Genomic DNA, 288,358 nt, shown 5'->3' on the forward strand with positions numbered 1-288,358 from the left:
AAAGGGTTTAATCTGAGCCAGGCCATACAAAAATCACAGCACTCACATCACATACACACACATATCCAGATAAAGTTCGGGTTTCACAATCAGTATCAGGAATGTAAAATGGTATTGGAACATCCCTTAAATGTTCACTGACAAACTAATCTCTTTGTATAAACTGGTTTATGACGCAGTGATTTAATTTGATTTAATTTGAGTGATTTGTGATCTCTACTTGCCAGCCTGCTTTTTGGCCTTCTGTGTTTCTAATTTTATATTTCTCTTTTTCTTCACTATTTCTTTTTACAATAGTGTCAGTCCTGTCTACTTTAAATTCTGCTCTATTCTCAGTGAATGCAACCTTTTGAACTCTCTGTGTAAACACAGCTTGATCAGTCTGTGTGTGTGTGTCCAGGATTGCTCATGTGTGTAGACATGGCTTTTTCCTTGTTTCCTGTGTGCAGTAACCTGATTTTAATCTCCAGTCAGTTCTAGAGTCCATGAGGTACACTACTGCTTACTAACAACATCACAATGCAATGCATCACACAATGGGAAATTGATTAGATAGTATCCAAAATTTGCTTTACTGTTCACTATAAACTGAGTGAATACAGAGGAGTCGTGAATGAGTGAATGAAGGAATCATTTCAGACACAGTCAGATTTAGCATTCAGTAGTGAACCTAACAATATATTAAACTTTTTTTTTTATATGTTACTTAAAAGAATCCCAGTTTCATTAATCAACATAATGTTGATGTTGACTATATTCCACATCCACCATTTTACTCTCCAATCCAACAAGCCACCGTTAGTTTTGTCAGCTAGCTCAGTAGCTAACATTAGTTTTGTCACTTGATTGAGCAAGCTAACAATAGTTTTGTCAGCTAGCTCAGCAGCTAATGTTAGCGTTATTAGTTAGTTCAGCAAGTTAACGTTGTTTTTGTCAGCGAGTTCAACAAGCAAACAATAATTTTGTCAGTTCAGCAAGCTAGCGATAGTTTTGTTAGCTAGCGCAGCAGCTAATGTTACTGTTATCAATTACTTCAGCAAGCTCGCGTTAGTTTTGTCTGCTAGTTCAGCAAGCTAACTTTAAGTTTGACAGTTAGGTCAGTCGGCAAGGTAACAGTTATAACAGTTGGCTGTTACTGGGTGTAAAATTCCTTAACAAATTTGTACGAGCTAGTTGTAGAAACTTTTAATTTAGTGAGTTTGTAAATCTCTTCTTGAAACAGCAAGGCTAAATGTGAACCAATAAACACCTTATTCAGCCAGCACTTTGGCCTTCTGTGTTTCTAATTTTATTATTCTCTTGCTTTTTTCTTCTCCTCTTCCATTTACAATAGTGACAGTCCTGTCTACTTTAAGTTCTGCTCTATTCTCAGTGAATGCAACCTTTTGAACTCTCTGTGTAAACACATCTTGATTAGTCTTTGTGTGTGTGTGTGTGTGTGTGTGTGTGTGTGTGTGTGTGTGTGTGTGTGTGTGTGTGTGTGTGTGTGTTCAAGTTGCCCATGTGTGTGGGTGCTGCTTTCTCCTTGTCAATAAGTTGGATGCTGAGGTTGTTTCTGGTCTCTAACAGCCTGATTTTAATCTCCGGTGCATCCTAACAAGTTTGATTAAATTAAGTCAATGCAACCCGTAACGCATCACTCCCATCAAAAGCTATTTCATGCCTCTGGAACATTACTGAGACTTTTCTGAATGAGTACACACACTCCTTTCATAATGACAAAACGCTTCATTATCGGGCCAGCATGAACGTGACGGGGGGGTTAACACTGTGGATGATGAATTGCGTTGTGTGGTTTGAAGTGCTCTTCACTGTGCTGTCCTATTTAAATTGACAAGCAGCCTCTGCAGCTATATGACTAAACTCTCATACCCCTATCCTGGTAGGGGAGAGCTGGCAGGAAGATGCGTGAGAATTGCTCGGGGCAGTGAGTGCCCCTTATCCACCACGGAGAGAGAGACGCTTTGACAACCTGGTGTCCTCCATGAAAGCCAGTACAGATTGGATCCCTTTTGAAATGTTGTTGTTTGAGGCGGCTAAACTCTCAGGGTCAGCGGGTGGCCACGGGGGAAGTGAGGAAGAAACAGAAAGGGATTGTTAGCATTCAGTAATACATCATGTTAGCGTCAGTGTTGTTCTTCTGTGAAAGAGTTACTGCTCTTTAAGTCTAACCATCGCTCTGTCTGGCTGTCTATTTGTCTAACTGTCTGTCAGCGTCTATCAGTCAAGGACATCATATTTGGCTTGCCCACGTTACTGAAGCAAATGATTTTTGTAGTCCAGAGAAAATATGAATGATCTTTCCAAGTCATGCCAAAAATAATGAAAAATCCCATGTAATCAGTGTTAATTTTGACAGCAAATTGATTTGACTGATTGTTGATTTAATTTTAGTTACTATGTTTTGATTAAACTTCCATTAAGTTTTAGTTATTTACAGTCTGTTTGATGCATTATTTAACCATTTAAAAATTTCTAAACTCATTATAGCCTGTTGTCCAGGGGGAAACATCTATTAACCTGTCATTAACATAACCATTAGTTGTACTACATTTCTGCTACTTTCTGCCTATACATATGTCTAACATTTCCTCAAATGTGCAATGTTCTTTTTGGTACGTTAGAGTGCTTCATGAATGAGTCCTAAAAGTGAGAAATTAGTTACCATATTAGCACTTCTGGTGTCCTTGTCTTGAAGTCAGTGGGTTTTTTTGTTTATTATTATAAACAAAATTTATTATTATTTGCCTTAAATAATGCCTGCGTTAACTAGAATTAGCTAAGAGATTTCCACGTTTTGTTCTACGACATAAAATAAGAATTTTTAAGCTTTTACATATCCTAAAAAAAATGTTTATAACTGAACATTTGCTTTTACTTCTGGGACTTGCATTTATGCTTCAAAAATCATAAAAGCGCTGTTCATTTATGAAGATCATGTTGCCGAAAGTTTTGCAAACTTTTGTTCGCCACAGAGTTGAGTTTCTGCACTAATCCAAAATCCAATGGTAAAATCCCATCGGTTTATTGAGAGGGGAACCAGAACCAACCAAAAAAAGGTTTATTCTTGCTTGTACTCTATTTCAAGTTCAGTGAAAACTCACCAGCTCAGGTTGGCTAATAAAATGACATTAAGTGTGATTACTTTTGCATGAACTTTGGGACGACTTGTCTGCTTTTTGATTCACAAGGGAAGGTGCCACAAAACTTTTCCACATATAAATTCAATTTAAGTTGCCAAAAACACTACCTACTGCCACATGATTGTTGTTTGTTCCTGCAGCCGTGTTTTTAAGTGAGGATTCTCAGTTAACTGCAGCAACATTATAGAATTCTCCTGGGGTTTAACTATCGTCTAGTGATTTTTTTATTCTTCCCAACAACATGTTAAGCACTGATGAAAGCCCAGTGGCAGATTCTTCTCAGATTCAGGAGGATCAGGAATAATCCCGAGGGGCGGTACAATTTTGGCTGATGACCGTGGGCCAGCTAACAATATTCAGCCGTGCTGTGGGCTGTTGGGCTGCCGTGTGCTCACAGGCTCTCTGGCCTGCTCCCAGTGCCTGCTCACCCTCATAGACTTATATACTTGAGTCTGCTCATAATAAGCCTACGAGGGCTTTAAGAGCGACCTGCAGTGAAATCGGCAGGTGCTTGAGGCTCCTCTCCTGGCTCTCCAGAACATTTTGATCCCTTCATTCACACTTTGACCAACTTTGACAGTGTCCCAGCTCTATACTACAATATATATTAATTCTAATTCTAACCAGGTTCTTTAATTATGCAGTGCATTCATACTAGAAAGGGCAAAGCAACCCAAAGGAATTTTAACACATTTCCTTATGAAAAGACTCAATGTGCTGGTTTACATTAAAGTGCATGAACAGTGTTCACTCAGAGACAGTAAAGAATCCACATATACTCCATGGAGGTTAACCATAAATATGTATACAGTATATTAATGTATTAATTTGTGTATTAATTAACTAATCATAAACCTGCCAAAATAGAAGAGTGTTCTGTTTACCTTTGAAAGCGAGGGACAAAACTATATGTAAATAGTCTGTTACTTGGGGTTTTTATACCCACTACTGTATCAGCTGAAAAAAAACCTTTATGTGATAAATATTTTACACCTTTAAAGAGCTGAAGTCTTTCCCCATGTGTGGTTTGGCCTCTGTTCCACTAGCTTTCTTTTTTTTCTCTTCTTTTATTGATCTTAAAAGTTTAAACATTATACTGTGGAAATTCTCCACATTATAGACCATAGAAATATATAATATTATATAACATATTATAATATTTACTACTAAGATAAGATAAAATAAGATAAGACAGAACTTTATTAATCCTGACAGAAAAGTGGTACTGCACATGATAAAAGTAACATTGGACATGATATTAAAACATGATAATCCTGGCAGTGACATTCAGAAGTAATAAAAAGTACTAATAAAGTAAAAATAACACATGATATTAAACTTAATATTTTACATGATAATAATAATGAAAAGTAATAATGCTCATGATGATGAAGCGCAAGTAAATAAAATCTGAACGTGTCCAGTTTTAACAAGATAAAACAACAAATATTTTGATTTGAACATGACTGAGTCTGAGGTATACATATATTATAATGAACTAGATAATGAATGCAAAGATGGCGCCCATTCAGTCCAGTAAGAGTCACTCATCTTGTGCACAAGCTGAAAAAGTTTCAAGTTTACTTCCTGGTTACACATCTCACTGAATATGTGCAGCAGAATTTCCCCGCCCCACTCAGCCTGTGGACCCTACATTGCGATGATGTCACAGATGGATATTAAATGGCTGTTTTTTCGGCTTGAGGGAAGTTTTACAAATATAAAAACTCCATGGATGAAAAATTCAGAATAGAAAGAGTCTTAACTGACCTTGTTTGCAGCTTGAGGTGGAGTTATGGAGGTAATTTTCACTGCAATGCCGTGGCCACTGGGAAAAATTTGCGGCAAGGCTTAGCGGCAATGCCCTGTCTAGTTCTATTATAATTCTATGGTCTAAGCCCTGTGAGCAAAGTCTAATCCAGGCTGGTGTTGTTGACTGAATGAAATATTCCTAAATAATTGATTGAAATGAGAAAATCGTTGAATTTTACCGTCCAGTGGGGCCTCATTAATAAAACAGACTTACAATCATTTTGATTTCAATTATGACTTAGAAATACATATAAGTAGTTCTTTATAAAACCTTATATTGACATGAAAGTACCCCTCAGCAAAGTACCCCTCAGCAAAGACTAGACTTGATGTGATTTTCCTGCTGGTCATGCAGAGGTTTTGCAGTTTTGGGGGCATATGCATCCAAGCTTGTGGTGTATCAGCTCTATGAACAATGTAATTATCAGTTGAGGGATCAGTGTGCAGGATTTAGTGAGCTTGCAAATAGCAAATAGCTTGTTTCACTCCCTTCAATTGTGTAAGAGAAGCAATTGTGGCTGCAAAACCTGCGCAATGCACGAAAAACTGTGTTTTGTTTGATTATTCTGGGCTCCTGTAGACTCATATTGCTTCTATGGAAGAGGACCTGCACCCTCTGTATATGAGCCTGATTCTAAGGTAACGAAAACATTATTTTTCAGGTAATAATACACTAATAAAAATATACTTAAAAATATTGCATTGCATTTCTGCCATGTTCTGCCATTACATCCCGTAAGTCTTACACACTGGACCTTAAGGGTGTGAGGAATTTATTGCAAAACACTTGCAAGTTTTTTTTTTTTTTTGTACCATGATTTAGCCCATCAAATAGTGTGATATCTCTGCCTTCAATCTCTTCTGCCATCGCTGTGATCTTGTCTAGTTGTTCATGACTCAACCCTCATTTATGCTGCATTATATGAGGAGAAATCTCTGATTGTAAGGCAGGTGCTGTCGATTTTAAATTAACTTGAGTTTTATAGATGACAGGGCCATGAGTTATGAATAACCTGTACAGGCTAGGTTTTAAAAGTTCAAGTATAAATCTAATGAACATTTTTTATAAATGAGGGGCACCAACTACTGTAGATATCCATTTAAAGTGAAGTATGGATAAAAAAAACATGATTATGTTTTTTAGAAAGGTCAGTAAAGGAAGACCTTTATGGAAAAATACAATGTCTGTGTGAAACTAATAGAATAAAGGCTTGACGGAGCTCTTACATACTGCTGTTTAAGAAACTATTTTAACTTTTCACTTCAAAGCAAGTTTCAGTTTGTCACAATGGAGAAAATTTTCATAACTGACACCATATTTCTTTGTTTATTCTTTAAACCTGTCACGCCACACGACAGAAACTTCATTTACATTCAGAGGAGCAGAAATCTTTGCTTTGTACAAAGAGATATAAATAAAGAACATCAAAACATCATGAACAGCTGTTTAGAACAAACAGTCTGGATAGCTTAACCTATAAATTGAAAACATTTAAATGAAGATTTGATGTATTTAAACAGAGAAAGCAGATGAAAGAGGCTGCGGTATAGAAACTTGCCTTGAACTTTCACACACGTCTGTCTGCAGCGTTAGTGTTGTTTTCTGTCTCCAGTGCAGCAGCGAGCTCAGTGATTTCTTGTGGTTTTTATTGTCTAATTCAGTAAAGTAGACATTTATTCTTTTGGGGGCTGTTATTGCCATTACTGTGGTTATGGCTTAACGTTCTCATTTCTGTTTCAATTTGAGTTACATGCTTATGTAAAGAGACGTTGGTGCTTTTGTTATCCAGACTTTTGTTCAGTGCTTCAGATGACGTTTTTGGTTGCATAATATCTATAAATCTGAGCCTTTTCTGTTTGCTTTCTGAAGGCTAAAATGAAGCCATTTATTTGTATCTTCACACCTGATTAACTGCTGTTTCTTTGCATTTAATTAACATTTAAGAGTTCTGAACTGCATTGACAGCTCAGCGTAGTTTGTCACCTGTTCTGTGCTTATTCGGGCACAAATGTTTGCCTGTATTTAACAGTTTGTTCCACATTATGTCGTCTTTGCTCATCCTCCATCTCTTTTGCTCCCTGCTGTTTGCTCCCTCCGGGTGGTCCCTGTGTAACCAGCCTAAATGAATATCTATGGCAACCTTTGATCATATTAATATCCTCGTATTATTACATCTCATTATTAGCCGTGAACAGGAAGATTTAATTTATCGAGAGTCTGAAATAGCTGTTGTGCTGGATTCTGCCTGTCTGATATGAAAATTAAAACTGTCTCTCAGTTTGTCTCTTGATATAATGTCAGGCTGTTTCATTTTGATTTCATTTTGACACCCACACGGGATGTCGCATTTGAACATTTAACATATTGGCTGTATTAAACGAATGAGATATTCTGTCATTCACACAGATGTAAATAAACACACCTTCTCAGACAAACACAGCTGAGCCGTCAGTGTTGTGGAAGTGTTACAGGCAGCAGGAGGAAGACAATAAGTCTGAAAGAATCTTCTATTTCCTCATATTAAACTATAATGTGAATTATGGATGCCGCTTACTACTCTGAAAATAGTTCAGCTCATCCCCTTTCTGCTGGCTGCTTGCTGCCAGCTTGGCATTAAACTTTTATATCTGTTTTGAAGGAGTGCTCTCTTTTCTCCTGCACCCCCGCTAGATTTATTGGAAATGTGACACACCTCTAAGCCAACCTGTTTGCTGACAAACTTTCTCTAAATAGCTCCCTCTTATTTTTTAACAGCCCTTGTTTTTCCAAGCTTGTCTGTGCACCATCTTCAGTGCAAAATGCCTGGATGGGATCAAAGCAGATTAAAGGGATAGTGCAGAGTATTTGATGTAGGGTTGTATGAGGTACTGGTTCAGAGTGAGCGTGTTAGCTACAGTAGACGCTGGTCGACGCACCCGCTCCGTGCGAGAGAGGAGCACCAGCACCACCACCAAAGCTGAGCAACAAACTGCTGTAGGTGTGGAGTTTTTTAGTCCCTTTAAAAATGTCCACCTAAAAAACAATTAAATGTAGGCTGTATTTAGAATATTTTGGCCTCTTTACTTTGCGGTCAGACAGCCTTTTCTGAGGGGAAACCGCCATTAAATATTGCAAATATTGCTCTCTTCAAACCAACCACTCCATATCAAAATCAGCCATTTCACCTCACAGAACACAAGAGATGCTGCCAGTCTACCACTGTTTGTTTCAGGAGTGGATCTCAAGAAAGATTCATGGGGTGGCAAGAAAATGTAGGTATAATATGCCCCCCCCGAAAAAAATCAATAAATAAAAATGAATAGACTAAATAATCAGTTATGACTCACTAGACGTGTGTGGCAGTGACTGTATTTGCAGCCCTCTGCTTGCATGTCTGACTAATTTGCTGTCCTCGTGATGTTTTAACAACTAAAAACGTCGCTATTTGGCGTCCTGTGGATGTGATCCAATAACAGGCTATCGTTTGGTGCAATTACAAACAGCTCTGACAAATCATACTGATTCTGAATGGGTAGAAACTTTTAAAACATGTTTTATTTTCATTAGATGGTCACTTTCTAAGTGAAAAAAATCATTGTTGTGGTTTCATGTTACAAGTGTAACCATAGTTACTGTACACATTAAATTTTTAGGTTATTTCTAGTAAGTCACTGCACTGGTTTTGTGTTCCTTAAGCTGTGCAGTTTACTGTGTATGTGATATATTTCAGTATAATAATTTCTCAACATTAATATAAAACTTGCAGAATTATGTTTACTATTATAAATGGTGTTATATATGATAATTATTTCATTATCATTTTGAGAATTGTAACTAGTATTTTAATGACACATTTACCTGTGTAGTATTTAAGTTTCTTCTTCATGTCCCTCTTGTCTAAGAGATAATTAGTTCCTACCTGCCATTGTTTAGGGGGGGACAGGTATGAGTGTGGTGCCATGTGTGCAACAGTTTTCTTGACCCTCCTGTGAACCCTAAAGAGTGAAGTTGTGTGTACTGTGCTGTCAGGAAGTTTTGGTGAAGAGTAAGTACACAAAGAGAAGTTGTAGCAGTTTATTATGAAGAAAAGAGGGTTACAGACTGATGGCGGCGGTGTTTTTTCTTCGTCTTCGGATTAATTTGCAGAAGCATCAACTAGTTTACACGCCGGGACTTATTGGACAGCAGCTGGCTGCGGTCTACAGGTGGACTCTGTGCATTTATTTCAGTTTTACATGGAAGTTTACGGACAGTTTCGAAAGTCCATGCGGTCATTAATGGATGATGTTGAGGACAGCGAGTCTCTCGATGATCATGACAGCGCGTCCAAAAAAAAAAAAAAGAGGGTAAGCATCACCAAACGTCTTGAACTCTGCATCATGGCGGTTCTTTAGATGTTTACTTGTATCGAGCGGCTACTTTTCGTGTAGTAGTAGTAGTTTTATGAGTAACGTTACGAGTACGAGTACGTGAGAAGAGTATCATACCGATACCTGATGCTGGTATCGGTGCATATGCTGTTTTTATGCCCATCTCATACATCAGTATTTACTAATCCCCCCAAAATAAAGACATTTCAACATTAAAACATTATTGTGGTGCATTAGTAAAATATTATAGATATATATGGTGGCACTACAAATCAATAATTTTTTTCATTGAACGTAAGCCCATCATTTAACCTAAAATCTGCAGAACATATCATTACATTATATGCATTAGTTAACACTCTATGCATATTTATTTTTATACTTAACCTAAATTAATGCATTAGTTTTTACACCCCCAGGATAGATAGAGGACCAAGAGTGGCTGCATGGACAGAAGAGCTGGGTGGAATTGAAACTAAAGGGTCTTCAAAGAACATAATCTCTTGCTGCGTTCACTTGTACTTGAACACTGGAGCTTTTATCTCCTCAGCTACAGCTTTTTATACATGTGATTTTGAATTAGATTGTCCTAAACTGGGGTGGCAGCTCAGGTGGCAGCTGCCACTCAAAGCCACCCTTCTTAAAATAGTGTCACTCGGGTGAATCCAGATCCACAATACCACAAACAAGCAAGGTAAAATTACTGATTTCACCTCTGGAGTTTGGTTGTTTCTGAGTTAGCGGTATTTGCCGTATGTAACTGACAGAACTTGTCTGACAGCAAGGTGAAGCAAGTAAAATACTGTAAATATAGCAAAGGTGGACCTTTTTAAGATGCTAAAATACTCCACATCCACAGCAGTACATTGCTGTTGATCCTCCTCTCTGCTTCTTCAAACTGGGGGCGTTGGCCACCATCTACTGTAGGTAATACACTGACTATGGATAAGTACTTCATACAACCTCACCTGGAATAATCTGAACCATCCCTCCTAGGTGTTGGTTAATGGTCAGGATGTGAGGCTCAGAATTAGAGAAAAGGCTCTTGTTGCCGTTAATGTCACTATCAAACCTGAGGCCAGGATTGAGTTGCTTTGCAGGGCAGTGCTGTGCCAGAGAAGCAAATGAAATCTCAGGGAGGAAGAGGGGACGCTCATTGGCATTCCTCCCGCATCGCCTCACTCCCTGTTTCTTCCCAGCGGCCAGCACCCAGTGTCTCAGCAGTCCTATATTCCAGGCCTGAGTGTGCTGTCTGCTGATAATAAACAGCCCAACACGCGGGCCAGAGTCACAGAGGTTTGCTGAGTTAGAGCCCAGCTGCCCTGCTCCGTCTATCTCGCTCAAAGGTTGGGCGAAACCTTTACTTTATGTTCAGTGTCACCACGTTTTAAAGCCCCTGCTGTTACTGCTTTGCTCCCAGGTCTGAATGTCATTGAGCTTGTAGGAAAGGGGCGGGGGGGCTGAAGAGGGACTGGGTCTTTGGCATTTAGCCCGGCGCCAATAAAGGATTAAGCTCCAAAAGACAGCTGTTAAATAGTGTGCCTTTTTCAGCCTCTTATCAAATCTCCTTCAGTCCACTGGGGAGGAGTTTCTGACCCTGTTTCTTGTGTTGTAGGTTCCCCTCGTGTGTCAGGAGATCACTGCTGCTGCCTTTGCTGCTGCTGCTGCTGCTGTTACACCACATCCAGGCCTCCCCCACCCCCTCCTCCCCCTCTGCCAGCGCTGGGCCGCCACAGAAGCGTTGGCTCGATTCCAGGGAGGCTCCGATCCTGCAGCCACGTCAATCACGTCTTCACCGCTGGGTAACTATCAAGCATGCAAGCTGACTGCCCCTCCCTTTGGTTTTGTTTTAAGGGACACAGACTTTTTAAGATTATGTGGTTTTGTTTTTTTGGGGATTGTTTTTTTTTTTTATGCTTGTTTGTTACTTCTGGCGCCGCTCATGTGTGCATTTTTTGTGTAAAAGATGCATTTTCTCCAGCCAAGCATGCAAACAAACACACACACACACACACACACAAACGGAGATGCCAGAGGGCTCAGGAGGAATCTCGTGGGGTTTGATCAGAGCGGTTGTGTCTTTGTTTTTGTTTTTAAGCCCATTGACTAGTTTGATTCCGGCTCCAGGTGTCATCTACTGAACTGTGTCAAACTCAGCAACTGCATTTCAAAGTACGGTGTCAGTGAAGCGAAGAAAAGCAGAGGATGAACCAGTATTCTGCATGAAATGTTGCCTTCCCTGCTAAGCATAAAGCCACAGTCTCACAAGTCAGGTACACACACTGATAGGCTGACAGACATACATTGTGTAAGGACAAAAGCAGATAAAGCTGCACTTCTCAACATTTTTATTTTAGCAATAAATTAAATGACAATGCAATATGAAAGGAGTTGCAATGATTATCCCACGTCTAATCGTCACCTAGACTGCAAACTGGTGAACACTGTGGAGCATTTAGCAGCTGATGCAGCTGTGTCCAGGAGTGACAGCAGGTCGTCCACTTATCAAAAGATTGGCCCAGTCCACATGTCAATTTGTCCTTGAGCAAGATACCTAACACCAAGTTGCTCCTGATGGCTGTCGCATTTGTGTGTGAATGGGTGGGTGATCATGTGTGCAAATGGTTGAATATGACATGTAGTTGTAAAGCACTTTGAGTGGTTCATAGGCTAGAAATGCATTATGTAAAATTCAGTCCAAATAGAGTGCATATTTCCCTTAGGAGTTGGTTGAGACCAAAATAGAGCTAAAAGGAGAGTAGACATGCCTTACATTCATGATGTGACCTAACACCCTAACAGGACCCCAGATACATGCTAACATTGTTCCACGTCTACATGATACACAGCTTTGTTGAGTATTTAATTTTGTTTGGTCAATTATGGAGTTCCAAGGTTTATTTCAGAATAACAGACTGTTGCTATGGATGAAGTTCTGATCATAGACTCTGTTTTAAATCAACAAAAATCATTTTAAAGTCAATATTTTGTATTAAAATTATAGTTTTTTTATTAAGTAGCTGTGTAATAAGTGGGATAATGCACAGTGAGATAATGTCAGGGACCTGCATCACCCTGTCGAGGTTTATTTTGCAATAATGACTGTTATTGTCACTGTTATATAAGATATATATGAAATGTTCTGATGCTTGGTAAAAAGTAAAAAGTTTGGGGTCTCTGTTTTCCCATTTTCAAAGGGAGACAGGTCTGGACTACAGGCGGGTCAGTCTAGTGTCTGAACTCTTATATTATGAAGCCTTGCTGCTGAACACGCGCAGAATGTGTCTTGGCATTATCTTGCTGAATAACAGCAGAGACGTCTCTGAAAAAGACGTCACTTGGATGGCAGCATATGTTGCTCCAAAACCCCTATGTGCCTTTCAGCATTAACGGTGCCTTCATAGATGTGACAGTTACCTCTGATACCCCCGTACCACCACAGATGAACTTTGAACTTTGTGCTGGTATATACTGGCTAAATATCTTGTCGTTGTGCTGTATTCAGTTAAATATAGTTACAGTGTCCCAGTATTTTTTGGAATTTGAGTTTGTATGTTTGGATAAAGATTTTTGTCGTGCTTGGGTGTTCTTAGACTTTTTTTTTTTTTGCGTTCTTAGACGCAGTTCGTGGTCCACTGAGCTGTCCTACTGACCTCAATATCCTGTTCCCTTAGCCACATCTCAAAGGAAACCTAATTTCAGATGGAAATGAGACACTAGCCCTCAATTTCCACCCAGTTTATTGCAAATTTTAAGAGATTTGCCAGAAAATCTGCAAAAGAGATTGTGAATTAATGAACTCTATTCGCCACTGTTGTGATAGAGGGAGTTGGGTGCATCAGACAAATGAAAATGATGCGATAAATGTTTATGTTTTATGTGTTCATTTGAGGAAGGATATGTCTCATCATCAATCCATATAGATCTGATGTTTTATCTGCTACAATTTTTTTTGTCTCTTCAGTGGACACATGCTTCATATATATTATATTTTATTCCTTAAGTCTGTTTCCATGGCAATTTTTCACATTTTCCATTTAATCATACATCAGCTTGTGTTTGTAAGCTGAGATTTTTTAGCAAGATTTCAGCTTTTTATTTCTTACATTATGCTTGTTTCCACACAGAGTTTTTTTAATCTACAAATTGAAAATGTGCATAAAAACAGATAACAGGAGATGCAGATTCTAAATATTTTCTCATTCTTATTTCCTTTCAGTTTTCTGTCCCTTTTCCACCCACATTTTCTCCACTGTTTTGTCTGCCTCTCTGCAGAAAGCCCTTAAATGACCTGACTGACATGATATCCCTGCCTCCTTCCTACTCATAAACGAGCCTCACATGATCACTAAGAGAGATGCAAGCCGTGGCATCCTTTTGTTTTCCTCCCTGCTCTCCCCTCCAGCTCTGCTATGGTGCATTTCATCATCGCGTCCGCCTACACTCAGTCGTTGTTGCGGGCCCGTCGTTCGAGGCTTCTCCGAGTTAAATAAATGGGTCTTGGGTTTCCGCCGAGTTGTCATTTAGGTGTGTTTGACCCTCTGGAACCAATTCAATCACTGTCTACCCACAAGTAATATCCTCCGCCTGCCCTTATCTCTGACTCCAAATTACTGAGCTTCAGCCCTGTCTTCACATCAGAGTACTACAGAGGAAAGCAAGGGAACAAGAAGGGAGTTCAGGGAAGGTCATAAAAGGTAGCTATTGGACAGAAAAAAGGCAGAAGCTCGAGTGTTGATACACAATGAGGCTGCAGCGATTCTGAGGACGTAGACCCAGCTCCATGCCCAGGGCTGGCAGGGAAATTAGCGCTGTGCAGTGCTCACTCAGTCATCCAACTGGTGTGGCACGAGGGAACATTGCTTCGCCTCAACTGCTGCACAGAAGAGATCTGGTTTTGGAGTTGCAGCCTGTTAAAATGTTATCTTGCTCCGAGACATTTGAGAAGGGTTTACCATACTTTACTTTCTCCTTCTTCCTCCTTCCTTATCTGTGGGCTGCTGCTGCATTGTGGTAGGAGCTGATGATTGACAGGCTGCAAGTGTAGCCCATGCTTTTTATTACAGTGGAAGCTGCTCATAGTGATCTCGGTTACAGTGATCAGCTGCTTACATGGATCAAAAAGCTTTGGACACTTTAATTTCTGTGTACAAATGCTGTTTAAATAATTCACTTATAATCACGTCCACTTACAGAGTTCATTTAGGGTCATTTTATTCATGACATCATGTGGAAAAATGATTAAAAACTAGGGTAATTCTGTTATTTAACTTTACTCTAATGATTCTGTACTTTGTTCCTTCCAGCTGGCTGCTTGAGGCTGCTGCGTGCATCATGATAGAAACAACATTTTATCACAGTGAAAAACGGTCTCCTCAAAGTGTATGACAAACTGCCAAAAGCAAGCCAGCGAGATGCAGCAACTATAATACAGTAAAACACTATTTATAAAATAGAGCTTACTGTAGTTGAGTGTGTTTTAATTACACACAGTACAGTAATTAGATTTGTTCAGTAATTTGAAAAAAAAAATGTTTGGAACAGCTGTACTGTGTTTAGAAACAGTCAGTGAAATTCAGCAAATCAGCACAGCTTTCCATTTCATTACTTTTATATTCATGTAATAAATGAACAAATGTCAGTTAGAAGGTAATTGGTATGACAAACAAGAATAACAAGACAAATCTTTAAAGCAATCAGAGACTGGCACAAACAGATAAAAAAAAAAAAAAATCTTGTGACGAATTACCAATACTTGCTCATCAGGTCTATCAAAATAAAAGTAAAATACAAGCAATTGGTAATTTCAAAAATACAAAAATACATTTTAGACATTTTGTAGCCTCAGTATGGGTCCGACCTTAAAGGTATGTGAAGAAATTTACACTTATGAATCACTTTGTATTATAACGTAACGTGAAAAACGAGACCTTCAGTGATTTCCTCGGTCGCCTATAACAGTCTGTGGACCTAACCAGCAATAATGTAGGAAAAGCTTACTATTTATAAGCATTTATTTATTTATTTAATATTATTATTGTCAATAATAGTCTATTTCTTGAATAACATATTGTCCTCTGAGGAGAAAAATCCTCACCTTTCTTCAGCTCAGTCTATATAATATATATATATATATATATACACACACACACACATATATATATATATATATCAGCCTTATTTTTACTCTTACCTGGTTTCAGGTGAGGCTGCAGCTCGATCAACTCTCTCTTCTCTCCCTCCTCCTGTACTTCTGTTTATTTTCGTTGAGTCGGTTGCCTAAACAGGCAAGCCTTCACATTGTCGGGTAACAGGGAAACTCGCTTCTGATTCAAACCAGTATAACTGAATGTGCATTAATTGCGCATAAAAAAAAAATAGTGGCATTTAAAGGAATTTGCGTTAACACTTTGACAGCCATAAATTAAATAATTATTTTAAATTCATTTAATTGGAGTACTGCTCACCACTGATAATATTCGTCCGCTTATAGCGACCAGTTTGTTCTGGACAGACGCACTCAGACTCTCAAGAGTTTTCCACCATATTTTGATACAAACCAGTGTACCGTGGACCTGTCTGTGCCCTGATGTGTTCCTCTGCTCGACTGCTGAAATTAGCGTCTCCTCATGTTGCCGTACTCCTGTGTCACACTACATCCTCAGCCAAGTGTGCACAACAATAAACTAATGTGGCAGCACCCTCACCGCTGTATTCCTATGCTAATCAACGGCAAAGTAACATGAACCGCAATCATCAACATGTTTCCCCAAGGTTTATCCCCTCTGCAGCTCCCAGCCCATAATTCCTCTGTCTCTGCTGATTCCCATGTATTACCATATAACCTTTGCTGCATAATTTTCTGCTTTATATCATAATCCGTGTGTTAATAAAGCATAAAGCATATGATTACTCGCTACATCTGAAACTGGCTAAATATATCAACATCACATTAGTGCTTTAGGTTGTTAAAACCCTCATGTGACCACAGAAGAGAGCTTAGTGTTAGCATCGCTGCTCCTGTGCACTCTGACAGATAAAAGTTCTAAATAGAACCATAAAGGGTTCTACGGCCTGCGCCCATAAGAAAACCATTTTTGGTTCCTTTTATAAAGATTCCACTTGGAACCCTTTCAGAGTTCTACCTTCAACCCAGCATAAAGAGTTATACCTAGAACCATATTTGAAAGGTTCCACCCAGAACCCTCCTATCAGAAGTTCTACAGAAAACCTATGTATGGTGTAATATTCCATCCAGAGCCCTCTCTTGAGGTTCTTTTACGATCCTTTCCACCTTTTATGGGTGCCAACAAGAACCCATCCATCAACCGTATTATATTCCAAAGGTTTTATCTTGAACCCATCCACAGGGTTCTACTGAGAACCTTTTTTATTCCAAGGGCTTTATCAAGAACACACTAAGGGGGTTTTATAGAGAACCTTTTATATTTCAAGGGTTTTACTGCATCTAAAACACAGACAGGGGGTTCTATTGAGAATCTTTTTATATTCCAAGGGTTTAATATAGAACTCATCCAGAGGGTTCTAGAGAGAACACTTATTTTTTTTTTATTATTTATGATTACATATTGCAAAGCTTTTATCTAGAACACAATGAGGGGATTTTGCTAAGAACCCTTTTCTCTTCCAGGGGTTTTATCTAAAACCCATCAAGGGGGTTTGACTGAGAACCTTTTTTATTCCAAGGGTTTTATCTTGAACCCATCCACAGAGTTCTAACAAGAACCCTTTTATATTATGGTAGAAAAAAACTTTGGCAAAGGGTTGATCTAAAAATTATTCTATGGATGATGGAACCTGTTGTCATACAAAGAACCCTTGACAAACCGCTTGTTTAAAAAGAGGCAGATAGTTCTTGGTAGAACCTCAGCCCTTTAGGAAGAACCCTTATTTCTCAGAGTGTGGCTTTCCACTAATCTATGTTTGAGGCAGCTTAGCCTGCCCGTCCACCCTGAATGTCCCCAAGTGTGTCAAAGTGCCACAGACCACCACAGCGGCTCCTGGCAGCATCATGTTCCACATCACGTTCTCTTTCTCCACTCCTTCCACTCCTCTACTCCCCTGTCACAGTTTGATCCTCTTATCTCCTCTTTCATTTGAATCTTCTGCCTCCCTCTTTCATTTTCTTGTTCTCAGTCCTCCCCTGTTGTCCTGTGTCTTGTGCGCTGTGATGATGAGCCGGAGGCTGCCATGCATGTGTGTTGTCCTCCAGAGGCCTGGCTCCTGGTGCGGAGGATGAGCAAATGTGGCACTCCCATATCATCTTCTCCCTCTTCTCACTAGTCTCCCTTTTTGCTGTCACATCTCCCACTCCTCGTCTTCACTCCTTTATTTCCCATTTCACTTAGCATGTATCTCTCCCTCACTCTCTCTGTGCCTGTCGCCTCTGAGAATGATGGGAAATGCTCAGGGAATGGGGGTGGTGAAGGAACAGAGATATAGCTTCTGGACAGAATCAGCTTTACTATTTGTTCTTCTGATGTGTGTGTGTGTGTGTGTGGTTGTGTGTTTTATTGAGTTGTAGATGGGTAAATGGTTGGTTGTTCGTCTTCACGCTGCTGTGGGAATATGTGGGAGGTAAGGGTACGTTGTTTATGTTGCTGCATCTCAATGTTCCCATTTGAGGATACGAGAATTTATGTGCGCACACGTGTTCAGAAGTGAGGTGTGGGTCAGTCATGTGCGAGGATGCAGCTTTGCATATGTGTTTATCTACAGCAGCTGGTTCAAAACGCAGTAACAAAGTTGAAAGCACATCATCTATGAAAACACAAGAGCGAACAAATCAGACAACAGAACAAAAAAGAAAATTCAACAGAATTTTTAGAATGTGCAACAAAAAAGAAAACAACATTCTTTTAGACAGAAGGTGTTTTGTTGATTTTTAACGGATCAAACCGACTCATGAAGAACTATTAAATCCGAGATGAAACTGACAAACGGACGGTACAAAGAAAAACAAAAACAAAATCACAATTACAAATCTATGTATCTATGTAAACAGTTGTTTACACGATCCTGTTTAAATCTACCTAAAATAAAAGCCCTTACTTGGTGAGAAGAGTTTTAGTTGAAAAAAACAAACTCCAAACTCCATTTAGGAGCTGTGTGACGCTGGTAGGCCTGGGATGCAGGTATCAGTGGATTGTTGCAACACTGACCTTTTCTCTTGTAACACCGAAGTCAGCAGCACACTGCAGCTAACTGTGCTGTAGCTTTCATTAGCTAGTAAGCAAGGTTAGCGTTCTTATTAAATTACTCTGAGGCCGATAGAGGACAGTTTGACGACCTGGAATACTGTACCAAGGTGGTTTCCAGTGGGTCCAAGAGGAGTCAGTCTGTAGCAAGTACACATCATCCACCGTCTTGATAAAGTCTGCGATTATTTGTTTTGGTGAAGCTGGAAGTTATTTACCGCTGTGTTTTATTCATTGGGTGTCACAGGACTTCAAATGAATGCTAACATTGTTCCATGTGTAATACTCAACAGTTTGCTGCCCCATATTTGTTATACAAAGTGATAATAGGTCAGTCTTGTATTTACATCTTGTTCTGCTGGCCGAAAAAGTTAATTATGGCTGCTTTAAAAAAAGGTTTTGCTTGAGCGTTCTGAGACTGTTTTAGTTTGTGGTCCACTGCGCTGTCCCACTGACCTCAATATCCTGTCCCCTTAGCCACATCTGGAAGGAAACCTAATTTTAGATGGAAAATGAGACACTAGACCTCAGTTTTCACCCACCAAAATGTATTGCAGATTTTAACGATATTTCCAGAGAATCTGTAAAATGAATTTCAGTGAAGTTCAAATAACTTAAAGGGTGTTTAGAAATATTTTTCTCCATTTAGATTTTTTTTTTTAGTCAGATTTGGTGAAAAACATCTTTTTTCTTCTGCTTAATTAATGAGACAATGCCAGTATTTTCTCATATTCAGTTATTACAGTTGATTTACTTGCATAATCTTTAGTTTAGGTTGTACAGATTTTAGGGATATGAAGCATTTGAAGAAAACATCACAATAATCAAAAGTACCAAAATATTCACTGAGGAAATATTTCTGTTACAGATGAAACAATAAAGGCATTGCAGTCTGATTATAAAAATGAGCATATCTCAAAAACTAAAAAATGAACATCATCCAAATAAATTATGAAGAGTTGAGAAACATTTTGTTCATGTTTCTACATTCATAAATCTTTTGGATCAATGTGTTGTGTTTATAATGAAATTTGACTCATGAAAATTGGAATTTTTAAAAAGATTTCTGGCACAATTTCAATACTTTTGTCAATTATTATGGTTTATTGACTTACAGAAACTTGTAGCTTAGGTTGTACAATTTTTTAGTGATATGAAGCATTTGATGATACTCATAAGAAATAACAGCACAATAATCAAACACCAGTGAAGGCACAGGTGGACCAATTCTATTGTAGAGTTAATCACAAGAAAGAATTGTTGTCGCAGTTTTTTCCTTTCTGAAATATTGTTGTGTTGTCTGAAATGTTGTGTTTTTTAAGTTGTTGTGTTGTTTTGTGTTGCACCTCATGGCCACCATCGCCCACGCTGCCCTGCCTGTATGTATATATATATATATATGGACGTGCGTACAGTCTGTCTCGTGTGCACTCACGCTGCTTAGCAGGCGTCCGCTTGTGTAAAATTAAATCCACGTCAGCGGGCAGCCATTCAGATAAGATTAACAGGACCTGACGTTTCCTTCGTTGGAGACAGATGCTTGCTCCACTTCCCTCAGAACATTTCCCCTCTCCTCTGTCCTCCGTCCAAATTGCATTTCATCTCGGTTTGAGGACGTTTCCCCCCACTTGCCCTGTCTGCCCACAGCAAGACCTGTTCTCACCATTAATTTGATTTCTGATATTGTTATTACAGGGCCAGTGTGATTAGGAGAGCATGAGATAGATTAAAGGCTTGTTTTATGCCATATTGAAGCCAATTAGCTCCGAGTACACACTTTCACCTCAGCAGACAGATGACCATAAATGCTGATATTATGTATGCAGGCTATCTCACTGCTACAGGAAATTGTTTCAGTAAAAGCTGAAGGGAAATGCAGGTTTTTGTTGCTCTAAGTGCAATGTTTTTTTTTTTAAAAAAAACTCTTTTCATATGTCCATGAAGGTGGAAGAAATTAAAAATGAATGTAGCTCATGTATGATGGATGTTGCAGGGAATCATATGCTGCTTTGTCAATTAACTCCTAAATTACAACATCAGCCCTGCTTGAAGTAACAGCTCTGATTCGATTTGAAAAATGGTTTCTATTATTTTGTATAAGTGCCATAATGCATATATGATTAAATTAGAAAAAATGTGCGCAAGCATTAACTGCATGTCAGTTTGAATAAGCAGTATACAAACGTGTGATGTGCCGCGCAGTGAAAGAGGGAGATTTATGTAACAGCACTGAACATGGGGCCATAATGTGGGCTAGTGAGTAACACTTTAAGAGATGAGGGCATCATTTATACATAAGCACAGTGGATGTCACAGGGATGTCACCAAGGGCCACGGTGAGGAAATGTGATTATCATTTATGCATAAGAACCATTATTGTGTGGGAACATTGCGCTGAAAAAACGTAATAACATCAGTGTTTTAAAGCAGCAGGTACACATGTGTGATTTCTTGTCTAAAAGCGCTGCCGTAAAAGCAAAGTACCTCACTGGCCGACATGTTTGTGTGATGAGGCGAAGGTATAGCTTACGTCAGTGGTAGAAAGTAACTAAGTACATTTACTCAGGTGCTGATATTACAGTTTTCTGCATGGCTAACATCCCTTTGTCCGATCTGTAGTCACATTTTCAAAACTCTAAACACAATTTGAATAATATCTGTTTCTTGTTAAGACAGTTCATGCTGTTTTCACAGAATATGCAGTCACATGCTTAAGTTTTCTATACATACCAGCTTATCCAGTACCGAAAGTATGGATCTTTCTCGTCTTGTTTACAAATGCTTGCACAGAGCACGTCAGAAATTAAAATCTAATGTTCAAAACCTTAAATATGTAATAAAGCTTCTCTATGGCTTCTGTAACAGCAGCAGCTCAAAAGCTATATTGAAACAACTGATACGTATTTTTGAATAAACAAAACATTAAAACGTTGAGAAATATCTGATTTACTGTAAGCTGTGCAAAATAGACCAATCACAGCTGATTCCAATCTCAATCGGAGACATAGGCAGGCGTAGAGGTTCTTTCAAGCACATGGACATCTACAGTAAAATCTTACTTTCTGGACTGATTTTGTCTAATGTAGACTAGAGTTGGGTACCTTTCTCATTATACCAGTACCTGAAATTTGGTACCGGTACCACCAGTGCATTTTTTTCTGAGCGTAAACTCTCTTTATAAAAGCAAAAATGTACTTTCTGACATAAAAATAAGTCCATACTTCTCAGTTTCAACATTTTTATTTATTTAGAACGTGTGTTATTTATTTAGAGGATTTTACGCACCACCTGTTTTCCTCTTCCCTCCCAAACCAGTCCCTACAATCTGCAGCCTGTCAGTCTGTCACCAGGGCATTTAACGCCGTTGATTGTGTCTTGGAGGAAGCACATGTAAAATCCTCCCTGTTATGTTGTTGTTGTTGTTGTTGTTTGCACTGCTGTGCTTACATACTGTAATATTTCCCATTAATGGTATGCAGTTCATGAAGAGTGGATTCATACTAAGCTTTGACACATGCATAAATCTTACATACTCCAAGAGCGTGCTGAATAGCATGATGGTAAGACTCAGCCAGTGGCTAATGGTAGTAAAATGCTAAGCTAACAACAACCATTAAAGTGAAATAAAGCCAACTATCTCCAACAATAATGTAACCAACAAGCCAATTAATCACTTGAAGATATTGATGAAGTTGTTGATGACTCTCTTGAAGTTTTGTTGTCCACAGAGGGTTAGGTTAAATGCTCTGACCAATGTTTGCTGAGATGTAAGCTAGCTTTAGCCTGTCTTTTAGTTTTAACATTATATCATGTACGCAGCTGCTAGCTAACTTAACAGTTACACTTCCACAGAGTTCTTGTTTTACACATGAAAGGACACATAAACATAACTCACTTAAACATGCCAGGTGGAAACATTAAAATATCAGCTGGAGATGGACTAATAAACTCAGTTAGCCTTAGCTTACAACAGCCAGCTACGCTTATGAAACCTGTTTGTGAGTCATTATTTTAGCCAACAAAATTCACAAGTGTCAGATAGAAATGAGAGGCTGCTTTTGTTTTCTTTTCTAAGGAGTCAAAGACCTTGTGTTTCACTCCCAGTTTCTATGTTAGGTCTGCCACCGTTATCACCGTAAACTGCATGAATGCAGTGTGAGAGTGGAAAGCTTGGCAGACATAGCAACAGTAACTAAGGAGGGTGGGGCTTAGCAAAGGATCAGTTGTTCACACTTGTTTCTAATGATGTGATTAAACCAACTGACAAGAAAACAGTCATGAGTGGTTCAGCATCGACCAGTAGTTCATGGTTGCCCGTATGGCGGTGGAAGGTCTATGGCCAAAACCCCTAAACCAGTGAAAATCTGGGCCTGTGGTGATCAGCGTGGAGTCTTGTCAAGGCTTGATCTGGCACACCAATGAGTTTGTGTGATGTAGAGGTGTAGTCGTCTGGCCTGACCAGCACAAAGATGTGATGCTGAGGCAGAATGAATCCCTCGTCTCTACTACTGTGTCACATTCAGTACATATGGTATTCAACATATTCTGTACCAAGCTGTGAACGTAGCCTTCATTTTTAAGATATTCTTATAAAATGTGTTTATTGTGCAGAAGAAAAATGTTTTTCTGTAGCTACATTCCCTGAACACTGTTTTCCATTTTTTGATGTATAGTGTAAAATAGGGGGTGTGTTGGCAGAATATGGCAGAAATATAACATAATGTTCCTAAGTAAGCCTTTTATTAGTGTATGAATAGCAGGTGCTCTCCACAGAGTCTGCCATGCTGCACCACCATGTTTCTACAGCAGTGTAATAATAGTAGCAGTTTCTCGTCTACATGCTTAGAAAGGGAAAGTAAGATGAGGTTATGATCTGAAGTCCACTGCTAGATGGCACTAAATCCTTTAAGAGATAGATCTGAGTATTCGCAGGGTTGTCAGGCCTGTGTGACAAAATCAGTCACATGGCAGATCAACCCAGCCCAACAGGCAATAAAACAGGTGTCCCAAGAAAAAAGCAACACTCCAAAGACGACACAGCGTAGACAGTCTATATGGTACCAAGTACCATATAGACTGTCTTTTGAAAGGATAATTTGGAAATGTAAGTAACAGTTTTTCAATGCGTGTTGATCTTTACAAAACAAGACTTGATAGTCTAACTATGGTATAGCCGTCAGTGCAAAAAAAAGTGTTTAAATTCCAAAAATTGAATCCAGTCATGGATTTGGAGAATTGCGACACCCCTTATTTATAGATATTATTACAGTTTTTCACAATTGCTGAAACACTGAACCTTATTCTCTGAACCAAATGCTCAGTGCCCTAAACCCATTCATCGAATAATTCACTCTTTTGGCAAAACTCTAAACACATTCTCACTCGCTAAGACACATTTGGCACCGTGATGCGATTGCGTTGCAAAATATTAACTCCAACACAACTGTCATTGTTTACACACAATGACTCAGAATTGTTCACACTTGTTTCTAATGATATGATTAAACCAGCTGTCTAGAATGGAGTCCGAATATGTGAGTGGTTCAACATCAACCAGCGATTCATACAGTAAATGTTGCATCTAGCATACTGCACTTTCCTCAACTCAGTAGACTTTTTTTGTCAACATGACTGTGAACTTCTGATGCCAAAACCCTTATAGCAGGGAAAATCTCCTGGGCACTGGATTTGGCCTGTGGTAATAGGTGTAGATCCTTGTCAAGACTGGATCTGACACACCAGAGGGGGATTTTTTGTACCGGGTAAAATGTGTCAGCTGGAAACGTTAAATTGTCCGCTAGAGACCGACTTTTCAGCTGACTCGAGGAGTTTAAGCATTAACATTAGCTCACATTAGCCAGGCACACTTATGAAATCTGCCAACTATAGTCATCACTTCAGCCTTCGAGCTCCACGGTCATCAGGTTGAAATGAGAGGCTGCTTTTGTTTAATTCTCTGTGGAATCGAAGACCTCGTGGTTCAACAATTACTCTCAGGTTTTAGATTAAATCTGGCACTGCTGTATAGAGAAAAGGACCAATATCATCTAACAAGCCGTTTACTTGATCGTGACTGGCAGTGTTATCGCTGTGAACAGCATCTGTGCAAGAACGGAAAACTTGACAGACGTAGCAACAGTAACAAAGGAGGACGGGGCTTAGTGAAAGGTCAGCTGACTACAATAGAATCCAAATACATGAATGGTTCAAAATCACCCAGCGATTCATACTGTAAATACCTGCTTGGTCTATGGCCAGAACTCCTAAATTTTTCTACAGGTGGCTTGGCCTGAGAAGTGAGAAGCTTTGAGTCGTGTCAAGGTTTGATCTGACACACCAGAGAGTTTCCCCCCCAGTTGTCTACCAAGGGAGAACGGTCCCTCTGATGTAGATGAAGTCCTCTGGCCTGACCCAGTACAAAGATGTGATGCTGAGGCAGAGAGAATTTGTCACCTGTATTACTCACAGCACTTTCAGTATACGATATGCTGTGTTTTAAGCTGTGATTGTGCATTTTTAAATGTTTTTTCGAAAATGCAAAATGCATTTTACATAAACACAAAAATGTTTTTCTGCTACCTGACCTGAAAACTGTGTTTGATGTAGGGTGTAATGCCTGCTCAGTAGTGTTTACATACTGACTGCCCGTGTGTATGATCTGAAAGCACTGGGCCTCATTCACTGTTCTATCCTTAAAAAATTCTTCTTAAATCCCACTTATGCAGTTTTTAAGAAGATTCTGGCATTCACCAATGTTTTCTTATGTGGGATTTGTTCGCAGGTAAGAACAGAATCTACAAACACTCAAGAACACACTTGAGACACATTTGAGTGCTGACAAGTTTGTGCAAAAGAATTGGTTATCATCCATCCATCCATCCATCCATCCATCTTCAACCACTTATCTGATGTCGGGTTTAAGAGGTAACAGTTCCAGCAGGGGACCCCAGACATCCCTTTCTCCAGCTACATTAACCATCTCCGAGTGAGGGACCCTGAGGCGTTCCGTGGCCAGGGCGGAGACCCCTTCACCTAGTCCTCGGTCTGCCCCGTGGCCTCCTTCCAGCTGGACTTGCCTGGAACCAAGTTGCATCCTTGTGAGATGAATGTGAACCGATCCGGTGAGCGCTGCAGGTCACAGACCGATGAGGACCACATCATCTGCAAAAAGCAGCTTTGCAATCCTTACATGGTTATTGTGTTTTCTGTAATTCCACAGTTCACACACTATGAAATTTATAATCAGGAAGAAAGAAATACAGCACTTAAAAAATCAAACAGGTTTCAATGTATATTTAAAAAAAAAATGTGTATTAATGTCTGGGGTTGTTTAAGGAGCCATCTGCGATCAGACGTGGGACGGTTAAATGGGAGCGAGGTACACACCTCAGAGGGTGGCTGCCTCAGTTCATCTGTAAGTAAATGATAAAAATAGAACAACTGTAGTGACCCCTTTTGGAGTTTTAAATTATGCAGTGTTTGGTCAAAAGCAAATGTTTCAGTTTTGAATACAAACCAAGCACTTAGTTAGCAGTTTTTAGTTAACACATGATATCGCTGCCATCACTTCACTGTGTTTTGATTTTCATTTGGGAATTCCTGACTTCTCTTTCTACATTTTCTGTGCAACTGGCACATATGAAGACAATGATCTTCATCATTTCAAGAACATTAATATGAACAATTCTGCTGTTTAAGAACACCTGTATGAATCTGACTTTCTTAGGAACCCTCCTAAGAACAAATTTAAGAAAAAAAAAAACTCTTGGATTTTGGTGAATGAGGCTCACTATTTCTTTAATTTTAATTTTTGAGCACAAATACGTTTTTAGAGGATTATTTGATTTTTCCAGAAGAGTCAGAGGTTTGGTGAATGTAGTTCGAATATTTGGTTTTGTGTTTAGAGTTTTGAGAAAAGGATGCAAGATTTCAAGAAAAGTGTGTTAGCAATATTTCAAAAGAAGCCCGATTATATAGGAAAACCACGGACCTGGCAACCCTGGCTTCAGTTAATTTCAGCTGATGTGGCTGCTTTTGTAAGACAGTATCTCTACAGTGACAAGAATGACTGATACCCTCTCATCATTTTCCCATGCAGAGGGTGGGGAAGGATCATACATTGTGCCCTGCCTTTCATGCAGGCGAGGCCATTATCATGTGTGCTGCGTGAAATGGAGTGGAGGTGACGGAGAAGTAGCTGGGTGGTGTTGTGTGTATGCGATGCTGTCACTCTGATGTGTTATGAGCCATTAGTGGAGCTATGAAACGGAGGCTCAGGGGGAGCAGTCATTGATCTTCTCGTGTATGTGTGTGTTCATGCTGCTGCTTGTGCACCTATAAAAGGCAAATGCGGTTGTTTGAACTTCTGTAGATGTCAGGTTGTATGTCTGTAGCCGTTGGTATGCATGGTTGTATGTGTTTGTGTGCACATTATCGGCCCGCGTTTAGCATTCTGCAGACACGTTCACACCTTCACTGATAATCCTGCAGCGCCGTAATTGCGAGGGTGAGGGACAGAGGGTCGTTTCATTGGTATCCATTGGTCCTAATATCAGCGCTGAATTGCCCTTCATTAGAGAAAAGTTAATCCCTGCTTATAGTGTTAGAGGCAGACACTAAAGAGAGCGCTCTGCACAAGTCAACACATTCATTACTCTGCTGGAGAAGGGCATTTCCAAGGGGTGAGGAGGACGAGTCTGTTGTTTCTAGCTGGAGTTTAACAACAAGGCTAATGGACACGTTTCTAATGCTTTGCATTCCTGAAGCATTGCTCTTCTCTGCGTGTATTTCACTTATTTTCTTTATCTAGTCCATTCCTGTGAGATCTGAAGTCTGTCTCACCCTACCCTCAAGCATCAACCTGAGAAAACTTGTGTTTACTGCAGGTGAGGAGAATCTGTAAAGGTCATGCAATCAGGGATGTTGCACATTTTTTTTTATTACAAATAATTGAGCCAGTAGTCACTAATTAACTGTTCAATGCCACATTTAATGTGATAATAGTTATTTAAAGTAATAATAAGTGTGGTTAAGTCTTCACAGCTTGACATCTCACCATTTTTTAGCATCTTTTGTGAATCACTGTGTTTGATGTGCACAAGAAATTAGTCATCTGTTTTTCCTCTGTTTGTTTTCTTTCTCTCTTTTCTTTTTAGTGCCCCAATTTTCCTTTCTTTAGTGGGGAAGGACATGACTCAGACTTGCAAAACATCCCAATTTTCCCAGGAGTTTGAAAGGAAAAGGGCATGTGTTTTGTAAAATATGGGGCATCAATTTTCTTTTAGGGGCAGGGACAAATTATTCTGTACTCTTTCTAGAAATAAAGTAAGTAAAATTAAAAATGTTTGATATAAATAAAATATATAAATATAAGATATAAAGATGTTGCTCTGGTGTACTTGTTATTTGGTTATTTTAATACTTTAAAAGTCACCAGAATGCATGAAACAAAGTATCTGAAATTAATTTTTTTGGCATCAAAATCCTTATTATGGGGGTCTCAAGGTTAGCAAGTATGTATATTAGAGATGAATCCTAGTGCAGGGTGGACTAAACCATTTTCACCTTTTGTAAGGGGGGAGAAGGACCTCAAAGAGCCTCAACTAGCTCCAACAAGTTCACTCCTCATCTCAGCCAAATTTAATTTAGTTATGACACTAATTACTTCAACATAAAATAAAAAAATTACAAACAAAACGAACTTTTTATGCCAAGCTTTTCAATGATCCTCCACTCATTTGGGCCCAAAAATATACATTTTTTTTAATTTTTTTTTACAGTTGCCAATTTACTTTTATCCAATCTGTAGCTCTGCAGTATTTCCAAAACTCTAAACATAACATTAACACAATTCTTGTTGTTCTCACAGAATATGCAGTAACAGGTTTGTAAAATGCCTACATTTTCTTTACATATGAGTTTACTCAATACCAAAACTAAGGATCTTTCTTGTCTTATAACACTTGAACACAGCACGCCAGAAACAAAAACTTAATGTTCTGACCTTAAATAAAGCCTCCACCTCCGTAACAACATCAACTCAAAAGCTAAACTGAAACAGCTGGTAAGCATTTTTGAATGAACTAATCACTGAAACGTTGATAAACAGATAAAATAGGCCAAGCACAACTGATGCTAATTTCAGTCTGAGACACAGACAGGTGTTAAAGTGTTTACAGTAAAAATAAGAATTATGAAACTGATTGTGTTTATCCAGAACAACGAATAGATTAGACAGAACTGCAGATGTTTTGTGTTTTCCCTTCACTATATTTGTGTATTTTACAGTATTATTTAGACTTTTGGAACCAAAAGCCACACACATTGGGTTTTTTGTTGATCGCTGGCAGCTATTTCTCTTTGTTTATAAAGCTTTTGCTGCAACATTTCTGTCACTTTTTTCTTCTGTATTTTCTGTGAAGTAAAGATGATTCATTCACTGTTAGATAGTTTAATCCAGTGGTTCCCAACCGAGGAGTTCAAAGGGTGACAAGATACAGTAACAGACCTTCAGACAAGCTACAATAATTGAGAGCCTCAGCATTTAAGAATACTGTATTTTCTGAGAGCTTTTTAAAGGATGTTGAACTTTGGCTGAACCTGAACATGGCTGAGTTTCCTCGCCATATGAGCCCAACTTCTCATTTATCTTTTTCAGTTATGAGTGGGAAATGGAAATTTAAAAAAAATCCTATCTCTGTTTACTATCTTTACTTGGCCAAACAGGTCATAAAATCCCACTATCAGCACATAAACAAACCAGAACAGAGGGGATTCTGCCAATATGCAAATATAAAAACATTTTTATCATGTATTTTTAGTTGTTAATGTCTTCTTTATACTGAGTTTCTATTGAAGTATCTCAGCTCACATGTCAAGCTTGCACAATTCAGGGTGTAATAATATTTTTATTAAATAGCTTTCACTTTCCCAAACACTTGTTGTTTTATGAAATGTTAGGAGGGATAGTTTGGTTCATTTGAAGAGGGGTTGTATGAGGTATTGATAGTCAGAGTTGTTACAGTTTTTATGTAGATGGACCCAAATGCAGGGCAGAGACATGGACGCAAGGTTAGACAAGAGGGTTTGTTTCTTAACTGCAGGGTGGATGAATGGCTGAAGCACAGGAAGGTACTGTAGCAGGTAAGCAGACGAGCGGGCAGGCAGGCTGATGACGTCCTGAAGCCAAAGGAAAACCCACGATCAGCCACTGGCATAGAAGAGTTCACAGAAAAACAAAACCAAAAACTAGATATCTTCTAAACTAGACTGAGGCTTTACTCCCACGCGAGAAGTCGAAGCAATGATCCAGCGATGACTGTTGGTGGAACGGGGATTTTGCAGCAGTGGTGATGAGTGATGTCTGACAGGTGAGCTGATCGCTGATGCTAGATGCTGTAGTAGTAGTAGTGGTAGTGGTGTAGTGGTAAAAACATTGACATTTAAGATGATAGAATAAGAGAATTTTGACTTTTTTTTTTTTTTTTAGAGAATCTCAAAACAATTAATCAATTATCAAATAAGTTGCCAGTAACCAAAAGCCAAATAAGTCAAATACTACTTTCTATGTCTCAGCTAGACTCCTTTTGCAAAATCAGTCGTTTTATCTTGGAGAACACGAGATCACAAGCAACAGAAGTTGCTGGTCTACCACTGCCTCAATCTGTTGGTTTGTATGAATATGTGACTTTGGTGAAGCCGAAGTAAGCTTTTAAAACACCGAAGTCACCAAAGAGATGACTGGACCAGGAACTCTGATGTTCTGTGAAGTGAAATGACTGATTTTGCCACTGGAGTCTTGTTGGTTTGGAGAGAGCTGTTTTGCTTATATAAAAGCGGTTTACCATTGAAAAAGGCTGTCTGATGGCAAGGTAAAGTGGTGAAAATATTCTAAATATAGTGTACACTTAAACTGACAGATTTTCTTTTTAGGTGGTTAAAATGTGTTTTATTGTTGACTTGTCCACTGCAGCACATTGCTTAGCTTCCTACACCGGTGCTCCTGCTGCTTCTCCAAACTGGCGGTGTGCTGATTGCCATCGACTGTAGGTAATACACTGACTATGGATAAGTATCTCATACAACCTCACTTCAAAAAAATCCTTTTAAGTATGAAAACCATTTCATCAAATTCTACAAGAAAGAGGGAACATGCTGCTGTGTTTCCCACTGACAGGTCGCTGCAAGGATGGAAGAAGATTATCAGAAACTTGCAGTATATCATGTCGAAGAAAGTTATCGCCTACAACTCAATGATCAGTATCATCAGTGAAAGACCAAACGCCTTTTTTCTCATCATGAAAGAATTTGCTTCTCCAAACTAACAGTATCTATGTCATTCCCCGCTGTTTAGCAATTCATTATTGGTTGAATTTCTTATTATGTACATGCAGATTACCCACTGCTGACTTGATTATTTGAGTTGCAGCGTAACATCTTACAGCCAGCCTTCTACAAAGTAAAACTTCCAGTCAAGAACATCAAGGGAAAATGCCAAAGTAAGCTAGCTCTCCTCATCCAGCTTATCTATTTAAAAAGCTTAAGATAATGAGGTGTTATCGCACTGAAAATGCTCTATTTGTGCTTTAAAAAGCAGGTGTGATTGGCATGAAAGAATAATTACAGAGGGCAGAGCTTTTTCTGCAGAGTTGTGTAAGTAGCTCTGGGTCTGCCACCCTCACTGCGGAGAAATGGCTCTGATGTGGTAGACCTTAACTACGTAATGAGAGAGGCAGAGTCATAAATAACACCGCATTTGGCGAATGACAGCTCACCTTGCCTCCCTGTAATGTCTGATTGAGCGGTGGATGTGGGCAGCAGGACAGCTGTGAAACATCACATGTAAATGTATCTATCAATTGCAGGAATATTAGGTAAATAGCCTCGCGGGCTGCTCTTCACTTTGTCAGCAGAAAGATGTGCCACTAGGATTTACTCGTCGCCGTGAAGGATGACAGGACACATCTGAGCGGCAGAGTGGAAATGCACATCCTGGCTCACAGGCGACGCTGCTCTGAGAAGTTCTGTGTTTGTATGTGTGATGGCAGCAGCAGGAGTTATGTGGCTCTGTGAAATTGAACAAACAAGTTAATAAAATCCCCTGGCTATCTGTTACCCAGGAGTGTGCACAAGTTGACAGGCGTGAGCTGATATGTGTGGCGCGGGCCGTTATTTGTGTGGCGGACGTCTCGGGCCCGCAGGCTTTCATCTAAAACACAGACAGAGCCCCCACTGAAGGTCGTTTCCAGATTACTTTATGTTTGGATTAACGTGATGCCGGTCAATTACTCCTAGATGTGGGCCTGGGGTCTCATTACAGGAACTTTCTAAGTCTGAAATCCTGTCTTAACCAGTGTAGGATGACATTTAGGATTTTTGGGACTACAGAAACATGTGTCTCACCAGCATTTAGGAAAAAATCCTGTCCTTCCTTAAGATAGGAATTTAGTTATTACAGATTAGTCCTAACTGAAGAGTCAATGAATTGTAAGTTAGGACAGCATAGACCCTGACTTAAATTCCAAATTACTGCCAAAAATGGCAGCACTTAAGTCATGGCAATGACGATAAGGTTGGGGAACAACATGAAGGCTGAAATTTTATGATTAAAAGTCTTCTCATAAATAATGATTTAAATTTCATGAATGTATTTATGGATACATATTGACTGCTAAGACTATTAATTTAGGAATTTGATAGATATGCTACATCCGTTAAATATTTATCCCGTATCGATAGTTCTGCCAACATCAACATGGCTGCACATACGGTGTCCTGAGCTGAAACAAGATTTCCACCTGAAGCAGTTGTTGATCACTTGCAGCCCCTAGTGGCCAATAAAGAAAGAGATCTTGTTACATCTTTTCCATCTTGGCCCCCAGTGGCTGGTTAAGAAGAGTGAGAAGTCAGCTGTCAAGGTTGTATAAAACAGAGCAGTCAAAAAATGGAGTTACTGCCTCGCAACCAGTCAAGTTACAGTTCATATTCCTGTCTGTCCAGAATCATATAATTTCTGTAGTGAAGACTTTGAAGGAATTAAACATGGAACTATTCATAGTAATTATCAGATCAATTCCTGAGTAATTCCTCCATGCGTTCCTGAGATATCGTCCTCCCAGGACGAGACAGTGATCTTGTCCTTTGACCACCAAAATCAATTCATCCTTGAGTCTAAGTGGTCAATTGTGATTCTGAATCACAGAGAAGTCTCTCCAAAACAGCTGTACATTCCTGTCTACAGCGCCGTCACTTTGCCTTAAGAAATATTAAACACAAGAATGTTCAGTGCAATCTGTGCTACCCAAAAATAAAAGTTTCTGTTATCTGCAAAGATCTCAACTTCAAATCTGAAGAAAGACTTAAACAGCTAGCAGAGTCCTTATTGCTCACGTGTTTCCTGTAAAACAGGCAGCTAGCGACGGACTTTAGAGAGACTAAAGTGGGCTATGGACTAGGGATGTCCCGATCACATGAATTTATAACGTGAACATGGCCATGCTTGTTGTTTTGTAAGGTTAAATCCGATAATTTCCACCCAATTCCGATCATTTGAAAATCATGTGATCTGCCCCGATTTCCGATCACGTGATCAGATTGGGACATCCCTACTATGGACATAACGCTAGGAGGGTGAGTGGTCCTGTTAGCTGACTCTTCCTAGACTGAGAGCTCCAAGCGAACACAGCCTGACCAGGACCAAAGCAGCTTCTGAACCAACGGAGGTCAGTTTAATGACAGGGAATAGACAAAACCACCAAGCACCCTGGGGCTGAGTCATGGCTAACCGAGCTAACAGAAGATAGCTTACTTACTTTAGCAGCAAGTAAAGCTATCTTTCCATCAGGAAGTTTGTAAGGGACCTTGGTGCTGTACTCCATCTTAGTCTCGGAGGCTGTGTTTGTCTCCAGAAACTAGGAGGCTGCTAATGGCATCTGACACTTATGGTTAGCTTACTCTAGCAACAAGTAAGCTAAAGTCATTTCTGTCCATCAGGAAAGTTCTGTGATTATATAACTGAGAGTTAAAGCTGAACAGCCAGAGGACATCAGAGGGGAAATCAGAAAATCTTTTCTGCATAAAATATGATCAAGTCTAACCTAAATCAGTGAATAAAGTTATAAAGTTGGGCTTTTGTACAGTGAGAAACAGTCCAGTCTGCCCTGGCGAACAGAAGTGTTCTTCTTTTATGCTCCCATGACATTACAAGCAAGAAAACATTTCAGTGGAGGTAGATTTAGTGTACTCCCCCAAGTGCAGTCCTCAACAATTTTTCATGTTATCCAGGAAAAGGCAAACTCTGAAATACCATTAAAATATCTGAGAATACCTACAAAACAACTTCTTTGTCATTTATGGACAAATACTGGAATATAGATAATGTAAAGGACAATATACAGTAGATGTTTATAACACTTAAGCATCAATTTTGACATCATGACACTGACAAGAAACACGTTTCTTAATCAGTTAGCCTTACATAGCTAACATCAACCCACTAATGATAGCTGCAGAAGCACTGCAGGAAAATCTAAGAGTTTAGCTTTGTAGAATTTTGTTTCACCCATTTTCACTCCAGTAAAATATTTATGTTTGAGGAGAAAAAAGAACATATTTGTGGCGCCGTCTATTTTTTAGCGTATGATTTGTATTCAGTAACTGACTACATTCCAAAGTAATCTGACTCCACAACTAAACTGGGGTGGAGCAGGGGTCGCCTGGTCGCGCTGGGGTCAGAGGAGCAGACGGCGTAGGCGCCTGTGATTGAGAGCACTGTCACAGCACCTGCAGTCACAGCCTCCGATGAACTCCTCTGGGGGTATGAATAATGTACACAGTGGGCCTGAGTGATGGGTGGTGTAATAATGCCAGGCAGAATAGCGTGACCAGAAACCCCAGTGATGGCCAACGTCTTAACCAGCCTGCCAGCCAACACACAGACACACACACACACACACACGTACGTACCGGGGGAGAGGGATGTATTTAGCTTGCAGTCTGAAATTTTTATGTAGGTTTAGAAGCATAGCCTCGCTGCTCAGATGTATTGGATCTTAGAGTTGTTGCAGTTAATGAAGTTCGACACCAAAGCACACTCCTGGGACGAGGAAGATTTAGTAAAAATAAGCTTTACTCAAACGTCAGTTAGCACAGGTAGACAAATCGTGGGCATGAAAGCAGAAAACCACAAGACATCAAAGATGGAAGTTAGTTAAAAGTACAGGTGCTCAGGCAAGTTCGGCAGCATAGACTTCAGTAAACCGAGAGACGAAAGGCTGTGGTACAGTATGCTCAAAAACAAACCTGCAGAGTGTAGTCTCACCACATCTGAAAGGAACCATGTTTATAGCTGCTCTGAACAGCTGCACCAGAGGTGGGCTGAAAAGCCTGCGCTCATAGAAAGCCTGCTTGAATGGTACAAATGGGGATAAAGGTCAGGCAGTCTCCCCTCTAAGGCATTTGTGGTGTTGCAAACAGTTGAAAAGTGACAGAAATAGTTGTCCAAAGAATCAAAGAGAGAGCTTGAGAGAAAAGAAGTTCAAACCCTGTTTACTTTCTCACACCAGAACACCTCACCAGTGGCTGCATGAAATGGCCGTGCTTTTTGGTTTTGGAAAGACACATACAATAATGGTCAAAATAGGTGGCAGGAAAAGGGTTTCAGATGCTCTTTAACCATCTATCAAGCACTTTGGGTAAAGAATAACAGAAGTACTTTGTACTTTACTCAAGTATTTATTTTTCTGACAACTTTTACTCCCTACATTTTAACACAAATATCTGTACTTTCTACTCCTTACATTTTCAGAACAGGCATATTATTTTAGTTTTAATGATTTCTTAGGAATTATCCATTATTTGTGTTTTGCATCATTTTGCGCCGCCTTCCAAACATCAAGATTGATTTCAACCTAAGTGGATGAGACAATAACAAACGGAAAATATGATTGCTTGCTGTTGTTATCAGTGCAGAACAACATAACAAGATGCCACAAGATAGAAAAAAATGAACAAGATGAGAGATGTAAGAAGACATAGAGACGTAAAATAGATGTAACAAGATGAAAAAGATCACTTTCTTTACTGGCCACTAGAGGCTGCAAGTGATCGACAGCTGCTGTGGTTTGAGATCATGTTTCAGGTAGGGACAGCTTATGTGGAGGTCCTGCTAATGTTGGCAGAACTTTGCAAATCTCTGCTGGTTGTATCTGGTGGCTGTGGTGGCATTGCAGTAGGTGCCTCACATCAGTTGCTTGGTGGGAATATGTTCTCTACTGAGTGACTTCCTCTTGTTACTTATTTATTGCAATAAAATGTGTGTTTCACATCACTGACAGCTGATCTCTGCTCGTAATTTAGTTGATCGGCTGCGTGGGCGGGAATACTACCCTGATCACTCCAAGTGACGGTTTTGGCTTAATTTTCTACAGTGGGAGAAAGAGGTGACGCGTCGTCATCTTTATTTATGGCAGTGTTTCAAACCCAGAAACTTCTTGCTGTGAGGTGACAGTGCTAACGACTGCACCGCCATCCTGCTAGTCTGACTCACTGGATGTAGACTGACACTATTTTGCAGAGGTTGCTACATCCTGGGCCGCTCAAGACGATCGTGATTAGTTTAAAGAAACACAAACTTGGCAGAGCGTTTTTTTTCCCCCGTATCTTTCTCCAGTGTTGAGTGCTGGTGGAGACAGGTCAAACTACGCAAGACTACATGCTGCATATTCTACTGTTGTGCCATCACTGTTTTCACGGCAGACCTTCTGACTTGTAGGAAAAAGCAAAGGTGTTGCTATTAACAGTAATAATGGCTTTGTTCTATTCAAATGTTCCAGTAAGTCACGACAATGTGTCAGTTGAATAGCATGAACAATACCAGGAGCTTGAATCATTTGTTATATTTAAACCCGAGCTTTTCCTACTGTGACATGTCAAAATGTTGTGTATGTGAAAAGGCCTGTTGATGGTTCAGTTTATAATTGCTGTCTTCAATCTTTCATTTTTTACCTACGTTTGATCTGTGACATCACATCGTTTTTCAGTGCTGCGTGCAGGATTAAAGACTTTTTTCAAAGCTAATGTGTCGACGTCTTATAGCAAGCAAAGTTTGTACATGCTTAAATGGAACAGAGTCAATATTATTTGTTCCAATTCATGGCAAATCAAAAAAACAGCTGTGGAGGCAGATCACTGATTAAAAAGGGACTCACTAAAAACTTGGCATTTCGCCTTATGTTCTGCATCACACAGAGTGTTGTCTGCATTCTTGTCGATTAACTTTGGGTTGTACCGTCACTTTCTAGATAAGATAATTACAGAGGTTTTCCCTCACTGACTAATGAAGTTGATTTGAAAAGAGATGAGTAAACTCTCTTACTCTTTCTTGCAATAAACTAACATTGTATGTGTGTATTATTCAGTCTGGCTTGGATAATTTTAGAAGCTTTAGAAGTAAAATTAGCCGATACGTTGTCACTTAGTAAAACTTTCTTTGTACTCATAGCACAGGCTGAGATGGTAATGGAGCTTGTCTATGCACTCGCTGAAGTGTGCACTGCTACATCTTGCAAAACCCCATCCAGTTTTTAAGGAAAGTCAGTAACATGATCCAGGGACTAGGAAAAAGGATGGCCAGGTCTGAACAAAATACGCAGAAAATAAGGCCAAGCAGGAATCTGAGTGGGGAGAGGGATGGCAGAGTCGTCACAATGGCTGCAATATGTTTCATTAATGTGACTGGTAGCTCTCAGAACAACAGTGTGAGGTTGAACACAGCCAGTCAATTGACTTTGAAACACATCTCGCTGTGGTGTCTCCAGGTGGAGGTGGGTGTGACATACAGCTGCAGATACTGGCAATCTTCTTGTCACCAGTGCAAGGCTTGCACTGAGCTCAGAAATAGCTCCTGTCTCCCGCAGAGCACAGAGGTTGCAACAGTGATTTTTCCACTAAAATGTTGCACATGTCTGTCCTGGCTGGCTGGTTTTCCTCCCGTCTTTCTCGTACCATCTTGCTCTCTGGTTCACCGTCCCCTGCTCCTCTACCCACCATCCTTTAAAAAGAAGTCTTTGTCTAAGTGAGTCATTTTCCTGGAAATGTTGATTTGGTTCTTCACAGAATATGCGTCCTCCAGTGGGGCTTGCCCTCGTTGATTACTCCTAAGCTCTTTCCCCATCTCTCATCGACTATTTACTTGTTGTTTTCCTCTTTATCCTTTCTCATCGACTCCCTCTGCGTCCCATATTGCCACACTTTTCCCTGTCACTCATTGTCTTTCTTCTATTCCGTGTCTTTTCCAGTGTTGCACTGGTGTCAGGTACTTTGCAACAACTCCGGGCTAATGGGAATAAAAAGGATATGAGAGACGGGAGAAAACACCACCACCCCCCTTAACATCTCCCATCTTCTCTGGGGTTGAGTAAAAGAGCAGGAGGTAACGAGGGAGAAGAAGAAAGGAAGTGGCGCAGATTACTGGAAAGTGAGTGTCTTTTTCTGGGCTGTTGATGGGGCACCAAACAGCAGACTACATGGCAGCACTGTGATCTTCAAAGCCTCTCTCCCTCAGTCCCCTCTCACTCCCCTGCTCCCATGTTTTCTCACTCGAGAGATGGTATATATCTGCTGGCTTCAGGCGTGAAGCTGTTGTAGCTTCAAAGTTTTGATCCTATCATGTCACCATATCCTTTGCGGGATCCCTTTGCCAACATCCCCACTTCTTGTATTCAAATGACTTTTCTTTCATTAATATTGTAGCAAAACAACATTAAGGTACTACACCTCCTGTTAAAGACATGATAATGTGACTTGAAAGATTAAACATAGAATATGCAGCACTGGTTGTACCTTAGCCTTTCCTTCCTGACTCAACAAATGAGAAGGAGAGGGAGAGAGACCTATTGACTGAATGAAGGATTACTGTTAACAAGAACAAAGTATAGAGTCAGATACACATCAGACACAGTGCCAGATTTTGTGTGCATGTAGCCAAAGTGATCCTCAGTATGTGTGAAACTCTTTCTTCGGCTCTCACAGTCAGAGAGCAGAGCAAAGAGATAGACAATGCAATGTAACTGAACACTGTTATGGGCTGGGGGCTACACAACACTATCATATAGGCTGACACCCAGATAAGTTCCAAATACAGCAAAATAATGAGAAAATACAGGCAGAGGGCAGGTTCACTGCAGATACAGCCACCATAACACACTTCTAGTGGGTCATAAGTGATGATTTATAACAATAATAATAATAAGAAGAAGAAGAAGACCTTAATTGACATACCAAAAGGGCAATAGGAGCAGTTAATAAGATGTTATGATAAAACAATCAAAGATCAAAGATAGTAAATCAATCAATTCTGCAGCTAACCGTCTTTAAGCCTTGAATCCTTGTGAACGTGAAAATTTAAAATTTTCTTCTGAGATAGAATGGGAGCCAATGAAGTGATTTTAAAACCAGTGAAAGTTGCTCTTTCCTGTTGGATTTTTTTTTTCTGAGATGGACAAAGCATGATTGAACAACAGAATTCATTTGCTGGGGAAAATTGAGGTGGTTATCAAAGATAATGCCGTGGTTTCTGCAGGAGCTAGTAATGTTAGAGGAGAGTGGTCCAAGATGAGAGAAGATGAACTTCTATGATGAGCTGGGACTTTTGAAAATCATCTCAATTTTTCTGAGTTCAAATGCAGAAAATTTGATGCCATCCAGTTATTGATATCTGCAGAGCACCTGTGGAGTTAATTAATTTATTAATTTGTGTCAAGAGTAGATATGATTGTGTATCATCAGCATAGAGATGATAACCGCTACTGTGTTTAATGATATGACCAAGTTGTAGCATATAAATGGAAAATACTAAAAGGGATTATGTTTATACAAGTCTATACATTGTTCATATGATTCTACAGAATGTTATTTTAGAAAAAAAGCTCTATATGGTATATCTCTCAGCTCGACTCATTAAACAGTCACAATATATCGCCCGATCATTATTTTGTGGCTCACAGGGTAAAAAAATCAGGCATGTCACCATGCACCATGTACCAGCTCTGCCTCTTCACTTCCTGCTCACTGATGGCTGGCCCATAAAAGCTGGATGTGCCACAGTGGATAATGCTCACATCTGAGGCAGGGCCACTGCGTCGGTTTTTCAGAGAGAGAAGAGAGTGGACTTGCTTTGATGGGGGTTTGCTATTTTTGTGCTCCACAAATACCTTCGGTGTCCTGTTTTCAGCTTTTGAAAATCCCTTCTATTTAATCCAGTTTCTGCTCTCTGCGAGAAAAAAAAAAAAAAAAGACGAAGCATTTCTCATGGAGGTGTCGCTCAATATTTATTTAATCAGGATGAAATATTGTTCTATGCCTGAATATAAATGTTAATTACATGCATGTGGTAATATCTTAATTCAGGACAATGACAGAGTGATGGTATTGTTTACCGAGCAAGGTGCCTAAGGCAGGCCTTTCAGTATGCTTTATGAGTCTGGTTAGACACTTGATTAAGGACTTGCTTTCTACTGGGGCTCCATCCTCACTGGAGCACAAAAAAAGACACAGCGAGCTTTAAGTCCTTCTTCCATCATCTGTGGCTGCAGTCTGTGTGGCACTTTTCAAATATTTATAAGACTCAAATTAAGCTGAAAAGGCATGAAAAATGCAGGTTTTACCATGGCAAGTGAAAAACCTGCATTTGTCCTTTGATTATTAGACTCACAAGCTCGTCTGTAAACGCTCCGCTCAATAGAAACTGATCATAATCTCGCAGCTTCTATTGCTAATACTGGGTGGGAAGAATTAGAGAGCCGAATCAATACAAAGTTTTTAGAGCAGCCCTTCGTATTGGGGCAGTGACATTGTGTACTTATGATTGAGGAGAGCGGGGGCCCCTTTATGTATGAAAATAGACACGTCTGTTACAAATGATACAAGCATCATGGCTCACATAACAACACTCAGGGGCAAAAGTTACCTCATAGAAGAAGAAGAAGAAGAATCAGACAAAAACAAACAAAAATTGAGGTTTCAATAATGTGCCTCTTGGAAAAGAGGCAAAAGTGGAGGAAGTGTTGTTGACAGCGGTGGTCTGTGAGGCCATTATATCCATTGTGACATGGACAGAGAATTCTTTCACTAATTAAATAGCGACAAACAGATTAGATTTTTCAAACTTATTTGTTATGTCTTGTGTTCGTGTCTTGCTTAGTGTTGCATAGACTGGCTGAACCGCCTGGCTCCACATACGATCATTCTGCTGTAGGGAGAAAATTTGCTCAGGCTTGTTTGCATATCGCCAAGCCAAGTATGCAGTGACAGTGCCCCTTCAAAATAGGGTTTTGGTGGAAAATTTGCTTGTGGGAAGGCAAGCCCTGATATTAAAATGACTAAATCACTGCAAAAGTAAAGGGAACAGCTGCTACCTTGTTTTCATTCATACTGTTAGCAACTCAAGCCATTTTGAGGTAGGCTGTTATCTCAGAGGTTGTTGTTGTATCCCACAGACTTGAAAATGCAGAAAGCAGATGCTGTAATGCCACCTGAAACAAGCGTCCAAAGGCAGGCTTATAGCCATAGTGTCAATCTAGTGGGTCAGTGACTACTGGAGTTACTGCTCTGTTTCTTCAGTAGCTCTCAGAAAACGTGCAGAAATACAGACAAATTCAACACAGAGTACAGACAGAAGGTTCTGTTGTATGCGTATGTAATATTTGTCATGAATGAGCCTTAAGACATGTCCTTCAAAAGTGTAAGAGGTGTAGGTTTGTAAGAATTTGTACTTGGTGCAGTACAAAACTCAGATCAAACTGTGAAACTCAGCAGTGTTGATCAAATATGGATCAAAATTATGTTACTATATTGCCTATTTTGCGCTTAAAATTTTTTAAGAAACACATTTCAGTGCACTGTTTAGTTATACTATTAGAAAGACTGTAACTAGATGGCTGCCATTTTGGCTTCTGAAACTCTTTGCCTATTTTTTACCCAAAATGTTTTAAGAAAAAAAAAATTAGTGCACTGTTTAGTTGTAACATGAGAAAAGAACTTACCTGACCTGACTTATTTAGAAAATGGATGTGGGAGATAGTGTGGAAGTAGAACATGTAAGCCCCATATCAATGTGCCCAAAAGATGGTTTTGGTCCTTAGTTAATTCTCTGTTCATAACAATTTTAAGTTAATTACTAGAACTCACACATTTAAATTATATTAGGGCTTAAAGTTATGCAAAATTAAGGGCGTGTCCACTTTGAGTGACAGGTGGCTACCATCACAGCTCTCCTCTAGATTCATTCAGCTCCCTCAGCTGCAGCCACACTCCATCAATTTTCCCATTTTGGATTAGCCGGGAGTTAGGAGAGTCAGACACTGCCAAGATATCAAAACAGCTCTTCAGAAACCCATGGGTGATGTCGATGATACCCCGGGCACACAAGCAGCCTTCCCGGATAAACAGAGAAGCTCCGATTACAACACACACACACGGAGTGTGACTTCATTCTCTGCTCAGGATGCAATTACTCCACTATATCTTTACACAACAAAATTGTTGTTTGCTGCCATAGTGAGGCTGAATGTTGTATATTGCACACTTAAATGAAAATTTGCAGGGGCAGCGCCTTTTGCACTCAAGTGCCACTTATCAAAATCATCAACTCATCATTCCCTTTTTCTCAGCAACATCTTCTGTCGTCGCAACACGAGGAACTGTATCAAGCATTAGTGACTGTAACTGTGGCACCAGAAGTCAAACAAGAGTCACATGTTAATTTGGAAAACCTTGATCAAACTCCAGAGTAATGCTCTTAATAGAATCTGTTTGCAGTGTTACATAATAAGCCAGGGTGGATAAATAAGAAACTACCTGGATGGATGCCATGTCCCGAATGAGTTCTCTGTCTAGGTTTGGCCGGGAATCAGAGCATAATTATTTCATGAGATCTTGTCGGTGTCAATCCCACTGCTCCTGTGTGTGTGTGTGTGTGTGTGTGTGTGTGTGTGTGTGTGTGTGTGTGTGTGTTCTGACTTCACGATGAGTTGGCACTAAGAGGGCAAAGTGTGCTGCTCAGAGAAGAGCAGCAAATGTATACAGACATTTTGACAAGTGATTGGGTCTTCACTGTCGACCTGCAGATCAAATGTGTCCCTGTCACCTGTGTGCTATAGACTAGTGGAGGTATAGATGAAAACTGGCACCTCAGTGCTGCCCGGGCCACTCACAAGATACAATGAGCTCCCTAGTGATTCTCTGGCTGTTTATCAGCACCACTGACGCCTTAAAATGTGTCATAGCTAATCATTGTCAAATCAGACATTATCACATTTTAAGTACAGAGTTGTGTATCTAAACTGGTACAAAAAAGTTAATTTACTGTTTTTAGCCACACTAGCAGCATTGCTCTAAGGGTGGCAATGTCTGCCACTTTGACTCAGACTGAAATGTCTCAATTGGTATTAAATGTATTGTCATGAAATTTAAAGCAGACATTCATGGTGTCCAGAGAATGAATCCTACCGACTTTGGTGATCCCCTGACTTTTCCCGTAGCACCACCAGCAGGTTGACATTTGTACTTTTAAGTGAAATGTCAATTATTTGATGGTTTGCTGTGAAATTTGGCACAGACATCCATGTCTCCCTCAGGATGAATTGTAATAATGTCATCTCCTAGGCTTTTCATCTAGCACCATCCTTATTCACACGCAACATGTATCACATGTCTGTCCGTCTTGGGAGAGGGATCCCAGCTCTGTTGCTTTCTCCGAGATTTCTTCCACTATCCCTGTGTTATAATTGTGTTTTTGCTGGGAGCGTCTCCTTATCTGAATCAAGCCTCAAAGGACAGAGCATGTTTATGTACTGTACAAATTGTAAAGCCGCTTGAGGCAAATTTGTGAGGCAAATTGAAGTAAAACTTATTTATTTTACAATGTTTTTTATAATAAATCTTTGGCTTATGACCCAATACATGCAAAACTAATGACATTCCTGTCATTCCTGTCAGCCTCAGCTGGATTTTTGTCACAATGTCAAGCGGGGTAGTGGAAACACAAGAGAATGGACAAAAAAAATGTAGACTACTTTGAGGCAGAACTGGGGCAGTTCAAAGGATTTAATGGCAAAGTAAGATATACAAAAAGAGCTGTCAGACAGGCACAGGTCATAACCAGAATAAACAGTCCAAAGGCGAACGAATCTAGTCCCCAAAACACAAGGAAACACTGAGGCGAGGGTTGAAATGCTTGACTAAAAGACAACCAGGCAAGAAGACAAACTGGCAAAGAAATGAGGGAAACATGCAGACTAAAAACACAGGGTGGCTAATCTGGGATGGGTGAAACTAATCAGCTTTCCAAAAAACAAAAAAAATGTTTTTAGCAAATGTTAGACTGCTAACACAACAAGACTGTAAACTGGGTAAACATACCTGATAAACATCTGCATGATAGTATTGTTATGTAAACAGCTGGTTTTGCAGGTCATAGAGCTCTTTATGTCTCTCCATGTCCACAATCAATCTTTCCAAGTTGATTTCTAAACTGAATTAACTCAACTAGGGGATGACAACAAACGGGATGTATTGTGTGTAGGGTGTGCTTGGTTGCCAGGGTGTTTGTGGGTGGGTGTCAAATTCAACCAGTACCACCACAAAATAAGGCAGAGAAGATACATATTCATGTTTATTTTTGGCCAAGAAAGCAATTTTATATGTGTTTAAACACCTTTTTGTGTGCTGCAGCAAGCTTACAGCATGCAGCAAAAATAGAACTCAATTTGATATTTGCTGCATGCTGCAAGTCTGCTGCAGCCACAACCTGCTGCATTTGCATCTGGTGTTAATAATAATAATATATAATAATAATAATAATAATTTCTGACTAACTTTATGTTTCAGCTTGGGTCTATTGTACTTATCTTAGGTGTATAGAGAAATTATTAATGGTAATGGTATTTTAAATTCTTAGTTTTACCTCTGAATAAACTTGTTTAGAGCCTGCCTGATGATCTACTTGTTTCTGTTACATTAAACTTCTACGCCACTGTATTTCAAAGAGAAACCCCAAGGTCATCAGGACGCTCCTGTGTTTATTTAACATTTCATTTATTCGTTACAGTGCAGATTCAGACACATACATATAAAAACAATCAGCTTATAATATTGTAATAATAATAAATTTTGTGCTAAGTGTTTGTCTTTTATCACATTACCATCATGTTATGATATTGCTTAACATATTAGGCCATTTATTTTCAGTAGCATAGACAGAAGATTATTAGCTAGTACTAATTGGACAGAAGGGATTGAGATATAATCTATTTCCTCCATTAGTCAGATCGAACATCCATCAGTGTTAGGGGAAAAAAAGCAGAAAAGCAACTTGATTTGTTAAAATTTAATGACATGTGGCTCTCGTATCACATTTCGGAATGTGGAAATGTTCCATTAGAGAACATTTTTTTAGTCTCTACTGGCCCGGCATCTGACACCTGTTTGAAAATGTTTTCTCTCCAGACTGCAGCTGAAATTGTTAGTGTCGACTGTTGTTTATCATTTAACAGCCTTGACCACTTTATCATCCTTGGCCATTATCACAGGGCTGGCTGAAGCATACCGCCGTGTTCCAAACTTGTTCCGAACTCGGGAGAAAAAAAATGATTCAGAGTTTTATGCGACGGTATATTCAATAGCCTTAAATGTCAGGTCAGTTCTTTCCGTCCAGCTCTCTGCCTACTGTCCTTCACTGAAAGGACAGTTTGTTTGGGAATGCGTTTGCAAGGCCTACTCAGCTTTCTCTCTTCCTACCAGATTTGCAGTCCTGTGTCTCTCGTGTAACGATATATAGCAAATGTGGGCATCTAAAGCAGGATTTACTCTCCTTTGGGTCGAATCTCTAAACTAATCAAAAGGAGTCCTTATGAATAGACCTTGAATTGAGGGCATAAAGAAGGTTAAAAAGAAGTGAGTATGTTAATGCAGGTCTCAGAGTTTCATAGGAGATGAGCGCTACCTGAATATTTTAAACTCTCCTCTATCATTAGCTCTTCATTAGTGCATTGAAATCCAGCCTAGATTCATCTAATGGAAACAAATTATTCTCTCCTTTTCTTTTCCCCTACCTGCAGTCTACTTACAACTAATCAGCACCATACAGTGCCTCGGAATTGATTTTATTCACATCTGACTCTCTATTTAGGTTAGATTTTGAGGGATTGAAGCGTTCATCTTCTCGTTTAAAGAAGAAATCTGTAATATTTATTGTAATAAATGATCAAATGATCATGATATGTCATCAGAGATCAAGAAAACATGCTAAATTGGAATGATTGCTTCTCCAATAACAACACTACTAGGAGCCTGTCTGGACTTTTTTGACTCCGGTGGCTCAAGTGGGACACTAATGTATGCAGGGGTGGCATGAAGTATGTGCTATAGAGGTGCAAACTGCAGTTTCTTTGATCGATCATTGGTAACATTAACAATTGATTAATCGATTAATGTTACAGTATCTCACAGTTTGTTACATTCCCTTGTTTATTTTTTAAAAAAAGATAAATAGTCCTACCAACAGCAGAAACCATACAAATAAAGCTTCCAAACTTTATTATCTAAAAAGAAATTATACCTGCATTGAACCTCTTTCCGCAGGCTGTAAGATTCCACCATGAAAAATAGTTTTAGTTTTCTGAATTATTATTTATCCACCCATTTGCTGTATAGTTGCTGTATAGGTTTTCTCTGTTTTTTGTTTTTGTGAGTAGCAAAGGGGACCAGGACTAGCATCTCATTATATATCCCTGTGTTGTAAAATGATCAATAAAGTAAATATACAATAACATTAAATGTAGATACACATACAGGAAATAAAAAAAAAAACAATGCCCATTTAAAAATGCTGGTCAAACTAAGGTTGAAACGAGGTCCCACCTCTCTTAAAGGAGATGGCCAATCATTAAGAAAAATGGGATGGCACTTTGGATGACCAATCAGATTTCAAGGATTGCCAAGTGACAGTTATCAACAGCTGATCAGCTTACAGTGTAGGACTCGTATCAAAAAGGATTTCAGCCTATTCAATATATGGTCTGTGGCTCCAACTTGCTATTTTGACCACAGTACTCATTTTTTGGACACGTATTTGTAACATCTTGCTCCTTTAAGCTAAGCTCTTGGCTCTTCCACTGGTGATCGTTCTGTGTCCCAATTTCATCCCAGTGTTTTCCATTTAGTCCGTCCTGTTTTGATGCATGTAAATGATTCCCGAAACATGTTTTTTTAAGTAAAATTATTTGTGTTCAGCGAGAGGAAAACAGCCATGACCCTGTTTACACAAACAGCTGCTTTCACACTGGATTTGTGCCTGCCCCAATTACATAGTTAGTCAGCCACGGAGTTTATGTCCCAGTGTTTTGTGACACAGGCAAAGCATCAGTGTTGCATTTTCTATTTCTGTTGTAATGTTTGTTAAATCTGAATGTCTCCTGTGTGTTTTACGTCTCCGCCTCTGTTTGGCAAAGTGCGGTGCTGCTCTGTGCTGCTCTTTCTCGGTGAAACTCTGATTTATGCTGTAAGCTGCTGCAGCTCACACTGTAGACTGCAGATATTCTGTGGAATTCATTGTCACCTTTTTTAATGGACAGCGAGCTGTCAACCAGATTCCAGGCTATTGGAATCTTTATGGCTCCCTCAGCAAATAGGAAGTGACAAGGTTGACAGGCCAGTGAGTCTGGACAGTTGAGCAGAGAGCCAAATGTCACACCATACCCTGTCAAAAGGCTTTTCTTGCTGTTATAATGAGATTCGTGCTTTCAAATGAGCCTCAGTGGAGTGTTGAATCCATTAAAGCTCTTTCCCTGTTGATTTGCGCTTTCTGCTGCCTTTATTATCGCGGATGTTCATCATTAGCACATACTGGCACTCCATGCACTGTTGCTGTGAATATTCAGTAATTATACCTTATTTTCCTTTAGATACCAAAACCACTCTCAGAGTCATTTTGAGAAATATTTTGTGTAAATTCACAGTTCTGACTTGAAATTAGATGTTTTGTAACGTGTCACACATCCAGCGTTCTCGCCATCAATATGTCAGTCTTCCCTCCCTACTATTATGCACTATTTACTGGTTGCTATATATAAAATATCTATCTATCTATCTATCTATCTATCTATCTATCTATCTATCTATCTATCTATCTATCTATCTATCTATCTATCTATCTATCTATCTATCCATCTATCCATCTATCCATCTATCCATCCATCCATCCATGTCCTGCATTTAAACGTCTGCACAATTTTATGTCTTTTGACTTGTCATTTTTACTTGCATGATTTTTTTTTAACAGTTTCATTGCCAGCGACTGTTTCACTTTAATTGTACATATGAAAACCCTTGATTTGATATATGTAGCTGGACAGTAGGGCTGGGCAATATGTTAAAATTTCCCACCTGGCCACCATCAACCCATCACCCAGTGATTGCTGATGTATCTGTGCATGTGTGCATGAGAAAAAACAAAATAAAGCTCATCCGAACCATCTTGGTTTGTTTTTCCACTGTACCAACAATCACAAACTCTGGTTTGGTTTAAATAAATCCTTAATTAACTGTGTTAGATGTGAAAATTGCCTCATTCAGGCTGTTTACCTCTAACTCATCCTCTGGCCCAGTGGGTGTGTACTGTGTCACTGAGCAGCTGCTCTCACCCTGCAGGCCATTAAATTAGCAAAATAAAATAACAAAAATCAACCAAATAATTGGCCAAATAGCCAATATATTAGTCCAGTTCTGGTGGACAGCTATGCAGCGAGCTAAACACACCTTCAATAAAGATTGAAAGCAGGAGTTATGAACAAATTTAACCAATAAATAATAAAACCAAAAAATAAAAAAGGAGACCAAAACAAACATTTTTCAGTAACTATAGCTATATTGTAAAATTACAAAAGGGAGGTAGGAAGTACAAACACAGTAATTAATGAAATTAGCATAGGTGGTAGAGTTAACAAGACTTAAGTAAAAAGAGTAAACTAGCTACATAAAAGATAGCTGAACAATAAATTGACTTTGAACGTTGCATAGCAACACAATAGCCTCAGACAGTTAATATGATGGCTGTCTTGGTTATCAGTAGATTGATTGTACAACAACTTAACAACTATAAGAAAACTTGTTCTTGAATGATGTAACATTACTACTAGCAACACAGTGTTCAACTGTAACCAACGATTTGTGGCAGAATACTGAACAATGCTCAGTCAAAGTGGCCAGAGAGAACATTTTTGAAAGCAGCTAGTGTTAGGCTGGGGTTACTCTTGCTGTTTATCCACACGTTTGCATTCGCATATGTGCTGCGTTAATTTCTGAGGATGTGCACAACCGTTGCTCCAAATATGCTGAATACGTGAGGCAGCCATAATGCACAGGGATGTGTAGGAGTGCGTACTGTATGTGAACGTGTAGTTAAAAACAAGTATATCTGCAGCCTTGCAGTTACTAGTGTAACAGCGGTAGTGTTTACTAGCCTGCCAGATTTAGCTTGACATATAGAGAGCTATGTCTGCAGTTTGTTAGGATCCAGGTGAGATTGAAAGATAATTTTTGTACTTGTTAAGTAATAGTCGTAAAACAATCTTACCACAATGATAAAACATGGTAGGAAACAGTGTATGAAGGCTGGGTACAAAAATTCCAAAATTCTGTTTTTTTTTTAATGCCAAATTTTGTGGCATAGAGGATCAAATTAAACAACTATAGCAAAAAGAGTTCTTACGGGTAATGGTCCAACAACTATGAGGCAGGTGGGATGCCTGTTAATATTTGCTAGAAAAAAAATGGTGGATGAAACAAAGACAGTTCAAGTCCGTCTCCTATGGACTGTGTCAGTTGTGGTTGCTGTTAGCAACAGAATGTTCGAGTGTACACAACTGCTGGTAGCAGAATATCCACTCTGATCTTTGTCTTTTATGAATTTTATGTATGTCAGTTTGTTGAGGACACTGCAAACTTGCCTCTATACTTTCCCATATTGACTAATACATGAGAGGCAAAAGCGGTAAGAGTGAAGTATTAAAGAGTAGATCGCTGAAAAAGTAAAGATTTGCGGTCAAAGCCAGAGAAAGTTGCCAGAGACATTTTTTTTTTTTGAAAGGATTAGCTTAGCAGCTAACATTACAGTTACTAGTATATCAGCAGCGTGTTGGAATTCGCATGATACTGAAACTTCATTCTTGACCGTGGGGAGTAGTAGTTCTGAAACAATGCCTGTCAATAGTTACTTGAGAAAATGGTGGATAAAACAATGTCAGTTAAACTTTAACTGCCGTGGAACTGTGTCAGTAGTGGTTGCCACTAGCAACAGAATATTCAACTGTAAACAACTGCAGGTGGCAGAATATTCATATCGGTCAATACACGAGTTGTCTTCAGCGTCTGACAATGATGACAATGACTTGCAGTTGCAGTGGCCAGACAGTAGAGCATTTTAGAGGATTAGCTTAGCAACAAGCGTTATAGCTTAGGCTTGCTAGTGTAACAACAGTAACCTAGCATGTCAGATTTAGCTTGGCCTACAGTACAGCGAGCTAAATCTGCAGTGTGTTTGGATCCAGGTGTGAATGACAGTTTGTTCTTGACCATAGTAGTTGAAATACAGTCTTACCGCAATAGCAAAATCTACTACTGTTAGGAAAGGATATCCTGTATTATGGCCACATATCAAAACTCCCAAACTTTGTTTTTTAAAATACTAAATAGTGAAGCATAGAATATTAAAAAAGAAAGAAAGAAAAAAAGAAAATGGACACTGACTGCTTGGTTAGCTTCATCTTGTTTATTAAAGTCTTTGATCAGATTTCTTACTTCATTTTATTTCGGCAAAGCTCTTGTATGGCTAGACAATAATTAACATCAATACATTTGAGAAGTATGGCTATTTTGCTGACAAACTGTAAAACATAATCATAATGAACAAAGTGAAGTATTAAGAAAACTCTGATTATTCCACTGAACTGAAATCTCTCGGCACCAAATCAAACAAACTATGTCCAGACCCTCTCAGTTCTAACTAGTACTTAATGGAGAGAATTTGAAATATGTCAGGATAAATGAAAGATACTTGTTTGTTAAATTACAGGTTTGAGCTGAAGCCAGGCTTCTATTAAACCAAATAAAATACAGCTGTTATTGGTGAAATGAGCAGTGTAAATGCATTACGTGGAACCAAAGACAGGTTTGACAAGGTCAGCGAAAATCAAATTAAAATATGCATTTTATATTACTTTCATTTTGTGCTTTTATGCTCTCTCTGTTATCATAATCATTCAAAACTTTTAGATTAGAAAATGCACACTTTGGTTGCCTCAGTTTAAGAGCACGCCAGCTGTTTTATGCATGCACTATTAATTCCAAATGCTACACAAGGCTATAACCAAACCCTGACTCTTAATTTGCATTATTTTTATTTTGTTGTTGGCTGCTGTGCCATCACTAAACCAGCTTGTGACTTTTTAGGGAAGGATGGATGAATTAATGTATGGCCTGATTGTTAGTATCTGAAGTTTCACAGTAAACTTACAAGGTTTTCTGACCTAGGAGCAAATACAATGGCTTAGTCCTGATGTATTCAGCCGTAGGTTTCAGTCTTTGAGTCATGTTTGTACAAGGTTATCATTTGATGTGAGTGATGAAGGAGAGAACTTTATGAAAGAGTCACTGTTATCTTGTGAGCAGCATTGGATCAGAAAGAGGGGGAAAAAAAGTAGCGTCTTTTTGTTTTAAACTTCATCTGACTTCATGTAAATGCATCCTCTCCCAGCTGAGTATTTCGTTGCACAGTCTTTGCAGGGGAAGAAACTCATCTTAATTAGCAGGGATTTCAATTGGGGTTTGCTAAATTACCTCTTTTCTGAACCAGGCGTTCCCTCTCCACACATCACTGCATGTTAGGAAGGAATGACAGGGTTGACTTTTAATCAATGTTGCTTGCACAGTAATTGTGCAGCAGTATGTGCATTTCTTTGTGTTAATTTTCTTTAATTAAGTCTAAACACAGCAGACACACTTGTCAGAAAATGGGCATTTCAAACACAAGGGACTGTCTTCATTTATTGACTTCTTAAGAGTTTATTTATTTATTTATTTATTTTTTCCACAACACTACAAACAATGCAGCTGGGGCCACAAATATGAACTCCTTTGAGATGAATGGTTTTATGTCTTGGCTTAATCCCTAAAATGCCTTCTGATATAATTAGAAAGGAGTGACTACATAATCTGTTTAAGATATGGACTGATAGGTTTAAATCCTCTTTAGAGGTGCATTGCTCTATTTTTTTTGCCAGTTGCCTCGTCACGTACTGTTTACTGTATGTATCACACCACTGTCGACTAAAAGAATTGGTCAACAGGGTGACGCTTTATTTGAAGGGGTGTGCGTAAGCCTGTCATGACACTTGTCATGAACATGAAGAAATCTTTATGATTGTTTGTAACTGTTGTTATTAAGATGCATTAGGTCAGTATTGTCATTTTAATGCAAATGTGACATTCTTTGAAATGGCTTTGTTATGACAACATGACATTAACTAAGACAAAAATGACTTTGTTATAATACATTGACATTAATGAAGACAGTAATATCTTTGTTATGACAAGCTGACGCTGACCAAGAAAATATTTTTGTTGTGACAGTTTGACTTTAACCAAAACAACATAACCTGCCAACGTCTTTATCATGACAACTTGACATTATCAGTCACCTTGGTGCTGTACTCTGTCATCAAACTGGCCTTGTAACATTTCATCACATCTTCATGACGCGGCCAAAATGTACCACTTTACTTACGGTAAAGGAAAATACTGCATCATGGTCAGCGTCAAAACCAACCACGCATGAGAGTTTAATGTCACGCTAAAACATAAAGCTAGTTTCAGTCTGATAATGTCTTAATAATAATAATAATGTAAAGTTTTCCTGACAATGACATTGACAGCTTGCGTTGTCTGGTTAACGTCAAGTTGTCCTCACAAAGACATTCATTGGTTATGTTGTCTTGGTTAATGTCAGTTTGTCATAACAAAGTCATTTTGTCTTTGTTAATGCCAAATTGTCATTGCAGAGTCATTGACATTTTATGTTGTCTTGCTTAATGTCAAATTGTCATAACAAAGACATTGACTTGATTAATTAAGTTGCCGCGACAAAGACATCTCAAACAATGTCAGCTTTTCATCTAAATTACATAACTGACCAAACTCTCAATGACCACAGTCATTAACATCCGGGATGACTCACAATATTCATGACAGCTGTCATGACATGGCTATGATATTGTAATGACAGTCTTATGCACAACTAGTATTACCAACATTACTAAACACAACTTTCTTTCATAAGAGTTGTACTTTGAGAATGATACTGTCAGGACATTTAGAGCACCTAATTTTGAGTTATGAACAGGATATAATCAGTTGTATCATCTTTAAAAACCCTCAGCAGAATTGGATTTCTTTTTTACATCTGGCTGCTCAGTCTCAAAGCTGTTCCTCTTTTTTTTTTTTCCCAGCCCATGTATTTTTCACTCTGCTCACTCGAGTTTGCCGAAGGTGTGCCTGAAGTCACTCACCCGAGAAAAAGTATTCCACTCTGTTAAGTTAATCGCCATTTTTTGCTTTTGCTTAAGTAATGAGCTTTAACATCCCCTAAAATCATCCGAGTTCATTTTCTGATTCCTTCACTAGTAATTTCAAGCCTTGTGGTCGCCTGTTTTTAATTTGATTCATATCGACATGTCATTTTCAGGAACCATTTTATAGGAAAGGAGCTTTTTTTTTTTTTTGGATTGATACAGTATGATTTATCTCAACTGACATCTGCTGCCTTAAAACACATTCAAGACTAGAAACCGTCACTTAAATCTAAACCGTTAAGCTCCGTTCATTAGTCATAAACATAACTGAACAGATGACATCTCAAGGTGGATATTTGCATGCAGTGCGCACACACTCACAGGTTGAAATACATTATGGTTTAAATAAGCTGTGTGTGAGCTTGCATGTGGTCTTTCAGCTTTCATTAAGGTTTCGCAGCTGTAAATTCAATTTTCCTGAAAAATGACAGCAGGAGAGGCCGAGATAACTGTATGAAATAAAAATGGAGAGTGTTCACAATAAGCTCATTAGGATGCTGTCTGTACCAGTGGTATCAACAAAACAGCTGAGTAAAGTGGACATTTGCCCGTGATCTGTTTCTTGCTGGGAGGGCTGTTTGAAGCAGAGACCACTCAGGGCATGCTGCAAAGATAAATCTATCTTATCATGTCAGTTTTGCTTACTACTGAGGCCTAAAAGTCTTGTTTTCTTCAGACAAGTGAAAAAATATGTCAGTGCATTAAGATTATTTCAGAGTGTTTCCAAAACAAATCAAGCTGTTTTTCACTAAGTGGGTGGAAGCGTCTTGAACAAACACTGAATAGAGTTATGAAGTGGGAGAAGTTACTCAGGGTGTCCTGGGTTTTTGAAGTAAATGTCTTTTTTGCATATGTTAGGTTACTGGCATTCAGAGCAGTTTGCAAGTCTTGGATGGGCACGAAACTCTCCTGGTTTAATCATCGGTTTAAAAAAGTGCATCAGAAAATATTTGGTTCTTCAATAAAAAAAAGTCCAACATTCTAACAGTCTAAAAACCTAAAGCTGCTCTAATCAATTAATAATGAACTAATGAACTGTACACTACCTGCTCACCAAACTGCAACACTAGCTGGGGAACATGGTGCAGCAGCAGATAGCTTAAGAGTCACATATTTACCACAGGAGGGGATGGAGACCATAAGAGAGCTAAAACAAGACTGAATTTTGGATTTACATTAATCCAGTGGCCAGAATCTCGACTCCAAATAAATGTTAATGTTGCTCTGTGTCTGCTGGATGTCTATATTGACATTTGTTTGTGAACATGTTTGCCATATCAGCTTTATAAGGTGATAATATGCAAGTTACTTGAGTTACTTGCAGAAAGAAATATATATTACATATTACTTTTATTTGAAAGTATTAAGTCACTTTATAATATAGCTGTGTGTAGAGAATTGTGCTGCACTTTTTTTTGCATTACTTTCTTCAATTAAACTGCAGAAGCACGTTTAGTGTTCTAGAAATTCTGAAATAAAGATTCCCTTAAGAGAAGCTGTCTATTTTATTTTATTATAACATGAGCAAGCAGGTCATCTGACAAACAGAACAGTCAAACAGGAGGATGAACAATCAAATTTCAATCAAACTCTCCTTTTTCAGTACAAATTCAGACCTAAGGTTGGTTCTTAAGAGTTCTTTCTTTTATTTTTGTCAACAGTTAATTAGAATATCAGATGAAGAAAAAGTGATTACTAAAAGGCAAACACTCATACAATTCAGTGATCTTAAAAGTTAAGTGAGAGGTCATTATGTGAATGATAGGAAATTAAAATGTTCCATTACACTAGGCATTATAAAATAGAAGAGGGTAATGTTTCAGAGCAGTAAATGCCCCAATACTGCAACACTTATGAAAAAAAGACTTTAATCATCCCTCTCCATCTGCAGCTCTGTGCAGACTCGCATCTCAGCTGTGTCTCATGGGTGTTACAGCGACCTGAAGTGTTTATTTACTCTTTAAGTCTAACGCGCAGTTGATGCCGAATAAAAAGGCACTGAATAAATATATTTATCTGCATTCTGCAACCAAGGCAGAGGAGTTTGCTCCTCTCCGGCTCTCTGCTCTGGTTTGTAGCGATGGCCCACATTTCCCATCGTGCATTTCATTTTGATGCTTTTAAATAAAACAAACGCAGTGCTGGACTGATTAGGCTTTGTTTTTTTTAATTTGCTGTTTCATGTTCCAAAATGCAAATGTTTGTTAGTGTTTGTAATGTTTAAGTTCAGAACATGGTGGTTTATGTAGGTAATTGTCATTTTTATGCTGGTTTATACTTCTAACCATTAGCGAGGTGGCTGTTACATTTCTTTAACACCAGCTGCATTTTGCATTTTCACAAAAGTCTTGGCATCTTCTGCTTCTTTCTGTTTTCAGCCATATTTCCTCGTTCCAAGGCTCTTTCAGCATTGACCTTTATCTGTTCACCAGATGTCCTCTTTTCTCCTTTAACTCCAGATCCTTCCTCTCCCATCAGCCCTGCAATCATCTCATTCCTCACACCTCAGTCTCCCCACCTTCATTCCCTCATCAGTAACTCATACATATACTGGTCCAGATCCATTCTTCCTCTGCCGGTTAGTTAAAATTGTCATATGCCTCATGTCTATTGAGTAAATCCAAAACACCTTCTGCATGATCTTTTTGGAATTTCCTTTTGGATTTCTTGCCTTCCTGTCTGGGAGCTGCCTTCCTGGTTTTGACCCTTGTCTGCCTCTCCATCCTGTAAGCTACATCCGTTTTCTGTCAATAAATCCCTGAACTGTCTGTCTGTACCTTTGGGTTCTGTCCCTGTTCCTCTCCTCACACCAGCTGTGACATTGTTGTATTCACAGCTTGTTGCACTGCCCTCAAATGGCCAAAAACAATCAATAAATGCAGATTAAGGGAGAGAATATGACTCCTAGGTAGCATTTCTGTAAAACATCCAATCACCTGCCTTCAGATCCTGCTGAGTATGCTGCCGGAGGCTGGCTGAAGTTAAGGCCAATCTAAACCTGATAGTAGATTCAGCAGAACTCAATTCACTTTAAAATTCTGGATCAATTTTAGATTAAATCGCCAACTACGGGACAGTGTTTTTGTTCCCAGTTGCAACAACAGTGATATGAAGTTTCTGCAGGCCTGGCTTCTTCTCCAAAGCAATGGTGACTGAAGTTCAGCCAGGATCAGCCCATTATTCTTCTTCTCTCCACCCTTTCATACTAATGGTGTCTGGTTCATATCAGAAGAAAAACAACACTTCAAAGACAACACCATAAGGCTATCTTTTTAAAGAATAATTTTAAATGTAAACGACAGTTGTCAGTGCATAAAGCCTGTGATCCAACAACATTGAAACATTTAACATCTTACTGAATCCTGGATTTGGAGAATTGACACCTCTACCAGTCTGATGCATATCACATAATTCCTTAAAAACTACATTTAAATAAATAGCCATAATATAAACCATGCTTTTCTGAAACCCACTGATCCACTGTTTTTTTTTTTTATTCAAGTGGAGATGCTAACTTTAGTAAGCATGTTTAAAGCAAATGAAGGGGAGGAGAAATAATGATACCCATACCGGTATCGGAAAATACCGGATCAGATATCGGTGAGTCCGTGAGTTTATGAACTGATATGACATCATTTAATTCAGTAGCCCCAAAACAGGACCCTGCTTCTTCCCAGCAGAGTCCCATAAGCTAAACTTTGTGAGACGTTGAATTATTGCAGCCAGCTTATGGTAAGCAGAAGGTCTTTGGAGTCTGTCTCAGAGGAGGAATAATCTGGTGAATGGTGTTTCTCCTGGCTGGACTTTTTCCAGTGGGTTGCTGGTGTCTCGGTGGAGCTCAAAGTGATGCTGCAAACCCGACTGACTAAGCTACTGGCTGACTAGCTCATCAACTGGTGTATTTATGTTGTAGGTAACCTCTGTTATTGAATTGCAAATACAGATGCTGTTATTTCAAACTCGATCTTCTGATTTTGTTTGGTTTTTTGGGGATTAATGGTAAAACCTGGATTTTTGAGTCGTCTTTCTTTTGTGATTGTGACCTGGATTTGACTGAACTGGACTTTGGGATGCACACTCTCACATACACATCCATATTGCTCTATTTGCTTTATCTAAACTCACCTATTAAAAGCTGAATTGAGTGTTGGTCGATTTGTTTTTGCAGCGTTTGTTTTTGCTGTTTTTTTGGTGAAGTATAGATTAATCCGGTGATTGCTTTGTAGCAGCAGTCACCCTCCATGTCTGCTGGTCGTGTCTAGACAGGAACGCAGGACGTGCAAAACTCTTGTGAGATTTTCTCATGGTTTCGGTTAAAATGATCATCCTCACAATATCTTTCGTGGGTCTGGGGTTCCCTTCTTGACACTGTGTCTGCTGTTGGCAGTGACGGCATGGATAATTGGATTGACGATAACCCCCAGTAACTGATAATGGTAGTTTTTTGGATGGTGATATTAATGTTCTTCAAATCTTCAAACTTAAAAATTGAAGAAATAGAAAATGGAGAAAAGAAAAAACAGACCACCTCTGCCACATTCAAGTAATGAAGTGCTGTGTAATATACAGTATATATTAAAAAACTATATTTGGGTGGACATTTTTTGTGGTTACAAGTGTCAAACACAAATAAATAAAAGTTCAACTAATCAAAAATCTTTTAATATTGTTCAGAACATGCTGCTGTATGTGAACATACTGAACAACAATGAAACTCATCATTTACTTTCCCCCATTTTTCCAACCAAACATATAAAAGCTCATATCGTGTGATATGTGATACTGCACGTTTCACAAAGTTAAAACTTGATTAAAACTAAGAAAAAGAAGTGCAGCTCCCCTCAGTGAAGTACAGAATGATCTCACAGATGTCTGTTTGTGACTCTGCTCTTTTATTTTAACGGGCAATTGTTTGGAGACCTTTAGGGAGGATGTATCCTTGTTGAACCAGGAAGTACAGAAAACATCTAATGAGTACAAAGAAGGGTTGTAAAGTAAGATATCTGTTGTCATTTTTTAATAAATCAAATCTTTTTGGCACTCCTACTTCAGTAGCCATTCCCAGTGTCTTTTAGTGTGATGTTTTTTGCTCAAGTTAATTTACTTTTTTCCATAATTACATTTAATTCTACGTTACCATGTAGCAGTGGGTCTGTTGTTTGGATGTGGGTGTATAACTACAAAGCCCAGTGTTGTGCTAAGTGCAAGAAACCCTGTATGGTGTGACACAACATCATAACTGTGTGACAGGTTTTGACGGTCATATCATGTGATGTATTTGTCACTCCATATGATATGAACAATATTTTCCTTCACATAAAATAATTTTTCACTGGAGATACATCATGGTCCTCTGTACGCTAAGGGAACCTGTGTTGAGTTTATGGTTTCAGACAGGAGCACTCTTCACGAAGTAAGAGTTTGTGTATTTTGCATTCCCTTGTAGTCCAAAGTAGAAGTTTGTTACCACTGTTGGAGCAGCCGAGAACTGCACAGCCCCCCCCCCGACTTCCTAGACATCCTTGTCAAAAGTGACATTAATTAAAAAGTCTATGTGAATGTAGAAAAGTGTGGACTTCTTATTAAAGCTCATTCGCGCCACTGCAGCAATGGTAGCTTGTTTACTTCCTGTATTTCCCCAGATTTGTCTGTATTTCATAGCTTTGTTAATGCTCTGGCTGTTGGATAGATACGCAGAGTTCAGGTATGAGAATTGATTTCAGGAAAGAAAAAATGGCATCAGGACATCTCAAATAAAATGGGAAACTTTTTTAACAGTGGTTTGAAATACCCTGGAGGCCAACCACCATCCCAGTGGAGAGGCCACACTGCCTAAGGCTGCACTTGAAAGAGAAATGACATTTGATTCTAGAAGGTTGAATTTTACCACATAATAATATCCTCACACAGTCAGTTGATGCTTCACTGCTGCTCTAGAAGCACTACAGTCACCATGAATGAAAAGCATAACCATTACTCACCTCCTGATGCTAGAATCAACACATTGAGCGTCCTATAAAGTGTTCAAATAACACTTCCCCACTTCTATCTCCAGCAATAATAATGCAATAATGACGCTAATGTCAGCTGAGCTCTTATTTCACTGGCTTTAAAGCAGTCTTTTTGGGACCAAAAAAACTCCAGCAATGGCATCATGTAAATATAAATAAGTGTGTGGACTGCATGTTTGCTCCAGGGGGAAATGACTGTGTCATTGAAAAGATAATAAAGTAAGAAGGGTAATGAGATATCTGGTTGGAGGGCAAAGCACCGCGAGCATGACAATGTGCGATTGTGATGGGAGTACAGGAGGAAGACGGCAGCAGGAGGGGAAGTGAAAGTCTTTCCTTGCTCCTGCTGTTCTGTTGGGTGCTTCCAATCACAAATCACTGTGCCACATGTCTGCAGACAAAAGGAGTCAAGCTTGGAAAGAGAGCAGCGATGTTTCAGAGGGAGGGGGGGTGGCAGCAGTGGCAGTCTGACAGCTGCCTGTGCCCAGCAGGGGAGTAGATGGAGGGTATAACTCATGTAGTTAAAAGTGTTTTCTCTCTTACAGTAAGTGTGTGTTTCTGTGCATGCCTACTGTTTAATCGAGGTTGGGAGGGTTACTTAACTTGTTTTTACAACATCCAGCTTCATATTTTTCAGTAGTAGTAGTACTGACAGTTTGGTAGCTAACTGGACTTACGTTGGCAGTTGGTCTGTTTAGCTACTGCCAGTGGTTGGTCCGTGTAGCTGACATTAGTATTTGGTTTTAGCTGTAAAAGTTTCTTTAAATTAGATGTTGAGTTCTTGGATGTTGACAGAATTTTCACACCTGGAGGCAAAACTGTCACTGCACTGGTGTTCCTCTTTTCTGATTGAAAGACAAAATAATGTTGACATTTCCACCCAGTGAAGCATAGAAGACATGATGAATTGACTGTGGTTTCACTGACACTAGAGTGGTGTTGTGAGACTCTGTTGTATATTGTTGTTTATCTTATAATATAAAACTGTAACTGCAAAGGAATACAGTTACCTTTAAAAAAAAAATCTGTACTCCTGTTACATGTAATCCATTACTCCCAAGCCTGTATTTAATAGACGATCTTCTGGAGTGCCTGTGTGTGTGTGTGTGTGTGTGTGTGTGTGTGTGTGTGTGTGTGTGTGTGTGTGTGTGTGTGTGCAGTGTCATTGGAGCTCCTCCAGTCCCTCCAGCAGTGTGTGACGGTTGCAGCTGTGAGGGGAAGCTCAGCTCGCTCATCCTGCATCAGCAGCAGAGAGGGATGGAGAGCTGGAGGGTGTGTTTGTGTGTGTGTGTGTATGAGTGTGTGTCTCTGTGTGTGTTTGCTCCTTTGCCTTCTAACTGGTGGCTGCTGAGGGGCTGTGGGACAGCGGGATAGAGCAGCAGGGAGGCAGTGGTCCAACCTCCACTAACCCCCATCAGGCTCAAAGCCAAGAGCCTGCTACTGAAACAAGCCGCACACACATCAACATGCATAGAGAAACGCACGAGTACACTCACACAGGCTCGTATTCGCACGCTATTTACCAGCAGGCCTCCTGGACACTGACACTCTGAGTCATTGTTGGCTTGGCATTTATTTCTTGAAGTTAAATCAGTGTTCGGCACACTCTGAGAAGCCCAGCCGCTGAGTTCTGGGCGTCCGTATCAGCGCTCGCCAGTTCTGTTGGACAGTGCATAATGGCTTTATCACTTCTGTTAAGTGTTGTAATTGTGGGTGTAAAAGCATTACAAATCGTTGTTGGCTTTATCCTGCTGACAGAAGGATGTGTTCGCAATTACTGTACGAAATTAGTTCCATTTCAGCACAATCACTCCATCTGTCACGGCTGATGTATATTTTAATATGAATGTCTAATCTCCGAGAAGGAAATGTCCCCAAGAAAAACTTTATGACCCCTGTGGCGAGCCCTTTAACTCACCCCAAATTAGTTCCCTTACTCCTCACCCTTTCAAACTTTATTTTCTTAACCTCCTGAGTATCCTGAAGAGGATCAGTAAATTAATGAAAGGATGTTACACAGCAGTAGTCATTAACTTTGGTATACTTCATGTCTACCTCTGTAAAACACTTCCTGTTCCTAATTATCTACATCAGTGTTTCCCAACTCAGGGCTCGAGACCTCCTGAAGTGACTCAACACGAAGTTGAGAGGGTCACAAAATGATTAAAGGAATAAAAAATCAAAGTATACTTCTCTCACACAAATTATGGTAATTTTTCCTGATTTTTCTCTACTCATTTGTAGTAATGGGAATTACGCCTCTTTGAAGGGAGCCGAATCTTATGGCTCTGTTTCTTTCTAAGAGCTGTTCAAAAGAGATTTGTCTGTGAAATAAACACCAGAACAATGACAAGGTTTGGATCAGATTAAAATGTAGACACACGACCAATTTCATTTAATTTTGCATGTGTGGAATAGGTTTAGCAGCACTAAATTACTTGTACTGCTGGGCCTAATATCAATGATCTGCATTGTAAACATCACACAAGGTGACACCGTGTCACTCCGCTTTGTCTGTGATTTATTACTTTGAATTTTCCCTCAGGATGAAATGCAGGATGTAAATAAAGTCTTGAATAAAATTCATGCAACACTTAACTGAGGGCTTGTCTCGATGGAAAAGATGTTTTTTCTCCTCTCCTGACTGACTTCAGTCTGAGTTTGATTTATCAACCGTCTCTGCTCTTCTCCTGTCATATGGGTCATTGATCTGAAGGTAGCCTGTAATCAGTGTTGGGGGTATCATGTTATAAAGTAACTCACTAGTGTATTCAGATTACTTTTTGGTTGTAACAAGCATAGACAGTAGAAGAATGAGGGTGTTTTCACACTAGGTATGGTTGCTTTGTTCCAGTGCAATATTTCATTGCACGGAAGTACAGCAGCCCTGCGGCATGTTTAAACATGATTTACTGTAGGACATAAGAGTTGTGTTTCATTGTTTGTTAACAGAGGCAGCTGTGTAATAAGCCTCTGCAGAGTTCGCTGTCAGATTGTCAGGATAATATCACCAACATGAGCAAGGAACTGCTAAGGGACTTTCATTTTTGGTAACGTACACATAGACGAATGAGTTACTTTTCTAAGTAAGTAGTTACTTTTTAATAGCAGAAATCTTGTAATGTAACAAGTTACTTTTAAAAGTAACACCACCCACCCCTCTCTCTGATAGAAAAATGGTTCAATCAGTTGCCAAGTATTTTTTTTTGAAAGTTCTTGCCTTTTTCCAAACAGTTTCCAAGGACAACCTCTCAGATGGTTCTGTGTAGAAAACCATTTGCTCTGTCAGGATAATGAAATGTGGGCACAACAATAAAAAGCACACCTCTCACCATGTATTACTTGGTTTTCTTTATTTGTACTAAAAAGCCATTGAAAAAAATTGGATAGTTCATGAACATAACTCACTACTTTTTTTTGCTTTTTTTCTCATGACATATTGGATACTTTCACCTCTTTCAGCCTCCACAAATCCATCAAATTAAATCTAAAAATGAAAAAGTTTCTCAAGGACATCACCTGTGAACATTGATTACAAGTAGTAGTTGCTTTGGTTAAAGGGTTACAAGACAAAAAGAACCACTGATGTGGATGGATAATCTTCAGTGTATAAAAAGTTTTGCATTTACATACCGTGAACACAGCCTTCATTGAAATGACAGATTTTCAAACCTTTCTAATCATTTTAAATAATCAAGGTCTGTCTTTTATTCCTCTCAGGTCATATTGTACTGTGCTGTACAGTATATCATGCTGAAAATTAGTTAAAAATTAAATTTTTTTTTTACCAGCTGGTTCACTGTCAGGTCATAATGTATCTTGAGAGGCTTCCTTATTAAATAATGATTCAATAAATAAAATAAACCTGTGACATTAAGAGCCATCGAGACTTAATAGTATGCACAGATGTGCTTTGAGCTTAATGCTAACACCAGCATGCTAACATAGGTGTAAAGTTTATATTTAGCCTCATCATTTAATGAGGGTGTAGCATACACTCAAAAAGCACAGCTGAGGCTGCTGGGAAGGTCACTAGTGTGGCAAGTATGTGGTCTTCGTATGTTTCATTATTTTATAATCACCTAAAACTAATAGTTGTTGTCTTTTTGTAACTGTAGAATGAGCCAAGAGGGAGCAGATCCTCATGGAGGCCACTGTTGACGTTTTCAGACGACTAACGCGTTACGATTGGCTGAACGTCAGAAAGTACAGGTGGCACGTGTAAACAAACAGAACTCATAGTATAAAACGTATTTAATTTTAACTCTGAAACATTAATTGACTTTGTAAAGGACAATATATATATATTTTTTTAAGGTTATTTTTCTGGCATTTTTGCCTTTATTGACAGTGACAGCTGAAGGTATGACAGGAAAGGGGGGTGAAGAGACAGGGGATGACATGCAGCAAATGAGCCGCAGGCGGGATTCGAACCAGCGGCCGCTGCAGAGGACTAACAGCCTCAATACATGGTGCGCACGCCCTACCAACTGAGCTATAGGGGCGCCCAAGGACAATATTTTTATCAGTTAGATTAGCTTGTTAATCTTTATTGGTCCATTGTCCATACAGATCAAATTAATTTATCCTTAATTCCAACTTTTTTTTTCTTTTTTGTTGATCTGAATAGTGACCTGATCCGTGACTCAAAACCATCATACACTTTGAACTTTGGTTTTCGTGATCTGTTGCACCCCTGCTGGTTAACACTGGATAACATTAGCTGACAAAGAAAGACCACAGAGAACCCTCGATCAGATATTATGTTGATTAATAGCTTCCTCTCACATGTAAGCTTCAGCCTAATTATTTTAAATGACAAGAAAATATAGGAAGAAAATAACTGTGAAAATATATCTTCTTGTTTTTAACGTGGCCACAACCATAGCTCTTTTTTGACGCACAGCCAATTATAATATGTCTGTTACCTGTAAATGTGGGACCCTGAGCAGATCTGGCAGGCTGAGTACATTTGGTGCCTACACCACCACGTTTCTACAGGAGCCCAGAATGGACAAACCAAACAATGGCTCCTAGATATGGCCTTTTGTGTTTTGCTGCTGTCACAGCTAAAAATACCAACAATGTAAAGTACAGTAAGCTGTAGAACTTTAGAATAACACTGAGAAAATCCAATTAGCCTGTTCTCTATGTTCACCTTCACAATCTGTTAACCTTTCCTGAGTTGCAGTTATTTTTTTAGATGCTACATATTTCCTTCTTGTACTGTCACTGTGCTGTGGCTTTGACCCCTGTGCTCCTCATTATTAATTGTGTGTTCTGTGGGAGGATGATGTAGGAATGCCAGCCTCTGCTGCAGCAATGTAAAAATTTATATTTTCCCCAACACTGCCTCTAGAACCATTAGTGCAGGGGTTTTTTTTTTCGTGCCCTGGTCAGCGTGCATGTGTGTGGGTCGAAGGACATCAGGCAGATGGCCTTTTCCTCCCGTTGGTCTTGCGGAGTGGGGGGATCGTGTAGGTGTGAGCAGGAATGCAACAAAGACAGAGAAGTCTTTGACCAAGAGAGAAGTCTCTGCTTATTAGGTCACCCATCTCTCCCCATGCCTGCGTCTTGTCTTCCCCTCCTTCCACCCCTACAGTACCTCCATCTCTCTCCCTCTTTCTTTTATCTGTCTCTGCACTCTCGGCCAGGCCGATCACCAGACAAGGTAAATAATGTCAACGCTCAGTTACCCTTACTGACAGCTCCGACAACGTGAGACCGGAATCCAAACGGCGCAGCAAGTTTGTACCGTTAAGGTAGGCACTGGCACCGCACATTGTGAAAGAACAGCATTTATCCGCAGAGCTCCAGTAATGAGAGTAAATCCTAGCTATCTTCCTGCTTCTCAGGGATATCTTGGCTCCAGTCTTGATTCCCTCAGATTAATATCAACGTGTAGACATGGTGTAGCGGCACAGTGGCTTTGATCCTCTGAGGCTCTATCTGCACAGTTGAACTGCCTTTTCTCTTTTCGCTCTGAAATCCAGTAAAGCTTTGTGTGTGCTATCTTTTATCACCTTCAACTCCTTTGATTTGAAATTCACATGTTGTCTTGAAAATGTTCTTCCAGGCTGCCTCGGCTCAAGTGGTCAAAAAAAAAAAAAAAAAAAAATTAAATTAAATAAAAAGGGAACAAGAGGCAGATTATCTGTCTGCACTGTTCACATAATTGGACAATTTTAAAAGTGCATGATTTCTGTAGGAAGCAGTCATGAGTGAGTGCATGAAGGTGAGAGCTGTAGCCATAGTACGAGATGAATATTGTCTGTGTCACTTTGTGGCATGTCAGTAAAATCTCTGCTGGTTTTTCAGCGCCTTTGGTAAACACGCAGTACGTGCGCTTGACTGAGCAAACGCCACATCCGATCAAGGCTGTAAATAATGCATGTTTAAAGCTTGACTCATGTTTCAAGCTTAAAGCAGGAGACAGACCCACCTAACGTCTTCCACGTGTGCTGATACGTGCCTGCATGATGCAGATGTGTGCCAGCAAGAGGGAGATAACAGAGACATTTGTATGACATGATTTTTGGAGACATTATCTCCCGATTGTGACGGCTTTTAAATAGAAATAAAACTACCCTATACTTTGTCACTCAGTTCACTTTGCCGTGTACTGAGAGCAGGATGAAACAGTTCAGGAGCTCGCTGTGTGTGCACTGCTACGTCCTTCAAAACCACGCCCATCTAGGTGAAATACCAAGCAGGAGGGTGACATTGTGACTCTGCAATAACAAGCAACGAGTCCCACACTCTAAGTTGATCGTCTGTTTCTAACTGTCAGTGTAAAGATGAGCCTGCTATCCTGAAAACAAAAACCCACTGCTCTGAAAATACACACTCTAGCAGGCAGTGAGACAGACAGTCACTGAATTTAGACTCCATTAACAAGTTTCTCAACTTAACCGTTACAAACATCTTGAGCATTAATTTGAATTTCAATTAATATTAAATGGGCAACCAATAAGACAGGTAATGCAGTGGAATAAAAATTTCAAAGGACACTGCGGCTCTAGCGTTGTCAGAGAGGCAAGTATTTTAACTTTACATGTTTCCTAAATCTCTGATGACATATCATGGTCATTTTATGATTTATTACAGTAAATATATAACAGATTTTTAAAAGACTTGTAGAAGTAGAAGTACTGATTCAACGTATTTACTCAAGTAAAAGTGAAAAAGTACTTGAAGCTCTGAAATGTACTCTAGATGTACTGCAAAGCTTTTGTCTGATTTGTCTTTTATGTCGTTTTTGTCTTTTTTCGTCTCTTGTGCGTGATATGCACTGATGGCCATGTTGAGAAATCGTCTTTTCTATGCGTTATTGTCCCAATCACTTAGTTTGAAATCAGTCTTGATATTGGGAAGGCGGGCAATGATGCCAAATAAAAATAATTATCTCTATCAAATCCATTTAAACAAAAGTAACAAAATGTTTTGAAAATGTAATGAGTGGAAAATACAGATATTTGTAGGAAGTAGGGAATAAGTATTGTATATTAACAAAAAAAAACAAAGAAATGCCTCTTAGTTACTTACCATCTCCGCCTTCAATGTGTCTTGCAGCTAAAACGAGAACTGATTTTTAAAAAATACGTAAGTTTATAAATCTGTCACTTCAGGTGCAGTGATGCATGAGTTAGCAGCTTTATGTGTAGCACTTGCGAGTAGCTTTCTGAGAAAAAAAAAAAGTTGAAGAGGAAGAAGAGAGATTTGAGGTCGCCGACAGGGCTGTCTGTCACTCAGCTCCCTCCTCGCTCCAGAAACAAACCTCTCTCAGAGCTATCTCTCACCCTCGGGGTATTCCCTTGGTGTTAGCAGTGGCGTGGTTGATGGTTGTCATTGTTCAACTCCATTTCACATCTTGAAGAGGCAGCTTTCCAAAGCAAACAAACAATCACGCCGCCACCGTGCTCTTAAACTTCATCGTGTCACGGGGAGCCTCCCCTGCCTCGTTTGCATTCGCTCCCATGTTTTATTCACAAACGCAGCAGTGAAGCGAATCGAGTCTGTTCGCAGGACAGAAAGGCGTTTATTATTTTTAGAGGAATTTGAGCTCAAGTGAGGTGCTCGAAGCAGCAACAGTATGCAGAGCCACACGTGACCCCTGATTACCAGCGAAGGGAAAAAGACAGTGAGAGAGCAGCAGAGAGTGGGAGGGATGTGCAGGGTATTGCTGATTCATACAACACTCACCTACACTAACAGGAGCTGTCTGAGGAAGAGAAGGGAGGGAAGGAGGAGAAGAGATAACGGGAGACAGGAGTGGGAACGAGATGGTGATGATTCATGTGAAAGAGGAAAAAGAAAAAAAAAAAAAAAACACCCATCCGGCCAATCTGAGGTGAGGTGGTCTGTTGAACAAGCTGGAGAGAGAAGAATGAATACGGAGGATAAAGATAATGAACAGGGACAAAGATACCGAGTCTGTCTCTCTCACCGGGGACTCGTTCACTCAAATGTTGACACTGCAACAAAAGTTCTATCTTGCTGGTTCACTTCAGGCTCAATTTGTTTTAGACAAACCACCTGAGCTCCAGAGAGATGTACTCAAAAGGAGGTAGTGAGGTAGACGCGTTAACCCTTTGCTTCCTGTCTGTATAAGTCTAAGACTATAAGTCGCTCCGGAGTATAAGTCGCACCAGTCAAAAAATGCATCATGAAGAAGAAAAAAACACATATAAGTCGCACTGGACTGTAAGTCGCATTTTTTTGGGAAATTTATTTTAACCGTTGTCCGTGCTCTGATAGAGAAGCGGTTGCATTGCATGAAGTGGTAACACCAAGAAGGTCCTCCCGCAAAGTCATTCATATTCGTTGCCTTGGCAACTACCAGGGCGTGGAGACGTACCTGCACCGTTGACAAGCCTCTCCCAGCAGCACGTTGTTCAAGCACCCATCTGTGAACTCCAGCTGTGGCCATCTTGCTTTTAGCCCGCGATTAGCTTTCTTTGTTTTCTTCATTGCAATAAGAGTAACCTCTGCTTTTCGCCAGTCCCTCACAAGTTTCTCGCTCAGTCCAAACTTTCTTTCTGCTGCTCGTTTACCGTTTTCGGCTGCATATTTCACTACTTGCAGCTTGTAATCTGCAGAATATGATTTTCTTTTGGGGGCATTTGTGTTAAGTCTTTCTCAGTTGTCTTTAAGTTAATGTTTAAATTAATTTTCGGTGGTACAGGAGTAGCAGATACCGGTAGTTGTCACAAGCCTAGAGTGCCCTCTCGCTGCTGTAGGTAATGTTTACTCCTTGGTCATGTTGGTCAGTGTGAAATAACATTTAAGAACATGTGAAATTATATATTTTAATTTATACCAGTTGCACCTGAGTATAAGTCGCAGGGCCAGCCAAACTATGAAAAAAAGTGTGACTTATAGTCCGGAAAATACGGTATTTTTACCACTGACCGCACTGTTTTTATGCCTCTGATTTGTCCCTCTGAACTCAAGAAAACCTTGAGGCAGTTTCCTCAGCCTTGACACAAATGTCCACTTGGACTCAACGATGAACTGATTAGAATTTTGTGGTTTACATATTTTCTTTACGTCATAATGTTCAGCCAAAACGTTCTCTAGCCTATCCCATTCGCGTGAAGGGAAATTTCTTCAAAATGTCATGTACATGCATCTCCACCAAATGGTAGCGATTAGAGGACTGCCTTGTGATTGGGATCATGAGAGTCTCTCAGACCTCAGAAGAATAAACGTGATGTGAACAGATCGGACATTAAGCAAGGCCTGTTACAGGACTGTTACCTGGACCGAACCTGAGCTACGTTCAATGGCGTTATCGTGGATTCACATACAAAATATAGTGGCTCATAATGACTCAACAGGGCAATCATTTAGGCAAATAATCTACAGAAATGAAATCAATGTGTTAAAATACAGAGGAGAGTTTAATTTCACTACATTATTACTGACAGGTATGTATTAGAGCAGAACTTTTTTCAGTAATGCACCCCCTCTGAAATATTTTTTCAGTCAAGTACCCCCCGACCGGCACGCAGAGGTAAAGCTCATTAAAATCATTTTCTTCCTGATAATGATGTTATTTTGTTGGCTCTGTTTATGTTTTCTTTTCCACTTCTGTCTCTGTGTTTTCAGCTGTATTACTGCTACGTTTCAATCATTCAGTCACTCAGTACCGAAACTGGCTTCCCACTCACAGTGAACGTCATTGTGTTTGTTGATTTCTTCTTCTGTGAGGTCTTACGGCACTTGACAGTTTTCGGCAGTTAATAATTGCATTGAAAATAGGAATACTGAATATAAAATGTGGCTTACTCACACTTACATTTCCATTTTTATTGAACTCTTAGTGATTTGCTTGATTTGATTATGCATGATTGATATATATATTTTTTAAATTAACACCTAACAAAAATCTCAATGGGATTCTGTGGACGGGAACCAACACAAACATCGTGGGAGTGGGCGGTCTGGAACGCACACATTGCAGGAGTGGGCAGTAACTAGTCAGAAATCCAGTGGGAGCTGGTGGGAGTCCTAGAGATGTCCTAGACAACTAATTCTTCTACTAAATAGCACATCCTAAACCATGCAAAGCAAAAAAGCATTAAATGGTTGAGCTTGTGTTTTGATAATGCTCCTTGTATGTGTGTGCGTGTGTGTGTGCACGCGTGTGTGTGTGTTGCTGTAGACGGACAACTGACTGCCGCTGTAAAGGACAGAGGTTCAGACCTCCAAGAGGGAAGAATCAGATTGACCTGTTCAAAAAAATGATGCGATAAGAGCCGTCTGACCAAACACAAGGGAAGCTCCTGGTGTGTGTGTGTGTTATAAGGCTGAAGGCGTTAGCTGAGAGGCCCAGCTGCTGCTGAGGTAAAGGTTGTGAAATGAACAGAAAAGACAGGAAGCCTCTGACAGCCCGGTGACCAGACACAGGATTTATTCTGACCTGTGAACCTGGAAGAGCTTCTTCTGCCCTGAATGCTGCTTATTGTGTTGTGTGTGCGTGCATGTGTGTATGTGCGTGCGTGTGTGTTTGTGTGCACGAGCTGCCTCTTTGATATTCCCCCACCCCTCGGGCTCCATCAGGGGGATTGCACCTCCTCACATCTAGCCTCACATGGCCTCTCACTCTAAAGTCAGTGAGGAAAAGAGGCTTTTTGTCTGCGTTTGTTTCCCTCAGTTTAATGGATTGGAATAATGGGATAAAACTGCTGCTGTCTCATGATTCAGGCTGTCTGTCCGACTCACGGGACAAAGTTATCCAGTTTGACTCTGCATGTGGTACTTCACATTTCTGAATGTTGCCACAATGTGTACTTGAGCATCGTACTTTAGGTGCATCTGTTACCCAGAGGCAGATCTGTAGAGGTGTATGTTTGCTCCTTTATTGTTCAGCAGATTTTGACCTATTAAATATCAGAAAACAGCAGGTATATTCTACCCTAAGCAGTCTCTACATTTTCTTGTTTGGTATCATTCATGTTAAGGATTCATGTATTTCCCCTCTGATGAAGCTGGGGTAGGTAGATTTTTCCATTATTGGAAAACAGTTCTGTGATAACCTTTAAGTATAATGCAATTCAAGTTGTCTAAGAGAAAAACTAGGCTTCTCCTCCTCCTCTTGGCTGTTTTCAGGCTTTAGAAAATCAAGCCTGGGAATGAGATTAAACAATCAACTATCTTTTTCCAGAACTGCTTCCTGGACCTTTAAACCTAAAGACAATGAGAGAAATTCTTGCACTTTCTGCTGGCATGTTTATTAAATATCAACATTTTGGTCTAACCGACCCGAAGTTGCTTTACTTGGGTTTAAATTGCACCTTCCTCTGATGCACCAGTCACATATTTGGGTGTGCAGAGATTTTTAAAGATATTTTTGAGGATCACTGCACCTTTAAACCTGAAAGTAACAGGTTCTCTGGCCACTAAGGGCAGCAGGTATAAGTTGTGAACACAACATTGACTCAGAAAATGTAATTTATTACTCATCACCCTTCACCTTTTTTTTAATTTGTTACACTATTCTTATTACTTCCTCATTACATCTCACAATATTGATATCTGCGTCCTTTTATCTTAAAATTCAGACTTCCCATGAGCACCTAAGCACAGCTAAGGCATTTGGCAACAATGTTCTTGTCATCTTTCCTTTGATAAAATCAAAACAATGGAAATATTTCCAGCCATTAAATGTAAGCTTCCCATCTTCCAGGCTAGCTGGCTGCTTGGTGACGTTCATGTGTGACGATTAGGAAAAATGAATCCAGGGGTATGACTGGATCGTTGGATTTAAATAAACAGGATATAATGTGTTAATTGCTGTGCTGTTGGGTGGATTTGCTCATTGCTGTTTCCAGTCTTTGTGTGAAGCTAACAGTGTCAGTACAAGTGAATGAGCACATTCCCTAAAGTGTTAAACTAACTAAGAGCTGCTAACCCCACAAAACTGGGGAATATAATGTCATGGAGACTGAATTTTCCACTGAATTTTTTCACTTGTTGAAAACTGACTTCTGGAAAACACTGAATCTTTTGTCATTTATGGAGCGGTTTGGCTAAATGTGCTCAAATGTGAAAAAAAAAGTGTGAAAGCCATTATTTCAAGCCAGAAAAAACACGAGACGATATTGCTTGAAGCCCATTCAGTCTAAGTGGGTGTTCAGACTGAAACCAGCTCTGCGTCAAAACAATGAGAGGTGCTGTGTTGGTGGGGGAGTGTTGCTACAGGCACCTGTGAGACGACAAGTCTGAGAAACAGATCCATGAGTTTGCAGGGTTATCAGACAGTAATACGTAGGATTTTACTGCTCAGGAAAGTTGTCACTGGCAAACATTTCATATTTTGTCTTGATTGTGAAGTAAACAGTAGTAATACTCCAATCATGTTACAAAGTAATCTATCAGGAATGTGAGCTTGCATGTATTTGATGTATTTAATACAGTTGTAGTATATTAGTAATAAGTAATCCCAAGGCCAGTATCACAAATACTGTTTTTGTTAAAAGTATTAATATACCATTTCAATGAGTGATATATGTCAGAATTTACCAATATTCTACCTCTGAATTTATTACCACCAAATAATTTACCAAAAAGCACTGTTCTCTGTTAATTACATAATTACATGCATGTTTGAACACAAGATGGTTTTTAATGGTAAATAAAGAAATGCTCATTATGTGAATGATTCCAGCAGCAGAGATGCAAATATTGCAGCTCTGTGAAGGATGTTCACGTGCCCAGGATAACATCTAACACGTGATGGATCTCTTTTATTGGTATCGACCCTTTTGATGCTAATATTGATCATCAAATCAAGACTTTTAATCACTCGTGATACTTTGAGCATTGAGCCACCCGCCTTTACAATGCAGTGCCGCAACGGATGATTGTGTTTTGGCAAAAGTTGAACCAGCTTCACCTCTTTTGATGGAGCTTTCTGCATTGCACCCCATGCTGCTGCGCTAATCTCGGTCTTAACACGGCTTAAATGTCCATGGATTAGGGTCTATGGGATGAAGTCTGATAGTGGCATGTATTGCTGTCTTCCACAACGGCTTGTTAGATAAAACACCTGGGGTCACTAAATCCAGAAATCTTATAATCCTATCCACACTGGCTTATATATCAGCACAAAATATTCTTAATCAGCAAACTCAACCTTTAAATTGTGAAAATCAACCTTTAAAAACCAAATTAGTTGACTGTAATACTCACCTGTGTGTGTGTGTGTGTGTGTGTGTGTGTGTGTGTGTGTGTTTTGTGTGTCTGTAGCTGCGGGGCGGCCCTCGTGGCCGGGATGCCACTGTGTGCCGTGCCAGTCCACAGTGGACGGTGAGGGCCAGGAGGAGGGGAACGAGTGCAGGAGACTGAGAGGAGGCGGCTCGCACCAAACGGGAGACATGAACCTCTGCTGGAACGAGATCAAACGCAAGTCCCACAACATCCGGTAAGAGGACATTCACAGTGGTGCTTACTGTAACAGTCTGAGAGGATGGACGCTTTCAGAGCCGAGATGCTTTTTATATCTGAGAGAAAGAAATGGCTACAATTGGAAACTTAAGTGAGGATCATTTGTTCTGCAGCAACAATAGCTGTAAACTGCAGATTGCATTTCTATCTACAATTTGGTTTTCAAAAGGAATAAAAAAAAGGCTCATTTCTTTCATGGCTTTGTAAGAATACAGATCTCTTTTCAAAGGAAACATCTGATCAGTTTCAGCTTTACGCTGTTTGTTTGTTAGCTGGCATGTAGCCATCTCTGTCACATTTTTGTTTACTGAGATTTACTGAGTTTACTGAGCGGTTTATTAAACATTTCTTAAGCCACAACTGCGAGCGCTTCTGTGGAGGGATGGATTAGAGCACAAAACCAAAAGGCAAAATAAGTTTCTGTGTCGCAGTGACCACATTTGGAAACAAATCCCTCTGTATTACCCAGTTGCTGTAAATTAGCTATTTTTTGCACACACATCCAGTTGCTATAGAGACGTATCATGTAACAAGTGAAAGCCTTTTCAGGTGAGTCTGATGGCTTTTGGCTTCATTGAAGTTATTATTTTATTCAGACTGTTCAGCAAATAGCTTGAATAATTTGAAGTGGGGTTTTATTAGGTACTTGTATGAGATGCTCAGTGTATTAGCTGCAGTAGATGGCGGTCAGCACGTCCCACAGTTTGGAGAAGCAGAGAGGAGTACCAGCGCAGAAGCTAGGCAATGTCCTGTTTGGGATGGTGTCCGCAACAAGAGGCATTTTTGCAACTTACAAATGGTCCACCTAAAAAAAGATCAATAAGTGCACACTATTGTGAAAATATTTTCACCACTTTAAAGCCTTTACACGCCAACAGCAGCACAAATAAATGGCACTAAATTGCAAAATTGCAATTACATAATTTTAACTAGCCTGACTGTTCATATCAGTGCGTTAAGCTTCTAAAAATAAATTGCAATGCAGAAAAAAAATATGTAATCAACATGAATTGAACATGACCTGGGGCTCCGTTTACTTAATAAAAAGAAGAAACAAATGACATACCTGGAGGAGAACTTGACGAGTTCCTCTGCTCTGTTCAGGACCTGAAACTGTATAACAGCTGCTTCAGGATGTATTTCAGGAAAGCACCAAGTTTGAAGAAGCAGAGGAGTGATTTTAGAGAGCCGATTGACCTGGAGAAGCAGCTAGCCGTAAGTGAGATGTATGTAATGATTTGTAAATCATCCAATTAAACTCAATATGCAAAATTTGGAATTTTAGTTATTGCATGACTTTAGACAATCTGAACTATCCCTTTAAAACACAGAAGTCGCACAATAGCGCAAACAAACTAACAGATCGAGGCACCAGTACACTGGCAACTCCCACATTCTGTGAGGAAAAATTAGTTTGGTTGGTTTGCAGAGAGTTATATTTGGCTTGTGTGATGGCAGTTTCCTGGCAAAGTGAAGTAGAGAGAATTTTGGGTGAATTTTCCAAATCTTACAGTTAAACTGATATTGATTTTTTTAGGTGGACCTTTAAGTTGCTGAAATGCCTCTTGCTGCTGACCCTGTCCACAGCGGCTCATTGCTTAGCTGTCTCTGCTTCTCCTGGGGGCGAACCGACCATCTACTGTAGCTAATAAATAGCTAATAAACCTCACTTCAAATAATTCAAACCATCCCCTTAATTGACAGGAAAAAAAGCACTTTTTCTAACTGAATAATAGGTGAGAACAGGACTTTTAATTACTCTCTTTTGTGGTTGTATCTGTAGGGAAATATAATGCTAATATGCATGACTTTATGTCCAGCCAGAGACACAGGGGAGTAGAGCCTAATGATGTCTAACGTCTATATATACTGTCTCCTCCTTTCTTTGTTTGCTTTCCATTTTCCTCTGACAATTCTTTGTGTTGCCATTCATGGTCGTTTTTTCTGGCAATTAAAAAAAGTGTTGTCTAATAATGTGCTGTCACACAATAATGCATATTTCAGTACTCCTTCCAGTCAGCAGATTAATTATTGATATCACATGGGTTAATACTGCCATTGCACATGTTACACTTGAGAGGTTTTCCAGTGCAAAACAATTAGAGGGCGTTCATGTTGTTCTTTGATGGTTAATTGGAAACTGTCCTGGCTCGCCGCATCGTTTCAGTTTCTTCAATTCAACTGGCGTCCTGTTTAGACAATTGGCCCCTTAATTGCTTACTTGACCCTGATGTATCTAGGAAGCGGGAGGGGGGCGGTTAAGGAAGGATAGTTGTGAAATTGGTTAAGACAGTTTCCCCTGCAGTCCTGTGTAATGAGATCACTATGGATGGCCTGCAGTGGCTGTTTATACCCGAGCTGCACTCTGACTTCATCAGGCTGAGAGAGGAAGGGAGGAACGGAGTCGATGGAGGGATGGAGAGGAGAGGAGAGAGAACAGACAGCGGGTATTAAATCATCACAGAGGAGAGATGGGAATGCGGCGAGATGGGAGGGGCAGAGAGAAAGAACAATATAAGAATGAATGAAAGAGAAAGCGCTTGAGTGAAAAGCTGTCTAACCTTGAGGGTGAGCGCTGTCCAGAGGAAACGTCTGACTGCGTTTAATGCCAGCGGCTGGACAAGTGCAGACGACTGGATTTATAATGGCCTGTCTAGCACTGATTGACAGGTGGTTGAGGCTCTCTTCCAATAAAAGTCACGGCTGCTTCACTCTATCCTTTAAACTCTCATACATTATACCTTATAGAATACTGTACCTTGACTGGAATCAAATGAAACTTCCCCATTTGTGCTTTATTACTCATATCCTTTCAAGGCTAAGAATCTACAGTCATGCTAACAACTCTAGAGATCTGTAGGGCTGGGTGATTAATCATGTTTCGGTTAAAGGTCCAGTGTCTAAGATTTACTATGATTTATTGACTGAATGTGGCAGAAATGGAACATTAATTCAAAAGTAAGTTTCCATTAGTGTATAATCACCTGAAAATAAGAATTGTTGTGTTTTCGTTACCTTAGAATGAGCCGTTTATATCAACAGAGGGCGCGGGTCCTCCACCGTGTTGCATTGACATGTTTCTACAGCAGCTCAGAACAAAACACTGCTCCAGTTACAGCCGTTATGCAAGTTTTGCAGCCACAGTAGGTTTTCCTACATGCTACTAAATCCAACATACTGCAGGTGAATGGTAAATATACTTCATGTTCACCCATTCGATTGCACAATCACACACACATTCACTTCAGTTCAGTGTCTCGCCCAAGGACACTTGGACGTATGGACTGGAGGAGGGATCCAGTTGCCAATCTTTCGATTAGTGTACAGCTCGCTCTACCTCCCGAGCCACAGCCTCGCTTACGCTAGGAGCCCTCCATGCTCCACAGGCACAACAGACACGTTAAGTCCATCAAGCCGAGTAGGTGCATCACACAGGTGGAGGGGGAGGTTGGGGACAGAGGCGCTCAGTCAGGACGAGGGACAGACTATAGATTATCACATGAAGTTGAAGGACAACTGCAGACGTGCTGGCCACAGCTTTCTGTGGAGGATGATGGACGTGGCGTCAACAGGCCCAAGTGACCACAAAGTTCAAGGAAACCGACTGTTAAATAGGCAAGTTTAAAAAAAAAAATATCAGTAAATACATGATGTTTTTAAAATCAACGAGTCAATGTGTTAAATAATCTTGATCTCTAATCATGATTATCCTGCAAACACAGGATTCCCCTGCAACGTTGTGATTGTGACGTGCCATTTATGATGTAACAATGTTACTGCAAAATTACAGTTACAACATTATCAGTAGTTAATAGGTATTTTTGCAATTTCTGTACAACATCATTTGCATGACGTTTCCTGTACTTTATATAATGACTTCACTGCGATGTTGCTAAAAAGTCACAACATCTCCAGAGCATACAACACACCATCGTCATTTAAAATAATGGCTACGATGTCACATGTTGCATAAAGCAGCTATATTCCTGCAACAGCTTTGTGTTAGCAGGATATGATTTTTACTGTAATTGAGCAGCTTGCAGATTGCAAAGATCTCGAATCACCCTGCTGTCCTGAGCATGTCAGAGAACCTACGGTGGTTGTGAAGCTCGCAAGAAACATGGCGGTGCAACATTGTGGTTTCTGTGAAAGGGAACTTGCACACCCTGTAGATATAAATACAAAGGTCATTATTTTCAGGTGATTGTATGATAATGAAAACATACTTGTGAATATTATATTCCATTTCTGCCACATTCTGATTTACAGCCCTGTAAATCACTCACACTGGACCTTTAAATGTGTTTCCCTTTGTCAGACAGAGTGCTTGATTATGAAGTGCCATGTTACATTATAATTTTATTTGTGTGTAGCCCACCTGATGACAAAAGGTGACGTCAAACAACTAATCAGAAATAACCCACACTTCAGACTGATTTTAATTTGAGTGTTTTAGTCAGCTAATTAATGTTAGTGATTATGATAAGCCAAGACTTTTCCCCTGAGAATAACATAAATTTGAAAAGAGAATTCATTTGTAGCTTTTGACATAAAACTCTCTGAACTTTTCAAGGGAAATAAATCAATTCATTAACAAAACGGATTTACAAACCAGTAATTAAGAATCTACATGAGAGGCTTACAGGTTGTTCAACTTATCCGTCTGTAGGTAGAAGTGTCTCATTTTTGAGGTCAGAAAAACGCAACGATTCTTATTTTCAGCTGATAAGACGCTAATGAAAACTTATAAAATATGATATTCCGATTCAGACATATCCTTCACTATAAACCCCCGTAAATCACACAATGGACCTTTGAGCAGGTATAATTTTTACTGTGCTAACTATGATTAGTTTAGCATGTTAGCATACCAACATTTGCTAACTGGTACAGCTCAGGCTGATAGGTCAGACACCTGCAAAACTAGTGATATTCCTGATGTTGCCGCAAGATGAAAAGTCGGGAAGATTAAAGTGATTTATTCTGAGGGAGGATTCATCACCTTTTGTCCCAATCTGTCCAGTAGATCTTGAGATTTTTCACTGAATAAGTGAAACTTTGTCCTGCAGGTCACTGAAGGAAAAGTCAGGGGATCACCAGAGTCAGTTCAATCAAGTGCATGAAGATAATTGTTTGTTATGCAGATGATATGTGATAATTAGTCGTAGAAAGTCTTTAGCAATTGGACTCTGCAGGGAGATTTTGTAATCGAGGGGTGTCCGCCCTGAGCAATAGCAAGATAAATTTCCACATGGAGTCCAGACACTGGTGGTGGTGGTGGCAGCAGCTCATGACTCTGCTGAACTGATAGATTGACGAGGCTGATGAAATGATGAAGCTGATAAATCTGCAAATAGTGGGCGGTGATGGGGAGATAGAATGGTGTGCATAACAGCAGCATGAATAACTTCAGCCTGTGAGAGAGACGTATTTAAAAAGACAGCAGCAGCAAGATGACAGGCTAATAATGACGATGTGTCGCTGGTATCTTTTGCACCTTCCCATCCTATCTGTAGTGTTCTAATTGAAAATATTGGTTAATTGTTTAATTTATGATGGATATCATTTTGGCGTGATCTGTTTTACTTTAACATGCAGATATAGAACAAAAGAATGATTAAATAGTTTCCATGTGCCCTACATGTCTCTACATCCACCTTCATCTATGCTGAATCCACCCTTCCAGAGGGATCAGGCTTATCCTGACTTTTAGCATCAAAATCCTAATCTCCTCCTGAGAGTCTTCACATACCCTTAAACAACAGTTGATCTGGATTCTGTTTGGGATTGGATCACTGAATCTTTATCCCAATTTTGTAAGATCAAGATCACATCTCTTGGTTTTAAAATACCTAGTTCTTATATTTAACACCAGCCCCAGAGAACAGTATTTCAAAATCAGAATGATCAGATTTTGTAAACCCCTTTTTGGTTTCCCAGATAAAAATTGATCTTGTAGGTTTTGTATTGGTTTTTCAAAGAATTTTCAGACATGATCATTCTGATCCAGATACACTAAGATCAGGATTACAGAGTCAAAGTAATATTTTATTAACACAGATGTGAAAATATTGGGAAATGCTAATAAGTTTAAATAATATTCATATTCACTCATCTACATTAATGCACAGTACAGAATTTGCTGGTGCTGGTTATAATCATCTATGTGGTCTAACTATCACTGTGTAAAGTAAAATGCCATTTTATTAGCATGCTATTTTTTTATTGCTCAAAAGACCCTCAGTAAAGTAATGGATCACTACTGACTGGATCATCTCTCAGTGCATCCAGCTGGTCCATCTGGTTGCAGTGCTGACAGTGGAGGGTCAGGACCATTACAGTGAGGAACTTTGTGTTTTTTCACTGATAATGAAATGAATGATGCAGGAGAGAATTATGTCGTACATTGCATTTTTGTGGGAGGAAATGAGAAAGAGCTTGAAACTATAGGCTTATTGGTTAATCGATTAATTTATAATGGACTTGTTTTTTTTGGCAGGATCTGTATTGCTTTAATTTGCAAACACTGGATTAAAAGGATGTCGACATTGTGCCCTACATGTCTCTTCATTCACCATAATCTATGCTGAATCCACCCCTTCAGTGGGATAAGAATTGCCCTTATTTTTCAGCATCAAAACTATCGTATTCTTCACCTCTGTGCCATTTTGAAATATCTGAAAACAACATTAGACCTGGATTCTGGGTGGGATGGGATTACCAAATCTGCACACCAGTTTGCAGGATCAGGATCACATTTTCTAGTTTTGAAATACCCAATTTTGAAACGTAATCCTATTTGGATAATTCTGACTGAGAAAAGAAATTTTGGCTCTGGGGATCACCACAGTCTGTTGGATTCATCCCCTGGGGACCATGAATATCTGTAGAAGAAGTCAATTCATCCAGTCGTTGTTGAGTTGTTTCTGTCTGGACCAAAGTGGTGGACTGACACTTAGCACCTGGCATGGCTAAAAGAAAGCAGTTTTCCAAACTTTGACGGCTCTTTGAAAGCACCTGTTTGCTCCCATTTCCGAAAACACCCAGAGAATTTAACAAATTAAGATAAGGAGTAAATAGCTCACAAAATTCAGTCTCTAAATGTTTACAGATGGCGGTGGCAGAGGGAATTTATCAGTGTGACACAGTGTAGCTCAGCTAATTGGACGCAGCCCTGATAACAGAAGGTTAGGGGTTTGATCACTTTTTTGGCACGCTGTATGTAAAGTAAGCAGAATCACTCCACTGTGAGCCAGTCTACACACACTCACCAGCTGCATAGCATGTGTTATTGACTACAAAACACTGCTTTGATGCCATTGGCAAAAACTGTTGACATGCTGTTCCTATTGCTGTGTGCTTTCTGCTTTATCAAGTTGTGGTTTAATGCCTTATTCAGGATTGGGATAATAGCCCCAAAACAAGTGGACCACAACACGGTATTGCACTGTGTCTGTCATAATCACTGCTGAATGATTACGAATATACATATAAAAGAGGCATTTATAACTGCAAGCATATTGCTGAGGCCGTTCAGCCATCTGTAACCACTGTGTATGAAAATATAGCATGAAAGTGTGGGAGGTTTCTGTGAATTTACCGTTCACTCAGTGGAGACTGTGTGTTAGAAATGGTTTAGTTAATTTTGTTATGGTTGTGTTATTCACTGTCTAGCATTCCTTCTTCATTGCTCTGTTTGTGTCCATTCTTTTGGACCGCACATGTGCAATTAACAAATTTGAAAACGTGAAACAGTTAAGCTTCCCCCAGTCTTTTTTTGCTCAGCTGTAAGCTAGTGTCTTTTTCACAGTACAGGTGTGAGAGCGGTATCGATCTTCTCATCTAACCCAAGAAAAGCTGATAAGCGTATTCCTTAAAATGTTTTTGTCGTGGTCGAAATGTGGTCAAAAGAGTACTGAAAATCTGTACTCGAGCAGAAGTACTGTTACACTTGTGTAATATTTCTAAACTACAAGTAAAGCTAGAAGTGTGGGAAAAAGACAAATAAATAAAAGCACATTGTTTTCTTTGCAAAAACAATTCAGAACATTGGTTACTTTTTTAAAGCTTGTTTAACTCATACAGGCAAACAACATTATAATACATGTAACTCATGACAATATGAAGATGAGAACGCGTTGCCAAACCTGGATTTTGGGGTGTTTTTTTCAAATGTAATGTTGTGGTCCACCCCAGGTTTAAGATTTTATAGTTTCCTTTTCCAGTTAGTTGAGAGAGCTGAAAGCATCTTTGTTACTTTTTAACCATTGATATTTAAAGCATTATCAATAGCAGACAGTCAATCAAACAAAGTTTCTCCAAATCTTCAGACTAAACTGCTCCAAACTGCTCTCCTCTGATCAGTGGTGATGCTCATTTCTCCAAACTGTGCCTGCAGTTTTTTTTTTCCCTCTGTCTGTATGTTTTTTATTGGCCTGTTTGTGATTTGCTAGCTTTATTGGCAACTTCTCCCTCCTCCTCATCTTGAAGGTTTATAACAAACTTCTGTCCTATGACAGCTCCCCAGCTACCAAAGTCGAGGCTGCCTGGGAGCGTGAACTGGGGTTAAACCTGGAGGATATCCGGTGGGACACTGCTCTTTACAAAATTCACACAAGCTCAACTTGTTCTCATTTTATACTCCCACAGTTCAAAGTTCTGGATTCAGAAATTTATCCCAATATCACCGACAGCTGTGAAAAATGTGCTTCTCCCTCCAACCTATGTTCTCATCTTCTTCATTGTTATTTTGCTTCTGGCTGAACTACCTCAATAATATGTCAAATTACTTTTGAGTGTTGATTTCTCTCCCCATTTTGCCATTCTTGGGTATCCAGAAGACCCCAACTGATCCAAATTCTTAGATATTCTAACTTTCACTTCCTTACTTCTCCAATGGAAGTCCACTAAAGTTAGCAGTCAGTGGCTCAATGATGCCACGTCCTTTCTAAAACTGGAGAGGATTAAATATTCAGTGGGAGGTAACTCTGATAAGTTCCCCCAAGACTTTGTCGACTCTGAGGTTGTCAAAATCACAATTTATGCAAAAGTCTGTGTACAAAACTAACTATCTGCAGGGGGAGCTCCTAGGAAAAAAGGCTTAGAACCACTGACATATGTCTTGTGCTATACATCAACCAATACAACAGTATCTGGGCTGGCAATGACAAAAAAGTCAAACTCTTTTTTGACTTTTTTGTCATTGCCAGCCCAGATACTGGTGTATTGGTTGATGTATAGCGCAGGGGAAATGATAAAAAATTGCTGATGACTTATTCTGCACTCAGGGTGTTACTAATTTTGGCTCTAATGAAATGCTTTCTCACTTCTGACGGAGCATGAAAGGAGAACATATCCGTATGTGATTTTGTTTAGGAAAATGTTGCAGATTATACCTTTAAGATACAGGATGTGCATCCAGATGACCTGGACTCAACAGTACCTGTGCCAAATGTTTATTTCTGGCTTTCAACTGAGAAATTTCAACAGGCTTTCATTTACACATTGCTGAGGATGAAAAAAAGATCTCTTTTGCAAATCCTGGTGAAATATGACCTGACTGTGAATGTTTAATCATCGTCTTCAAATAGTCGGTGCAAAACTTTCACTTTTAAACCAATTCTAAGCATCTTTTTACTGTTAACCGTATTCGTCTTTTCAACTGAAACCTGCTCACGAAGTAGTAATTTGTTACCCGCTGCCCCGCGAGAGTATTTCTTTAAGATCATTTTAATATGATGTACTCATCAGGCTGTTTTTGTTGCTCCTCTCCTGTGTCAGTGTTAGTATTAGCGTTGTAAACAAGGTGCATTTCACCTGAGACCAGCTGTACCTCTATTCCTGCGCTTCCATACTATGGCAGTCAGGCACACAACAGCTTGATGCTGAATCATCACAAATCTCCCCCAGCGTAGTGTTAACGCAGAGTGCTTAGTCAGCCACAGGTAGGAGTTCTCCAAATAGATCTTGCATGTAACATAGCTGATTCTAGTCTCGACCATATTGCTGACAATATCAGGCATTGTTGAGCTTCAGGCCTTGCTGCATAGTAAGGTGCCCACTGTTTTGCACTGCAGGGAATGCCCACCGGGGTTGGTGTGGGAGTCTCGGTGGCATGTTATGAATTTATTTGCCGCATGGCTCAGATAACTGCAGAGAGCCAGCCACCCACGCTCAGCGTCTGTCTGAGGGCAAAGGGAGACCTCTGAATCTGTTTTTGTCTCAGTCTGTTTTTGTCATTACCACAATGTTCCTATTCTCCAGTATATTTATCTGCTGATACCGTTATCACTCAATGTCTCTTTTATTCCCATTCACTTTCCCATTCAGGCTCTGCTCTTCCTCCTCCTCCTCTCTTCTTCTCAGCTGTTGCTATTTTTCTCTGACTCATATCCCTCCTCCACCTCTATTCTTCTCCACATCCTCCTTCCCTTTACTAGCGCCTTCTGCAGACAGCCCGGGCTCGGTGCAATGCCCTTTGGTTGTTCTGTGCTCCACTTTCCCTACACCACCTTCTAGCAAGTTACAGTACAATGCCTGCCGGACTTTTTGAGCTCCAGTTACATGTTAATGATAATTCTGTTGTTCAAGGTCAGGGGTGAAAAGCTGGTGCTGCCAGAGGGGTTAGTGATGGGATGGCAGGTGTGTGTTTGCCTGCGCGCGCGCGCGCGCGTGTGTGTGTGTGTGTGATTCTGTTTGGGAATTCAGCCATCAATCATTTAGACACTTCAAGGAATGAATTTTGTTTTCAAAGTTGCCTGAGAATCATTTTGAGATCCTGTGGTTTATTTCAGGGCAAGAAAAAGGCTGAATTTTTCCAGGATGATGCACATATATTTGTCTCCCTGCATTTTGCCATTATACTGAAGGATGTGGTTTGAGCTGCTTATAGGCCAAATATTGCAAATGTGACCCAGATTTCAGGTTTTTGATTTTACCTGGTAGAGTTGTCACAGCACCAGAATTTTACACTTTGATCCGATACTAAAAATCATTATGGTGGCATTTCTTTTTTTGGCTCTAGGAACATTGATTTAACATCCCTGCATGAAGTTCCCTTGATGTTAAAATGGCAAGTTTTTAAAAGACTAAAACCACCGTGCAGTGTTCAGTGCTCAGTATTCCAGAAAGGTTACTTAAATGTTACTGGTCCTACTGGTCCTTAGAGAAAGTTCTGGGAATGTTGGTTGAATGTTCTAGCAAAATAACTTGAATGTTTCTCCTAAACCTTCCCTCAGAGTTGCAATTTGGCTTAGACCAGAAGTTTACTTGCTTTTCAATGAGGCTTGGGCTTGGGCTTGTCACCCTTTAGCATTCCCTGGATGTTAAAAGAGGAGTTTTCCGAATGTTCTGGGAAGGTTTGTTGAATCTTTAATGTTCTAATGATACAACAGCAAGTTTTTCTACTGTAAAGTTATCGTAAAGGTTACAGTCTAAAACATTCTGCAGATTTACTCGACATTCTGTGGGAGGGTTAGCTAAAGGGAACCTCAGGGGAATGTTATTAAAATTTCCCCCAAAAATCATTATTTCATGTGGTTACTAGAATGTTTTGGGTATGTTATGTTACACAAAAGCATTTGCATAATGTTCTTAAAACGTTGTTAGGGTTCCCAAACAGACACCTGTAAGTTCTGAGAATGTTAGCTGGGAAACACACAAAATAGGTGGTATAAAAATATTTTTATTTTATTTTATTAACAACCTGCTCACAGTGCTGGTACAGAAAAAAAATCAATGAACACTGTCTGGCTTTGCTGGAAGACAAATTTCACTGAGGACAATAAAGATTAAAAGTAACTGAGGTATTGAATGAGCACTCAGATCGTGTTAGTTTATAGCTTTGGTACCTTCGGTATTATAATTAACAGATATTGTATTGTTTTAAACGTGCTATTGGCACAGTATTGAAGTATCAATACTTCTGACAACATTATTACCTGGTTTTTAATTTGTAAGCAAGTGTCATGTTTTGACATCTTAATCAGTTCATTCTGCCTTGCAGTCGTTAATTCAGGCCTCACACAAACCCGATTGTCTTTTCCTTGAGAGACAGCCATTGACGTCATGTGTGTCTCACTGGGTGAAGGCTGGTAAACCGGGGAATGAAGATTTGATGAGGAAGGAATCACAGCTTCAAGACTTATGGGACAGACGCCATATCTGGTGGCAGAGCTGACGAAAACAAACTTTGATAGACTTTAATGATAAAACAAACCAGCGGGGAATTAGGAGCCCCATGAATAATTTGATGTATTACCACTGTGTGTGTGTGTGTGTGTGTGTGTGTGTGTGTGTGTGTGTGTGTGTGTGTGTGCAGAGCTTGAAATTAAACAAGAGTGAAGCTGTGAGGGGAGCACTGAACTGTGCCGTCATACCCATCATCTGGTGCAGAACAAATCAGAGGTGGTCCTGCACAGATTAGAGACAATGTTGGACTACAGTGTCTGTTTGACTAGCAGGAAAAGATAATCATGTTTTGTGCACACATTGTACCCAGCCTCGCTGAATGGTTTATATGGAGCAAATCAAATCCCCAAAGGAGTGAAAACATTGTATTCTGTTGGAGCAGCAAGAACAATGAGAGCTCCAGGATCGCAGACACGCTTTGTGCATTAGTTCTGTTTACTTGAAGTCCTGCAAACCAAGACCTGCATGTGGGTCACAGCAGGGCAAGTCAATGGAGAGCCCTGATCAATATGATCATTTCCATCTTTTATTGCTGTGTTTACAGTTACTGATGTAAACAGATCTTTAATGGCATCATATAACAGTAACTTGGATTCAGTTGTTGCCTGGTTACTTAGCGTCCATCAGCTGTCCATCAATGTTTGGGCAAAAGCAGGTGCCAAAATTCTGTTTTGATTTACAGGATTAAAAATTGTGTCTTTAAACATGCCAGTACGCCTGCACACGCACCTACACACAGGAGGATTCTGATGCTGCATACATTCCTACATAGAAACAACAATAGCCTTTCTGTGATCTTGCTGCTGCTGTTTTAATCATGTATTTTGCAAACATGGATCTCTAAGAGGCGGGTGGTTTTATGCTTCTACAATGCCAGCAGTTGGCTTAAACAAACCTTTCTCCTACCTGTAAATCAGCGAGACATTAGCCCCTTTTATTCAGCCTGTTCAAGGTGGGAATGCTGCAGGTTTACTCCGCCTCGCCGCTCTGTATAAAGCTTACAAAGATGGAGCTGAGAGGCATTGTTGCTCTGCCTTTAAGCTGGCTGTGGAGGTAGTAACAAAGCTGAATTAATAGGCTTGTTTGAGATGAACTGCGCCTTGCCTGGAAAGTAGACCTAGCCTCAGCGGGAGGCGGTGACAAAACGCTGCAGTCAGGTCAGGCAGTTTCTAGTGGACTACCTGTAGGCTACATATAGTTTACAGAACACGTTCATAGCTGAAGAAATAAAGTGCGTTGATAGAATAGAGATCCCCCTTCTGTTACATGATCCTCTGTTCTTTTGCCTGCCTTGTAAAGCACTTTGTAAACCTAATATATCTAGTGTTAAATATTATAATCACATAGAAAATTTGGATTTTATACAACATGTTCGTTGTCAAAGTTAAGAGCCAGTTGGAGCCTGTTATGTCATTGTTCAGGTGATAGCCAGGGATATGCAGTCGGTGGAGAGCAGCTGCAACACCTGGCTGTAAAAACTGCGGCCACGTTAACCTCACAAGGTTATCATGGCCACATGTGCATGAGGAAGCAACTCAGGATCAGTTCAAACACAAATCTAACCAGCATGCATTGTGTGACGACCACCAGTGATTTATTGAAGTGGGAGAGCTGGCGGGGCGGGTCGCTGACACTGTTGTGTTGCACCACTTCCTCTGAATGAGAGCGTGTCACTGAGCAGTGACTTTCACTGTGTTGACCATTTAATTAGCAAAATAAAATGACATACTTGACCCCAAAAATTGCCCAAGTAAACCAACCGGCGATGGACTCAGCCAATCACCAATCTACCCAATATATTCCTCGCCTAATCTTAGTTTCTCGTGACCTTGCTTACATGTCATGAATGCTACATCAGTAAGCAGCTCTTGGTCTTTGAGACACATTGCAGGACTTTACACATTGTCACAAACATATTCCCACAGCATCCTTCTTGCTGGCACCGTTTTTGGCATGTGAAGCACATACTGCGACCTCTACTTTGCAGGTATGTCAGTGGTCTGGTGGTCTGACTGGTACTGGATCCAGCTGTTTGTGGTAGCCAAATTTAAGAAATGCAGGATGGCGCAGAAAAAAAACACTTCTTCAATAATAGGCATAAGGCTTTGGCATCTTACGACGTTATCCTGGTGTTGTTTGGTTCAGTTATTAAAGCAATCCTGGTGTAATGATGAGTCTTCTTTACGCAGTATTGTGTGATCTCTGTTTAAAAAGGGCAATTACAAATATCAAAAGATGTGCTTGAATGACACCTGCAGCCCAAAGCCCTCATTTACTCTCACCCCGAACTCCTGTTGCTTGATCAAAAAGAAACTGAACAGCGAAACTATTGTGATGACTGTGGGCAAATATGGCAAATGCTGCATCGTGAGATAATGAATCTACATTAATTTGTGTTTATGTTGATCTAAAATGTTTTGTCATAGGCTACTGAGTAAAAGAAACTAATTAGCAACAGTCGGAGTGTGTGTCTGCTACTCCGGTACTGGTTGTTGTTAGTATTTCACTTTTAATGATTCACCTTTTGACCAGCAGCTTATTTTAAACCAACTTGTAAAGAAGGTTTTGTTTAAGCCGTTTCCCTCAACACCCCTCCCTGTCTCCTTTATTCGGGGTTCACTGCCAATATAAATAATGAAGCGTAATTTCTAAAGTTGCGTTTATCTCACAACCAGAAGTGAACCCCTTTGTCTCAGATAAATGTTGTTAATAAAGCACTGTGATTAAAACTGTTTCCATGGTGCACGTTTCAAATCCTCAAGGCTAAAAATTGCAACACACTGACCTCAAAATCAAATACACAAATATACTTTCCACATGTCTCTATGCTAATTATCTGCCTAATTAGAATGAATTAAGAATGAAGCAGTCAGACTGTATAAGAGTCAAATGGGCAAAGCGAACAATAACTACTGAGTAAAACAGCTGCACAAGGACAGAGAAAAACTGAATATTGTGTTCATTACCAGAGAAAGAAAAGAATAAGAGAAGTCAAGCTCTGAAAGAATGAAAATGTTGACATCATCTTGTGTTGAATGGGAGCTTGGCAGCCTTTCTTATTGTAATAGTTGTAATTCTAACGTCAGCAGCAGTGGTAACAACAACAATACAAGTAATAAGGATAATTACTTTTCTTTATTTGGTTGAGAGGAAGCCTTGACTGAAAGAGGCAGCCACAGTCATTGAGATCTGTGTGTTACCTCACTACAGCCCTCTAGTTTACATAACAGCTGCTTGTTATTAGAGAGAGGAGCTGTTATCGATCAAACAACTGGTCAGCATTGACTGCCCTAATCCCCAAATCCCCTTTTCCCTCTGGAATACCGGTCTTGAAAATCTCTTCAATAAGCTCATAGGTATTTTGACTCGAGTTGGCAAAATATCTAAATGATGAAAATACCTCGGATTGCCTCTTTATGAAAACAGGACGGTAACATTTTATCAGTGCAAACAAGCCATCTATAGTGAGCGTCTTCCATAACAATCAAAGTTTATTTTGTGCTGGAAGTCAGATAGACGACAACACTGCTGCTGCTGCAGGAGATGAGCAGCTAGGCCATAAACATACTCATCATTGAATTGTCTCTCAAGCTATAGTTATAGGCTTGAGTATCGGTTGATTATGGCTGACAGCAACGGAAATGAGCAGCTCACACAGTGTGAACGTACTGAAATGCCAACAGAAAGGCTAGATTTGTAAAAAGCCGCATCCGTCTTTGCCGTCTCTTCTGAAGGGTTTCATCGGTTAGGTTTTGTTCTAATGGCAGGTTAATCAGATTTGTTTCACAAATCAGATCTTTAAGATGGACTGTCTGTACTTTTTTTTTTTTTTTTTTTTGCAAATCTTCAGATTGAATTTGTACATCTAGACATTACCAATCTATCTGCATGGGTGTGCTTTTTTCAGTGTGTCGGTGCGTCTGAGTGTCAGTTACTACATACGCTGATGATACCCTTCAAACAATCAATGTCAAGTCAGCGTACCGAAGAGTCTCGTTAAAGAACCAGGAGACAATTTATTTCACGGACTGTTGTTCCCTGTGTTCTTCTCCATACTGCTGCTAATAGCAGCCTCTCTAATGCACTTCTGTCTGGGTCTGGATATTGTTGCTGTATATCACGTTGCGAGTGACGCAAAAAATATTCTGTAATCTGATTTGAGTGGCCAGAGTGTTCGGACTGAGACGACTCTGTAGAAATCCGATTGGATTTGGTCTGGGAAGACAAGACAACAAGACTTTAGAACCAACAAATCCTCCAAATTAAGTTCCAAAATGCATCCATGCTTTCCAGAACAACACGTCTTCTGATCTGATGTGGCTACCAGCACAAGGACATCATTTGTCATCCAAAGCTGTTACAAATCACTTAAAAAACAAATTTATTTTATGATGTGACAGCACCATGGATAAGTTTTGGTTAGGTTTAGGCACAAAAACGAGTCCATCATGGTATGTGTTAAAATCACTAGTCCTTTGTCGTCATGGTTACTGCAATAACCACTTGCTTAAAGGACCAGTTTGTTGGATTTAATGACATCTAGTGGTGAACTTTCAGAATGTAAAGACTTGATCTAACTTGCCTCTTCCAAGCATGGAGGAGAAACTACAGCAGCAGCCTCATGCAAAACATGAACAGTCGCATCCAGAGCCAGTGTTTGGTTTGTCTGTTCTGGGCTACTTCAGAAACACGGTGGTGCAACATGATGGAAGAGGACCATTACTCTCAGTAGATATAAATGGTTATAATAATCATAATGTAACAAGAACAGTTATTCTTGTTTTCAGGTGATTATACATTGATGAAAACATACTATATACCATGTTTGCCATATGATGCCAGTGAATCCCTGTAAATCATACACACTGGACCTTCAATTGTTTAGTCTCAACACATTTCCCAGAGCCCAAAGGGACTTTTCATTAACTATCATACAAGGTCAAATAAAATTAGAAAATCCTCACATTTAAGAAGCTGAAACCAGTGAATGTTTGACATTTTTGCTTGAAAATGAAACCCTTATCAAAATAGTTGTCAACTGATTTTCTTTCAATCGATGAATCAATTAATCAACTAATTGTGGCAGCTCTGATTAGAACCAACAAGTCCCGAATTAAACAAAAACATGCCGTGCCCCTCAGAACAACATGGTCTCTGATCTCACATGACTGTAGGCACAATAACATTGGCTGCCTTCTAAAACTATAACACAACACTTAAAAAACAAATTTGTTTTATGATGTGGCAGCACTTCGTCGTCATGGTTACAGCCATAACCACTTGCTTAAAGGTCCAGTATGTAAGATTTACAAGGATTTACTGGCAGAATATGGCAGAAGTGAAATATAATATTCATAAGTATGTTTTCGTAAGTGTATAATTGCCTGAAAATAAGAGGTGTTTTGTTTTCATTACCTTAAAATTAGTTTTTTATATCTACAGAGGATGCAGGGCCTCTTCCACAGAGTCTGTGTTGCACCACCATGTTTTTAGCCCAGAAGGTACAAACCAAACACTGGCTTTAGATACAGCCATTAGTGTTTCTTTGCGAGTGTCACAGTCGCCATAGTCATAGTCACTTCTCCTACTGCTTAACAGGAGAGAAAGACAAAGTGTTGCCAGTTGATACTAAATCCTTTACACTGGTCCTTACATGTTAGGGAAAAATCATGGTCGTGGTTTAAAGAAACTGACATGGGTTGAAATTGGAAACGAACAACGATCATCCATGTGAAAGTCTGACCCAACCATCCACCCTGATCTCCTCCTCCTCCTTCCTCCAGATGGACTTAAGTCATTCTACTATTGTGGCACTAATAATTATTCAGGCAATGCAACCATGCCAACCAAGGATGGGTCCACCCTTTGGACACTGGACTGAAGACAGCGAGTCCTTGTTCTCTGGTTGCCTCAATCTGTGTGATATTTTTATTTAAAAATCAAATAGGTTAACAGCATGAGGAAAGCACTGCATTGGTACAATAATTCTACAAACTCTATCTAATATAGATGGTGATAAAAATGCAGATATATATCCCCATGAACACAAACCCACTCACTCATACATGCAATAAAAAGGAATACAGTTTTAGATGGAAAACACAAATAAACCTGAGCAATACTATCACTGTTTGTCTGCATACACAGACATATTGAACATGCTGCACTCAGGGTTTAGTAGAAGAGTGGGATCATCTTATGACTGTTTCAGCAATGGTCTCTCGTGCTTCTTCTTTGTCATCTTTTATTATTTTCTGAGTGTCTCTCGCTTCCCTCTACACCCCTAAACATTTCTTCTGCTATCTGTTGGACTAACAACGCTCTGCTCGGTTGCATTATTGGCCCTTTGAGTGGGTGTCCTTGAACACACCAGCGCTTCTGTGCATCCATATGTCTGCATTTTCATTTGACAGAACAATTCCAAGGGACAAGATTCATTCAAGTCTTTACATACCAGCGTGGAGCGTGTGATCAAGGCACACAGTGAAAAGAATGTTCCCAGCAATAGATGAACCACTTTACCCAGACACACTCACAATAGCACGTCTCTGTTTACTGTGCATGAAGCAGGAAACTTCATGCACATTACAGAAGCTATTGAACTTCTATATGTGAAAATTGTTTTGTAAGGATTGATTATTATGTGTATGATTCATACAGAACATTTGTGAATGTGGATTGATAATTATAGCAATGAGTCACTTTGACACAGAGGAGGATGAGTTTGTTCTCATTATGAATATTTAATTTATGTTCTTAGTCAAGATTTCTTTTCAATGACAGCATCATAATCAGACTACAACGAAGAAATGTGTGTTTTTCCACCATAATTGAGAGCCGGTTAATTTGTTTTATTTGTGCAAATATTTCTGAAACTTGAAAGTTAATGATGTCTTTCAAATAGCAAGACACTCAAAAAGAAAGTTGGATCCACACATGCTCATGGCATCCTGTGCACAGTGATGACTGTGTGCTTGAGGACCTCTTGTGGTTATTCAGAATTTTTGAAAAATCTATTTTATTGACTGCTCTATTTTAAAGCGACTGATGATTCCTCACTCCTCTTAACCAGATGGCAGAAGCAGCAAGTCATCAACAACAACTGCTAGGCTAAAAACAAGGCTAACCTAGTCTGTTGCAGGCCACATTTTTGGCCTCAGCCGTGGCTCAATAGCTGACATCCTAAGAAAAGTTGAATTTAATCTTAAACTGCCACACATCTGCGAGGTCACCATACTGGTGGGTTCATGAAACAGATGTGAGGTGCAGACTTCACTACAAAATCACAGGTAACTTCCTTAATTCTGAACAAATTTTGACTTGGTATTCATGACTTAAGACATGACTTAGACTCAACACGGAAGACTCGAAAGACTTATGACTTCCTTGTGTATCATGCATCCATTTGGAGCGATGGTTGTGCACCTCCTGAGAAATTAACGGTGGACTGCAAGTATATCACCAAGTGATATATTCGTAAGCCAGGAGAAATAGTGTGGTGGTGGGCAGGAGGCTTAAAACTGTGAATATATATAAATAATACAAATAAGAATATAAATAATAAGTATGCAAGAAGTCCAAAAGTATGTAACAGTCCAGTTCTAGAAAGTGCTATATGATATATACGTTATATGATAGAAAAAACTTTTACAAAACTTTACTGGTTACACGTGGCAGTTGTGGCATTGCAGTAGGTGTTTCACCATCTGTTGCCTGGTGGAGATCTGCTCTCTACTGAGTGCACTACTCAAGTTAGCCTTTGCAGTGAAAACTTTAGTGTTTTAAGTCTTTTTTTAGGCCAGCTAAATTGGTGAAAACAAGCACCCTCCATTCAATTTGCTGTCATTAAATCCCACGATCTGGAAGTATGTATACGTATGTTAAAATGTGATTTTCTCTTTTTTAATTTAATCAGTTTTGGATAAATCTTATTCTCTGATCTTTTGTTGTAATTTGGAGCTACAACCATGCAAAATCTGCCTTCTGCAGCTGTAAAGACTTTGTTACAGGAGCATAATGCCCATGGGCATCAGCTGCTGTAAATCTTCAAATGTCTACAGTATTTCCAGTTGTAGGAAACAGCCCCAGTGGCTGGTCTGCTCTTGTTACTCATCAAATGTGTTTCCCACAAATCTCACTGAGATGACTGTTGGAAGAGACGCTTTAGGCAAGGCATCAGTAAAAACTCCACCACGAGAGAAGTCCCTGAATGCATCACACGCAACACACCGTACCCCTATAGTGCAGAAAATCAAAAAGAGACGACGAAACAGAGAAACACAGAGGAAAGGCTGCCAAACATCAACATGCAGTTTACAGTTTTGTGCAGCAGGATTTATGATTATTGAAGTTCAAATCATTTCATGTTTCATTCACCTGCTGCCTTTTCAGACTGACAGAACATGCAACAGTGTTTCAATGTGGGCTATTTTCTGCAGCATGCTCAGTCCAGGTGCAGGATGGCAGCTGCCCCAGGTGACGCCAACATTAGGTTTCTGAAGTCTTGTATTTACTTTCCATTACAGTGGGATACGTTTGGTGTGCTTTACTGTGATTAGAGGCCGTTGTTTGGTCACCAAAGCCACAGTAAAGGTTAACCTTGAGGACATGTTTGTCCAGGTTTGTTCAAAGCTAAAAGTATTGAAAAAAGCAAGAAATTACAGAAAGACCACAGGCTATTTCAGCTCGTATTTCTAGTGTCCACCTCTTAGTAGATAGGGTCAGTGATAGATGAGTATTTTTGTCCCTAAATGCTATGTTTTGTCCAACGAACTAATAGCTAGAGAGTAGGATGGTGATAAACGGCAACGTTGGCGTCGGAGTCAGAGGCTTGCACGCAATGAATTCTGGTGCATGAAGGCGCTACTGGCACAGCTCTGGAGCCGGAGAACTCAGCTCATATCTGTACCTGCTGTAGATGTAAATCAAGGGCTAACAGCTAGTTTGCAACAAGTCAAGGACCTATAAGCAAGATTGTTTTTGCTCCCATTTTCATAAGTTGAAGTAAAAGATTAAGTATTTCTGTGTACACAAATTGTTTATTTCGCTCAGATTTTGTCCCTGTTGGTGAGCACTTGTTTGGTGCCAAGATAATTCATCCACCTGACAGGTGTGGCATACAGAGATGCTGATTAAACTGTGTGATTATTGCAAAGGTGTGCCTTGAACTGGTCATCATAAGAGGACACTCTAAAACGTCCAGTTTTATGTTGAAGAAATACATTTATTAGGCACTGAACTATCACATAGGAGTATCATTTTTTCCCCAGGAGGGAAAAATCATGACCTTCCCTACTCTGTCTCTGATTTGCTTATTCTGATATTCTTATCTTAACCCAAAACAATCACTCTTAAGGCCTGAACCCAACCGACAAAGGAAAGTATTAGCCAATCAGATGCAGAGTAGGGCGGGTCTTTGCCTCCCTGGGGAAAAAAAGATGCGCTCACTGACAAAGATTTTAAGAAATTTGTGAAAAGAGAGAAATTGTGTGTGCATAGAAGAGATTTTTTTTTTTAACTTCAACTCATGAAAAATGGGAGCAAAAGTGCTGTGTATATCTTTTTTTGGTGAGTGGACTATCAGCTGATACAGCATTATTGATCTATTTTTTGTATTTTTTTATTCCCAATGATCAGTATAGGCCTACTCAAAGATCCAGTCTCAGTTGGCTATAGTCTGAATACAGGAAGCTTTTGCTAATATGAAACCTTTTTTCTCAACCTGTGTGTGGACCAAGAAAGCATACCTGAGTGCACCTGAACCAGACTGTTTCCAGTCGATATCACTGGTACAGAACAACCTGTACTCCCACAGGAACACAATTCGTGCTCGTCTGTCACCGTAATCCCACTGGAAACATTTCTGGATTGTAAACAAGAGTACAGTTATATTAAAATATCTTTTGAATAGCATTCAAGACTGTCTCAGTTTTTACTACCTTTGCAGGTAGCTGTGGTCTTGCTCTGGTCAGGAGTCATTTTGCTTCACCTGCACAAACATTGTTGTCCATTCTTAATTCATATGTCAAAACAGGCAAACAGTCTGGCAAACCACCAAACATGGTTCAGTGGGTTTGCAGGGCAGGTGGACAGTCAAACTGAGATGCAAACACACAAACCAAGTGTGAAAATGTCAGCATTTTCTGTAGCTGCTTCACAATAAAAGCTCTCCAGTGGGTTGCAGGTGGAAAGCTTTAAATGTGAAGCAGCAACAGGAAGGGTTTGATTTGCATTAAATTTACTGTAGCATGACACAGCAAAACAGGAACTCACAAATCAGTTTGCTGGATTGAGTCAGTGAACAGAGCCAGTGGAAAAATGACTTCTTCACACCATCTCTGGCTCTTTGCTCCGTGTGATGGAGTGAGGAACTCAGTGATTCACTGCTACTTTGAACTCAGAGTTAGTCCAGACTTTATAAAGATGCCCTCTGGTTGACTTTCTGTGGTGGTGCTTTTTAGTCTTTGTTATGACTTTAACATTACCCCAACCTTAAAGAGATTGTTCGGATAGTTTGAGGGGTTGTATGAAGTACTTGTCCATAGTCAGTGTATTACCTGCAGTAGATGGTGGTCAGCAGAAAAATGTATTTTAGACACCAAAAAAGGCCCACTTAAAAAAAATCAATACCAGTTTGTGTGTGCTATATTTAGGATATTTTCATCACATTTTCACAGTGCCATCAGACAGGGAAACCACTGCTGTATGAATTAAGTATCTCTCTCTCTCTCTCTCTCTCTCTCTCTCTCTCTCTCTCTCTCTCGTTCAACCAGACTCTTTTGGCAAAATCAGCTATTTTACCTCACAGGACTTGGGAGGTGCTGCTCTTTTTGCTGGTAATTGTGTGACTCTGATGCATCTGAACAGCAAAGATCGAGACAGTGGTAGACCAGCGTGTTCTGCAAGCTAAAATTAATCATTTTGCCAATAGAGTTTGGTTGGTTTGGAAAGAGCAATATCTGGCTCATATAATGCCGGTTTCCCCTTGGAAAAGGCTGTCAGACAGCAGGATAAAGCAGTTAAAATATTCTAAATATACAGATTTTTTTTTTCAGTTTGACGTTTATTAAGTTGGTAAGGGTGGGTTCACACCAAAAGGTCTGGTTCCTGAAATGAACCAATGCGAGGATGCAACTGTTTCAGTTTTCCAACTGGTCCAGTTTGCGTTCACAAACTCAAATTGTCCAGAAATTGTAAACACACATCATGAGGCGTCATTTGATTATTGGTCAAACAGTTGGCAAGTAAAAAGACAACAAATGACCCAATTTGTACCTGGATATCATACATTAGAGCACTGTCAAGTTCTGTTCATGTTGCTAGCACCGATCAGCAGACTGTGGAGGACCACGCATATGAACATCTCATAAAACAGTGGGTTGTAACTAATTTAATAATGCAGACATTGCTCATTTTGTTGTGAGGCCCGCTTTGTTCCCTGTCAGTTTATTTTGGTAGCAAACACAGTTCTAGTTTAGTAGTTGTCATAACAGGAAGAGAAATAAGGTTTTTAAACAATGAAATGGCACATTCAGTGATACGCTTCTGTGAGTGGTTCGAATGGTGTTCAACCCAGAAGTGAACAGCTCTAGAGTTTACTTGACGGCAGCCCGAGACCATTCTGGTCCAGACCAGAATTCGAGTTTGGTTTTCACACCAACACAGAAGAAATACACGAAGGGGGTAAACGCTCTAGGGTTTGGTACAACCAGACTAAGCAAGGCTGGTGTGAACCCGCCCTAGCAGACATTTTGCTGCTGACCCAGTCCACAGCAGTACATCACTTATCTTCCTTCACTGATACTCCTGCTGCTTCTACAAACAAGGGGTTTGCTGACTGCCATCTACACTGACTTAAACACTGACTGAAAAATCTGAATCATTCAATTAAATTTGTCTCATGATCTTAATTTTCCCCCCAATGTTACCAAATTATTTAGCTGCCTCAAGAAAAAAACACTAAACAAAGCTGTTCTATTAGCTGATCAGATGTTTTAACTATTAATAATAAAAGTAATTTGTTGTGTAATTGTAACTCCCTGCTGCATACTGTACCACAAGCTGTTTTACTGTATCAAGAGTTTCCATGCACTTCGCAATGCAGTGCAACCACTGTGCAACACAACAGAAAGCAATGTCATGCAACACAACACAGACAAGCCTTCTTTTGCGTCTTCCTCTTTCAGCATGTTGCTGAACTCTCTCCATCATCACTTCTTCCCAAAGTCAGTCTCCCTAAACTTGAACCTTAACAAACCGGCTAAGAGTGACAAGATGACACAGTAAATGTGTCGCGTCTCAATCTACTTTGATTTAAGGCTTGCATAACGTGGCATCCCTCGAGGTTTTGAAGAGAAATATACATATACATACCTTTGAATATATACCCTTTCAACTAAATGCAGTGCTGCTGTGTCAACGTGGCCCATCACACACACACCCTCGCACTTTTTTTTTTTTTTTTTTTTTTGTTACCAGCTCTCGCAACATCTCTGCAATTGAGAAAGAAAGAGACAGAGCAAGAGAGAGGGAAGAAAGGAGATAGGAACAGGGCTGTGCTCAAAGCTTCTCTGGGCCCCGAGGCAAAGCACTAGCTAGCTCCTTTCTCCTAAAACAGCAGAAACACTGCTCCTATCTCCTATGCATTAATTAATCATCGAACCGAGCGCTAAGCTTCTCTCTGTAATCTCTCCGACTGATTTGGGAGTTGGATTTCTATTTGACCATGTCATTTACTTTTGGATGTTAACTGTCAAGAAATGTGGAGATGCAATGGTAATTAGCATGCAAGAGAGTTTCCCAACAGTGAGAACACGGCGTTACTCTGAACAGACAACCCAAGGTCTGCTAAACTGCAACACAATTTTATATTCACACCCAAAACATTGTGATTAGGATTCACAACAGTGTTGAGTTGGTAGCAGTTCAGTGTCGTTCTCAAGGACACACGCAGATGTTGATTGGTGCCTCAGCTGTTGCAGCATGAATCTGTATACTCACATCGGTAACAAAGGCTGGTGTCTGTTAATGCTGGGCTGCATATTTTATCTCTATTGAATCCTTTGCTCGAAGATAATCCAGGAAATGAAAAGGTTTACAATCTATACTATGACAATACCTGTTATTTTGACAACCAGTCTCATCATGTGCTCCCTGGCAAAATTGGCTGGTTTTCAGTTGTGAAACTGTTAAATATACTGTGTCACACAGCATCTATTAGCCCATTCTTACTGATTACTGCTGCCGTCGTCATCAAGCCTGTTGGCTGTTATTTAGCAGTGTGAGATGGGGACACACGCGTCGAAAAATAGACCTAACAAGCACACTTTATGGTGCCATAAACTGTGCAACCAGATTGTGTTTGATGTGTTTTTATAAGCAGAAATTACTGTGATATGTAGAACCTAATATTTTCTGACAGAGCACACAAAACACACAGTATCTGCATTTGTGTTTGGTCCCTGACACTGTGGGAGGTTTGTGATGTGGTCCTCTGATGTAAAAATTTATTGCCTAACTGTGGACTAACATTTTGCTGGTTTTGTACCATCATGGGACTGTAAGAAGAAAATTTAATACTGCCAGTTTTTTCCTGTAACCACCTCAACCCCAACACTAAACTGAACCTAAACCTAACTGAGCCCCACCCTCCCTAGTTACTATTATTACTATATTACTTTTACTATTACCATTCTCTCACTGCACATATACAGTTTAGTTTAAAGTGATAACAGCTGCAGATTTAACATCAAAACTGGCATAAACTTTTGAAACATGAGGTCTCCCTTTCCACAGAAAACTAAACAAAAGCATCTTCTCATTTTTAGCTGACTGTTAGACTGGATTTTTCAGCTGAATTGACTTTCACCAGCAGATTTTATTTCAGTTTAGGGAGCTAGCGTAAGCTAATGCTAATGTTTGAACTCTGGCAGTCAATTACAAAGTCAATCTCCAGCTGACTTTTTAGTTAGCAAAGGGCCAATTCTACACTTAACCCTAAAACCATCACTTCATCCAATTCCTTTGAAAAAACTAAGGCTAAAATATCCTCATTATCTAAAATTAGAAAACATTTGATGCACTAATTAATACATTCATTAAACCAGTGGTTTTCAACCTTTTTAGCTTGACCTCCATTAAGGATCAGTGATGATGCCAGTTTAATACATTTCCCCTCTAAACTTTTCACATGATTTCATTTAAAAGTGTTTGAGGCCCAAATGGGTGAAATTAGCTAATATATTTTAGCCAGTAACAAAAACAAAGATTAGAGAAAAGCCCAAACAATGAAAAACGATTTGTGAAACAAACTCCCCCTCAAGCTACAACAGTAAAATTCTGCTTAGACAGTGATGATGATGGATCATCGGCACTAACAATCTAATAATGTCAAATATAAAGTTTCAATCACAGGGGACACTTCTCACCAATGAGTGTTTTTACTTAAGTCACTTTAAAGGGACATTTCACTCCAAAATGAAAAAAAATCTCCTGGTCTGTAGTGATATTTATGCTTCTAGATTGTTTCAGTGTGAGTCGCAGAGTTTTGGAGATATTGGCAGTAGAGATGTCTCACTTCTCTCCAATAAAATGACTCTGAATCCAGCAAACTGACTCTTGAATGCAAAACAAAGCATTCGCCACAGAACTGGTGCCATTTAGTCCTTTTATACTGGACCCCTCTACGACTGATATCTCCAAAACTCTTCTACTCAGACAGTCTAAATGAATAAATAGCACCATGGGCAAGAGGATAAATATGCATTTTTGATTTGGCAGTGAACTGTCCCTTTAAGTACATTTAGCTACTGATAGTTTGGTACTTTCACTTGAGTAAGACCTAAAATTCAGGACTTCTACATGTAACTGAGTATTTTTACATTGTGGTATTGGTACTTTCACTCAACTAAAGCATCTGAGTACTTCTTCCACCATACAAACCTGTCAAGTTAACATGACTGAAATCCATGGGCAAAGATTGAAATCTGTGCGTCACTCTCATCGGGGTGGTGGGAGTACTGCTGAATATTGACGCATCGTTGATTGACGTCAGTGTAACTGCAAGGCAGATGTAGAGAGCAGTAATTTGTTGTTGGATGATTTTTGGTTCAAAGAAATGATGATTGGTGTGTTCAGAGACAATCTGTGAAAAAAAAAAAAAAAACGCTCTTAACCTCGTTACACTGTGCCTCAGCACCTCAGTTCTGTCTGAACATTAAAAATAACCCTACATCACTAGAAGCACAGACGAAAAGTTAGTGTGAGAAAAGGCATGAGTGACGTGAGAGTGTGTGATCTGTGTCAATTGCATGAGTCTCACTCTCGAGAGTTGGCAGCCCTCAAATTACTATGTGTTGTGTGAAAGGGACTCATACTGATGAACTGTTTACCCAACACTGCAGTTCCTCTCAGCTCTGTGGACTCTATTTCAGCAACTTTCAGCTCATCGTTTCAGGTTTCTGGCCTGAAGCTTCACTGTTTGGGTTCACTTTCGCTGCTCACATCAACATTGTTTTCCTATGCATCAGGCAGCTGGTGGAAAAGCTCCATTAGACCCAGTGCACACTACCTACGACTTGCTTGTGAACATAGTGGAGCATTTAAATGTGAAATTGATGGAGCTAAAAGGAGCTTAAAGAGAGGCTGCATTTTATTAGTCTTTCAAAATATCCTTGCTGACTTCCCTTCGACACCTGCAGGGGAATCACTGCTACCGTTATAAAAATATAGGTAGGCTACCAGGTGTATAAGTTCACTCATTTAGTTAGCCAATAGTTTCTTAAGAAAATCTCACTGATAGCTTGATACTTTACTGAAAAATATCATACAGCTAACTCTCCTCTTGCACAAGGTGCTGTGATGTATATCCACCTTATGCACTGCCCCCAGCTTAGCTTCTGATGTCAGATCTGCAGTCTCTGGTCACCCAGGTGCTTTTTAGTTTAGTTTATTTGATTTATAAAAGGACAATGACATTGGTTTTTTACAAGACGTGAAAACATGGTTGCATTAGGTTTAGCAAGATGCTAAGTTCCATCTGTAGTCCTACACATAACAAAAATTTAAAGTGGAATACAGACTACAGTAAATGCAGGTGCCTAACGTAATAAAAGCAATAGGACAAAATAAAATATGAAAAACACAATAACTACCTGATAAAGTGACCTGGTTACCAGTGCAGGTGCCTTACATGAAAAAACAGTAAGTACACACTAAGTGACTAACGATTTTTATACATTGTTAATAGTTTACCTTTGCTTTGTATATAGTGTGCTAACCCTAACCCTAACCCACAAACAGTATAATATTAACAATATGTACAAGTCAAACCATAAAAAGTTAAGTATTTCAATAAGCTGCGGATGAGAAAGTACTTGAGTGTCCATAGATGTATACTCCTGGAATCCAAGGACGGGCAGCCCGTAAAGATGATATACATCACACTGCATTGTGCAAGTGGAGAATTGCAGTTAATATTTATTTGTACTGCTCAGCTTGTGTGATTTATGCATTCTCAATATTATCTTTAAACATTTGGAAAAATAGATTTATTTAGAAGATATTGTAAACTTGTGGCAATACTAGTTCCGATAATCATGATACAGTTACCAAGTATGGAGTTGCTTTTGTCACACTGTAATGGGTCTTATTATTTGTAAAAAGCTGTATATCGCTCTTATTATTTGTAAGAAGCTGGATAAGGCTAAGACACAGATTAGTTGTAAATCCATGATAGTTTGGGCTGAAAGTGAACAAGGGCGGGTGTGGTACGCTAAAATCCTCCCATCCTGCCCCGCTCACTTTCCCTCTGCTCTCTAAGTGCCCTCCATGTGACGTATGCTGTTACGTCACGCCAAGGGCTGAGGATAAGTGGATGAGGGGAAGTGGAATTACTAATAAAATGCAGAAAGAGTGAATACTGGATTCACCAGGTGGCCAAAAACACATCTTACAATGTTGCTAAATGTCAGCTGAATTCATAAATAGACAACTGTTTGCTAACACAACTGTAAACAGTGATGATATGTCAGTGTTTGCAGCTTATTGCTCTGGTCCAAAGTGGCCAAAAAATCAATTAAGATCTAACTCAAATTAGAGCACGCACACCCTAAACCTTTTCCTCTTTTTGTTTTTTTCTTCACTGCATTGCACTGACACACACACGCTCAAAATCCCTGGCATCTCCTAATCTAATGCAGCAGCACTTGGCCCATAAGTAGCACTTAAACTGATATCATGGTGTTTCCACTGGAGATAGAATAGCATCAGTCAGCCTCCTCCACTGGCAAACCTTTAGCCCGGCCTCTCTGCAGCTTAGCAAGGCGAGAGTTGTTCTTGGCAGCACCGACCGTGTGACGACGATTCCATTACAGCACAAGCAGTGCTCTATTTGTCTCACCTTCTGTGTGTAATGGAAGCAGCAGTGATGGGTGAGCGTAGTGTGAGCCGTGCGTGTGCATGTTTTCTGTACGAGTGTGTGAGTTGAAGATATCGTGTGTGTTCTGAGGCATTTTGAAACTTCTCTGCAAAAGTGCCAGGGTCGTCCTTTGATGGATGACCTTACTTGGACGTATCCGAGGCCGAGATTGGCTCTGATGTGAGTCAGAAACCTCTCTCCGTTTCACACCATGTGTATGTGTGCGTGTGTGTTGTATTTATATGTGTGAAATCACGCCTGTTATGGACTGAGAGCTTGTTCTGTAGGGGCCACAGGAAAACAGTTCCTCTCTGATTCAATTACCACAACAAGCTGAGCTGGAGGGCCAACAGGAGGCTAGAGGACAGCACGGTCTGCTTCACACAAGTTTCCTGACAGAGGCTTGAACAAAGAGGCCTATCAATTCTGAAATGTGCACTTACAAGCTTGATTTCACCTTTCCGTCTTTTTCCCCTTAACGTCTCAAAGCTTTTCCCACATGCTTCCCTGCAACCGGCACCCCTGAAGTGATACCTAATCCCTCATGTGTCAGAACTCATCTGTCCCAAATTCAGTTGGCAGGAAATTGCCTCACAGGTCTTTTTCAGTCAGTCGCTAACATGACCTTGCTGATGGTGGCATGCTAGTGGCGCAGGATGAAAGATAATGGTTAAGCATTCTCTTTTGAGTCATGATGAAATGAAAAATTTTTGCCTTTTTACATCACATCCCCAGTCATATTATGCACCGTTTATCAATATGCCAAAAAGTAATTCAACAAATTAATTTGTTCTATTTTTATAGCAGTATCATTCAAAGTCATTTTTCTCCCTGTAAAACAAAATATGACAGATGCTTATGTATGCTAGAATCTACCATCTGCAGTCAATAATATGACATTCATTCCTGTCAATCTTCAGCCTTTGGCGCAGCAGAGTGAGGGCTAGAAGATTCCTTTGTTAGCTTGCTAGCAACAGTATGGTATGTTGGTGCGTCTTCCAAGATGTTCACCACCTCAAACGTTTTATTGTTTCCCCAAAATACTGTGGTTACAGGTCCGCTGGCTAGAATTTATTTGCTCATGGAAAAGTGGTATATGTGACAGCAGATTATGTGCAAGGCATTTTATTTTGGACTGCTTCAAGAAGTAATGTTAGCTACATGCTAGCTACCTGTAACGGGCAACAGAAATGGGCTCAGCAACCTCCACCACAGTTGACCACAGCCATACTGGGACAGGGAATACAGTACCAAGGTCATTTACCCAGTTTCCTGATGCTTTCCTGAGTATCCTGATAGCTTTTCTTGTTTCTAAAGTAGTTAACTGCTAACTGCCGTTAGCTCAGTTAGCCATGCAGCTGTGTAAGCTGACTCAGCTCCACAGCCAAACAAGAAACAAACAAACCACCCTTCTGGCTCAGGGCGGGAAAGTCAAATGCTGTTATCAAAAGGATGTATCGCACTGCTGTGTTCCAGGTTGTAAATCGTATAAACACATGAAATCTGACTCCTGATTGATTAGCCACTAAAAAGACAATTGATGATCAAAATCTGGAGGGATACTGAGCCACATTTCAAGGTGAAACAGCAGATTTGGAAACCCATTAGCTAAATTTAAACAACAGCTAACATTAGCACTTACTAGCTTTCAGTACCACTTGATAGTGTTACAGGATACGACAGGAAAAAATATACATTACTTCTAAAATATCAACAGAGGAATTAATTCACACCTTTATTATCGTGTCAAGTAACCTACTGGCAACATATTCGATAACTTAGCTACTGTTAGACAACAGCTAACTGTGATGCTACATTCTATTTTGGTGCTTTAGTGCCTCCTATAGGCCAATGAAAATGCAGCTTATCTCTGTTATTTCAGATGTCTGTGTTCTTATTGGTTGTTATCAATGGAAGAATTAATTTAGACCTCGCTTATTGCATGGTGTAACACGAACATTTTTGTTAATCCATTAGCTACCGTAAGACAACAGCTAATGTTAGCATTAACTACATTCTAGTTAGCATCATTGATACAATAGAAGAGGTGTAAATTAATTCTGACAAATCAGTGGAAGAATGAATTTATGCCTTTCCTATTGTAGCATGTAACATAAACAGTATTGTTAGTAAGAAGTGGTTGAATGCTAATGTTAGCTGTTGTCTAATGGTAGCTAATAGATTAATATGTTGTTCTCTCTTGAAATGTGGTCCAGATTTTCCCTATTCATCGTCTTTTCAGTTGCTGATCAATTGGGAGTCTGTGACAAGATAACAATTTGTCAGATATTTTACATTTATACGACTTACAACGCAGAACAGGGTGATACGACAGTATCCTTTAAATAATGACCTCCCCAACCTGAGCGTGATATCAGAGGAAAATGGCTGACATGTGAATATGGCAAACAGCATCATTGTGATGTATTCAGACCCAGAAATTTAAAAGTGTTCCTCTGACTTCACTTACGCTGTCATCTCAATATATCAGTCCAATTTTTGCAATGTCCTCCCCCCTTATAGTCATAGTGAGCCGTGACACTGCGACTGTCTGACTCTTGCTCTCGCTCCCACTCATCATGTCTGATGTGACAGTGCTGGCAAATTGTGATGTGCAGGAATAATGATATTTGAGTACTGGCTTCTGGTGTGTAATTGAAAAACTGGGATGCTTTCACAGTGCCCCCCCCCCCCCCACATACCCCTTTAGTGCCAGCTGTGCCACTGATACAAGAGCAATGGTTCCCTCAGACATCTCTCATTCTGCTGGCAGGTGGCAAGCAGATACTCTCTCTCTGTTATTTGTTCCTGATTTACTCCAACAAACCTGCCACAGCACTAACCTGTGACTATGTGTCTCTCAGCTCGTCTTACATACAGACTGCCTGCTTGTTTTACTGTGACTTTTGCGCTGTGATTGAACACTGTTTCAGGCAGATATACTCTATAGTCTCCTGCATGAAGAAATGGTGGTTTGGGATGGTGAGCATGCACGATTTTGCACAAACTTGCTTATACTTAACAAACAGCCAGCACACACATAAATGATCTTTTGCTAAGGCGACGATAAGAATATCAGATTAACTTAAAATTTTCAGTAAGTTTTTGGAACAATGGATCCCTGATTTGAGACAGTGGTAAAACAATATCTTCTCATTTCCACTCTGTCACAGTTGATTTTGGTCGCTGAAAAGACAGTTGTTGCCAGCAGATTTTATCAGCTGCAGCTAGCTAATTAAGCTAACATTGGCACCATGAGTTATTTGCAAATGCCATCTTTGGCTGACTAATTTCAAACAAGAACCATGCAAATGGGTCTTTAATATTCAGATTATGATCAATTTCATAACTTCCACATGGGGGTAATTTGATTGGTCCAGTGCTCCAGACATGAAGACACCATGACATCCACAGTAAAAACAATAACATACACAATAACACAACAGCATAGTCATAATGCAACACATTTGATCACATCCAGACAGAATGAAACAATAAAGTCAATGCAAATCAGTAAAAATCTAATTTGGTATAGCAAAAGGGCAAGCAACAAGCTAAGAGACCTGTTCACTGAGCCTGAATATTATACAGACTGGTTGCTTGAGGAATAAAAAAGTTCTTGTATCTACTTGTTTCATCTGTTTTTTTTGTATAAGTCTCTTCCCACAGGGGAAGTTGCTGCTGCGGCTGAATTTGAAGTATAGGGGATGGGTACTATGTAAACCTTTTTTTTTTTTAGTTTTTGGAGGGTGAGTTTGGTAAACTGCTGATGGTTGTTTCTTGGTCAATGCCAGAATTTTCCCACCTGTCCTGATTTGTCATTTGCCTGGCTTGGTGTGTAATCTCTTGATTTTGAAGTGGCACAGTCTCAGAAGGTAAAGGTGCAGTAGATGATTCAAGTTAATTACTGAGTCTCATTTGCAGGTCATCAAGCACTGACACTGTAGGTCGGTGGTTTAATCTTAACTAAGGTTAAGATTAAAAACTTGAAAAACTAGGGATGGGCGTTGAGAGCTGGTACTAAATTCGTACCGGTTCCTGATTGGTCAGTACTGAAATATTAAGCAGCATTCATTGAACATGCTTATTGATTTGGTGAACGGTGGACTGAACAGATCAGTTTGCAATCGCTGAATGTAAACATGAGCAATGTTCACTTCTGAGTGTGATCACAGCACACACACCATCAGCTGATTAAAAACAGAAAAGTGATTGCAGCGCAGAGAGAGGGAGCACGTGAACATACACAGAAATATTTGCTTGTCTCCTCTGTCTTGTCTCCCTCTTCATCTCCTTGCTGTTCTCATGCATTATGGTGCGTTCAATTTGAACTGGAAATTCGGAATTTCAACCTCAACAGTTGAAAATTTCGACAGTATGTTGAAGTAAATGCAATTAATCAACAAATGCTACGACAACTCAAAACAAAAGGAGGTTTGCCGTGAAATTAGTGTCAACTTTGGTACAGGCAAACTTAAGGTGGATTTGCCTTTAAGGTGGATATCATTTTAGTGACTGTTCCTCCTTTGCTTAGGAGATGACCACAGTCCTCAACCCCAGTTCAAAAACTGATGAATCTTTTCACACCTTTGCATGTTATGTCTTTATTTTTTGCATTAAATTACAGAAAGTAGTATCAATAAGTATTATCAATGAACAGTATCAATATCAGTATCAGTAAAATCCTAATGATATTCATCTGTAAATACAAGTAATTAGTAAGATGGTTAATTATAGTAATGTGTAATTATAACTTGACTTGTTACTTCCACCCCTTGACAAATGCTAAAATAAAGCATTCAGATACAGCATTGAAAAGAGTGACACGATCAGCAAGGCGTGACAGAATTCAACCGTATTTGTTCTCTTCATAACTCCCTCAAGAGCAAATCGCTGACCTTTTCAGAGCAGGCTCCCCAAGGCCCTTCAAAATGTTTCTCCTGACATTTTGACATGAAGACATCTACAATAGAAGAGGACATTTTTGATTTTAAAAAGACAAGGCTATTTTATTCCACTTTCCACTGTTGGAGGCGTGAAATAATATAAATTTTTGAATATGATCGGAGGGCAAATCAAAGGGTCGGCAGGGAACAGAACAACCCATACATTATTGTTGCATCGAAATTAGGGCTTAAATTTTATGTATTTGACATCTTTTGATGAATTTTAGCATTTTTGATATTAATAAAGCCAATTATGTGTCGACATTCTGGATAATAGGAGGCAGGGACCAAATTTTATGTGTAGTATTTACATAGTTGGTGTGTTGGAGGATGTTACTGTTTGCTGGACTAACTGTGTGTGCATATCTGTGCATGTGTCTTGGCAGGGTGCGGCTTGAGGCCTTCTCAGACAACAGCGGGAAGCTGCAGCTCTCTCTGCAGGAGATCATAGAATGGCTGACAGCCAAAGACGAGGAGCTGTCGGAGCAGCTGCCCATAGGAGGCGACGTGGGGGCCGTCCAGCACCAGAGGGAGTTCCACCAGGTAATGTGGAGTATAAATACCTCTCCACTGCAAATACTGATGAGAGAGAGTCTTTATTCTGTCCAAGGGGAAATCAATTTCCACGGTACGTCTGCTTACTCAAGACAAAGACACATACAAAAGCACACGTGTGCTCAGATAAAGTGAGTCTTTAGTTCAGTCTATAGATACACACAGACATGCATAGATGTATCCACAAGGGTTTTGTGTTTAGCATAACGTGTGGAAGAGGGAACAAACACATGCTACAGTACAAAGTCTTATATCTGCGCCCATATGGGAGCAGCATGAAAAATGTATTGAGGGCGTGCCCAGGGTCATGTGCAATGATCTGTGCGATGCATGTGATGGCTCTGTCATTGAGATGTGAGAGGCTCGGGGTGGAGAGGCCAGTGATTTTTGAGGCAGTGTTTGTAATGCGTGGTATGTGGTTGTTGCTGGAGACAGTTAACATAGTAAAGATACACGTGGAAGATACACGTGGAGCAGTGGGGTATTATGGGTCGTATGCTTTTTCAGATGATAGAACAGAGTGTTTGGAGTTTGCAGATAACAGAGGGTCTGTACTGGCAGCTTGTGTAGATATCACAGATATCGATTAATGCTGAGTTTATTGTCCAGCCTGGGTCAATATGAGGTAGTTAAAACTTTCTCTATGTTCATCTGTCATTAATATTATTGATGGAGGTGGGGCTTTGTGCACTGCAGTGTACGCTGGGAGCAAAGACTGTATAATACATAGTGGACGTAGCTTCCAGATCTGAAAAGTGATGCTGATGCAGAAATGTCTGAAACCTGCATTTTTTTTTGTAAAGGTCAGCAAGGGGCGACTCTACTGTTTTCAAAAAGAAGTCCGATTGTATGTACTCTTATGTCTGCAACTGAGCCAGGCAAGCTTTTCACTCGCACTTTCATGCAGCAGAGTGACTCTCATCTTAATCTATGCAGCTGTCTGCACCAGCTCAATGCATCTCACATCCCAGCTGCATCTGATGGACACAACCTGAAGGTTTTAGTTAGACTTCAATTCTATTTTGTCAATAATACACCTGTAAACTCAAGGTTGTTGCCCAGTAAAAAGGTTGCTTGTCTTGTTAGCTACCAGCACTTTTTTCCCCCCTTTCTTTCTTTTGCTCATCCGCACACACATACATAATAACATACACTGTGTTGTTGGAGTAATAGATCAGGAATATTCAGACATATCAAAGGAAAACTGCAGACTGCACAGAAAGTTTGGCTGCTCATTTGCTGCTGATACTTTGAAATACATTGACAGGATGGAGTCTGTATAGACAGTCGCTCTAGTGCGGCGTCAACGAGGTTGTCGCACGAGTGTGATGCTGACATGCCGTTTGCAGTCTAGACAAGGGATTATGGCAAAATGACCCCACGTCTCACTTGATTTATGACCTGAGTGAACAGTTTCCTAATGAGTTAATGGTCTCAAGTCTTCTTCAATACAGCATGATGTTAATTTAGTAAATTACAGTCCCGCTTGGAGTAAAATAGATGACGAAGCAGGGTACGCTTCAAGATGTGGCTGTAGTGCAGCACATAGGACTCATGATACAAAGATCAAACTGTCAAACTAGACAGCGATGATCAAATATGGCTCAAAATAATGTTACTGCATTGCCTATTTTTTGTTCAGAAACATGTTTTGTTGTACTGTTTAGCATTTAAGAATGGTTGGCAGGCTGCTATTTTCCTGCCGAGGGGACGAGCCAAAGCCAAGCACCGCCCAACCCTACAGTATGTCAGCCACTGCCTCTACGTTCTTGATCAAATATGGTCACTTCTGGTTCCAAAATAACAAGATGGCTGTGGCCTTTATGTCAAACTAGAGGCCTCAAAACAGTAGTCCACACTATTGAGTGATCCAGTCAAGTATTTGGGATTTGACTTAAATCTCACTCTTCACTGTACTGTTTCACTTAGAAATAAGTCACATGACGAAAGCTAAAACTACTCAAACTCAAATCTTTCTGCCAGAAAGGGCTTTGTAACACATCTATTTTAATTGTCTTTTTTTCTAAAACTAAGCAAGTAGTTTTGTTACTATCCAAACTGGGACAGAAAGCAGAAAATAATAATTAAAAAAATGATGATAACAAGGCAACTGTGTCTAAAAAATAATACGTCAACAACCAACTTCACATGGGAGTCAAACCCTAGACTTGTAGGTGGAAATCCAATGTTTAACCTTTTCATCCAGCACAGCTTGAACCTGGTGTGAACTTTCCTGCTCTTTAACTCAGATGATTTCCTTAAGCCAGACATCTTTCTGGGCATTCTGACAAAAAGTTTTCTTAGTGAAAGATTTCTACCAGACAGGGATTTCTGGCAGACTTCCCTGAAACCTCATGTCTTACATGTGTGCATATTTCACTATTACTTGAAGGAAATTAATGAGTTTACACTCAGTTTACTGGACTGAGCTATAATTATTTTTAATTGATTTGTCTGTTGATTATTTTCTCGATTAATGGATTCACCATTTGGCAAATAAAAGAGCAGAAAACAGTAAAAATGTCAACGAGTCCAAGGTGATGTCATCAAGTGTTTTCTTTGACCAACAGTCCAAAAGCCAGAGATATTATTTATTGTGAGATAAGAAAAAGACGCAGATTCTTAAATTTTAAATTATCAAATGTTTGACACTTTTTTTTTTTTTTTGCAGTATATGGCAAAAATGGAAAATAATATTTACAAGAAGTGTGGCTCACAAGTTCATATCTAATCGCCCTTAAAAATCAGAATAGGTGTGTTTTTGTTTCCATAGGATCAGCTGGTTATATCTACAGAGGAGCAGGTTCTAAACCCCTGAGTGCACAAACCAAACACGGGCTCTAGATCTGGCCTTTTGCATTTTCATCACCACTATAAGTTCTCTCACACATAGGAACTGTGATGTGCCAGATGCTACTAAATCCTACATACTCTTCCTTTAAAAGAATTAGTTCTGATGATCGACTACCTGATTAATCGTCTAATCATTGCACCTCTACATTAAACAATAAAGTTGTTTTTTTATTTAATAAGACATTAAACTGAGCTCAAAGTTTTATTTTTTTTGTTTTCAGCAATGGTTGCCCTGTTGATTTATTTAAGGAGGCATGTTGACTCCATTCTTATTCGCAGCTGTGGCCTGAGGGATTATTTGTAGCTGGAAAAAGGGCAACACTTACAACACAGAGACACGCAATCTGCACAATATAACCATGATTTTAAAAAAAGGAAATCAGTGACTCTTTGGCAAATAAACACTTAGATTAACACTAAGCTGTTTCACCTCAGTGTTTACCTCTTTGTGTGTTTCTGATGCTGATCAGTCAACGGTGATGTGTGCACTGAATAAAGGCAACAAACAAGCATTATCTATCATCCGTGAAGCCCCATTGCCCAACAAATACTAAACGCAGGTGAACTTGTGATGTTCTCATCACCTAATAAGATGATAGGATTGGTACTCGTTTTAACATTTTGTTTTTGTCAGTATTAAAGTTGAAGGCTTCGGGGAATGTCAGTTGGAGTTGCTGACAGCGGAGTGAACCACCTCCTCCTCCTCCTCCTCCTCAGATAATTCCTCCACGGTTCAGTGATTTGAACTGGCCAGTAAATCCCTTCAAGGGCTTCTGTGGATAGAAGGGCACACAAGCTCCCGAGCTCAGAGACCGAGACCTTTATTGATCATGGCACAAATCAGCGCTTGTTTATCTTTCCCATAAATATTTTCGTCCTCATATTGAGGGCAGGCGACCAAAACTCCCTGTAAAACCTGGGATTATAATTTGACTTAGACTACTGGATGTTGTCAACTGATCCTGCAGGACGCAGTCAGGAGCTCAAGTGGCAAGAGCTCCTTCGATCCCGACACTTTCTTACACGCACACTTGTTTTAGTTGCCAGGTCATTAACTAAAAGAAGGCATCAGTCATACATTACCTCTGTGTTCCCATCCCTCCACTGACTTCCTGTAAAATACAGAATAAACTAGAAAATTCTGTATAAGGCTCTGCACGACCTCGCCCCCAGTTACATTTCCGATCTTCTTGTTCCATATTCCAACCCCCGACCACTTGATCATCAAATCTCGGCCTTTTATTTATCCCTCGCTCCATCTGCAAAACAAAACATGCCCACACCTTTGCAGTTTAGCCCCAACCCTCTGGAACAATATGCCCCGATCGATCAGGTTTTCTAAATCTTTGGGCTGAATCTATTGTCAAACCTTTTTATAGATCTTTCCCTGTTTTTGTTTTTGTTTGTGTTTTGTTTATTTTGTCTGTCTCTTATTGTGCTGTGTGCTATACCATAATTCAATTTTTATATATATACATATATATATATATATATATATATATATATATATATATATATATATATTTGTGTGTATCTAGGTGAAGCACTTTGTAACTGTGTGTTTTAAAGCATTCTATATAAAAAAGTTATGTAAATAAAGCTTTACTTGTTTACATTTATTTGTTTTGTCCTCCTAGACATGTCCTCAGGTCTGTGTTGTGGCTTGTACAGACTGTACTTGATTGATTTTAGCTCAGTTGTACCATTTATGTCAGGACAACATACAGCAGATCTTTAACAGCTTGTTCAGGATATAGCTCGCCTCACCCGCCCCAGAGAAGCTGCTGCCGTTTGGAGCAGTGAAAACTTGTACAGACATGTTTTTCACCCAACTGTATTGATCCGCAGGTGGGAAGTTAAGAACGACACAGAAAGTCACAAAACAAGGCATATTTTCTTGTTATCTATTAAAGGGGCAGTTCACTCCAGTCTGTAGTGCAACTGTGGGCCGCCCTGCAGGTCGGCCTTGAGAGATCATGAAAAGTAAAAAAAATACAAATAAAAAAACACAATTCATAAAAAGGTTTCTTTAAGTAAAATAAGATAAAGATAAAAAGTAAAGAAAGTGTGTCTGTGTGTGTGTGTTTTTTTCTGTTTGCATATTAAATAGATCAGTGGTTCCCAACTTGGGGGGCGGGCCCCGTGTGGGGACAAGGAGCTACTACAGAGGGGGGCACAGAAGACCAGGGGACAGATATAGAATGAAATAAAGTTGAATGAATTTGATCTGTGCAGGGGAAACAAACAGAGCTTGCTGATTCTGTCCTGCTAACCTCTTTTTCACTAAAACCCAACTTGTCAGTCCTTTTTTTTTTTTAATCAGTTCCATCCCCAATTATTGTTAACAACTGATAAAAATTGTGTTGTAGAGGAGCACTAACTTTTTTCAGTTTCTAAAAGGGGGTCATGCCAGAAAAAGTTTAGGAACCACTGAGATAGATCAACATATTATTGTCACGTGCATTTCACTCTCCTAACAGAGCCTTTAGCTTCACTCTGTCATCTATTTCTCTGAAATAAGAGTTCAATAAATTAAATTTCTTTTATTATTCTGCTCTGATTTTTACTGTATTTTTTACATTTTAAGAGGAGGTGCATCTGAGTTATTTTCCTTTATCTGACCTAGTTTAACAGGTAGTTACACCATATTTTGTGACCTGTCACATTAACACAGGAACGTATCTTGAATCTTGTCACTGCTACGATTGGTTTTGTGTGTTGATTAGAGCTGTGAGTTTTGAAGATGTCTGCCTTCTCTCCAGTATAATGGAACTAGATGGCACGGTTTTGTAGTGCTCAAAGGGCCAGAAATTACATGTGAGAGACTCAAAGCAGTGTCTCTTCCCAGAAATCATGGCTGAGCTGTGTGAGCAGGAACTATTTCCTTTCCACCACCAAACTACACCCGCCAACTGTATCACCATGCATTGCTGGAAAGAGACGTTGCTGCTGAGCCTTTCAAATTAATTTTTTTTGCGCTATGAGTGCCATCTAGTTTCATTATTTTGGAGAGAAGTCATCTTTATGGCCGGTATCTCCAAAACTCAACAGCTCACAAAAAAATAATATAGATTGATAAGTATATCTCAATAAATTGCACTACAGTAGAGGAAAAATATGAATTTTTGATTTTGGATTGAACTGTGCCCTTATTTTAGTCAGTGTTTTCTATGTCAGTGTGATGCCACAGCTATTCAGGCGCAAGTTGAACAGACTTGTAACTGGCAGCTCATCTACTCTTTATTAGTAATAAATGAAATAAAAACCTGTGTGTGTGCGCAGGACCTTTAACAACTACACACACTGTAATGAGCTGCTTTTGGCTCATTTTTGTCTCGTGGGGCTGCCGCTTTTCTCTTTAAAAGCTCTGCTCCTCCACACAAGTGCATTTCATTATTTTGGATTTTTTTTAGGTTAAGGTTCGGTTATGTTGGGATTCTTGCTAAGGGGAGCATGTGTAAATTGCTCCATTTTAACAGGTACGGCAAAACTAACGGGAGTTACAAGTCAAGCATGGCTTTAAATGTCCAAACAGTCCAGAGAAGAGGTCTAATCAGCCAATAAATGTATGTGTAGGGGTCTTTGAGGCTCTCGACCTGCTGTGATACAACACAAAGCCTCTGTTCACTGGTAACCTTAAGCCTTTTTCAAGCCTGTTTTAAGTAAATTACTGGGATAACCCTTCAGGCACTGCTAGTGAGTTTCACTATTCACGCATGCAGCTACATTTCAGCCTCGCACCTTTTCACAAATGCCGTGGCAACGCTGGAACAGATGGGGCAAAGGACAGTCTGGCAGATGGCTGCGATCATGGTGCCTAGTTATAGTTAAAGTGAGGGTGCAAGATTAGTGCCAGGCAAGGGGAGGTATGGCAGGAAAATTTTAATTTAATTAACATCTGAAAATGCCATTTCCTCCAATATAGAGCCTCCAGTCATTCACTGTAAATCTCAGTTTATATTGCACTGTTATATATGAAAATATTTTTTTTTCATTGTGTTCTGTACTTTGCAGTACTTCAGCAGTGACTGACAGATAAATTGTAGTCTCAGAGTGTATAATGCATAATTTCTCTGGTTTCTTTCTGTCCACCCTGAGTCTATACTGTCACTTCATTCTACATTAAAAGGTAACTTTTGTTTGTCAGCCTGGATCTTCTTTTCACATTATTTTGTGTCTGACTGACTACTGAGGACAACAGCGCAGCGCAAACCTGGGCAGCTGCACAGTGTCAAATACGACCAAAAGAGCCTGTTTTTGCCACTTGCTTTGCTCTAAGTATCTGACAGCGTTATGGAAAGGAGATAAACCTTTTTTTAAAGAGTAATATACGTTTTGTTTAACCCAAAAACAGGATCACAAGAAGTCAAAACCTAAACGGAACCAGAGCTGCAGCAGGAAAAGACGCACCTGTCTCCCTCTCTCTGTCATGCACACGTCACAATCAACACACACTCCACTGACTTTCTCAGTGCACTGAAGTGTCCCGTGCTGGCGATATGCGTGGAGTGGGTGGTCGTTCTATTAAGAGTAATTATAGACCACATTATATCATGATTTGTGGTTTATGCTATAGGCAGGAACCGACCTGTCAAGGCCTTTTTCTTTGACAGATTGGAGGCTCTAAACCTCCTCAAATGAAGATTCATCAGGTGAAAATGACGGGTCAGTCACCATAGATGTCTCTCCTCCATCAGATTCTCCCTCCTCACTCATGTCCTGAGGCTGCCAGCGTCTCTTGGACGATGCAGCCTGTTTTGTTTCATTGTTTTTGTTTTCTATCTTTTAGTAAGACAGGTATAACCTACTGTAAGCACAGGCTGCATGTAGTCTTGACATGAAAAAGCTTACTGAGTAAACAATAGACGTTGCTAGGCAACCTGACGCAGTGTGAATGTAGAGGGCAGCCTTATACAGTATTTTTACCCCCAGATTCTGTGAGGGGTAAAAATGACCCCTCAGCGATTATAGATATTAATGATCATATTTTTTTTTTCTTTTTGTCCCACACCCTCCATAATTCACAAGATGATCAATGAGTCAATTTTAGGAAAAGTCAGAAACTGAGAGATGTAGGGGTTTTTTTGTGTGTGTGTGTGTAGGAATGCTCTCCATAATGTTTTCTGACACTTATAATAACAGTCTGAGCCTGTCAGTGGCAAAAACAAGCTCTTTTATTTGCCCAGAGGGATTACGTTTTAGCTTAGTTTCGCTTCTGCTGGCTGCAGCGTTCTCCTTCAATACTGGACCAATTTAATAAATTGTTGTCCCTAATAGTCACTTAGACACAAAACCATGAGAAAATGGGGTCCAGACTGAAAAATACTGAAGTTACATTTAAGGAGATCAACAGTTACAAATACACTGAACTGGTCTGAATAAATTTCCTTAGGCTACTCATGTACAGAATGGGAGTGAGATGTGTGCTCGCTGGACGTAACCCTTTACATGCTTATCCCTGATATTGACAGTACAGAGTTCCCTGAATATCGATCCCTGTTCCCATTCACACATGACCCCATGTGGGAAATATTCCCGAACATTTTTTCACATTTCACACTGTGTATATATAGTCAATTTGCAAGCTCATTTATACCAGACTTCCTTAATTTAGAAAGTTGGCTGAATAATTAAAGAGAGTTTTAATAATATGTCAGTGGCTTTTGTTTTATTGGGCAGAGCTAAAAGAAAATAAATGGCTTTCCTGTGTGTTAAAACACCCACTGGTGGGACATAACAAAACTCCCAGGATGTCTTAAAGGGAGGAAAGTCTCTCCACTGAAACCTTTTTAATTGACATGTTATATAGCCCTGTGTGCAGAGTGTTGGGGGAGACTCATAAAGTTGATTCAGACAGGAATTGCCCAGCAGGCAGACAGCGTCTGTGTGTGTGTGTGCGTGTGTGTGTGAGTGTGTGTGTGTGTTAGTCATACGGATTGTCGGTCTGTTCAAAAATAGCTCCAGACAACAAGCAGACTCTGATGCAGTAGCTAAATCAAAGTGGAAATAATGCTTTTAATTATTATTTTGGGAATTAAACAATATTGAGTTACTATGAGATCTAAATCAATAAAACAATACAGATTCAAGTACTTAAAGGTGTGTGTGTGTGTGTGTGTGTGTGTGTGTGTGTGTGTGTGTGTGTGTGTGTGTGTGTGTGTGTGTGTGTGTGTGTGTGTGTGTGTGTGTGCGCGCGCGTGTGTGTGTGAAGTATTTGACGTTACATTATGAGACGTTACCTGGGATGCTCGGGATACTCTTTCATTTCCAGGTATATAACCTTAGTTGTGGCTGATTTCAGGAACTAGGACTGGTGTAGACATGCAGATACACACACACACACACACACACACATACACACACTTAGACACACACATACTGTAGCCTACATTCACACACACATACACACACTCGTAATTGGTTCTGTAAGTACAGCAGAGTTTTTCTTTCCACCCTTTTTCCAATTTTCTGTGCTGTCAGTTTGTGCAGTGTCTCTGAAAGGAGACTTGTATTGACAGTGAGAGGTTTGTGGCTGCCGCTTAACCCGACTCCAGCTCCCACCTGGACTGATACACGGAGACATCAGCCTCCCAATTAACAGGACAACGAAAAGAACAACACTTAGCATTATCCTGCAGTTTCCTCTATCCCCCTTTCTCTTAAAGAGACAGTTCACCCCTGAATCACATATACATCCTAATTTGTCCTGCTATCTGTAGTGCTGTTTATCCATCTAGATAGTTTTGGTGTGAGCTGAAGACTTCTGGAGATATCGGCTGTAGAGATGCCTGCTTTCTCCCCAGTATATAACGACTACATGGCACTCAGCTTGTGGTGCTCAAAGTGCCAAAAAAACTGAAACAAACTGTTTCAGGGGAGGCTCAGTGAATGGAAGGGAAAAATATTACTGTAGTTATTATATTATTTATCAAAAGGAGATCAGATAGAATAGCCTAAATGTAGTATGATAGTTCAGAGATACAGTAGTTTGCTTTGATTTTTAGTTTTCCCCACTTTCCCAGAGTCAGAAATTAATAAATACCTTTGGACAGGCCTTTCATTTAATTTATTTGGTGTAGTCTGAAGTTATGTCAAACAGCCATATTAGGCTATCTTGGCTCAACTGTTGAGTGTCTATGGGATCAATTAACCAGGAATTGAGCAAAACTAAGCAAGTAAACTAAGGAGGGAATGAGGGAGGCCCCAGTCTCAGACCTTTAAAACTCCTGCTCTACAATGAGCAGATAATAGCTTATCATCACTTGGAGCCTATAAGCTACAGCTAAATTTCTCAGCTGAAACCCTGCAATCCCCCCAAACAATTATTTTGCCTTATGCAGGCCTCAGTTGCCTGGATGCAAATGCTATGCTTAACCCACTCATTCACCATGTTTACCTGTTTGTTGCTCTTAATATTACATCGGTGCATATACTTTCGGAATAGTTGAAGCTTTATCCATTATGCCTGAGTACTTGTGCTCCATGTTCGGCTACAGGAACATGAGAATTTCTATATTTTATATACAGAACTTCTTCCATTACAGTGTCTTATCTTGTTAGCAGTACACAGCCTTTATAGTTTGTATTTATGACAATTTATATGAAACATTAAATGAGTTGAAATTCCATCATTTTTTAGACCACATTTCACCTACCAGTTAGATATGACTTAATAACTTTACGCTAATCAATAATGTCTCTCTTTCAACCTACAACTGAACGGATTATGAAAATGATTTAACAAATCTGTGTTTTGTGACACTGTGTTGTATCTGGTTGAAAATGGGGCGAAAAAAGGTCTTAGATGTTCAGTTTTCATTTGGAAATCGGTGTTGAAACCCCTGTCGGTGTTAAATGGGAAATTTGAAAACAGTCATATTGACCATCTTGACTGTTTGAGTGTTCCTTCTTTCTCCTTGTCCCTCCTCATCTCTGCACCCTGTCTGCCATACATGCTTTAAAGCTACAGCACTCCTCTTCTCTCCTCTTCCTCTCAAATGTTCCATTTTCAGCACAGCAAGCCTTTATTATCCGAGATGCCTCGGCTTCCCGAGCGTCTGGTCGCTCTAAAACTTTTCCGACAAAGCAGAGAGGGAAATTGCATCCCAGTTTTCTATAGAGAATTAAAGCGTTTTAAGAAATGTGAATTATTGATCTTAAGTGGATTTATTCTGATGTCGTTTTTGTGTGTGGGATGAGTTCCCTCTGCGCTACATTTTGTGCATGTGTGTCTGTGCATCTGCGTGTGTGTTGGTCTTGGAGCGTGGTTGCTTTGTGTATTTTGGGTGGTGATGCAGTGGAGTTTGGGTGGGAAGACATGTTTGTGGGGGTCTTCTGTGTGTTTGGGTGTTGGGATAAGTGAGCGTTTTGGCACTGGGAGGGATTTTCTGTGTGTGTGCGTGCACAGCTGCAGAATCCTCTCTGCCTCATGTGAGAGGGAAAATGAAATGAAAATGTATCCTCCTCCTCCTCCTCTGTGTTGTCAGAAGCACGTTGAGAAGGACCGTCCAGAGGGAGGAGTAAAAGGAACGCCATCAACATGTTTAGACCAAGTCAATGAAGTCATTTCCTTCCTCCGACTTTTTATACCCCATGCATAATGTATCTTAATCTGATCTGAAGGCTTCGCTCTTAATGTTCCTTCAACCAAAGACGAAGCCTCTGAGTGTGAAATTTAGCTGGAATTAAAGTTTTAACATGACAGCTGGCTCAGGCAATCCGTGGCTCAGCTCCTCTTTGGGCAGCAAAGCAGCTAAAGAGAGGATGGAGAGAATAGAGAGGATGAAAAGAGGGTGAAGCGAAAAGGAAAGGAAGGAGGCGAGGATGTGAGGCCGAGGGAGAGAATTTGTCTGTGATTAGAGAAGGAGTGTGTGGGAGGAAGAGGAGAAAAAGACAGACAGCAGGTTTTCTCCATGACTGTTGCACTGGGAATCTTATCTCATGCCACAGCTCCCCACCGTTACACACTTTTGCATGTTTGCTCGGCGCCGGCTGCTGTTTGCTGCTGTTTCATTGGGGGGGCTTTCTGTTTAACTCTGCTCGCAGGGTGTTATCAGGCCTGCCGGGCTCTGGTCCTTGGGTTTTTTTTTTTAATGCACTGAGACACTGTCACCACTGCAGCGCTGCTAATTCCAGCTAGTAATGTAGATTTTCAGCTGAAATTGTAATCTCTTCATAGCGTAAGAGGATTGAGTGCGCTGGCTTCACCTAAGTAAATTACTTTGAAGAGAGGGGATATCCCCGGCATTAATTCACACACCTGAGTGTTTTATACAGAACAAAGGTGAGTGTTGAAGAATGAGGACGTTTGACACACTGGCTTTCTTCGAGACCTCGGGGAGGCTCTGGGTATATGCAGTGGTGGCGTGAAGCTATATATGTGTGCGTTTCATAATTTGCATAAAGTGTCCAGTGGAGCTGCGCTCTCCACCTAATTATCTCCTCTGAGTGAGCAGGCCAGCTGACCAGTGTTCCCAATAGATTTGGTCTTCGTCTGTGCCCTTCAGGCTCTCAACACAAGCAGGCAGCCATGTAATATCATGTAGCCTTGCCAGTAGATCACTGTGAGTGCCTGTGTGTGTGTGTCTTTAGTGATTCCTATAGGTCAGTGGTTTTCAAACTTTTTGTGCCTAAGGCGCACCAAAGGGCAAGGAAAAACCTTAAGGCACACCTGTATTTATATCAATGCAAACTAGTCTCAAACTAGTCTACCTGACCAACAGAAGCAACAAACACTAGCCAACCAGAAGCAGAGTTTCTGGAGTTTGTGTGGGAAAAAATAAGGCGTCAATCAATCAGGTGATGTGTGTTTGATGTGCTGCACTCTAATAATTCCCACAATCTCACCGTACGTTCCCACAGGATCAGGTTTTGTCAGCAGCTGTTATAACGAAGGAGGGTAGCTGGCCATGATGATTCTTGTATATTGTGGCTCCCCTTGACTGTCAAAATTTAAAGGGCCAGATGATTTAAAATATCAAAACAGAAAAGAGCAGAATCATCAGAGGCCAGAAGGTTGATATTGTGCTGCTGCTAACACTAAAGAGTGGGGTGATGTCACACGGCAGAAGTTTTATTTGTATTCCTATATTTCCATTTTTATTTTTGCTGTTCTATTGTATTGCATGTTTTTATATATTTTAGTACTGTGCCTATTCTATCTGCCTGATTTTATACATTGTGTTTGAATGTTTTTTTTAATTATTGCTTTGCATGAATTTATATGGATAATTTTAGTTTGAAATGTACTGTTGCTTAGTGTTTTAATTGATGCTGACTTCCTGCCGTGACTGAACTGATTATCCCTAATTATCTGCAAATGTTTGTGTGCTCGTTTGTTGCACAGTGCCGTTCAGCATCCAGTTTTAAAGAACCCTTTGGAAAAATCCAACCTCTCCCTTTCCTCACCTACCTCTTCTTTTTAGATACGCAGTCCCATATCATGATGGAGTCAGTTTTCTGACGGTTTGAGTCTTCCCTCTTTGCGTTACTGTCGCACTATGTTTTAGCATTTACCATTTTATTTACCATTATCCTGTAATTGTCACTTGTGGCCACCGTGTCCTTTTTCCTAGTTCAAACTTCTCTATTGTTGTGTCTCAGTCAAGGATTCTCCAAAGTCTACATTTCCAAAATTAATATTTTATTATGGGCTGCCAAAGCTCCTCCACATACAACCAAGAAATACAGTCTAAATACAGTCTTCTTTTGGTCAGATTTGGAGGACAAAACACGTGTCAACATCCCGTGTGCTCGTCAGCTGGTGCATTCAGGCAATCTTGAACGCTCACAAAGACTGGAACTATCACCACATTTTATGTACCAGGTATTTCCACTCAGATGGTCACTGGTCAGTGGTGATACATCATCTGAACTAGCCCAATGAAAACGCCACTGCAGAATGTGAATAATGGAAGTCGGACATAAACTGTACTGTTCTTGTTAGCAGCCTGGACATGTTGTGAATCACTGGGAATTACAGATAAATGGGGGCCAATTCAAGTCAGGTTTATTTATACAGGTTTGTCTGAAGGTTTTACATCTGTACAGCATAAGACACCCTCTAACCTTAGACCTCCTCGATTAAGGATAGACTTGAACCAGTTAAATCAATTTATATATATGATAAATTCATGCAAAACACCTTCTGCTTCTTACCAACTGTGCCCTGATTGGGTGTTGTTTTTTGTCCTTTACCCTGTTTAAGTCTCTACAATTGTGTGGTGCCATAACTGAAATGTTAATTTTTTTTGTCACATTTTGTCACTTCTTTCTGAAGATTCTCCTCTGCTGTTTTTTGTCTGTGTTCAAGTGCTTGTTCCTGTGCAATGGAACTATATTTACCATTAACATGCTACACTATTTACTAGTTTCACATTATGTGTTGAAGTGAAACATCTGAAATCATACTACATACGCAGAATTAGGCCAATGGCTGCTGAGATGCTACAACTATTGTTATTCATTTCTTTTTCTCAGTGATGGATTAATTGTTTAGTCTGTACTGTTGCTTGATGTTAACATAACCTATCTTCTTGTGTAGTTTGTAAATTTAGTATATTTAGAGCGCTTACCTGTCTCCACCCAACACTGTGTCTGTAACTTGTAGTCCATTATACCCAGGACTACAATGCCCTTGATGTTTAGCCACTCAAGTTCATCTGCTTGAAACAAATAAGTGAGATATTTTAACCTGTTGTACTGCTGCTTTCACTCGATACTTGTTCACGTCTTGTAGAAAGGCTCTGATCAAAAGCCTGCTAATTAAAGAGATTTGTTGCACAGATGTTAGTGTATGGATGTTTTTTAATTCAGTTTTTAGTCTAAAATGCCAGAACACATATCCATCAAAGCCAGAGTATAATTTAATTATAAGTTAGTTATGAGTTAATTTAATTCGATTAGTTTAACACAGGGTTTCAAGGTGCGAGACAGACCTCCTGACAGACAGTTTCAGGGGCGGCTCATTGAATGAAAGTGAAAAAATATTACATTAGTTATTACATTAGAACAGTGGTTCCCAAACTTTCTGTCTTGCCCCCTCTGAAGCTGTAAAAAGCAGTTTGTGATTTCACTTTAGTTGACAGTACAGTTTTGTTGTAATTTGTCCCAAAATACACTCAAAGAAAGTCTAATAAAGGTCTAAAATTGTTGAATAAAGAACATGTTATTTCTGTTTTTTGTCTAATTCGATTCAAAATACAGCTTATTAGCATATTATTAATTGAGGTGCGACCCAAAATTATTACCAATGCATATTCAGTTGTTATAAAGCACCATTACCTCTGGTCTCTGTTAGGCACATATTCAGCTTCGCCTCCAGGACTCATCTTCCTTGGCTACGGTGTTGATTGAACCGGCTCCTGAATTTGAAAACAGCTTATGCCTTTCACTCTCCTCCACTTAGAAACACTCTCCTCTCTCTGTTTGTTTCCCGGCAGGCGTTCATGGAGGATGTCAAGTCTCGCGGGCCGTTCATCTACTCAGTCTTGGAGTCTGCCCAGGCCTTCCTGGCACAGCACCCCTTCCAGGAGCCAGAGGAGACCCTGACCGATGGAAAAGGTCTGCTCCCTTCGTAATCTGTGCCAACTGCTGCGCCAGCCAAAATATCATACTCACATCCTCGCTGGGCAAAGCCCCAGAGTTCATTTGGTGGGACCCTTGCAGGTGAAATCCTCCATTAGCAGTTATTAGCAGTGATCTGTCCTCTGATGTCGCACTGAGTTTAGGGAAAGCGTCCGGGTCGGGACCAATTAGCTCCAGCTCACCAGCTCTACAGTACCATCTGCTTAGATCAATAATACACCAAGCTTGACTTTTTCTCCACCGATACATCCTCCTAGTAGTGTTTGTCTCTGAGCACAGGACGCTCTCCTGGGGATACTGTAGAAATCTACCCTGCTGTGTTCTTCTTGCGTCTCCAACTTGTTCCCTTTCTCTGTCTTCCCTCTCGTGGAGTTGGTGTACTATCCATCCCTCCAATCATTGCTCTTCTCTCTGTCTGACTCCTGACCCCTGCTCTCCTCTCCACCCTGTTACCTCTCTTTCTGCTCCATGTTTTTATGTCTTCCTTTGTACCTTTATCCTTTTATCCCCGCCTGACCCCTTCTGACCTCTTCCACCCTCTCCAGAGGTGTCTCCACGTCGGAGGATCTTAAATGTGAGCCGCTCGGTGTGGAAGCAGGCGAACGTGGCCAGTGACCTGTGGGAGAAGCTGACAGCGCGCTGTGTGGACCGCCACCGGTCAGACACTTTTTCACATTGTGTATATCTTGTACAGGTTAAGTGTGGGTTCTGCAGTGGTGGCAACTAAATTTACTCAAGTTCTTTATATAAATACATTTCCAAGGTACCTGTCATTTATTGGATGCTACTTTCTGCCTCTAGGAATAATATTGTACTGTAAGTTGTACTTCTTTACATTTGTCTGACAACTGTAGTTACAATTTCTCCTTCATCCATGCTCTGGTGGTGTCAGAAGCGAGAAAGTGTTTTATTGGACACAAATGTCGTAAATGCAGGATGCAGTGCAGGATGAGTCAGTAACACTTTTGAGGAAATGACAAACTACTGTTACAAAATACTGTTAAGAATACCTGAGAATATCTACAAAATGACTTTTGTCATTATTAGACCAAATACTGATGTATAAGTGACATACAGGGCAATACATTTGTGATAAAAACACATAAATATTGATTTTGACTTCATGAGAACTTTTAAGGTTATAATTTTACATGAACTAAAACACATGATAAGTACATATAATGCATTGTTTATGATTGAACCAGTGGGGTTCCCAACTTTTTGGTTTGTTAATCCTCACAAAAAAGTAAAACTTAGATTGGGCTCCTTGTCACATTTCAGATGTCCTAGTGCTGAGACATTTCTCCTCTAAACTTAACGTTATTTGAATAATTGATCGAGGCCCAAAGAAAGAAAAGCCTTCAAGGTTTCACACAAAAAAAAAAACAAAAAATTACAGAAAGATGAAATTTTTGTACTGAGCTTGTTTTTTCTTCTTCTCAACCCCAATAATCACCTGACAACCAATCTGGTTTATCATAGGACATTTTTTGCACATTAAATACAGTTACTTGGAGTATTTTTATGTTGTTGTATTGAAGTAAAGTATTTCAATATCTCTTCCATCTTTGGATTTCTGCTCTCCATAGCTTGTCCATGTCCATAGCTGTGAAAGAATATTGAAAATAATCATAATAATGACAATAATAATAACAACAACAATGCACCTTATCCAAGTAATGAAGGTCATTGTTAGAAGTCGACTTTCATTCAGGTTTTTCTTCAGGATAGGATCATGTTTTGTCCTCTGAAAGCTTGGGTGGAGCTTTGAGGAGTTAATTCTTCAGTCCATGTGCTTCTTGAATCTTCTACAAAAACCCATTGAGCAGAATCTCTAAAACAAAACACCTAAAACTTAAAAGCTAAAATTTTTGAGTTAATATTTTTTTTTTGTTCCTCCTTGATTGAACAACTGGATCATACCTGAATATAAATGTTATGTTATGCCTGACAAGGGGTGGAAGATTTGCTCTTTTATTATCTCCTCTAGGCAGAAGCCCGGAGGACTGCAACTCACTTAATTCTGAACGGATTGTCATGAAATTTGGTTTGATAGAAACGTGAGAAATTAACCATGATAGTGGTTACTTGCTGGAATTAAATTCAGTTACTGGGGGGGGTGATCTAATCAGCTCTATGCCAAAATATTAAATTTCTGAATAGCCACATCTTCCACTGAGACATGCAGGCTCTAATCTATGAACAGATACAATTTCAGGTTTTGAGTATCTCCAAAAAATAACACTGTTTAAATTTAAAAGTTTGGACTTGTTTCCTTATTAAGTTTATACAGTTAGGAACTGAACTAAAACTGTAATACACAAAAACACTAAAACCTTTGCATATGTCTGTATCGTACAAAAATGCAGTAGGTGCTTCTGTTACCTGATCTGCACTTTACTGGGTGACCTCTACCAGTTTAGTCTTAGTTCAGTCTTAATAATAAAAAGCTGTTTTTACCATATATAATAGTAGTATGCCTGTAACATTTAGCGCCATAAAGTCGAGTGTTATTTCTCCCTTTGACTGTGTGTGTTGATCCGTAGCAGGGTATGCAGCAGTACATTATACGTAATGCAATTACCATAACTTGATTAGAAAACGTGGCAAATATAATCCATTATAGAAACAATTAGGAAAACACATTTATCAACTTTTAGTTCATTAAAAATTCAGACTTTCCTTCTCTCAATATTGAAACATGTCTTCAAAGAAAAGGCATTTAGATTGTAAAAAGGATGGTTTAAAATAATTTGCACATAGCCATAGTGAAATGACAGTCTGTACATTTAAATAAATGATGTTTGACTGCATGCTCTATGATTTTTATAGGATTTTAGGCTATGGCTCACATTAGCTCCAAGCGCTAATGGTCCAGGTAGTTAACAATAATGACTTATATTTCTAACAGACACATGGAGAGGACTTTAGAGCGTCTACTGCAGATCCAGGCAGCGATGGAGGAGCTGGCTGTGGCCCTGGAGCAGGCAGAGGGGGTGAGAGATGCCTGGGAGCCTGTCGGAGACCTCTTCATCGATTCTCTGCAGGATCACATAGATGCCACCAAGGTAGACACAGACAGAAAACCACGCCGCATTGCATACACGCTCTCATCTGTCTCTTTTTCCGTTTATCTCTCTCATGCACACACGCTTGTACATGCAGACACATTATCATGAATCCCAGATATAAATTGGTTTTTACCTGTGGAGTAACTTAATTGTCTCCTTTGAGATATTCGCCTCGGGCTAACCCTGAAAAAAGCACGCGTTTTGACACTTTGGCACATTGTAAACAAACATCAAAACAGTGACATGCAGCTTTTTTTTTATCAGAAGAACACACAGCAGTGATATGTTACTCCTGAATAAGTGAGAGATGTGTATCAGGCTGTGCAGTTTTAAAAATGTTTGTTTTGGTGGCCCGCGTACACACTCCTGTCTGAGTGGCTGTGATGTGACAGACGATGACAAGCACGTGGCACTTCAAACTGACACAGTAGAGATGGCAGGGGTTACTATCCTCAGCTGAATAGATGTGGTTAAACAAATGACAGGTCATTGGTTTAGTCATTACGGAGCGCCGCCGCTGCCTGTAATTGTGTGGCGCTATTCATTAGAAGTGAGGGCACTTCACAATAATCATGTCACTGTTTGGACTCCTGTCACAGCCAGCACATGTTCAGCTCGCTCTCTAGGGCAGGACTGTCAGTTGGCCTCATCTGCACTCACTCATTCATTTACATTTAAACACAGACACATGGACGCAGGCGACTAGAACACACCCATAAACCCACATTAAGCACACTCTCATACACACACATAAGGCTGCAACTGAGGCTTATTTTAATATCCATTAATAGATTAATCATTTACTTTAGAGCCCTGCATGGGACTGTTTTCTTAATCCCGCCCACTCCTTAAAGATTTCTGACCATTATGGCCTGGTCACGCAATATGTGTACAGTCCTGCAATATATGTGTGTTCACTCCATCCATTCCCACAATATATGTGTCCACTCCTGCCCACTACTGCACTATGTGTCCACCGCTACAATAAACGTGTCCCTTCCTGCCCACTCTCGTAATATATGCACCCACTCCCAATCACTCCCAGAGGATGTATCCAGTCTTGTCCACTCCCAGAATAATTGTACCCACTCCAGCCCATTCCCGAAATATGTGTGTCCACTCCCACCAAATCCCACAATATGTGTCCACTGCTGCAATATACATGTTCACTCTGGTCCACTCCTCCACTCCTAGCCATTCCCACACTACACGTGCCCACACACGCCCACTCCAACAATATATGTGTCCACTCCCACCCAATGCCATAATATACGTGTCCAGTCTCGGCCACTACCCCAGTATACATGTCCACTCCCAGCCACTCCTGGAATATATGTGTCCGCCCTCACAATATGTCCACTGCTGTAATATATGTATCCACTCCCGTCCAACCCCGCAATATGTGTCCGTTCCCACAATATGTGTTCACTCCCGTCCACTCCTGCAGTATGTGCCTGCTCCCACAATGTGTGTGTCCACTTCCGTCCAGTCCTAAAATATGTGTCCAGTGCCGCAATATATGTGTCCACATCCTGCAAACATTCTGATATTCATACCCGCACAGAAACAGGGTTCCACTGATTTTGTGTGTTCTCCAGTCCCATAGAGAAAACACAATATTTTTCTGTGGTATTAACAAATATATGCATACCTGTCTGCAACAAGTTTAACAAAGTGAAATTATTTGCTAGTGTACGAGTACATTCACACTAATTACAGTTCTTCAATTAAACAGACCGCAAAATAAATCACACACATAACACAATCACAACTACAGCAGATTCTAGTCATATGGTTGAATTTCTCTATAACAAAGTGCAACATATTTCTCAATATGTCTTGTTTATTTAGAAAAAAAAGTGCTTTCTTTGAAGGAGAACTTACTTGACTAGGGAGAACACAACCGGAATGTTGCCTTAACCCAGAGGTGCCCCAGTGAGCATTCTTCTGTGGAAAAGACAGTTCATTGGTTCAAAAGTGAGTTTTTTTACTATTTGAAAACAGTGATTGAATGTTCATATCTCACCAGGATTTGCAGAAGTGATTTTTCATCCACTACAATGTGCAAATAACAGCCTCTCGTCACTTAGGAGCCTCACTAAGAAACTAAATCCAAATTTCTCAGTTGGGAACCAGAAATAAAAGTGCCACTAATATAACTCAAATCTCAGCTGCCAGGATGAAAGTCCTATATTCAACCCACTTATCCACCACATCTACCTGTTCATATGATTGACTTCGTCACTCTTTATTCTACGTCCCAGAGCGTATATCCAGGAGTAGTCTTGCATAGCCAGACCAGTGGCAGGACTTTTAGAACTAGTGTGCATCCAGTTTGTCAGACTAAAGCTGCAACCAGTACACCTAAATACAAGTGCATGCATGTGCATTTTAGCTGGTTGAAAAGAGGTTTTAAATGTTCAGACAGAATATCAACCAGTTTTCAACAAGAAATCCTGGTCGGTGCTCACTGAGGCAGTATTTGTGCTTTTTGTATATTTGAGTCCAGATCTTTTCCATCTTGTCAGTAACACCTGACAAATTTGTCCAAATGTCACACTCGCCTTGCTTTGCTTTTGTACTGTTAATCTCTTCGCAACTTTATTTGTTGACTGCAATCTCAAAGCAGTCCAGTAGTTTGGTCTGTAAATTGGCAGAAAATAACAAAAATGAATGTCACAGCTTCCCAAAATCCCGGGGTGATATCTTTTAATATCTTATTTTGTCTGATCAGTGGTCCCAAAGAGAAAGATATTAGTGTACTACCACATAAAACTGACACATACAGTGACGTATAAGTGCGCACACTTGCTCCTAGACTGCCAAAATGAGATAATGCTTTTTTAAATTTCAATTTTTTCTTTATATTTCTGCATGTCATTTTTGTTGCCTCACTGCTTTTCATTATTCCTGCTGGTGTCTTAAAACAGTCAGCATATTTGCAGACATCAGATTAATTTCCTGCCATTAAAAGAAGCCATTTGAAGAAATCCACATCTACATAATGGGAAGAACAGCTCCATCCATCATGTGAAACATGAAACCTTAATTTAATACGAGTGATTATTTAAATGTGCTGGAGTTCTGGAGGGTTTTTACATGAATGAACATCCTGTCATTCAAATGATACTCATAGGAGGAAGTGCAGGGAACTAATCCCTAAAAGACATGTGACCTCAGGCTGTCCTGAGGCTCAGTTAGCTGGTGTTCACGCCACGCAGCCACAGATTACTGAACGGAGCAGGATACCTTTCATTTACGTGCTTTTATTTATGTCTCCACTGTGTACTGCCAAATGAAGACGTCAGTGCTAAAAAAAAACAATTGCATAAAAACACGTCACAGAGGGAACTTGACAAAATTATTATATTTTGGATGTCTTTGTTTGCCCTCTGTCAAAAATCAGTTCCTTTCAGGTTGGATTCTGCACTGTGAAGATTGGAAAAAAAAAAAAAAGTAAAATCTACAGCTGAAGTTTTTGCTCATTAAAGGAGAATGGAAAAGATTACATACACCCTACTGTGCACAATAATTAGGAAGCAGACTACCATATGCACACACAACCTGCCCACACACTCACACTTCATACCTGTTCTGGTGTATTCTGGTGTGTGGGGTTAGACACTGTTTACTGTATAAAGCCTCTCATTGTTCACATTGCTTATGCGATGCTTATGCTATTCCAGTATCGAGTATCTTCATTCTTTTCACTTTTAATTTAATTAATATATGGTTGCAGTCAAATAGTTTCTATAACAGACCTGACAGCGATAACTGGATCACAGTTCAAATGATTTCTGTTATTTAATCTGAATGTGGTTTGTCCAGACTGAATGTTTGTCAGCGGTGTTCGTTTTGTATTTGAGCTGTTTTCCATTATATGCCACTTCCACACCTCTCTACCCCTCTACTCCTCTCGCTCCGTCTCCTGCAGTTATTTAAGGAGGAGCTGACCCAGGTGAAGGAGGGCATGAAGCACATCAATGATCTGGCCCACCAGCTGGCGATCTCCGATGTCCATTTGTCGATGGAGAACGCCCGCGCCCTGGAGCATCTCAACAGCAGATGGAAAGTGCTTCAGGTAGAGTTCACTGCTGGGTCTGTGTCGTCCGTTTGACATTGTTAGCAGCAGCAGCTTCGCCGGCAGACAAATTCAAGGGAACCATCGGAGAGCGATTCCATGTGTAATGTTTGTCCTAATGCAAGTTAAGGGTTTATGTGAGGCTCTAATGGTACCCGCACCCCAGGCCTGCAACTGCTTTATGTCTTTTATTCTTTTTGAGCTTATGAAGGGCATGGGGTGTTTTAGGGGGCGGATAAAGGTCGTGTGAGGATAAAGTCTGATATCATTAGGAGGGGTGATCAGAGAACGTTTGCAAGCCGATAGCTAATTGCCAGTTACTCACAGGGATCATTAAAACCACTGAACTAAGTGGTTCATACCGTCATATGCAAGTGAAATATCAAAAAACAAAATCACCCAGTTAGGGAAGTAGCATCAATTTGAACATTACAGGCTTCTACCCTTAGCTTGAAACTCCACACCAGGGGGGGAGGCAGCAATCATGACTTGCAATGTCCCATTTTCGAGTCTAGACAGGAACCTTTATTGTTTGCGGTTTCCAGTCTCTCTCTCTCCCCTCATTTTCTGGCATCTTATTGCTGTCGTCCACTGACTAAAAACTTAAAAGACCCCAAAAATAATTATTAAAAAAACTATTCACACCAGTGTGCCAAAGCCACTCCCCCAGAACATGTGAATGCGTGACTACGGCTGGAGGACGAGTCCAGGGCTGCAACTAACAATTTTTTTCATTGTTGATTGATCCGTCGATTATTTCTGATTAATCGATTTGTAGTTTGGTCAGATTGTCAGAAAACTGTGATCCCAAAGCCCAAGATATCACCCTTAAATGTCCTACTTTGTCCAAAACCCATAGATATTCAGTTTACTGTCTCTAGATTTAGCAAAATGTCTGCCTTGCCATGTAGAAGACTATGGTCATGCACAACGAGTGCACAGCTTGGCTATCCAGTCCTTTCATTCAGGTCAAATTAAATGATTGACTTATCCAGTAACAGTAACAGTCACAGATAGCAGATTGTTTTCTTTTTTCTTGTCATGCAACAGTGTGGGGTCATGAACTAATTGGAATTTTTAATGATTTAATAAATGACCTCTTCTTTTGGAGCCAATATTATCTCAAATGTGAAAACTACATTTGATGTCTGATTTATACATGTTTTTTAAGTTATACATATTTTTTATAACTCATGCATCTTTTTATGATTTATATACATTCTTATAGGTTTAGTGTATCTCAAACTTGTGAGTTTTGGTTTATATCAACTTTTAGCATTACTATTCTACAAAACTAACATCTGGCCACCACATCCTGTAGCTGCATCTAAGTACTAGACATCCCCAGTGATTAGAGGCTGTTTACTGTAAAACAGCTGCAGTAAGTTTTCAGTTTACATTAACAGAGTGGGAAGATTCCAACAGCTTTAACACACTAGTCTCAGTATGGACCTGTTGTATAACAGCTGTTGTTTTTCTGCAGCACTTCTTCCCTGTGATGAGTTAATCCAAACCCTAACTTTGTCAGAATGTTTAACAGTTAAACTGTGGAGTCGTCATATAGAATGAATCGGCAGGTAAAGAGACGAATACAGCAGGAAATATGAATGAATGATGAGAAGAAAGCTTTGAAGACATGCCCTCACATAAAGAGGGAAATTCTTCAATGAATCCAAAGTACTTACTCTTAAAGCCTTTTAAAAATTTCAAGAATAAAGTGCCTTGGAATCATTGAACTGGACTCGCCCTCCCCTTGATGCTTAGATGAATGTATAGATGCATTATCCAGCGAGCATTACTATAATTCTTGTCAGCGTGAAATTTTCAAGCTTTGGCTCCGTGCTCCATCAGCATCCTCTGCAGTGCTCCTACAAGCACAACAAAACCCCTCTCAGCCTCCACTGCACCTCATGTGAGAACACCCCGTTCCCATTAAATAACCTTTGTGGCGTCCTCTCCGCAGCCTCTCGTTCGTGACATCGTCATGATGCTGTAATTGCCACTCCAGCCTCTCCTCCTCTCTGTCTCGCTCTCACTCTCCTCTGATGATGATTTCAACGTCCCTTCAACAGTTCTGAGAAATTCATTTCCAGGATCCACTTTCCACTCGTCCCTGACTCTTCGTGGCTTTTGCTGTTGCCTTTCGGCCTTGAAATAGTCCAGAATGAAACGGATTGTTAGGAGAACAGAATGAGAACAAAACATGGCAGATCAGTGAAGACGAGCTGCTGGGTTGATTTGAAAGCACTCTGTAAACTGTAGACATTTATTCTTTATTGTCATTGAAGCCATGTGTACAGCTAGTACAGAGTGAAAGGAAGCTATGTTCTTCCAGGACCATGAAGGATTGCTCTGTTCTGAGTGAAGAAAACAAAGTTGATTGCTTCAGCTTAAGCCTTTGTCCTCCAAGTGAAAGCTATTGGACTGTTTGCAGCAACTAATCACAGCCACAGCGAGTCATGCTTTTACTTTCTGAAGGATTTTCTCCACATCTTTTGTTTAGCGTGGACTGTTGTAGGTAACAGTATCAACCATAGACTGTGTGTATATTGAAATTGATAAATGGATCTAAAAGTGAGGTCAAAGCATCTCATTTGCCCCTTGGTGTCTGGCTGTAGCACAGGTCATAAATCCTGCCTCACCAATGTTAATAGACATGTACTAAAACATATAGACCTCAAACAATTGTTTCCAAAGATTTCTGTCATTTTAGGTCTTATCACACTGATGTTTGTTCAAGTGTTCGTGTTTTCTGATCAGCTTGGTTTTAATTAGTTATTTGATGATATAAAACGGGGCTCCATGTCATGATTGACAGCTGAGCTCTGCTCACGATTGAGTCGGTCAGCTGTGTGGGCAGGAACGCGAAAGCACAGCTCGAAACGATCACTACTACACAGACTCTGGCTCCAAATGACATCACCAGCACAAGATGGCAGTGCTCATATCCAGGATATTTTAGCTTCAGTTTTGTACAGTGGGAGGAAGGGAAGACATGTCATCCATCTTTTATTTGTCAATGGCAGCAATAGATAACAGCATGGCTCTTTGGATTGGTCTGTCTGCTAATCTACCACTTTGGTAGACTTGATGTATTCCTTTGCTCCTGTGTAGAATTTTGAGTTGCCCTGTGTCTGAATGGTGCTATATAAATAAACTTGCCTTGCCTTGCTTTGCCTTTGGTCTGGACTGAAATATCTCAACAATTATTGAACGGACTGTCATGAAATCTTGTACAGATATTCATGCCCCCTGATATATCTAGTTAGACCTAGCTTGTTTGGACCAGTTGTTTCAAAACCGGGAGTTTTTCACCCCCAGGTTTGCAGCAATCACTCGGATGTTCTGTTAAACAAGCGGGCCGAGCTTGCCCAGGATGCTCTGGGCTTGCCTCCACTGAAACTCTGGAGCGGTTTGTTTGCAGTCACAATGCAACTGACCAACCTTTCAAACTGGTAGAGCCATCTAATTAGGTTTACTCGATGTGCCATCTGAAGAACAACTGATGTGCGAATCTGTGATGGTATGCACACATCAGAGCCCATCTCCAGCAGTAAACTCCTGAGGCAGCACATCTTCTAATAAGATGCATCAGGATGTTGTTTTGTAGTCACAGTGTAGATGTTCTCTTGAACTAGATATTTTGGTCATTTTATAGATAAGATAGATAAGTTGAATGTTTTTCAACAAAAAGCATGTGATATGGCTTAACAGCCAGTCACTCACACTTTACTAAGGTTTCTGCTACAAACCTCGACTAACAGTTGAACCAGCATTGAGGATGTTGAGAAGGAGGATGTGGGCTGGTGAATAATCAAAGTGGACATCTCTTTCACTAGTTATGTGTGTTTCACTTGATGTTGACCAGTGAGAAATCAGAATCTCAGCGACAGACACTTGTCAAAAAAAAAAAGTATTGATAGGAAAGAGGCAGAGGAGAAAATGGCAAAATCAGTTGTGGCAGCGCAGGCGTATCATCACGACCGCTGTGGCCATAAGGGACGTAAGGCCAAAGTGAGGCGGCACAATGGCCATGGCCTTCATGGCCTTCATAACCCTACCCTGACGCTGATTCTGAGCAGGTTTTGAGTTTGTAGCATTTTCACCCTAAAGTGACAAAATAGAATATACTCAGACAGACATTATCAATATACAGAAATATTGTCGATTCTTGAGCACACTGTGTTGATGCAAATACTCCCACAATGCAATGCACAAGGGAAATGGAGGAGCTGAACAAAATGTAAATAAATGGTGGGTGGTGGTGAAACAGTTCCAAAAAGTCTTTGAAAACAAAAAGAAGAGTAGATCTTGAGACAAACACTCCTTGTATCATTTCCTGTTAGTATAAAACAGTATTGTTGAGACCGCCACCTAAAACAGATGATCAGTACGGAGCTTGTACTGTATAGCATTATTATGCGGTGTGGATTTCCGACACAGCTTGTGTCTTGTTAAAAGGAACTCCTCCCGTGTCAGGTTCTCATTCATTTCTAGCTGTTTTGATCCATTTTTAGGATACTCGACCAAGTTCAAGTGCTCTGTGCTCGGAAAACCACTGAGGTACTTTATATCCTAGAGATGCAGCTATACATACTGATATAGCTGTGTTTTTTCTAATGTGTGGGATGAGCTTGTATATAAATGGGAACATCTGTCAGTCTGATTTTACCTTCCTTCTGTTTCAACTAAAATGTTTGTCTTTCACACAGGTCACGATGCATATTAAAGTTTAAATGATTGTTAAAAGCATTCAGATGTGCATAAAAGCCCAGTGACACACCCTCTGAAGCCTGAATTATCAAGAGACATCCTGCAAAAAATGTCACCACAGCCTCATGTAGAGGATTGTTGGTAGAGAGCTACATATAAATTAGGATTCATCTTGTTCCCCATTGATGTCCCTTTGTACTGGAGATAAAAAGTCTTCATAAAAGTCTGGTAATGCTTTCTAATATGCATCAATAATAAATGACAAATTTCTGGTAATTTAACTTTAGGTCATAGTTATTTTACCGTTAAATAGTCAAATAATGTTTATACATGCTTACAAACCATTTATCAAACAATTGTGAAGTAAGAATGTCATGAGAACGGATACACTGACATGACGGGGACAGTAAAATCGCTCACAAGTGCAGCAGTCTGCTGTTAAATGCCAGAGGAATGAAAATAATGCCTACCAGTACTGAACAACAACAACTACATGTGTAGGATAGCAGCATGTGCATCTGCACCAACAGCTGTGCTTCAATTTGTCCAAAAGAAGAAGTAGTGAGGTGTGGATCAACCCTGTTAACCCACATAGCGGGCGAGTCGACTTTCTAGAAAATAAGGCAGGTTTTGACGGGCGGGTCAAGTGATAAAGCAGCCGTCAGTGTAAGTATTCATGGTGTGCAATAGTCCTCCTTCTACCTTCCTCTCTCCCTCTCTGTCTCCCTCAGTCAAACACACACACTAGCTGCAGCAGTGCACACAACAGTGCATCCAGTGCGCTCTGTCAGCTCAGCTAAACAGTGCTCAGAGCACAGCGGTGTAGGTTACGCCTTAAAACTGTGGATTTCATTGTTTTTTTGTATTGTGAAGCAGAACACCAAGCTAAAAAAATACAGTATAGACCTACAGATGTGTGCTCCTATTCTGTTAAAATTAACTGTTAGAATATGAAGGGAAAAATGAGAATGAGAGACAGAAGAAGCGACTGACTTAATGTCTGAGCAGAAATCACTTTTGCACTCTTTTTGCATTTTACTGTGGTATCAAATTAGGTATTGACAATCGTGGAAATTCAGAATTGGTATTGTCCCTGTTGTAAAGTTTCATGAACATTGCTTGTAACTTTATAATGGGCATCCAAATAATGTTTATGGACGACATGTTCTCACCCCCAGCTCATCAACTCTTCAAACTGTGGCGCTGCGGCTGCCCCTTGAGCAAATAACTTTTGCACGGCCAAGTTATCAATAATTAATATTCAGTGTGCAGTTAGACTTTTAAAATACAGGAACAAAAACTGCATGCTTAGGAAAAGATGATGCTTTGGGTGCTCACTCACTATAATCATCAGTTGTAACATTATAATCACTTCAAATAATGTTTATAAATGGTTTACAGACTAATTATTAACCATGAAAATGTTACATATAGCTGGTCCTTCACTCTATGAAATGATTTCTTAAAGGGTTTACATGCACACACGGTTTCATTTGCTAATCATTAACAAATAATTAATAGTTAGTATGTAAAATGTTATAATGTGTGCAACAATAAACTGTTAAATCAGAATGTAATTGTTTATTTTTTTTGCTTTGTGTTTGTATTTACGCCTTTTTTAAGACGGAGATACAAAAAATAAATTGTTCAAGCAAACAACGACCACGATAACAACAAGGTGCAATAATAGCATATTACACAACAACACATAACATAGAAGGGGTTATACAGTCCAGCATCATCATCATAAGGAGAACATGACATGTATAAGGAGAACATGACATGTATATGGAGACCCAGAGATTCAAAATTACTCACATTAGGGCTCAGCACCAGTTTGACTTAGTTTCAAATACACCCTGTTGAAACTCATTTTCAAGCTTGATCCCAGTTCAAACATTGCTGATCATATCAGCTGTTTGTTCCATAGCCAGAAGATTAGAAAATTCAAGTAACCATGTTTCTATTCAGAAATATTTTGGCTTATGAATTTTCCATTTGAACAAAATTATTCCTTTTGCTGCCAAAAAGGCTAGGTCTTCTATTTTCCTGTCTTCCTTTGACCTTAGCTGAGCAGTCCTACACCCTAACAAGCAAACCAGAGGACATGAAGACAGATTTATATTCATTATTACTGAGATCCAATGAAACACTTCTGTCCAAAGGGACCTAACTGCAGGGCAGAGCCATTGCATGTGAATCAAAGTTCCAACTTGTACACAACCATGCCAGCAGAGATCAGAGGAGCGTGGGTCTTTTTTTTTTTATTATTCTGGAGGGTGTGATATTAGCTCTGTGGAGGATTTTTAATTGTGTAATTCTGGCTCTGACTGACTTGGCAGTTATTACAGGCTTCCTCCATATTCTTCCACACTCATACAGAAGTGAGCAAAACCCCTAAATCTTGTTCTTATTGGGAGTCTGGATGTACAGGATGATGAACATCCTGTACAAACCTGTTTGATGCTGCAGATCTGAACTGTCTGTCTCATTCTCTCAATCAGAATATAATATATAGGAGAACGATCATTTCAACCCAAACTATGATCTTTCCCTAACTCTAACCAAGTGTTTTCTGCCCCTAAACTTAAAACAAGTCGATGTCACATTATAAAACATAATTAGTTTGTACAATGTCCACAATATACAAACCTCTTGTTCAAGTCTTGCAGAGTTTAACAAATCCGGGGTTCCCATCTAGACATGACCAATGAAGACTCCTGAAACTCAGATCAAAGTGCTTAACTAAGAAGCTGTTGGTCTGAAATGCCTCAATATTCTGTTATTGCAATGTTAATATATCATATATAATATATTAGTCATAGGTGCAGTTTGAACTTTAAGGTTGGGGTTCACAAAGAAAAAGAAAATAAAAATCAAATTGAAATCTGTACAATAGAGGTTTTTGTTTATACGAAAATTAAAAAATACAGCGAGTGATGTAAAATTGTGAGAATTACTGTAGACTCTGAACACGAACTGCAAAACTAAACCAGATACAGACTCCAGCTATTAGCGTTTCTGCACAGGTGAACCTGCAGGCTCACCAATGACCGTAAAACAAGTAACCCTTCATTTTTTTCTCTCTCTCTCTCGCACACATGCACACACAGAGGATTCATCCTTCCCATCTCACCAATGAATTAGAACAGAATAGCCTTCACGTGTATGTCTCTAATGCCAAGTGTTGAGCTGCATTGTGCTGAAAAAGAATGAAGTCCAGGTTTGAACCCACATACATGCACACATAGCCATCCTGGCTAAACAGAGACGACTAAATAACAACACTAACATGAGGTGTTTGACATCATTCTCTACTGTTACACAAACACATGATAAAATAAATATTATATTATAAATATATATTATATATATTACTAATAATTAGTAAACATAATTTAACAGCAAAATAAATATTAAATTCAAAATAATGAGTTTAATTAATAATCAATTTTCCTTTTAATAATTATGGTTAATTAGAAAGTCTTTCACAGGACAGTATCTGCTGAATCTTACATGCACTCATGTTTGTGTGCCCTGTGGTCTTTGGTTCAGGAAATAGGTGCAAGCCTCTAATCCCCCTTGATGATTGACACTGTTAAAAAGGCTTTTAGTATCCATAGTCACCAGCAGATATTCGCCTCCCTGGTCTTGGATTGCTTGCCAAGTTTCTGTGATATTAACAGACCCCAGGTGACATGAAGCGAAGAGACAGGTGGTGCAAATGGCTTTAGAGAAAGAAAAAAAACAACTTTTCTTTGAGCTGCCTTGCTCACAGCCGTGGTCGATCTGCTATCTCTACTCATCCACATTCATTAATTTCAATGCAATAAGATGCACTGACCCGGCGTCGCGCAATCTTTCACTGCGAGAGCAAGCGAGCAGAATGGAGAAACCTTTTTCTTTGTCTCCTTCTCTGCGTCCCATTTCTCTATTAATTAAAATGATAAATGCTAAATCCCTGCAACATCCTGTGCCCTGTTGATTTTGGCCGCTGTGACGCCAGTGAAAATGTATTTCCAAATTTGATTTGCTAATATTTGTCGATCACGGATAATTTAGTCATTTGTCTTCCTTATGGCAGCCCAAATTGCCTGTAAAACAAATAGATTGTGAAACACACCGCACAGTTGGCAGTACCATTTCCATGGCACGCTGACAGTCCTCCATATTAGTCACAGCCAACTTAAATCACAGGTCCAGATTATTTTGTTTTATTTTCTGGCGAGGGATCAATGACGTGTAAAAAATTCTAACTTAATACATCTAACTTCACACATTACGACTCATTGCCTCTGCTCCTCTTTGAAGTCTCTTCTCTTTGTCTCTTTATCTGTCTCTACCTCACCGCGAGTGGATTTACCTCCCATTGTCTGACGTGTCTCAAACATCCAGCTGACAGTGATTCACGGGGCCAAATCCAACACATTTCAAGTAAACCAGGATTAGTCCGACTAAATCCCATTTGGTTGGAAACATAACTGACGTGAAATGCTTTTACAAAGGCAACGGCAAACTTAATTTTGTCAACGCACTCAGTTATATTGAACACATGCGAGGCTTTGCAACTCTCCTGTTTCATCTCCTCTTCCTCTAAGTCCCCTTTTTTTTCCCACCATTGACATTGCAACCAGGAGCCGTTGTCCTCATTTCAACAAAATATATTATTTTGTAATCTCTGTCTTCATTTCCTACCTGCTGCTCTTCAAAGGCTTTCAGAGTCCTTCAAGAGGGGGCAGTGGAGGAAAAAGACATAATTTATATTCTGCAGTTAACTAATGGAGGAGAAGCAGGTGGTTTGTGCGCGTGTATTTTCTATTTTGGGGATTTGTGGTGGAGAAGGATGAACAGCACGATTCCCTTTGATTGAACTCGTCGTGTGTGTGTGTGTGTGTGTGTGTGTGTGTGTCCTCAGGGTTCGATAGAGGAGCGGCTGAAGCAGCTCCAGGATGCACATCGAGACTTTGGCCCCGGATCGCAGCACTTCCTTTCCAGTAAGAGCCCTCTTCTGCTTTTTGAAGTTGTTACCTCACGTCGCACGAAACTGTGCCATGCTGTGCCAATGCAGCATCTCTGCAAAAGAAGGTTAGGTGTATTAAAGGTTTGTTGTGATGAGGTTAAACATCACTGCCGGTGTGTGTGTGTGTCTGTGGGCGTTTGTTTGTGTGTGTATTTGGGTTAGAGGTGGAGCTGGCAGCCTTTGTTCATCTTTCCTCATCAGTTCCAGCACATGGTTGCGATAAGCATTCCCAGTGATGCTCATCACAACAGTCATCTCTCTCATTTGAGCAGAGATACATATTTGTGAATTCTGTCTCTTCTTTTACCTGCTGCTCTTCAAAGGCTGCACAGAGGGAGCAGGGCGGCGGGGGAAGTGGGGGGGGGGGGGGGGGGGGGGCTTGCTCAGAGATGTGATTTACTTTGCCTAGTTTAAGCTGATGAAGAAATGGAAAAGCTGTGTGTTGCGGGGCTCTCACTGTGTGTGTGTGAATGTGTCTGAAGTGGTGTAGGGCTGTGTGCTTCCTCCAGTGTCCTCGCCAACCCCATCCAGTTTTACTGCTGTCACGCTGGCTCAGAGATGCCACACTGGGGCTTATATAGCTCGACTTCACTGCCAGCTCAGCCCACTGTACCCTGCAGGAACGTCTGGGTTTGTGTCTGTGTGGCTTTTTAATACACCAACATGCCCTTATTTACTATGTTGTTAGCTATAGCTCATAGTGCATATGGTGTAGTGCATATGGTGCTTAACATACACAGATGGACAGATTTGTGCAGTGGTGGGATGTAACCGAGTACATTAACTAACATAAGTACTTAAAGGTGCAGGAATCGGTTCTGGAGAAAGAGTTTCATTCCCAGGTCATCAAATACTACAGAGCTAAGAGGAGGAGCAGAAGTCTATTTCTCTCTCAAACAACTTGAATTACATTATGCTTAAAGGTTATTATGGAAATTTTGTCCATTTCAGAAGGAAATATTGTACTTTTTAGCCCACTATACGTTTATCTATGCTGTGATTACTAATTACTTTTCAAATAAAAACTAAAAAATTGGATAATCTTTTTTTTATTTGTGATCCCTTAAAAAAAGCAATATTTAATTAGGACCCTTCATTATGCCTCAGATGTTGGAGTTGTTCTGAAATGGTTAATTTAAATTACTCTAACCCCCCAAAAAAGCAGTATCATAGATGAAAGCAAGATTAGAGAAAAGTGAGAAAAAAGGGTGAACTTGTGTTGTGGCTTTGTTGAACACATACAGATAAATCATATAGTTATGTAGCATGTAGGATAATGTACAGTGAGTCTTGGAGTCTAAACACTGGTGGTGGTGATGAGATGATCTAGATATGCTGAGGAGCGGACTTCAGGTGAAGTCGACGTGACACTGGATATGATTAATTGGTGGTGAACGGGTGGAGGAGGGCTGCGAGGACTGCAGTAAATGACACCTGATTGCAGCGGAGCGGAGAACAGGTTTAATGTTTGACAGCAATAATATGATTGGCTGATGGAGGTCATAGCAGAATCCGAATGGTTTAATTAAAAAGGTGAACACCCATAATCAGGTGATCAAAAGAAGTGGGAGGAGTGTGAGAGAGAGGATGAAACACAAAGACGGTCTATCTGACTGAACTTCAGCTGTGAGAACAGTTTTATTTTGTGCTTTCCATTTTACACTTCTTCTTCTTTCTTACTTTTCAACTTAAGATTTTACATTTAAAATTATATGATCTTATAAAATGTAAATTTACTTGATGGGAAAATTTGGCACTTTTCTTGTGGACGTCCAGTCAGTGTTGATGGTAAATGTAGTCAGTTAAAGCAAAGCATTCCTCAGTGCGTGTGTTATATTGACAAGAAGGCTGAGTTCTCCTGCTGCTCCAGTGTTGTCACAGTGATGCAGCCTATTTCAGCGTGGATTTCTAGTCTCCAACACTATCTGTACAGCCAGGGGACATGCTAGATGAGAATTTTTGTAATGTTATGGTATGTTTTGGTCTGCAAAGTAATAGCGATAGACTAGGATGGTGATACATGGCAACTTGGGCATCAGAAGCTCTTGTGCAATGCATCCTAGTCCATGTAAGCACTGCCGGCACAACTCTGCAAGCAGGAAAATTAATCTTTCTTGGTCAATATGGCAGCACTGAGGAATTTTTAGCTTCAGTTGACTACTTTTACCATCAACACTGACTGTACATCCAAATATTACCTTCAAATAGGATGCATGAATGCAGGATTTTTACTTGTAATTGAGTACTTTTACCTTATGGTTATTTTTACCTAAGTAAAGGATCTGGATGCTTTTTCCACCACTAGATTTGTAAGTCTACTTGAATCTTTAAGTATTTTTCGCATGCAGAGCAACAACATACAAGTCTGCAGTAAGCTGTGCCATAATACAGTAATAGACAATGACATGGTGTGTGTGTGTGTGAGTGTGTGTGTGTGTGCCAGGTTGCGTGCATGCCTCTGTATCAGTGTGCTGGTGTGTATGTTGCCTGCCTCTTGCTTCTTCTTATTGAGTCAGTCGCGTTTGATCCTCAGCTGAACCCCCTGCGGTTCAGTTTGGAGGCCGGTTAAAACGCTACAGTCACCCCGTCTCACCGACTCCTCCGCCACCACCTCCCGTATTGTATCGGGCCGTGCCAAATAAACCAACACTCTGTGGAAACCCGACACAATAGAGTTGTCTCTTTGGCTTTACTGCGCCTGTTGTACCCCAGAGTAGCTCTGTTAAGAAGGTCTGAATGGACACGCTGTCTGGACACGCTGTCAGGGACATTGTACACAAAGGCTTTTCATGCGTGACATGCCTATTTTGAAATTGATTTCTGTGTGTTTACGCAGGTTCAGTGCAGATACCGTGGGAGCGTGCCATCTCTCCGAACAAAGTGCCCTATTACATCAAGTAAGTGCATCTTCAGTCAGTGTCTGCATTGTGGGAATATTTACTCTTTCTCTCACAGGTCAGGAGGCTGGATTAAAGTGGGAGTATTATAGTCGACAAATGGATATGACTACTGTATGTCTGCAGAGCACATTGGTTTTTCCACTAAGCCTGACCTAAATGTATTTACTTTCCAAGACTGGCCTACACACAAATAGTAAGCAGAGGAGCTGTGTTTTTTCTGGATAAAAAACACTATAACATTTAAATTTATCAGCCAGTTTCAAGGAGTCGTCATTATATTAAGGAGTTCATGGAGTACCTTTTAAAAAAAAACGACTTTTTTTTCTCCAAATAGATCACAAACTGCTGAAATCTGTGCTTTTTATCCATCAAAATGTCAGCTTACCTCTTCACTTGTGTTTCTTCACAGGCCAGTCTTGCCTGGCCCACAGGTGGCAAAAGTACAAACAAGTAGAAGTGCAGATTCGTGAGTAAAAATGACTCTGATAAAAGTAGAAGCATTGATTCAACTTCTTTACTCAGGTAACAGTACAGGCTCTGAAATGTACTAAAAGTATAAAAGTAAAAAGAAGCCCTCTGAGGGACGTTTCCACCGGTTTAACAAAGTAAATGAACATCACCTTTTTTCTATGTGTCGTTGTCCCATCCATATACGTTGAAATTGATTAAACTGATGTTGGGAGGGCAGCACATGATGTAGCATAATAAAAATATTTAAGAATTCCCCTCCAAGGCGTTAAAACAACATTTAAAGTCTGGCTGAGCAAATGGTAATTCAGGCTGAAATGCCATTTGTTTTAGTTTCATCATTCAGTTTAATGTCGTCGTCATGTTTTGTTTTTGGCTAATAACCAATCAGCGGTGACTGACCATATCTGTTCCACTGACAGAGTTTTCAGTCCAAACAGAAACTGTGGTAGCGGTTGCTTGGAGCAGTTAATTTAACATTTGCTATATTTGCTTTCTCATGGTTATTAAAGAGCTGGCCTTTTTGCAGATCCGTTATAGCTACACTGCCGTTCAGTAGTCTGGAATCAGTGGTAAATCGAGTGCATTTATAGAGCGACTTTCAAGTCTTTTGACCATTTAAAGCACTTTACATGTCAGCATTCACCCATTCACACACACAGTCATACACTAATGGCACAGTGCCGACCTTCTCATCAGGAGCTCAGCTATACAAACCCATTCACACAAACACTCACACGTTGACGGCAGCCAGCGGGAGCTATTTGAGGTTCATAACAACCTGCTCTTTTTCTTCTCCCTGTCAGCAATGACTACTTTAACATAGATGAAAACAGTATATTTCAGACACCAACTGTATTATTTCCATTTGAAATAGTTTTGGCCCCAAAAGAAGAATAATTAAATCATTAAAACTTCCATTTAGTCGATGTCCTCAGTGTTGTATGACAGTTGCAACCATTTTTCCCACCAGAAACCCTTTGATTTTGAATTTGTTTTCCAGTCCAGAAAAGCACAAGTGACTCCAGATCCTTTTTAAAACACAAGGGTGCAACTGGGCTCTAAATATTTAGAGAACCCTTTGTTTTGGGGGGGCCTCTGCAGTCTCCTCAGTGGTTGTATAAAATAGATTTAAACTGTGGTTTGTCTGTCCATATATGTAACCTTCCATTTCTGTTTTGAAGTTTTAAGAATAGTTTTGCCAAAGCAACGCGCCTGTTAATTCCAGCTCGTCTTAGGTGTTACAGTGCACTTGGCAGTGAAAAAGAAGCCTGAAATCTGCACAGATTTTTCTAAGTTTCCAGTTTCTTTTACCATTATGATTTCTTATATTCCTATTTAAGTGTTGCTCAGAGGGATCTTTGTCTCCTTCTGCCCTTTCACTTGTCAGTCTTGTTGAATCACTGTGCAGCATTTTGTTCTCAATGTACACAACCCTTTATTCAACCCTTCATACAGAACAGACACTATTTGCAAAGACGAGATTCTACAATCGACAAGCATCACAGACCTTTAAAAAAATGTAGAGTGGTCCTCTCAGCCATCTGACTGCACTGAATCAAAGCTTTTGTGGCAGACGATTGCAAACTCTTGAACGGTATTGTGTGTCCAGTGTATTGACATTAAAAGAAATATTTCCAGAAACAGTTTAAAAGCACATCAGGTCAGAATTACAGAATAGTGTCACCTGTCAGAGGACGCAGTAGATTTATGATGGCACAGCCTGATCAGGGCTTCCATGGAAATGCTTATCGAACTTTTGGCACATTTCACCATCATCCTGTCGGGATTTCTTTCACAGTAACGACCGGCTCAGCGTACATTATCCCTTATGTATCGGCTTGGTTATTTTTCCATTCAGGAAAATGGATATCAGTGAGCAAAAAGCGCTTAAAGCATGATTTCATTATTTTTTTAACATGAACTCTACTTTCCTATGTTTTTGTGTGTAAGTAACTTAGGATAATGACCATTTTTGAAATTGGTCCAATATTAAGGCAGAGTGCTAAAACCAGCTAAGGTGAAATTAAGCTACAACATCTAATCCTTATGGGCAACTGCAAACCATCAAATTAAATCTACTAAAAGTCTCAGATTATTGCTCTAATACTGTGTTCGAGACAAACAACCAGTTGAAATTTCCCAGTTGGAATTTCCAGTTTCTGACGTCAAAGCTTTTCAGATGCACAACGTCAAAAGTGAACAGAAAACATGGCTAACCCTTACAAAGTAATGACTCTAATGAAAGTGTTCGCTCAGTTGAACCCTCAGCAGGCCTGCAGTCTGCTCCGTAAACAACACAAAGGAGAAAAAACAACGCATGACGTAACGGACGCCATGATGTATTTCATTTTATGTCCTTTAATAGCATTGGCGACATAATTTCACATCAATTTACAGGCAGAGCATTTCTTATTACGTATATAATAGTATTATTTATTATGTTAGGCTTCCATGGGTCTCCAGTGTTGTCCGGGACACAGTGTTAGTGTCCAACAACATTATGGAAACTGTCCCCACAGAGATTATCTTAAAAAGTAGAGTATTTTTTGCTTATCCGTAAATAAGTGTTTTATTGCTCTTGTCTAAGTAACTTTGAGAAACTGTAATTTTAACATTGTCATCGTCACCTTCCTGTAAACTCACCAGAATTGAAATAGACCTCATCAAAAACATCTTGGCTCATCTTCCCACTGCTCCAACAGTCACCAGCTCTTGGTTGTTTGGTCGAAAATAAACCTGTAATTCATTGAGGTAGATGTGAAAATATTCTGGTTCTACATGATGTTTCTCCCTGCTGCTTCTTTGATGTCCGAGCTTCCTTTCCCCCTGATAGTTTCACAACCGACTTTGAGAATTAAGGGTTTATTTCATATCCAGACCAGAGCTGGCGATTGTTGGAACAGTGTGAAAGCTAGAAAGGATGTTTTTCTGTGAGTTTTATTAATGTAAAAATTGTAGTTTTGCAAAGGGATTCCAGTTAGTTTGGTGTAAGAAATAATACAGCTGAGAGCTAACGTCCAATAACAGTTTGAGCTGGTCAGTGGCAAGAACTTGAGCTTTAAGCAGGCTTGTTTTGACTGTGAACAGCTGGATTATGTTGTATAATTGAGTAGGAAGGTGCAGAGTCTATTGATATATTTTTCTAACTTACCTTTTAAACTTCAGTTTTCATGTACCCAACTTGAAATATTGTGTGCATCTTGCATGAGGAATTGGATGAGTGGGTTATTGTCATGATTTTAACAGGGTTGGGGGATTAAACTTGAAAAATGAGAAAAATCTATAATTTCATATTTTTTTAATGATATAAATTCTATGATTTACTTCAAAATCTTGCAAAGTATCTCTCTACATACATACCAACATGAACTGTGATTCAGCTAAAATTGACACTGGTTTGGGGAAATTGACAAAATATGAGTTAAATAAGTCAATAACAAGGAAAAGTTTTTTTCACTTCTAGTGTTGAATGATGGAACAAGCTATAGAAGCAGTAACCAGTGTGTTTTTCCAGTGTTACTTTCATTTCTGCCGGCTGCAGAAACAGTCCCTGTTTGTCTCTTCAATAGAAAATACATGGGAAAATATGATCCAGATTGAAAAATACAAGTTACCCTTTAACATATTTGAAAAAAATGTTTGGAAGAAAGCTTCCAGCATCAGTTACACAACATCTCAGAACTGCAAAATCCAGCCATAATCCTCCCTCTTAAGACACCTCCCCCTCTACCTCAACACAAAGAAGTGTTTGAGTTGTTTTTTTCCTGACAAGGATGTGTAGGGAAACTCATTCGTCTGTGTCATTGCGAGTTAATTTGTCATTTAAACAAGCGAATTCAACGGCAGAGAAGAATTACCCTTCATCCTTTAAGCACAACAAGCTAAACATTTTCAAAGATCTTTCCATTGCTTAAATATTTGTACCATTAGAAAGTAGATAACCACTAAATGATTTAGGGAGGAACTCTATTGAGTATTTGCCTGAGCACTCATTTGTTTTTCTATTTGCCTCATCAATACTATTTCACCTTTAGAGTGCTGCTGGTTTTATCAATGAAAGTCTAGATGTGTGTTTATGCCTAGAGGATGGTATTTTTGTGTGTGTGTGCAGATTTGTCCAGTTTGTTTCTGTGCAGACTGAGTATTTATTGTCTTAATCATTTGCAACAGAACCTCGCGGGTCTTGTTTTAGTCTGCTAGTCATTTCTTTATGGGATATTTTACTGTACCAGTGAGGGTGGGAGTAGTACCTGGGTAGCACTTCAGTGAGCACCAATCAATGAGCGCTCACACCGGTAAAACGATGAGTGCTGCCCAAAAAGGCTCCTGGGTGCTGGCAGACCTCCTGCTTTGGGGTTTCTCATTTATTTTGCTTTGCTTGTCCTTTTTTTACTGAATCTTTTTTTTTTCTGAACGTGTCCATAGACATAGAGCTCATAGCTGCATAGGCTGGTGCTGTAAATATATTCTTCTCTGGCCGAATAACAGAAACTTCCTGTCTTAACTGTTTGCTACCATGGTAGATCTTAAGTATCTTTTCTAACCTTCACTTTTCCTCCTGTAGTAGTAGCCAACTTACTAACTAGTTAACAGTATCTAATGGTAGTGTTTACTAACAGTAGCTAACGGCGCTGTTTAATTTAGTTTTAGGTAGCTTGCTTAATCGCAAATAAAATATACTTCATTAATCTCATGTCAGTTTCTTGCACCCATCTTGCACATCCATAGACATCCAAAAATCTCCGAGACAGATGTTCAAATATTGAACTGTATGTCAACGATATCATACTGGATCAGCTGATGCAGTAAAGACATGATCTGCATATCTATTCCTAAAGTTAGTTAGACTTTGCTTCTGTAATACCAAATTTGGAAAAAATCTTATACTCTACTTATCTTAATGTAAAACCTAAGATGGGAAGTTTCTGTAATATGGCCCCTGATGTGTATATATCTGGTTGGGGTTTCATGTAGGGTCTCTGAGTGAAGTCTTTTAAGTTACTGGCAGTATATATCTCCACCGGAGCAGCAGTGATACGTATCTTTGATGCCTGAACCCGGATCCTTTATCACGTTTGACATACGTCTGCACTTTACAGCCCTGAAATCTCTTGTAAACAATGGTCGCCCTGTCCTGCCCTCTCATTGTTCTCCCTTTCTCCCTCACTTACCACCCTCTGATCTCCTTTCTTTCACCGTCTTCCTCACCTGCCTGTCTCTTCTCCCTCAGCTCATTTGATCTCCATTTTTTTTTTCTTGATCTTTCTGACCTGAAAATCTGCACCTCCGTTGTCTGCCAGCCTCATGGATTCCTCTGCCTTTGTTTCGTTTCTCTGTCTTCTCCCAGCCATCAGGCCCAGACGACGTGCTGGGACCATCCAAAGATGACAGAACTGTACCAAGCACTGGGTGAGTAAGGAAACAATTAAAGCGCCCTGCGAGTCGTGCTCATTCGCCCAGGACCCCCACTGGGCTGCAGCGGCACCATCAGCACGGCACCGCCGCACCTCTGCTTTGAAGGCCCTGTCACACAGCTCATTAAGGGCCCTGTATTTCAAACACCTTGGGGACTACATCTCCACTGTCATTAACCTACAAGGCCCAATTTGCCAGCGCTGCGATTGCTTTTTGCTTAGCCTTTAATTAATTGTGATTAAACGACATCATCTGTTTTACTGTTAATCTGATCTGACGTGGGGAGCTTGCAGGGGCGATGTGCATGTGCACACACACACAGCTAGACAAATGCATGCATGTGCACGGACACACACACACAGATAACATTAGCAATACAGTACCCTGCTAATGACTTCTGCAAGGGTGTGATAAACATGAGGCAAGATAGTGATGTCTAATTCCTCGATGGCAGGGTGATGCGATGGGTTTGTTTTCCCTCATCTTTTCATTTACTCTAATCTCTTTCTATCTCTCTCCCTCCATTAGCGGATCTGAACAACATCAAGTTCTCAGCATACAGAACAGCCATGAAGTTGCGGCGAGTTCAGAAAGCTCTGAGATGTACGTACACCATTTCATTGATGGTATTTTTATTCTGTAAGCTGGGGTTGTGATGTACTTTCATCCTGCACTGTCAGTAACCCATTATGACAAGCTCTCTACTGAAATGAGATTCCATGATTGGCTGTGGCACATTTTTTTTATTCAGTTGTTGAGAGAATCAGCCCCACGCTCCTCTCTACTTAGAAATGTAGTTGGAAATATTCTCTTGCACTCGCCATTAGTATCGGCTTTAAAATGCAGAAATCAAAAGTATTGATAAACTCAAGAGCCATCAGAGCCACTCAACCACTGGATTTCATTCCTGTTTTCATTAAGGCCTGGATTGCTGGCATGCTAGGTAATTAACAGCCATTAATTGGTCAATTTGACTTACAAAAAAAGAGGGTAATTAGTTTTTGCCGCATGGTTGAGGCTTCAGTGTGTGCTTCTTCAGGGTCACAGTACTTGTTGTATCCCACTCAGGACAGACTCTCTCACTTTCTGCACATTTTTATAGTTACTACTGATTCCTCTCATGCAGGGTTCTCAAAGCGTGGCCCCTGGGCCTGTGGCGGCCCTCGGAAACAATTTTAACATGAAATGCATGTATTGTTATTCCATCTCATTGCACTTTCAATACGCTACTTGACTACTGCATCAAACTGCACCCCCTTAATATGCATCTGTCAGGTTAGGAATGGCAACTTGTAGAAAATGAAAACGGGTAGAAGTCGACACTAAAGCGTCGATTCTGATGCCTCTGCCTGCAACAGTTTCATACAACTGTGACTTTTTGTGTTCCCTACACCTGATTGAAACCATTGATTCATTATAAATCCTATTTGCAAATGTCCCAGGGGTTTGAGAATTATGGCTCTATTGATACAGTATACAGTTAATGAGAAAAGATTGCAAGGAAAGAGCTATTACCTTTATTACCTAATAGTATCCAACATAGTTATTCAAAAATATATCAAAGTCAAATATAAAAAATTGACCAAGTTATTGGCATAAGTGTGTTTTTAGAGACAGGTCTGTCAGGCGATTATTTTGCGGCCATCTCGAAAGCGTTGGTCTCCAAAATTTAATCAGTTCATGTACCTGTTATAGAGTGTTAGCACACAAGATTTGGTGCAAATCCGTCCACCCGTTCAAAAGTTATCGCACAAACAAAAATCTGTGACGGACGGACGCACGGACTCACGTACGGCCGGACAACCGGAGAACAGTATGCCTCCGGCCCGGCACCTTCGGTGGGTGGAGGCATAGCTACTGGTTGAATATCAACTAGTGGTACCTTGCAAGTGTTGCAGGAATTACATTCTGCTAGTGCTGTTAGCTAAAGTTAAAGATTTGGGGGGCAACTTGGCAATTTAAACTACACCCAAATGCTAAAAAGTGGCAAGGGTTTGAAAGATGGGCTGAAGAGGGGAACACAGGACAACACTGTAGGGGGCGTGGCCTCGTGGCTACATAGCAGGCACTGGGAGAGAGAGAGACTGGACGCTGCTCAGCAGTAGTGAGGGCTAGCAGTCCAAGCTAACTGATCACAGGTAGCTGCTGTCACACTCTCAGTGTCCGTATAGAAACACTGGAAACAGAGAAGTGCTGGAGAGAGAGAACGTGAAAATTGAAAAAAGAAAAGTTGGGTTAGCAAAAAATAGAGGAAACTTCTGTAAATGATGGGTCTCAATCGCCATATATTTAAAAATGGGAGCTGTTACACAGACCCACACTCAGGTGCTGGGGGATTAGAGGGTGTTAATGTTATTTTAAAAAATGAATTTAATTTTATTAGTTCCAAATGGTCGACTCTGTCTCAGTACTGGTCCCACAAGGCTCAAAATGATTTAGAACAGTGGGTGGAGTTTTAGTCATTTTCAACCCATGAAATGCAGGTTTTTATAAAAGTATTAAGAAATGTCAACATTAGCACCAGCACTGATGTGTTTGTAATACAATGCCATTATGAGACAAATTACTTCCTACAAAGAGATTGTGGGTTTTCCATTGCAGCCCTCAGTGACTCTGTTTAAATTAAAAAAATATTGTTTTTTGACCTTGTTCTGAAAAAGACCAAACAAGATTCAAGATGTTTATTGTCATGAGCTGTATGCATATACATGTATGATCATGTGAAAAAACTTTGTCTGAGATATTCCATTAAAAAATAACAATATACAATAAATAGAATAAAATAGAGTAGCGTGTAAGAAGACACACACACACACACACATATATAGAACAAATAAACATAAAAAGGCAGTAAAAAAGTATGTTGCCAAATATTGCACAGAAGTTGTATTGCACTTTGAGTGAGTGAGTTGTGTGTGTGTCAGCGGGTGGTGTCTGTCTGTGTGTGTGTTGTGTGCTGAAGGTCGTTATTTCTACTAAGCTGTTTACATTGCTAATTAAAATGAATATTCCAGAAATATTCCCGTTCAGATGCAGCCGTGCACGCTCTGATTATGGAAAAATGTAACAGCTGGAGCCCCTTGAGCCTGTTGGTTCTTGAAAAGGTCGGCCTTGTGATATTTGTGCATCTCTAAAAACCTGTTGCTATTCAAGTCTTTCATTCATGTTTAAAGTAGGTGTGTTTCTCCTTTCAACTAGACTTTTGGGCATGTATCTCTACTCCAGCCTGGCAAACTTTGGTAAAAACCCCAATTGAGGTGCATATTATACGTTATACATATTATGCTGTGTACATGTCCATAGAATGCTCCTAAAACTTGAACATGTAAATTTTAGATCACCTTAGCAGCAAAAGAAACTCCATTCTGGAATCAGGAGCTGGGCAGCAGGAGTTGTCAAAATCAACAAAAAAATAATGAGTACATGTAAATGCACAAGTAGACAGAACACACAAAACAGTGTACAATTATGATTCCTCTGTAAGAACAAACGACAAATAAAAATACATATATAACAAGACTCAAGATTGGAATTTGTTAAGCCACTGAATTACCTGTCACCCCTATTACACCTTGCATTAAAATGTGTCTCATATCCAGATGTAATTATTACATTTAAACCTGTTATTATTGTCTCCAGTGTCCACATTATGCATTAAGTAATAACCATAGAAACTCACTGACCTCCCACTTGTGCAGGAGGCAGCGACCTCCTGCTACACACACGACACCGACTGCCTGTGCACGATGCAACAGGAGAGGGAGAGCCTGGTGCTGTAGCTCTATTTGTTGCTGGTAGCCTTTTAGAAACAAGGTCGATAAGTGGGTTTGAAAACGTGCTAAATTGACCACCAAAGTCGCAAAGTTTCCGCCCACATAGTTATTACATGTGGATTGAAAATGCATGTGCATTTATACTTTCACAATCCATCCCTGACCACTGCCTCCAGAGGTGGTTTGGCCAATCGGATAACAATCCATCTTCAATGCATCTTGGGTGATTATTTTGTGTTTCCTTATGCCTCAAATTATTTCCTCCCTGCTTTTCGCTACCTCGACCCTGGCCTTCATGCTCACGACCCCTTAATGTCATCCATCTTCCATTACCTGCAGACGCCCACTGACTCCAGATGAGCCCATATTTGCCACTGCAGGTGGCCAATTTCACACTTATTCGTGTTCACTTCAGACACACACTTCTCTTCTTTCTCTTTTTAACTTTCCTGCCGCCTTCTCTTTCTCTCGTCCACGTCTGGAGTTGCTGCAATAAAAACTCATGCATGCTCAAACCAGTGTGAAAAACCTCTTTCGGTGACTCTCCCTCTTTCTTTCCCTCGCCTGCACTCTTATCTCAACCTCCTCTGGTCTGCTAGTTGATATCGTTACAGAATTTAATTGCCAGGCTGCCTTGATAACTGCAGAACTCTCATTCTTTTTCTTTGCACACACACACACACACACACACACACATACACACAGTGAATGATTGAGCAGGGCTGCATAAGAGCCCATCAGAAATGCATTTTTAGGTGATTCCCTCCCCAGCCATGAGAATACTCCTGTTATCTCCTCTCTCTGTTCTACCTCATTATCGTGCTATCCAATTATACCTGGCATCAACGGACACCCTTTTAGCTCCACTCCTAGGGATGGGCCATCAAATTAGTTTAGAAGAGCGAAATCAAATTTGTGTCACTGCTCTTGAAACATCTGGTGGGGCTTAAGTGGGCAAAAAGGGTGAATAAGCACTGCTGTCGCTTGTGCTCTCATTTGCGGAGGTGAGGATGATGATCCGGCTCTGTGTCTGTCTGTGAGTGTTTGCGTGAATGTGCAGCCATGTATGTAAGAACGTAGGCGTTAAGGCTGCAGTTGAAACCGTATAAAAATATCAAAATCTCACATAAAACACACAGTGCAAACACATGGTCACAATGAAAGGGTTATTGACTTGTTAAAGTTCTAAAAATGCACATAAATTAATATAATTTCCAGCTTCATAGCTGCATATGAATGACTTCAGTGTGTGTGTTTTTAGTGGACTTGGTGGCGCTGAGCAGCCTCGTCGAGGTGTTTCGGGAGCAGGAGCTGCAGCAGGGGGAGCATGTGATGGATGTGGTGGAGATGATCCATGGCCTGACAGCTCTGTACGAGAGGCTGGAGGAGGAGAGGTCCATCCTGGTTAACATTCCACTCTGTGTTGACATGTGTCTCAACTGGCTGCTTAACGTCTATGACAGGTGGGTAAACTGGTGGAAAGTATTGATTTAAGACCTACTTGTGTTGAAAAAAATTAAACTACACAGGTTTTTATATACTATTGGTTAATGTCCACACAACACAACTGAATTTCCCAGAAAGACAATAATAAAATAATTTTTCTTCGCCTTCATTTCCTTCTGGTTCTTCTTCTTTTTCAATATTTAATTCTTATAAAATATTTACCCAAAATATAATCTCGTGCTTTGTCAAAGACAGGCACACTCATTACAATCGTGGCACAGTAAGCTTGTGAAATCAAAAATTATTAATTGATTAAATAAAAACTCTCTCCCACAAAACATGGTTTTGGTTTTCATTCTTAATCTGATTAGGCCCTTGTTTTCTTTTTCCACAATTTCTCAACGCAGGCAATCATGTCAAATCAGACCCGTTCTCTTCAGAACACTAAATAGATAGTTCTTGGGTACATAACGGCATGTTTGTTAAAAATACAAGAAGATTCTGTCATGTGGCCATGAAAACAGTCTAGAACTCCTTACACTTGGCTTCAATCTGCTTTTATGCAGTGATTTTAGTACAGTTATGTCAGAAAATGACAACAGCTGTCCTTTTTGTTTTTGATTGCATTTCTATGTTGAAGTTTTTATAGGTGTTTCTATAGGCTTTGTGTAGCAGAGTGGTTCTACAAGCAAGTCAGTGCATCATTAGATGGTTTCAGAGAATTACAAGCTTCTGTAAATGCATCATGAAAACAATACAGCAAGTATTGATATTAGAAGATGTACTTTGTAATTTGTACTTTTGAATACTTAAGTATTTTTAAAAACATGTACTTTTGAATACTTAAGTATTTTTAAGACCAAGTACTCTAGTACTTTAACTCAAGTAAAATTTTGACTGAGCAACTTTCACTTGTAGTTCAGTAATATTTGACCAGGAGTATCTATACTTTGACTCAAGTACTGGGGTTGAGTACTTTGTCCACCACTGCTAGCACTACACATTCATCATAAAAATACAGTAACCCTTTGGAGTTGTCTGGTATTAATTAGTTTTTTAGCTTTTATTCAGTCTCCACCAGCTCAAGAGTATAAATGTCTTTGCCTTCAGAGATGATTGTGTTTCTTTTCGAGTGTTTTCTGTATTTTGATAGGCTAACATCGCCAGACTAATGCATGAATGTTAACTTGTTACAAATGTGAATTAAACTGGAACCTTTAAATCTGTCTGAACTGGAGAGGGACCAGAACTGCCAAAGCAAATAAAACATGAGCTTGAATATTTGTCTGGTTCCCTGGCTAGTATTTTAATCACTGTTGATTTGTACTGTCTCCATCCTAACCTGTGTGCAGGCTAAAAAACTTGTCACTGAACTGGATGGCTACTTGCGTGGGGAAAAGTGCAAATTGTACACACCGGTGTCTGTTTACGAAGTCTTCAGGAGACGTTCTACAAACGTGTTAAAATTTATATAAAACCTTTTGCGGCTCCAGAGGGATAAATTGCCTACAACTTTGAAAATAATAAAAATCTGCGTCTGAGTTAAAATGAAGTGAGGTTACCAGCCCTCTGCAGCTCGCTGCTCATCTACTGCTTGAGGCTAGCAGCTCGGGGCAACATTACAACACATCCAGCATCTCTGAATGAACTGTGGGCAGTCAGCTTGCATTGTTGATAACACACGCCAGACTTTGACAAGGAAGGAAACTTTGGGAAATTTAAAAAGGTAATGATTCTGGTGCAGTAAACTTTTAAATGACACATTCATGTATAAAAAAGGCTTCTAATGTACTATATATACTGACATACCTTTTTTCAGTTTGAAGCATTTTTGTTACTTTACATATGACTGACATTGCAATAGTCTGATTTGATATAAAACTCTCCAGGGTGCCTTTAAACACTAGAGATGTGTGCATCACTGAAGTTGTCATCCACAGCTGTGATACGTATTACGGTATGATCATGCTGTATTGTTGCAGGCTGTGCAGTTGTAATTCTCAGCAGGTTTATCCCTGTTAAACTACCCTTTCACATTGCACTAGGTCATTCGAGTCAATGGTGCATCACAAATAATGGAGCTGTTAGTAAATACGCATCACACACAAAGAAAAAGTCACTGTGTGTAATATGAAAAACTAGTTTTTACTCTTGCGTACAGTCTCAGGCTTGTCTGTCTGCAGATTGATGTAATTGGTTCAATGGCTGCTTGTACACACGTCTATAAAGAGGCTAAAACTCCAATAACAATGTCCAGGCAGAGGGCCAATCATCCCTTCTGAGACACAGCAGAAACAAATCCTCTTTCACACCAGCATTCACCCCATCTTTGCTCCTGTTCGACTGTTTTGTCTCCACGGAGAAAACACAGAGTACAGACCCAGGAACACACCAGCGTGTGCACGAGCGCTGTAAATTTGGGCGGTAGCTCTTAACTACTTGCTGCTAATGAGAGACAATCAGAGACTTTACCCTCTGCATAAATTTCAGTAATTGCTTTTTGTTTTCCAATAAGTAGCGGCGGTGAATCTGAATGAAGTGTGTATGTTTGTGTGTCCATTTTAATGTTTGTGTTTGTTTGTGTTTTGCACCAGTGAAAGTGCATTACAGTGTATGAATCGCAGCATGCATGTGTATGTATGTGTCTGTGTCTGTGTCCTCCAGAGACGTGTCACACTAGCAGGGTGTGTGGGAGTGACATGTCCCCCGAGAGGAAGTGTTGGGGTGCATATTGAAGATGGCATGCAAGTGTGTGTGAAAGGTGCTGACAGCCAGGCGTCCCCATGTGCTCTCCAGCCCCTCTGGACCAACTCCAGCTCTGAATCTAATTGGGGAAAAGACAGTAATGCTCCTCTTATCGCTTCTCATGTTCCTCAATGTGACTTTAATTTTCTCGACCTGACTTTAATGGTCTGACCTGACTTGGTTTCACCTAATTAAAAAAGAGTGCCCCTACTTTGTGTTTATTTGGACACAAAGCAACGTCCGAGTTTAAAGGAGCAGTTTGGGTTTTTGAAGTGTGGTTGTGTGAGGTACTTATTCATTGTCACTGTTTTACCCACAGTCTGCACACTTTGAGTTTGAAGAGGCAGCGGGACTACTTGTGTAGGAAGCCAAGCAATGTCCTGCTGTGGACAAGGTCTACAGCAATGCATATTTTAGCCTCTTAAAAAATATCCACCTTAAAAAAAAAAATCTGTATCAATATTTGCATCACAAGTCCTCCCACAGAAATACCATTGCTTTGACTCTCATAAACGCCCTGATCTGCACACATCTATTCTACGGCAAATCATACCACTGACGATGTACAGACGATGTTATGTAATGTAAAAATAGTTACTCAGTTTAAAATATGACCCTCATTGCCCATCATTCTGGATGAGCAGTTTCAATTTGCCATTTATAAATAATGTATTTATTTTAAAAATGTAGATGTTACTCCTTGTAAGTGTTTGTGTTTGTTCAGAATATGATGGTGTATGCTGGTTGTGCTGATTTATAGTTTTAACCATGAGTGAGGTTATTGTTCTTCTTCATGTAAGCCATGTTTTGTATACTTTTGCTTTACCTTGACATCGGACAGCCCTTTCTGACTGAAAACCACTGTTATGCAAACCAAATATCGCTCTTTCCAAAGCTAAAAAAGCAGTAATTTTACGTTGCAGAACACAGAGCTGTTGGTCTACCACTGCCTCAATAAGTTAGTTAGTTTGTGTGATTTTGGTGAATACAAATGAACACATGTAAAACGCTAAAGTCAAACAATAACACAAGCTAACTAACAACAGTTCCCAGTCAGGAAGGCTGTCTGACAGCAAGGTAAAGCTGTGAAAATGTTCTTAATTTAGTTTACCCTTAAACTGATACTGATTTTTTTAGGCAGCTGATACATTCCCCAGCTCCTATGCCAGTACTCTTGCTGCTTCTCCAAACTGGGGTTGTGCCATGCATTGACTATAAATAATCTCAGACAACCCTAGTTCAGAAAACTCAAACTCCCCCTTTACCTGATTGATTCACTTTTGTACGTCATTGGTCTGACGTCCTCCGATGACTGTGATGTTCTTGATTTCTCACTTAACAATTCAAATGTTAATTAGATGAGCCTGTGGTTTCTGCCAACGCTGCTCAGCTCGGCATCGAATTCTTCCCCGGCTGTGTTGGCACCGGAGCTGTGAAATCTCGAGCAGTGACGGTTTCCCCCTCAGATTTCCACAGTCGCTTCTCCATGTCTCCCTTTTTTATTACAAGCAGGAAAAAAAAGGCTGTGACCCTTTTAGGTCAGGACACAACAGCGTCCATCTCAGTGGCCTTGCCATTGGCCAGTGATGAGACTATATATTCAGCAGGGGACTGCACGTCAGATCCTCGCCAGTGCGGGATGTGCGAGTGTAATTTATGTTTGTGTGCCTGTGCAGTATGCATGCATGTGTTTGTAAGTGACATTGTGGTGTGTGTGAGCTTATTATTGCTCTTCTGGGCATAAACTCATGGACACTTGATCAAGTCCTTGTAGTGCCTTTAGTTACAGTGGACGTGCTCTAATCCAATTTCACACTGTTGCACTGACCTGTACTGTACTGCTTTGACCCATGTAATTCCTCCACACTTTGGCTGAACCCTGCTGGGAGGGACGATGTATGAATACATTACCACGACGCAATACATCGCAGTTCGACATAATTCACCGTTCAAAAATTCAAACCTTACGCCTTCTCCGTGTTTCTCTCCTCTTTCTCTCCACCAGTGCTCGGAATGGAAAAATGCGAGTTCTCAGCTTCAAGATGGGCCTGGTGAGCCTGTGCAACGCCGACGTCCAAGAGAAGTACAAATGTGAGTCTGATGCTCGCTCGTGTGCCTAATGCATCTCCTCAATTGCAAACAATGAGCCAAAACAAAACGGCTCTGATTGCCAGTATTACATAAAGACAGCCACTTAGTCTAATGGAGGAAATTACTCTGCTGCCATAATGGAGAAAGCTTTCTTTACTTCCTCAAAGTACACCAGGGGCCTTTAAAAGGATTGCTTGCCAAAGACACCATTCATGCACACGCTCTTTCCGTGGCACTCGCTCCCATTTTTCTTCTCAAGTCAACTAAACTCTTATGAATAAGGGTTCTAAAAGGGTTCTTCCTGAAAAGGCTGAGGGTCTACTCAGAACCTTTTGCTTTGGAAGAACCCTTCTTGTCAAAGGTTCCATTAAGGACCCCTTTTTCATCAAAAAAAGGAAGACTGATCTGTGAAATAATTTTTGTGAAAGGGTTTTTTTGTACCATAATATAAAAGGGACCTCCTGTGTGGGTTCTAGATAAAATCCTTTGGAATATAAAAAGGTTCTCTGTGGAATTTCTTGAGTGTGTCCTTGATAAAAACCTTGGAATATGATAAGGTTCTTGGTAGAACCCTGTGATTTGTACTAAATAAGACCCTTGGAATATAAATCAGTAGAATCCCCATGGTCCCCCACACAAAACCCTTTCAATATAAAAAGGTTCTTGGTAGGACTGTGTGTGGAATTTAGATAAAACCCTTAGAATACACATCATTTTTTGGTAGAACTCCTTGAGCAGGTTCTCGATAAACCCCTTGGACTATGAAAAGAGATTTCTACATAAAACCCTTAGAATATAAAAAGGTTCTCGGTAGAACACCCGCAGTGGGTTCGAGATAAAACCCTTGGAATATGAGTAGATTCTTGGTAGAACCCTCCCAAAAGCTTTCTAGATAGAACCCTTGGAATATAAAAACATTCTGGGTAGAACATCCTGAGTGGATTCTAGATGAAACCCTTAGAATATAAATAGTTCTTGGTGGAACCTCCTGACTGTGTTCTAGATAATCCCTTGGAACCCCCTTGGTGAAAGGTTCTTTATGTTGGATTCTAGGTAGAACTCTCTGAAAGGGTTCCAAGTTGTACCTTCATAAGAGGTTCTAACGAGAGCCAAAAAGGGTTCTCCAACGGTGACAAGCCTAAGAACCCTTTCTAGTTCTATTTAGCGCGTGTATTTCTCAGAGTGTAACAAAGAGCTCAGTGGCGTCTGTCCTCCTCCTCCCCTCGATTATAAATGATGCTGTAATGTTTTATTAGTGTGCTGCTCCGGTCCGAGATATGTTTTTACTGTTCTATTGTAACTCCAGTTTTACGAGTTCTCCTGTAAATGTAGGTAAAATGGAGAGCGAGCATTTGAACTGACGATAGTCGGACCTGGAACAGCTTGTAGCCGGTGCAGGATCTGAGACAACACGGCCAAACCCGTGCCAGGATTAATCATGCGTTGCACGCCATCTGTGTCAGCTCTTAAAGACTGACAGTTAACAGATTTGCCTTCGATTGAGCGGTCCCCGAGGTGAGTCAGCCCTCTTTTTCAGGGGGTGCAGGTAGACATGCGGTGGCCTTAACAGTTTGTCAATTCTCCCACTGATACCCTTTCTGCCAACTCCAGACATCACTGGAATAATATTTGCAAATAAATCCGAGGCATTTGCATCAACCTGCTTTGAGATGCAGATGGAGGGTGTTTATTCCATCATCACCGCATTTTGGCTTGCGATTCAAGAAAAGAATATGCTTGTCATTACTATTTCAAAAGTTAAAAAGTTTAATTACTAGAGTTTATGGTAGCACGTTTTTGAAAGTATCTCAGGTAGTGCGTTTATTTAACACTTTGCACAACACAGTTTTGCACTCATCAACATGCGCTGCTTTCACACCTGATTTGATAAATGCACCACTTATCGCTCTGCCACAGGTTTCAGCTTCTAATTTTCACATCAGAAAAAAAACATGGCAGCTGTTTGAAAACTATGTCAGTCCTCTAAGGCTTTCCACAAAAGTAAGTTTGGGAAGTAATATATAGTGTTTGCAACTTTATTTTATATTTGCATCATTCATTTCAAATAGTTGTACATGAAGGTTTGATAGTTCCAAGAGAATGAATTATCAAGCAAATAAAACTCCAGGCTGACAGCATGAAGTGAAACCTGAGCTCAGAAAGTATATGCAAGATTTTCACTGCTAATTGCATCTTAATCTTAAAAAACTGGACAAACTCAAGTACCTTGTTTCTGTACTGTTGTAGCCACGCAACTGAGTATGGTAATGTTGGAGTGACAGGCCACTAATGGCTCAAATATTGGATTTCCACTGATTTTTAACAAATGTTAGCTAACATGTTCAGTGTCCAGTGTTTAAGATTTACTGGGATCTGTTGGCAGATTATGGCTGAAAATGAATAGGATATTTGTAAGTGTGTTTTCATTAGTGCGTAATCACCTGAAAATAAATATAATTGTGTTTTCGCTACCTTAGAACGAGCCATTTAAATCTAAAGAGGGTCACCATGTTGCACTGCCATGTTTCTTCCGTAGCCCAGACTGGACAAAACACACACTGGCTCTAGATTTGGCCTTTAATTTAGTTTCTCTTACAAGCTTGGAAGGAGAAAATGAGACAAGATATTTTCAGTCTGCAAGCTCATCGCTGGATGCCACTAAAACCTACGCACTGGTCCTTTAAGCTAAGATGGTGACCATGACGCTAGCATTGTTTTGTGTTTGTTACTTTTTGTTTTTTAATGACTGTTTTTTTTTTAATATGACTGGTTATCTCTCCAGTGGGAGGAGGGCCTTAGTTTAGCTGTTTTATGAATATATTTAAAATGTGGTTAATTAACATTATGGATCATTTTACGACACAGGGTTGGATAATGAGGTGTTACTTGCGGTTAATTTTATTCTACTCAGAAAAATAAAAAAGATATACAAGAAAACTATATACACCAAAATATGTAAATATTTGATAAATAATAAATAGAATTGTAAATCATAAAAAGTACCTCATAGTCTGAGGATAGAGGGAGAATGGGGAACAAGGTCTGCTTGAGGACTTAAATAATAAAGTATAGAGGCTTTATGTTATGAAACAACTGTAATATACTGTAACATTAGTATTTAAAGTATATTTGAGAGATTAATGTCATAAGTCCTGTTAATGCTAAGTTAATGCTGTTCCGCCAACATGTGTGCATGCATGTGTGTGCGCACACCTGCATACAGACTTCATGCCCCTCCTGCATTAGATAGTGCCCCACTTGGGTCACCGTAGCCGAAGCCGAACACCGAATCCGTGTTTACTGTACCAAGTAACTTGTGTAACTACTAAGGGCTTTATCGCTAAAACTTTGTGGGAGCACAGAGGTAGTTTTGTACTAACTAGTAATTAGTGAAAACTTATTAAAAACTTCACAGAAAATTCAGGCTAATCGGTTGCTCATTGGTTGCCCGTGGCTTGTGGCAGGAATACCATTATCTCACTGCAGTGTTTGCAGCATCGCAGGCTTATATACTGTGCTGGTGTCCTCATAAAACATGGCTGACGCTCATCTCTATCAAACAGCTCGATGTAAACATTTAAAATGTCAAACACACCTCTGCTCTGGTTATGAGAACTATATAAAGGAGGCTCTTTAACATGCAGGTGTTAAAGCCAAGCGTTGTCACTGTGGGGCTGAATAAGTACACAGACATAGGATGCTTATACCAGCATTGTGCAGCTCCCTCACACGCCTGTCAGCATTCATCTCCTCAGTGACAGCCAGAGTCCCAGCTGGCTGGGTAAAGGCCTCATTCAAATCTGACAACACTCCACTTCTGCAGCTCTTTCATCTCCAAACAGTCCAGCCAGGCCACTAATACTGATTCTGTCTCTGTCTGTGTGTCACTGAAGTGAGTTTTATTCAACAAAACTAGCTTTGGTAAACCTGTTGCATGGGATCAGAGGCTCATTATTAAAAGGGTGAAAGACAGATGTGTGGCTTTTCTATTGACAAACTGAGCATACAGGTTTTATGCTCACACTGAAGCGATGCTTTTGTTTGGCAGACGAAGTGCAACACTTTCTAAATTGTGAATGCTTGCCTTTAAAATTTACATTTTCATTACATTTATTTTAATTTACATGCTTGGTATCTACATTTAATTTACATTATAAGAAGCTGGGAACATAAGTACAAATGCTGAAACCGGCAGACGTAGGGAAAACGTATGTGATGATAATACACATGTAAGTAGCTGGTTCTCATGCATACAAATGCAGTGCGCAGTTAATCCTGGTACACACTGCTGTATAATCAGATTAGTTTCTGCATAATTGATACATTACTTTATGTGCTTTCTGTTGGCTGCAGACTTGTTCCGTCAGGTGTCTGGTCCTGGAGGTTTGACAGACCAGCGTCACCTCAGCCTGCTGCTCCATGAAGCCATCCAGATCCCACGCCAGCTGGGTGAAGTCGCCGCTTTCGGGGGCAGCAACGTGGAGCCCAGTGTCCGCAGCTGCTTTCGTGTGGTGAGGACGAGCGCACCTCCATGCATGTTAAACCAAAACACATTCACAGATAGGCAATGCCGCATGCACAGCACAGTGCGCTACGAACAAGCTCACATGTGCTGTGGACAAAAAGAGCAGATGAAATCTTCCGTCTGGAAGTCGTTGTGAGTTCACTTCACCCCACATGACCACATGAACACTGTGTCTCATGCATAAATCATTCATACACACAGATTTGATCTTAGATTGTTTGTGCAAACAATATGAGAACTTTTGTATCGTTCATCAATGCTTTTGTACTTCCTGTTTGTTCTTAAAAGTGCCTTCAACCTCATGTAAGCCAATACACACAAAAGCCAACTCGCATGTTGTGCTATAAACAAAGAAAAAGTAGTTGAGGCCGACTTTGCAGAGGAAAAATGTTATATAACAATTTATTCATTTAATAATTTTAAATATTAATACTTAATTTGAATAAAAATAGGGGTGAGAGATGCTAATGATTCATCATTAACTGATTACTCACCATTAAGGATTTGACAGATTAAAAATCAGTTATCTAGTAATGGCAGTAGTTGCTCCTCCTTTGACATCACCTTGTCTGGCAGAGACATTTATTGAATAAGGAAATTTGAAATGAGGAAAAAAAGAAGAAAAACATTTAAATAAGAAAAAAAGTAAAAAGAAAAAATGTTTTGTGTTACAAGACATATCAGGAGCAAATTAAGCAGTAGATTTGAAACTGCACTGAGCAAGGACGGTCTCAGAAAAGTGGATTCAGTCAGGCTGGGTATATGATGTTAGAAATCTAAGGAACCAATCCTGTTAATTGAGGGCACGCCGCTACACATATCATTTGCAGCAATTCCCAGCGTGCAGGAGAACCCAGATGTAGCTAGTTAGGTCAGAAAGTCTAAAAGTTTCACACCACCAAGTTTCCTGGTCTTTCAAGAAAGACTGATGATAAGTCTGGCATATCCCAGTCCACTGTTTAACTGGTATTAATGCAGTTCCAAAAACCACAGTTCATCCAGTTTTATACCACAGCAGACCAGATAAATCCACAGTACTCATGTGCACATCAAGTCAACATCTCTACATCCGTTGCAATCCTTCATAAGGTAAAAATCCATTTAATAAATGTCAAAAATAATATGTGATGCACAGAATCTTGAACACAGCGGCCTGCTGCCCAGGGCTGTCCTGGCTGCACCTGCTGCACACTCCCAATTATGCTCCATTGCTCATCCATGTCTGTTACAAAGTTTTGTTGTTTGCGGTTCTTCTGTGGCATTTCCTTTCCTTTTAACTTCTTTTCTTCTTTTTTTCTGAGTTTAATATTACCTGTCAAATGTCAGCGGCTTGTTGGTTTGTGGTTTGCTCACTACGCTTAAGTCAGCTGCCCTTATATAGATTTATTTTGGAATTTCTATCTGCTAATTTCAAATGTCCTAACACACGCATCCAATTTAAAGTCAAATGCAATTCATCAACATACAGAAGATTTTCTTTGTTTCTTCTTAGCAGTTTGTGGAAGAATAAATGTAACAGAAAATCCATGCATGAGGCCCTGCTGCTGTGAAGTTCTTATAATTTTAGTGGCCCACTGTCCCCGTTAAACCAGAACAAGTGGCTGCCCACCACTTGTAAGACTTGATAGTGCCAGTTTCAGTGCTCGAATCAAAATCATGATCGTCTCAACAAAAAATTTGAGGCCGACCTTGAACACCCACTTATTGACGCTATTAAAGAAAACTGACGTGCATAAAGCCAGCTAATCTATTAATTACTGGAAAATAATGAGTGACCCCCAGATAATCCGAACAGTCTGTGCCAAGAGGATATTACAAATACAGAAACAGAATTTTAAAAGCAGACACTTAAAAAATTAATGGCAAAATCAAACAGATGCCTTTGGATCTTTTCCATCAAAAGCTGAACATGAAAAAAATATGATGTCACACCAGGAAGCTGCCAGCCATGTGAAGCCCATTGTGTTTTACTGACATCAGCACAGTGAGACTTTTCCTTCAGAGGAAGAAGAAGAAGAAGTTAAACGCACTGTGTCAGGAAATAAAGAAGTTGTTATAATTCTGCCTTAAGAAGCCCCAACTGCACAACACACTGTTGCATTACAGACATTACATCACATGAATATTGCATCGCACGGCTTTTAATGCTCGTAAAATAGAGTGACTGGTAGATAATGCATGATGTTACTAACCATCCACAGACGATGAAATCCAGTTTAAAGTTTAAATGGGAGAGTTGCTCTAGTATGATCCGCAGCAATACTGACAGTGTTGGGTGGGTTACTCGAAAATATATTTCATCACATTTGCTAAATACCTGCTAAAAATGTAGTCAGTAACCTAATGTATTGCAGTTTTCAAGTAATGCAACTTGATTGCTTTCCATTACCTCTGGATTACCTTAATACCAAATACGGTGAAATTGTTTAGCCTAAAATAATGTTTCAGAACTGTAACTGTAATGGAATACATAAAAATAAAAATTAATAATAATGAAAATTATTTCCGTATTGTAATCCTGTTAATGAGTCTCATTTTTACTAAATGTGTGGTAATCTGATTCCTTTTTTGTGTGTTTTTTCTGTACTTGTGCAATGTGGTGTGACATAAATGCGTTTTACAAGCTGCACGTTTGATTATATTTTCTCAGCTCTACAGTATAGTAACATTATCTTCGCTTATTCATCCTTAAATTTGTTATTTCACTTTTCACATTTAGTTTATTATGTTAATAGTATGTATTATTTGTTTTGTATATAGTGCTTTTGAGATTTTCGGTAACATCTCAGTATCGTAGAAAACCGTTAGCAACATTAGGTAGATTGAGCATAATCAAGGTAAAGGATTAAAGGGAAGTTCATGGTAAAATAAAATTCTCTTTTTTCAGAACCTGCTGCCTCGCTCTCCTTAAGTCTGGTGCCTCATGTTCAATATTTGATGTCCCTAGACTCCAGCCGTCTTCCATTAGGTCATACATAAAACAAGCTGGGTCTACAGTCAGAATATTGTCTCTTCTAACACAGTGAAATGGGGGGTTTATTTTGACCAGACGAGAGTTGGAGCAGTGAAAAGATGAGCCATGTTTTTGGAGAGTTTTTGTTTTGTTTCTGTCAAGTTTGAATGAAGATGGTGATGCTAGCTAGGTAGCGAGCCAGCTAACCTTGCTAATGGTTTTCCAAGGCAGGGTAACTATCAAAATGCTCAAAAGCACTATTTCCAAACAAATGGTGAAGATTATAAATAATATGTACTGAGCTAACTGTGAAAAGGGAAGTAACTAAGTTCATAGCTGAAGGTGACATTACTATAGGAGCAACAGGAAGTAAACAGACATGCAGCTTGTAAAACAGATGAGCATCACACTACATGCTGCAAGAGGAAAATTGCGTTACTCCCAGAGCCTGTCGAGGAACAACAGAATACATGTAACAGAGTTAAATAATTAGGATGCAAAATAAGATAACTGTATTCTGTTACAGTTACAGGAAAAAGACCTAACAGTAAACCTACAAAGAACATAAACTTTTATAAGGCTGAACAATTTCACCATGTTTGGTATTGAGGTAATCCTCAATCCTCAAGTAATCAAGTTATCTTACTTTAATAATGTGATACCTGGATAAGGTTACTGACCACATTTTTAACAAGTAACTAGTAGTTGAATCCAAATACATTTTTAAAGTAACCCTGCCAACCCTGCTTCCCAACAGAATACAGAAAAAAATATGTAATCAAATTACTGATACATTTAGCAAAGAGGATAATTAACAGGATTATAATTTTAAAATGAATGTTAAAATAAAGAGCAATATACTTACATACCCTTACGTATTTTTTTTACTTTCTATTACTTCCCAAGCCCGTCATGGAATTACAGAATACTTGTAACAGAGTTACGTAATTAGGATACAAAACAGCTAACTGTGTTACATTTACAGTTACCTAACAAGGACCATAAACATAATTATAACATAATTTCACCATGTTTGGTATTGAGGTAATCCAAAAGTAACAAAGTAAATAAATTATGCTGACTACATCTTTTTAAACAAGTAATTATTAATAATATCAGAATATATTTTTAAAATAACCCCGTCAACCCTGCTTCCCAGGCCTGAATATTGATATGATGAAGCGAGGTCCAGTGGTGCACAGAGCAGCAGCTAATGAAGACGCATGTTTAAAGCATGAATTAATTTGTCTTTCCCTTTCTTTACGTGTTCTGAATGCGTCTGAACTCGTGGATATGGCGCGGCTTGCGGAAGCTTCACCTTGTGACATTCAGTTCAGGACAGCAGATAATTAGTTAGAGATGTCAGGAGTGGGACACAGTGTTTTTGGAAGGTGGCCTGTGCAAAGACTTTTAATTCCCTCATTTTCGAGGCAAATCCTAATTATACTCACACTCTATTGTGGTCCGTGCTGGTTGTATCAACCGCAGCTGCTCAAAATCAATTTCCTTCTCAATTTTATCCATGTTAGGGCATTTAGTTGTACATGTAATATCCATGTAATGTGAAGTGGAAGGGGGGGGGTGACCCATTTGTTTATCATTTGGCTCATTTAGCATTTGCTGCCACCTCACACAGACATTGACTTTTAGACTCTGCTGGCAGAGGAGCAGATGAATCGACTTGGGGCTGAGAATATGCAGAGTAAGCCGGTTATGCAGAACACTGTTTTTGCTGAAGGTTTTGGTCTTTGCAAAGGTTATTAGGTCAAATTCAACTCAACATTCAGTAAATAGTTTCATATTTTGTGAGAAGTGTTGTACGTTGATCTGTTTGATTCACAAACTCATCCCGTTTAGTGGATATACGGTGCAAAAAGCACAGTTTTGATGGATGACTGGATGTTTATCACTCTAGTTTTCCAATGATGTTTAAAGCATCCCATCTGCTCAGCGTGCTGCTGTGAGATGCGGCGGCGTGCTCAGCATAGTCAGTTCCAGGTGTTCGTTATGCGAGGGGCTGCTATTTGACCTCCCACATGGAGCAAAGCTGGCTACTCCACTAACAGAGAGGAGCTTCTTCATCCCCGGGAGACTCTGTACCCCTGTACACCTCACAGTCTGTGTGATCAGCGCGTGCACACACACACACACATTTATTATGCTACTTTGCTTGAGCGGTGGAGGAAGCCCCAGGGAAATCAACCTCTTAATGCATCTCTGATGCAGACTTAATGAGAATTTAGCACATCACGGATTTTCAGCGCTTGGCGAGTCATTCTTTTATTAGGTTGACTTCCTTTTTATCCCACTTTCTGGGATTCTCAACAAGGTGAGTGTGCAGACACACAAACACACATACAATGTACACACAGATATAATTTATGTCTGCTGTGTTTTAGCTTTATAATTGCTCACGTAGTTACATAAAAGCAAAAGAAATGTCACAGTGTATTACATCTTCTTTCACCCTCTCCTTCCTCCTCTTATCTCTTGTATTCTCTTTGATTCTTCTTTTTTTTTTTTTTCAACAGCAGCTCACTGCTGGACCACCTTTGGAAAGGAAGTGCTCCTTCTCCTTTCATTACTTGATGTAGCTTCCCTGTTGTTTGTCTATATTTGGATTGTTTACAGTCTCCTACACTTCTTTCATCCCTTCCACCTTCCTTTTCCAGGCCCCAGGGAAACCTGCCATTGAGGTGTCTCACTTCCTGGAGTGGATGAGTCTGGAGCCCCAGTCGATGGTTTGGCTGCCCGTTCTCCACCGTGTGACGGCTGCAGAGTCCACCAAGCACCAGGCCAAATGCTACGTCTGCAAACAGTGTCCCATCAAGGGCTTCAGGTAGGCAGGACGCTGGTGGAGGTAAACAGACACACAGTTACATGCAGGTATAAGTAAAGCTGCATTACCACTTAGATCTTTTAGTCTCAGAACTACTTTTCAAAGAACTAAAAGTTGTCTTTAGCCTGTTGTTGCTTGTGAAAATAAGGAAAATGAAAAAGCAGTAGCTGTTTTTATACACCTTTTTTTTCACATGATTAGACAACTAACCCTGAAGAGCAGAAGCATAATGAACAAAAAACAAACTGTGTGTGGCTACAGAATTTTAAAAATGGTAGCTGAAATTAAATGCTGTGGGTCCTCAAATGATCAGTGCTGCAAGCCCCGTATACAAGCCAAACACACATGTAAGGTAGAATGAAATGTAAAATTATATAAATTAAATCATTAGTGTGTAAAACAATATAGAAGTCAAGTTCACTGGAGTTAAATTGCTTTAATTGCCATGTATTTTCAATAAATGTTGCTAAGATAAAATCAAATTCCTCATTAAAGAGCCGACACAACATATAACCCTCCACCAGACAACCAGAACAATTCAGGGTTGTTCAACTGGAACAGGTGGTTCCTCAAGTCTCTGTACACTGGACTGACAGAATAACAGAAACTGAAATTCATGCTCAACAACACCAAAATCACATATTAATTATTCTTCAGGTATGCCTTTATATCTGTTTACTTCAATTGTCAGTTCTTATCGGGGGACAAAGGGACCTCACCATTTTCCTTAAATCAAATGTTATATGAGGTTTGATCACAGTTTCTGAGTTTTGTCGTAGAGCAAATCTCCTCTTTCCTTCATTCCTCGTGGATCTTTTCTCGTTTTGTTTGACTATATTGATATTATTACATTGCAAATCGCTCCTGAAAATGAAATGTGAATCGGAAAAAGAAAATATTCCAGGAACATCTCTTGACCAAAAACGGCTGTTTGCTCCCAGTCAGCCTTTCCTCTGGCAACCGAACAAGCCGGTTCCAGTTGTGTGTGTGTGTAATATGAATGCAAAAAAAACAGAGTCTCAAAGCTTGTACTGCAATTGCAACTTGTTAATAATGAGAAGAAAAAGAATAGTACTTGTGGGAACATTTTAAAAGTCAAAAGAAGCAAAAAGAATTCATTTTAATAGTTGCAGCTGGTCTGTTCTGTTTTCATAAGAATCGCTGCTCACTAGAGAACAGCTTGTCGGAGACACTGGAACTAAGATGCAATGCATAATAATAAACTGAGCAGCCGCACACTCCGATCTGTACAATAATATTCATTTATTGAGGCAAGCTGTAAGCATCATGCTCGAAGGTCTCTGACCCTTTCTTCTATCTGTATTCCTGAATCTTGATCAGCCGAGAACGTATATATGCATATATTGTATGCATATACATAAAGTGGATGATAAAGTCAACATGCTAGACTTGTAACGATACGAAAAAACTCAATGTATGATAATGACCATGATAAAAAGTCAATACAATTTTATGTAACAAAGAAAAATGACAACTGGATTTATGTGTGCAGCATTTTTAGTTTGTATAAAATTAGTTTTTTCCTTTTAACTTAAAGTGCTTCCAAAAATTGGCATGTGCTGTCTTTGGCAATGAATGTTTGTGTTACGTTTGTGCAATTGCAAACCAGTGCAATGGCAATAAAGTAGTCAGGAGGAGTCCTTTTATAAAATATGGCGACGCACGCAAGCTAGATTAGACAGCCAACTCGATCTGCACCACAGTCACACGTGACACACCTCCCGCTCTGTAGTACATATCAAACACACCCTTCCAATCTGGTGGTCTGTTTAAACCGCTAAAACCTCCACTCTCTCCCTCTGTGTACACTTGACATATTGTTACATCCATAGAATATATAAATATATATAAGAAGCACCAGTAACCAACAACATCAATAAAAACTTTATAAATAAGTCAGGCGTTTGTAAACATTTTAAATAGTGCAAAGAAATAAATATTAAATTATCTGTTTAATATTTATTTCTCCTGCATGGAGTGGGTGATTATGTACAGTATGTACTGTACATTAGGCACGGTTTATATTGACAGTGACAGTGCGTGTTGATATGTACATGTTAAATACAGGACAGTGCACTTAAACTGTGAAGCTATAATCTGTATAAAATATATTCCATATTGGGAGTAAGTAATAATGTTAATTTCATACATTAATCAGAAAGCTCGTAGCTGAAAGTAATCTCAATGCATGATTTATTACTAATTACCATTTTGATTAAGGGTCGGCTGCAGTGGAATACATACATACTTATACTGTATACCTGTCTGGAGCATATGGCAGCAGTGGGTGTGTGTGAAAAAAAAACATACATGTGTAGACCAGCATATAAATTCAGCATGCACAGATACCCACCAGACTTCAGACACACACACACACACGCATGCACGCCGCTACTCTGCCAAGTTCTCTTGCAAACATCAGTCCAGCCTGTGTGTTGTATTGATCTTGACAGGTATCGCAGTCTGAAGCAGTTCAATGTGGACATCTGCCAGACGTGTTTTCTAACCGGCCGCACTACCAAAGGAAAGAAGCTGCACTACCCCATCATGGAGTACTACACCCCAGTAAGACCAAGTACTTTTACTACAAGAATTCAAGGCATTAGGGACGAATTAAACCAAAAAAAAAAAATACTGTTTCCTTATTCCTGCTGCCAGACACAGATTAGCTTCCTCTCCGCTGCGAGATCCCTATCATCTCTCAGTGTGTACCTTAACGTATGCTGACACCGCCTTGTCCAGATCCATAGTATGCAGAGATTGAGTACCACTCAGCAGTAACATCCTCTCTGGCTCACATAAAGTGCTATTTGGAGCACACATTGTGGACTAAACCCCAATAAAACCAGAGTCTTAAGCGATTGCACGCACAGTCCTCGAAGTGGAGTTAATTCCAGAGTAGTTGCTGTATCACTGTAGCTGAAGTGTACTGAGATGGTGCCAGATTTAATCTCTAGTCAATTCTGGGCTGTAAAATATGGCAAGAGGCCATCTGTACAATGATTTTTTTTTTCCACTGGACAATATTTTACATTAGCTAGTGACAGTTTTTTGCAGCGGTAGGGCAGGCAGGCACCCATAGATTTTTACTATGATAGAGAGAGAGAGAGAGAGAGAGAGAGCAAACAGAGAGCCAGAGAGAGAGAAGTGGGAAAAAGGGATGGAAGCAGAAAATGTGGCAGAAACTGTACGAGAAAGTAGATGGAAGCGTCAGTGAGTCTTCTCAAGTCATAATGTAACAATTTATTTGAAGGGGTGTGCATAAGGCTGTCATTACACTGTCATAACCCTGTCACGAACATGAAGGATGCACAATGAATGTTTATGAATGTTGTCATTTGGTCAGTTATGTAATTTTTAAGGCAAAACTGACATTGCTTGAGTTGTTTTTGTTATGACAGCCTGACATTTACCAAGCCAATAATGTCTCTGTCATGACAGCATGATATTAACCAAGATAAAAACTTATTTGTTATGACAACTTGACAATAATCAAGCCAATAATTTCTTTGTCATGGCAACTTGATATTAACCAAGATAAAAATGTCTTGTTATGACAACTTGACATTAACCAAGACAAAAATGTCATTATTTCATTGTTGTTCTATCAATTTTTAATGCAACTTTGACGTTGTTTGAGATGTTTTTATAATGTCCACTTGACATTATATCAAAAAATGTCTTTGTTGCAGCTTTACATTAGCCACAACAAAAATGTTTTTTGTTATGGCAACTTGACATAATCAAACTTTTTAACATTACATTTATTGTCATATGTGGTTTTGATAGTTATGAGATCATTATAATGTTTTCTTTGACCTAAAGTAAAGACATCGCCAACATTGTCAACTTTGCATTAAACTTTACATAACTGAATGAATGACACTTAATGACAACAGTCATTAACATTCACAAAGACTCCTTCATGTTCATTACAGTGCCACAACATGATTATAACAGTGTAATGACAGTCTTATGCACACACCGAAACTTTCTCTTGGTTAATATCAAGCTGGCTTAACAACAACATCATTAGCTGTAATGTCAAAGTGTCATTAAATGATTATAACAGTATAACAGGAGTCGTATGCTCACCCCTTCAAATATAGTGATGCTGAAAAACATTTCTTCTAAAATCAAAATAAGACAAACCAGCACTGAGACAGAATGGTGAAACTTCAGATGAGGTCATTTTGGAGAAAGCAGCGTTTTCAACAATTCTTAAGCAGTGTAATTTGTCTCCCACCCATCCACTCCAACCGTCTCCACCGCCACCTCTTACCCGTCCTCCAACCCTTCTCTAAATTACGCTGCAGACAACCTCGGGAGAGAAGATGAGGGACTTTGCCAAGACTCTGAAGAATAAGTTCAGGTCAAAACAGTACTTCACCAAACACCCTCAGAGAGGTTACCTGCCGGTGCAGTCTGTGCTGGAAGCCGAGAGCTCGGAGACGTGAGTCACACACGTAAACACTCACCAACACACACACACACACACACACACACACGTCTCTGCTTTTCTGTCATCTGCCTCTCACTTTGTCTCACTTTCACCCTCGCTGTTGGAGGCTAATTATCATGCTCTGACAATTTTAGGGCCCCGTGACTCGCTGAGAGGGGTTAAAGGGACGGCTCTGTGTTCAGAATTAACATAATGTTATTCCTGTGATCTCAGTCTGGATCAGATGCTCTGTCTACATGAGTGAGTCTCAGCCAAAGGGAAAAACAAGAGCTATGAGACCAAAATCCATGAGATCATAAAGAAGCATAGCTAAGGGCTACAACTGTACCCAGAAAAGATTTAGCCTGATTATGGGTCTGTGTTTTGGCTCATTGTGTCACTGTTAGGCTCACCTTTTATAACCTCAGACATTACATGAGTTAATCTTTCCATCCACTGGCGCAGAGCAGAGATGAGCCGAATAGACGCAAGTATCAAAAGTAAAAGCACTCAGGAAGTAGAGTTATCATTTGTATTGTGTTGTGTGATAAAACTGCACATTTAAGAGTGGCATTTTATTGTTACCAGTCGGAGGCACACCTGTACAATCACCATGATGTTTCATCAGCATCTCATTCCACGACTGTCGACTATTTTAGCAAATGTGAGATAAATATATATTCCACAGAAAAAGCCAGAAAAAAAGTGAAGAAGGAGGTTAAAAGTGCTTCAGCTGACTCACAGGGCCTGCAGGCCTGACCTGGACTCTGATGAAGACGCAGTGTGTGCCGAAAACGTTAGTCTTCTAATAATAAAATGTTTTGTCGCCTCAGTCGGTGTGCTCCAGTGCTTTTGGATTAATCTTCCAATCTTTTCTTGTGAAAAAAATTTTCACATCTTTTAATTCAGCTCATGAGAAAGCAAAAGTGTTGCTTTTATTAGAGAAGCGCCAGAATTAGAAGACGTTATAAGGGAAAGCACAAATAACATGATGGAAACGTATCTAAGTTGCTCTGAGTTATGTGGAAAAAGTCAGCTCCATGATTTCCTCAGCATGGTTAAAAAGATTACACCTACCTCAATCGATCATTAAGATTATTCCATTAAACTGATGGATATTTTTATATACTTGTATATATGTGCTTTCTATTTCCAATGCAAACCCGAATTTTTTCAATATCCCCCGTTTAATTTAAAGAGAAGGTGGAGCTAGTCTTCTGACCATTTATAAAATTTGGTTTAGCTAAAAATTAAAAAAAAAAAAAGAGAGAGACTAAAAGAGCAGTACAAGGATGTGGCAATGTATTTTATACTTTGAGATGACAATATTAAATCATTTTGAGGGTATTAGGTTAAAATATAAAAGAATTTGTAGAATTTTATTTGACATCTGGTATAAACCACAGCCACTTCTGGTCTGATCAAAATACAGATTTTTTTTTTTAATCCAAATACAGAATTTTGCTGGTTGGACGAACACAGATACAAACAATGATGATGTTTCTGTGCAGCTCTGGCGTTCATATTTTTGTTGAGTGTATTTTGTGTGTAAAATATTCATCTACAAGTAACTAAGACTCTCAAATAAATGTTGTGGAGTTATAAAGCAACACAAAATTGTACGGTACTTGCATACGTGTATTTAGTTATTATCTTGTCTCAGTGTGAAACTAATCTGTTTGCGTTCTCCCACTAAAGTTTTCCATGTTCATAAATAAAACTCTCTTCCTCTGGACTATAGCGAATATGTGACTTCTGCAGCCACACAGTCACGTTTTCAGAGTGTTAGAAAAACCTTGGTGGGGTATTGACGTTGGCTTCTGTTGTTCCCAGGCCGTGCTCCTCACCCAAGCTGCCCCACGCAGACACACACAGCAGGATTGAACATTACGCCAGCAGGTATGTGGCTCACTGCGCTGCGCTATACATCAAATCATTACAAAAAACTCTCCCTCCTTTCTCCCTTTCACTCCACCCCCTGCCTCCACCTCTTCTCCTCCCCTGCCTCCCCTGCTCCCTCACCCGTTAGTCTTCACCTCGCACTGATTGAAGTATTGATTTGGCTGCGTAGTGCGCTGTACTCCAGCCACCAGGGCAGAGACTGTACTGCCCAGCAGCTTCCTTCACGCTTTACTCTCTACACAAACACACACCGGCGCGCGCTGGCAGAGCACTTTGTGTGTGTGTGTGGAGGTCAGCAGGGTTCAGTGTGCCTAGTGGCTTGTCACTTGCTAGGGCAGTGAGCCCATTGGTCACCTGGGAGCTGCTGGTGTGGATTAGTGTCTGTCTGACAGGTTATAAACAGGGCGCAGCGCTGGACTCCCACACTCCTGGCAGCTCTGCCCACAGTACTGCAGAGCTGGACACACACACACATATTTCCTCTGAGCCTGCAGTGAGTGTGCGCTCATAAGTGTGCCATTGTGTATTGCTTCCCCGAGGCTTCTGCACACAACTGCCTTACAGCCCGCCAAAACAGAGGGAACACACACCAACAGGAGAGCAAGCACAATTGTCCTCTTTACCCCTCTTATCTCTCCCTTTCCCCCCCTTTCTCCTGTTTTTCGCTCGCCTTTTTTTCCTTTTTATTCTTATCTTTTATCCCCCTTTTCTATTGTCTCCCACCCACACATTTATTTCTCCCTCTTCTCCTTTCTCTTGCTCTCTGTCTTGCAGCCCTTTCTTCTCCTCCTACATCCTTTAATATTTTCTCTGTTACGGCCTCCTGCATTAACTCATTTGTAGCTAATTACATCACAATTTGCTTCAAACAGCTCTTGAGTGATGTTAGTCACTCAGAAAAATCATAACCGGCAGCACAATACTGTACCTGACAACAACCTTTACCAAAATAAACCGGAGAGAAGAAATGGACACGTGGTGACTAATTTAATCAAAAAGAGACACTTGCTGAGAAAAATGTCATGAAAACTCCCACTGTATCAATATTGTATCTTAGCAACTTTACTCATAGCAAACTTCTTTTTGTGAGCCAGGAAGCAATTTTATTTTTCTGTATAAGAATGAATCAATAAGGATCTTTATTGATCTTGATTTCATAATCATTGAGCCGTGCTTTCAAATATTGTCACAACATGGTGGCACTCCCTACTTGTCTTTTAAGCAGTATGTAATCGATTATAAAATGGTTTATAAGTCAGGAATAATGTACAGTGAGCAGGTCATTATTGTGAAATAAATCCCAACAGGATGAGGCAGGTCTTGAATCATCCTGAAGGGGTGGGACTCAACAACAAATACACAAGAGACAGTACAAAAAGCAAACTCAACAATAAATACACACAATAAGAGCAGCAAACCTAAAGGTCAGCAAGAAAAATACAGACAATACAAGGAAAGACACAAAACAAGAGGCACCAGATTATTCATGACTACATGACTGATCGCTCTTCAACAGCTGGTTCAGTGTGAGTTTAAAATGATCCAACTCAGGATCCAAGTTGAGTTCTCTAAGTAAGGAATGCCACATGTCGATCCATTGAATAGAAAAAGCTGTTTTTCCAATTGAGGATTTACAGAAGAACACCGTAGGATCCACCTTGGATGCCTACTTGTTACTGAACCTGAACCACAAGATCTGTATTTTTATTTTTATTACACTTATTACACCGTTACTTCTCCAGACTCTGTGGCTCTCAGCCTCAAACATGTTCTTTAGTACTGAAGAAGTAATTTTAAAAAAAAGAAAACATGAATATATAATTTCATTACTCCCTAAAACAGCTGGGCACTGTCGTATTTAGCAAGTGTTACTCAAATGGAAGTAAATAGCGATTTTGTTTGGGACTGTTTTCCTCCACGAATCTGGTGAGCTGAGGAGTATTTTTGGCAGCGGGATTGTGTTTGACGGATTAACTCTAAATACACTACAGCGCCCATATTCATCATAATGAAACATGTCACCCAGTGGCTCATTGATGTGTTTTTAATAGCTTTGGACAACAATGGAGCTCGATGGCTCAGAGGCACATATAAGCTGCATCAGGCTCTGCTAGATGACACATGTTATTAGGATCAATTCAATGTTGGTTTTGGTCTTTTCATGGGATCTGTTGACTGAGACGAAAATATAGAATATCATCAGACTCAACCTTTAAAACTGCCTGTACATGTTTTTGAAGAGTTTAAAGGGTAATGTCGGTATTTTTCCACCTGGAATCTATTTTTCTATGTTTTTATGTCAAAGTGAGTAATGAGGACAGCAGTTTTTGAAATTGGTTCAGTGCTGGGCGAGAGCACTGTACCTGGCAGAAGCGAAACTAAGCTACAGTGTAATCCCTCCAGGAAACTGTGCATGTCAAAGTAAGTCCATTAAAAGCGCTTGTCTTTTTTCCACTGACAGGCTAACATTGTTACGTAGTGTCTTACAACATTATGGAAAGGATCGCTGGAGAGAGAGAGACCTTTTTTCAAAGATGAAGATCAGAGATTTTTGTTTAACCAGAAACAGTATAGCTCTACTTCAGTGGTTCTAACCTTAGTGTTCTGACCCCCAATCAGGGGCACCAAAGCTAAATGGTGGGGTTGTGAAGCCATCTTGATTTTCTGGGTGAACAAATTTTCATACATATAAAATATCTAATATATGTGTCAGTATTTGAAGAAAGAAAACAACTCAATTCAAGGATTATTTTGGAAGGTATTTATTTATTTAGAAAAAAATAAATATATGAAATAAACCAAATAAAAATTAAGGGTGTGTGTAGATGTGAACACCAGCTGTATTCACAGAGCCAAGCTGGCAGATCAAGACGGCTAGTGGTGGCCTGAAGGTTAGAGAAACAAGCTTGTGACTGGAAGGTCGCCGCTTCAATCCCCTGACCGGCAGGATAAATCTGGGTGGGGGAAAGTGAAAGGCAGCACTTGCCCCTCCTTCATTTCCACCACTGAGGTGGTTGTCGTCACTGAATATACAGTACAATGGTAAAATAAAATAGGGGTCCCTTAAAAAGATTGGGAACCACTTAACTAATCAATTGAGGAAGCAGTAAACGTAAAATTACGTTTCCTTTAAATCAAGTCGGGTTTCTTTGAATAGAGCGGTATGTCGGCTCCTGGTTAAACAAAAAGGATCTCACTCTCATAAAATAGGTCTCCCTCTGTAGCGATGCTCTCCATAATGTTTCCAGACACTTATCATAGCAGTCTGAGCCTGTCAGTGCATTAAAAACAAGCATTTTTAATGGACTTACTCAGATGGTGTGTAGTTGCCAGAGGGATTACATTGCACCTCAGTTTTACTTCTTCTCCGTGGCAATACTGGATCAACTTCAAAAACTGTTTTCCTCATTAGTCACTAAAAAACAAAACAGGGTCCAGGTTGAAAAATACCAAAGTTAGCCTTTAAAAAATGCTTTGCAACACACAGTTCATATGTCTAGTTATATATCTTCAGGCATTCATGTGCATTCATGTGTATAATAGCTATGAATGTTTCATCAGAGGAGTTAACAGATTAAAAAAGATTTAAAAAAAAACATTGAAACGTACTTATATTTGCTCACAATTACATTATAGTGTGTTCCAGATTGATATAAACCATTTACTCAGTGTCAATATATTGTTAATAAATGTTAAATAGAAAAATCAAAGTAAAGCTGCATAATGCCACACATGGTACAAGAAAATGGGGATGTTGCATTCAGAGGGAAAGTAGTTTTTTTTAGATAAACAATCACTCAAACACCTGTCCTATTCAATGTAATAGTACCTTAGTAACTTGTATTGCTGTGAAGCTCATTAAGTTACACTTTTACTCACTTTGATTCATTTCAGCTGCAGTTTTTTGAGGCCGTCGTCAGCTGTGTTGAATTGGACTGCGTACTATTACAGGCAGCCACTAATCACAGGGTTGGTGGTTTGATCCCTGGTTCCTTATGCCAACATGTCATTTCTGCTGGCGTGCACAGATAGACTCTGGACGGTACACAAACACCTGCCCTTCTGGCCTCTGACTACTTTTCTTTTTCTAATTTTATATTTTAGTTTTAAAATTTGGCCCGTGGCCCAATTAGGCCCAATAAAAAATGTGTTTTAATCTGCAATTAATTTTCTGTCACTATCGTTTTAACTGTACTTGTACAGATTATTACTGCTATCATATCTTATGGCACCACTTTACTATAAGACCACCCTTATAAATGATTTATAAATGCTTTAATAAGCTCTTACAGCACATTAGATAAAAGGAAAACAGTGACTTGTTGCTTGAAAGATAGTGAGTCTGCACTGTTCTGTTCTGTTAAGCCTCAGATCTCGTTGGTTATTTGGTCTTCTTCATCAACAGCATTTATTCCTGTCACCTTCATCATGTATTTGGTAAGATGTTTCTCACATTTAACCACCTTGAGCATCTTAAGAGCCTTAAGAGTGTTTTGGCATCATAACAAAATGTTAGAAACTAACTCATAAGATTAATTAGTAGTAAGCAGTAACTGGATCTTCCCAAATAGTGAGTCCATGTCAATGTGTGAAAACTGTGCCATATCTTGTTTACTATTGCTCATTAATAATTCATGAAGTGTTTACAAATAAGGATTAATCATTTATGAGGGCAGTCTTATTGTAAAGTGGTACTGATAAAGGTAACGAAGTAAAAATTACAATATTTCCTACTAATTGTAGTGGAGTAAAAGTAGAAATTAGCATAAAATGGAAATGCTCAAGCACAAGTACCTCAAAATTCTATTTATGTAGATGTACTTGAGTCAGTGTACTCACATTTACACTGCAACTCTGCAAATAAATTAATATCTAACTAAGTAAACTGTGTGCCTCTATATATAACTATATTTTCATAAATACGTATGAGAGAAGTAACTTTGTTTTTTCACTTGAACAGCTGTCCTCCAAAATATCTGTTCATGTCTCTGCTCTGGATGGTTTTGGCATGGTAGTACAGAGAAAAAAAGATAAAAGGCTGAACAAAGATTGAGAGCCAATGTTTACAAAAACACTGTGATTTTGTCATTTTGTCACCCTCCATGTGTAGTTGATTGATCAGTATTACTTTGGCGCAGCCTGCCATAAACACATTATATTCACTAAAATGAGTATCAGCATTTGCAGATTTAGTCGAGTCTCCTTTTGTTGTTTTCATCTTGTTAAGTCCATCATGCATGTTATGCACTGATGGTTATACCAGGGATTTGTCTCTTCAATATATTATTGTTCCAGCTATTTAGGTTAAAATCAAGTCTGGATGTAGGGAAGGCAGCATGCACTGATGCAAAATAAAAACAATAATTCCTCTCTAGGGCTGCAAAGTATCTGTCACTAGTAACATTAATGATCAATTAATTGTTTAATGATAATTACAAAAACGTAAAGATTTTGCTTATTCCAAACAATACCAAATTAGTTTTTTCCCCCAGCAAAATATTGGATCTCTTACAGCATTATACAGCATATGGAAGTTTTAAAAACAATGAGGTCTACATCTTAAAGAGACAGTTCACCCCAAAATCCAAAATACGTGTTTTTCCTCTGGCCTGTAGCGCTATTTATCTATCCAGATTATTCTGGTGTGAGTTACTGAATTCTGGAGATATTGGCCGTAGGGACGTCTGGCTTCTCTTCAATACACTGGAACTCGATGGCACTCGTCCTGTGATGCTCAAGGTGCCAAAAAATACATTTGAAAATTCATCAACGTCTCTTTCCAAAAACCATGACTCAGTTACTCGGGATAATCTGCAGACCACGTTGTGAGCAGTGTCATGAAGGAACTACTTTCTTTTTGCATTTAAATCTACTGCAACTACTACCAGTTCCTACATGAAACTGCTACCAACAAGGTCTGTGGATTATCTTCAGTAACCGGGTCATGATTTGTAGAAAGAGACATTGCTGTCTGCTGCAGTTTTTCAAATAAGTTTTGGCTGTTTGAACATCACAAGACTCGTGCTATTAAGCCCGGTTATATTGTAGAAAAGGTAGAAATTTCTATGGCTGATACCTCCAAAACTCTGCAACTCACACCAAAATAGATTATATTTTTTTATTTTGGGGTGAACTGTCCCTTTAAACACATATATAATTAACATGTCGATGTGCATGCTCATAAAAATAATCTCTGCTATATTTCAGATCTTTGTTTGATAGCAGATCAATTAAATTTTATGTGATCGTTCAAATTCTTAACAGCCAATCATCAATGAATCATCATCATCATCACTATTCTCCTCAAGTGCTTTAAAACTAAAGTAAAGAGCCCGTTTCAAAAATATAAAGAGTAGAAAGAACGGATATTTGTGTTAAAATGTAGGGGCTAAAAGTAAAAAGTTGTCATAAAAACTTTAGTATAGTACAGTAACAAAGTATTTGTACTTCATTACTTCCCCTCTGGATTTAGACGCAGTCAAAACAGAAAGAGAGTGAGCACACTTCTGATCTGAGCACCGTCGTAATAGAAAGGGACAGTCCTCATTATGGGAATGTTAAGTATTTCATCTTTACTCCGGCAGCATGTGGAATTGACTTCAATTGTCTTTTCATTTTTTTCTTTCTTGATTTGTTTCTTCTTTTCTTCCACTTCTCTACCTGTCAGTATATAAGTCAGGATATAAAGGGAGGAATCAGACTTATTTGAATTCGTTCCCCGCGTTAATCGAAACTCGCCGCTCACTTTAAAAGGGAACGGAAAGTCAAACTGATATCAAAACACTGGATGTCATCACTGGCAGGTCAGTGTCTGAAACTCTTCCCCTCGAGACGACATACCAGACAGGTGTGTGTGCGGGAGTGTGTGCGTGTGCGTGTGCGTTTGTGTCAAAGTGCCCTTCAGCCACAGAGTGGTATATGTGTTAATCCCCAGCAATAATGTAGTCTCCAGTCATCTCCAGGGAGATAAAGCATTTGATGTTTGGGGTTAGAAGAGTCAACTTCGTAAGCATGTCAAACACAGAGACAGCCTCTGTCTCTTCCTCTCTCTGTATCTCCCACCCCTCCCCCCCGTATCGATGCCGGAGTAGAGTTCATCCCTTTCATCATCGGCGCTGCTTCGACATCTTATAGAGGATGGATGAGAAGAAGATAATAAAAAACCTCTCAGAAGTCTGTTAGGATTTCTCCCCTCTTACCCGCGCTCCTTCTCCCGTTTCTCATTTCCTCTCACATCTATTTACATTCATACAAAAAGCTTAACACACATGTATGTACAAGACGCCAACGCACCCACACATCCACAATACTATTTCCCATTACTTTCTGCCCTTTCCTTTCTCATATACTGTCATCCCTGACTGAGGCCTTCTGATGAAAAGTGTCGCGGGATGAATTACGAGCAGTCAGGTTCATAGGCCAAGCCTCCTGTAACAGGACATGGATAAATCCTAAATTTCTCCGTGTTATGGTCTCATTGGACACTGGAGAGAAATAGGATGTAATGTGGATGCCCCTGACAGCCTCTACATCATCCCCCCCTCCTCCTCTTCCTCCTCACATCCCTCACTCCTCCAGCTGACGACATTGTGTGAAAGATGATGCAGCATGGGGTGTGCTGTGTGTGTGTGTGTTTGCTGCAGTGTGGATTTAACACTGGCTTTCATGTGGTGCATATATGTGTGTGTGTGAGTGTGGGTGTGTGTGTATGGATGTATGCGGGTAGCCATGAGGCTCGTAGCACATTTGCATCAGTAGGTTGGTTCTCTGGGCTTGTTAATTACCTTACTTGAAGGAGAAACCTTCTCTTTGATCATCTAACACTGTTATATATCATTGACATGTGTTATTCACAGGACTGTACTTTCAACTCGCGTGCAGATCATGTTTTGTGTGCATTTTCTTTTAGTGTGGAGCCACACGATATAGTAAAAAATCTGACTGAGATTGTTTTGATAGATATTGCAATTGCGATATGATTCATAATTAGCCGATAATGATCAATATTGCATCTTAATTTCCCTTTTCTCTGCAAACAAGAGTAATTCAAATCTTAATGAATCATGATGATGTGACATTTGTTGGGGCCTGTACCAAACAAACATGCTTTCTGACATCTGAAAAACAAGATTTCTAGGCCAGAGCATCATGTAGGTGGAGGAGGCAAAAGTGAAAAATGAAGAGTGAAGGTCAGTCAAGAAAAAGTGAGAGTAGTTTTAAAATCACATAAACGTATACACACAGAAAACACTTCTAATGGCCTACATTTATGAGTGTATAATATTAGCCACTAAGCAAACATTTGCAGCTGCACATCCAATTGAGCAAAGTGCAAACAACTACGAGTGAGATGCCAACTCTAAGAATGAAAAGTATCTGTACACTCTGTGTAAGAACCTATGCTAAATAATTGAATAACATTGAAATAGTTTGAGTAGTGTAGTGTACACTTAAATATGAATCATTATTATCATGTATACCCTTTAAAGGAATAGCTTGGATTATTTGCAGAGGGGTTATATGAGGTACTTGTCCATAGTCAGTGCATTAACTCTAGTAGATGGTGGTTGGCATGCCTCCAGTTTGGAGAGGCAGGGAAAGGTACCAGCACAGGAGCTAAGCAATGTACTGCTGTGGACGGGGTCAGCAGCAAAATTCATTTTAGCCACTTAAAAGGAGATCCACCCAAAAAAAAAAAAAATCTAATTTAGTTAAGTGTACTCTGTATTTGAACATTTTCACTGCTTTATCTTGTTGTCAGACAGCCTTTTCTAACAAGAAAATGCTTTTTTATAGGCCGTCGTATTACTGTGTCCAAAGCAACCAGAAACCTTATGGGGGAAAAAAACAGTAATTCTACTTAGCAGAACACAGGTGTTGATTTCCACTTCCTCAGTGTTAGTTTGTTTGTGTTATAGTGTGACTTTGGTGTTCGTAAAGGATAGTTGTGATTCAATTAAGTCACACACAAAGTGTGTAACACAAAGAAACTAACTGATCAAGGCCGCAGTACACCTGCAGCTCCTGAGGAACCTGGTGTCTTTGTAGAGAGCGATTATATCCCCTATAACAGTGGTTTTCCACTGGAAAAGGCTGACCAACAGCAAAGTAAAGCAGTGAAAATATTCTAAATATAGTGTACACTTAAACTGATATAGATTTTTTAAGTGGCTAAAATATGTTTTGTTGCTGATCCTGTCCACAGCATTTCATTATCTAGCTTCCCTGCTACAACTACTCTCTATTTCTCCAAACTGGGGGCGACTATCAATTGGTAGCCCACGTCAAATAATCTGAACTATCCCTTTAATATGCAGCGTAATATGCTACACAGCCAGTCTAAATGTTGCATCTATCCAGTTTCTTGTTTTTTTTACATTATTTTTTATTAAGTAAAATTTGCCTCCCATACACACACACACACACACACACACACACACACACACACACACACACACACACACACACACACACACACACACACACAGTAATGGCATTGAGCTATCATGCAAGACACTGGTCTCAATACTGGGAGTAATTGGGGTTCAGTGTCTTTACTGAGGGACACTGAGTCCATTTATCATTTTTTTATTTTAAATGCACGCAATCATTTTTGTGCAGTGATGTGATTTTTCCAGCTGTGATTTCTCCCATTTAGGTACCACTTTATAAATGTTATTTAAATCGATTTTAATTAGGTTATTAATAAGGTTGTAAACACGTCATAAATCATTAATACGTGTTAGAACACTTAAAGTGGCAAATAGTTAGCCCACATTTGTCTGCACTGTTAGATCGCAATCTCATTGTGTACTTAATTTATCTTCGCCATCGGCCAGTATTTCTACCTTTCAGCTTCATCAAATATTTGTCAGTAAGTTAGTAGCATTTGTCCATCAGCATATCTTACCAGTCAAAAAGTTTCATTTAGCATATAAATTAAGGCACTAAGGCTTTGGCAATATTGTTTATTTTAACATTTTCAGCATGCACCATTTCACATTTTATAATAAGGCCCCAGCTAGAAATGTGAGTAGCTCATTAGTAAGATTAAATAGTTGCCAAATACTGAGCCCACATCGATGTGTGAAAACTGCTATAACTTGTTTATAATTGTCATTAGTGATTTATAAAGTGTTTACAGCCAAATAATGACCTAATTACAAACCATTTTTGAATAATTTATGATGCATATATTTTTGCCATCAAACCTTAACCAATATAAGCACCATGCAGAAATAATTTTCCCTCCTGCAGCAATTTTTTATTTGTAGCAGTAGTTGAACAGCTTACAGAGCAGGCTGCACAGTGCGGTGGTCCGCTGACAGTCAGCAGGACATTAATGCTGTACTAGAAGCGCTGTCCTTGGTCCTGAAAAGACACACAGCAGCTCACTCTCTGCCTCCTCACACCAACACTCTCTCTTTCACACACACACACACACACACACACACACACACACACACACACACACACACACACACACACACACACACACACACACGCACACACACAGAGTAGCTGTCCGTGTTGCTGGACGACAACAGCAGCTCATTTCTGAGAGACTGTTTTATTGCCTGCATGCCGGGAGACACTTTACAGTATTTTATCTGAATTTTATCCTCATGGACACATTTATAGCGAGAATTTCTGCCACTCTGCAGACTAGAAGTTCCTGCTGTTCGTTTTCAGTCCATAACACCAAAAGGCCACAGGTCTTATTCACACTGCTTAAGAGCTAAAGTGCACTGATTGTTTGTTTTATCTGGTGTTTGAAGGAACATATTTCCCCAGCGTGTGATGATATCAACGTGTTGCTTTTGGTTTTTCTTACATTTGCTCTGACTCATCCACTGTATTTCTCTTTTGTGTGTGTATTTGTGTGGCATGTTGTCCTCCATGTTGTTGTCTGTATGTGTGTTTATTTATATATAGATTGGCAGAAATGGAGAGCCAGAATTGTTCATTCTTCACGGATAGCCTGTCTCCTGATGAAAGTCTGTGAGTATGCCGCTGCCACCTACACACTAACAACTCCCTCATTACAACCACAGCCTTTCATTGGGATTATGTGTGTGTTTTGTGTTCCTCTTGATACCTCGATTGTTTCTGTGTTCCTGTGTGTGCTCAGGCTTGTGCATGCATGTGCAACTGTTAGGGAACGAGTGGGTAATCATATACGTAATCAGACGCACAATGAAAATGACCAACAGCAGCGAACGGCGTGCACACAGTCCCCCTTCATCATGCACATGCCTGCTGTGATTGAAGTCTTTGGCTGTGGGTAGATACACAACAGCCCCGCTGAGGAGAGGCAGGTGTGTGTGTGTGTGTGTGTTTGTAGAAGCTGGCTGAGTGGCGGGGCAGTGGTGAGGGTAGCAGCAGTGAGAGGAATGAGGGATGTTTGATGTGAATGAGGCAGCCAACAAGGTGAGTCCTCATTGTGGAAAGCGGAGAAAGTGCCAGGCAGAGGGACAGAGTGGTTAGAGCTGTTTGAGATCATGTTTTTTGTGCGTGTCCATGTCTTATTTTGTTGATGTCTTTATGGGCTGTCGACCGTTTCCTCCTTCCCTGAGATGGTTTTTATCACTTTTTAAAGTCAAAGTTGCACGCCCAGCAGCTCTGTGCAAAGTGTTGTCAGGTCTTTCAGGGCTCCGTGTGTGTGTCTGCGTGTGTGTATTGTGAAGTGTGCTTATTATTTCTTTTCACACGTGTTGAAAAGAAGAGATAAGACTGTGATTGACACCACATTAAAAGCTAGTTTTAGGCTACACTACTTTTCAAGCTGTGCAACACTTTTTACTACTGACACCTGTGCTTCTCAAGCCTGCTCCTGATGTCTTTGTTGTCGTGTGCATGTATCCAGAGTTTCTAGTTGCTTGGATGGAGCTTTGTCACAAAAATGTGTGTATTTCTCCGTGCATGCACATATAGTATCTGCATCTGTATTCTGTGCCTGAGAGTGTTTGTATGCATGACACTCCACTTCTACCCCTTGTGTGTAGCGCGGCTGTTGCCCTTGTATCTTGTTGTTCTTCTTCTGTGAAGCCGTCCTTCTGTCTGTCAGTGCCTCTCTGTTTCTCCTGCTGCATGGTTCTGTACATGCCGCTGTGCTATCTGTGCCTCCAGCTGGTGTTTGGCTGGCATCACACTGTTTCCTGTCCTGAACCACGCTGCCTGCCTGTGTGTGCAGCCTTTACCCTGCAGCTGTATGTTTTGTTCTGAGTGCACTGTTGCTGCTTGTTGCCAGGTGATGGGCTTGAAAACAATTTAACCCTTAGATGCAGAGGTCAGTGGACACCAAAAATAATGTATATCAGAATCAAGGGTTTTTTGGTAATAATAGATCTGTGTTTTATAGGGCTGGACAATATAAAACATAAGGAATGAAAGAAGAATGAAACTTGGAAACAATAGACGAGTAAAAAGAATATATAACTTACATCACATGTAAAATTGTCTGTGTAAAATAATGTGAGTGATTGGTGCTGTGTTTTCTACAGTGCTTACTGTATATTGTTGACAAAAGTAATAAGGATCCCTTTATATGTTCATGGGAAATACCTATGGGTCAGTGAGATCCACTAATGGAAAACCGAAATACAAATATTCAATTATTTGTTAAATTTTTTCAGCAGGCAGTGCTTCCTCTGTCAGATTTTTTGACCAGGATTCTGTGGGATGTTCACGGTGACAGCAATGTTTACCTACAGTAATACAGTAAAAAAAAAAAAAGCAAAGTTGGCCTTCTGACCTAATGTGCAACAATACCTTTTGTCAACACTAGATATCAAACAAAAGCTGGAGATTATATCATATTAAGTTACTGTGAGCTGCAAATCCATCACTACTAAGCTGAAGGCAGATGATGCCGTTATTTCGGTGCCTCTGGGCAGCTGAACAACTATGCATTCCTGGTGTCCAGAGCTCTCCATGTACACGTCCGTTTGATTTGGAGTATAATTCAGGCTTCACTCACAGATGGGGTGACACGACTTGCTGTAGTGAAATCGTTTTACCCCTGAGAAAAGCGTGAAAGTCTGGGGTGCTCATCTTGCAGCTGTCTCTGGGGGAAAAAACAAAAAAACAAAACAAAATAAACACAAAACTACCTGACTTGAAGAATCTGTCGACTCAGGGGTCTCTGACTTATGATTGGAGTCTTTGACTTTCAGGGAGCAGCCCTAGATAATCACTTTCCTTTAAAAAAAGGTAAAGAGGTAAATAAAAATATAGAAAATCTTTTTTTTCTGGTTCATTGTCGATGAACCAATGCATCTGAGGGTTAAGTGGGACTTCCCAAATAACAGATGTGACAGTAGCAGAGGTGTGCTGCAGCTAAAGTGAATCTGGCCATCTCTAGACAAAACCAGTCTGCTTGAAATTGGCCTATAAATATCTCTGTGATATATAACTTGGCATTACAGTGCAAAACCTATAACTTGCTTTTTACTTTGGCTCAATAAAGTAGTTTGCTTCGTAGCCCAAAGCATTATCACAATGTGTAAATAGACAAACAACTCACTTTCCATTAAAATAATTGCCAAACATTCTGAGATGCTTTTACTGTCCTACAGCCTGGGGTTTAGATCGTAGATCTGCACATTAAGTTTTCTGTTCCATTGTCCATAAAGTGTTTATTATTTGGACAATATATGAAGATCCACCTCCCGGTTTTAATAAACGTGAGTGTATTTTTAATGGTGTGTTAAGCCAAGTTTATTACAGAACATTTAATATTTGGACTGTGAAGCTGGCACAGTGCCTTTAGTGTCCCATCCCGTTCTGTCCAGTCTGGTTTGATTGCGTCTCGTCCTGTGAAACCTTCCCTCGCCCTGCTTGCCTTGCCTCGCTTTGGCCTGCCTGTCTGCTGTCCCATGGCGTCCTTGGCTCTGCTGCTGCTTTGTGCTGCTGGTGGCTGTGTGCTGGTGGCTCAGTGTGCTGTCTCCTGTGTGGGGGACTCAGGGATGAAGATCAGTACCTCCTGCGTCACTCCAGCCCAGCCCTGGACCATGACTCACCCTGTGGACAGCACATGCTGCTGGCCCACCTGGAGCACCAGGACAAGGAGCAACTGCAATGCACCCTGGCCCGCCTGGAGAATGAGAACAGGTCGGTATCTAGAAAAACAAACACGTTTGCAATGAGTGAAGTTCCTTTCTTGATTTGTTGGTGTCGTTGAGTCATAACACAATAAATCCTCCGGAACCAGACTGATTGCACATATTAGAGTACATCAACTCCATTACATCCTTAAACTTGTGTTATTTTGGGGAGAAAAAACTGATATAATGCATTAGCCTAAACTACCAAGTAAATACTTGTTTATTTATTTACTACTTAACTTTAATTCATACTTTTCAGTTTCAGATAGACATACAAAAAAAATCATTCAGTCAAACCAACAACAACCACAGCAACAACAAAAAAACCCAACAACACATCACAATAACATACTATACATAGAGACAGTTACAGTACAGTACAGTGCCTCGCAATTAATAAAGCAGTATAACGTGAGAGAGAGTGTTGTTGGACTGAATATCAGCACGGCTTTCATAGGAATAAGATGACCACAGCCGTGCTGATTATTCAACAACAGCACAACCTCGAGCGTGATGCTGCTTTTATACAACAGTTACACTAGCACCACTTTTTACTTAACAGTAATATACGACAACAGTTGGCTCTACCAGCACAGATAGTTCTGCCACTGGACTGGACTGTCGCCTAGCAACACAAACATTTTCCTACACCAACACTAATGTGAGCTTGCTAGTTTCTTTGTCTACACACTACCGCGGTAGAGCTCCCCAGCATGGTTGTCCCACCAGATCGATAAAACTGCCTCGAGAGTGTATTCAGCTCACACTTCTGAAGAGACTGAATGTCCATGTTTAATTTTTTGGTGCAGACAGAATAACGGGACCGAGAGTCTCTTGAGCAGGGTTGTCTCTGTCCACTTCCAAATAGACTCTGGTGTGGTTTGTTAAAAAAAAAAAAAAAAGACTCAAGTACAGGATGTTATTATAAGCAGGTATGTGATTTAAGCTGATTTAAGACGCTATACTGCTTATAAATTAATCTGCAGAGCCTTATAACTGATCTGTTTAAGCCATGTATAGACTATATTTATACAAATCATTTCATAGCAAATGTATGCATGTAAGCAGGGGTATTTTCCCTGATTAATAGGTCAAAAGCTGTTTAAACTGATGTGCTTGTATCCTTCTCTGTGTATTTTGTCAGATTAAAAACTGTGACAGTGATCCTACGGTAATCATTTTCACCCTGTCTCTTCACGTTAGTCATTGTAACGTTCATGTAGTTGCTATTGGAACACCTGTAAATCAGAGTTGATCAAAGTCCCAGTGCACTCTTCTCCAATCAAATTACTTGATCAGAAGTAACTGTTGTATAATTATTAATTTCATCATCATAAGGAGTACATGACATGTGTATGGAGAACCAGAGATTTAAAAACTACTCACATCAGGCTGCTCAGTACCAGGCTGACTTAGTTGCAAATAGACCCTGCTGAAACTCATTTTCAAACTTGATCCCAATTCAAACATTGCTGATCCTATCAGCCATTCATCCCTCATAAAGAAGATTAGAAAATCCAAGTTACCATGTTTCTATTGAGAAAACGCCTCATGATTTTTCCATTTGAACAAAATCACTCTTGTTGCTGCTAAAAAGAGAAGGCCAGTCCTGCCATCCTCCTGTCTTCTTTTGACCTTAGCTGTGCAGTCCTGTATCCTAAGAAGCCAACCGGAGGACATGGAGACAGATTTATATTCATTATTACTGAGATCCAATGAAACACTTCTGTTCAAAGGGACCTGACTGCAGGGCAGAGCCATAACATATGAATCAAGGATCCCACTTGTCCACAACGGTACCGGCAGAGATCAGAGGAGCTCGGGTCCATTTTTTTCTTATTCTGGAGGGGGTGATATAAACTCTGTGGAGGGTTTTTAATTGTACAACTCTGGCTCTGACTGACTTTGAAATTACTACAGGCTCCCTCCATATTCTTCCACACTCATACAGAAGTGAGTCAAACCCCTAAATCTTAATTTTTGAGTCTGGATGTTGGTATTCAAGGAGTGGATGAACATACTGTACAAACCTGAAACAGTATCTCTGTTTAAGGCTGCAGACCTGAACTTTCTGTTTCATAATTATAGTCAAAATGTTGTGAGAAAATTGATTTTAACTGTGCATAGTGTAAAAATGCATTTGTAGTCCAGTTGTATATTCATCTAAGCTCCTCAAAAGATAACAATCTCCCCATCTTTACAAGTTCTGCAGCTTGAAAGACTGCATTGTGCCATGTTAGGCAGGTTGCTAACCCATTTTTATGATTTTTTTTCACACAAAAACTTTAGAATACTATTATCTAGTTTTGTAGTTGGAACCAGATGATACCACAATGATGATAATGAGATCAGTTTGTTCTTGCCTGTTACAATATACTCCTCCAACCAGTTGGCTTTAATTCTATCCTTATTATAGCTCAAAAATAGAGGATATCTGACATTAAGTGCAAGATAATACAGATAGACATCTGGGAATCTAAGACCTCCTTAGTGTCAGTTTTCTCTCATTAATTCAAAGCTTTTGGTCCTTACACAGAAAGAAAGAGATCATTCTATTTAAATTAAATTATCAAATCAATGTGGGGGAAAATGTAAAGGAACTGAAGAAATTTAAATGGTTCATCTTTAAAGAATGTTCCTCTTCAGTACTCCAGCTCTGCCCCATAAGGACAAAGTCAGGGCGGACTTCCTTCATTTAAGACAGATGTGTCGTAGCAGCACATATGAGCAGCAGGTATCACATAAACAATAGCTGGAATGTGAATGAGACCCGTCAGCCTCACTGTCATCATCTCAGCTGTGAGTGGAGTTGATTTAAGCTGAGCTGAGTGCAATTTATGCATGTAAGCAATTAATTTAGATTTCATTTTGGAGTCTGGATGGTGCTGACCAATCAAAAATTATGCTAAAAGTTCTATGAGTGAAAAATTTCTAGTAAAAAGAAACAGCAGTTTTGCATAACTTAGACATGTTGTAGGCTGTGTGTTTCTTCATTCATGGGAGTAGTTTGTTTCACAGTTTCAGTATGATTTTTTGACTAGGTGAGTGCATCTAAGTGCATCCATACAAATGTATTATTAATAGCCTAGTTCAGTGGTTTGGGGGTATCTGGGGACCCACAGGGGTCCTTGAGTGGGTTGTAGCAGCAAAAGGAGGCATGGAATATTTTAACTTTTATCTTTTGGAGGTCAGAACAATAATTGAAGAAATAGGCAGTTTTAAGTGATTGTGATTTTTAGGACCAGATAGATTAAATATGATATGAAATATGGTATGATATGAAATACAAGACATATGTTATATATTTAGTTGAGTTGTGTCCATTCATTATTTCCAAATGTTTACAACAATGTTCAAGCGCAGAGAAATCCATAATTTATTCAAAGTAACATGCCTTGCCGGAAACTGTCCTGACTCATGACTGATGATTGGCTTACAGAAATCAATAATAACAATTTAGTCAGTGCTTTATTGTTGGATTTCAGTGCAGCTTTTGATGTAATTGATCACAGGTTATTATAAGAAAAACTGAAATATTGGTTTTAGTCCGACTAATTTTACGGCTGGGAAGCTATTTTACCAACAGGAAACAGACAGTTTCCTTTAATCAAAGTTTCTGTCAAACCAAATAGCTATGACGTTTTCTAGGTCATTATTATATAATGTTTTTTATTAATGAATTACCAATAATCCTTCAAAAAAGGCAAAAGGCACCATGTATGCTGATGATTCAGTAGGACACAGGGTGGAATCCATTATTGATGAACTAGAAATCATCTTAAATAACAGGCTGCAGTTAAACTGGAACAAATAAACTGGTTCTTTATGTTTCTAAAACAAAAAGCATTGTTCAATAGAACAAACTTTAAGGTGTACCGATGGAGAGTAAACTGGCCAATACATAAATTGGTACGTAAGATTGGGAGAGATCTGTCAGTTGTTAGGAGACGTTATATATTTTAACCACATAATGTAACTGAACAGATCATTAAGGCATTATCTTTATTGCACCTACACTACTGCTCTGTGGTATGATCCGGTACTTGTAGGACCTTAATATAAAGCATTACCCAATAATTTTTTACATAATGGTTTTTAACAAGGTCAGAAAAAAGAAAGAACAAGTCTGTGAGATCCCAAACAACAGGGAAGAAAGGTTAATGTCATAAAACACAGAAGTTAATCCACTGGACTGGATATTTGAGCGTGATGACACTGTGATAAGAGCAGTTTCTGTTTGTCCCAAATAGAGGATTAGAATATTGGCTGCTATATCAAAATCAGAATTTCTTTTTTTCACTCCCTAATATCAGCATCGGCCCCAAAAATCCACTATCGGTTGGGCTCTGTAATTTATAGTGGTCCTAGTTTGACTATGAAGACTTAATTATCTTCAAGCTCAAAAATAACAAGAATTACTCAAAGGGTATTCCTTAAGCCAAGCTACTCTCAAATCGGGGGTCCATAATCAAATGTGCGTCTATTGTGGAGGTCCTTGTCATGAAAAAGTTTGGGAAAAGTGGCATCGAGCCATCCCTAGTTTAGATCAAAGATTGATATAAGACATGTAGCAGAGACATAAAAGTTAAGTTCAGGAAGTTATTTCCATCTGTAAACCTCCCCAGAGGTATAATATCACAAATATATGTGTTTATCTGGAGGCATTTCACTCTTGTCCGCTGCCATTTGTGGACCTTCTGCAGAGAGTAAACATTTTCTCGCTCTAAATCCTGTTGAGCATCCTTAAAAATGAAGTGAATGTTGTCTGTGTGCATACCTGTCTGTAAAATAATGTGATGATAATAACGTGGAAACACCGGTCGGTGCCCTGCAGGAAGGACAAGAGGAGGCCATTACGGTTTGACTTGTGCGATACAAGTGTAAAGCATCTCTGATATACATTAGTTGAGATGTTAATGCTTAGATTTGAATGCACTTTGTCCTCCCAGCAAAGAGGGTCAGCAGGCATTTTGCATAAATGAAGCAAATTCATTACTCCTATCCTCTTAATTGGTAACCAGAGGCAGCCTTTATGTGAATGATTCATATGAATAATTTTCCCTTGTCTTTAGCTCCGTTGTGACCTTTCCACACACACACACACTTGTGGCCTTTGGGTGTCTGAAACCTTGACCCAGTTCATTTGGTCTGCAAAGTATGCCTCCTGTTATGACACTGCAGTGTGCTCTGTTGTCCTTATTTATGACCAGAGTGGCAGCTGTTGCTTGGTTTATATCCTCTGCTGCGGCTCTCATGTGGCTCATACCTGAACAATAAATCAGTAACAGAATAAAACTACTTTAACCCTGATCTTGTTTCTGGATTCTCTTCAACAGCTTAAAAATATATTTAACATTGTTTTATCCGTTTGACACGTAACGCCTTTTCCTAATTTTATAAGAATTGCTTAAGCCTGATTTTGAATGGATGGCTCAGAGGACTCAGACGCCTGCTGCAGAAAAGCTGTAAAATATGCTTAAATGCAATAGATTTTCATCTACTCTACATCTGTGATTGGTGTTGACAGCACATTTTACGCAGCACTATCCCACACAAATATGTTTTTTCAGATTTCTGTTGTTGTGGGTTTGAGTTTGTATTAAGCGTAAGTGGTTTTCAAACTGGGATCCAGGGACCATCAGGGGTCCTTGTTGGGGTTGTAGGGGGTGTCCAGCAAAAGGAAGAATTGAATATTTTATCACATTTTTGGGAATTGGAGCAACAAGGAAAGCAGCAGGAATAGAATAATAGAATAGAATAATTAATATAAAGGCTCTTATCTTCAAACCTAGAAATATATATTTTTTTAAAAATTACATTTTAAGAAAAAAATTCCCTCAGAATGGGGTCTGTGGTGTTCGTGACATGAAAAAATTTGGGAACCCCTGTGATGGGTAATTATGCCCTTAGAAGTCCTAAGATGTATATTAACACTGTCTAATAATAATAGCATCATAAACATGTTTATTGTTAGATTACAGGACATTTCTAAGAATGTTAATAAACTTCTTATGAGTTTTTTTGTTATTGTTTGTGATAGTATTACAAATACATGTTTATTTAATTTAGCCATTGTTAAACCTATATTAAGTTCTGCTGGGTTGTTGTTGCTTTATTAAAAGTAAAACATTATTAGTTAACAATGCACTTTTTAACAGTTAACCATGCTTTTGGCAGCTAACAGATCAGTTCTGACATGAAAAAGATGCCAAATTTGATAAATAAAGCCTTTCATTTTGCCCCATAGAAATCAAGGCTTTATTACCTGTTAACTAACATTTATTTCAAGGATCTCAAAGCTATAATATTAATATTAATAATATATTACATTTCCACAAAATTTTGTATCCACTTTAGTGCAGCTTTTGATATAATTGATCACAGAAAACTGAAATGTTTTGGTTTTAGTGTAACTGTAATACTGTTGCTTGGAAGCTATTTGACCAACAGGAAACAGACAGTTTTCTTAATGAAAGTTTCTCTGATGTAAAACCAAATAGCTGTGGAGTTGGAGGAAGCTGTCTAGATCCCTCGCTATATTGTATTTTTACAAATGAATTACCAATAATCCTACAAAAAAAGGCAAAAGTCTCTATCTGTGCTGATGAGTCAACAGTAATCAGGGTGAAATCCACTATTAATTAAATAACTTGCTGCAGTCAGTAGTTAAATGGGTAACAAATATCAAACTGGTTCTTAATGTTTCTAAAACAAAAAGCATCATATTTGGGACATATCACCTGCTAAGGACACAATGTAAATTAAAATTACATGTAAAAGATGAAAAACAAAGTCTGTGAGACTCCAAACAACAAGAAAGTAAAGCCAGTGTTCAATCCACTGGACTGGATATTTGGGTGCGAGGACACTGCCATGTGTGCAGTTTCTGTTTGTCCCAAACAGAGGGTTATTACTAATTCAGCACTTGAATAGACCAGCATGATCTTCAAGCACCCCAATAAATTAGAATACCTTTAGAAATGCTTCACAGCACAGCGCAGAGTCAGTTAATGGCCTTAGTGTCACACACGCAAGAGAGAGAAGACACTGATTTATAGCAGCTTATATTCAGAATGAAGATGATTGCTCTCACACATGGTAATAAATCAACAGTACATTAGCCCCTTGTTGCACTGCATTTACATGCTGCTATTTACGCATGTGGTGATTTTATTCTAATTATATGACTCACAAACATTTTAGATTATGTGTAGGCACACTCCTGTTTGTGTCAGACAGGTGGAAGCTGGATAAATATATTCAGTTTATGTATTTTTTATGCTGCATCAGCATGTGGGCCTGACTGTTTTCCCTCCGTCTCTCCACCGTGGGCCCTCAGGGTGCTGCAGGGCGAGTACAGGAGGCTCAAGTGGAAGCACGAGGAGGCGGCATCAGTTCCCATGTTAACCGAGGCCGGGGAGGGCGGTCCAGGTTCACCCACGGCGGAGGGGCAGCAGGACGAGGAGCTCCTGGCCGAGGCGCGGGTCCTCCGGCAGCACAAGACGCGCCTGGAAACCCGCATGCAGATCCTGGAAGACCACAACAAACAGCTGGAGTCCCAGCTGCGCAGGCTCAGGGAGCTACTGCTACAGGTACTCTGTGAGAGGTGTGGAGGTGGGGGGTCATGGACAGAGATGAGCAGTAAATACATTTACTAAAGTGCTGCACTTGTATACAGTTTTGAGGTACTTGTAATTGGGTATCCCTGAGTGTTTCTACTTCTTATCCACTATGTTTCAGAGGGAAATACTGTACCTTTTATTCCACTATGTTTATTTAACAGCTATGGCCTCTACTTACTGTACAAAATACAAGTAAAGGACAAAGTACATGGTGATTAAAGACCCCTCAGCTTCTCATCAGGGTCCTGCATCACCCTGTCTGGTTATATTTTGCAATAATGACGTGCTCACTGTATATTATCCTACTCGTTACATAGCCTTTTGCTAAAAAATCAGTAATTTGACACAAATATTAATTTGAAAATGATTTTATTGATTTAAAAATGATTTTATTGCTCCTCCAGTCCATAACAAGCAGTCCTCAAAAGGTTGTGATTGACCGATCAGAAATTAGTATTTAACAGGACAGTGTAATAAATTCTGACAATTTGGGTAATACTGTATTTCCTTATAATACGGAATATTTTCATTAAAGTTTGCTGGATGAAACTATTTAATTTAGTACTACTTACAGAGAAAATAGAGACGCAGTATTTTAGTAAGTTCAGTTTGTTGTGTTAAGTTTTTTTTGTAGATAAATGTTCTATTTTTTCATGTTTAGAAAACCTGCAGTGCACTGACCACCCAGTCTCAAGGTTACGCTGTGTGCACCAACTGATCACTCACCATTCTTCCAATAATTTTTTGAAAACTTATGAAAATATTTGTAAATTTTAAGGAATTTATGGGCCTATAAATTACAGGGCCACCATCATTTTTTTTTAAAGTTAGCGCAGCTACTACATACACTTGTGTCACACACTGTGCACCAGCTCTATCTACTACATTAATAATCTTCACAGGGTTGCACTCGTCCTCGGCCGGCATTACTGTCATTCAGAGGCTGTAATGAGATCAGTTGTAAAGGTGTGAAGATACCCATATCATATGAAACAATGAGGCATCCACTGGTACCAATCATAGCATGCCAGCTCATCAGGAAGATGGCAAAATAATGCTCTAAATTTAAGCAAGATCTTGGGGTCCCTTCATCTTTTACCTCTATATATTTGGATGAAAATGGGTTCAATGGGTACCCAAGAGTCTCTCTGTTACTGTAGCAGTATAAATGTGTTATTTTCGCATGTTTTCGCATATGTGTTATTTCACTATTCTCGCATAATGGGGTCCCTAAACACTATTGCAATTGTATACATTGGTTCTGATTTGAAAGCTGAGACTCTTGTGGATTTAATGAGCTCCACTGTACTCATGTGTGATGTTAGTCCCCATAGTGGCCATTATATATTGTAGACCATTTTTTTGAAACTGAATAGAGAATATGTAGATAGAATATGTTGCTGCTAGTTCGTCTTGCCCAGGAAGACCAAATTCCCCCAACCCCTGTCTCCTACTGTGCATGGGACGTAAAACAAGAAGTCTAGCTTTTAAAAGAAAGAAAAATGAGTATAATAACAGTAAAAGAAAGCTTTTCACATTGTTCATTCACAATAATGGATCAAAAGAGTGATTAAAAAGCAATTTGGTTATTTTAGAGAAACTCTTTCACAGTATTCTATCTTCCCCTGAGCCAACAGTGGTAGAAGTGGCTGCTTCATCTGAGCAGCTGATAGCAGCTTCCAGAAGACACTTGAGCTGGTGTTTTAACATCAAAGTCTTTGGAGATATCCGCTGCTGAGCGATAAGCTTCTTGGCTGCTCACATACCACTCAGCCATATCTTACAAGCCTTTTCTGGGAGTAGAGACTCTGAGGAGTCATTAAGGAGGTGAAGGGCTGGAGCCATTTGTTAAAGTTGAGATGGGGCGTGCAGGTTCCTGCCAAAGGAAGAGTACTTTTGGGCGATCCCATACCATGTGTGTGAAGGTGCTTAGTGTTCCAAGTGGGAAGATAAACCCATGAATTGTCTTACCTGGGTTTTTATATAGGTCCTATGACAATAAAATGAATCTCATCTTTTATTTCAGGCATATCTTTCTCCCTGCCTTTCAGTCCTGGAACTGAAACTTGATTGATTTATTGTATATAAAGACAGGTGTTAGTATTTTTAACAAGAGCATCTGTGAACTTCTTCCACCACTAGAGTTAATGCCTCCTCCCCTTAGACTCCTCTCTTTCGTGGAGTCCCCCAGGGGTCGATTCCAGGTCCCCTTTTATTTACCATACACATGCTATTGTCCAACTGAGACATTTCACCATCCTCCTCATTTGAAGATCTGGAGAAGATAATCCATGCCATCAGCTGGGCAAAAAACATCCAAAGACTGCAACTTTTATAAAATGTTTCTGCCAGGGTTTTAACACGTTCTAAAAGAATCATCCCACCCCAACCCTTGGTGCCTTTCACTGGTTTCTTGTGAGTTTCTCCTAACTCCCTATGAGCCGATCTCTGCTTGAGATTGTCCAACATCCTCCCTACTCACCATCCTAAAATCTTGACTTATTACAAAGATGACTGATCTGCTCTGCTAAGGCCCTGTAGTTAATGGTGTGCTATATCATATCGTTCATGATATATCATTATAACATTTTTTTATGATAAAAAAAAATCAGATTGTGCTAAAGGTAATGTTACAATGGAGTAGTTGGTTCCAAAAGGGGAAGTAAATTCAGTATTGTAGAAGCAGTTTAGTTACAAAAGATCAGATGTGCTATTGTTTTATTTCATCTTGTTTATATCTTGCTTTGTTGATGCTATTTTGTTATCCCCTTTGCAGCTGTAACACTTCAAATTTCCACAAATTAATAAAGGGTTATCTTACCTTATCTTATACACAAACATGCTGAAAATGCGGGAAACACAACCAAATATGGCAGCATGTTGGTGCAATGGCTCATAGCAAGAGGGTTCTTTGTGGTTGGGGCTGCGGCCTTTCTGTGTGGAGTTTGCATGTTCTCCCTGTGTCTGTGTGGGTTCTCACTGGGTGCTTTGGTTTCCTCTCACAGTCCAAACACATGCAGGTTAGGTTTTAATTGATTCTAAATTGCACGTAGGTATCCAGTGTGCACCCCACCTCTCGCCCAGTGTCAGCTGGCATTGGCCAGCGACCCTGCAAAAAAGGATAAGAGGTTAAAGATAATGGATGGACCACAAAATACAGAAAACACAACCAACTACACAAATGCGCTGCTGATAGCACAGACAATAATGGAAACAGTTTCTAGAGGACACTAAAACGTTATGAACCAGGCTTGGACACACGCCATGGTTTGTGACTCATGGAGTTATTGAAGTCGGGTCCCTGTATCATCCGTTTATGTTTATGTTGTGGGTATCTGACTTTTCCTCACGGTGTGCAGGTACAGAAGGTGACCACTGCACACACTTTGCAGGACCCTGCAGAGTGGAAAAGGGGAATTCAATCAGTCATTTAATGATTTTGTGTTTATGACAGATATTAACCTTTATTATACTCTTCACCAGTGTTGACAGACCTGCATGATAATTAGAAAGGCATTAGACCAGATATATCTTGAGGTATAGGCTGCAGTAGACCGAGCACTGTCAACACTGACTGTGACTAACTGAACTGTAGTGTGCAGTTTGAATAAAGGGCACAGGCAGACACATTCAGTGGTTTTCAGCATTTGTATGCAAACAGTGTCACATGCATTCTTAAAGTACAAAAAGGTAAAAGTAAAAAATATACAAAACAACAACTGCACCGAAAATGTAAAATTTGAACTTTGAAGATATGACACTGCAAGATGGAAATACCTGTAGTAGGAGCCCAAAAATGCAGCATAGAAAGAGTTAAGAAAGAGGATAAGCCTTAAGACACTCTGGAGCGTGATACAAAAGGATTTACTGCACTACAAAGGAAAGGTGTGAGAAAGAGGTTGGTGTGAGGAGTGGGAGCTGACACACGCAGTTACTGGTTTACTATAATAAGTGTAAATTGTAATTGTAGAGGGACTTGCAGATGCAAATAGCGGATGCAGGTCACTGAATAAAGGGGATAAAGGTAAAAGGAGTGAGAACAGGAGAAAGACTCTGAGAAAGAGGGGCAGGACTCTTCTTTCTTCAGGTCAAAGACTGGGAAATTGAGAGTGAAGAGAAAAGAGAGGGCGGCAGAGCAGGAGGAGTAAGCTGTAAATAAGCTGTGGTAATGTGTGTTTCTCCGCAATCATTCCGCCTCATTCTCAGAGAAAAGTCAGAGATATACAGTTAGGAATTCATCTTAATGCTGAAAACGATACTCTGACATCAAATACATGAGTTTGAAACCCTTGTGCTGCATTCATTATTGTCAACCCCTCCAGGCACACAGTGGTATGCCTGGTTAAAAAAAAAAACCACACGCAAAAAACATTTTGGGACTGTATTATAGAAACCTCCTAACTTGCAGATCCTTTCCTAACTGTTTGGTTACCATGGTAATTAGGATTAGTAACCATGGTAATTAGGGTTAGTAACCACTTCCCAAATCAATGTTCCTATCCTAGCTTAAAGCTATAATATTTAACATTTCCAGAATAAAACATGGAAAAAAACATGACTAAATATAGCATGAATAAAATGACTTCATCTTTGAATATGATATCTACCTGAGTCATTTCATATACATTTTCATAAGCTGTGGTGTTGTTTAAAAGTGAAAATAACAGCTTCCATGCAACTTCACAATAGCATTAAACTGTCTTTTGTTATTGTTATAGTGTGGCTAACAGTAGTGTTTGCGAATAGTAGTTAACAGAAGAGATCACTAACGGTAGTTAATGATAACAGTAGCTAATGGTTGGGTTCACTAACAGTAGTTAACAGTGGAGTTCACCAACGGTAGCTAACAATAACAATAGCTGATGGTAGTGTTTGCTAACAGTAGCTAATGATAGTGTCTCTAACTTCCAAGTTAGCATTGTTGTAAATTTCCCATAGAGAAGTCATCTGTCTTGACATTAGGTGCCCATCATTGTTTTGTTCCATTTTTGGTATGTTTCTGTTTTCAGTTTGGTATGTTTTCAAGTTCCTTTTCTCCTGGGACCAATATCACAATTTCATCTCCTCAAAAAAAATAAAATAAATAAAATCTGCCTCTTTAGTCTGTAGAACTGTAGGTATGAATTTCCCCCAATCTCTGCAGACACCGCAGATTCACTGCAAGTACTGAACTTATTCACCTCTTGAGTATTGCTACAGTGCTGCTAAAAACAATACATTGGATAGTGGGCTGTGTGGTATTTGGGAATATCCTCAAGAGTTTTTATTATCTTTGATTGTGATTTGAGACCTTCCCTCACCTCTGCCTGTGTGTTTTCTGCAATGCTGCTCTGTGCAGTGCAATTCCCCATGTTTTTATCTGTCTATCAAAGCACAAATCAGAGTAACCTGATAGTTTTGTGTAACAGCTGTCGGGCAAATTTGGCTTTTTTAAAAACGATTCCGTGCAGAGATGCCAGTGAGGTCTGCTGGCTGAGTGCCATTAACCATCACATTTATTATTATATGAAAGGCTAAATGACTCCGTAGCCTGAAACATGATGGATATGAGCTATTATTCGGAATGAATAATAATCAGTCTTTTCCTGAAAACAGCCCAAAGATGATTCGGAGGCCAACGGATCAGAACCGTCAACCCTGTCTTCTCCTGTGTCGGGAGGGGGCCACCACGGGGAACCGGCCAGCAGAGAGACCACTGACACTGAAGCAGCAGGTCCTCGACATGCAGCCTGACACACACACGCACACTGAATGTGAAATCTTCCCACATCCAGCCCTTAACCTTTCATAGAGATGTAACATTCTGTAACAGTTCATTTGAAGGGGTGTGCATAAGGCTGTCATTACACTGTCATACCAGTGTCGTGACACCCGTCATGAACACGAAGGAGTCTTTATGAATGCTGTTATTAACTGTCATGTAAAGTTGACATTGTTTGAGATGTGTTTGTTATGACAACTTGACATTAACCAAAACAAAAATGTATCCATTATGACAACTTGACATTAGGTAAGACAACATAACCTGTTAATGTCTTTGTCAAGTCAAACTGGCCTTATAACATTTAGAAGCATCTTTATGACAAGTCCAAATTGGTATTACTTTACTTGAAATTCAGGAAATTATTGATAAAACACAGTTATCAAAGCATTTGACAGTGTAATAAAACTTAATGACACCTTTATGACAAGTCCAAAATGTACCATTTTATTTTAGGTCAAGGAAAATATTAATGGCACACTTATAATGGTCTCATGACAGCCAGTCAGAACCAGTTTTATACTGTCAAGTTGTCATGACAAAGACACTGACAGCTTTTGTTAATATCAAGTTGTCATAACAACAACATTATCATCTTTTATTGTCAAGTTGTCATAATAAAGACAGCTGAAACAATATCAACTCTGCATTAAAAATGACAAAATTGACTAAATGACAGCAGTCATAAGCATTCATAAAGACTTCATGTTCGTGACGGATGTCATTACGTGGTTATAACAGTGTGATGGCTGTCTTCTGCAGACCCCTTCAAAGAAAGTATTGCCTAATATTCTGTGTGTGTCTGTATGTGTGACAGGAGATGATATGGAGCACGAGCAGGATACGGTGCTGCAGCTGCAGGAGGTCATCGAGCAGCTGAGAAACGTCTTCCCCTCAGAACCGGGTGAGTTCGCCCGGGCTGCACGGATCGTAGCAGCCGCGGCGCTGCCATGCTTCACAGACAGACTCTTCGCTCCTCCATCACCCGCGGGAGAGTGAGAGATGGAGAGGAGAGCAAATATGTACTGCTGTGGGTCGATAGTCGGGGGGGAGGGACAGGGAGATTAAATGGCAAGGAGGAGGAGTAAGATAAAGAGAGACGGAGACAGTAGCACAGAGAGAGACAGAGAGCGTCAGTGTTGTGCACTTTGCAAACTGTCCCGTCACATTTAAAATGTAATTTGCTGGGCAGTCCAAAGCCTGTAACTTGAACAAAGAAAGGGATTATCATAATTATAGCCTTCTTAGTTATAACCAAGAACATTCTGTCTGTCTTGTGCATGTGTTCCTCAGATGTTAAAAGCTTTTCCTTCCAACAGTAGCTGTGGCCTGAGGCATTATGTTTTTCGGGGTGTCTGTCAGTCCATCATATTCTTGTAAACGCAATATCTTAAGGGGATTTCTTCAAATTTGGCACAGATGTCCACTTGGACTCGAGGGTGAACTGATTAGATTTTGTCTGTCACATTCTCATAAAGGTAATATTTCAGGAACACCTGGTGGGAATTCACATTTGTTCACTGGCTAATACATGTTTTTTGTAGGGTTTTTTTTCCCAAAACACAGCACTTAAATATTTAGTATTTGGTGAAAGCAGAGAATTTGGTCTGTAATTGAAAATAGATGTCTGTCTCTGGTTCTGTAAATAGGAATGGACTAATTGCACAGCAGACATTTTGAAATGTCATACCAGAGAACTCACAGGTGTATTAATGACCGCCACATTCCACTTAGAAGAGGTCCTGCTATTGTGCATGCCGGTTCACTGTCACCGCTACTGGGGCACCTAATGGAACTGAGTCTTAATTACTGTTATTAAGTCCACCTGTGTTTTTCCTGCTCCGACAAGTCAAAATGTCTGCTGTACTTTTGCTATTTTCATTTTGCTGAGAAATATACCTGTTAGGAAGGACTGATTGCAGATGTGCGTTAGTGGTTTTAATATATATTATATAATATCTTTAACTAACGACATATCAGTTCCAGTCCAGTCAGTGGACTTTTTATTCTTTCTTCTTTAGTAACAATATAAAGTTTATCATTTTCATCAACACCTCTAATAAAGATGGCGTAGGAGTTTTAATAATAATATCTTCACCGACATCCCCGTCATTCAGCTCCGCAACCTTATTTGCTAGATTACATCCCACATTTACAAAATAATTATTAAAATCAATCATAACTTCTTTTGTTTTTTTTTTTATGACTGTATCATGATAGTTAGATAGTAGTTTGGATCATCTGCTTTTCCAGTACATTCTCGTGAACAGAAGAAGACCTGGAGGGAAATTTCTTCAAATTTGGTACAATGACCTCTTGGATTCGAGGATGTACTGAATAGAAGTTGGGGGTTGACGGTCACTGAGGCCTCACAAAACACATTTTTGGCCATAATTCAAGAATTATTGACCATATTTGACAGTTGATCTGACTGGTCTGAACTGGCAACTTTTGACTCAAAGATCAAGGCCACTGTGACCTCAGAGTGACCTTGACAAACATCCATTCGCCCACTTTTAGTCATTTTTCTTTCTTCAGAAATGGTCCACTAGAGCTGCAATATTTTCTAATTTCAGGATATTCTCTGCCTCATTGTGTCATAAGCTGAATATTTTGTTCATATTTTACATTAATAGATTTCAAATATGTGAATTTGTTTACAAAGCCATTCGTAAGAGTGCTAGCTTACTTATATTTTTTCTGGAATTATTTTCAGTTTAATTCTGATTGTTATTCCTATAAAACCACACAGTCTTGTCATTTTCACAGTCCCCATGTTTAAACACGTCTCAGCCAATTTTCTGTAAAATATGTAGGTCGCATATTGTGAAATTATGTCAATCAGCTCTTAGTTTAGTTTAAAAAAACATCTAAAAAACATGTATTTTTTCAAAAGAAAATCCTAGAGCTGGTGTTAATTAGGTTCATGTTTTTTTTTTAGATATTTTTGTATGTTGGTATGATTATTTGTTGGATAGATTTTTTTGTGTGTATTTTTGTTTTCTATTACTTCTTTTTCGTATTACCTATCTGTGTGAGACCTGTGCTATAAAAAAGGTTCTGAATCTAAAATATTTAGACTCAAAATAGTAATCAGTAATTGTAATTGCATTCTGATTTGCTCTAATTTATAACTGTGAATGCAGTAAGCCTTGCAGAATTTTCACCTCCATTGCATATTATTATTATTATTTATATTGATTTGTATTTTTTAAGATGTGCTAAATAAATCTAATCAGCCAAACAATGAACTTTTATTGAATTACTTTATCTTCACTACATTTATTATGTGGCTTTGGACACAGACATGGATGCAAACTGACTGGCTGATGGAGGCACATAACTGTGAGGCAGTAATTCTAGTTCACTCTCTTTCTGTTTCCTAATTTCAGGCACCACCTCACACATCTAACCCCGAGTGGGCCTGGAGGAGCAGAGTGAAAGCCTGAAAAGGACGCCTGATGGCGGAGGGAGGAGCTCCAGACGGCTGAGGTCAGGCCACAATACACCACCCGGCCCTGCGACCACTGCAGCAACCATGATACCCAGAGCTAACCCTCCACTGGAACTCTGTGCACTAAAAGCCTTTTCCATGCAAACTGCTAAAGGCTCACGCTGATGCCCGTTTGGCCAGGCTGTGCTTCATCACTTCAGTGGCGCAGTCTGACTTCATGTTAACGAGCCAAAGGAAACTAATGTTAGCAGCAGGTCAGGGAGAGACTAAAGCAAAAGGAGAATGCCCAGCCAAGACACTGTGCTTACCAGTATCTGTGTAGTTGTTTGGAGGTGTGAAGCTTTATATCAGTCCACAGCACAAATTGGACCTTCCACGATAAGAATTTTAAAAAATGCAAAAAGGAATAAGAAGAATATCCCCTTGTTTTGTCTGAATGCCTGTATCCTCAGTGTTTGTGTTTTTTTTCCTCCTTGAATGTGTTATCATGCTTGTTATTTTTGTTTTTTGAAGTGAGGTGGTGCGTTAAAGCTTGCTAGTGTAAACTAGATCAGGGCTGGGCTGACTGCATTTCATGTGGCTGCGTGGTGCAGATTGTCAGAGAGTTGACAGCACCCACAACGAGCTTATTTACTTTGTGAGAATGACACATCATCAGTTAAATCCATGATTTATTTAAGACAGCCAAAGTGCCCGCTAGCAGAGCGCCTCTGTATGCACACACTGTGTTCCTCTAATCCTCTCAAACTGCTTGTCGCTCTCATTGCTCGCCTCTCCTAAGTGAGCCCTTTACGCTCATACAGAACCACTTGCACTTGTCGTACGCGCACACACCCACACGTATGCTGCTACGTTCCTATTGACGAAGCACCGTTCCCTCATTGTCTCCCCGCATGGTCAGTGACATGTGCTGTGCTGCATCACTAAAAATACAGACTTCCATCAAGAAAAATGGAGATCCATTTCATGTCTTTGGCTTGCAGGATTCAGACGAGCTCTCGGTTTTGAGCCAGTTTGTATTGTGACTGAAATTGGGTTTTGTTGAGGAAATGTCTGCCGATAAATATCAGAATGCAGGCATCCGCGCTGGAATCTTCCCCCGCTGTGTGCAGAGAAAGAGAGGGAAGCAGCTCCAGGCAATAGTGCTGCCAGGGTGAAGCCCTTTCTCTATTTCTGTGCAAGGCCAATTCCAGACACTACAGGGGGGACATGACACGCCACTATAACGCAGTCCTACACTGACTACATCCATAATAATCCCCCCTTTCCATGTAGATCTGAAAAGAACAGTAGCTATTGACTCTACATGCTTCATTTTCTCTTGCTAATGCCTACTTAATTGCTTTTAGGTTCACAAAAAAGACGAGTGGTTGAAATGTTTTTGCCCTCATCATATCAGGGTCATTCTGTTCTAAACATAGCACAGTCGATTAATGCCTTAAAACCAAACCGAATCCATATAAAACAAGTCTTTCTGGACCTTTTTTCTTTTTGTTTTACATTCAGGGAAGGAGGTTGCATCAGGCGTGGGTTTGTGTGTGTCTCTGTCTGTCAGTCCCTGGACAGGCCTGTGGTTAATTTGGAGTATCAGGAGGAATAGAAAAGTGTGGATGACAGCGCGTGAGCATCCATTCATTGAAACCAGCTAAATAGGGCTTTTATGGGCGAACCCTTGATGCCGGGGATGCTTGAAGGGCCTAAAGATCTGAAACAAGAGAGGAAAAGGTGAAAAAAAAAAAACAATCCATTTATTGCTGGAGGGCTGGAGGGAGAGATCCACTTTGATGTGCCTGCCACAGCAAAATCTCCAGAAGCAAGACAAGCGATTGCCTGAAACAAGTAAGCTGTGGCTCTGTGTTTCTCAGCAATCATACAGCCTCATTTTCACAGAAAAGACAGAGTTAGGAACTCATCCTAATCCTTAAAAACGCCGCTCTGACCTCACATACATGAGTTTGAAACCCATGTGTTGCATTCATTATGGGCTACCCCTCCAGGCGCACAGCACTCACATTTTGACACCGTCCTCCTCAGCACTGCCTGTAAGTTTTGACACTGTTGCTAGGGAACTGTCCCCAAGGACGCAGCGGCACAGGCTTGTGAGTTGGAAAGGTGATGTGCCGTTCATCATACAAATGCTAATAGCCTTAAGGGAAGCGAGGGAGCGCGCCACTCTCCTCTTCTTCACTTGCACCTCCACCGGAGCCTGCCAGTCGTGTAGCTAGCTGCCGAGGATAATCATCTGTTGAATCTGTCTTTCGGCGAAGTCAGAACAAAGCGCAACAGCTCGGCGCAAAGGATGAATAAAAAAAGAAGAAGCCATGACAAGTGATGTTTATTCATAGACATTTATTTATTGGTATTCACACATCTCATTACACATTGATGATCAGCCGGCGGCCTCACACTCTTATCTCCATACTGTTCTGTGCTGTGGGTACACACAAAATGATGTAACGGTGACAGCATGTGAAAAAGAAGAGACGAGGAGCCATTCCCCACAGGGCTGCATGTCAACATTTGTCATGTGTATTTTAAGACAATACAGAGGAGGCAGATTGAAATAAATACACTAGGTGATTAAATGACAGAGTTGCATTATCATACATAAATTTGCTGCTGCTGCTGTTTGACTCCAGTGTTTAAATTGACTTTGATAGTCATCCAGTTCGCAGGAGAGTCATATAGCAACTCTCATCACTTTAACATGTACACATTTCTATACTGGTCTTGCCTCCCTATATTCCCCACGCACGCTAAAACATACCCTGCTCTCTGTGGCGTGGCTAAAGCTGTGTGATTGAAGAAAAAGGCTCTACGTAGAGGCAAGAGTCCCTTCCTAACCCCAGAGGACGCCGCTATCGCTCTCCAGACTTCTGTTACTGCATGTAGCCAGCCAACACGCTAACGGCTCTGTTCATTACTCTCCTGCCTTTGCGTCACACCCTCCATGTTTGCCATCATGCATCTAAGCTTGTAATAAGGACACGTGCGCTTGTGTACTCAACGAAAATATCAACGGAACACTTATGTTTTTTCCCAAAGTTTTCATGTACTGAGGTAAAAGATCTCAGACTTCTGTGCACACCAAAGGTTTATTTCTTTTGAATTTTGTTCATAACTATGTTCAAATCCAAGTTATTCTGGGCTCACACTTCAGGAGTTTTAAAATCCTAACGGAATTTGATATCTGGTTGCATCACGCACATCAGAGGAAACTTCACAGATTTTCTTCTCTCTAGGTGAGCATGATCTCACGTGATCTCATGGGGAACGTGATTTCATATGATCTTACTGGGAAGCAGCAAAGTGGAGACTAATGTGGTGCAGCGTCTTGCTGTAGTAATACCTTGCGGTAAAAAAAAAACAACAGCAGAGGGCTAAATGAATCCTGATGAGTACATCTTTGGGGTTATGTGTTCTTCAGTGAAAACTGAAGGTGAGATTTTAAACGTCAGTTTTAATATCTGTCATCAGTAGTATGCTACCTAACATTGGCAACAATGGCGAAAATATTATTTGGCAGCACCATCAGCTGCTCAGCTGCTTCTGTCTACTTGTAGACTTGTCTCTCTCTCATTGGATGGATGTTGTGGTCCTGACTGTAAAGTACTGACATAATCATCCAGATTTTATTGCCTAAACATCAGACACGTTTGAAAATTATTGGGGCACAAGTGGTTCAGGAGGTTTATGATGGCTTTGTAAGCCCCTTACATCTGGGCCAAACATTGGTACTGACTAGATCTGAACCAGACTGTTTCTCTGATTGTCAGGAGGGACAAATCTGAGGTAACTAATCCGATACTCCAGTAGGCTGAGCTCAGCATTAGTGAGCACTTCTCCTTTGCCAAGACAATCCATCCACTTGACAGGTGCGGCATATAGAGATGCAGATTAAACAGCAGGATTATTGCACAGAGGTGCCTTGGACTGGTCACTCTAAAACGTGCAGTTTGATCTTGAAAAGAAGTTTACTGGGCACTGAGCTATTTCACATATGGCTGCAGATTTTTTTTAGCAGGCGGGCAAACTTATGACCCACCTTACCTTGCCTCTGATTAGCTAATACTCATTGCCTTTGTTGTTTTGGGAAGCGTAACGTGGGTCATGATTTTGCTCTCCTGGGGAAAAAAACAGTATCTGCAGTGAACAGACTTGCAAAACTCTCATGCAAGCGCACTTAACTCAGTACAGTAGCGCTCGACTCAGCCATGATGGATATACCAGGAGACACTCACATAGACGCTTCTAAGCATTCTTGTCCAACCGAGTTTGTATTTGTAAGTGCATTTGCAGTTGTATGAGGATAACACCAAGAACACTAATTTTATTTTGGCTGAATTACTTTCAAGTACTTTACACGTGTACTCTAAACACTTAACATTTTCTTAGATTATAAATAAAGACAAACCTAAGCAATAGCAGGCTATATGGCTATAAAATGAAAAAAGGAGAACATTTATTAACAGAAATCAGTGTATTCCACCATTGTAAACATTCACAGATATGTGCTAAAGTGACAAATCATCTTGTAGGCTACTTCCCTATTTTAGAAGATACAAAATTAATTTCTTTAATATTTTACAACACAGACTTGTATAACAAGATGCTAGTTGTCACTAATTTATGCTGCTAGCAAAAAATTGAATGAATGAATAAATTACATATATCCAAGATTAATTTATTTAGCATTTGTATAAGAAATGCTAGTTGTAGTCTCTTCATGCTACTTACAAAACAAAAACTATATAAATTTATATGTCAAAAACAGTAAATTTTTTTATTGTGGAGTGCAGACAACACTTTGGTTGCATCTACAGGCTGAGGAAAGGTGTGCACACTGAAGAAACAGCATGAACGGATATAGCAAATCTAGGGTTCCCATATAGATACAACCATATGTAGCCTCATGTGACAGTTCAGTGTCTGATAAATGTCTTTCTTCAAGATCAAACTGAGTGGCTTTTTATGCTGCGGTCACACAAGAGCAAATGCAGGGGAGAAGCCATCACCTGCCGAGGTGAATGCCACACACACACGCACACACACACACACATACACACACATCTTTGCTATTGGTTGAGACTGTGCCTCTGTCTTTTCAAACTCCAAGTGAAGAAAAGATGCACATTTGTGTCTGTGCAACCACAGTCTTATTGTAACCAGTCCAAGGCACACCTGTGAAATGACGACGACGCTGCATCAGCATCTCTGCATGCCATGCCTGTCAGCTGGATTGATTATCTTGGAAGAGAAGTGATCATTAACATGGATTTTAACACATTTGTGAAAACATTTGAGAGAAACAAACATTTTTTTTGTGTGCAGAAGCCTTTTTTTTTTTTACTTCAACTCAAGAAAAATGAAAAACAAAAGTGTTGTGTTTATATATTTGTTGAGGTCTGTCACCTCTTACATGACAGGACAATGAATCACCTAACCTCAAATAAGGTGTTGATAACACTAACACATTTATACACACTCACTCATACCTTAGTGGTGAACTGAGACTTCTTTTTTTTGTTGTTGTTTGTTTGTTTTCAAATCACCATTTAATATACCTCATTAATCATTTCAAATGTTTATCGTTTAATGGGTTTGATTTTATGTTATTGTCCAGCACTCAAACACTTCTTGCTGTCTTTTCTCTGGAGTTTTTAATCTGTATAAAAAAGTTTTCTGAAGAAAGGCTTTTTATTGTAATAACAAGTGGGTTACTGGCTGCTTTCTACTCTTTGTGTACAGAAATAAAAACTTTGTATTTGGCAAACTCCTTGTCTGCCTCTGCTTTTTTTTTTCCATGTGCCTGCAGTTATCCCTTTGAGAACTGAATAATGAAACTTAACTCAGAATGGTGCCAAACACGGATGTTTATATTAATTTTTCTTCTTGTGTTTATATTTGGATTTCTATGTGGCAGAATCAATATTTCCTGTTGAGACTTGAGGCTTGGCTTCACTTCTTTTTCTCCCCACGTTTGACTCCACATCCATGCTGCTGTTCTCTCTCAGGTTCAGGGTCTATTCATCTCTCTGACCTCAGCTTCGCCCCGTGTGTTTTTGGCTCTGGTACAAGACAATTCAAACCCATCGCTCTACTCATGACTGAGTGCCACCATTTCCTGTTTTATCACTGGTGGCTTTGTCCCCTTCACTTGCTCTGCTCGGGTCTGGTGCAGCACTTGATTGGCATTTGACCTCTCTGGCCTTATCGCTCGCTGATCTCTTGCTCAGAACATTATCTTCGCCTGTGCTAGTGAGTGCAGGATCGCTATCTTTAACTGTTGCTCTATTATCTTTTGCACCCTGCCCGTCCTCATGAACCTCGATGCTCTCCATATTTTCATTATCTAACCCCTCTCTGCTCGCACTCCCACTCTCTGGCTCTTTATTGCCTTGCTCTGCTTTCACATCTGGATTTTTCTCTGTGCCTGAGTCATGCACTCCCACCGTCTCAGCAGAACCGTGTTTCTCTGAGCTTTCCTTGACTTTTGTCTTCTTATCTGCTTCAGTGGCTTTCTGTGAACATTTCTTCTTTTTTGCTGCTCCCTTTGACTTGCTTCCACCAGGTCCCCACTTCTCCTGCGTCGTGTCCCAGTATGTCTTGTTCTGGTTGGCGTGCACGTGGCGCATCCTCTCGCCCAGCTTTTTCAGCTCCTGCCGGACAAAGGGTTTGAACTTTGGGTCCAGTTTCTCTACCATATTAAAATCCCTCTGAGCTTCATCCTCGTTGCACAAAGCGGCGTGTGCTCGCGCTCGCTGGTACACTGCTTTAAAGTTACCTATGGAGAAAAAACAGTGAATGGGTAGAATTTAAATATTTCCATGTTAAGATTAGGGCTGTGATGGTCTGGATTTTTTTCTTACTGTGGTGACAAAGCAGCATATTCCTGCAGGACAGCAGTTTACCCTGACTGCTTTAATAACTGCAGTTTATTGGACTTTTTCGTACCTTCATACCTTCCGGACATTTCCCTGTGGTATACAGTGTTCAGTTGTGTAGTACTCCATATAGGAGGACTACAGTATGGGATCCAGTATATAACATAGGAGGAGCTGATCGTCATAGACTGACACCTTCACTGCTCACCTTTTCCTCCACTCAGTGTGCATTCACCATCACTCTCTAACGGTAATCGGTCTGTCACTCACCCTCTTTCACACTCACTGCAATTACACACAACGAAATGCTACTCTGACTAGTCAGTAGTCTGCAGAGTTTGTTAGCTTACCTTTATCATCGGGACTGAATCCCAAACAGGACCTGATGGCGTAAGCAGCACCCTATACTCCCTATCACTTTAATAGAAAGAGGAGCGTCTGTATTTATGAAGCTACTGAAAATCCTTTAAGGAATAAGGCAGGACACAAGTGTGTGTGGTGTGCAAATGAAGGAGAGCAAGCAACAGACTGCTGGTTCTGCTCATAACAGAGAAGAAACTTAAACTTTGCTGCAAGTTGTATAACTGGCAGTAAATGTACAGTACATATTACAGTGTGTCAGTTAACTCTGCAGCTTCTCAACACCAAGAAAAGTCTCGCCTGTCATTTCCCAACTGGTGGAAAAGTGACTGGGTTAGTCCTGAAGTAAAGTTAACTTCAAGCTAAAGTAAGTGTTGCACCTTATCATGTTGGCTCTGCGGTGATCGTATTACTTTCAGAAGCTTTGTAATCCAGCCTTGAACTGCAGCGTATTTTTACGAGACATGATAAAATAAATCCAAGATGATAAGTCTTGCGTGATTATTTATCAGTTTTTCCATCTCGAAAACAGTTGTTGTTATTGTTAGCATTTTGTTAGCCACCCAATACTAATCCCAAGATGCCTTCAGTTGAGTCTGTTGAACAATCAGAAGCTGTGTTCCTGACTTAAGTGTGTGTGACAGTGCTGATTTGTAGGTGTATTAATAAATCGATTGGCTGATCTCAACATGAGATTGACCCTTCAATAATGAGCCCCAAAGTTGACGTCACATGACTGCGGTATTGTGGTTTTGCTGTTATCGTCACAGCCCTAGTAAAGACCACATGAGTCAGAGACAGGGAAACAGGGGGTCAGCAAGAATAAAACTGGGAAGCAGTAAAACTAAAAGTTAAAGGTAAAGTAAGCTGCTCGAGGGAGGATGAAATATCTGCACTGAGCGCCAGCGGTGAGACAGGACGCAGACAAAGTAGAAGCCGAAAGTTGGAGAGAAGTAAATGAAGGGAAAAGGGAAAGCATAAGAACAACCATTTCACATCAGCCTCAACTATAAATAATTCAGTCGTAGCAGAAACGAAAAGAAAACAATGAATTCATTTTTGACTGTGATGTCCATGGGTGGGTGCCAGGGGAGCAAAAGAGAGACTCAGCAATGCGGTTGTGAATGTTTGGTTCCTTCTTTCACTGGTAAACACAGAGATCAAGGATTGTTGCAGAGTGAAGGCAGGCGTTTGCTGGCGGCCACGCATTTGTACCAGCAACAGATCTCGATATTTTTAAGCTGAAAAATGAAGGTGTGTGAGCAAATAGAGCTTGTTTATATATACTCATGTACCTATTTCTATATCAAAACATGCCTTTTTGTTCCCTCCCACTGCTTCAAACTCCATCCTCACACTAACATATATTACCTTTGTGCTTCTTCAGCAGCTTGTTGTTGAGCTCCACCACTTGCTGGTATTGTTCGAGCTCCAGCAGGCACTGACTCAGGTTGAGAGTCAGCGGAAGACGCACTTTCTCCAGCGACTCCCAGTCCTCGGCCTGTTGCTCCACCTGCACAGAGAGCACACGGAGAGGACAGGATGGGTGGGAGGAGGGTGACGGTGGTGGTGATGGATGGCAGAGGCAATGTGGAAAAGATGAAACAAGAATGAAAGAGTGTGACAGCGAAAAAAAAGCTGAAGATGTAAGCGCTGGGAGGGAGGAATGACGAAGATTAGATGCGGAAGATGATAGAGAGGTGAGGTAAAGGGCAGAAGATTGTAAGAATAAGAGGAGGAGGAGAAATGAAGAGGAGGCTGACAAGGAGAGGCAGTTTGTTGCGTGTGAAAGGCGTGAAGGAGTTAGACAGCGAGGTGTGGCAGCAGCAGTGAGGGAGTTTAAGAAAGAGAAAAGACGCTCAGGCGAGCGCTGTCACAGCGATATCTCTGTGGATAGCTGTTATTTTTAGTGCTCTTTTCTCTGCTTTCACATCACCAGCATACCTACAATACCGCAGCTGCTCCTCAGTTAAAAAAAAAAAGCAACAATGATAGATGATTATAGTTTATGAACCACAATCCTTTATACTTTTCTGGCACATCGAATCCATTCCTCACGCTGAATCACTTGGACTGGAGGGTGTTAATCAATTCTGACGTCCATCTGCACAACCATTGTCATCACATATGTTTTTATTTCACAGAAAAACACAACAACTTTACTTTTGTCCATGATTTTTCACAATGTTACTGTATAATTAGTGGCACTAGGTCTATTCAGCTGATGAATCCGTCCCTCTGACAGCCTCAGTCTGGCCCCTTGATCATTTATAATTATGAAAAAAAAGATATTATTGTGATTTTATTTAAATAACCATTTTTATAGGTGTTTTACAATGTTTATAGATGATTATAATTTTATTAATAGGGTAATTGGCCCATTCATTTATGTCTGTTGTTCAGCACAGAGACACAAGCTGCGAGCTGCTGAACCTTTGAGGAACTCATTGTGTTTCCACTGCAGGGACCAGGGTCTGAATTACAGCTGCTACAAAGAACTTTCTTATTCTGTTGATTTTGGAGGCCCCTGTGGACAAAAGCCGTTCTGTTTCTATCATAATAATCGCAAAATATAATGTCAGAAATAAAATTTTAAAAAGCCTCTTCCTTATAAAAGCATAGAGACCCTGTTCTCTGTATTTCCTTATTTTCTCATTATATTTATGTGCTTGGGACACTTTACCAACCCAAAACATCAGTACTTGACATCCTGGGAATAAGACTCAATAATCTCAATAATCTTTCTGGTGCATTTACACACAGCTCTGACAAATCCTACTGATTTTACCTTTAACTGCGCATGAATGCATATAAGCTTGTCAAAATAATTCAAAAACACATTTACTTCTCATCTAGGAATACAAAGGTGCTTTGTTTTTTTCTGCACTTTTGTGCACAATTTTTCTTTTCCAATTGTGAAAACTAATAAAGTGGAGAAAAAAATAAATAAAAGGTGCATTGTTTTACACATTTAAATTATTAACTTTACACAAAATGTCAATGTTTGGCTCTTTGGTACTTGACTTTTTTCTAATCTGGCCCTTCTGAAGGAGTAATTGAATAACTTACACTGATCATATTCTGAAGGGTGTCCACATACTCTATGGCCTCCTTGAACTTTACAGAAGCATCTTCAAAGTGGCTTTCCTTAATGAGGAAGTTTCCTTCGTTCTGCAGCAACATAACCAGTCGTAACATCTTCTGCCAGTCCTTCCCCTCAGTTTTATCGGAGGTGGTTGGATTGGTCTCAGAAGAGCTGGCTTCCTCTTTGTTACCTCTTCCCTCAGGCAGGAGTTCCTCTTTATGGCCTTCAGCAGATTTAGATGGAGATTCTTCTTTACTTTTTTCCACACCCTTCACTTCATCTTGACTCTCTGTGGTCGCACTCTCGCTTTCTTCTTTTTTTCCTTTGTTTTCCACCTCTTCCTCCTCCTCCTCCTCTTCCTTTTTATCCTCCTTTTTCTCCAGCATGTTCCAGTATGCCTCCTTCTCCTCCCAGTACTTCTCCTTCATGCGCTCCGACAGGGCCCTCAGCTCTCGACCGATGAGAGAAGCCAGTGTGGCGTCCAGGTGAGCTACCATGTTGAAGTCCCTCCGGGCTTCCTTTTCGTTCCACACGGCAGCGTGCGCCTTGGCTCTCTTGTAATAGCCCTTCACACAGTCTGAGAAACAACACAACAGATTTTTATTTAAAAAAAAACCTGGATAAAAACAGAGTTATTAATGTCTAACCCAGAGAAATTCAATAATAAACCTGCTCTGTCTGCTGAATCTGAGGTGGCGATTTGTCTGCATTTAAGAGAATGTGTAGGTGTGTACTGTCAGTGTGTGTATTTCTCATCAGCGCTGAGCTTGTTTTGTAAACACAAAGGTGCATGCTGCATCTTTATTCCTCGTCTTATAGCAGAAGGTTGACATTTGGTGAAGCTTATGCTTATGCCTGTCTGTTAAAAGGATGGTTCACCCCAAAATCAAAAGCATATAGTTTTCCTCTGGCCTGGAGAGCTATTTATCCATCTAGAACTGTTTCATTTTCTTTGTACCACAGAAAGAAAGTAGTTCCTCCACGAAAATGCTCACAAGGTCTGTGGATTATCTTGAGTAACTGGGTCATGATTTCTGGGAAGAGGCACTGCTGTTGAGTTTTTCAAAGGTATTTTGGCACTTTGAGCAACACAAGCCGAGTGCCATCTAGTTCTGTTATATTCAAGAGAAGGCAGACAATGTACAAACCTAAATTCCCTGCTGGATGGGGCAAGGTTCACTACTTTGTGAAAAACTGTGTGGGCAAATAGTCCATCAGTTTTCTCTGCACGTAAGGGGCAAGGCTGAAAACCTCTGACCCCATCAGGTGGCATTAAAAGACATACATAAATGTATAAAGGACATTACTACATGGGCACAGGGACACTTTGGAAAACCGTCAATAAACACAGCTTATTGCTACATGTATGAATGAGAATTAAGACTCTACCATGCAAAACTAAAGTCATAACAACATCCAGAAACACTGCAGACTCATCTGGGCCAGAGCTCATCTGAGATCAACTGATGCAAAATTGAAAAGTGTGCTATGGTCTGAAGAGTCCACATTTCAGATTATTTGTGGAAGACATGGAAGTTGTGTCCTCTGGACCAAAGAGAAGAAGCATCCAAATTGTTACCTGTGCAAAGATTAAAAGTCAGCATCTGTGATGGTATAGGGGTGTGTCACGGGTAATTGTCACATCTGTGAAGGAAGGCAACATATCCTACCATCCAGACAATGTCTTTTTCAGAGACGTCCCTACTTATTTCAGCAGGACGATGATGAGACACATTCTGCATGTGTTACAACAGTGTGGCTTCATGGTAAAAGAGTATTAGACTGGTCTGCCTGCAGTCCAGACCATCTCCCGCTGATGCACAATATACATCAACTGAAACCCCAAACTGCTGAGCAACTGAAATCATATATCAAGCAAGAATGAAAAAGACTTTTGCTCTCAAAGCTTCAACAATTATGTCCTCAGTTCCCAAATGCTTGCTGAGTGTTGTTAAAAGAAAAGGTGATGTAACACAGTGGTAAACATGCCCCTGTTCCAACTCTTTCAGAAAATGGTGCAGGCATCAAATTCAGAATGAGCGTATACTTACAAAAACACTGAAGTTAAGTTAACAGAGCAGAGTGTTAACCCTGCAAATTTAACTATTTATTCAGATTAAACAAACGAGATTGCATGTTAGCGGTGCAGGCAGCAATTTGGTAGAAAGATAATTGATTGTTGAGTCTCATTCACAAGTCATCAAATACTGACATTTTGGGATGGAGACTCAACAGTCAACCATCTATCTTTTGACAGTCTCCCATCACAGGCTTTCTAAACCCTGAAAACAGAGCTGAGAGGAGGAGCAGGAGTCTAGTTTAAAAGTTATTATGGAACTTTTGCCCAATTATACCAAAAATAAAATATATTCCAGCCTTAATTAGTGATCTTCAGAGGTGCTGGTATGATTTTCTAACCTTTGGACAGAGCCAGGCTAGTTGTTTCCCTCAGTTTCTGTTCTAATGCTAAACTAAGCTAAGCTATAAAGTGAATCAGTCACACGCACATCCTCACACATGCACTCTACTCACTGTAATGCCTCTGGTTCAGCAGAACAGACCCATGTGCTTTGTTTAGATACCCACTGATGACTCAGTTTGTCTGTTCCTCTGCATTTAATTTCCCTCTACGCTAAATCTTCATTCAGTCAACGTTTAAACAGATTTCTTTGTCGCCTCTGGCAGAAGCAGAGACACTGCAGTGAACCATCACTGGGTGCTTTTCTAAACACCAACTGGGTTGAAGGGATGAAACAGCAGTCGAGTGGCTGACTTGGAATGATAGACAACATGCTATTGATGACAGGAGGAACAAGAAGCAGAAGAATGCAAGTAAAGTGGAGGGGAAAAGGAGACAAGAGGATGAAAAGAGAAATGAAACTGAAGGCACAGCTAGAAAAGGATTGGAAAAGGGAAACTAAAGACACTGAAGAAGGGGAAAATGAGAAGGGAAAAGTGAAAAGCCTTGTGAAGAGGGCTGCAGCTTCGTGGCGACAGCTCGAAATGGGCCATTGGAGACCTGAAACTCCTGCTGATCATCTCCACAATACCATTTCATACTCATGCCCACTCACAAGACAGTTTACACCCTTTCTCCTCCTGCCACGAGAGCAGGAGCACACACATCATACATGCACACACATTCCTAATTGTGCACACTCCCTCCTCCTGCCACACAAAGACAAATATAAAACTGGAAAGCCAGGCTGAGGGACAGAGAGTAAAATAAAGACTGCCTCGGTGGCATAATTCATAAGACTCTGAAGTGGGGAGTGTGCCAGCATGTGAGCTTCTCCAGGATTTTATGAGTAGCCATGGGTATGACTGTAGGCTGCAATTCCCAGGGCTGCTGCAACTATGAAACCCTCTGTAATGTCAACCTCAGCCCTCCTACACACTCTCGCTGAATACACAGCTGCAACATGCAACAGCCACTGCAATAACGCCAGGCGAGGCATCAGACCCTGACCTGTCAGTGCTTTACAGCATTTCCAAATGATTGTTTGTCACAGTGCTCATATCCTGGGGTGGAAGAAACTCTGTACAAGCTCTCATTTTACTCTCCACTGAGCAGCTTTCCATGTACTTGATTATAAAGAAGCGTTTGACATTTTGGGAAGTGCTCTTATTGGCTTTAGTGCAAAAGAGTTAGATAAGAAAATGGTTACCGCTCTCATGTCTGTCTGTTTTAAACAGCTAGCATGGCTCTGGCGAGGTAAAAAAAAAAAACTAATCTAATACTGTAATTAACATGTTAGGTTTTCAAAGTGTGAGGCGGCGCAATGGGGCTCCAGGCGGTTTCAGGGGTGGCTCAGGGAAAAGAAGTGAAAAAAATATAACATTACTTATCAAAATGAGATTACATAGAATAGACTAAATATCTATGATCTGTTCAGACAGATGGTTCAGAGATACAGTGCGAATTTGACGTTTTTTCCCATCTCCCCTGAGTCAGAAACTAATGCTTATTAGTAGCACTTGGACAGACCTTTTTTTATGCATTTGGTGTAGTCTTTAGTCATATTAAACAGGAATCATACAATCCAACATAACTATGATCTCATAAGTATTGAGGAATTGAGTGAAACTAAGCAAGCGAACTAAGGGGGGAGAGGGGGCATGTTTGTCTAAGCTTTGTCTGAGGGAGGCCTCAGATTTTGAAAACCCCTGGTTTAACCCGTACAAAAACCAAGCTGTGGTTTTACAGTGAGACAGAGGACACTATCCGTCTCTGTCTGCTTCCAGTTGTTATGCTAAGCTAAGCATCTCCTGGCTGTGGCTTCATATTTAATGGAGACCCATAAAACCGTTATCAATCTGGTATGATGCTACTGTTCCAGTGGCCCATTTTTTCATCCCAATAGTCAGAAAAATTTCCCAACCCTATCTGTCCAACAGCCCTTTATCCCAAAAACAAATGCCTATTGTTCTAAAGGCACATTTCTCCAAAAATACACACACGCCCTGTCCATGGTTCTGAATCAGTGGGGGTTTTGCCTTTGATAGTCTGTTTTTCTGGCTTTACACTGATAGGTTTTGGGCTGCTCGAGCACACCGTAATGACTCTCCACTACTTTTTTTCCCACAGTGAGGAAATAGAACAGTCTCAGTTAGCATAATCACGTTTTTTAGACACTTGAAGGTTGAATTATTGCTAAAATACGACCCTGATCAGACAGATCGCAGCCTGTGCAGTGAGAGGTGTTTTTTTTCCAGTTGTTTTACACCAGCAGTCAGCGTTTTGCGTGCTGCTAATGTGGCCAGAGCGCCTAATGTTTTAAATGAGAGGCAACAGAGCCAACGAACACAAATGTAAAGGTCAAAGCTGTCGTATTGACAGCACTCGTGTGGACTGACTGCTGCGTAATTTTCTCATCATGATGAAACTGTTCATTCAAGTCAGTCTAACATTTGCTCATGTGGACAGTTATAGTCGACTAATGTATGTGAATTTATCACTGTAGGAGGAGTGGTTAAATGACTGCCCCTGTCACCCGACTTGTTAGGGTTATCCCTTACCTAACCCTACTTCTAACTGAATTGCAGGGTGCTTTTGTTTTTTTTCTGACTATTGGGGTTTCAGAAAAATGGGGTGTCGGAGCAATAGGCAGCCCCCATCAATCTATGGCCAGGAGACAGTTAGCTTAGTTAAGCATAAAAAGTAATAACTAAGGCTCACTAATTAACACTTTATATCTCATTTCTTTGACCTGCTCAAAACAACAAAAAACATCTAAACACAACAAGCTGTGGGATAGAACAGAGTCAGCTCACTATGCAATCTACAGCAAGGTTACATTTAGTTTAGTTTAGCAAAACACTATTTCCAAGTCTTGATGCTATGCTGAGCTAACCACCTTCCAGGTTTGCTTCATATTTAACTGACATACATGACAGTGGTATCAGTCGTCTTATCTAACTCTTGACAAGAAAGCTCTAAAGCATATTTCCCAAAATGATGCAACTGTGTCAGTGTGAAGCTACAGTAGGTGACACGGGAAGAGAAACGGCGTGCTCAGTCAGCTCTCACTGGAAAAGGTAAATTAAAGATGTGTTTCTGTGCCCAAACTGAGGATTAAAATCAATCCTCCGACCAGGCATTTACCTTTGTGTTTCTCCAGCAGTTCGGTGGTGTGCTCTATGACTTCATAATATTCCTCCAGCTCCAACATACACTGGCAGTAGTTCAACTCCAGGGGGACAATCATTCGACCCAAATTAATGTAGTCGATGTCACCCGGCATCTCCTACACACACACACACACACACACAGATGGAAGAACAAGAACATGATCAGTGCTGTTGATGTTGCTCGGCATCCCCTACATATATTTTAATAATTTATGTGACTTCTGTAGGTTTAAATATTTCCACATAGAATCTAACATAACATGGCTTTGGGAGCAACATCTCTGCCTAACAGAGCTTTACTAGCTGTTTGCACTCAGGCCAGCTATCTGAAAGCCTCCAACATCAAACTTCTAAATATGTCTGAAGCTGCCATAAATGCGCTCTCACGCACAAAAGAATCCTTTACACTTTTTTTATCAGCGCATCTCAGACACAACATGTTCTCCCTCCAGTATTCCTCCGTCTTTAGACAGTCCTCCACCGCCCTCCCACCCCGCTGCCTGTAATCAGGGGCACAGTGAAGCAGAGCAAAACAGGAAAACAGGAATGTCCCTCTGGAAAACAGCATGAGCTGTATGTCCCAAAAACCTAAAATCCTGAGAAAACCTCAAAATTCACAAGCCTACGTCGCTCGGTTTGCTCCCTCCATTCCCATCTTTCTTCCCTAATCATTCACTCACTCTGGACTGGACAGTTTTCAGCAGCAGGACGGCCTCTTTGTACTTGTTGGCAGCCTCTCTGAATTCTCTCCGCTTGACCATTGCATTGCCCTGCATGTGGAGAGTTGGCACCATTTGCAGCTTCTCATCCTTTTCCATCATCCACGACTCTCTGTGGTACGACATGGGGTCTCCCACCTGGAAACAGCAGGGGTAGGTGGAGAGCACAACAGATCAAACACATCAAAAGGAGAAAAACTCCATTGATAGAAGTGCAAGTTAAACAGCTAAAAAGCTGAACAGTTGGAGTGGTAGAGAGAAACTATGTACGTTTACTCAAGTATTATACTTAACTACAATTTTGTGGTACTTCTACTTTGCTATTTCCAGTTTATGGTACATTATACTTCTGCTTCATTACATTTCAGTAAAAATTATACTTTTATTCCACTACATTTATTCTGCAATGACTATAGTTACTAATTACTTGGATTTTAAATGAAAAACACATGGTAAGTAAAATGTTAAGGATCTAACAATATATTAAATATTATAAATATAATAAATATTTATGTTACTGCCTGCTACTAACTGCTGCACTGTTCTTGTTTTACAACTTTATATAATTCAAGGATTCATTGCCAAAGACAATTCATGGCAATTTTTGTACATTATTTTATTAAAGAAGGAAAGTAGAAGCACTTGAAGTTAAAAAGAAAAATTAATTGTATATGTACAAAAAATGCTGTACACATCAGATATATTATTTAATGAAGGACATTTTTTTCAAGTTGTCATTTTTCATATTTTTTTTTTAAATAGTGTGATATATATCCTATTATGGGCTTTTGGTATTGATGCATCCCTATAAAATATAATGCATTATTATACTTTAAAGAGCCTGTGTAACCACAGGGGTAGTGCTTTCAGTTATGTGAATGTTTAGAGATGCTCAGGTTGGAGTTATCTAACTCTCTGCTGGGATTTACACAAGGTCACCGATAACAAGGATAAAGTTTTACCTTTCCTGCAGCATAATAACTTGTGTTCACAAATTATTATCTTGTGCATATAAACTTAAAAAAAAGTCATTATTCAGGACCTCTGGAGCTCCATAATTAAACACTCTGACAGGGGCAGTTATACATAATGAGCACTTTGGATGCTTTTATTTGCTTTTTTGTCGCAGTCAGGGCTGAACAGGCCAATGAAAACCATGACATACGGATGGAACAATCTCTGCAGCAGGCACAGGTTTGCAGAGGTGACCGTGACCACTAAGCAGAACAGCACAGGAGCTGGTAAGTAAGGAGTAATTTAGACTGAAGATTTGGAAAAACACAAACCACCTTTGAATGAATGCCTGCTATTGATAATGCATTACACATCAATGGTTAAAAACTGCATACAGTGGTTGCAAAAAATGTGAAATGCCATATTTAGGGCCAGCGTTTGGTCTGTCTGTTCTGACCAATTCTACAGAAACACAGAAGTGCGACATGGCACAGTATGTGGAAGTGGACCTGTGCCCTCTGTAGATATAAACAGCTCACTCTAAGGCAGGGGAGTCAAACTAATTTTACTTCATGGGCCACATAAAGCTAAATTTGATTGCAAGTGGGCCGGACCAATAAAACCATTGCACAATCACCACTAAATAACAACACCATCAATTTTTTTCCTGTTCTTTAGTGTAAAGAAGTACAAGTGCGCTGTGAAAACACTAAGTCTGTGATGTCTTAAGAAAAATAAATGCGATATCTCAGATATAGTCAGTCTACTGTCTTTACAGGACAAGAAATATGAGCTGATTCTTATAAACCCAACTATAACTGTCAATTTGTTTCCTTTAGACATTTTCCATCTGCAGCTCCTGCATGAGCAGTAGCCTACAATTTTGTCATATAGTCTGTACGGAAGCTTAGGGCCTGCCATGCCAAATCATGAATAGCAGTGTATCTTATTGAAAAGTCGGAATTAATAATATATCTGCAATTTTCACACTTTGTAAACGAGCAAACTTTGTCGCGAGCTGCATGTTTGACACTCCTGTTCTAAGGAGATGAAAACAACGATTCTTATTTCGAGGTGATTATAAACTGATAAAAACATGCTTTTGAACATTATACAGTGGAAACTAGGCTGCTCCCTAATAGGGAACTAAACTGTTAGTCGGTGCCAAAATAGCTGTCATTCGGTACGTTCAAGATGAACTGCACTTCGCCTGGTAAGTAGACGAGATCAGGCGGCCGCAGCAGGAGGTGGAGACACAAAGCTGCAATCAAGTCAGACAGTTTCCAGCAAACTTCAGAGAGCATACAGGAAGAGACACTAACATCCTGTTAGATCACCTGTAGGTTATCTGAAGTTTGGAGACCATGTTCATAGCTGAAGCAATAAAGTGTGTTCTTGATTGCTGATTGAAGTAGAAACAGAGATCCCCTCCTGTTACATGGAACATTTGTTCTTTTATCTGCCTTGTAAAGCACTTTGAAACTGTTCTTCTTATAAGTCACATATAAAAAAAAAAAACTTCATTATTATTATGAGCCACAAGATATTTGCTTGTTGACAGATTAAAACGTCATTGCACAACATAAGACTAATATATCCAGAGTTAAATATTACAGTTACACAGAGAATTAGTATTATATACAACACGTGGTGTTTGCTGTTAAAAATAAGAGCCAATCAGAGCCTGTCAGCTCATCAATCAAGCGATAGCCAGGCGTTTGTAGTCGGTGGAAAGCAGCTGAGGCGCATGGCTCTACAAACTGCGGCCGCCTCGATCTCGTGAGATTACCGCTGCCCACGTGTGCATGACGTCAGAGCAAGTCGGGATCAAGTCGGACACAAATCTAACCGGCATGCATTGTGCAGCGATAACTGCTGATCGATTCTTCACTAGTCGCAGAAAAAAAAACACCTCAAATGACTTCCGGGAGCTGCACCTTGCCGTTAGGCCCGGGGGATTGTTGCAACACGGACTGTCTTTGCGGGCGCACTGCTGCTAATTCCGCTGTAGCTGCCATTAGCAGGTTAGCTCAGCGGGCCGTTCTACTGGAAACAGCATCTGAGATCAACGGAGGCCGGTTTGACAGAGAACACGGCACCTGAGGGGATTTAACGCTTCAGCGGCTCCGACCGGACTCTTTACTCCGAGGATGGTGAAGACACGGCGGGTTCAGACGGGGACAGCAGGCGGGAAGCGGTTGAGGAGCGAGTTTGTAACATGGCGACTGCATTTGTAAGTACGCATGAGCTATAATGTCGATTAATCCTGTTTTAAACAAGGAGATGTTTGTGTGGTTGAACTGTGTTACACTGACTAGCTAAATGTTGAGGTTACATTCTGCTTCAGATTCACAGTCAGAGTCAAAACTCTTTTGTTGTTAGCATTTAACATGCAGTTCGCTTTGTGCCCCAGACATACACAGGGCTGCAACCAGTGTAAGGATAATTGTTATTGTCGATTATTTTCTGGATTAACTGATGACTTGCTTGGTCTGTAAAATGTCAGAAAATTGTGAAAAATGTCAATCAGTTTCTCCTAAACCCAAAGCTGATGTTTTCAATGTCTTGTTTTGTCCACAACTGCAAGATAGTCAGGTAACTACCACAAAAGAGTAAAATAAGAAAAAAAAAAACACACACACACACACACACACACAAAAATTTACAATTAAGAAGCTGGAATCAGAGAAATTTGATGTTTTTCCCTAAAAGTTACTCAAATAGATGAATTGATTATCAAAATAGTTGGCAGTTAATTTGATAATTAATAATTGATTACCCGATTAATCTCAGCTGAGGCTCTGAATATATATTTAAATAATTAAACTGATATTGCAAACATGCAATAGCTAGTCCACTATTGGCTTAAACTGATGACTACTGGTTGATAAGGATGATCTTTAGTCACTTAGTCCTACTGGAAACTGTTAATAGTGATCACGTCTGTCCAGGTCAAACTGATCATCATAAACAGGTTATTATTAGAACTGAATTGTTTTGTTTTTGTAATTTCTCATGCATATTACCATCTAATTGATATTTGTATATTCATAAAGTCATGAAATGGCCTATAGAGTTGCAACAGTTTATCAATAATTAAATAAATCGCCAAACATTTTGGTAACCAATTAATCAGTTTGAGAAAAGAGGTCTAAATTCTGTGATTTCAGCTTCTTAAATGTGAATATTTTCTGGTTTCTTAATTCTTTTATGCAAGTAACCTGAATGTCTTTGGGTTGTGGACAAAACAAGATATTTGACACCGTCTTGGGCTTTTTCGAAACAATGATTGACTCTTTTTTTTTTTTTTACCATTTTTTGACAGTTTAAAACAAACAGCTATTAATTGATTAATTGAAAATAACTGATTATGAAAACAATGGTTCATTGCAGCCTAAAAATGGAGAGATTTTCTGTTTTTCCCTCACTAAGAGCTCACTCAAGGGCACATTATGTGACTGTGCTTCAACCACAGGTGCTTTCCCTGTCGGTATTTGTTTTCTGTCTCTATCACTACCTGTTTCTGTGACTACACATGGCAACCTGAGGAACACAGTCTCACAGCTACACCTTGTTAGCTCATTTATGGCAGTTTGTCATATACGCTTCAAGGAAAGTTTTACCTTGACAGAAAATAACTTTATATTTCCTGTCATGATTTCAGTGTGCACATAGCAAGAGCCTCACATAGCCAGGTGGAAGCAGACAGTTAACCTCAAATCAAAGTTTCATGGGAGTAAACCAATGGACAAAAAATACAGATACTAAAAGAGGGACACTGCGGTCTAGTAGCAAGTATTTTGACTTAACAAATTTCCTTGATCTCTGATGACATATCATGGTTATTTTTATGATTTATAACAGTAAATATATTAGAGCTGCAATGATTAATCATTGTTATTAAATTAATCAACAACTATTTTGATGATTGATTAATCAGTCTGAGTAAATTTTCAAGGAAAAAAGTCAAAATTCTCTGATATCAGTTTTTGGTTTCCTTACTCCTTTAGGACAGTAAACTGAACATTTTTGGGTTGTGGACACAATAAAATCTTCATCTTGAAACATGGATCAATGTTTATAACCATTTTCTGACATTTTATCGACTAAACAATAATTGATCGAGTAAATAATCAACAGATGAATTGACTTTGAAAATAATCGATAGCTTCAGCCCTAAAATATATTTCAGATTTCTCCTTTAAAACTGTAAGCAGACTACATGATTATTATAAGCAAATTTTCCAAACAGTATTTGTTGAGGAATGTTTCTGACTCAAATTTTTGGATTCATATAAGCAATTGATCTCTGATGATAATTACTAAACTGTTTCCACTATATTTTATTTCTGCCTTATTCTGTCAAAAGGTGCTAATAAATCTTACTCACTGGACCTTTAAGTTCATTTTGCGTTTGCAACACTTTTCTTTATTTGAGCACAGTTTTGAATACTTGCAACAGAATATTTTTACATCATTATGGTATTGCAGCTTTTACTTAAGGAAAGGATCTGAGTACTTCAGAGTTGTCAACTTGTGCATGGAAAAAGATGGTGAAACTCTGAAGTGGGAAAGATGTTAATTTACTGTGACCGCTGCAGGACCCCCTGGTGCATTTCAAGCTTGTTCTGGATACTATATTATTTTAAAGCTGACTGTCTCAGGCAGTTTGGGACTTCACTTTTGTCATTTCTGACAGTGGATTTTAGAAAAGAATGTGTAGGAGTGTCTCACTTTGTGAAGAGGGTTGGTTGAATAGGTAAATGTGTCTCTTTTACTGTCAGCCTATGTTTAAAGATGCTAAAATCTGAGAAAAGCTGTTTATTTAAAAAAAGACAGCTGATTGTTCTGCACTGTCTTCTTATTTTGATATCCAGTATTGTGCCACTGGTACTTACCTGCAACAGCTCCATGATGAATATAAGTGGTTGAGGAGTTCTCAGGAGCTCATCCAGCTCTGGGAAACCAGTGGAGTGATAGTTGAACAAGTTTCCCATACCACACATGTGTCTCTGGCCCTCCAGGGGGTCTTTGCCTTGAGCGATGAGCCTCATTCCCTTGGACACAATGGGGTACAAGCCTGTGTGCTGCAAAATAAACTCATCAACAAAAGCATAAACAACAGGTCTGCAACAAGACATAGAAGCACTTAATCATGCTAACCCCCCGGTGCCGCAAGCCTGTGCCAATCAGTCCTACCAGGAACACACAAGAAATGGCCACAATTTTACTTGCAAATTACTTTTTTTTCCTCCAGAAGAAAAAGACTACAATTTGCACAGATTGCTGTTTGTGTTTGTAATTCTGAGCATGTAGGAGGTTTCAGAGGGTTGATTCATGTGCATCATAATGAAGGGCAAAAAAGCTTCCTTTCCCCACTCATGAACACCTATTAGGAACTCTTTTAGCGGCCTAATATCTTGATGTATGTGCGTGCATGCATAGCAAGTATGTAGTTTAACTCACAGTGGCGTCACACCAGAACTCAGCCACCTCTCCAATTCTCATGGATGTCAGCAGGGTCTCCCAGACCTCCATCTTGAACATCTTTCCCACAAAGATCTCTGCCGGTCTGCCGGCCAGTCGACTGTCATCGATGACAGTTCGTTCAAAGTTGTCCAGCAGTGTCTGGAAGTGGAAAACCAGCTAGGATGGAAGGAGGGAGGAGGGGATAGGAAGAGTTAAAGGATAGGGATTAATAAATTAAACTATTTTGCAACAGAATATATTTTAAAATCCAAACTATATACTTTAAAGCAAATAGAGCTCTGGTACTGAAGAATACTCAGTGGGACTGTTTTTCAGGAAGTCCATGAAAAATCCCCACATCTTTTCAAAGACCTTGGATTTCCTCTTTGAAAGAGAACTTAAAAGACCTTTTATTTGCTGGCTAAGAGATGTTTTTTTGTGGGTTTTTCCAAAACACAGCACTTTTATAGATTTAGTGTGCAGATGAGTATAAGTGTTGCAGCAGGCAGTGTTGGCATAAGTGGTGTCTTTCCATTGTTTTAAAGACTACATTACAGTAAATTGATGTTATTTTCTGAACTTACCAGACTGTTCTAGCTATTCTGTTATTTGCCTTTACCCACCAATAGTCATCCTTATAATATATCACAATATTATGATATTTGATTTTGTCCATATTGCCAGTCGACAATACAACAAACTTATTTTATCCCCTTACCTGCTTCCACTCTCTGGAGTACACAACATGTCGTCAGTCACAACCTACATGATCAGTAATTATTGATATCAACCAATATGAAACTTCACTATCATGATAGGTTTTTCAGCCATATCGCCCTGGCCTACAGTTGACTTTTTAAAATGTATGTATATGTGTGTACAAATGAATGTATTTGTGCAGGAGGCCAGAGCAGCTATATTTTAGGGTTGTATGTTCATACGTCCATCTCTGACGTTCGTCCATCCCATTCTTGTGAACACAATATCTGAAGAATGCCTCAAGGGGATTTCTTCAAATTTGGCACAAACATCCGAGGATGACTCAAGGATGGACTGACTAGAATTTGGTGGTTAAAAGTCCCAACTTAAGGTCAAGGTGACCTCATGCCTGCACCTTTCTTGTAAATGCGATATCTCAGGAACTCCTGGAGGGAATTTATTTAAATTTGGCATGAACGTCCACTTTGACTCACAGATGAACTGATTAGAATATGGTGGTTAAAGGTCAAGGTGACAAAAGATGGTTTGGACCATAACTCAAAATTCGCATGCTAATTATGATAAAATTTCATACAAATGTCTGATGGGACAAAAAGTGATGACATTTTATATCCAAAAAGTCAGTTCAAGGTCACTGTGACATAATATTGTGCTCTTTATCAGTCCTCTGAAAAAAAAATCCCTGAAGACAGCATTTTACACACAATACACCTAAAACCACATTCCTTCAGAATCTTCACTACATGTAGAGTCTGTATGGACATATAGGTGTGACTGATTGGCGGAAACATTCAATAGCACGGTGGTAGTTCAGCTATGTTTTGTTTGCCTGGCATAGAAACGTAACACAATAAAATACAATGGATGTAAACAGGCTATGTTGACACTGGCAAGGTCCCACTGTTGACAGTTTTCTGATTATTTTTTTAAGCTTTATGTGTTTTCAGAAGACTTGTCACTGAATGCTGCGATGTATTTGAGTCACATCTTGTGTAACACAAACATGCTGGTTTTCATTATGTGTTCCATCTGTTTGTGTGCCTTATGACAGACTTACGAAGCCTTTACCGTCATTCTGACTGTAAAATTACATTATCTGCACGTAACCTGCTATTTATAGCTTGACAGATTATGCATAATGGCCTGATAACTGTGTGAGCAACTGGGAATCACCTCACCTGGAAGGGAACACACACTCACTGTAATAGAGACACACAGGTAAATGGAAGGAAATTCATGCTGGCATTGTCATGGAAAATGTTTGTCATGGTGTCCAGGCTCGGTGCCATATGGCTGGATATGACTTGGAAGGGAAAAAAGTCAGCGACCAGCGGATCAGTGGATGAACAGAAACACAGATTCGGTGCCAGAAAACATGTTGCAATTTGGTTGACCAAATGTTTGCTCTGTGTGTAAGTGCCAGAAACAGAATACATTTCCTCACTTCATGAATAATTCAACAGAATCTAATTGAAGTGGGCAATGTAACAGAGCTATAAATAGACATTTTTTCTGTAAAACATTAATTATATCACAATGCTTATTATGTAAGGGATCATTTCCAATCATACAGAGTTTGAATTCAGTATTATTTAGGTTATCAGGTTAACTGTGACTTGTTACCTTTGTCCCAGGTGGAAAGTGTGGCAGCGGTCCTGTGCCTCCAGCCAGAATCTTCTTCCTGACTCCTGGATGGTTTAAGAGGTATGTCTCCTCCATTGTCACTCTGCCTTGAGCAGTACCAGACAGAAATGTGTGTGTTTTGGGAGATTTCTTTTCCCTCTCTAGGTCTGTGTTCTTCTGGCTTTCTAATTAGCCTAGTGGAGAGAGTCTTTGGCTGGTTAGCTGCTCTCTGACAGATGGCAGGATTAGGCAGGGTTTGGAGGTGGACACTTTAATCTGAGGAGCTAATCTCTTGCCTACCCCTGCGATTGGTGGGGCAAGCCTTGCAGGAAGGAGCAGGAGAGGCGGGGATGACCACCAAGGCCCAGGATCATGTGGATGAGAAAGGCCTAGATCATTCCCGGCCAAGTTAAGATCATTCTGGAAGGAGAGTAATCTGATGACGCGAGGGTGGTTTAGTGGCACCGCTGTCCAACCATGATGGACACAGAGGACATCACAGAGAAGTGTGGACAGAAAATAGCCCTTTACACATTAGGTACTAGGGTTGCAAATTGTAAGCACTTCCCTCAATTGATAATTGGTGACATTAAAAACCAATTTTACCAAACAATACCAAATGTGTTTTTCCCTTCAAACAAAGCTTTATTTCCACACCAACTACTTGCATTTGAACTAGGGCTGAGACTAACGATTATTTTCATCATCGATGAATCTACCGGTTCAGATAATACCATCACATCCTGAAGCCCAAGGCTCTGTCATCATATTGCTTGGCTTTAAAATTTAGCAACTTTAAAATAATTGAACTTTTTTTCCTGATAACCAGTGATTTACTCATGTAACTCATGTAAAGCATGTGAGGTCTGACATACAGGGCTTGTTCTAAGTGCTCCACTTTTTACATATAAGGTTTGTTCTGTACTGTGTGGCGCTCTTTGAATTTCTTGATGATACTTCTCACTCCAGTTCTTGACACTTTGCTTATCCTTTGCCTGCTTTGTGAGCATCAACAATTCTTTTTCTCAAGTCTAATCTGATTTCTTTTGTTTTTGATATGATGCTTTCTCAAGTGACAGTTCAAACCCTTACTGAAGTTTTTATACTGTGTGTAAATTGGTAAATAACCCTCAGTTCTAGCTTGATTTTACAAGCTTTGAGCATTACAAAGTTAGAGCACATCATTGTACAATAGTGGTTTGTGCTTTGGCTCAATAAAAAGGTCAGTTCTTAAGGGGGTTAATAATATTGACTGTGCTGCAGAGGATTTCCAGATTTCAAACTGTGCAGTGGCATTCTTAAGTTTGGCTTGCAGTGCTAGATCACCTATTCCCAGAGTAGAAATACATATTTCGGATTTTCAGGTGAGCTGTCCCTAAAGAAAAAAAGGATATTTGTGGGACACAAATGTGTGTGGCTGCATCCAATTTTTTGTATTTGATTTTTAAGCAATCCAAATTTTTGTAAACCACTGGTTTTATGTTACTAATTACAAAAATCAACATTTAATTTATATTCGGTAACTGAAAGTAATTTTCCAAAGTAATCTGAACCAACCCTGCATAAGAAAGACAAGCAGCAAATCTTCACATTTGAGATGCTGGAAAGACCAGCCTTTTGGCATTTTTGACAAACAATCGATTATCAAAATAATTGCTGTTTCTGATTCAATTTTTTTTTTTTATGAATTATTCCATTCATTACTTATCTCAGCTCTTATTTAAACAGGGAGCACTCAAAGAAGATTAACATCCAGATTCTGATGAGTTGTTTAAATTCAGAAGTCTCAGTGGACACACCACTACGTGCCTTTGTGAGCAGTAACAAAGATGCAAACTACTGCCAGTGCCACAACAGCTAGATCTTAACCTAGTTTAAAGACAGTGAAATGAAAAATACATTTCCAAAGTTCTAATCCTGTGTTAATTATTCATCATCTCTTCTTACATGAGGGCAGTTACATAAATGTAACCAATCAAGTGTGATGGAGGTCAGCTTGCTGTAACTCGCCTGTCATATAAAACCACTTGACAGTGGGTCAAGTGGGTAGCAAACAGAGTAGGTGTATGTTTGGATTTCAGCTGGTAAACGTGTGAAAACAGAATGTGTTTTAAGTCTGATTTGTTCAGTTAACCCTCGACCTCTTCCTGGTCTGCTGCAGGTCAGCGTGGTGTGTATGTGTGTGTGGAGGCTGACAGTTCTTTGTAACTTCTCTGTAACTTCTGTTTCACTCTCTTTACAGGGTTTTTGCAGGTTTCAACAAGTTAAATTCAAGACTTTTTAAGACCGTTATGAATGGAATTTAAGACTTATTTCAGGTTTTTAATAAATTGTCATCTCTCCTGAATACAAAATTAACCAGTGATGCTCACCAAGTAAGATACTGACTCACGTTAATGTTTGCAGCTAATAATCTGATAAAAATTGCCATTAAGAATTGTTTTATGAATTTTAGGTACACCAAATTAAAGAGTGGACCCAAACTTTTCACAGTATGTTTTCTGATATATTTATGGCCGTTTGGTTAAGTTAGATTTTTATGTTGGTCTTAATTCACAATTTTTGTAATTTTATTTCGCTAATGTAATGACATGCACAGTGAGAGCTGCTCCTCCACGACACACTCTGATCCAGCGACACAGTCTACACTGTGTGCCGAGCTGGGGGAGGAATGAGAGGTAAACAGCCTGTAGAGTCGTAGCGTACGTAACGTAGAGAACCCTGCTGACACTCAAGAGGACAGGATGAGGTGGAAATATATATTGCCAGTTGTCAGGCTGACAGTGGCTGTTTTGAAAATTATTGTCCAATCCTAACCTGCAGAAAGTAGTGGTGTCACAATTCTCCAAATTCACAATTCAATTATATTTGCAATTTAAACTTTCTTTTTAGCACTGACAACTATGCCATTGTTACACTGTTAAGTCTTGATTTGTAACGATCAGCAGATCATTGGCTTTATGTCATGTCAGCTGTCTTTTACATTTTTGTATTCTGATTAGTTAGTCGATATGGTTGGTAAACAATGCTGTGTGAAATTTTTTTTTTCCCCATTGCAAGTAGGCGTGGACAGAGACCAAAAAAATACTGGGAGACATATTCTGCCTTTTCAATTTAATTATTGAAATTGACAGCTCATTTCGATAGATTTCTGATTTAATCTGAAATTGTGACAACCCCAGCAAAAACCCTGTGAAGGTCCATCCACTTTCAGAAAAACAATGTTAATGACCAACACTAAATCTGTGCATGTAAATCTCTGCTCAAATCCAATTAAATTGTCAGTTTCCAGTTTTGTATCACTGCAATTTATTCGTCATACAGGTAATGTTATGTGAAAAAAAAAACACATTGGCTCAGAGTACGTTTAGATTTAAGACGACATGGAAAACAGACACAATAGTTTACTTTGAAGCCAAACAAATACTTTAATCAGACAGTAACTAACAACAAATTTTATCAACTTAATTAAAAAACATTGACTTTTAATAGAGAAATCAGTATGCTGAAAGTGTAATGTATGAAAATGACGATCTGAAAGGAATGACACAGCAAGTCAGCTAATAAAGACTCCCTCCTCCCTGGATGAAGGCTCTTGTCCTCCTCCTCTTCTCGGGTCTTAATGTGTGGCTGAAGATGACGTGAGGTTGCCCCCTGGTGGTCACTTCTCTATCAGAGAGTCCAGCTGCTCCTGCAGGGAGGCCAGCTGTTGGAGCAGAAAATAGAAGGCATGATTGATGCCCGACAGCCCCGGGGTGTAATTGGAGGGTAAGTGGATGATGATTAACATGTCTTTTCACATTAATTTACTGCCTTCATTTGTCAATACAAACAACGACTCAAGACAGTGGGTGGCCTGTATGCCATAGCTGCAAAAAGAACTCCGCTGTTAGCTGCTGACAAATTAAATTTCACATGATTGAATTTGAACTTTGCTATTAGGCATGAAAACTAGAGGGTTTAAAAAGGGGACAGCCAGCACAATGCCATCCCCTAACATGGTATTTGACATTCAGACAGGATAAATTCATGCAAAGTGCTGCAAGCTGTAGAAAGCTCACAGCAAGCAGTGATCCACAGCTTTTTTACAAAAAGGTTCTCACCTGCTCCATCTCCCGCTCCTCCTGCTGAATAATCTCATCCAACAAAGCTTGGAAGCGGTTCTGCGAGAGGGGAGAGGGACAAACAAGATTTGTTTGAGTCGACATGCTGAGCCTCATTAAATTGTGATGGCTTTAAATGTGTGTCTGCCTGGGCTGCTCATGTCACTATCTCGTTCCTGACAGAAAGGCCACTTGGAATGCCAGTCAGAGACAGCTGACCTTTTCCCTGCGACTGTGATAATAACGACTGGAGAAGGGGGCTTCGACGATCCCAAAACACCGGGCAATGAGAGCTCTAAATGGCAACGTAAAAAGGGCCGTGTCTGCTCATGTTTCACTCATTGTAAAGACTCCACTAAAGAGCGCTTGGCAGAACAATGAATTTTCATGCCCTTTTTCTGCATATGTTTAAGGAGTGACGTGATAAATATAATATTTACGGCTTTAAAAATAGAAAAAAAAAACTAAATAATGGCCTCCAACACTGTGTGTAATCAGCTGTTTTATGTTTTCATCATCACTGTTCAGAGAACTTATGCTGTGTGAAGACTTCTGCCTCCAAGCTCATCTGCATGTTCTTGTTTATGTTTCTGTACATGCAGACCTAGTTTCTGAATGAGTGGAAAAACAGTGTTTGTGCGTGTGCAACGGCTTACTTTGAGGGCCTGGTTTTCCACTTTCATGATGAGCTCCTCCTGCTGCTTCTTCCGTGCGCGGGTTTCCTGGAGCTTGGCCTTGACGCTGTTGATCTGCACCTGATACTCCATAACTGCAGGGAACAGCAGGAGGTCCACATGTTAGCAGTGTCATAAAAAACACAAATGTCATTTACGCTTCTGCTTTTTTGTGCAGTGAAGAGCAAATGGGGAGAAAAAGCCTGAGAGATGTTGACGATGTGACATAACTTGAGAGTGACACAGCACTCACAAAGCCTTGAGGAGGAGATATGCACCTTAGCTTGCCGAACAACAAGGATGCCTCCATTTCAGTTTGACAAATTGCTGTTAATGGGAACAACAAATCCATTTAAAAGGACGTGAGCCAGCAGGCCGAAGCACTAAAAGACACGACTAAATCAGTCTGCTCTGGGCTCCACAGAGGGTTCTCATTAAATCCAGCCAAAGTGATAGCGCCTCGCAACAACTTGTGGCTCCGTCGCCATCAACTATCTTCCAAACTAATTGTATCCACCCTCTGCTTTGCCCCCCTCCCAGCTGACTCTCAGTCCTGTGATACACGAATCTAATATGCAACATCAAGCAGGGAAGAGTCCCTGCAGACACATTTATTTTAACTTTGCAGCACTGCCAGCCAGACCCCGACACATCTGCAAAGGCTCTGCTGGGCAGCTACACTGGACCTGACCAGTAGTGTTCCTGAATGACATCTCCGTGTATGTAGATAAGGAGGCATTGAGCTGTCAGACTGGACAGCTGTCTGAGCCCAGCGCTTAGCCACAACACCTGTCAGGCTGGTTAGCTGAGGAGAAGTACAGGAAGCTGTCAGCGCTGTGCATCTCTGTGGGCGAGGACGTGTATTCCAGTGAAAATAGGGCTACTCATTTGAGAGAGAGAGTGTGTGTGTAATGTTTGACCAAGAAAACTCAGCTCTGATTAGAAGTCCAGACACCTTGCTGAGGTTATGATTTCACCTCTGTTTTGACTATCTGAGAAGGTTTGATTTAATTTAATGTCGGGCTGTTTCTGGTCTACAAGTCCATTCTGAAATCAGCATGCAAAGGTCTCGGCCATGACTGGCTACGACTGAAAAACAAAAGACTATCTGTCGGTATGCCGGGTGAGTCCTCTGAAACAATCAGCATTCGCACTGAGGTGTAACTGCAAGTAGCAAGCACAGCACGAAGGATTGCATAATTCTAATGCTTCATCCACCCAGGTACACACACACACTTTCCAGAATAGCTTACACATGCGCACATGCTCAATTTAACAACAGATGTATATAAATATGCATCTCCCACCTTATGGAAATGTATAGGTCATATATTGAATACTTTGTATGTGTTGAGACAACTTTAGTACAAAAATAAATACTACACTATGTCAGCATGGCTGCAACTTAGAATTATTTTCATAAAAGATTAATCTGTGTTTTTTCCTAATTAACTGATGCATTGTTTAGTCTATAAAATGGCAGAAAATAGTAAAAACACTGATTACATTTTCCACAGCCAAGGTGAAATTACTTGTTTTGTCCAACTAACATTCCAAAAGAAAGATGGGCAGCAAATCTTCACATTTTGGAAGCTGAAGCCCTTTTTACACAGAAATCCCACAATATTGGTGGGACAAGGGCTCGCCCTTAAGGTTGCTTTGTGTATCTACACTGAATCAAGCAGCTCCTTTACAAACCGCCCTCGTATGTCCTTTCACATAGCTTGCTTGCGAAATCAAGAGCGGCATGACTTAACACAGCAGCGCACCAGTCAACAAGTGGTTCTGCTTGGCTACTTGTTTATAATCACACAGAGCTGATAACCTCGTGTATCAGGATAAATGGCATTGCAGATGGGTAACGGATAAGTTAAAAAGATTGCCTTGTATGATGATCTATGGGGAACATTTCTCTCCTGCCTGTTGCTGTAAAAAGTGCATGCTTGTCAACAGCTGATAAATAGGTGGGATAAGTACGTAATTTTAAGAGCACAGTCACATTGAACATGTAATTCAATATCCTGCCATGCTGGCTTACTCTTTTACACAGACGTCAATCCGGTTCTGCTACTATGTCCCTTGGCAGATCAGGGGCAGAATGAAACTGATCTCCCCTCCCGCCTTCTTTCAATTATAATAGAACTAGATGGTGCTCAGCTTTTGTGGCTCAAATACATTTGAAAAACTTGACACCAATCTCTCTGTGCAGAAATCATGAACTGCTTAATATAATTCACCGACCTTGTTATACGCAGTTTCATCTAAGAACTATTTTTCATTCTACCAAACTACACCCACCAACTGTATCACTGCGCCGTGGGAAGCGTGCATCTACTAATGGACAAGAGGATTGATTAATAACCACTTGAATAATAGCGTCCTCTTCTGAGCTGTAACCTTTGTCCACGAGTAGAGATACACTTCCTTCTGCGCGGTGATAGAGGGTGTAGTTTGGTCGAAAGAAAGCAGTTAGCACATGAAACCGCTCACAAGGTCTATGGATTATCTTGAGTCACCGGGTCTTGATTTCTACACAGAGAGATTGCTGTTGAGTTCTTCAAATGTATTGTTTTTGGCACAGTGAGCACCGCCATCTAGTTCTATTATATCATCTACTGCCAATATCTCAAAAACTCAGCAACTAACACCAAAAACTATCTAGAAGAATAAATAGCATTATAGGTAAGAGGAAAAAGATTTGTTTTGAGGCTGGTCTGGACTGTCACTTTAAGCATGCAAATATTTGGAATTTTTTTCTTGATAAAAGGACTTAAATGATTACTTGATTGTTTTGGCTCTACATATGGACTATAAAATCCATAATTAATATAAGGATAATTTTTTATATAATCGCAAATATTCATCATTCTGCATATTTTCAAACAGATGTCATATAGTTTTCCAGTTGTGTGCAGAAACCTTGAGATCCTCTCACCTATCTGGTTGTTTCTATCACTTTCATGCTGTGCAGAATCCGACTCGTTGAGTTTGTCTTGGAGCTGTCGCACCAGATCATCCTCCGTGTCCATGATATTCAGGTCTTCGTCCTCGTGCCGGTCCCCTTCGTCTTCCTCATCCTCACTGGAGCTGCTGATGTCGTTGAACATCTCCCTCAGTTCGTCACGCTGGACTGGCCATGCGGAAAAAAAACAAAAAAACATTAGTGTTATAAACACGGACACAAATATGGAAATAAGTCAGAGATGAACACTTGCTTGTTTGGTTTGATCTAGGTCACAGAGACAACAAGCTAGAGAAAAACATGAGAGGATGTTAAGGATATGGTCTTTGTGTGACATAAAGCAAGTATGATTAATGTGGGCACCCAATCTATTCATGATGTGAACAGCTTATGTTACAGAGCAAAGAAAGGCTGTGTGCACAAACATTTGGCAGTACATTCACATAGAAGGCAGCAAATAAGTGGTTCCTTTTTCTTTTGTTCATGAAATCTTTGTTATATTTACACATACAGTGTTATTAGTCATGCCACTCACGCACACTGCTCTCATCAGCACACATAAGTGCCACCACACTTGGTGCACTGTGCACCTATTTGCTGGGGGAAGGTCCTCTGGTGAGTGTAGACGCAAAAATACTCTCAAGGCCAAAGAGTAACTAATGCTTGAGTGCGCTCTATTTCCATTTCAAACCACTGGGGCAGAGGCTATCAAGAGTGACAAGGGTGGTGGGCATGTTCCAAATGAAGAGGGAAACCTCTGCTTGTGAGGGGAGCAGACTATCAGACAATTCATTGTACAACAGTCAGGTCAGTCGTAAGAGTTATCTGTGCCTTTTTAATGCAACTGCACATTTTTACACCACACCAAAAACAGACGGGCCCCATTTTTAACAATTCAAAATTACACTGCAGTGTTGATTTGCACCAAATCTAGCCCGGCCTCGTATAGCTTAACCAATAAGTCAGCTGATTATTCGTTTTTTTTGCAGATATATCATTATCAACATGCTGGACAACAACAAACAAGAAATGCAATTAGAGATAGTTACTTTTGAGATAGTTTGTTTTGCCACCGTAAAGTGGTTCCCAAACAGTGTGCAAGGAAAGTCCAAGTGTGCCGTGGGATTTTATGACAGTCATACATTATTAATGAAATATACAGCTAGACCTGTACCAAAGCTTATAAATGATTTTTTTAATTTACTACATCAGTACATTCTATGCATGCATTTCCAAGTACAGAGGCAAATTATGTACCCTAACAGAATTTCCTTTAAAATCTTTCAAAGTGAATCCCAGTTTTTACTCATTCATGAAGATGCCAGATGGTGGGAATTATTAGATTGTCTGTCTCTCTTTCTTTTCAGCTCCACTATCTAATTTTTAAATTCTGTGATGCATCTGGTTTAAATGAGTGGGTTGCTGAATCATAATTTCAATTTAATTGGTTAAATTATTTTGTTAATATATATGTAATGAGGAATATAGTTGTTTGTCAAATTCTGTTTGGTATTTGTAAATAAAATATAAGCATTTACAGATTGATAAGAGTGATAACACAGAGGCTATTTTGCACAAACAGGAATACAGCTGTGCTTTGAGATTTTGGCTTGCCATTGGGAGAGACTTGAGCACAAAAAATGTGAAAACGGCACTAGAGAGCACAGACAAGTTTGTTTAAGGTCGAGATCTGTTCCAGTTAGTGCATATTTCGGCCATATTCCTACCAAATTTGAGCAATGTTTTAAAAAATGTTTTGTTATGTGATTATGAAAGAACAAACAAACTGTAATTACTGACTCACAGTTGTATGCTTTCACCAACCAGTTGCGGTTTACAGCCATATCTGTGCAGACTCGTAATACATATATAGTGAAGAAGCAATTTATTAAAAGGTATCAAGTGTTTTTTTTTCCAAAATGGAAGTTATCACTATACTGATGTGTGATACCAGTGAATAATTTTCAGTGACAAACATGTTGTCTCCACTTAGAGACTGTTTTTACAGAGGACTGATAGAGCTTCAAGTGTTTTTGTAGAACATTATGTCACAGTAAACTTGACCTATGACCTACTGAATATAAAATATCACCTCTTCATTTTATCCTATTATATGTTCGTGTGAAATTTTGTCATAATAAACTACATGAACCACCAAAATCAAATCACTTCATCTTCAAGTCCAAGTGGATGTTTTTGCCAAGTTTGAGATATTGCATTCACAAAAATGGGACAGATGGACATGTCTCTAGCCACGGCTGTTGCTGGCATCTATCATTATCAGCTATCAATATCTGTATCAGCCTCAAAAGGACTACATCAACCTTTCAATCAAAAACGAGTACATTTATAGTGAGAACTGAGCGGCGAATGGGGAGAACTTGTACTGACACGTGTTCTGGGCAAAAACAGTAAACCAACCATCATGTCCAACATGATGTGTTTCTTTGAGTGCAGCGACTCATTAATTCACAATAAAATTGGTGCACATATGCTCACCTCAGTACTGGTAAAAAACAAAACAAAGCAAAGCAAAAAAAGCTCAGTCCATAATTCAGCTCAGGTAAGTTTCCATTCATTAGTTTCAGTTCCAAGACGATGCTGCGACTCTGACATAGTCAAAAAATTGTTTGCTTCCCCTTCACACACCCACTGCTCATCACCTGACTAATGCTCCACATAGTGTTCAAACAGCAAACCTGCAGTGTGTATACATACACTGACCTGTGTATTATATAAATGTGAAACAAAAACTACATTATGGCTTCAACGCTTTGTGTATCTATAGGCCTTGTTGTTCACACAAAAATGCATACTCCTTTTGCTGGTTTAACAGAGTGAAAAAACAGCACCACACGATGAAAAACACTAGTTTCACTTACCAGAGGACCCATGACCCATCTTGTGTCCCGAGGTGCCAGGTGAGGAGTCCAGGTTTCCCAGAGAGCCGTGCTGGTCTGTTTCTTTGGACTCATCCTCTGCTATGATTTCCCACCCTGAATGTTACGGGTTAAGGTCAGCATCCCCTTTTTAGACCAATGATCTTTCAAAACTCACTTCCCACAAACTTGTCTTTGAAGTAGACTTGAAAGGTAAAAACCAGATGATACTCCACAGGAGTGTCTTAACTTTAACACTCATTAGTGTGTCATGTGTATATCTGCTGCTGCATGCAAACGCTAAACCTATAATTAGAATCTTGGTTCACTGTGGCCAACTAAGCAATGATAATGAACAGTCCGTCTCAATTAACACACAGCAAGCAGCCACTCAACGCAGCCCTGCTGCGCTCTTATTCTGTCAGGCAAGTTTAGAGTTTCATTAGAGCACTAATGGCCTCCTTGCAAAGTGCGTCTCTCCCACAAAGACATTAGACAGAGTCACGTCAGGTGAGTCAGGCAGGAGTCAGGACACCTGCTTGAGCCTTAGATCAAACTATTTAGGATGTTAGATGGGAGTGAGGTTATGTTTATTCTAAAATACAAAAGAATATTAACTATTTGATGCTTCTTAAAAACTAAGCCATGGCAGAGGATTAGATTTCCATCTGATTCTACTGTACATTACACACCAGGGTGATGGCAATATTACAACTTGTTAAGAGTCACACTGTTACACACCAGCACAACAAGCACGGCTGAAAGTGTAAGATTTATATTTATTTCTATTTAATTCTATTTTAGACACAAAAGGTCCACCCTAAAAAAATAATTAATATCAGTTTGGTGAATCCAAACTATCCTTTTAAAACACTGAAGGTGCACAATGCCACAAACCGATCGAACTGTGTTCTGTGAGGTAAAATGACTGATTTCACCCATGGAGTTTGGCTGGTTTGGAGGAAGCAATATTCTCATCATATAAGGGCGATTTCCATCAGAAAAGGCTGTTTGACATATGTGAAGTGGTGGAAATGTTTTAAATGTAGCATGCACTTAGCTGATATTTATTTTTTAGATGAACCTTCTTATAGTAGCTTGTCGACCACTCACAGCAGTACATTGCTTAGCTTCTGTGCTGGTACTCCTCTCTGCTTCTCTAAACTAGGGGCATCTATTGTAGGTGATACACCAGCTATTGATTAGTACTTCATAAATCCCTACATTAAATAGTCCAAAATATTCCTTTAATTAGCTTTTCAGGCTTTGCAAAATGGTTGTGCAGAATTGTTGTGTGCGTCTAAAAGGATACGGACACTGACGGCCTCAGCGTCTGTGCTCAGCAATCTCTTCACCTCTTTTTCCACATCAGGAGATTCAATGTACTGCGAGAGAGAGAGAAAGAGATTGGGTTACACGTAGCATTAGCAGCACCGCTATCACTCTCTTCCTCTGTCTCTCTCTCTCTCTCTCACTCACACACACACACACACACACACACGAAGGTAGCAGCTGGCCACGAGCCAGGAAGCACATTAGCGATTAAAAACAGAAGGGGCCAAATCAATATGGCTCGGCTCTGCATCTTCAGGAAGATTTATTCTGAAGACAAAGTGGAAGTGTAGTGCTCAAGCACACTCGCTTTCACTTTGATCAAAGCAATAGTGAAATTGCTTTTTTCATGCCTTTGGGGCAAACTAAGATGGAAAGGCTTTATTTATATGTAAATCTTAGTTTTCACTTTCACCACAGTTCCTGTTTTATGAAATGTAAATGTCTTGTTGGAAGAGAGCCTCGGAAAGTGATGGATCATCAGACAGGATGCTAAAGAGGCAGACGGGAGAGGGGAGGTGGAGAGCTGAAGGGGGGGGATGAAAATGTCAAAACCTTCTTTTTCGCAGTCTTCCGAAATCTTCTCTTGCGTGTGTTCTTCAGAGGGCAGGTGACTGGAGACCAAAACAACAGGATTAGGGAAGTCAAACTGGCTCAATCAGCTGTGGAGGGCAAACTATACTTCATGAGTAGCTGAAGTGCTGAAGTTTTCAGCACTAACAGCTCAAAAAGCTGCGGTGTGTAGATTTTTGTCTACTTACTGCCGTGGTTCCAAACGAATTTCTTGTCCTTGTCTTTGTCCTTCTTCTTGCTCTTGGGGTCGGTGCCAGTTGGCTCCTCTAAAGGAGGGTAAAGGTCTCCATCTAGTGTACATACCAGCATCTAATCCACGGATACAAAAATGAAGGTAAATCATTCTGCATTGTGGTGACTAATATTGCTGTACTACATTATTATAACAACAACTATAACAAGAAATGTGGAGATGAGCCTCATGCAAGAATCACTCGTATGAACAGATTAGTTTATAGCACATATGATTCAACAGAATATGCAGCATTCACCAACTGTCTCTTATTTTTCTATTAGGCACAAACACAATTTACAAGTGGTACAGACCTGAGTCATGTGAAATTAGTCTGCTGTTATTAAAACCAAGGTTTTTCACTAATGATTGTATATTTTATACCTTTGAAGCATTTTTACACTTCAGTAATTGTGTTGCAATGTCTGACAGTGCAACATCACCTGATATGACACATATTCAGTCGTCCATCTCTGTGATGAGGACTTCTCCTTGACCCCCTCCTCCCACTGGCGAGACCTCTGTTTTTTTTTGTATCAAACCATTTCTTCTTAATTTTAGTGACAGTACAACCCTCAGGTGACACGATGTTATTATTTTTCCTTGGCTTTAGGACAGGGACCTCAAACTGGCAGCTGGGTGGCCAGAAATGCCCCCCCCACTTCCCTCCAGCTTGCAACATGATGTCAAAAATATTATATAATATGTCTCACAAAACTTTTCTTTTTCTTTCTAGTTATTTGATACCAATTTAAACCACCCTTCAATTACAATGCAATTGAAATAAAGATGGTTTTATTTTATAAATGTATTGTATGCATTTCTGGGTGACTGCACATTGCAAAACACAGTGGCAGAGTGGATTAGCAAGTTATCAAGTGCCATTTATGATCAGTGACATGAAAAAGCACCGCATACTCTGCATATGTTTGATGGACAGCCATAATGTTAATTAGTGGGGGTATTAACGACCAATTTAAGTGTCAGAAGAGTTGCTGAGCTTATGTCCAATGCACCCCTAACTAATGTATATAAATATGTATAGAAACTACTAATACTGCATTTTGTTTTGTAAGCAGGATGAAAATATGTTAGTAATGGAAACAAAAAAGTACATTTTCAGAAACAGTGCATTTTCTTGCAGTACTTGAACATCAAAGTGCCAGTGCCCTCATGACATAAAATGACATGACAATACCATCACTGGTCCTAAACTGATTTGAGTTTAAGACCCCTGCTTTAGCAGGTCCCTTAATTCCACTGCTGATGTTGTTAAAGTGATAGACTTTCTTTTAGGTATCTCCAAAAGCAGGACTTCGATCTTCAAACTCACAAAGTTTTTCTTTTCACTCTTTGATGCCTTATTCATGAATGAAAACTTCCTGATACATGGGTCAGAATGCACAGACTTACATAGTATTATAAGTATGTTAATTATGCTTCATGAGCTCAATAACCTGCCCTCAAATACCTACAGGCTGATCATTTCCACAGTTATCTGCTAGTTAGGAACATTTGTTAAATCTGATGTGGCAAACATGAACAAGTTCACCATGCGAAAAAAAGCATAAGTTAATACGAAAATGCATGAGACCCATTGTCTTAGTAATAAATGTAAATTTTAAAATATAGAAATTTAAATCCAAAATTGTCATTCTAAATGTGAACAAGAAATGTGTCCAATAAACTAAACTCAATGCCACTGCAGTGGTTTTTACCTGACAGACATCAGCAGTCTTGTAAAATGTCTTCTTGTCCACTGTTTTCAGAGACTCAATCATACAGGGCAGGTCCACCAGTTTGCAGGCCAAAGGGACACGGTCTACTCTCACTATGCCATGACGACCATCAGCTACAATTAAGAGGGACAAAATGATTGATTATAATTAGATGCTGTATGTGAGATAAAAGTAACCAGATTCACCAGGACCCCATTTACACTTGGTATTAAAATGCGATCTGTGCATAGGGAAAAAATGCATATTAATGCAGGGTGTAAATGTGTTGTGATCTGATCTGCCTGACCACAGCTGAATGTAGTCCGACTCTCACTGTGTTCAGATCTTATGTAGGTATAGAGATAATCTGTACGAGCAGCTGTCATCAAAAATACCATATGTAAATACAAAGGCATGATCTATTCTGTGCAATGAAAGCAGCAACAGAACAAAGGGAAAATTATATATAAAAAGGAGGAACTGTGTATGTGTGACAATGTGTGTTACACAGAGTAGCCTACATGCTAGTACTGCAACACAGTGGGAAAAACTATTTTATACAAATAATGGAATAATGTAATGTGTAACATTTTCCAAATTTACATCAGGGAACAATCATAACTACTTTGTTGTGCAGCATTTCACAAAGTTTACAAAGTTTCCCTGAACTCAACAATTGACAAAACTCATTTTTAAGGAAGTCTGGGGCTGATTTTACCATCAGCTCCAATTATTCAGTACAGGTTTTGCTCTGGAGGACAGAGATCGATCGTTCATTATCCGGATAATATATATGGATATAGATTTTATTTTAATACCAGGTGCACATGGGGTGTAAGACACTGTTGTCATTTTAAAGTTGAAAAAGAGAACACAAATGAAGGTGCAAAACGTACTTTTCAGACATGTATCAAGATTCTTTGGTAATGAAACATGACACTTTTTGAATTGAATTTTGCTGTCAAATTGACAGTTGTAGTAAGTAATACATTCCAACAAAACTGAAAATAAAAATCTGAAAAATGCCAATTTCATTTGGCCAGATATTTGGAGTTAAAAGAGTGTTAGACTCCTATGCTTGTGAATGGAAATAAGCCAGTAGACCTACTATGAGGATATATGAGTGCATCTGTAATTACAACCCATTAAGACTTAACATTTTAATTTTACTGTAAAAATATATTTAAATTTCACAAGTTTAAAAAATCTGGACTTGATTTCAAATGGATAATAAGCTTTGTTATCAAATGAACTAGTAAGACAATTGAAATCAGCGTTTGAACAGTGACACACAGGTTAGTCTGAAATAAATACCAGCAGTAAGACTAATGGTAAACAAGCTTACGGTGCAACTCAATGGTGAGCCTGTCCTTCATGTTCATACTGCTAGACTGGGCAATCCTCCTTACTGTTGAGGCGTACTCCTGAAAGAGAAAAAAAAAAGATGAATCCACATAATTTTCAGCAAATGGACATACTGACATTGATAGAAACAACTGGTTTTAGCATGTTTAAAAGTCTCACCGAAGGCAACCTCAGGACAAACTGGCTCTCCAACTCATATGGAGCATCCTCCTTATTCTTAGAGCCGACCTTCCCAACTAGAATCAAAACACATCACCATGAATAAAATGCTAAAATTTCCTCATTGTTGCTTATGTAAGTATTTCTGAAACTACGGTATAAACAATACAGTAGAAAAACACAATGATATTTGATTTGTGCGGCTATACAGTTCCACACATCTGGTTTCAGTATTAAAGAGGACAATCATTTTGCTTATACAGAATGTTACTTCTTGGGTTGTCTGGTCTTTTGACAAATTTCAGTTCATATTTATGAGCTTTTAAGGCCCTTAACTCAGACTAGATCTTTTAGAACATAACCACTGATAGGCATCTGAACAAAAACACTAAAACCACAGTGCACCATATACCTGCTGTTAAGATCTGCAAGTTCCTTTAAGAGCATTTTGGAGTAAATCAACTCACAATCCTCTTTAAGTGTGTTTAATGCTTGTCATATTTTTATTTAGCGTTTACTAAGTCAGTGGTTCTCAAATCGGGGTCTGTGGCACTCTGCCAGAAGGTCTGTAAAATTTTTTACATTCAGACACTAATTATCATTATATTAAAAACATAAATATTTATTTGGTTATTCATTTCCAAAAGGCTTCATTACAGACTGCATTTATTTTATTATTTGACTTTTAGGAATCATTACTTGTTTACACAAACTATTCCCTCTTCACAAACAGTTTTATAAGCCATCATATTCCAGTCCCAGGCTTGTCCTATAATTGATCCTTCTATCCTTTATTTTTATTATTATTATTATTTATTATTTAAAATATTCAGAATCTGCTTTTGATTTTATGTATGTACTAAAAGTGAAATACCCTATGATGTGCGTATATGCATGCCATGGTTGTTCTGAGTTGACATGTTGCAACTAACAAATCTTGGAATAACTGATCTCCGTGTTTTACCGAAATAAATGTAAATAGCAGGTAGAGTGTAAACTAGGACCATCTAGCTACTATTTGTATAATCGTAATGTTAATTTAGCAAGGTTTGAGTAGACAACCTTACAGCTACAAACTGTCTTGCAGCCACCAAATTTTCGTAATTGTATTATTATTTGTGCTAACGTTAGCTATCGTTAGCTAGCTCAGTGTTGGTAGGTAGGCTAAATTATTGACAGAAGTAACGTAACGTACCTTTCAGTTTAGACGTCATCTTTTGCTTTTTTTTAATCTGGCCAATGCAGTTACAATAATTATCTGATATAAAGAGAAATAACAAAGACGAGGCCAAACATAAGTGTGCCGCTTCACGAAGCAAGCATAGCCATGATCGACGAAAATGCGAGTGGTGATTGTGAGGTTTAGTCTTGCTGCATTCAGGTTCTCCTCGGAAATTGTGAATTTAACATTTCAATACTCGACGACGGTACAGTGCTCAGAGATTCACCTCCCAGTGTAGCTCTGTCAATTAAATATTTCCTTGTGACATGAGACAGTTGTATGATTTACATTCGATTGTAATCGATTTTTCATTGTTGGTGATGTTGTAGGGCACTATACTGTCTGTCACCATGGAACACTATTGTGTTTTTCTGCCTGTCCTTAATATCCTTTGCTGCTGTGTCGGACACAAGTTCACAAATATGTTATACAGACCTAATTACAAACCTAGGAACATTTAATCGGTTAAATGATTAAGGACTAACATTAGTTCACCCACAAGAAAACATTAATTTCCGATATACATGAACATCACATTTCCGTATTCCGGATTGCGAGTTATTACGAGGTCGTGTGTACAAGAGAACTCCATATCGGCGAAAGATCTCGCGAGAATTATCATTTTTATCCAAATCATGATCGTCAGCCCTAACCATGAGAACAAAGTTTTTGTCTGTAAACGTACCCAGATTTTAATCACAGCGTTATCCACCCGTAAGAAATTATTGGTTTGTAAAAAGTGCAAAGTAAAGAGAGTACGCGTACAAATCCCACGAGAGTTACGCAAATTAAAGGTTCCCTTCTGTTCTAATCTCGACACGACCCACGGACGAGGGAAGTCGCCTCGGAAAATATTTTATTTTTAACATTTTCTACAAAAATAGTTTTATTTATCATTTAATTTTAATCTCGCGTGAGAGTCAAGTGGGCTAGCATAAAGACAGAGATGGTTTAATAAAAACAATCGAGCTTTTGATTAAAGAAAAAAAAAAAGCTTTCATCTCACTTCCTGTTCAGAGTGATGACAGTGGACGATTTCACAATAAGAGTCCTGGGTTCGAACTGGTGTACTCAGCTATGGAGATACTCCGTGAAAAACGACCAAATCTATATTTTTATGAAATCACAAGTCTTATTAATTGCACACGATACGTTACACTAAGTTGCGCCTCTTAGAGTTGAATTAAACTAGCAGCATATTGGAGTGGTGCTTTTACATCGAAGTAAACATTGTACACTTTTTGGAAAAAAATAGTTTTCACTTCCGGGCCGGACGACTCCTCTGTTGCTGTCGTCTTTCTGCTCTCTACTCCCCCCAGTTCGTGAATAATATCCGCACAAAGTTTTCTGTTATCTACGACGACATTGCCGCATTAGAGGTGTGAGCAGCCAACATGGTGTTTAAAGTGACTGTCAACAGTGCCTGGAGGGCAACGAGGACGCTGTGGTTGCTGGTACTGGTGAGCCTGTCTGTGTGCATCTGTGTGTGCCGAGCATCATCACCATCTCCGGAGGACAGTGCCATGGAGAACATCGTTACAGAAAAAAAGGCAGAGGAGAGCCACCGGCAGGACAGCGCGGACCTGCTCATCTTCATCCTGCTGCTCACCCTCACCATCTTGACCATCTGGCTGTTCAAACACCGGCGCTTCAGGTTCCTGCACGAAACTGGGCTGGCGATGATTTATGGTGAGATGCTCCAGCGTGACTGAGAGACGTCATCAGTGTCATTACTTTGATCATGTGCTCCTGATTAGATTTGAACTGACAGCGTGTCAGTATGAGGCTTCAGCAAGAAATCACTAAGTATTTTAACACATGGAAACACCTGGCTGTAAAGATGCTGTAAAGCAGGGGTGTCAAACTCATTTCAGCTCATGGGCCACACAGAGCAGTGGAAACTGACACAAATTAGGCTACGGACCCCTGTTTGATAAGATTTTGTTAAGATTTTTTCTTTTAGATTTTTTAAGAGAGGAAGTGTACAGCGTTTCCTCTATAATTTCAATACAGCTGTTTAGTTGTCTGATATCTGTTTGGGTTTTGAGGTTCTAATGTATTTTTAATCCTTTAAATATTATATAATCATTACTTCTAAAGCACTTTGACCACACTTAGTTTAGTTACAGATAACATATGGCAAAATCGCAGTGTTCACATATGTTACAATGGTGGTAATTTTCTTGCTGTTACCACAGTTAGGTGAATACAGAGGAAACACTGGTATAGGAAACGTATGACTAAACAGTCACACATTCAGTCATTGTGTTATTTTTAGATGGAATTACAGTGAAAATGAATGATGCCCCCTTTTTACTGGTGATCCCCTGGAGCCTTCTCAAGGATCCCTGGGGGGTACCTGGACCCCCATTTGAGAACCACGGACATACAAACTACTAAAACCATTGTATGATAACCTGTAAACAACACCTCCAAATATTTCCCTTTTTATTGTAAAGAAGTGCAAGGACCTTTAGAAAACTTTCACAATTAATGAACCATAAATTTACAAAGCAGATGATCTCCCTGCAGTATTAATAGTAGTCTTGCAATAAGTTTTTCCACATTCAGTCAGTCTACTCTAATTACTTGGGCATTGCAATGTACAGATCAGAGAGGCTCTACAAATCCACAAAAATGTTTGCGTTTAAGAACTGAACAATAATATAGTGTTTTATAATAATAATAAAGTTTGTTTGTAACACGGTGTTAGATTAGTGTTACAAAGTGTTTTACATATAAAACATGACAATGGAATACACATGGCATGCCACTAGTTTGGAGAGGCAGAGAGGAGTACCAAGATAGAAGCTAAGCAATAAACTACTGTGGACAGGGTCAGTAACAAAAGTAATTTAGCCACCTAAAAAAGTCAATTTAAATGTATGTTACATTTCAAATATTTTCACAATTTTACTTTGCTATCAGAGACCCTACAGCCAACAGAAATTCTAAGTGTCAAGTATCATTCTCTTCAAAGTCACCAAACTCCGTGGTCAAAATCAGTCATTTTACCTCGCAGGTCACAGGGGTTTTTGGTCTATCACCGCATAAAGTGTTTAGTTTCTTTGTGTTATTGTGTGGCTTCGCTGTTCGGTTAGTTTGGATTTACTGAAGTCACACAATAACATAAACAAGCTGACAGAATGAGGCAGCGGCAGACCAGTAACTTCTATCTTTCGCTAGCTAAAATTATGGATTTCGCCCGTCAAGTCTCGTCAGTTTGTAAAGAACGATATTTGGCCTGAATAAAGGTGGTTTTCCATTGGAAAAGGATGTCTGATGACAAAGTAAAGCTGTGAAAATATTCTAAATATAGCATACACTTAAAGTGATATAGACTTTTTTTAGGTGGGTCTTTTTTAAGTGGCTAAAATACCTTCTGTTACCCGTCCACAGCACTACAATGCTTAGCTTCTGTGCTGGGGCTCCTCTCTGCTTCTTCAAACTGGGGGCGTGTGAACCAGCATCTCCTGTAGTTAGTACCTCATACAACCCTACATCAAATGATCCAAACTGTTCCTTTAAAAACCACAAATAAAATACCAGTGAATAAAATATAGCCTGAAGATAATAGCCTAAAAATTATAAGAAAGCCTTTTGATAAAAGCAGAGAGCTCCTCAGGCAGGTCGTTTCACAGCCAAGGAGCTCTAACAGCAAATGCTCGCTCCTCTTTTGTCTTGTAAGTGTGACTGTGTCCACAGTCAGTTGGTTCCTGCCTGAGGATCTGATGCTGTACACTGGTTCGTAGGGGGGCAGCAGTTCAGGCCAGGCCATGAAGCACCTTAAAATCAGTCCTAAAAGAAACTGGTAGGTAGAGCAAGGTCATCAGAGTTGGAGCATTGTATTTTCTTTTCTTGTTTTTTCTTAAGAGCCTCGCTGCCACACTCTGTACAGTTTGGAGTCTGTTAATTAATTTCTGGTGTATAACCTGTTAAACGACCATTACCATAGTCCAACCATAAGGAGATAAAAGCATGAATAATAGTTTGGGTGTGATTAAAGATCAGCTTTAATTGTATCCTAGTAATCTTCCTCAGATGGTAATAGCATCTTTATAAATTGGAATACTTCTTTACGATTCAAACAACTTGTTGAGATCTAGGCTTTTCCACTCCTGTATAGTAATGCTGGCATCGCCACACAACACCAACTAAAGTGAAAGAGGAAGAAGGTTAAGTTATCTTCTGCCTTACAAACCACTAACAAATCAAAAGATTTGGCAGTGCCTCGGCAACAGGTTTTTCCAGTAATGAAGTCTGATTATTTAGTAGTGAAGCTGCTGATTGATTTGACTGACTTCACACAAGGTACAATATCTTTAAACATGACCACAATAAGTATTAATAGTTTTTCTTTTTTTTTTTTTTAGAGAAATGTTTTGTTGTCTGACATTAATAACTGCTCTGCAGTTTATTACACTTTGCAAAATCATCCAGTGGACAGGTTCTGACCTCCGGGCCGTACATTTGACACCCCTGCTGTAAAGTAACAACAGTATAAACACCTTGTCTGCACCGTGGTCAGTCTTGAAACTGTACCATAAAAAAAAATCAGCCCAAAATCCCACTTCTCTACATTTTCACTTCTCTAAGGACATGAATGGATGTGCTTGAAATACGAGCAGGCTGTGACTGGCTGTTCCCTCCTTCACCCAGACAACAACATAAAGCCTTCATACATCTGATAGGACAAACACCACTCACTGGGCTGTCAGTGGTCTTTACCAGGGATGCACACTTAATCGAAATGTTACTGAAATTGCAATATGCCCAGGTCTGATATCCAAATCACAGAAGCTGCCATTTTTTGATAAAGGAAAATGTGTGACAAACAGCATTATAATGAAGTACTGTAGTGCTGCAGAGATGCCCTGGCCTACAAATCTTGTTCTCCAGATGTAAGAAATCATGTTAGTCTGGTGTAAACTCCCAACAACTGTCACATCATCATGATTTTAATAGTTTTTTCAGTAAAAATTAAAACTTTGATACAAAAATCATTGTGTTATGTTGCAATGGCAAAATAATTGCAGTTTTGACCATATCATGCAGACCTAATCTTTACTTCCAGTTAGTGATGAGCAAGTCATGAATCAATCAAAATGACCGGCGCTCTGAAGTGACAGTTTCTCATCTCCACTAACTCGTTCACTGAGTCGCCCCTCCTTCCTGCTAGCTAGTGCAGACTTCAAAAAAGAGACCACATGGCACTCGAACTATTGTGCACCTCTTATATAAACTGTATTTGTGGAAATGTATGAAGTCAATAATGAAGTATGTAGAAATTTTAAGAACGCAACAACAGCATTTTAGTAAAGGTTTAACACTGCCTTAATATGTGAGTTAGTTAAATAAAGTCAATTAATGTGTTTGTAATGCTGTTAAAGTGCTTATAAATGTTGTATAATTTAACAATAAATATGTTAATTATTCTATTATCAAAACTTTTATAGTCTTATTAACACATGTTAATGATAATAAGCATCTTATAAAAGCCTTATTACCTATTCACTGACACTTACAAACACCTTAATAGAAAGTGTTACCAAATTATTTTAGCCATTCAGAATAGCAGAGGCTTGAGCTGGAAGTTAACCAGTTCAGCCTGTAGAAGTCTCTGGTGCACCTGCTCTGTGGACGCTGTGGCTGGTGGTGGATTCACCAACCTCTGGGTGACTGACTTGGTGGCTTTCTTTCTCACTTTAGTTAGTGGCACACAAACTCGAGTCAGTAAAAAGAGTCAAACTTCCCATCTCTACTTCCAGTTTTTAACTGATATGAGATGGTGGCATATCTGGAGAGTTGACAAATTTCTCCTGAGCCAAACTTCTTAAAATAATTTTCTGAATGTAAAAGAAGTTGGTCACGCTGCAGCAGATTCTTGTTGTACTTTGTATTTACACTGATTTGCTTCAGTAATAACCAAAACCACAGCACACCCACGCAAAACAGGTGTTATGTAGCCCGATGAATCCTTTTCACAGCAGACATTTTGACAATACATTATAGGAATTGTATTTAATAGCAATAATAATGCATTTGATTTAAATGTGTCAGCTCCAGGATCCAGGTATTCTGCATGTTGGCTCACTGAAGGCATCAGTCACATTCATAGCTTTCCCTGCTTGATAAGTAAAAATATCTGATGTGAAAAAAGTTGAATTGCTTCTTAGACTGGGCATGTGCACATTGTTTTATTGACAACTCCTTCACTCTCTGGTTAGTGTTGCTGCACCGGTTAGGGTGTGAGCTTACATGTTATCATTTTGATAGCTATGCAGTATTTGGTGAGTGAGGTCATGTAATTCCCAGCATACCTCCTCTCAACGTCCTCTTGCCTACAGGTGCTGTGCCTTCAACAAGTTTTGCCTAAGAATTTTACTTCTTTTCCACAAAATAATCCTACTGAAACATGCAGTTTTTTTAGCAGCCCCACAATCAGACTCATGACCCCCTCCCACATCCTCTGGTGACACCTCTTCATTGATTTTGGCCTCTTTATTGCAACAAGTTGTTGTTGTCTCTTTTCCGCCCCTTTTCCCAGGCCTTCTTGTTGGCGTGGTCTTGCGTTACGGCATTCATGTTCCCCGGGACATTAGCAATGTGACGCTGAGCTGCCCTGTTAACGCCAGCCCCGCCACACTGCTGATCAACGTCAGCGGTAAATTCTACGAGTACACTCTGAAGGGGGAGATCAGTGCCAACAAGGTGGATGATGTGCAAGATAATGAGATGCTGCGAAAGGTACAGACTCAAATAACATGTTAAGTTGCATAGAGCCACCTTTGGATTACATGTCATGAATGTGTTATGAAGCTTTCATGTATCTGTCATATACAGATTTAATCTGTTTTCCACAGTCCATGTTGAAACTATATAATATAGAGCTTTTGCAACCGCTGGTCTTTTTGCATGTATGATAGTTTTGTTCCAGCAGCCTTCAGTCAGATAAACAAATCATAGCAACATTGCACAGATGCTAACAAAACAATGTTTATATACTTTATCCTATTTTAGCGTCCTGTTATCATGTTTGTCTGTTGTCTGGGTTGTTTGTAAAATGTGTTACAACAATTACAACCAAACAACTTGTAATGTGTGTAGAAACTGTCCCCATTTCTCATCTTGTCATTTCATTATTATACCAACGATTGCTGATTGTCCTGGAAGCTGCTTCATGCTGTCCCAGATGTGTCATTTATGATTAATTAATTAATTAATTAAAGTTATCCAATAATGCAACAGTCTAGAAGTATCCATTTCAACAACTTTTCATTCCTAATTCTAGTGATTCAGAACTGTAACGTGATTCTGTTCATTCGTCTGTGTGACTCAGGTGACCTTTGACCCCGAAGTGTTCTTCAATATTCTCCTCCCACCCATCATCTTCCACGCAGGCTACAGCTTGAAAAGGGTACAGTAGAATTTCAGGCACTCACTCTACTGTTTTATAAAAAATACTCGGCCACATGTTCTCCTTCACAGATGCGCTGTTACCTCATTAGATGTGATTTTATTTAAGGCTTTGAACATTCAGGTTTTTATTTCTGGCATGCTGTATGCAAGAATTGTAAATAAGACAAGTAAGATCCACAATTTATTGAGTATTGAGTAAGCATTTTAGAAACATGTTATTGACTGTATATTCTGTGAAAACAGCATGTATTCTGTTAATGATGTGGTCTACAAGAGACAGATGTTGTGCTAATTGTGTTAAACAGATTGGACAAAAGGATTGTGAAAAACTGAAATTACAAAGTGCATATTTTACTAACCGATTTGACTCATGATGAATTAATGTCCTCTTTTGAATATAAAATGTTAAAATCCACTTATACCCTCCAATCTTTAGAATGATGATTATAGTCACCATGCAGCAGATTGTTGATGTGTTTAATTGTTTTGTCTTTCAGAGACACTTTTTCCGTAACATGGGATCCATCCTAGCCTATGCCTTTCTTGGGACAGTCATTTCCTGTTTTGTCATCGGGTAAGAATATTAGTTTGCAAAAACAAAGCAAAAAAAAAACAGCCATCGTTCTACACGTGCAACTATATATTGCTGCCACAATATACACAAAACTGTAGTGTTTAAGTGTCTATAATGGCAGTAAAGTCAGTGTTGTTTATGATGACGTAAATCCACCTGCTGTTCCTCCGTCAGGTTGCTGATGTACGGCTGTGTGATGCTGATGAAGCAGGTGGGACAGCTGGCTGGAGACTTCTTCTTCACTGACTGTCTGTTCTTTGGAGCTATCGTCTCTGCCACGGACCCCGGTACATACGCTCACTCTCAGACTTCAGAGTTTTTACACTAATTATAAACCAGATTCACTTTGATCACTTGAAGTGCTCAAAGCTTGGAGGAGACGGGACACAGGCACAAATAAGTCATCGTGACACTAAAGATTTGTGAAAGTTGCCGACAGTATACTAAAAATAACTGGGGTCATACTTCATTCACACAATGACAAAAGAAGCACGTTCAGAAAAGACGACATGTCATTTGAGATTGCCCAGTTCTTTTCTTTTCAGTTCACAAAGTGATGCTGAGATGGAGATGTGATTAGGGCTGCAGTGGTATGAGATTTGATGACCAACCTAAAAAACCTAAAACGTTTTATGACAGTTACGTTTGCACTGTTAACCACAATATTAACAGAATTGCAACATGATCAAGTGCAATATCCAAATCGCATCATCTGCAATCTTTTGATAAAAAAAAGATGCGATAAAACAGTGTTTTGCTGTAGAGATGCCTTGGCCTGCAAATCTTGTTTCCCAGATGTAAGAGAACATAAGAAATGTTTGTTTGCTGCAGATCCCAACAAATGTCACATCATCATGATCTTACTATTTTTTTTCAGTGAAAATGAAAATTGTGATGCAACATTGGCCCAGCTAATCGTGAATCATATTGCAACCGCAAAAACTGTCAAAACAATGACAGTATGATTTTTTTTTAAATCGTATTGTGCTACTAATCACAATATTAAGAGAGAAAAAGAAGCAGGGCTGTTTAAAAAATAATAATCTCTTTTTATAAGTAAATAAATAAATAAAACTGTATTCAATACAGCAAGACAAGCAAATGTATAGTTTATGATAACATAAATTTTCATACCATGAAACCCGTATACCACTACAAGACACAATCCACAGCTGGTTAAATGTAAAAAGGCTATGGTGACAAAACAATTCAGAAAACATATCAGTAATTTAACAAATACTTGGAAAAACAGTTGGCTTCAAATTTTGTATAAATTCCAAAATTGCATTCAGTGCAAGTCTTGTGTTATTTTCTATTTCTAAACACAGTTAAGTATTGTAAAAAGTACAGAAAAATATATGTTTAGTTAGGGGTAATGTAGAGGGCGCAGGTCATTATTATGAAATGAAAACCCAGATAGAATGCAGGTCTGGAATCATCCTGAAGGGGTTTATTTCACTTTATTACATGGCTTTGTTAAATACTCTGTTCTGATTGGTCAATTACAGCATTCTAAGGTCTGTTACGGTTTCGTATAACAGACCGTTGCTATGGACACAGTTCGATCATAGACTCCGGAGGAACAATATGATCATTGTTAAACTACTAAAATCATTTTAAAATTTTGTGCCAAATATAATTTTTTTTGGTAAGTAACCATGCAATAAGCATGATAATGTACAGAGAGCAGGTCATTACTGTGAAATAAACACAGACAGGATGATGCAGGTCTTTAATCATCCCAAAAATATAAATAATTTGACACAAAATAGTAATTTAAAAATTATTTTATTGTCTGATTTTATTTCTCCTCCAGAGTCTATGATCAGAGCTGTATCCGTAGCATGGTCTGTTATACAGAAATAACAGACCTTAAAATGCTGTAATTAACCAATCAGAATCAAGTAACCATTAACATACACTTTACAGTGTTGACATATAATATAGAATTGAATCACAGCTCTTGACACCTGCTTCCATCTTGCTCAGTGATATGTATCATTATTTGAAAATGAGTTGAATTAAACATGTTTGTGTTTGTTCACAGTGACGGTGCTGGCCATCTTCAACGAGCTGCAGGTAGACGTGGATCTGTATGCGTTACTGTTTGGAGAGAGTGTCCTCAACGACGCCGTGGCCGTCGTTCTGTCCTCGTAAGTCATCTGTCTTCTTGACATCACACTCAAACCAGGAGTCTGGATTTATCCCGAACTGTCTCTGAACGTGCACAGAGCTGCTGCTTTGTAGAGAGAAATGGTGAAAGTCGTGTGTTTTGTATCGATCAGTCTGTGACCTTTTAACTAACCTAATATCAGCTTCTCATTAAAGCTGTGCTGAGCATGAGGCGGTCCTTACACTAACATCTCCTCCTCTGCATGGGACTGTTATTACTTCCACAGAATTGTAAATTATAATAGCAGGCATGGCGGAGCGGTCGGTCCCTGCGGAGATGTGCAGACCAGCCCATTGAACGGGTGTACTAAGTAGAGCATGGCATTGTGTGCCTTTGCTGTGCCTTGAGACAAACATGACAAATCACCGGCCATTTGTTTTTGCACTCTGGCTTATTCAACTAGATGCGCAGAAGATTTCATTACTTATTCATTCGTTTTTGCTTTTTGTTTGGTAAACAGTTTTTCGTGAGCCAGCAAAGAACACGTTCCTATTATCTTTTAAAGATACTGTATATACAGAGGCCAAGGACAGGGCAGGACACCAGGGATGCTTCTAGACAAAATGACTGGTGATTTGTTCTTTCACTTTCATTACATTTTATCGCAAAAGTACCTCAACAGAATATAAAAAAAAAATGTTTTTTGTACTTGTTTTCTCTAGGGCTGTTCTGATACCTATATCACTATCAGAAAATGCTTCTGATACTAAAATGCTGGATTGGGTGCCTGTGACCCAGCACCACGAAGTTTATTAACCCTAATGCAACAGTTTATTAACCCTAATAGTGAGACTACAGTGGGGACTGCCATGACTGTAAAAAGATTATAGTTCTTCATTTTATTCTTTAATAGATCTTTATATATGGTGAGCAAATTTTTAAATTAATTTAAACTCCTTCAATCAGTGACTTAAAACCATGACACGATATGAACTGAATTTTATAATAATTATGATTTCTTTGGTTTTTTTGTTTTTTTTTTAACATATTGGTATTTGCTGATATGTAAGTTGCACATACCAGAATCTGTATCTGGAAGGAAAAAATAGTATCTAAACATCTCTAGTTTCCTTTGACTGACAACTGCTCTGCTAAATTTTAAATAAATCTTCTGCGATAAAATCACTTCACTCACTTTCATCCCAAGAAATAAAAAAAAAAAAAAAAAAAGAAAGAAATGTAATTATTTTCGAAAGTTGTTTGACCCTTTATGGTCCTGTTCTTTCCAGCATGATTTTTTTGGGACAGTTATGTGTTGATACTCAACTACCAGGTGACACAAAGCTTATGTATTGTTTTGTGTTTGATGGATATGAGTGTTATAGCTAATGCCAATATAAAAAGAGCAGGAAGCCAAAATATAACACAGATATGAAAACAAAAAAGAAAGTAATGTATAATTCCATTACAATCTAATATATATGGTTATCTTAGCCAGTGACGTGTTGTTTTAGATGGAAGTTTTTTTTATTTAATGATGTCATGCTGTAAAAAAGTCCAAAAGTGACTGGTATTTAGGGGAGAGCTGGGTACAGTATGTCAGAGGCAACGTCATTCAACTGCATTATTCTACACATTTTTTATAACATAATATATATTTGAAACTAGCCAGTAACAGTTTTAGATTTGATTTGCTGTCATTTCAGATGGGAGAAATGTTAACATTTAGAAAAGGCTGCCTGCAGATGTGTCTGCAGACATTATTTGTTACATCGTCATCGTGAGTGCAGGCATTGGCCGATGCTGATTATCTCAAAATGCTCAATAATTGACAAGTGACCATTTGAATCTTCTCTCATCAAAAAACTTACTCTACAATGCATGGTAGCTGCGAAACAGATACTTCAAGGATAATGTGGATAATTATAATGTTCAGTGTGTTTTCATTAGTGTATAATCACCTGAAAAGAAGAATTATTGTGTGTTTGTTGCATTAGACTGAGCCGTTTATATCTTCAGAGGGTGTGGGTCCTCTTCCATGGAGTCCGCCATGTGTTGCACTGCTGTGCTTCTACAGGAGCCCAGAATGTACAAACCAGACACTGACTCTAGATAGGCCCTTTTCATTTGACCTTTATTCTCTGAAAAAGCTCTGTAGTCTTGTTTACTTGCTCTATCAGCAGAATGTGGTTTTCCCCTTCCTCCACCTTGTGTAAATATGTATTTAACAGCACACAATGGTGTTGTTTGGTGGAAACAAGGTTCCTCTTTTCTTGTCATTTTTGTCATTTTTACAGCAAGGGCAATAAGTAAGCCAAAGCTACACCATGGCATTTTGTATTTATTTATCTATTGTCCCACTGCTGCACAGGGTTTATGTGTCTCTTGCAAGAAATCGTGACCTCAGTGAAAACTTAACTGCATATATGCAGGGTAAAGGATATATTTCAAACGGTACTTACAGCTTCTGCAAGGAGCTTTTTAACTGGTTATGAAATGGTCTCAATTTAATACTGATGCCTCTTTATGACCTACATAAGCAAACATAACCATCCACAAGAAGATCGGCTATTTCTATGTAGTTACTCTTAATGGCTGCCATGGGGTCAGATTCTCCTTGAAATCAAATTAAACCAGCCTGTGTTTACATTTTCCCAGGCACAGTTACAGTGTGTAATAAATTATAAAGAACCAGGAGATTTTTTATGTGGACAATTTAATTTTTTCGACATTATATTTTGTGGTTATGGCCGAAGAAACACCTATGCGTATGAACGGCTTTAACTTCACACTGTAACGTCACCGCAGTAGACCTTTTAAGCTCGCCGCTTTGTCACAAGTTGAGTATTAACACTGAACTGTCCTAACAGAGACTCTTCCAACCCTCTGACCTCTTTATTACCCTGCTTTTCTCTTGTCTGAACTCCTCCACTTTACATGAGTGAGCGTTCTTGCTGTGAAAGCCTGCAGAGGCACATCTGAAATGTTTCGAGTTCCCTGTACACAGAGATCTAAAATACTCGAGTGGTGGAATGTGCAGTTATTGTCAAAAATATTTTCCAGTAAGATGATTATTTACAGCACAGCAATTTAACGTATACCTCTATGATTTACACTCTGTGTACATTAATTGGTTGTATATTTTGTGTTTTATCAGGTCTATAGTAGCGTACCAGCCACAAGGAGACAACAGCCATACCTTTGAGGTCATGGCGATGCTGAAGTCTTTTGGGATTTTCCTCGGAGTTTTCAGTGGCTCCTTCGCTCTCGGAGTGGCCACCGGAGTCGTCACTGCTCTCATATCTTTTAAGCATTTATTCATTCATTTTATTTAGTAGGTAATGGAATTTGTTTACAAGATATTTTTCTTGTTTGAAGAATCCTCTTGAAACAGGTGACAGCCGTTTGAAATAAGGACAATTATTCCATTAGAAACTGTGAGCGAATTCAAGACTGTCCCTGAAACACATTATTTTACTTTGGAAACAAATTGAATTATTCCCCCGTAGTGCCAGATTTTTTTTTTTTTTGTTTATGAATTATAGATAAAAGTGTAATATGAATTCATCTTTCAGTGTCTGAGTGTCTTGTTAAAACTCCTTGACTGTTAGTCTGTACGTGACTAAGTTCACCAAGCTGAGAGATTTCCAGCTGTTGGAGACGGCTCTGTTCTTCCTCATGTCATGGAGCACGTTCCTGCTGGCTGAGGCCTGTGGCTTCACAGGTAACACACAACACACATACACACTCATACAATAGTGCTAGACCTCAAATATGTATAAAGAAAGTGTATTCAGGACATATTAATCCATACGAAAATTGTTAATAATCAATATTTACTGATAATCTCTTTCTCCTGTGTCCCTGCTGGTGTGTTGCAGGTGTGGTGGCGGTGCTGTTCTGTGGAATCACTCAGGCTCACTACACCTTCAACAACCTGTCTCCTGAATCCCAGGACAGGACCAAACAGGTCAGAGCTGAACTACAAACTCACCCCTGATCCCTCTGTTCTTTTTCATTATGCTCCAAGTATTGATTTGTGTTTGTGCTTTTATTTTGGCATTAGGGAAAAATGTTAAAGATTGATTTTATTAGTGACCTTGTCAACTGTTTGAAAAGTAAGATTTGAAGGCATGTCAGCTTACAAGCTATAAAATGCTAGAACGGTAATGTTTGTTTTTTGTTAAAGCACAGCATGTTGATTTTTATTTTCTGATATTGTGACTCAGAAACACTCAGCCACTTTCACCGCTAGAAAACCGATGCAACAATTTAGTAATTCACCTGTAACACTGACTACATTTACACCCACAAACTATTCTGGTTTTTGCCATTATTCCCAAAAATACTCCTACTAAGCTGCAGGAGTTGGGAAAAAAAATCAATGCTTAGATGCAGATCCTTCTTGACAGATTATGAATCCATGCACAAAAGTCAATAAGTGGTCATTAGAAAACAATTTCTTTTGTAAGTCTGGGCTGCTCGTTCCTTATGGCTGGGCTACTTCTTGAGTTTTGGAGATGGCTGAGTGTGTGCAACTGCAGATGGATACAATTTGACCGGCACCGTCTGTCTTAAAAGATAGCATATAGAAGCATTTTGGCTTCTATGAAGATGGAGGGAACGATGATGGATCAAGATGAAGTGATAATCATTTTATAATCGCATTGTAGCCCTCTGAATCAGAATCAAATTGAATCATGGGGAACCAAGAGATTCCCAGCACTACTAAGCTGTTTACATGGCTAATGAAAATGAATATTCCATTACTATATTCCTGTTTACATGCAGCTGTGCAAACTCTAATCATGGAAAAGTGGAATAGCTGGAGCCATTTTGCTTCTTAACATTAAAACAGGATCTTCAGTCACTTGTTTGGTCATGCAGACACATCCTTTCTCTTTCATTTGTGCAACCACCGTCTTGAAAAGGTTGGAGTTGCAATATTTTCACATATCCGAAAGACCTGTTGATATCGAAGTCAGTTTATACATTTTAAAAAATATGAGTGTTTCTCCCTCTGACCAGAAATGTGGATTTTTCTTTCTCTAACCCAGCCTTGAAAACTGTCGGCTTACTAGTTTACAGAGCACAGAGCCGACTGTAAACAGCCAAGAGGCCCTGTGTCACAAACTACAGGAAAAAAATTGAGATGCATATTCCAAGTACACTGTATAACATGTCCAAAGAATTCTCCTAAAACAGGAATAGTATCTGCATATCCCACGTCTTCAGTGTCACTATCCAAACAGAATATGCTGTTTACATAAAGAATTTGGAATTTTATCATATTGTGAATAATAGTCATTGAACTGCTCACAACATGACAGGACCAAACAGATTTAATGAGCGGGTGAAACCGGATTTGATTCACAGAAGAAAAATAATTTAATAAAAAAGACAAAGACATTAATAACAAAGAGAGATTAATAAAACATAATTACTGCATTTATACGTGACCTGGAATTTCAGCCAAAGCCAAGTGTGTTTAGCTGTTAAATTTGTTTAGCTGTATTTCTTGTCAAATGTAATTTTCTTTTCTTTTTCTGTGGTGTTGTTTGTCTTGTGTTGCAGCTGTTTGAACTGCTAAATTTCCTGGCAGAGAACTTCATTTTCTCCTACATGGGTCTGACCCTGTTCACCTTCCAGAACCACGTCTTCAATCCCATGTTCATCGTCGGAGCTTTTGTATCTTTTGCATATTGAAACCGCCTGGTGCACGCAAACCCTCTGCAGCTATTTTCACTCACATGTTAGTTGCTGTGTACTGATATGGAACTGCTCCTAATCTCAGCACTTATTAGATGCCAGAGAAGTTCCCAAAGTATTAAAATTAACCACTAATAACCACATGGTGATTGATTTAAAGGGGCGATAGATAAGCTTGCCACAGAGTGAGGAGGCTTCACCAGCTCTTTGTTTCGTTGTCCTGTCCTTAACCTCGTTCCCCCTCAGGTGGCGGTGTTCCTGGGAAGAGCTGCTAACATCTACCCTCTCTCATTCCTTCTAAATCTGGGACGACGCAACAAGATCAGATCAAACTTCCAGCACATGATGATGTTTGCAGGTAAGTGGGATACAAATCTTAACCACTGTGAAAACTTTCAAGACTTTGGGAGGAATTTGGGCTTTTAGGGCTCTGCATAGATTTAAAGAGCACAGGCTGTGTATGAACAATAGTTTCCGTGCTGTGTTTTTACAGGACTGCGAGGCGCGATGACCTTTGCCCTGTCCATCAGGGACACAGCGACGTACGCCCGTCAGATGATGTTTTCCACCACTCTGCTGGTGGTCTTCTTCACTGTTTGGATTTGTGGAGGTGGCACCACCCAGATGCTGTCCTGCCAGCGTATACGGTACGCCTCTCCTTCATCCCTGTGTCAAACTGGATTTACATTTGCTTTGGGTTTTTTTCTTGTTTTTGTTTTTTTAATTAATGTTTTTCATTGAGAGAATTTCGTAAATTCATGAATTCTGTTTCACAGCCAAAACTTTTCTCATGGTTACTGTCATATATTTTTGCAAACATATAAGTAGCAAACAAGTACTAAACATAAAACATTCAGCTATATTCAGAATCATGAAAACCATACAAAAGAAAAAAAAGGAAAAACAGAAATAAAGTAAGAGATTGTTATTGTTTTTAACACTGGAGGGGTTTGACACATCAGGGTATTGCAGATAATGTCTGACTCCTTCTAAAGTTTTTCTCTGATTGTCCAGACTTAGACTCATCTGCTCCTCCTATCAGGTTAAATCACTCATTATAACCTTTTGTCCAACACTGGTGAATGCTTGGGGCTGTTTATATACAGTACGCCCACCTTTACGTGGACCTTTGCTATGACGGAACTGGCTAAACAAGGGAAGCACGCTTCTCAACACTGTTTCTTTTCCTTCAACAGAGTGGGAGTGGACTCCGATCAAGATAACTCTGTAAGTGTGGCCCTTGTGAAATGCCTATTGTTATAATGTGGTTTACAATGTAAAAAAACACCTAAAGCATATTTTCTGTGTCTGTACAGATGAGTATCACTGAAGGCTCAGAGAGAAGAAGCACCAAACAAGAAAGTGCCTGGCTTTTCAGAATTTGGTACAACTTCGACCACAAGTATCCTTCAGCAACAGATGATTAGCTCTGTCAGTGCTGTGAACATCAAGAAAAAACAATTTCACTTTATGGCAGATGCTATTAGCAAAATGTGCAAATGAAATTTTCAGCACTCACTAATACATTTTTAATACTTTTATTGTAACGCAGCAGCAGGACTATGAGCCTGAGGCTTTCCTCTGCGTTTCTATTATATTTGTGGATGCTGCTCTTATTAAACAAAAGCCAGGATGTCATTGATCAACAACCAGCTGCTGCTCATCATATAAAAAACACCAGAAACCAAATTGTTTGAATAGATGCTATTAGCACACAGGTGTCAGTGGCCAACAATGCTATTTGCACCCAGAGTGAAACAGTCAGTGTGGCTATTTACACCCAGATAGCAGAGACAATCTGTGTCACACGGGACTCAAATCCTGGTCTCCTTGGTTAAGGTCCAGTGTTTGACCATTCATCACCACAGCCTCCCTATTTTCCCTATTTTTTAATAGGTCATTGTCATTTTTGTACAGCTGTGATGACAGCTAGACATATATGAGAGCCTCTAAAGCACTGAAGGCGTTTAGCCATTACTTAGTGCTAGATAATATCTCAGTATCATGTAGCCATTACCAGCAGTGGCACTCTAGCCAAGTGGTTAGAGTAGCTAGTAACATTAATAGAGCAAAATGCTGTCATTTTATTTTTAAGCAAAGTTGAAATTTGGATTTGCTTCTAAGCTTCTGACTATTACTTATAAAACTTTGTTGATTTCTTTTTTTTTTTTTAGATGTTTAATAATTGTATACTTCATATCTATGAGGAGTTCTATTGAGGATAACCATAATACTGATACGATGGGGGATGAAATTCAGTTTGTCACCCCTGCTCTAAAGAATACTGCACCTCTGAAACAGTAACTAAAAATAAACAGATAAAAGTATAAAAGATAAACAGAAATCACTATACAGTCAGAGAAGTCCCTTCAGAATAAAGGCATAAAAGCCCCCCAAAAAATAAGAAAAAAAAAAAAACTTTGACAGGTGTTGAATGTTGGTTAAAGGACAAGTAAAGGATACTTAACAACTAGTGGCATCATTCATGTTCCAGTTGAGTGACTGCTGTACTTCACTGTGTCAGACAGCAGAGGGAGCAACATGTACAGACTTGAAGACAAATGATCCCATTTATTGGCTGTGTAGTATGAAGGTCATTAAGTTTAATGTATTTTATTTAGTAAATTACTTAACTTTTGATCATTTTACCCTTTTGACAAACATTTTCACTCCACTTTGTTAGCATTCATTAATCACACTTTACAGGAATCTCGCTGTTTGCTGTGTCTAACCACTCTCTCTGTCTTAGCACGTGTTTTCTGTGTTATTATGCCCTTGACTCGAGCCCCCTCTCCAGCTACCTGAAGCCCATCCTGACTCACAGCGGCCCCCCTCTCACAGCCACGCTGCCTCCCTGCTGCGGCCCCCTTGCCCGCTTCCTCACCAGCCCTCAGGCCTATGAGGTCAGACTCTTGCTCATACTGGAGTTATTTTTGGCTGTGCTGTGTTTGTTAAGTTTTATCCCGTATTAACAGCTGGAGAAAAGTTACTCTGATGAGTCACGAAGCAAAGACGTTCAGTTTGAAACTCAAGATTCTGTTCAAGTGGGCAGATGAGGAAACAATAATAAGCACTAACCAGAGTTAAAACATTTTACTGGGAAAATGTTATTTAAGGGGACATTTAAAGGGATGTGTATAAGGCTGACATGACATCTGTCATGAGCATGAAGTCATGATGTCTTTATAAAGGGCTTGACAGGGAATACAGTACCAAGGTGGTCTTCTTGTTGGATTTGGCTCCTAGAATCCTGGGACTGAGTCACCTAATAGGGTTGCTAGCTGCATGGCTAACCAAGCTAACTATCCAACCCCAGGTACAGTTAATAGCAATTAGTGGTTAGCCTACTTAAAGAAAACTTGCTATCTGTGAGGAAACTCTAAATCACATTGGTGTTCTGTACTCTGTTGTCAAACTGGCCTTATAACATTTAATGACATCTTCCTGAACAGTCCATAATGTACCGCCTAAGCTGAGGTCAAGGGAATTATTTATGACACACTTATAATGGTCTTATGACAGCCAATGCCAAAACCAACTGCATATGACAATATAATGTCATGTTAACACATAAAACTAAATTGTTCATTTAAGTTTAATAATTAGTCCTGTTACAACATGTTTATTTATGTTATCTTGGTTAATCTTAATGTCAAGTTGTCATAAACATGATTTTGTCTTGGTTAGTATCAAGTTGTCTAAACAAAGACATTTGTGTCTCAATTAATGTCAGGTTGTCATAACAAAGACATTTGTGCCTTAGCTAATGTCAAGTTGTCATAACAGACATCTGTGTCTTGGTTAATATCAAGTTGTCATAACAAACAAAGACATTTCAAACAATGTCAACTTTGCATTAAAAATTACAGAATTGACTGGCACTTGAAGGCAACAGTCATAAACATTTATAAAGACTCCTTCATGGTTATGTGAGCTGTCATGTCATGTTATGGCGATGTCATATCCGTCTTATGCACACATCTTGAAACTAATCCTAATAAGTTTTTTTTCTGTATTTTCCTCTTCCTTCTCACCAGAACGAGTGCCAGCTGAAGGATGACGATTCTGACCTCATCCTGACAGACGGCGACATCAACCTGACCTACGGTGACATCACAGTCAGCACAGACGCCTCAGGCGCCCACACAAGCGGCGGCCCGGCCTTTGCTGGCGCCGCCACCTCTGATGACTTGGACAGAGAGTTGACGTATGGGGATCACGAGCTTGTGATGAGGGGCACACGCCTGGTGCTGCCCATGGACGACTCTGAGCCGCCATTTACAGACCCCCACCACCGCATGTGAAGGAGATGAGGATGAGACCCAGACAACCGTCCGACTCAAGCTGACCCGAGCCATCGAGCAAACGACCAGTACCTGACACTCCGTCTTTCACGCTTCTGCTTTTTTTTTTCTCTCATTCCACTTGCTTTTTTTTCCCCCCACAATTACATTTTCTCACTTCCTCTAGCGGCAAATCACTGTCTCTACCTCATTCTCGTTCTGCTCCTTTCCACACCTTTCTGGCACCTGCCATAATTGTAATATAGTCTTATTTATTTTCAGGTTTTTTGGTATTCAATTGACAGTCAGTTTCTCTTAGTTCAGCTTAAAGTTGTGTGTCAGTAACCTTACTGTAGCATTGCACAGAGGTCTAGCAGCATGTGTTAGTGTGTAAATGCAAGTACCAACCACTAGCTAATTTGTCGATGTACAGTATATCACAAGAGTACTATAACTTTGATATGCATGCTGAGGATGCTTGTTGTTTTCTTTGTGTGTGGGAGGTTGAGGGCTTCTGTGTTTTGGGTCTGACTTTGAATGTTGCTGCCTTCTCTCTGTGCATCAGAGGCATGCTGACCCAGTGGACAACTTTACTGTACATTTTGTTACAATCAAGTGCCTGGGAATTGTAGTTTTAAGCCTGGCAGCCCATGCTGGATGAGTTCAGGATGGGCGGTCACGCAGTTGTAGTTTTCCTTTGTAAAAAAGAGAAGAAAAAAAATTACAAAAAACTGAACAGACACCTCTGTCCATAAGGTAGCAATATACTCAGTGGGTGTTTGGGCTGTCAGTTTGTGCTACTCGCCTGTAAATAGTGTGTAACAATGTGATGCCACTGATGCAGTGTAAGCTGGCAGTGAAAGTCGTGGTGGATCTCTCCCAATGACCTTTGACTGTGACATAGAGAGGGACTTTACACCTTATTTTAGAAGCTGATGTCACTCACAGCAGAATGAAGGGCTGTTGTTCTGACAACGAGATCCAAATGAGTTTTAAAAACGGAGAAAGCTTAGTGCCATTTCTGTCCTGCATTTTGACATTTTGTGAAAACCGAATGCAGACGACCTTAACAGTGTTTTGTATTCTTTTTGCAACAGAGCTTAAGGACTTTGAGCTGAATCACGTTTGTCATACACATTTAGCTTTGTGAATACATTTTCTATTACAATCGTGCGTTAATGTTGAGACTTTGGATCAAATTTGAGCTTTAAAAGAACATGAAAAAAAACATATAGATACATACATGAATAAAAAAATGAATTTGACATTCTAGGAACTTAGTACCATGTTACTGGTAAGCACACAAGTGATTTTGTGAGAACAATTTTGGCAGATAAGAGAATTGATTGTCTCTAGATGATTATATTAGGGCGCAAAAAATGATTATTTTCATTAATGATTAAGCTATTTTTTGTATAATTGTTTTGATTAATCGTTTAACAATAGAAAATGCCCATTTTCTATTGTTCTATTTCCCAGAGTTTAAGTTGACATATTTAAATATCTATTTTGTCTGATCAGCTGCTGAAAATCCCAAAGATATTCACTTCATAAAAAACGGCAAATATTTACACGTGAAAAGCTGGATGCAGTAAAGTTGAGGCATTTTGCTTCAAAAAATCACTGAAACGATTATCAAAACTTTTTTATCAATCAACTAAATGACTAATCAACTCCGACCCCTTTGGTCTCTGTTCCAGTAACAGTTGAGCAGACGTGACACCTGACGGAAACTCTGTCAACTTTCTCCTTTCCTGTTTCCTGGACTTCCTAGGCTCATCTATGATAAAAAAATATGACATTTTGAAGCTTGCGGAGCCCTAAATGCAACACATTCATACTCACATCTTGAGTTAGCTAATGTTAGGAAATGCTTGTTAACTAGCAATTTAATCTACATCAGTCATTAGCTACCATTAGCTCTGATAGCTAATGATAGAAAAATGTCAGCCAGGACGTCAAATCTACAGCCTGGAGTTAATTCTTCTTCTTTACAACTTGTTTTATTTATCAACAGCAACGAAAAATGTCCATCCCAGTTCAGGATGATGACTTTAATGTCTCATTTTGTCAGCCTACAACCTAAAGATATTTAGTTTAACACAGTAGTAAAGAAAAGCAGGAAATCTCCTTATTTGAGAGGCTGAAAACAGCCTGAAAAATTACTTTTTTTTTAAATGATGAACTGATTATCAAAATAGTTTAATAGTTAAATTCTCAGCATCTGTTAGCATGTTGTTAACATTATAGAGGAAGTTGACCAAGGTTCCACCAGGTACCAAGTTTTTTTTTGTTTGTTTTTTCAGGGACTGAACTTGCTCAACTGTTGGAGCGCAGAGGAAATGGGTGCAGGACTTATGAAGCGTCAGTTGTTGCAGCCCTAAATTTTATACAATAAGGTGTGTAAAATCAGTGAATAAGACAGGAAAGGTCACCTGGTGATTATTATAATCAATTTATCCCTGATTAGAGCAGATATTTACTTTGGTACTGTGGCAGTTCATCATTATGAGAACTGTCAGAATAGAACAACAATAGTTGTTTATATGCTGGATGCTTTTTTTTCTCTGCTGTGCATGAAAGGGTTAATGGTTTGATGGTTAAACTGGAATTTAATGGCATTAAGATACATTAAGTCATAAAAGTACAGACTATTAGAAGGGTACTCAAGAATGGATGTGTTCCATTTAACTTGCAGTCTTATTTCAGTGTGGAAGAATGGTTTAACGGTCTCCATCGTGTGCGGAGCGCAGCAGCTGTTTGTGCGGGTGTAGCAGGAAGCGTTGACAAGGCGTCCCCATGGCAACAATGTGTTGATGTGGACAGAAGCCAGAAAACACTCGTGAACACGGTGACGCAGTTTAACACAATGGTTTTTGTGGGTCGTCCTCTCGGTGAACCGAAGAAACAGAAATTGGGTGGATGCAAAATGGATGCAAGAGGATAATAGGGTAAAAGAAATAGATGAGTAGAAGACAGAGAGGTGGATACAGATGGATAGTTAGTGTTTGTGTGTGTGTTCGTGTGTTGGGGATGATACAAAGGTGGAAGGAAGAGCAGGCTTTTACATATCGCTTTTCCTTCCACAGTTATCTTCTGCTGTGCAGGAACTTCTAACTGAAAGTGTTTTTTTTTTTAATCAGGCATGCCTCTTTGACTCCACATTGTCCAGGAAATGATTTATTCTTTCTACCATTTTTTATATTTTTCTTTTGTTGTTGTTATTGATTTAATTTTGTCAAAGGGAAACAATGATGTTTTGATGTAAAAAAAAAAAAAAAAATTTGCACTCATCCCTCCAGAATGTTTTATTGTTTTGCTATGATATTTGTTTTATCTAACAGCTGCTTTTATATCATTTACCTTTTATGTTCGGGAAGGTTGTAGAAAAATGTCATGAATGTCACACCAGTTTAACAAATCTTGCATTAAAGGGATGGTTTAGACTTTTTCAAGTGGAATTGTCAGAGGTACTTACTGATAGTTAGTGTGTTACCTATAGAAGGCGGTCGACACGCAGTAGGAGCACCGGTGTATGAAGGTGAGCAATCTAGTGATCTACCGCTGCCTCAAACTGTTTGTTTGCTGTTTGTGGAGTCCGGTTGCTTTGGAGACAGCAATATTTGGCCTATACCATGGTAGTTTCCTGTCAGAAAAGGCTATCTGATGGCAAGGTAACTGAATGAAAATATTTTAAATATAACATGCACTCAGACTACAATTAATTGTAATATTATCAAAATCACAGTATGGTCAAGTGCAATATGCAAATCGCAGAACCAGAACCAAATTGCATTTTTTTGAAAAGGGAAAAATACATGAGGAAACAACATTGTAATACTGATTTACATACTGAAGTGCTGTATAGATGTCCTGGCCTAAAATCATTTTTTTTTCCAGATGAAATAAAACATGTTTGTTTTTCACTGACCCCAACAAAAATCACATCATCATGATTTTAATAAAATAAAAGTTGTAATACAATGATCATTTCGATTAATTGTATCACATATTGCATTTGCAATTTCAGTCAAAAAATCTCAGTGACTTTTTTATGATATCTTGCAGACATTACTCAAACTGGCACTGATTTTTTATTTTTTTTTGGCAGATTCAAGATTGTGGCATGCAGGACGCAGCAGCTCTTACAGTTGGTTTGGAGACAATAATACTTGCCTTACATCATGGGTTTCTCTTTGGAAACCGCGGTATGACAGCAAGTGGTGAAAATATTCAAAATATAGCGTACACTTAAACTGATATTGACTCGATGTTTTTTAAGTGGCTAAAATATGTTTGGCTGCCGACTCTGTCCACAGCAGTACTCCTGCTGCTTCTCCAAACTGGGGTTGGATCATCCGCCATCTACTGTAGCTAATACACTGATTATGAGGACAGGTACCTCATACAAGCCCACTTCAAAAAATCCAAACTCTCCATTAAATGTTGAGTAAAAGTTAAGTTGGCTCATTGATGTTAGTTTGTAAAGAATAAATTCCACATTGCAGTGGCAGTGAAGATTATTAAAAGTCCTCTCATTCTGTTGTTCCATCTTATCACTTCACCATTCAGGTACTTTGATGTATGTTTGCTGTGTGAATGCTGTTGCCATGACTTCTACAGAGCATGAATCATTCATCTTCCGCTGATGGTGAAAAAAATATATATATACAAGCAGAATCGTGTGCCACTGTTCTTCAACTGACACATTAAACAATGTGAAATCTGCAAAAGCTGATATAGGTTTTGGTGTTTGCCTACTGCTCTGCCAGTATGTGTTGTCTCTGTTCTCTGAATGGTGACTCGTGATAGGCTTTGATCATTGGAAATCTTGTCTGAAGTAGATGACCAAAGAGGCCTGCTGTGCTTTGTGTTTTCAGACAGTCAATCTCTATCTTTATACTGCAAATTCTCTGTGTGTGAGTGTGTGTGAACGTGTGTGTGATCATGCCTGCAAGCGTGTGTGGATGCGTGTTTGTGTGCGTGAGAGAGAAGGAGGCACTGCGTTCTGTCTCTTCTTCTCTGTGTTGCAGGTACTGACTGTTTACATCTGTGTAAATATACTCTCACCTGTTCATGTGCGTGCAACGGTCAATAAACAGAAGCCTGTGCTTTTGATTAAAGCTCTCGCTGTAATGGCCTCCTCATTTACGTTGTTTCCTCTTTTATTGTGCGTCTGTGTCGTGTAAGAATGCATCTGGGGAGCTCGACAGAGATCATCCCGTCCACAAGAAGTATGAAAGAAGATTAGTGCCAGAAGTGATTTTATTTGAGGTGCGTAAATCTGAGAGGGGATTTTGTCATTGTGCTAAGAACAGGTTTATAATCTTCACAGCCTTGAAGTATGGCAGTTAGCCCAAGCTTACATGCTATTAGACTGTCAAATATTCCAGTGGGATAAAGTCAACCTTAGACTGAGGATGGATGGTCCTGAGGGATAACCTCAAAAATTTGGAGTGCGATGGTTCCCACATGGGATTAAACGCCCCACCATAGGGTCAAAAGATAAACGTGTGTGATAATAAACAGAAAAAGGAAAAACCGTTTGGCTTTTTTCTTATGGAACACTAAATCGTTTTATCTCTTCGGGCCTCTAAAACTTAAATAGACTTAACACTGTCACGCAAGTAAACTGGAAAGAATGCAGCCAAAACTTATCATACAAACAAAACCAAGTGGAACTAGTAACAAACGCCCTGTTATACTCAGCAACCAGCCTGTAGCAGCAGTAGATCATTTTAAGTACTTGTGCACAATCATTGATCAGACCCCTGGACTCAGTGGAATGGAGATCTCCGCCAGGCAACACAAATAAAATATTTGGACGTAACCCCTCTGTAATCACATTTTGTACAAATGGTCCAAGGGCCAGCCACATATACAGGAAGTCTTTTTTTTCCCCTATACCATACAGGCATTGAACAAAAACCTGTTTCCACTGCACTATTGAATGTAGTATATTATGTATGGTTGTAACGGTGTGTGGTGCTATGTGTCGTGTGTGATCTTGTCAAACAAATTTGCAGTAAAGTAGGAATAGAAAAAACTATAACCTGCCAAGCTTTTTCACAGTTATTCATGTTTCATTTGACAAGCTTAAAATGTTGGGAATCTCTGCTCTAATGTGGACCAAAAAGTCTGGGTCTGGGTCACTTGTCTTTCAAGCCAATAACAGTCTAGACCTGTGATTAATAGTAAATGTGTATAATTTATTCCTTGTTGTATATTAACTCTGGGAACCTGCTTGTGCCAAACTGTCTCTAGTGTGTGATTCAAGGGCTAAATGGCTCTTTCTCATGCTGTATTTATTGAGTAATTTAATGTCTAAAAAGTTTAATTTAAGGCACCTTGCTTTTTTTCTCATAATTACATCTTATTCTCCTAATTTCATCAAATACTCTTCAGGTTTACAAATCATCATGAAATGATCCATCATTTTTTTACTTCACTCTTCACTTCTTTTTTTTTTTTTTAAATGAACCAAACAATAAACTTTTCAACCCCCAAAGATGTTGCTGTGACAAATTTCACTCATCCATCCAAGACACAAAGGCAGGGTGGTATTAATATGAGAGCCGCACCCTGCACAGCCAAGACTGCTGGCATTTTATTCTCCCAGGCTCGATTTGTGCCAGATATCAGGTAACATGTTCCTAATATGGGCACAACTCCCTCCAGTCTGCTCAAGAATGTCTGTATAGTGGCGTTAGAGTCCAGGGAGGAAATAGTAGTTTTAAAGGGCCACTTAGCTCTTGGCTTGAGCAGATATCTGTCTCTCAGCTGAACTGTCTGATTCCCACTCACGCCACACAAGAGCTGGTGTTGATCTTGACAAATTACTCAATGTTTATTCCTCCAGGTCCTGAGATTTTCTGTTTTTCAAGTTGAACCGCATAATGATTACAAATCTTCTCACTCCAGTGGGTTATTTTACTTGTTATGAGAAAAGATGGACTTTGTCTCCTACAGTAACAGATTAAAGAAGACAGTTAATCCTGTGCAGTTTATGTTGTATTTGAATTGTTAAAATTGTTTATTAGCCGCAAGCTGGAGGAATTTGATTTTCGCCACAGTATATTATACTCTGCAGCAGAATTACGTAAAAGGACAATGGTGGACAATCCACATATTAACATGACACAATACAGGGATACAGTCAGCATATCAACACAGAAAGACAACGCTTTTATAAGGGATCATTTACAGTGAGCAGGTCATTATTGCAAAAATAAATCTGCACCACTCTATCAGGATTTATTTTGCAAAAATAACCCACTCACCGTACATTATCCATTACTTATACCCTTGGCAATAATTCAGTCAAACAAGGTGCAGTTAGTCTGGGGACTATCCATGTCTAGAGCAATACACAGACCAGAGGATGTTTTTCTGGCAATCTTTGGTCGAGTTATTAAAATGCACTGTTAGCATGCCTGGACTCTGATGACATTTATGATGGCTGTTACAGATGATTATGGGCTGTTGTCACTATTGATGTGTTTATGATCTGTCTAAATAAGTCATATACAGTAGCCATGTCAGTAGCATGTAAGGAGTTGCCTAGAAGGAGGAGTTCAAAGTCCTGATAGTGAAGGGGAAAAGCTGTTTGTGAAGCATTCAGTCTTAATGATAGCTGGAAGAGACTATGAGCAGGATGGGAGAGGTCGGAGAAGATATTCTATGCTCATTTTATAGTAATTCATTCAGTAAATACTGGATTAAAATGTCCCTTTCATGAAATTATAATCTGCCCTCGCTCTTGCACATGTGCACAGTGAAAACACCTCCAGCCAGATGTTCATGACAGAGGAACCTGCACAGACTTAACATGAGGCTCTCATCAACAATCACTTAATGTATATTCATCAAGAATATACACCTTTGTTTTTGCTCCTATTTTTCATGAGTATCTGTATCTGTAGCCCTATGTGAAATATCAATTGTTCAGTGCCCAATAATTTTTTTTTTTCAAGATAAAACTGCACATTTAAAGCTGCCTTTTATTGAGACCAGTCCAAGGCACACCTGTGCAACAAACATGCAGGTTAATCAGCTTCTCTTTGTGCCACACCGGCTAAGGAGAAGAGTTCATTCACATCTTTTTACAAATTTGTGAGCAAAATTTGGCAGAAACAAACTCTTGGTGTGCAGAGGCAAGTTCTAGATTTTTTTTTTTAACTTAACTGCTTTAGAGGAAGACATATTTATTGCAGGTTGTTGCTGAAAAATTGAGCTGTAATTCATGAGAAGTTTGACCTGATGTCAGAATAACAAACACAACAGACATGAACCTAAAATCCTCCCTTCATATCTCAACCCTGAGTGTACAAGCACATGCTGTACTGTTTTTCTCACACCTCTCTCGCAGTCTCATTGTTGCGTGTTTGTCTCTGTGGATGAACCCACTTTGGAGTTCAAACAATGGTGGAAAAGCTGTTTAGTCTCAATGACACAGTTGATGTAAAGGCTGGCATCTGTATTTCATCATCCATTTGTAATTGTAGTGGATTAACACCGAGGGTTAAGTTTACAGGCTGCATGTATTTACTGTGGGTTAAGAAATGAGTCATCTTGATGTAATTCCTCTACTCATTACCAAAGAAGGAGACAAGTGAGGCTGATACAGCAGGAGGACAAAAGTGTGACAACCTGAGAAGTCACTCCATCTGTTGTAAACACCAGAGACGTTATAATGCTGTGAGGATCATTAATGACTAATGATTTATTATAAGTGGGGGCTCCTGCTTTCACAGCAGACCTGCCATTTTAACACAAAAAGGTGACTGTTGAGTCTCAGAGCTCGTTGGTGCAGAAAAGTTATGACTTCATTTTCTTCATGATCCTTTTTACTCGGAGAACTTTACTAAGTGAGTTTGTAAATTCCTGGTTGAGGTCATTGTTTATGAGAGCTTACAGAGGTTTGGCTCATGTCCCGCAGGTTTTTTTCTTCTCTGCTCTTTCTGTCTTTAAAGCCGCGTCTCCTCCGCAGATTTCACCTCTCGGCCAAACCCACCGGACACACTGCTGCTGCTGGTGTCGAGTGAGAGACGCTCATCTGTTCGCTTTGGAGAGGTGAGTCCAAAACCACAGCTGGGTTTAACTCAGATTATCAGGCAGCCGCTCCGTTCACTTAAAGTGATGTTAAACGCGGCTGTTATTTGGTCCACTTGAGTGCCGTTTTTCAAAATTTCGTAATTGCAGCTCATCGCATGGAGGTTTACTGCATCATTTAAGTCGGTTACATCCTCAGTTTGACAAAACGTCCTGACTGAAAAATACCTGAATGTGCGATGCGTCTCTTTTTCTTTTTTTTGTACACTTTATCATTTTGTGCGCGGTGCTGCTGCGCCGCGCAACAGGTGGTGCGCTTTGGCACAGCAGTGGCACGTACTGTGGATTATATACCTGCCAGTATCTCTATAATTTATTCATTTATTTTTATTTTGCTGGGAGTCACTTGGGCTATCTTTTGAACTTTTTAATTTCAGGAATAAACTTTTTGTGTGTCTGTTGGGTGAGTCCTGTTCCCAGGGATGTACAATTTTGAGTGTTTCGATTTTTACTCCACTACATTTAAAGGTTTTTTTTCACAGCTTTAAATTGCTGACTACTCGTCCTATAGGGATTTCCAAACAAAACTATATAAAATATGATGCATTGTAGCCAGAACCACATACAGCAGTTAAAGTTGCAATAAAGCTGCAATATTATAGTAATACTTATATGTTAATGCATCAATCATTATGGTCCAACAATAGGGGAGACTGGGGAATGTTGTGACACCAGGTCAGTTGTAAATGTATTTGTTTTATCTATCAGAAAAGAGCTGCAGGTGAGCTGGTCATCAATATGGTACACTATGGTACACACTACTTTTTAAGATCACAGGAGCAGTGGCATGTCATTGTGAGGAACACTGTTTATTTTATGACCAACAAACTGATTTTCTGGCAAGAAAGTAAAGTTTTTTATCATGATTATTTTTTGCCTATTTTATTTTAGATACATACATTACCTAAAGTAGCATTTCTCAAGTTTAATTTAATGGTTATGCCACCTTCAAGCCCACATGCTAAAACAGTTAGCTAAGTAAAGGCTGCTTGGGGTGGGGACACTTGTAACAGTTCTTTAAAATGATGAGGATTTCTTCATTGTGTGTGTGGAACACTGCAAACTTAATGCAAAAAGCTGTGTGGATCCAGTACGTACATTGTCAGTTCTAAGCCCACAAAACCTGTGAACTGATTGAACTTTTATGCGACATACACACATTTAAGCCAAGTAAAACACAGTAAGTGTTCACTTTAAATTGTTCGCATGAACAACCTCTGAGTCACCGATGCTCAAACAAAAAGTGTTACTTACACCACCAGTCTCCCTTATAGATAAATATAGGTTTTAAATGTTTTAAATCTTTTACTTCTACTGAACTATTTTCATAGTGTGGTGCTGCTACTTTTGCTTAAAAGGACAGCTCACCCCCAAATCAAAAACACATATGTTTCCTTTGGCTTGTAGTGCTATTTATGCATCTAGATAGTTTTGGTGTGAGTTGCAGAGTTTTGGAGATATCAGTTGTACAGATGTCTGCTTTCTCTCCAAAGTAATGGGACTAAATGGCACTCGGCGCCTAGTGCTCAAAGTGCCACAAGCTCACTGCTCCATTATATTCAAGAGAAGGCAGACATATCTACAACCAGTGTCTCTTCATCTCTGCAACTCAAACTGAAACTATCTAGATGGATAAATAGTCCTACAGATAGGAAGAAAAATATGTGTTTTTGATTTTGGGGTTAATTTCCCCTTTAAGTAAAGGAGCTGCATACTTCTTCCAACACTGATCAGCACAGTTTCATGTATTGTAACCCAATGCAACAGCCCTTTCAATAAAAAGATTTACTAATGAAGCTTATAATGTTCATAATGTTTTTGAGCACAGGGTTTATGAAATTGTTGGTTTATCTGTGCCATAATGTTTACTGTACCCAATATTTTGACAACCCTGCACTCACACGCACATGTAGCATGTTAATGTCTGAATGTACAGCTGCAGGACTGTTGTATTGTGTTGCATCACATCTACTGTATAGCTACTGTACTTCTGTTGTAGATCAAAAGGTGTGGAGTGGCCTTGTTGGACTACTGGTGTCTGTATAATGAACAGCAGAGTCCACATGGTACATGTGTGGCGTGAAACTGTTAAAACATACCCAAGCTTACCATCTCCTCCCTTCGGGTTTGGACAGCGGCCAAACCAAATGCATGATGTCATTAAAGAGACTTGGAGATTACGGTCCTTCCTCTGGCACACTGGACCTCCCTATGGCTCCAGTATGACTTCACCATCCTTCAAAACCCATAAAAACTTTCTGCTTCACTGAGTAATGAGTTAACCCACTTGAAAAGACTATGCCCTCTCTTGGGCTTGATTTTTTTTTTCTTACAGCAATTTATAAATCACTTTAAAGACCATGACGTGTTTCTTGGAAGTCTTTCTAGTTTTAATTTTTGATGTAAAATCAGCACAAAAGCAGCATACAAGTCCAACAGCACAGTTGCACATTATTCATGCATAAAGCTGGTTTGTAGTGTATAATTTATCTCAGTCTTCAATGAAGCTGTTGTATGTCAGAGCCTGTGAGGTCTCCTCCGCATCAGGCCAGCAGCAGCAGCAGGACATCTGGGGGATAAGATGACTTGGTGTCTGCAGTTTATTCAGGCAGGGACATGTTTTTGTTAAGAGGACAGTTTCTTCATGTGTTTTATTCCTGCAAATGGAGCAGAGAGACACAGAGAGAGAGGCAGAGAGGGTGTGCCTGAGCGTAGATGACCGACTTGATGAAACACATGAAACAGCGCTCTCACCAGCCCAGTGCTCTACTCCTAAATAGGCAATGCTGCTTGTTTGTCTGTGTGGGCTGAGCAAGCTGAGTGGAGGCAATGTTTCTCTGTTGTGGATGTTGAACTGTTTATCCTATGCTGCTGCTGCTGTCCTCTCCCTTTTCCCCTCTAAACCCTCAGCTGAATTGCACATGATTACTTTGTGCATAAAAGAGAAAGAGCGATATGAGGAGAGAGCGAGACCCACAGTAAGAGATAATGAAAGAGGGTCAGATGCTTTATGTAAGAGTGGAAGCCAGTGTGATCATAATTTCATGCAGCGGTGAAAGAAATACTTTGGTAAAAGTATCAATAACAGAGTGCAAATTTACTCTGTTACACATAAGAGTTCTGCCTTCAAAAATGTAGTAAAGTATCATCATAAAAATGTCGTTAAAGTATCAAAAGTAAAATGAGTCAATATGCAAAGTGGCCCCATTCAATATTCAGATGCATTAAAGTGTAAGAAGGATTTTATTCTCGTAGTTCCTTGAGTTGGAACTAATTTGAACTACTTTATATACTGTTAGGCTTACTTTTTGTCTATTACATATTATTACATGGTGTTTTTAAATACTCTATGTACTTCTGATTAGTCTGGCAGGGCATTCAAAGGTTTATCTCTGAATAGAAGGTCATTGCTATGAATAACAGACTGTTGCTATAGATGCACTTCTGATCACAGACTGAGGATGTTTAGATTAATAAAATCCTTTTAAAATCAATATTTTGTGTTAAATTATTGATTTTTTTTAAAGTGAATAACGATGTAATAAACAGGATGATGTGAAGTGAGTGGGTCCTTCATCACCCTGCAGAGGTTTGTTTTGTAAAAACAACCCACTCACTGTACATTATCTCTTACTCATCCAATTTTAGAGGCTGATCATATATAATTATTCTGCAAAATACCTAGTCGCTGTCAGATGATTGTAAACAACTGCAAATTCGCAATAGGTGTGACCATGTACGTGCATGCATCCATGTGTGCGTGCATTCACACACACATAACATCACAAACACTTGACCTCCATGGCTAAAGTACAGGGGGCAGGAAAAAGGAACTCAGCCAAGTTTAATGAAACCTCCCAGAAGGCTCTGGGACAAATGGTTCTGCTTGTGAAATGGGGCGTGACTAAAGTGTAGGCTAACCTCGCTTCAACAATGAAAAAGCTAATTCTGCTGAGTCTAGTGATGCCTCTCACAAGAGTCTACAACAAACTGTTGATTTGTTATGAAAGGCTGAAGTGTAGGGGTTCATAAATGGTTCATAAGTTTGTCCATGGTGTGTGAATCTGTTTAGAAGTTATGCGCCTTTTTGCTGTAGACCACTCCCATTGTCTTACACCCTTTTAGCTAATTGGCAAGAAGACAAACACAAACCTCGGCACACACACACTTGAACTCTATACCAAATTTCAGCCTCCTAGGGCAAAAACCATGACAGCCAAAGGGTGGGGAAATTTTTTGGGAACAACTGACCGTCAGACTGAGCTATAGAGCTGCTGGTTGCAGCTAAAAATACAAATGAAGTGTAGTGGAGTGACAGATGAAAGTGGCATAATATTACACTTTTTTTTTTTACAGTCACATTTACTTATACTCTTCATGCATTCAGCGAAACAAAGTCTGTGTGGACCAAACTGTGAATTCATTTTTCATTGCACTGACCACTTTTTCCAGAATCCATGAACTCTTTTCTCATTCATACTTCACCGCCTGCGAAACACCATATATCTACAACATGTGTTTCAAATGCTAAGACACTATTTTCAAAACCGTTAAAACAAAACAGAATGACTGTGCATTTTTTGTGGTAACTGTATTGAAATATAGAGAAAATCTAGTTACCAAACACACAACACTGGCTCATTTGTGATCAGTGTACTCAGTGCTCATTTATGATTTTAAAAGTAACTACTTAGATTACATATTGTGTATGACTAAAACAAGAAGAAGAAGAGTTGAAAATCTAGTCATAATAGTACAAATACTCCAAATATGTCTTTTTTCTCTCCACTTCCTGCCTACTTGCAGCACTTAAGTGTAATTTACCAACTGTTATATCACACTTGATACCATATAGACTTCTTTTTGAAGAATTCCACTTCTGATTTTTATATGTGCACAAAAAATAACTACTTTTATTTTATGGTAAAACTACCAAAGCACCGTCTCTTGGCTCATAGCGAGGGGATTAAGGCAGTGAGATGAAAGAAAATGGTGTCTTGCTATGTTGACTTTGTATCACTTTGATTTCCCGAGTGCTGAGTGATGCAAGCCTTAAGAAAAACCTCACATTGAAATGCACCGTCCATGAAGAATGAAAGGAGTTTTGTGATGTTTTATGTACAGCCTTATCAAAATAATCCATAGTCAAGTATGGAGTTAGGTTACTTCTTCCCTCCTGGACTGACATTTTACTGTTTAGAGGCTTGAGTCATATGAGACCAGTGAGAGCTGCAGTGTTCGCTTGCTTACAGTGAAAGCTTTATCTGAAAGTGTGTGTGTGTGTGTGGTGTGTGTATGTGTGTGTTAGCAGCACTTCGAGCCATATCCGTTGGACAGGAGTGTTACTGAGTTGATAGAGTTCCCCTCGTGGCCTTTTGTCCGCACATATTTGACCTCAATGTGTCTGGGTCTTGCAGCCACACCCTGATTTCTTCAGTCACTCACTGACCTTATGTCCATGTTGTACTACAGCTGCGAGTGTGTGCAAATGAGAGCGTGTGTGTGTGTGTTCTGTAGTCTTGACACTCTGATTTTTTGTGTTTGTGTGTGTGCGCATGGTGAGTCACTGAGTCCCCTGACAGAGATAGTGTCTCTCAGTCTGTCACTGGCCTGTCTGCCCGCTAACCAGATTTGGAGGGTTACAGAGACACATGGATGTCCAGAGGCGAGAGGTCATGTTGAGACATGAGCTCTCAAACACACAGAGGAGACTTTTGTTGCCACTGGTAACAGGAGAGTGTGTGCTTGCTTCAGCCACACTGGACGATTTCCTCTCATATATTCAGGAAGCGCAGGTCAGATTTCCTGTCCCTCTTTGCCTGCAAACGCCAAATCTACCATTTAGAGAGGTGAGATTTGATCAGACTGCAGCCATGGTAACACCTTCCAAAACATTCATGATATGCACACCGTGCATGTTACTGTCTGTTTAAAGATGTTATGCTCTTTTTTTTTCTCAAAATATAAACATGAGAAACCAGTCACATCGTGGACTACGTGTTTAATCACGATTCTATAATTTGGAAAAAATATATTTATAGTTTTGTTTATTGTTCCAGATGATCAGGAGTTATTTCTGCTCTATTAAAAGCGGGGCTTTGGACACGGCAGGTGGGGACATGGGTGCTGCATTCCAGCAGTCACTCATCACCAGATGAGACCATTAATATGCAGCAGGACAGTGTGAGACCAGATGTACTTTACAATAGTGCTGTCAGAGAATCAAAGCAAGAAGAAAATGAAAAAACAAACATGCTCTACAGCTTAAAAAGCTCATCTAACAAATTTTATCTAAACAAATGTTTCAATAGGTAGACGGGCAAACATGCAATAAATATCATCAAGATCATGTTACTACATTGCCAATTTCTCACCTAGAATGTTTTCAGAGACATGTTTCCGTGTATTGTTCAGCTGTAATGTGAGAAACATTGTAATCAGCCAGCTGCCATTTTGGGCCCTGCTTGGAAATGGAGCCGCTGGAAAATCAGATCAAATGGTCAAACCAAGCAGTGCTGATCAAATCTGGATGGAGATTATGTTACTATTTATATAGGAAACATATTTTAGTGCACTGAAAATAGTTGCAAGTAGGACAAAGAGGGCATCACATGTACTAACATGACACCTCTCAGATAAACAGACGCTGACATGTAATGAGGCTGAATGTTATATATTGCACCTTTTATATTATTATGATATTTATACTGTCATTTTGTCATTTGTCACCTCACATTTCCCCAGAAAACACCTGATATAATACAGAGAAGTGAATGACAAAATATGTATTTCATGTTATATACAAATTACATGCTTGCTAACCTGGTTTAGGCACTTTATATACAGAAGATAAAAGTTTGATAAAAGACCTTTGACTTTGCTCACTCCACCGAGTTGACTGATTAAAAAAAAAACTTTAAACAATCTCCCTCTGGTCAGATGATGCTGAGTTTCTTAGTAAGGGATAATGTGCCGTGAATAAGTGAGTTGTTGTTGTGAAATAAATCCCAACAAAGTGGTGAAGGACCCCGATTCAAAGCTTTTTCACCATCAATAATTTAACACAAAACTCCTTCAGAGTCTGTAATCAGAACTGCGTCCATAGCAACGGTCAGTTATTCATAGCAATGCTGTAACTGGCCGATCAGAATTGAATATTTAATAAAGCAATGTAAGAAATTGCTTTAAGCACTTTAATCTCTATATTCATTTGTTGAATGCTGCTGCCCAATAATACTAGACTTTTAATATATTGCTAAGATATACACACCATTTTTTGCTAATCATCATCATCATCATTATCAGCATCATTTGTCAACTGTTAGATTAAAAAGATATTTTGTCACTTTTTTAATCTTTTCACTGAGTATTTTTATTTCATTTGCAACTCTGACAGTCATTAATTCAGTGTGATTGATGGAACCAGAGAGAAATTCATCATGACAAGATATTAAAACAAGTGAAACATCAACAATGTAAAAAAATAACACGAGTGAGAAGAAACGGAGCAGGAAGAGCAGATTTCCTGTAACACAGAAGGAGGCTGGTGTAGGTTGGGAGTCATGGCGCCTTCCTGCTCATTAATTAGACTTTGTTGGTTTAGAGTAATTAGGTGACAGATTATAAGAGGACAAATGTAATGTTGTGCACTGTGGTAATGGACCGAATCAAATCTGTAATTATAACCAGATGCCCTTTACACACAAACACACGCAAAGACTCTTACACACAACAAGCTAGCAAACTGCATTGATTCGTTTTGTGTTTGATGTATGAAGAAGTTTATTTAATATAGCCAAGAGATAAGTCCTCCTTTTTTAAAGGAAAGTATTACGGTTCCTAACTGAATTTATCCTGAGTCTAACTAATTTATTTCCTGTCTCAGTCAGTGTCTTGAGGCTCTCAGTCTTCTCTCTCATTCCCATTATGATCCTTTATTTCTGTGTTAAAGCTCGTCTCACTCTGAAGGCCCAAACCAATCAGGGTAAAGTGCTGCATGTGAACCCACATTTGTTCCACTGATGGTTTTGATCGTGATTGTTAGTTGCAATAGAAATTTAACTGAATTTGATCAATATTTTTAGATTACCGATGTCTCAAATGACTGCATGTCATGTGAAAGGTATTGCTCTCAGTGATAAACTCGCAGAGAGTTAATTTATATGATCTGATTCTGCACTTCCCTGCAGCTCTACAGAACATTTAGCTTCTTTCAGCTCATTGTTTTGGTTTTCCAGCCCACAGCTTTACTGTTCTGACTCGGAGTAACGGATAGTCAACAAGACAATGTGTGTTTAACGGTTTAATGCACACCCACACGCTGACTATTCCACTTATATCATTGTCATTTGCCAACAATCTGAAATGATAGCATTCACAGATTTTTTTTGATGGACGTTTTGCACTCAGAGTCAAAAGATATGAAGCAAGAGCTTACCATTGTCATGACAAGGAATAATTCTAGTCCCTTTCACAAACAAACTCAGCTGGCTTGCCGCAGGTGATAATTAAATGAATAAATTAGGTGTCTGAATTATTCATCCATAACTAACGTAAGTTTCTTAATTCAGCCTTATTAGTCGTAACTCAAAAAGTTCCCTTTTTTCCTTCCAAACCCCGTCCTTTTTTAGGCTTTTCCTATAAAAAGGCTGCTGTGGATCATATAACAGGTGCCACTTCTTCTCAGCCACGTTAATTAGTCTCTCATCCGCCCTTTCGACTGCTTTGATGAGGGGAAACAGAATCATCGTGGATGTCACATCAGGTTTAATGAGATACAATATTTTAGTGTTGCGTGAAACTTCATTGAACTAGAGCCAGGGCGAGCGATTTTTCAAGCAAGTGACACAACGCTCAGCCTGTTCGCTGACGCACGGAGCAGGTTAATACATCCTCATCTAGGAAAACTGAAGCAATCAGCCGTTCTCTCGTTTGCTCATTAGCTTCACCTCCAGTTAGGAAATGGTGTGAGCTTTGACAGATGTGCTCTCTAATATTGCTATGGTTAGTTGGGTAGTGGATGAATTTCAATAGTTGTTTAAACTTTCACCCAGACTATAGTATAAATGGATGTAGCTATTAACAATAACTATACAAGGAAAATAAGTTTATTGGAAAGTACTACTGTCATTTCTAGATACATAATTAAACTTGGTCAGTAACCAACATAAACCTTGTGGGTGTTTCTAAGAACTGGTTGTCTACTTTCCTAAAGTATATCTGAGTTGTTAACAACCTAAACCAGCGTCGACAACTACACAGTACTTAGAGGAGTTGATGGGTAATAGTGGAAGTTTTTCCTAGTATTTCAGCTGTAGTTTCTCTGTATTGATGTGCTTATTTACCAGCGGTAATTGCACGACAATACATATAATTTACCAAATATTTACCTGTAAATAAATACTTAGGGGACTGTAAAAGGAAGGGTTA

General features: G+C 39.6%; 5 protein-coding genes and 2 long non-coding RNA genes across 7 annotated transcripts in view; 5 read left to right on the forward strand and 2 right to left on the reverse strand.

The window, feature by feature from the left end:
- The first annotated feature begins 10,925 nt into the window (after positions 1 to 10,925).
- drp2 (dystrophin related protein 2) lies at positions 10,926 to 208,799 on the forward strand. The gene is made up of 24 exons (XM_084718858.1): positions 10,926 to 11,107; positions 72,966 to 73,140; positions 108,101 to 108,257; positions 123,563 to 123,683; positions 124,253 to 124,364; positions 126,619 to 126,775; positions 130,713 to 130,859; positions 140,488 to 140,566; positions 143,429 to 143,489; positions 149,311 to 149,372; positions 149,907 to 149,981; positions 154,413 to 154,614; positions 159,348 to 159,433; positions 163,787 to 163,944; positions 169,584 to 169,750; positions 172,225 to 172,336; positions 174,088 to 174,224; positions 176,046 to 176,111; positions 187,050 to 187,115; positions 190,080 to 190,226; positions 197,559 to 197,811; positions 203,437 to 203,554; positions 204,420 to 204,506; positions 206,995 to 208,799. The coding sequence occupies exons 2-24, from the start codon at positions 73,094 to 73,096 to the stop codon at positions 207,012 to 207,014; spliced, it is 2,637 nt and encodes an 878-aa protein (XP_084574984.1). The 5' UTR covers positions 10,926 to 11,107; positions 72,966 to 73,093; the 3' UTR covers positions 207,015 to 208,799.
- A 3,660-nt stretch (positions 208,800 to 212,459) lies between these two features.
- On the reverse strand, positions 212,460 to 232,810 carry LOC146326594 (uncharacterized). The gene is made up of 8 exons (XM_084718856.1): positions 232,502 to 232,810; positions 230,156 to 230,335; positions 229,588 to 229,776; positions 223,697 to 223,873; positions 222,991 to 223,132; positions 217,370 to 217,962; positions 215,672 to 215,813; positions 212,460 to 213,840 (listed from the first exon to the last, which is right to left on the reverse strand). The coding sequence occupies exons 1-8, from the start codon at positions 232,595 to 232,597 to the stop codon at positions 213,158 to 213,160; spliced, it is 2,202 nt and encodes a 733-aa protein (XP_084574982.1). The 5' UTR covers positions 232,598 to 232,810; the 3' UTR covers positions 212,460 to 213,157.
- Positions 232,513 to 234,882, forward strand: LOC146326595 (uncharacterized). Its single transcript, XR_014770606.1, has 2 exons — positions 232,513 to 232,582; positions 234,744 to 234,882. It is a non-coding gene; the product is annotated as an uncharacterized LOC146326595 (long non-coding RNA).
- Positions 234,883 to 235,907: 1,025 nt separating this feature from the next.
- On the reverse strand, positions 235,908 to 249,854 carry taf7 (TAF7 RNA polymerase II, TATA box binding protein (TBP)-associated factor). The gene is made up of 12 exons (XM_084718859.1): positions 249,694 to 249,854; positions 248,499 to 248,575; positions 248,320 to 248,398; positions 246,975 to 247,108; positions 245,213 to 245,333; positions 245,007 to 245,065; positions 244,432 to 244,504; positions 243,123 to 243,236; positions 240,214 to 240,408; positions 237,261 to 237,373; positions 236,605 to 236,664; positions 235,908 to 236,207 (listed from the first exon to the last, which is right to left on the reverse strand). The coding sequence occupies exons 1-12, from the start codon at positions 249,710 to 249,712 to the stop codon at positions 236,163 to 236,165; spliced, it is 1,089 nt and encodes a 362-aa protein (XP_084574985.1). The 5' UTR covers positions 249,713 to 249,854; the 3' UTR covers positions 235,908 to 236,162.
- LOC146326597 (uncharacterized) lies at positions 236,134 to 237,081 on the forward strand. Its single transcript, XR_014770607.1, has 2 exons — positions 236,134 to 236,269; positions 236,788 to 237,081. It is a non-coding gene; the product is annotated as an uncharacterized LOC146326597 (long non-coding RNA).
- Positions 249,855 to 250,725: 871 nt separating the features above from the next.
- Positions 250,726 to 271,088, forward strand: slc9a6a (solute carrier family 9 member A6a). Its single transcript, XM_084718860.1, has 16 exons — positions 250,726 to 251,409; positions 256,268 to 256,467; positions 257,060 to 257,137; positions 257,637 to 257,713; positions 257,888 to 258,000; positions 259,761 to 259,866; positions 262,984 to 263,124; positions 263,444 to 263,550; positions 263,708 to 263,796; positions 265,401 to 265,514; positions 265,782 to 265,893; positions 266,029 to 266,182; positions 266,732 to 266,762; positions 266,852 to 266,937; positions 268,333 to 268,438; positions 269,573 to 271,088. The coding sequence occupies exons 1-16, from the start codon at positions 251,115 to 251,117 to the stop codon at positions 269,837 to 269,839; spliced, it is 2,076 nt and encodes a 691-aa protein (XP_084574986.1). The 5' UTR covers positions 250,726 to 251,114; the 3' UTR covers positions 269,840 to 271,088.
- Positions 271,089 to 278,752: 7,664 nt separating this feature from the next.
- Positions 278,753 to 288,358, forward strand: part of fhl1a (four and a half LIM domains 1a) — a 24,130-nt gene continuing 14,524 nt past the window's right edge. Inside the window, exon 1 of the mRNA XM_084718862.1 lies at positions 278,753 to 278,890. The gene's annotated coding sequence lies outside the window, so the exon portion shown is untranslated. The remainder of the gene's footprint in view (positions 278,891 to 288,358) is intronic.

Source organism: Lutjanus erythropterus, chromosome 5 (genome assembly GCF_056507025.1).
Source record: "Lutjanus erythropterus isolate fLutEry1 chromosome 5, fLutEry1.hap2, whole genome shotgun sequence".
In the NCBI taxonomy this organism is placed as follows: domain Eukaryota; kingdom Metazoa; phylum Chordata; class Actinopteri; order Lutjaniformes; family Lutjanidae; genus Lutjanus; species Lutjanus erythropterus.

Coding starts and splice junctions, on each gene's coding strand:
- drp2 (XM_084718858.1), top strand. CDS start 73,094: ATGAACCTCTGCTGGAACGAGATCAAACGCAAGTCCCACAACATCCG. Junction 149,982..154,412: donor AGTTCAGAAAGCTCTGAGAT/GTACGTACACCA, acceptor GTGTGTTTTTAG/TGGACTTGGTGGCGCTGAGC. Junction 187,116..190,079: donor CTGTCTCCTGATGAAAGTCT/GTGAGTATGCCG, acceptor TGGGGGACTCAG/GGATGAAGATCAGTACCTCC.
- LOC146326594 (XM_084718856.1), bottom strand. CDS start 232,597: ATGGAGGAGACATACCTCTTAAACCATCCAGGAGTCAGGAAGAAGATT. Junction 217,963..222,990: donor ACTGCTGGAGAAACACAAAG/GTAAATGCCTGG, acceptor GTTGTTTCTCAG/ACTGTGTGAAGGGCTATTAC. Junction 213,841..215,671: donor GCTGCTGAAGAAGCACAAAG/GTAATATATGTT, acceptor TTTTCTCCATAG/GTAACTTTAAAGCAGTGTAC.
- taf7 (XM_084718859.1), bottom strand. Junction 247,109..248,319: donor GCTCACCATTGAGTTGCACC/GTAAGCTTGTTT, acceptor TCTTAATTGTAG/CTGATGGTCGTCATGGCATA. Junction 237,374..240,213: donor TGATAGAAACAACCAGATAG/GTGAGAGGATCT, acceptor TGTTCCCTGCAG/TTATGGAGTATCAGGTGCAG.
- slc9a6a (XM_084718860.1), top strand. CDS start 251,115: ATGGTGTTTAAAGTGACTGTCAACAGTGCCTGGAGGGCAACGAGGACG. Junction 251,410..256,267: donor TGGGCTGGCGATGATTTATG/GTGAGATGCTCC, acceptor CCCTTTTCCCAG/GCCTTCTTGTTGGCGTGGTC. Junction 263,551..263,707: donor TGAGGCCTGTGGCTTCACAG/GTAACACACAAC, acceptor GGTGTGTTGCAG/GTGTGGTGGCGGTGCTGTTC.